This window comes from Thunnus maccoyii, chromosome 14 (assembly GCF_910596095.1).
Source record: "Thunnus maccoyii chromosome 14, fThuMac1.1, whole genome shotgun sequence".
NCBI lineage: Eukaryota > Metazoa > Chordata > Actinopteri > Scombriformes > Scombridae > Thunnus > Thunnus maccoyii.
This window is the reverse complement of record NC_056546.1, coordinates 31,293,425-31,544,571: the sequence shown is the minus strand read 5'-3', so window position 1 is coordinate 31,544,571 and position 251,147 is coordinate 31,293,425. Positions and strand designations below refer to the sequence as shown.

The window sequence follows — 251,147 nt, the reverse complement described above, 5'->3', positions numbered from 1 at the left end:
GTACATGCATTTTCATATGTTTCTTTCAATTTCAGTGTTATCGGACACATACCAGTCACTTTTCGTCATATTCGATCCATACTCACACCTAATGCTTGGTTCTGCTAGCAGAGTGAGGGTACACACAGTATATGCATTTTCATGTGTTTCTATCAATTTCAGTGTTATCAGACACAAACTAGTCACTTTTCATCATATCCGATCCAGACTCACACCTAATGCTTGGTTCTGCTAGCAGAGTGAGGGTACACACAGTATATGCATTTTCACGTTTTTATCAATTTCAGTATTATCGGACACATACCAGTCACTTTTCGTCATTTTCGATCCATACTCACACCTAACGCTTGGTTCTGCAAGCAGAGTGAAGTCACACACAGTATATGCATTTTCATGTGTTTCTATTAATTTCAGTGTTATCGGACACAAAATAGTCACTTTTCATCAGACTCGATGCAGACTCGTGCAAAATGCTCTGTTGTAGTAGCAGAGTTACGGCACACACAGTACATGCATTTTCATATGTTTCTTTCAATTTCAGTGTTATCGGACACATACCAGTCACTTTTCGTCATATTCGATCCATACTCACACCTAATGCTTGGTTCTGCAAGCAGAGTGAAGTCACACACAGTATATGCATTTTCATGTGTTTCTATTAATTTCAGTGTTATCGGACACAAAATAGTCACTTTTCATCAGACTCGATGCAGACTCGTGCAAAATGCTCTGTTGTAGTAGCAGAGTTACGGCACACACAGTACATGCATTTTCATATGTTTCTTTCAATTTCAGTGTTATCGGACACATACCAGTCACTTTTCGTCATATTCGATCCATACTCACACCTAATGCTTGGTTCTGCTAGCAGAGTCACGGCACACACAATATATGCATTTTCATGTGTTTCTATCAATTTCAGTGTTATCGGACACAAAATAGTCACTTTTCATCAGAATCGATGCAGACTCGTGCAAAATGCTCTGTTGTAGTAGCAGAGTTACGGCACACACAGTACATGCATTTTCATGTTTCTTTCAATTTCAGTGTTATCAGACACATACCAGTCACTTTTCGTCATATTCCATCCATACTCACACCTAATGCTTGGTTCTGCTAGCAGAGTCACGGCACACGCAGTATATGCATTTTCATGCGTTTCTATCAATTTCAGTGTTATCGGACACAAAATAGTCACTTTTCATCAGAATCGATGCAGACTCTTGCAAAATGCTCTGTTGTAGTAGCAGAGTTACGGCACACACAGTACATGCATTTTCATATGTTTCTATTAATTTCAGTGTTATCGGACACAAACTAGTCACTTTTCATCAGAATCGATGCAGACTCATGCAAAATGCTCTGTTGTAGTAGCAGAGTTACGGCACACACAGTACATGCATTTTCATATGTTTCTTTCAATTTCAGTGTTATCGGACACATACCAGTCACTTTTCGTCATATTCGATCCATACTCACACCTAATGCTTGGATCTGCTAGCAGAGTCACGTCACACACAGTATATGCATTTTCATGTGTTTCTATTAATTTCAGTGTTATCGGACACAAACTAGTCACTTTTCATCAGAATCGATGCAGACTCATGCAAAATGCTCTGTTGTAGTAGCAGAGTTACGGCACACACAGTACATGCATTTTCATATGTTTCTTTCAATTTCAGTGTTATCGGACACATACCAGTCACTTTTCGTCATATTCGATCCATACTCACACCTAATGCTTGGTGCTGCTAGCAGAGTCACGGTACACACAGTATATGCATTTTCATGTGTTTCTATTAATTTCAGTGTTATCGGACACAAAATAGTCACTTTTCATCAGAATCGATGCAGACTCGTGCAAAATGCTCTGTTGTAGTAGCAGAGTTACGGCACACACAGTACATGCATTTTCATATGTTTCTTTAAATTTCAGTGTTATCGGACACATACCAGTCACTTTTCGTCATTTTCGATCCATACTCACACCTAATGCTTGGTTCTGCTAGCAGAGTGAAGTCACACACAGTATATGCATTTTCATGTGTTTCTATTAATTTCAGTGTTATCGGACACAAAATAGTCACTTTTCATCAGAATCGATGCAGACTCGTGCAAAATGCTCTGTTGTAGTAGCAGAGTTACGGCACACACAGTACATGCATTTTCATATGTTTCTTTCAATTTCAGTGTTATCGGACACATACCAGTCACTTTTCGTCACATTCGATCCATACTCACACCTAATGCTTGGTTCTGCTAGCAGAGTGAGGGTACACACCATATATGCATTTTCATGTGTTTCTATCAATTTCAGTGTTATCAGACACAAAATAGTCACTTTTCATCATATCCGATCCAGACTCACACCTAATGCTTGGTTCTGCTAGCAGAGTGAGGGTACACACAGTATATGCATTTTCACGTTTTTATCAATTTCAGTATTATCGGACACATACCAGTCACTTTTCGTCATTTTCGATCCATACTCACACCTAACGCTTGGTTCTGCAAGCAGAGTGAAGTCACACACAGTATATGCATTTTCATGTGTTTCTATTAATTTCAGTGTTATCGGACACAAAATAGTCACTTTTCATCAGACTCGATGCAGACTCGTGCAAAATGCTCTGTTGTAGTAGCAGAGTTACGGCACACACAGTACATGCATTTTCATATGTTTCTTTCAATTTCAGTGTTATCGGACACATACCAGTCACTTTTCGTCATATTCCATCCATACTCACACCTAATGCTTGGTTCTGCAAGCAGAGTGAAGTCACACACAGTATATGCATTTTCATGTGTTTCTATTAATTTCAGTGTTATCGGACACAAAATAGTCACTTTTCATCAGACTCGATGCAGACTCGTGCAAAATGCTCTGTTGTAGTAGCAGAGTTACGGCACACACAGTACATGCATTTTCATATGTTTCTTTCAATTTCAGTGTTATCGGACACATACCAGTCACTTTTCGTCATATTCGATCCATACTCACACCTAATGCTTGGTTCTGCTAGCAGAGTCACGGCACACACAATATATGCATTTTCATGTGTTTCTATCAATTTCAGTGTTATCGGACACAAAATAGTCACTTTTCATCAGAATCGATGCAGACTCGTGCAAAATGCTCTGTTGTAGTAGCAGAGTTACGGCACACACAGTACATGCATTTTCATGTTTCTTTCAATTTCAGTGTTATCAGACACATACCAGTCACTTTTCGTCATATTCCATCCATACTCACACCTAATGCTTGGTTCTGCTAGCAGAGTCACGGCACACGCAGTATATGCATTTCCATGTGTTTCTATCAATTTCAGTGTTATCGGACACAAAATAGTCACTTTTCATCAGAATCGATGCAGACTCGTGCAAAATGCTCTGTTGTAGTAGCAGAGTTACGGCACACACAGTACATGCATTTTCATATGTTTCTATTAATTTCAGTGTTATCGGACACAAACTAGTCACTTTTCATCAGAATCGATGCAGACTCGTGCAAAATGCTCTGTTGTAGTAGCAGAGTTACGGCACACACAGTACATGCATTTTCATATGTTTCTTTCAATTTCAGTGTTATCGGACACATACCAGTCACTTTTCGTCATATTCGATCCATACTCACACCTAATGCTTGGATCTGCTAGCAGAGTCACGTCACACACAGTATATGCATTTTCATGTGTTTCTATTAATTTCAGTGTTATCGGACACAAACTAGTCACTTTTCATCAGAATCGATGCAGACTCATGCAAAATGCTCTGTTGTAGTAGCAGAGTTACGGCACACACAGTACATGCATTTTCATATGTTTCTTTCAATTTCAGTGTTATCGGACACATACCAGTCACTTTTCGTCATATTCGATCCATACTCACACCTAATGCTTGGTGCTGCTAGCAGAGTCACGGTACACACAGTATATGCATTTTCATGTGTTTCTATTAATTTCAGTGTTATCGGACACAAAATAGTCACTTTTCATCAGAATCGATGCAGACTCGTGCAAAATGCTCTGTTGTAGTAGCAGAGTTACGGCACACACAGTACATGCATTTTCATATGTTTCTTTAAATTTCAGTGTTATCGGACACATACCAGTCACTTTTCGTCATTTTCGATCCATACTCACACCTAATGCTTGGTTCTGCAAGCAGAGTGAAGTCACACACAGTATATGCATTTTCATGTGTTTCTATTAATTTCAGTGTTATCGGACACAAAATAGTCACTTTTCATCAGAATCGATGCAGACTCGTGCAAAATGCTCTGTTGTAGTAGCAGAGTTACGGCACACACAGTACATGCATTTTCATATGTTTCTTTCAATTTCAGTGTTATCGGACACATACCAGTCACTTTTCGTCATATTCGATCCATACTCACACCTAATGCTTGGTTCTGCTAGCAGAGTGAGGGTACACACCATATATGCATTTTCATGTGTTTCTATCAATTTCAGTGTTATCAGACACAAAATAGTCACTTTTCATCATATCCGATCCAGACTCACACCTAATGCTTGGTTCTGCTAGCAGAGTGAGGGTACACACAGTATATGCATTTTCACGTTTTTATCAATTTCAGTATTATCGGACACATACCAGTCACTTTTCGTCATTTTCGATCCATACTCACACCTAACGCTTGGTTCTGCAAGCAGAGTGAAGTCACACACAGTATATGCATTTTCATGTGTTTCTATTAATTTCAGTGTTATCGGACACAAAATAGTCACTTTTCATCAGACTCGATGCAGACTCGTGCAAAATGCTCTGTTGTAGTAGCAGAGTTACGGCACACACAGTACATGCATTTTCATATGTTTCTTTCAATTTCAGTGTTATCGGACACATACCAGTCACTTTTCGTCATATTCCATCCATACTCACACCTAATGCTTGGTTCTGCAAGCAGAGTGAAGTCACACACAGTATATGCATTTTCATGTGTTTCTATTAATTTCAGTGTTATCGGACACAAAATAGTCACTTTTCATCAGACTCGATGCAGACTCGTGCAAAATGCTCTGTTGTAGTAGCAGAGTTACGGCACACACAGTACATGCATTTTCATATGTTTCTTTCAATTTCAGTGTTATCGGACACATACCAGTCACTTTTCGTCATATTCGATCCATACTCACACCTAATGCTTGGTTCTGCTAGCAGAGTCACGGCACACGCAATATATGCATTTTCATGTGTTTCTATCAATTTCAGTGTTATCGGACACAAAATAGTCACTTTTCATCAGAATCGATGCAGACTCGTGCAAAATGCTCTGTTGTAGTAGCAGAGTTACGGCACACACAGTACATGCATTTTCATGTTTCTTTCAATTTCAGTGTTATCAGACACATACCAGTCACTTTTCGTCATATTCCATCCATACTCACACCTAATGCTTGGTTCTGCTAGCAGAGTCACGGCACACGCAGTATATGCATTTTCATGTGTTTCTATCAATTTCAGTGTTATCGGACACAAAATAGTCACTTTTCATCAGAATCGATGCAGACTCGTGCAAAATGCTCTGTTGTAGTAGCAGAGTTACGGCACACACAGTACATGCATTTTCATATGTTTCTTTCAATTTCAGTGTTATCGGACACATACCAGTCACTTTTCGTCATATACGATCCATACTCACACCTAATGCTTGGTTCTGCTGGCAGAGTCACGGCACACGCAGTATATGCATTTTCATGTGTTTCTATCAATTTCAGTGTTATCGGACACAAAATAGTCACTTTTCATCAGAATCGATGCAGACTCGTCCAAAACGCTCTGTTGTAGTAGCAGAGTTACGGCACACACAGTACATGCATTTTCATATGTTTCTTTCAATTTCAGTGTTATCGGACATATACCAGTCACTTTTCGTCATATTCGATCCATACTCACACCTAATGCTTGGTGCTGCTAGCACAGTGAAGGCACACACCGTATATGCATTTTCATGTGTTTCTATCAATTTCAGTGTTATCAGACACAAACTAGTCACTTTTCATCATATCCGATCCAGACTCACACCTAATGCTTGGTTCTGCTAGCAGAGTGAGGGTACACACACTATATGCATTTACATATGTTTTTATCAATTTCAGTGTTATCGGACACAAACTAGTCACTTTTCATCATATCCGATCCAGACTCACACCTAATGCTTGGTTCTGCTACCAGAGTGAGGGTACACACAGTATATGCATTTTCATATGTTTTTATCACTTTCAGTGTTATCGGACACATACCAGTCACTTTTCGTCATATTCGATCCATACTCACACCTAAGGCTTGGTTCTGCTAGCAGAGTCACGTCACACACAGTATATGCATTTTCATGTGTTTCTATCAATTTCAGTGTTGTCGGACACAAAATAGTCACTTTTCATCAGAATCGATGCAGACTCGTCCAAAACGCTCTGTTGTAGTAGCAGAGTTACGGCACACACAGTACATGCATTTTCATATGTTTCTTTCAATTTCAGTGTTATCGGACACATACCAGTCACTTTTCGTCATATTCGAACCATACTCACACCTAATGCTTGGATCTGCTAGCAGAGTCACGGCACACACAGTATATGCATTTTCATATGTTTCTTTCAATTTCAGTGTTATCGGACACATACCAGTCACTTTTCGTCATATTCCATCCATACTCACACCTAATGCTTGGTTCTGCAAGCAGAATGAAGTCACACACAGTATATGCATTTTCATGTGTTTCTATGAATTTCAGTGTTATCGGACACAAACTAGTCACTTTTCATCATACTCACACCTAATGCTTGGTTCTGCTAGCAGAGTCACGGCACACACAGTATATGCATTTTCATATGGTTCCATCAATTTCAGTGTTATCGGACACATACCAGTCACTTTTCGTCATATTCCATCCATACTCACACCTAATGCTGATAGTGTTTCTATCAATTTCAGTGTTATCGGACACAAAATAGTCACTTTTCATCAGAATCGATGCAGACTCGTGCAAAATGCTCTGTTGTAGTAGCAGAGTTACGGCACACACAGTACATGCATTTTCATATGTTTCTTTCAATTTCAGTGTTATCGAACACATACCAGTCACTTTTCATCATATCCGATCCAGACTCACACCTAATGCTTGGTTCTGCTAGCAGGGTGAGGGTACGCACATTATATGCATTTTCATATGTTTTTATCAATTTCAGTGTTATCGGACACATACCAGTCACTTTTCGTCATATTCGATCCATACTCACACCTAATGCTTGGTTCTGCTAGCAGAGTCACGGCACACACAGTATATGCATTTTCATATGGTTCCATCAATTTCAGTGTTATCGGACACATACCAGTCACTTTTCGTCATATTCCATCCATACTCACACCTAATGCTTGGTTCTGCAAGCAGAGTGAAGTCACACACAGTATATGCATTTTCATGTGTTTCTATCAATTTCAGTGTTATCGGACACAAAATAGTCACTTTTCATCAGAATCGATGCAGACTCGTGCAAAATGCTCTGTTGTAGTAGCAGACTTACGGCACACACAGTACATGCATTTTCATATGTTTCTTTCAATTTCAGTGTTATCGGACACATACCAGTCACTTTTCGTCATATTCGATCCATACTCACACCTAATGCTTGGTGCTGCTAGCAGAGTCACGGCACACACAGTATATGCATTTTCATGTGTTTCTATCAATTTCAGTGTTAATGGACACAAAATAGTCACTTTTCATCAGAATCGATGCAGACTCGTCCAAAACGCTCCGTTGTAGTAGCAGAGTTACGGCACACACAGCACATGCATTTTCATATGTTTCTTTCAATTTCAGTGTTATCGGACATATACCAGTCACTTTTCGTCATATTCGATCCATACTCACACCTAATGCTTGGTGCTGCTAGCAGAGTCACGGCACACACAGTATATGCATTTTCATGTGTTTCTTTCAATTTCAGTGTTATCGGACATATACCAGTCACTTTTCGTCATATTCCATCCATACTCACACCTAATGCTTGGTTCTGCTAGCAGAGTCACGACACACGCAGTATATGCATTTTCATGTGTTTCTATCAATTTCAGTGTTATCGGACACAAAATAGTCACTTTTCATCAGAATCGATGCAGACTCGTCCAAAATGCTCTGTTGTAGTAGCAGAGTTACGGCACACACAGTACATGCATTTTCATATGTTTCTTTCAATTTCAGTGTTATCGGACATATACCAGTCACTTTTCGTCATATTCGATCCATACTCACACCTAATGCTTGGTGCTGCTAGCAGAGTGAAGGCACACACCGTATATGCATTTTCATGTGTTTCTATCAATTTCAGTGTTATCAGACACAAACTAGTCACTTTTCATCATATCCGATCCAGACTCACACCTAATGCTTGGTTCTGCTAGCAGAGTGAGGGTACACACAGTATATGCATTTTCATATGTTTTTATCACTTTCAGTGTTATCGGACACATACCAGTCACTTTTCGTCATATTCGATCCATACTCACACCTAATGCTTGGTTCTGCTAGCAGAGTGAGGGTACACACAGTATATGCATTTTCACATGTTTTTATCAATTTCAGTATTATCGGACACAAAATAGTCACTTTTCATCAGAATCGATGCAGACTCGTCCAAAACGCTCTGTTGTAGTAGCAGAGTTACGGCACACGCAGTACATGCATTTTCATATGTTTCTTTCAATTTCAGTGTTATCGGACACATACCAGTCACTTTTCGTCACATTCGATCCATACTCACACCTAATGCTTGGTTCTGCTAGCAGAGTCACGGCACACACAGAATATGCATTTTCATGTGTTTCTATCAATTTCAGTGTTATCAGACACAAAATAGTCACTTTTCATCAGAATCGATGCAGACTCGTCCAAAATGCTCTGTTGTAGTAGCAGAGTTATGGCACACACAGTACATGCATTTTCATATGTTTCTTTCAATTTCAGTGTTATCGGACACATACCAGTCACCTTTCGTCATATTCGATCCATACTCACACCTAATGCTTGGTTCTGCTAGCAGAGTCACGGCACACGCAGTATATGCATTTTCATGTGTTTCTATCAATTTCAGTGTTATCGGACACAAAATAGTCACTTTTCATCAGAATCGATGCAGACTCGTCCAAAACGCTCTGTTGTAGTAGCAGAGTTACGGCACACACTGTACATGCATTTTCATATGTTTCTTTCAATTTCAGTGTTATCGGACATATACCAGTCACTTTTCGTCATATTCGATCCATACTCACACCTAATGCTTGGTGCTGCTAGCAGAGTGAAGGCACAGACCGTATATGCATTTTCATGTGTTTCTATCAATTTCAGTGTTATCTAGTCACTTAAACTAGTCACTTTTCATCATATCCGATCCAGACTCACACGTAATGCTTGGTTCTGCTAGCAGAGTGAGGGTACACACACTATATGCATTTTCATATGTTTTTATCAATTTCAGTGTTATCGGACACATACCAGTCACTTTTCATCATATCCGATCCAGACTCACACCTAATGCTTGGTTCTGCTAGCAGAGTGAGGGTACACACAGTATATGCATTTTCATATGTTTTTATCACTTTCAGTGTTATCGGACACATACCAGTCACTTTTCGTCATATTCCATCCATACTCACACCTAATGCTTGGTTCTGCAAGCAGAGTGAAGTCACACACAGTATATACATTTTCATGTGTTTCTATGAATTTCAGTGTTATCAGACACAAAATAGTCACTTTTCATCAGAATCGATGCAGACTCGTGCAAAATGCTCTGTTGTAGTAGCAGAGTTACGGCACACACAGTACATGCATTTTCATATGTTTTTTATCAATTTCAGTGTTATCGGACACATACCAGTCACTTTTCATCATATCCGATCCAGACTCACACCTAATACTTGGTTCTGCTAGCAGAGTGAGGGTACACACAGTATATGCATTTTCATATGTTTTTATCAATTTCAGTGTTATCGGACACATACCAGTCACTTTTCGTCATATTCGATCCATACTCACACCTAATGCTTGGTTCTGCAAGCAGGGTGAAGTCACACACAGTATATGCATTTTCATGTGTTTCTATCAATTTCAGTGTTATCGGACACAAACTAGTCACTTTTCATCAGAATCGATGTACACTCAACCAAAACGCTCTGCTGTACTTGCAGAGTCACGGCACACACCGTACATGCATTTTCATGTGTTTCTGTCAATTTCAATGTTATTGGGCTCAAATTAGTCACTTTTCATCAGAATCGATGCAGACTCGTCCAAAACGCTCTGTTGTAGTAGCAGAGTTACGGCACACACAGTACATGCATTTTCATATGTTTCTTTCAATTTCAGTGTTATCGGACATATACCAGTCACTTTTCGTCATATTTGATCCATACTCACACCTAATGCTTGGTGCTGCTAGCAGAGTGAAGGCACACACCGTATATGCATTTTCATGTGTTTCTATCAATTTCAGTGTTATCAGACACAAACTAGTCACTTTTCATCATATCCGATCCAGACTCACACCTAATGCTTGGTTCTGCTAGCAGAGTGAGGGTACACACCGTATATGCATTTTCATATGTTTCCATCAATTTCAGTGTTATCGGACACATACCAGTCACTTTTCGTCATATTCCATCCATACTCACACTTAATGCTTGGTTCTGCAAGCAGAGTGAAGTCACACACAGTATATGAATTTTCATGTGTTTCTATCAATTTCAGTGTTATCGGACACAAAATAGTCACTTTTCATCAGAATCGATGCAGACTCGTGCAAAATGCTCTGTTGTAGTAGCAGAGTTACGGCACACACAGTACATGCATTTTCATATGTTTCTTTCAATTTCAGTGTTATCGGACATATACCAGTCACTTTTCGTCATATTCGATCCATACTCACACCTAATGCTTGGTTCAGCTAGCAGAGTCACGGCCCACACAGTATATGCATTTTCATGTGTTTCTATCAATTTCAGTGTTAATGAACACAAAATAGTCACTTTTCATCAGAATCAATGCAGACTCGTCCAAAACGCTCTGTTGTAGTAGCAGAGTTACGGCACACACCGTACATGCATTTTTTCATGTGTTTCTGTCAATTTCAGTGTTATTGGGCCAAAACTAGTCACTTTTCATCATATTCGATCCAGACTCACACCTAATGCTTGGTTCTGCTAGCATAGTCACGGCACACACCGTACATGCATTTTCATATGTTTCTATCAATTTCAGTGTTATCGGACACAAACTAGTCACTTTTCATCAGGATCGATGCAGACTCGTCCAAAACGCTCTGTTGTAGTAGCAGAGTCACGGCACATACAGTATATGCATTTTCATATGTTTCTATCAATTTCAGTGTTATCGGATACAAACTAGTCACTTTTCGTCATATTCGATCCAGATTCACACCTAATGCTTGGTTCTTCTAGTGGAGTGAGGGCACACACAGAATATGTATTTTCATATATTCTATCAATTTCAGTGTTATCGGATACATACTAGTCACTTTTCGTCATATTCGATCCATACTCACACCTAATGCTTGGTTCTGCTAGCAGAGTGAGGGCACACACAGTATATGCATTTTCATGTGTTTCTATCAATTTCAGTGTTATCGGACACATACCAGTCACTTTTCGTTATATTCGATCCATACTCACACCGAATGCGGGATTCTGCAAGCAGAGTCACGGCACACACAGTATATGCATTTTCATGTGTTTCTATCAATTTCAGTGTTATTCCACACAAACTAGTCATTTTTCATCAGATTTGAATCAGAATCATAGGAAATTAGTAATTTTATGACCATATTCATCCTACAGAGCCTTTCCACTGTCATTGATAAAATATGAGTGGATTTTTATCACCTCTGTGTGAAAATCATCCAAAAGCACTGATTCTGTGGCAGGAAATAGGCAGGAATAGCAACAAGACTGAAAAACAGTTTACCACGAGTAAGGGTAATGAGAAAAAAAAATGCTACTGTTAAAATAATCAAAATTTAGGATTGTAAATCAATTAAAGAAATTTCATTTCATAATTCATTCTCATTTCTTCTTCCCCTATTAATGTTTTTCAGTTCATGAATTAGCTTGAAAATGACTTAACAACGCCATCTACGTTATGCCACTTAGTCATTATTATGAGATACTAAGTCATTATTATGAGATAGTAAGTCATTATTATGAGATATTAAGTCATTATTTTTAGATACTAAGTCATTATTATGAGATACTAAGTCATTATTATGAAATAGTCATTAATTTGAGATACTAAGTCATCATTATGAGATATTAACTCATTATTTTGAGATAGTTTCTCATTATAATGACTTACAGGATCTTTTTTTCATCACAGTGGCGGAAATGGGCTTCCATACGTAACTGTAACGTTTAGAAATAAATATTTAATCACGGTGGTCCGACCTATCTGACATTTCTGCTGGCTTTATTGTATGTACTGTGTTGCTTTGCTAGTGTCTGTGGTTTGTTTTGTTTTGTGGGGATCAGCGGTGAAAACCTGGGGCGGAGTTTTGAGTTGTCTTTCTTTTATGTTTGTGAAACTGGATTGAACTGAACTGATTAGGAGTTTTAGGGAAAACAAAACGGATCCTTTACCGAGTGGATTGAACTCCGAGACTGTGAGACGAATTACGCCTGGGACATACTGGATGCGTGCGCAGCGCGTGTGCGTCGCGGAACCTCTTGCTTTTCATTTCGGCGCCCATGTTAACAGGTTAGAGTAGCCATACAACCCGCGTGAAACTCAAATTATAATTGCGGCGTCCACGAGTCCGCGAGGGTCCGCATGACATAAATCTCGTCATCAGAGGGTGTGCGTGTGGGCTCTGCAATTTGTTGTGCACCTGTCCGCGCGGTCACAACGTTATGTTCCTGTAGACGGCGATCTACTGTGCAGGTGTGGCGCGCGTTCTCCGAGCAGACCCCAGAAGGTAGTATAAACACATCAACTACCCCTCCGTGGTGTCCGCAGCTGTACGTGTGCGCATCTGCCCGGGTGTTTAAATGAAGCCTGAGATGTGCGTGGCTGCTGCGTCGCTTCATCTAGAAATTCGAGGTCTCGCCTATTTTCGTGACCGCGGTTCTTAGCAGAAATAGACAGGGAACATGATAGAAAGATAGGGCTGCCAGTGGCAGAAGCGCCGCAGCAGACACGCTTCCAGTGTGGACGCTACAAGCGTGAGAGATGCAGCAGTTCAGCGACGCACCCGCACTGCTGAGGTTCACGCATCCAGTGTGTCTCAGGGGTTACACCCTCACACACACTGAAAAACCCGAATGCTTCTCCACTCTGTATCGTTACCCGGCACATCCATACACAGCAAAACTGAACCACCCTTCAGTTGAGATCACATCTCAGCTCCCACTCTGGCATCCTCCATCAGCGGTGCCGGTGACACGGCGCAGCGCTGTTTGCGGACGTAGTAGCTAAGTCTGTCCGTGGAAAAATTAACGGATGAAATCAACGGATGTCTTAGTTACAACAAGATTGAGCTAGTAAAGCAGCTTTGTGTTTATATGTGAGGTATTTATTCAGTTTGGGAAACGCCATGATTTCTAGAAAGCATTAGCCCAAGTTGGGCGCTGGACTGCATCACTGAAGCACACCCTCTCTGTAATATTGTTTAATTAAGAATGTGATATTCTATCGTCATAAGCCGACACAACAAAGCTCAGAACCAATGAGCCTACAGGGCCATAAGCGAACATCAAAGAGCTCAACACCACAACGAAGTGCACAGACAAGTTTTTTAAGGATACTAGCCCATTCTGTGACAACTTTATGACAACAACCTCAATAGATAAGCATGGACACACTGTCACTCGTCACCATCTATATCAATCGATCAAGCACAACAATATGGCCAATGCACGGACCAGAACCACCAAGGCAGGATGATAAAATATGCTTTCACTCACCAGCAGACGGCTCAGAAAAGGACAGCATGGCGGTTTTTCCTCTGGGCAAACTTCACCACGTTGAACCCGCGGTTAATTTTACCAGCAGTTTGAGTGATGACAGTACCACCGTGGCTGGTGGGCTCCGAGGCGCTTTAATTCCAGTTTCTCCGCCAAATAAAGGGTTTATGACGTGTGCTCAAGTATGAAATCCACTTTATTTTTTCCAAGTTAGCTGGTGTTAGCTAAGAAAGTCTCCCCTCTTTTGCTGACCGTAAATTCCAAGCCCGCGCTGTAGCCCCACTGCAGCATCATTTGAAATATTTCACAGTTTGAATGGCTATCGGTCAGACAGAGAGCTATCTGATTGGCTATCTATCAGACAGAGAGCCAATCAACTGTGAAATATTTCAAATGAGGCTGCGGTGGATCGGATAATTCGTCATTCATTTGTAATTCAAAAAATTAAAAAACGGTAAATCTGTTATTTGTTTCAAAACAAAAAACAAAAAACGTTTTTGGCGTCAGAATCAAATAACGAAAAATATATCAAAACCGGCCCATTTTGGTTTTGCCGATTCGTTTTATCGTTATTCCTTTTTGGATTGAGAATCGAACAGATCTGCGGACATCAAGATAGCGACTACTTTAGCCTACCCATGATCCTCAGCGACCGTTGCTATGGTGAAGACGCCAGCGACAGCCGCGCGTGTGTGTAAACGGGATGAAGACGAGGTTATAAAACTGAACTTTACATTTCACATCCCTCATTTAAGCCCTACATTTCATGAGCAGTTTCAGCACACACAGAATGGTAGTTTATGTTTCACCCTGGCTGTTTCCCACTTATTTTGCCTCAAAAAAGACTGTTTTCCGAGGAAAGGTACTTCCCATGTAATGGAGCAGAAATGAGTGGTTTTTTGGTGACAGCAGGTGGGGCTGTGGGTTAGGGTTAGGGTTAGTATCTGGATCTGTCATGTCTGGCCTTTTCCCACATATAAACAAAAAAGCTTAAAGTCTGGGATTTCAAATTCACTTCATCCCTGGGGCGCGTAAAATCTGTTTTTTTTTTCATTGAAAGAACATCATCAAACAGTTACAACTACGTGGTTTTATGATAGCAGCGTTCATAGCAACCACCATAGCAACGATAGAAAGCCTGCAAGAATCTCCGTAATAACTGACAAACTAAACATCATATACATTTATAATGATAATAATAATAATCTTTATCATAATATTAAAAATAATGAAATAAAGTAGTATTAAAATTAAACTGAAATTTAAAATCTGTTTACAGAATAGCATAGCTTTGAAATGGGCTATAAAAGTTGAAATGAAATATTGACTGTACAAAGGAAATATGGACTGTGCTATGGATAAAGAAACGAAGTGTATGAAATATATGAAAGTGACAAGAGAATAAATTAAACATAAATAATTAATAAATAAAATTAATAAATAATTACATTATGTAACAATGTAGGTTGAATAAAATGCACAATCTCAAGTCCAGTTTGATGAATATTACGAAAGTGAAAGTGTAGGGCTTAAATGACAGATGTGAAACGTAAAGTTCAGTTTTATAACCCCGTCTTCATCCCGTTTACACGCGTGCGCGCACGCGCTCACGTATGCACAACGCTGGAGTGCTTTATAGGATGCCGTGACTCAATATTAATTGACGATGACTTTTTTAAGAAAGATGATTTTATATTAAATATACTCAGCCACATATTCATGGTAATATATAATTAAATGAGAAACTTCACATTTTACAATCACAGGCTATAAAACACCTATTCTTAACAGAGATAGTGGCATTTGGATGCAGGTTGCGGTGGACGGCGGCAATTTGAAATGGAATGAAGCCCACTGATGGCAGACAGCCCAAAACAGTAGTCAAACGCGCCACATCCTCCCACAACACCATGCTCTTGCCTAGCCTTCCACTATGAAAACCTGACAAAACTTTATTTCTCCGAATCGAAGGAGAAATAATTATGACTGATAGACTTAAGATAAACCTTTTGTATTGTTGAGTTACTAATGACAAACTGGTGTTTTTGTGTTGAGAAATGTTAAAGATATCATTAAGAGAAAACCTTAACATGGTCACAGTGAAGAAAACACTTCCGGCTGGCGAGTATTCCGGTCAACCAATCACAGAGCTTCAAATTCTGTTTACTGCACAGTTTATGGCTGATTGAATATACTATACATACACACATTATTTTCCTTACAGTTCAATGTACAGTACAGTACGTTGATCCCGATCATGAATAATAATCTGCAGTACTACATAATGTTATACTGTCTGTTAAAGCTGTCGCTGGCGTCTTCACCATAGCAACGGTCACTGAGGATCATGGATAGGCTAATGTAGCCGCTTCCGCTACCGTACAAAACTGACAAAATACTTGATCTCTCAGAATCGAAGGTGAAATAAATAAAACGGATTTCCATAACCATATCAAGGAGACCTTCATGTTTTGTGTAGAGAAATGTGAAAGATATTAAAATCGACAGTGAGGAAAATACTCATATGTATCCTCTTCGGTCCGCCCACCGGACTGGTAAAATTAAAATAAAGAAATAAAAACAAGGATAATATCGTATTACTTAGTGCTATTGTGTGTCCCAAATGAGAAATGAAAAAGGGAATTTGCAAAAACCAAAATTGCACGATCATTTGAATTTGGTTTACTGGATTTTCGTAAGGAAAAAGGAATAGGCCTAGATCACGTGATTTAGAAAGAACGATAAAACAAATCGGTAAAAACCAAAACGGGCCGGGTTTGAATGGTTTTTCGTTATTTGATTCTGACACCAAAAACGTTTTTTTTTTGTTGTTTTTTGAAACAAATAACAGCAGAAAAGGCACTTCAGATGTCATGGAGCAGAAATTAGTGTTTTTTCATCAGATCTGAGCCAGAATCATCCAAAATCACCCATTACATGAGCAGAGTCACGGCACACACAGCATATGCTTTTTATGTGTTTCTTTCGATTTCAATGTTATTCAACACAAACTAGTCACTTTTCATCAAAATCGATGCAGACTCACCCAAAACGCTCTGCTGCACTGTCAGAGTCACGCTACACACCGTATATGCATTTTCATATGTTTCTATCAATTTAAGTGTTATTAGACACAAACGAGTCGCTTTTCATCAGAATCGATGCAGACTCACCCAAAACGCTCTGCTGTACTGGCAGAGTCACGGCACACAGAAAATATGCATTTTCTTATGTTTCTATCAATTTCAGTGTTTTTAGACACAAACTAGTCACTTTTCATCAGAATCGATGCAGACTCACCCAAAACGCTTTGCTGCACTGGCAGAGTCACGGCACACACCGTACATGCATTCTCATATGCTTCTATCAATTTCAGTGTTATTAGACACAAACTAGTCACTTTTCATCAGAATCGATGCAAACTCACCCAAAACGCTCTGCTGCACTGGCAGAGTCACGCTACACACCGCTCCTCCTTGGGTGAAAATTGGGCAATCAGAGTAAAACTAGATAAAACTAAAATTATGATATTTCAAAAAAAGCAAGATTACAAACTAAAAAATATGTTTGTTTTGGGAGAGACAACATTGAATCATACAGCGGAGTACACATACCTCGGCCTGACTATCACTGCTTCAGGACATTTTGTCAAGGCTGTAAGTGCAACACTGGAAGATAAAGCTTATTACTGTATAAGAAAAGTCCTATTTCAGACAAACCCCCAGTAAAGATTTGGCTTAAAATTTTCCAAAGTGTTATTGAGCCAATCCTTTTATATGGAAGTGAATTTTGGGGCCCGTTAATTAAACAAGAGCACTGGGACTCAAACCCAGTTGAAAAAGTACATCTTGAGTTCTGTAAAAACATACTGAGAGTCCACAGAAACTGTCCAAGCCATGGATGCAGAGCAGAAGTGGGCCAATTTCCCCTCTTAATTAAAGTCAAGAAAAGAACAATCAAATTTTGGAACCACTTGATGCAGTAAGATTCAGATTCACACCATCACAGAGCTTATTTAGAGCAGCAAAGCTGTCTGAACTGAAATCATATTCATAAGTCAAAGTGATGCTATGAAAATAATTCCCAACTCACAAGTAAAACAAATAGACAAAGAGATATTTCAAGCAGTGGAAAACAGAAATCCAATCAATAAATAAACTAGAATGCTATAATTCACTGGACAGAGAATTTCAATTAGCCCAATATTTAACCCAAATAAAACATCCTGTAAAAAGACAAATTCTGACTAGATATAGACTCAGTGACCATAAACTCGCTATAGAAACTGGTCGCCATAAGAGACAATGGCTAGAAAGAACTAAGAGGATTTGTACCCACTGCAGAACAGGAAAGGTTGAAACAGAAATTCATTTTCTCACAAGTTGTCAAAAATAAAAAGAAATTAGAGAAGATTTCTTACTCAAATTCAAGCAGAAAATCTCAGACTTTCACTTTCTCACCCTCCCAAAAGACAAACTGATTCAAACCCTGCTGGGAGAAGACAGCACTACAGGAGAGCTGGCAGGAGAATGTGTTACTGCATGTCACAAAGAAAGACATGTTTCTATGTAAGATACTTTTGTTTGTTTGTTTTTTTACTTTTCTTTTCTTTTGTTTCATTTTATTATTTATATTATATTTTATAAATATAAAATATAATTTACATATAAACAACAGAATATAAATATATTCTGTTGTTTATATGTAAATTTTTGCTTTGGCAACATGTTTGATCCACAACGTCATGCCAATAAAGCATACTGAATTGAATTGAATTGAGTGAGAGAGAGAGTGAGTGTGTGAGTGAGTGAGAGAGAGAGATAGCCCACCGGCTGTCCTCCAGGCTACGGGGAGCTGACAGTCAAATCAAGAAAACTTCCTGGAGTAACACAAGGAAAGAGCTCAGGTGGTATACTGATCTGGTTTAAAGCTGAATATACAAATTCCATTGAACTTGTGAAAATTATATATGGCTTAAATTAAAAAAGGACCTGACCTCCAATACCCATGACATCTTTTTATGTGCGATATATATCCCTCCAGCTGAATCTCCCTACTTTAAGGATCAAATCTTTACTTCTCTAGAAAGAGACATCAGCCATTTCCAAACTCAGGGAAATGTCTTAATTGTAGGCGATATGAACGCATGCAAAGCACAAGAATCAAACACGACTAGCACAAAGGGAGAAAAATACATGAATAACAAAACTAACACCTGTCTAACTCTTCCACCAGGGAATATTTATGATAAAATGACAAACAAAAATGGGAAAGAACTACTGCAGCTGTGCCGGGCCCTCAATCTGTACATAGTCCATGGTTGGTTAAGAGGGGACTCCTTTGGCTGTTACACCTGCAGCTCTTCTCTTGGCAGTAGCACAGTAGATTATGCAGTAACAGATTTGGACCCTTTCTCTTTCAGAGCATTCACAGTTAAGCAACAAACCCCCTTTTCAGACCATAAGCAGATCAGGATCTACCTAAAAAGAACACACTCTAACCAACCATGCCCCAACCCCAGTAAACTATATCATATAACCGCTCACTACATGTGAAAGCAAAACAGGTTACCTGAATATTAAGAGGCAATGAGCAGCCATGGAATCCAAGAGCTTTTAAATTCTTTCCTGGCCCGTATATATCCACACAGTAAAGAAGGAGTAAAAGTGGCCACAGAGCACATTATCACAATATCTTTCATCATGTGGCACAACATGATGAAAGATATTGTGATTAAAAAGACAATTACATCTGATTGACAAGAGCCGTGACACTGTTTACATAAAAGTTGGTAAACTCTTCAAGTAACTCTTCAACTTATCCTTCTAAACCCAAAAAAGAGAAAACAAGGAAAATGGTTTGACTCAGAATGCAAAAACATGAAGAAAAAACTAAGACAATTAACCAACCAGAAGCACAGAGCTCCAGAAAATCAGGACCTACGTATTCACTATGGTGACACACTCAAACAATATTAACAGACACTGAGAACTAAGAGAGCAACACCTCAAAAACCAGGTCAATTTAATAGAAGAATCAATAAACTCAAACAGTTTCTGGGACCACTGGAAGACCTTAGACAAAAATAATAATAATAATAATAATAATAATCTAGCCATTCAAGATGGAGACATAAATAAAGCACTTCAAAGACTTATAGCAAGAAACATGCAATACACCCCAACAAGACCAAATACAAGGAAAATTGAACCAATTAGAAACAATCAACCAAAACCAATTAGTTGGCTATTTTCCTGAGATATGGAGTGAATGACTAATAAGCCCCATATTTAAAAGTGGGGACAAGACAGACCCCCAAAATTACCATGGAATCTGCATAAATTCATGTCTGGGAAAAGTCTTATGTAGTATACTAAATTTACGAATCATAAACTTCATTACAGAACATAATTTATTAAGCAAAAGCCAAATTGGATTCCTACCTAAATTTAGAACCACAGACCATATTTTTACATTGAACACTCTAATTGATTATTACATGCACAAAAATGATGCAAAAATTTATGCTTGCTTTGTGGATTTTCAAAAAGCTTTTGATTCAATCTGGCACAACGGCCTTTTCTTTAAATTGATTGAAAGTGGTATCGGGGGAAAAGTATACGATCTGATCAAATCAATGTATACTTACGCAAAATGCTCAATTAAGATCGGAACAAAGAAAACAGAATTTTTCTTCCAGAAACGTGGAGTAAGACAAGGCTGTAGCCTCAGCTACATCAATGAACTGGCAAAACAAATAGAAAATTCCCCTGCACTTGGACTGGAATTACAAGACACTGTCTTGTAATTCCTGCTGTCCCCCTCCAAAGAAGGAACACTTATTAGAAAAATACTGTCAAACCTGGGCCCTGACAGTCAACCAGCCCAAAACCAAAGTGCTCATTTTTCAGAAAAGATACAGACTACAGAGAAACACCAGCTTCATAATTGGAAACAACCCTGTCGAACAAACAAATCATTACACATATTTAGGACTAAAAATTTCACAGGAACACAGGAAATTTTAGCTTGGCTGTGAATGAACTAAAAGACAAAGCAAAAAGGACTTTCTATGCCATCAAGAGATCAATAGACACTGAACTACCGATTAGAACTTGGCTCAAAATATTCAAATCAATCATTGAGCCCATTGCATTATATGGCAGTGAGGTGTGGGGTACACAAATTCAACAAGACTGGACAAAATGGGACAAACATCCAGTTGAAATCCTACATACAGAGTTCTGAAAAAGTATCCTCCAGGTGCAAAGAAAAGTTCCCAACTCTGCCTGCTGAGCTCAATCCTCTACTATTAAACATTCAAAAACGAGCCCTAAATTTCTGGAATCATATTAAAACAAGTGACCCACTCTCCTTTTCATACAAAGCCCTACGCTGCCAAGAGTTGAACCCAGGAAGTAGTCCCCTCTGCCTACTGGTCCTGAGGCTGAATGAATCATCAGCCACTCAGATTTTACAACAGGACCACCTCAGCTTCATGCACCCAGAAAATTAGACCAAACCAAATTATGATGAAAGAAAAAGAAAAATACAGAAATTATTGGACAGAACTAACAAAATCCCAGAACAAAATGGAATGTAACCCTAAACAGGGAGTACACTGTGGCAACCTACCTGACCACAATGTCTGACAGAAAACTGAGAAGAACACTGACTAAGCACAGACTGAGTGAACACAACCTGGCAGTGGAGCACAGACAGACCTGGCTGCCCAGAGAGAAGAGGTTGTGTTCTTACTGTGACCAGGGAACAGTAGAGACAGAGCTGCACTTCTTAATTCATTGCAACCAATACCAAAATATTAAAGACCAATATTTTGAAAAAATAATAAAATATTCCCAGAATTCCTCTGTCTAAGTGACTTGGAGAGACTTCCAGTCCTGCTGGGAGAGAGGGAGGACTGCTGTAGACTGGCAGCAAGATATGTAGCAGCCTGCCATGAGTTCCACAGCTCTGTTAGACCCCTGACCCACACGGCTAATAATTAATGTTAATTAGTTAATTAATAAATAATTAATTTGTTGGAAGTTTATATCTTATGTTACTCTTCTCCATGCTCTCTTGTATTTTTTATATGCATATATATTGTTTATTTATTTATTTGTCTGTTATGATTGTATAATTGTGTAAATATGATTTAGCAATGTTGTATTGTATGCAGCCATGCCAATAAAGCCAATTGAATTGAAATTGAATTGAGTGAGTGTGTGAGTGAGTGAGAGAGAGAGTGTGTGTGTGAGAGGGTGAGAGAGAGAGTGTGTGTGTGTGTGTGTGAGTGAGTGAGAGAGAGAGAGTGAGTGTGTGAGTGAGTGAGAGAGAGAGAGAGTGTGTGTCACTGAGTGAGAGAGAGAGAGTGTGTGTGAGTGAGTGAGAGAGAGAGAGTGAGTGTGTGACTGAGTGAGAGAGAGAGAGAGAGTGAGTGTGTGAGTGAGAGTGTGTGAGTAAGTGAGAGAGAGTGTCTGTGTGAGTGAGTGAGAGAGAGAGAGAGAGAGTGAATGAGAGAGAGAGTGAGGGTGTGTGAGTGAGTGAGAGAGAGAGAGAGAGTGAGTAAGTGAGAGAGAGTGAGAGAGATTGAGTGTGTGAGTGAGTGAGAGAGAGAGAGAGAGTGAGTGTGTGAGTGAGAGTGTGTGAGTAAGTGAGAGAGAGAGTGTGTGTGTGAGTGAGTGAGAGAGAGAGTGAGTGTGTGAGTGAGTGAGAGAGAGAGTGTGTGTGTGTGTGTGTGTGTGTGAGCGAGTGAGAGAGAGAGAGTGAGTGAGTGTGTGTCTGTGGTTTGTTTTGTTTTGTGGGGATCAGCGAATCCTGGGGCGGAGTTTTGAGTTGTCTTTTTTTATGTTTGTGAAACTGGATTGAACTGAACTGAACTGAACTGAACTAAGTTTCAGGATATACAGAAAATGCCTTTCTTTTCATTTCTGCCTATTTCCCTCTTTTTCTCTCTTAAAAAGACTGTTTTGGAATCATACCACCAGAGAAAGCGCTTCCACTGTGATGACGGAGAAATCAGTGATTTCTCTTCAGATCTAGCCCCGAGTAATTAAAAAAACCTTGACTATATGAGGAGTTTCAGGATATACACAAAAAAACTTTTTTCTTTCACTTCTGCCCGTGTCCCACTTTTTCTCCATTAAAAAGAGTGTTTTGGAAGCATTCCACCAGAAAAAGCGCTTCCACTGTCATGGTGGAGAAATTAGTGGTTTCTCATCAGATCTAGTCCAGAATCATAGAAAAACATTGATTATATGAGGAGTTTCAGAATACACAGAAAAATACCTTTTACTTTCAATTCTGCCCGTTTCCCACTTCTTCTCCCTTAAAAACACTTTTTTGAAGGCATCTCACAGGAAACAACGCTTCCACTGTCATGGTGGAGAAATTCGTGATTTCTCATCAGATCGAGCCCGAAATCATACAAAAACACTGATTATATAAAGAGTTTTGGCATAAACAGACAAAAACCTTCTATCCTTTTTCCACTGTTTCTTCTCTAAAAACAGTTTCAGTATTGATAGATAAAAACCTCTTCTCTTAACATCTGTCCATGCTTTATTGTTTCCGTTAGGCAAAAGTGGAAAGGCTTTTCTGGTGTGATGCTTCCAAAATACTGTTTTTAAGGAAGAAGAAGTGGAAAACGGGCAGAATTAAAAGAAAAGGGTATTTTTCTGTGTATCCTAGGGCTAGATCTGTAACCAGCAATTTTTCCACCATTAAAGTTGAAAGGTGTTTTGCTAAGGAGAAGTTCCCAGAACACTGTTTATACAGAAGAAACAGTGGAAGTTTCTTTTGGAGGGGAAGATGTTACTTTGCTGTACTTATGTTACTTACTGTTCCCTTTTATGTTTATGTTTCATGTTATATATATTTATGTCATTCATAGTCTGTTGCATTTCATGTTTTGTATTAAATGTAGCCTGTTGCCTTTTATATTTTATGTTATGTATAGCCTGTTGCCTTTCATGTCTTACGTTACATAAAGCTTGTTGCATATATATATAGCTGCTGTAATCGTTGCAGCTCCTGTTCTTGTAGCTGTAGCTGTATACTGTTGTAGTAGGTGCACCAGCAGTGGTTGTTATTGCTGTTGTTGTGGTTATTGGCAGTGGGGTTGGCCTCACTGCCAATAACAACTGCCAATAACACCTCCTACAGTGGTAGTTGTGGGAGGTGTTGATGTAGTGCTAGAGGCTGTTGTCGTTGTTGGAGCAGTTGTTTTAGTGTAGTGGTCCTACCTTTGGTTGTTGTTGTTGGAGATGATGTTGTTAGAGCAGTAATTACATGCTTGGAGCTCCTGGTTGTTGTACCCACAGATACTGTTGCAGTTGTTGGTGAGCTAGAAGTGGTTGTTGTATTTTGTCCAAGTTAAGTTTTCAAGTGCATTCTGGTGCACCAAGCAGTAATGGCCTTGGTTCTGGGTCTAGCCCTCCTGAGGCTGGACCCATTGGGTTAGTGGCCTCTATAATGGTGAATTAGTAAAGAGACAGGAGGAGGAAAGTGTTTCAGTCGAGCCATCCAGGATTCTGGAAATCAAAGTACCATTAATTTTCTCATAGACCAACCCTGTCTCCTAGAATTTACCGCTAAATTGCACTGACAAATGTAATAGCTGATTATTTTCACAGGCAACGTTTTTTCAAATCAATTAATCACTACATTCTGAACTCAGAGCAGAGGGAGGAGATCGGGGTGGATGGCGAGCAAACAAGATGGAGGACTCTGGCACCAGAGACCTGGGTTTACATCCTGAGTCCTGCATGTGGTTTAGGCAACAAAAGCAATTTGATTAAGGTTAGTGAACGATCGTGGTTTTGCTTAAATGTGAACATGTTGTGCTTTAAGTAACAGCAGACCTTCTTTTCTTTATTAAACCAATACCAACTTTACTTAACTTTAACCAAGTGCTGCCAGTGCAACTACTGTTAGAGGATAATGTACTGCAAGATCTGCAATAAACATATTTTGGTCAGAAAAATAGAACTACATTGTCTCTGAACATTTCACCCATACGTTCAGCATCAACATTTTTAACAACATTTAATTAACAGTATTTTGCCATTATTATGAGAGAAAACATATTTCAGCCAGCATTTCTATTCTAGCAAAATGTATTTGCTGTTGCAATTTAGTTGTATATAAACATAATTTCAAGGGGATAGGCCTGCATAAGCAGTGTTCGGTGACTGACTTCAAGTCTTGGGTAGACATGAAACTCTCTGGTTGAATCACTAGCACAAACAACTGTGTTCTAAAATATGATACCTGATGAAAAGTCATGAGACATGAAGTTGTTTTTCATTGCCAATGGCAAAGTGGACCCTTATGACTCACAGACAAACTAAGGCCATAATTTGCAACAAATTGATCATTTTTGTTACTTCATTAATCCCACAAGGGAAGACTAAAATAGAGATAAAAATGAAGACAGCTCTCCCAAAAAAGGTCACACTACTCTCCCTTTAGCAATAACAAAAAATACATAACCTTCCCCCTTTTTTAACATCCCCTCCATTCCTAATATTTTCTGTACAGTTAGTAATGTAGTATGTAGATTAATTTACTTCAAAGTTGACTTTTCTCCTAATGATTTGTTTGAAAAAAAAAAGCCCAAACAAGATAATTTATCAAATTCTTTTCTGTTTTGCAATGTGTTACCACACATCAATCAAATCAATCACAGTCAAATCAAAAACTTTATTAATACAGTTCCAACATGGTGACTTCTCACACATCAACTCTTGAGATATTGAATTCAGTCAACAAAGGTAATTTATTACTGTCAATTAAAAGCTGACAAGCACATCATGATATCAAACTATATTTTTTTTTCATTGAAGAAGTTATGATCACAATTTCACATTTATGTGCTAAAATAAGAGGAAACAGAAGTATCATGTTTTTTTCCTGCTTGTAAACAAACATTTAGTATCACTTCCAGGTCTTGTCTCACTTTCACATTTCCCTCTCCTAAATGTTTTAACATTCTTTCCATTTATGTTAGGATCCACCTTTTGACATTGCAGTCCCACCAACATGTAACCAAAAACAATATGATTTAGTCAGATAACACTGGATAAAATTAAAGCTACATTCATAATTATCAACATAACTCAAAATTAAACATTTTGTTTTCAACATCTGACAAAAGTAATAAAACATCAAATGCCTCACAACATAAAAGCAGTGGAAAACTACAATTCACACTAATAGTAGAATTGTTAGGGGAATGCAGGAAATCATAAAAAACAGAATGTCCAGTCTTTAACCAACCCCACAACTCCAGCCTGGACAAATGGAGGAAAAAAATCATCCTACTCTTCCAACAAAGGTGGAGGAGAGAGTTTAAGTTGGAAACTCTCTGTGCCTGGTTGAGCTGAGATTAGAAGTCCTGTCTTCTCATTTCCATGGCAGTGGGAGAGCTCTGAAAGGATGGACAACTGGAGGAAAGAGAGCCATAGTAGGAAACAATTAGAAAAAGTGATACATCACCTCCGTCTCTCTCTCAAACATACACACACAGAGACATTTAAATAATAACAAAAAGTACCAGGGTAAGTGCTCCAGAGTGACAGGAAGGTAGACAAAAGATAAAAAGATAAATATGAGATACTACGGTAAATGGACTAAATGGACTGTGCTTGTATTTTCTAGTCTTCTAGTTTCTAGACTAGTTTCTAGTCTTCCAACCACTCAAAGAGCTTTTTACACGAGTCACATTCACACACATTCATACGCTGATTGCCGGGGCTACCATGAAGGTCCCAACCTGCCCATCAGAGGGAATCTAATCATTCACACACTGATGGCACAGCCATCAGGAGCAATTTGGGGTTCAGTGTCTTGCCCAAGGACACTTTGACACTTTGACTGGAGGAGCTAGGAATCAAACTATGGTAGGATATAGCTAGGGCTGTAGTCTCCTGGTCGACGGGTCGATTAGTTGGTCGATATGCTCTTGTCTGACCAAATTCTCACTGGTTGAATAATCGCCGTGTTACTTTCATAAGGAGAAAAGTACTATATCAATAGCCTTCCAGGATTAATCCATTATTTCCTGTGGCGGCAGGGACAGACTAACAAATGACCTGTGAAAACAAGGGTGTATTCAAAACACCCCCCTTGTTTTCACAACTTTGAACTTGCCCAATCTAATGGAGACAGCTAGGTCTAACTTTACTCAACTTTTACTGAGCGTTTACTTAATGTACTGAACGTTTACTGAAGCAGTGTTTCTCCTGTAATTATAACAACAAGGACCCCCGCCAGGCCAAAAAAATTTTTTTTAATGTCAAAAATAACTCATGTATGTTCCCATACATGAGTTAATCTCTGTCGTTGCCTGGGAAACTATTGGTAGCGTAGCTCCGTTTAGGAATATGGCATTGCATAATATGTTTGTGTAGCAGGTGGGAAAAAGTGAGTAGCAGAAAAGTGACGATGAACACGAGCGGAGCAGAGGAAAAGGTTACCAGTAAGTTGTCAGTCTTGCAGTAAATGTACAGTACAGGCTACAGTGTGTCAGTTAATAAATGCTGCAGCTTGTCAAGACCCCTAAGTGCTGGAAAAGTAAAGGGAGTTAGCTCCAAAGTCCAAAGCAACAATGGGTTAGCCTAACCTGAAGATGCTAAACTGAGAAATAGAGAACAGAGAACTGTGTGGCTGCTGAGTTCACTCTGCCCCAAAACATCCAACAATTTTTGATCCCCCACGACTAATCAATTAGTGGAAGATTATGTTCGATTTCAGTTGACCAAGATTTTCTTTGGTTGACTACAAAGAAAATCTTTGCCCTAGATATAGCAAAGGATAGTCTTGTGTGATTTTATAGTTTCCAGACCTGATTCCTTGTTATTAGACAAAAACTACAATCTAGGTTATAACTCTGGTTCTTGGTGTAAGTAATGTTATGTAATGTAATTATAGTCCATGAGGAAAAATACTGTAGGTTGTTTTGCATTTTCCGGGCCAATATCAACATTATAACTGGTGGTAGGTTTGGCATAATGCTATAGGCATGCATAATGCTGTTTAAGATGTGTCTAGTGCTGTTTTGGCACCGATCAAACACAGTTCGACCTGTCTGTGACTGACTGTCATCACGGTATCCATAGTTGGTCACACAAAGGCCATTCCCATAGTGAAACACTTCACCCTCTTATCAAAGAACAAGGCATTACATTTAGTGAAGTTTTTCAGCTGCCACAGACAGACACAGTGTCCATACCCTGGATGGTCCTCGGTATAAACAGCGTAGCTGATCCCAGGACTGTTCCTGCGTAAGGTCCAATGATGCCTCAACAAATACCTGGACCAGAGGAAATGTAGTCAGATTATAAATATTAAACTGTAATTTGTTACACTGCGTACAGAGTACAGTATGAGAACAGCTGTATCCAAGAAGCAGAATGTAATGGCAACAGGGTCTCCTTGAGCCTGAATGTCATATTTGGTCTTTCGTAGGGGGTGGAAAAAATCAGAAATACAATACAGTAGCTCTGTGGTGAATATCAGTTTGATAAGGCTCACATTTGGTTCTTGATAAAAGTCATATCTGACCCAAGATAACCAGACTAGGACGTTGATATCAAACTTTATGCACTGTGGCTTGGCATGCTACATCTCTGCAAATAAGTCAAATAAAGCTCAATTTGGGTCATATTTTCAAGGGACTTTTCATGGGTTTTTCCATTATTTAAAAATGATCACTTCCTGGAAATAAATAAATAAACTGGAATTATGCTTTGAGTGAAATGCTGAGAGAAAAAAATATTTCAGCAAAAATATTTTGAGGATAATAATCTCCAGCAGAGCCAAAGATTCTTACCTTTTTCCTGTGAGCCTCAACTCCTGCGTCATGATGCACTGACGTAACACGAGTCTGAAACAGAGAGAGGAGAAGGCTACATCAGATTTGTTAGCTTCTGTTAGACATTCTCTGTGCTTAGGTTGAAAGCAGTATTGCAATAGTAACAAAATCAAACTGGCACAAAATGATTCTTTGCGCAGCAGGTATTGGAGTGCTTGACAAAATGGATAGATATTACCATGTCCCTGTGGGGCAGGATCAATGTAATCAAAATTATGACACTGCAGTGTTTCCCCTATAATAGTACAGGCAGCAGTGTTTCTCCTGTAATTATAACCACGAGAACCCCCGCCTGGGAAACTGCAGGTAGCGTAACTCCTTTTGAGGAATAGGGCAGTACGTAAGCCAGTGAGGAAAAGGTTAGTAGTAAGGCCATATTCAGACCAAATCAGGCGGTGCAGCATTCAGCCACATGGTCGGGTCGAGATGTGTAGGGTTGTGGGCGTGTTTATTTGTCCTCTGGAACGTAACCGCTGTGAAACAATCACAAAACAAGGTTTTTTGATCTGATACACTGGCATTCTCGCTTCCAGTGTCTCTTCATTCACTCTCTAGCTCGCTTGACCACTGCTGCTCTCTCTCGTCTTTTTTACAGTATAGACTACAGGATGTAAGTTAATAAATGCTGCAGCTTGGGGGTTAGCTCCAAAGTGAGCAACAATGAGCCTAACCTGACGACGCTAAACAGAGAAATAGAGAATGGAGGAATATGTGGCTCATACATTGTTGCCATTTCATAGTCTAATTAGTGTATGCAGTCTCCATCAAGGATTTTCTAAAATACGCACAAATAAAAACATCTGTAACAAATGCTCCTGAAGTGAAGGAGCTTAAAAGACAACCTTCACAACACTGAGAAACTTTACTGCCTGATCACCAAATTAGTAATATAAAACTCTAAAAATGTATTTAACTCTACAAGCCATAGTCTACCTAAAAGATGTGCAGAACACTGGATCAATGATCCATGATCACTGATCAATGATCTATGATCTTCTTAGTGACGGGGATCTGAATTGGACTGTCATCTGGAAAAATGCCAGAAAGCATTTTAGGTCCACTAGTAACAAATCCAATTTAATGTTTTAAACAGATCAGTGGTGGAAAGTAACTGAGTACATTTACTCCAGTACTTGTACTTTACTTGAGTATTTCCATTCAATGCTACTTTATACTTCCACTCCACTACATTTCAGAGGGAAATATTGTACTTTCTGCTCCACTACATTTATTTGACAGCTTTAGTTACTTTTCGGATGAAGATTTGACACAATGGATAATATAAAAAGCTTTTAAAATACAACATATTGTTAAAGATTAAACCAGTGGTCTCCAACCTTTTTGGCTTTTGTCGTCTTACAAAAAACAGGGTGTAGTAACATTTACTCAGCTTGTTTCTCTGATAACTTCAGATCCAGACATTCAGCAGGTTTCTACAGGATCTGAATTATTCGCATAGGTCTCCTCCTCTCCAAAAACAAACATACACTGGGATTAAAACTGTAAAAATACTGAATAAAGCTATTTCACATTAAAAAATCAATATTTCTCTGATGATGTTCAGCAAGCACCGGACTTCCAGGAGGGGCTGCTAGTCTGGCTGCTGCTAACGTTTTTTCAGCTTGTTTCTCTGATAACTTAAGATCCAGACATCTGATGACTAAAATCCGTCATCTGGTTAAAGGACATTCCTATCAAGATCTAAAAAGTTTATCATAAAACTGTGGCTAAAAACTGAATGTCAATATAGTCAATATATAAGTTCCTGTCGAACAACCACAACGCAGACGTATTATCTTGTATGCGTATACTCTTTGGTAAACACCATTGTGGCAAACAGCCACAACACCGATGTATTATCTTGCAGGTGTATACTCTTTGGTGGATACAACTGTAGTGGACAACCACAATGCTTTTGCATGCATCTTGTGAGCATATACTCTTTGGTAGAGGGGGTACGATGGCATTGACAGGCGACCAAATAAAACGGACCATTATCTTGATTAAAATTACAGATTTCTCTGGGTTTGAAAATTGTTGGAAACATTTGGGATAATTTAAGTACGCAACTCAACAAAATATATAACACAGATCTAGTTGTTTTTAGACATTTTAATGCGAAATAGTTGCATATTTTAGCTTTTAGCAAGATTTTTCATGCAGGACTTTTACTTGTAATGGAGTATTTTTACATTGTTGTATTGGTACTTTTACTTAAGTAAAGGGTCTGAATACTTCTTCTACCACTGAAATGACTCTATTTTTATAAATTTAATAAAATGGCTCTCAACTGATAAGTGTATGAAATGCAAAACTCACAAAGGTGCCTTGATGCATATGCTGTGGGAGTGTACTGAGTGTATTTCTAAGAAGCTTCCGGGAAGAGTGGTTCCTGCAAATTATGTAACATTTGAATATTTGAACTACTTTCTCTCCTAAATTGTGCATGCTGGGGGAGACAAACAATGATATGAATATGGATGAAAAAGATGTAGTACTGACTCTTTGTCAGTACTTTTTGTAGTCTCTTTGTTTCCCTGTTGATAAAAAAGTGATATTAAAATATTGGACAGAGGAATGTGTCCCTAGCATGAAAGACTGAATCCCTGAAGCACCTTCAACAATCAAATTTGAAGAAATTGCTCATAGTATCAGTGGTGAGCTAGATGTGTTAAATGCAAAGTGGGGTAAAGTGGGAAGTTACTTAATACGCTGCCAAGCAGATAACCAAGACATTACTAAATATTATGTCAGAAATGGAATAAATATTAAAATTATTGATTAGTTATTGATTAGTTAATTCATTAATTAATCTCAGGAAGAACAATGCATGAATTAAACTCAATGGTCTGGGCCTGGGGCCAGGTAGGGAATGGTTGTTGTGTTTTGATGGTTTTGTTTGTTTGTCTGTTTGTCTGTATATCAGTCCCTTTTCTTTTTAGATTATGAACTTATTAGCCATCTTATTTTCTATTTATGATATAAGCCTTAGGTTGGCTGGGTTTCATTTATTTGGGAAGTAGTAGATATGGTAGATTCATAATGACTGATAAGAAATCATCGGTTGTATGTTGCCTTGTTAAGCTGTTGTGGTTCTGTGAGATAAGATATTAATTAAATAAAATAAGAGAAATCACTTAAATTGTTTTTTTCTTGATGTCTGTATGCAGTGTTTTCATCTTGTCTAAGTAACCGCCACATTGTGCCACATTTCACCAATAAAAAGGAAAAAACAACACAACATATTGATCCTACTGACAATTATTGTGTCAATACAGGGAATTGTTGTTGTGATTTGATGTTTTTTTTGTTTGTCTGTTTGTTTGATTGTCTATACATCAGTCTCTTGCACTGTCTTGAGGGTCTCTGTCTATCTGGATCTTTCTTTCTTTGAATGCACAAACATATACCTGTGCCAGGGATGTGCTGCAGCCTCTTTTTGGTTTGGTGGAGGGCCCGCCTCTTCCTCCCTGGCTAGAAGAACACTTGTAGCAGCTCCACCGCTGCTGCAGCTCTGATGCAATGCCCCATCCATAGTCCTTCTGCTGCAGACACTGGAAGTGGTATGGGTGGCCACAGCTGACAAGACACACACATACACATTTTAATACCTGCAAAAGCATGCGTTTTCATAAAATGTATTTGGAAAGAGATAAATTGTGCCAAAATCTGTCAGAGGCACATTTTTTCAGTGTTGTCCCTTGAGAGGTGAGGACATAAAAGACATAATATGAAAAATGTTCTAAAATATTTCAGAAAATGGCAATAACATTGAGTAAAGACATTAAAGCACCAAAATGGGACAACAGTCACAAACGTTAATGAGCAATAGGTAGCACAAAATATTGTATGACACACGGGACCAAAAGCCTTCAGATGGTGAAATTGTGTTTATATACTACTAAATTGCAACAGAAATGGTATCTGTATCTGGCTTCCAGTTTGGCGAAAGACAGAGTAGGCAGCAAGTTGGAAGAGCTCTGTCGCCATTCAACATTTATTTAACATCTGTTATACTATTCACCTGCTCTGAACCTGGAAAGCCCGCTTCGAAAACTGACTTCTGACATGTTCTTGTGTGCATTGTATACAGCTCAATATAGGAAAAACAACCACAACCAAAAGGTAAAAAAGCCAAAAATTAGAACAAGGGCAGAAAAATGGCAGCCTAGCATCTAATCTCCTATTTAGCAATGACCCTGCACATGGGGATGGCAACAAGCCAGAGATACAGAAATTACACGCCGGCATGGAGGAGTGGATTACTGGAAACCAAATAATTGCAAACAGCACAAATTTCATCTAACCACGCCACTATTGCCAGCCATGACCAGACAATTCAGGCCATCGAAAGGTCAATGAACGACTCCCAAGGGAGAATAACTACACAAGAATCCACATTTGGTAACCTAATGAAGGAAACAAACAACAGAAACCAAAAGCTTTCCTAGCTGACAAATAATTGCCAGCATGGACGGTAATGTTCACAATATGATTTTGTGTAAGCCTGAATGACATTCATCAGTTCTCTGTCTTATCAATCCCCCTTGTCTTGTCTGTGTTTGTATTGGCCATGTAGTCATGGTGACGTAAATGTTGCTCTCAACGCTGAAATTTGGCAGTGGATCTGGCGTATCTGCCGGCTACGATAACTGTCCCATGGTGTGCAGACTCTGCCTACTTGGTGCACCACAGGTGTACCAGTGTGGTAATGGTGTGGACCCATTCACAGCAGGATGAACTTGTTATAAAGTAGCAACAACAAAGCCCGCCCATTCAGAGGGACCTTGATGGCTCCAGTGTCTCTCACAAAACCTGCTTACTAACACCACTGTGTGTCGAAATCCTGCAGTGAGCAGGCAGAGATTATTCAAAACCTTCCAAAAGTCTTATGTTACCCGAAGCTGAAACCAAGGGGGCTATTTGGTGGACGTTTTAACATCAGAAGCATTACTGCAAAGAGCAATCAGCTAACTCATCTTCTGTCTGACTCAAATCTGGACTGTCTCTGTCAGACTGAAACATGGTTGAAACAAACACCTCCTACGAGTGTGTTCACAGTGCCCAGATACCAATGTTTTAGAAGAGACAGACTTGATGGAAGACGAGGAGGGGTGCTTTTTTATGTGAGACAACATCATATGTGAATGTGTGGTTTACAGTGTGGGTAAACTAATGAACTCCAGAGAGGTGCACTAAGGAAGGCAGTCAAAACTAGAAGAGACACTGACATGCTGATTTATAAAGGTTTAAGGAACAAAGTTATCCAAGAGCTAATAGAAGCTAAATCTCGTTTTTATCTCAATATATTGAATGAAGCAAAAGGCAACAGTAAATTGATCTGGAAAAACATTGATAATCTCCCAAGGAGAGACCCAAAATTTTGAGGAGATTTTAAACTCAAAGTACAGGGAAAGTTAAATGAAGATCATTTAACTGTTGCTTCTGTGTTTAATAGTTGCTTCTGTCTTTAATAAAGTCTGTATATGAGTTAGGAAAAAAAAATATGAAAAGGAAACTAGATATTGCTCCTATAGATGCTGCAGGCCAGGTTTTCGTGCTGGTAGAGACTAATCATCAGCTCCCTAAAAAGCTCCAAAAGTAGAGATGCTTTCCAATTTGACACCATGTTTGTTAAATCACACAAAGATATTTTAACTCCCCCCATTGCTCATTTTATTAACTTGTCTTTTAAACACAGCTCCTGTCCTGATGACTGGAAACGTGCCATTGTCACGCCTGTTTTTAAATCTGGAGACCGCCTTGAAGCCAGTAACTGCAGACCAATAAGTATACTGCCAGTACTCTCAAAGGTTGCTGAGAAAGTTGTCACTGAACAACTGACAACATTTCTTAATACCAGCAATTGTAAGCAATCTGGCTTTAGAGCAAATCATTCCACTGAAACTGCTACCTTGCACTTTATAGAGCAAATAAATCGAGACTTGATAAAGGAGGAGTAGTTGCTGTATTTTTAGGTCTGCGTAAAGCATTCTACACAGTCAATCATGATGTTTTAATATTGAAACTCTCTAAATTTAACTTCTCATCTAGAGCACTGGCATGGATGTCTTCATATTTATGTAATAGGATACAATGTGTTAAAGTTTGTGACACACTGTCCAGTAACATGAAGTGCACAATGGGTGTTCCACAAGGGTCAGTGTTAGGTCCCCTATTATTTAGCCTATATATTAATGATCTCCCTCAACAGTGTCGTGATGTAGAACTGTAAATGTATGCAGATGACACTGTTGTGTACACACATGCAAAAACAGCTGAGTTAGCTGCTGCTAAGCTAACGATTGCATTGGAAAGGATTACACATTGGCAACCTCCTAACACTGATATTCTCATCAAAGATGAATGAATTGACATAGTCACTGATATTAAATATCTTGGTGTGACACTGGATTTGAACTTTAAGAAACATGTTAGCAATCTTAGCAAGTTTTAGACATATTAGAAACTGTCTCTCTTTGGACGCAGCCAAGATATTTATGCAGGCTGTGATTCTTTCACATACAGTGGTATGAAAAAGTTTAGGCACCCCTGACAATTTCCATTATTTTCATTTATATATAAAAATCACATCAATATTTAGTCAAGCCTCCTTTTGCAAAAATAACAGACTCTAGACTCTTCCTATAGCCTCTAATGAGTGTCTGGATTCTGGATGAAGGTATTTTGGACCGTTCCTCCTACAAAACATCTTCAGTTCACTTAGGTTTGATGGTTGCCGAGCATGGACAGCACACTTCAAATCATCCCACAGATTTTCAATGATCAATGATTTCAAGGTCTGGGGACTGCGATGGCCATTCCAGAACAATGTATTGTTCCTCTGCATGATTGCCTAAGTAGATTTTGAGCAGTGTTGTGGGTCATTGTCTTGTTGAAATATCCAGCCCCGGCGTAACTTCAACTTTGTGACTGACACTTGAATATTATTCTCAAGAATCTGCTGATATTGAGTGGAATCTATGCGACCCTCAACTTTAACAAGATTCCCAGTACCGGCACTGGCCACACAGCTCCACAGCATGATGGAACCTCCACCAAATTTTACTGTGGGTAGCAAGTGGTTTTCTTGGAATGCTGTGTTCTTTCGCCGCCATGCATAACGCCCCTTGTTATGACCAAATAACTCAATCTTTGTTTCAGCGACTCTGTTTGTGGCATGTGTGCAGAAAGGGCTTCTTCCGCATCACTCTCCCATACAGCTTCTCCCTGTGCAAAGTGCACTGAATTGTTGAACGATGCACAGTGACACCATCTGCAGCAAGATGATGTTGTAGGTCTTTGGAGGTGGTCTTTGGGTTGTCTTTGACCATTCTCACCATCCTTCACCTTTGCCTCTCCAATATTTTTCTTGGCCTGCCACTTCTGGCCTTAACAAGAACCGTGCCTGTGGTCCTCCATTTCCACACTATGTTCCTCACAGTGGAAACTGACTATGAAATCTCTGAGATAGCTTTTTGTAGCCTTCCCCTAAACCATAATGTTGAACAATCTTTGTTTTCAGGTCATTTGAGAGCTGTTTTGAGGCCCCCATGTTGCCACTCTTCAGAGGAGAGTCAAAGAGAAGAACAACTTGCAATTGGCCACCTTAAATACCTTTTCTCATGACTTGATGCACCTGGCTATGAAGTTCAAGGCTTAATGATCTCACCAAACCAATTTTGTGTTCCAATTAATCAGTTCTAAGTAGTTATAGGTGTTCAAATCAACACAATGACAAGGGTGCCCAAATTTTTGCACAGCCTATTTTTCACGTCTGATTTAATTTCATACAACTTAATATTGCTACACTAAAAATCTTAGTCTGGAAAATACCCCAGTACTCAGATTTTATTGGAAAATGAATGGCATGCCAATGTGATCATTTTCTGTGAAGACAGAGCAAATTATTATGCAGCCTCAGAGGGGTGCCTAAACTTTTTCATACCACTGTATGTACTGTCTTATTGCATCACATGTTGGGGGCACGCTGGAGAAACAGCAATAAGACCTCTTGAGTCCTTATACAAACTCTAAAAACTCTGGAGAAAAAGCCAATGCATTTCCACCACTGTAGGGTACTGGAGAAATACAATTTACTGAGCTTTGAGAATTTTAGATTATTCTCAAATTTGTGTGTAGTTTCTAAAATTTTAAATGGTTTGGCCCCTCCCCCACTACATGACTTTGTGTATACTCGCTCAGTAAGTTCTATTAGATCCTCTAGAATATCCTTTATTCAAAATTGTACCATACCATTTCGTTGCACTGCATTTGGGCAATCAGCTTTCTCTGTGAAAGCCACAAGTCAGTGGAATGCCCTACCTGATGATATGAAGAGCTGCAGTTCCATCAGTATGTTCAAAACAAAATTCAAAAATCCGCTAAAAACTACTCAGCTCTGTAACTACTGGCTCTAAATTTCATCTCATGGTCTTCTCATGAACACAAATAATCTTGCTTTTAATTTGACAAGCATACATTATTAATTTCTAGTTGACATTGTGAGTGTATGTGATGTGCTATTGTGTGTACCTTTGTATTATGTGTCCTGTGTGTTTTTTGCTTTGTACTGTTTGTTATTGTGCTGTTATATGTTTTAAGCGTGACCTGCAGATGAAAATAAGCTATAAGCTAACTCTGGTGCAGTACATCAAATGGTAACATTTATGTTTAACACTGTACATGGTCCCAATAAATACAATATAACAACAAGTTTGTGCATTCACTGGGACAAGATCCGGAAGGCTGCCTCTGCACCACTGCAGTAAATGAAAATCAAGATTTTCATAGATCTCTGCCAGGAAACAAGGGAGGCACAAAACAAGGTTTGGCCCTCAGTGGAGAAAGCAAGACAGGGAGGGCAAAAAACTGGTTCTCAAAGCCACTATACTGTTATTGATGCTATAATTTGCCTTCTCCTGCTGAAAAGATTCACCAAAACATTGCCTCAGTGGCCAGGCAGAGGCCAGTACTCACTTTGGAGTGGCACAGAAATTAGTATCTTGTTCAGTTTATTCTGTGTGGCATGGCACCTTACAGAGGTTAGAGTATGATATTTGCTTATGGCTTTTGATGTTATAGAAAGCATTTTTTTTTATTGTCAAAGCCCTAAAAAAACAATTATTTTAGGGCTTTGGTGAATTTCTTTTGTAAGACAATAAGAAGTCTACATGACAAGGGACATCGTTCACTTGAACTCAAGAATGGCACATCCCCTGTTGTTCAATCTAATCTCTGTTCTTAATTGCAGCACAATGTTTAGCAAGCTATTCAGCCAATAGAAACCTGAAAGGTGTCTTTCTAGTCATTTGTATTACATTTATTCATTTAGTGCTCTTGCTGTTTTTGAGTAGTTGAAGATCAGACATGCTGCTGCATTTTGGATCATTTGCAGAGGGTTTGTTGTGCATGCTGGCAGCCTAGCCAGAAGGGTGTTATGGGGCCTTCAGACAGTGAGTGGTTGCCAATGAGGGAAATGATACTGGAGCTGATTTTACTGGTATGCAAGTTCCCTGAATTATACACCTCTTCATAAGAAGAAAACAGATCAACAGATGGGCAATCATTCAATGTGAGGGATGACCACTATCATAAGCAAAGCAGTTGTAATAAAAACCATGTGAGCAGATAAGCAGAAAAATCATCATCAGCCAATTTGTGGATGATGCTACTCTTTCACAAATACCCTTTTCTCTAAACCATGAACCACCTATCTTCTGATTAGTGGACAACCCGCTCTACCTCCTGGGCCACAGCCACCCCGAAAAGCTATTTGTCACTTTACAGTTGCCCAGCACCTCCTTTGTGTGTTACCTGAACACAATGATCTCCTCAGCTGAGTCCTGCCTCCTTTTGTACTGCTGTAGGCAAATATTACAGTAGTCTTGTCGTGGGTGGAGTCCCCTTGTCACAGCAGCACGCAGGTGAGCCAGGGACCAGTGGAGGTCATGGTTCAACAGATTGGTGGTTGTTTCAAGTAAAGTCTAAAACACAAAAGACAGCATTATACCATGTGAATTACAACTCTATTCACCGACAGTATATAATAAAATACTTTGAATTATAGATGAACGAGAGTGTTTCTCTTTACTAATCAACAGTTGATATATAGGCCTGTTTTACTGCTGTGTGTACAGACATTGGCAATACAAGCCAATCTTAGCTTAGATGGAGTTGTTTGATATTTCTGCTTTGACAGAACATGAAAATCAGCAAGGAAGTAACACAACGTCCAGCTCTTTACATGAAAAAGACCATTTCACAGAATTTTAACCTCACTTCTATTTGTTAGAGGTGAAAGAATATCTGAAAATCTGACATAACAGTTGTTATGTCAATCTGTATCTTCAGAGTTCCCCAACAACACTTCTCTCCACCATATTGAAATTATGTTTGTGACACAATAAGGCACAACATATAAATAATATATGAAATATAAAGTAGAATATGAAGAATTATTGAGTCACAATGACCTTTATGAATAATCAAAAGACAAAGTAAAAAAAAAGGTCTTGAGAAGAGATTAAATTGAGATTCTGAATTCAGATTGAAGGTTGGTGGTCTCTTCCTGCACTGAATTTGTTTATCATCTGTTTGAATAAATTAATAAATTAACAAACAGATGTTTGAATAAATTAGCTTTTTCTTGGCTTTATGTTTTAGTTTTAATTTTTTAACACTGTAACAAATGTTTTATTGTAGCTGCTAAACAGTGAGTTTATAATATTCTTATCAGTGTAATATTTTAAGTGTACATGGTGACTGTCCAGAATCTCTCACAGCCAACCCTGTGGTGTGGACTAGCACTGCAAGGATTCCCCCAAAATCTAATTATATCACAGTGGTAGCACTTAAAAGTGCCTAATGCTATCACAAGAAGGCTGCACCTTTGACTTGGTTGCACCGCACCATCGTATGTGTTACAGTATAATGTCAGTTGAGGGTGCTCAGCTTCCACACAGCTTTGCATGGGTAAAGCCACTACTGCACTGTGATGTCACATCACACTACATTTAGATTGTACTGTAGCCTTACACTTGGCATATACATTTATACTTAACTGCATAATTTAAATGTTCAGTGATTGATCAAACGAAAAAGTAACATGTTGCAAAATTGATGTTCTTATCAGTGTAATATTATAAGCATACATAGTGACTGTCTGTCTGTGCGTCCTGTCCAGAGTCTCTCACACACACACACACACACACACACACACACACACACACACACACACACACACACACACACACACACACACACACACACACACACACACACAGCTTTACCTGTTCATAGTTGAAAGTGTCCAACATGCCCAGAATGAGGCCCTGGATCTCTGCCAGCTTTCCTTTCCCATAGACTGGGTCCTGACAGACACAAGTATCACATGTCATAAGTACACAAATCTAGACTCTCACAAAGGGTTACAATAAGATAAATCAAAATCTAATTGTAACTGTTGTTCTAATTGTCTTTCCTCATTTTATATTTATATCTATTCTCAAAGCTATTTACCTAAGTCAAAATTAACCTTCCCAACACATTTACCATTTGTCTTTAATGCTTGCTACTAAGTAAAAACATGTCAGGGAGCTCTGTGATTGGTGGTCCCTTTGTAAATTTGTAGAAGGTCTTGCCAATACAACAAAACAAAGCTGCAATCTGGAGTGACATTAAAACTAACCAATCACAGTGCACCTGTGATTGGTTAGGGAGAGTTTGTTTATCCATAAAATAGTGACAACTTCTGCCAGCTAGAAGATGAATGTTTCAGCAGGTGTTTCAACTGAGCAAAGTGAGAATATTTATTTATTTTTGCTAATGCTAGCTTGTTGGTAAGACAACTTTTATGACTGAATTTTAACAGCAACTACAACTAGTGAAGAATGGAAGAGATTTGGGGGACTTGGATTTGGACATTACTGTTATTCAGGGATTTAGACAGCTGGTGAAGTTAATAAAAAAAAGTTAGGTAATTTCTATAGTAAAATACTGTAGGGAGATTAGTTTGTGATTGTTTAAGGATTTGTTTAATCAGTACGCTTAAAGATCTTGTCTGTATATGTGATGTTGGCTGATTAATGCTTCATGTTAGTTGGTACTAGTTACTGATCTAGTATTCCTACTACTGACACAGATCAGCTGATATATTGTTGGTAGCAAAATCATGTCTTTGTTGCACTGAAAGCACTTTAAGATTTATTGGTCTACCATAGAATTTATGCAGTGTGTGTCTGTGTGCGTAACTACACTCAAAAATCAGTGTCACACACAAAGAGAGCGAGACTGAGACAGAGATTCATTTTAATTGAAATGTGGCTTGACACTGTCATTGGCTTCTTGCTTGGAGTCAAAAGTTTGGACAAACTTTCTGGTACTGAATATTATCACACTTGCCCTGTGTTTTCCGATTGCAGATATTGGTCATCAGTAGCTACTTAGCCAGTACAGAAAAAAACTTAATCCATACCATAACAATTGCTGGTCAGTAAATTGAGGCTGTTGAGGATTATGAATACCTTGACATTTACAGTGATTCCAAATTTAAGTGGAACCGTCAAAAGCCAACAACAGCTGTATTTTTATTGAAAGCTAGCCTCCTTTAACTCTAAGGGCCCTATTTTAATGATCTAAAGCGCACTGTCTGAAGCGCATGGCGCAATTGCATTGAGGGTGTGTCCAAATCCACTTTTGCTATTTTAACGGCGGAAAAATGGTTGCTGCGCCAGGCATATGGTTCAAAGGGGTTGTCCTTAAGTATCCTAATTAATCATGGGTGTGTTTTCTGCGTAAGATGCAATAAACCAATCACATTGTCATCTCCCATTCTCTTTAAGAGCCAGGTGCACTTGCACCTTGGCGGATTGCTATTATGATGGCGCATTTGCCAAGTAGTAAGAAGGAGCGCTTCTCTGCAGAGGCAATGGATCTGCTCGTGCATAAAGGGAAAGAGCCCGATCCATAATGAGCAGAGTGCACAGGCGTTGTGTAACTTGTGCCCTCTCAAAAATTAAAAAAAACTTGTTAATTCACCTACCGCACTCCTTTGTTTAGTGAACTTCAGGCTAATGTCTTTGGCAACAACTTCTGGCCCTCAGTTGCCAAAGTAACAGAGCTAGGAATTCCTTTTACCAACAGTCTTGCACATAAAAGTCTTAGCACTCACAGCACTACTATAGTTTGTGTTGCATAGTGGAAAGTACTGTGTACATTTCTGTGCTGTATTGCATCTTTGCACTAGTAATGCTAGTTTCTTTCTTATACTGAGAACTCAGATGAAGGTCAGACTGACCAAAACGTTGTGAGCTAATAAATATTCCAGCAGTAAATGAGACATTGTGCAGGAGCTTTTCTCACCGTTTTTTAAAAAAAAAGCATTAAAAATTCCATGAAAACTTCTCAGACCACTTTGGAGGTATAATTTAATTCTGATGCCATCTATTTCTTTTGCGTGTTTTAAATGGCAAGCACTGGTCTATAATATAGTTAAAAGCATTACCTCAGTCATAGTTAGAGCATCTAGGAGGGAGCACAACACAGAACTAGTGTATTTAGCTATGTTTTGATGAGACAGTGAGTATTTGATACTTAAAAGAATCACTTCTTTAAAGTAGGGAAGACTGAGAAATCGTAAGTTAAAAAACACACATACACACCTGCAGTATTCGCTGGATGATGGCAGGCAGTGAAATAAAGCTGCTCATACTGTTGAGAACTTTCATTGTCAGCTCCTTCAAGACTGAGACATAAACATAATATCATCTTAATCGACAGCACTATCTGCATCATCATCAAGATGATGGTTAGTGTCTCAACAGAACAAAAGCTTGTCATACTGTGTTAGATGGTGAAGAAGTAATAAACAAAAGGTTCTCAATAATTAAACATGATCATATCAGACACAATCTATAAGAAAGAAATGTTTGTGGACATACTCAAAACTGCTTCTATTGATTTTGGGCTTCTAAGGGTAGGGGAAATTAAATATTCAAAAATTTAATTTAATAGAGTGCAGACCTGTGCAGATTAATACCAGGAGTAATAGTCTCCATAGATGCTTTCATCTCTTATTTCATCTGACATTTGAACAGTTTTTAATTCTTACTCTTCAACTGTTAATTCAACTACTTTCAGGGTTTACATACAAGTCTATAATTTAACTGCCTAAGAGTTTGAAATTAAGACATTTCAAAGTGACTGTGGCTCAGGAAGTAGGGCAGGTTTGTCCACTAATTGCAAGGTTGGCGGTTTGATCCTCAGCTCCTCGTGTTGAAGTGTCCTTGGGCAAGACACTGAACCCCAAATTGCTCCCAACTAGTGCGGTGCCCATTCAAAATGTGCCTGTTCGGAACAGGCCGATTTCTCAATACCTAGGGAGAGTTTTGCCCCTCCCTTAAACGCCTCTCATGCAGACTATTGGTAGACACTACAATTTACCGATTTTCCCTAAATGCCTCACATGCAGGCCATCAGTAGACTCTACAATTTATCGATGTTACCTAAATGCCTCACACACAGAATATCTGGAGACTACAATTTTGAGTTGAGCTGAATTTGATTGGATGAACTGTAGTGCCCGTTCAAAGCATGCCTGAGACATCCTTCACTATGTCTTGGACATACATACAAAGTTCCCGCGTGTGAGGAACGGAAATAGAGCTTAACTCTCTTAACTTTTTTCAGTTCATTCTCTTTGGTAGTTCTTATCACTACGGATATAATCCCATCTCCGATCACAATGTGGGTTGCAATGGCAGACTGGTGCTGTCCGTATTTGTGCTTGTTGAAGTCATGTGCAGAAGAAGAAGCAGAAGCAACACTGTTTATGAGGTATTTTTATATATTTCTGAATATGCCTGAGACATCCAGCACTAAGTCTTGAATGTACATGGCAAGTTTCGTTCACAGTGCACAGTTCAATAGTAAAGTTTAAGTCTCTTGAAAGTTTTCATTAACACTAAAGATGTAATCCCACCTCTGACCACAATGTGGGTTGCAATGGCAGAACGGCACTGTCCGTATTTCCGATCGTTAACTTCAGGGGCAGAAGAAGAAGCAAATCAACGTTACAGAAGCAACGTTGTTTATGAGGTATTTTTATACAGTGCTGTGCAAAAGTTTTAGGCACTAAAAGTAAAGTGAGTATGCTTACAAAATATTGCTATAAATTGTTTTAATTTATCAATTAACTTCTTACAAAGTTGAGTAAACAGCAGAAACCTAAATGAAATCAATATTTGCTGTGAGCAGCTTTGCCTTTAAAACAGCAGCAGTTCTTCTCGGTACACTTTAACACAGTTTATCATGGTAACTTGCAGGTAGGTTGTTATAACCATCCTGGAGAAAGAATGTTCTTCTGTGGATTTATTATTTAGGCCATCTCAGGTGCTTCTTCATGTAATCCCAGATTGACTCCATGATGTTGAGATCAGGGCTCTGTGGGGTCCATACCATACCATCTGTTGCAGGGTTAGGGTCATCATTCTCATTCTCATCATCATTATCACTCATCATTCTTCTTGTTGCTGAAAATAGTTCTTTATGACTCTAGCTGTGTGCTTGGGGTCATTGTCATGTCATGAACAAACTGTCATGTCATGAATAAAATCAGACACCTCTCTGATAGTATTGCATGATGGATAAGAATATAAACGTATAGGGTGCCTGAAACTTTTGCACAGTACTGTATATTTCTGAACGTGCCTGAGACATCCATCACTAAGTCTTGTACATACGTGCTCGTACATGCCAAGTTTCATTCAAAGTAATGTCACACAATTCAATAGTAGAGCTTAAATCTCTTAAATGTTTTCAAGTCATTAACACTATGGATGTCTGCATTTCTGTTATTTGACTCCACAGGCAGAAGAATAAGCAAATTAGTATTTTTATATATTTCTGAACATGCCTGAGACATACAGCACTAAGTCTTGAACGTACATGCCTAGTTTTGTTCATAGTAACATTACACAGTTTAATAGTAGAGCTTAAGTCTTGAATGTTTTCAAGTCATTAACACTATGGTTGTAATCCCACCTCTGACCACAGCGTGGGTTGCAATGGCAGAGTGGCGCTGTCTGTATTTCCGCTTGTTGACCCCACAGGCAGAAGAAGAAGCAAATCAACGTTATCAATGTTATTTATGAAGTATTTTTATATATTTCCCAAGAACCACTCATCCGAACAACTTCACACAATCGACTTTGCACGTCCCCGCTTCCCCAGCAATCCATCCACCAGGTATGAAGTAGATCGGATGAAAGGTTCCTGAGATACATACATACAGACAGATAGATAGAAATTCCTTGCTTTAAATAGAGAGATGGTTGTGCCAGCACCTTGCATGGTAGCCTGCCGCTATCGGTGTGTGTGTGAATGGGTGAATGAAGCAAATTGTAAAGCGCTTTATAAATGCAGCCATTTACATTACACTTTACACATCGCACTTCCCACTGTTTTCAACTGATTTTAGCTTTTACACTTCAATTTACACCTCAACTCCTTTAGGTGCTTAAACGAACACTGCAACATGCATAAAATATTTCACATGCAAGAGTTTACATTTTAAGACATTTTATCCTGTGAAAGTGTTTACACCTGAAATTTTGGAAGTATGTACAATAATTAAATGATAAATGGACTGCACTTGTATAAGGCCTTTCTAGTCTTCTGACCACTCAAAGCGCTTTTACATTATAAGCCACATCCACCCATTCACACACACATTCACACACCTATGGTGCAGCCAATTTGGGGTTCAGTATCTTGTCCAAGGACACTTCGGTGTGGACTGGAGGAATCAGTTAAGTTTAGCTTACTAATTGCTTTCATTGCTTAAACCCTTTTCAGACATCTGTGATTAAGGTGTCTTTTACATTAATGTTCCTTATACAATTTTGCCACTGAGTCAGTCAGTTACCTGGGGTTACCCCCCCAGCCCCATTTAGTTTTAGCCTATATTTGTTTAAATAATTGGACCATGAAAAGTCAATGAAGAGTGTTAACAGAGTTGTGACTGAGAAGAGGGGGAGGTATTTCTAACACAATATGTGTCCAACAGTGAATGACTCCAGATCAGCTCTAAAACATGATTGGAACATCCTGCTGACATGTGTAGTAATATACAAACAAGTGTGTGTGTCTGTTCGTGTACCCTCAGAGGTGTGTTTGGCATTGAGCCCCTTCACTTGTTTTTGAGGAGCCATCATGGTCTCTAGTAGTGGAAACCATAGAACCTGTGAGAAAAAAAACAAAACAATGAGAGAGAGAGAGAGAGAGAGAGAGAGAGAAAGAGATGTAGTGCTATTTTGAAACAACTGTACCCCACGCATGCACGTATGTTAGTCTGCCTCTATCCTTTTTTCATCAATACACGTACGTGTGCAAGTGCTTAGCACATGCACATGCTTGTGATGGGGGGTTGAGAGGAGTAATCAAAATGCCATTTGTTTGTATGGCAGTGCTACTTGAAACAGCCCTACTGCACACACGTATGTTCATCTGTCTCTTTTTCTTTTTTCATTAACATAGATACATATGCATGTGCGTGATCGGAAAGTGGTGGTCTCTTTCTACAGGAGGTATTTATTCCTCAGTTTATTCAACAAGATGTTTGATTCTATATCAAATCTGTCACAAAGACGTCAACAGCTTGTATGCACTGCGATAAATAGACAACTGTTACATTAAACATTAAAAACACTGATACGTGAACATAAAAATTTGATTATTAAAAATGCAACAAGAGACAATAAGGCGTCTCCAAATTAAGAGAGGTGTTGTGTGCATTTACATATGTGGGGTAAATTAATTATTCATTAATTATTTAAACCTCTGACAGCCAACAGAAGTGGTCAGGATCTCAAGGCAATTAATGTGTTTTCTTTAGACACCTCTGACAGCACGGCTGTTATGCACAGATTGTAATAAGGTAACCCTTCTCAGGATGAATCCTACGCTCAATCAGAGCTGGCAGGGCATTTTTATTTCAAGTTGAACTGATTCTGATTTTTTTCACTGTTGCCACTTGAGACTGGCTCCAAAAGCTAGTCAATCGCCATAGACCCCCATGTTAAAATGCCCAACTTTACAGCAGAAATAAACAAAACCAAAACCAACAGTTTTGGTCTCTAAAGCTAATTTACCTGTTCATGACAACTGTACAAAGGGGGTAAATTTTTATACAACTTACCCATTTAAAACTTATTCAGGCTTAAAGTTATTCATAATTAAGGGTGTGGCCACTTGCTACCTTGGGGACAACAATGGTTAGGTAACCATGGCGTAACCCTAGATTCACAGAGTATAGGCGTAGCCATAGCTATTTCAGTGTGTTTTCATTCATGAAGGTTAATTGTAACATTTCAGTTGTCTAAAAAAGTCGTTTGGTTATACTAAAAGACCAACTAAGGAATCGGATGTTCAGTTTTTTCCAGTATGTACAATATGTTTTAATGGTTTTAAGCCTGTTTTTTGCTGGGGAAAATTAGCATTAGCATTGGCATTATCACAGTTAATCATAGACTGTAAATGCACTGTGCAAACCAAGCCAGAAGCTGGCAGCTAGTGTTAGGGTCAGCTCCACCCTTTCATCCAAATATCAAATATCACTTCTTGCTCCAAAAATCCAAGATGGCGACGGTCAAAAAGCAAACTTATGGCTTCAAAACAGGTGTCCACAAACCAATGGGTGATGTCACAGTGGCTATATCCATTTTTTTTTTTTACAGTCTATGCTTAAATGTCTCACGATAACTGCTGCAGTGGCATTACTGTGCAGCCTCTCTAATCATTTAAATGCTTAAATAAAATACTTTTCACTGTACCATAAGCTACCATTAAGCACAGACATGAATTTCAGTGTTGTGTTTTGGGGCACAAAAGGAGGTTCTTCACTGAGGTGAGGATTTTAATTCCTCAGATACAGATGGACCTCTTTTCTTCAAAATAGGAAACCTAAAGAACTTGTGCTGCTCGACGTAATTTAAAAAAAAATACTGTATATCACAGCAAGCTTCTGTAGACCAGAGAAAGTCCACTGCCATTATAGCCACCATGATTGTCACAGTGCGCTATCTTCAGGTCACCGGTCTATTTTTGCTGGACCTGCTCAAAGCCTATTTCTGAGGCTGAGATTCATTTGTGAATGTAGTATTAAGGCATGGATTTATGTGTTGACTTAAAATAACATTTTCGTGCTCCATTTCTTTTGTTACTGATTTTGTCTCAACACAGCAGAACATTTTTTTTGTGTTTGTAATAAGTGAGATGGAGACAAATAGAAAAAAGCAAAACAAGACTAGGTCAAAACCTAGTTTATGGCTGGACTATGTAAGGTCAGTATGTGAAATTGTGGCCAATTTGTTACAGGGATAGTCAGTGGTAGTGTCTATAATGTGAATTCCTGCATATTAAATGTTCATCTGCAATTTTCTGTAGTGGTCCCAGTAATATTTGCTGGTAAAGTGTACGGAGGTAGTATATTGCATGACATGGTTAAGAAACATTTGGGAAAAAACAGTTATAAATGCAGTTGCAAGAATAATACATTCCACTCATATCTTGGGATGTTTGATTTGCAAGAGAACTTATTTTAATTCTAATTATAACTGTTCCAATTACCTATGTGTTAACTGCCCCTGCTCTTTCATCTGTTGCACTCCGCAGATATCTCGGTTTTCACTCTGTATTGGATGTTTTGTCAGAGTGATTGTTATTTGGGGTGCTTTAACATTTTGGATTCAAATTTAGGAGCCCAGTTACTGCAGTTACAGTCAAATCAAGTACACTTGCAGAGCACCCACTCCACAATACCTTTTTTAATGCTGTTCATCATTTGTAACATGAAAATGTATGGAGATAGATTTTTTCATAATGATTTGTGTGAACAGATTGATAATCTGTGTGTAAATGTGTAATCTGTAAATATAAACACCTTCCATAAACACAAAAAAAAGATTTGTAAACTCACAAAAATATTGCAAATATAAAACAAATTCTATATCTGCGAATACATTAAATTAATTTGTGAACTCTGTTTTTATTTGTGAATCGAAAAAACATTTGTGGATCTCATTTCTACGCGTGTGGATTTGCTTTTCATACACATGGAGTTTTGAAACAAATTTTCTGCTGGTCTGAATGAAAATCCACACGTATCACTCGGCCATTTTCGGATAGCACGTGATCACCTGTTGGCGACGTCATTTCCGCATTTCAAAGAGTCTTTCTATGAGCTGTTTTTTGTTTGTTTGTTTGTTTTTAATAATCAGCGTTTAGTAATGTGCATTCATTGTTTCATGTTAGTGTCATACAGTGATCGTTCATGTGTGTTTATTTGTTCTATGTATATTATCTGGCTCACACTTTCGTATACATTTCTGTTTGAGTATGAAAGGCACAAGGATGCTTGTGGGCATTGTTCAGCTCTCTAAAGCGGTGGCTTGGCTGCTTCTTCAGTTAGCAGTTATCAGCCACCTCATCCTTTATATTTTTCATTTATTCTTTCAGGTTGGTAAAAGTCACAAGGCACTTCACATCCTATTAGTAGTGTACTCCTACTAATGTCGTTGTAATGTCTTTGCTGAAAAGCACTGTGTTTAGTTTGATTACATTGTTTCAGTGAGGCTACGTTAACTGTTGTAAGATATGACGGAAGTGGCAGCATCCTGGTGAAGGTCTTTAATAGAATGGCTGTTGGTGTTGATAGTTGTTTTGGTTTAGAAATGTCGCATTGTAGTTTTATTGTTCACTGTTAATATGTAGATTACGCTAAGCTAACATAAGCTACTGCTATATATATATGTATATATATATATAAAATCTCCCTCTCACCGCCCTCCCATGGGGGGTGTGGTGGTGTGTCTTCCTCAAGCTCGGGTCCTCTACCAGAGGCCTGGGAGTTTGAGGGTTCTGTGCAGTATCTTAGCTGTTCCTAGGACTGTGCTCTTCTGGACAGAGACCTCAGATGTTGTACCCGGAATCTGCTGGAGCCACTCTCCCAGTTTGTGGGTCACAGCCCCCAGTGCTCCAATTACCACTGGCACCACTGTTGCCTTTACCCCCCACATTCTTTCTAGCTCCTCTTTCAGCCCTTGGTATTTTTCAATCTTCTCGTGTCCCTTTCTCTTGATGTTGCTGTCGCTTGGGATTGCTACGTCTATCACGACTGCCTTCTTCTGTTGTTTGTCGATCAACATGATGTCCAGTTGGTTAGCCATCGCCAGCTTGTCAGTCTGGATATGGAAGTCTCACAGGATGTTGGCTTGGTCATTCTCAACCACCTTGATAGGTGTCTTCCATTGTGACCTTGGAACCTCCAACCCATACTCAGTGCAGATGTGCCTGTACATGCCAGCCACTTGGTTATGGCGTTCCATGTACGCTGTTCCTGCCTTCATCTTACACCCTGCTATTATGTGCTGAACTGTCTCAGGAGTATCTTTGCACAGCCTGCACCTGGGGTCCTGTCTGGTGTGGTAGATCCCCGCCTCTATTGAACTTGTACTGAGTGCCTGTTCTTGTACTGCCATGATTAGTGCTTCTGTGCTGTCCTTCAGTCCAGCCTTTTCCAGCCACTGGTAGGATTTCTTGATATCAGCCACTTCTTCTATCTGTTGGTGGTACATGCTGTGTAGGGGCTTGTCCCTCCATGATGGTTCCTCCTCCTCCTCTGCATCATCGGGTTTCTGCTGCCTGAGGTATTCACTTAGCAGTTCATCTTTGGGGACCATCTTCCTAATGTATTCCTGGATGTTGGTTGTTTTGTCCTGGACAGTGGCTCTGACGCTCACCAGTCCTCGGCCTCCCTCGTTCCGCTTAGTGTACAGTCTCAGGGTGCTGGACTTGGGATGAAACCCTCCATGCATTATTCTTGTCTTGATATCAGTGGCCTCTATCTCCTCCTTTGGCCAGCTTATTTTATGTATATATATATATATATATATATATATATATATATATATATATATATATATATATATATATATATATATATATATATATATACACACATATATTTATATATTTAACAACTATAGAGTTATATGCAGTGATCTCCGTGCAGCTGCGTCTCTCTATTTAGAGATGCTGTGAGCATTTACACAGGAGGCACAGTGGCGTAAATTCAGTGATTATTTTAAATCTCTGACACACGATAGCATCAGTCAGGATATAATGTTAATTAATGTTCTGTGTTCTTCTACACATCCAATAGGTCAGCTGTTAAACACACACAGTCTACGTTCATATAGTTCATATATGTATTCTACACCCTACTTTCGTTCCCCCAGCCCGCAACATCAACTGTTGTATGAACAGCTGTGTTTATTTTATTTATTTATTTTTTTATTGTTTCACGATAAAATGGTAGATAAAAGTAGTCATCTTTTAAATGCTGTGCTGAAAATGTCTAAATCTTAAACCCCATAATTTTCTACTAATTACTCTAGCATTTAAAGGTTGTGGAGAGATGTCTGGGTGTCAGTCACCATTTTTTTTTTGTACAGGTCGGACGGTATGACTTCTGGTCTATTCCCGCAGCCCTCAACATCAATGTTTACTGTTGTCTTGGCAACAGATGCCAGTTCAGTAGCTAATGTTAGCTTAGCTTAACTAGTCTACATATTAACAGTGAACAATAAAACTAAAATACGACATTTCTAAACCAAAACAACTATCAACACCAACAACCATTCTATCAAAGACCTTAACCAGAATGCTGCCACTTCCGTCATATCTTACAACAGTTAACGTAGCCTCACTGAAACAATGTAATCAAACTAAACACAGTGCAAATCAACACAGACATTACAACTACATTAGTAAGATTACACTACTAATAAGATGTGAAGTGCCTTGTGACTTTTACCAACCTGAAAGAATAAATGAAAAATATGAAGGATGAGGTGGCTGATAACTGCTAACTGAAGAAGCAACCAAGCCACTGCTTTCGAGAGCTGAACAATGCCAACAAGCATCCTTGTGCCTTTCATACTCAAACAGAAATGTATACAAAAGTGTGAGCCAGATAATATACATAGAACAAACAAACACACATTAATGATCATTGTATGACACTAAGATGAAACAATGAATGCACATTACTAAACGCCGATTATTAAAAACAAACAAACAAAAAAAACAGCTCATAGAAAGACTGCGAGCTCTTACTTTGAAATGCGGAAATGACGTCAACAGCAGACGATCACTTGCTATCCAAAAATGGCCGAGTGATACGTGTGGATTTTCGTTCAGACCAGCAGAAAATTTGTTTCAAAACTCCATGTGTATAAAAAGCATATCCACACGCGTAGAAATGAGATCCACAAATGTTTTTTCGATTCACAAATAAAAACAGTTCACAAATGTCTGTTGGAAAGTTGTAAATGTTAGGAAGGTATTCACAAATGCTTCTCATTTATTTGCAAATTAATTTAATGTATTCGCAGATATAGAATTTGTTTTATATTTGCAATATTTTTGTGAGTTTACAAATCTTTTTTGTATTTGTGGAATGTGTTTATATTTACAGATTACACATTTACACACAGATTGTCGATCTGTTCACACAAATAATTATTTTTTATTATGAAACAAATCTATCTCCATAAAAATGTCAGAGAAATAAAAAGCTTGCGTCCTGTTATTAGTTCAGTTATAAAACCCAAACCCACCACAGAGTGTCTCTCTTGCCGGCTGATGACAGAGCCTGTCTTTTAGAATGATACATATAACCATGAACATACATCTTAAATTAGAAATACAGGGCTTTTTCTTAGCTTCACAGTATTCTAAAATGTAGTTTACTTGGTGTTGCAGATGTGTAGCTGTACATGTGCTGATGAAAAAATATAAAAAATGACAGACAAACACACATGAATGTGATATGGGAGTACCACACATATGTACTAAAAGTACAGGAACAAATGTATGTGTGTGTGGTATTTTGATGACTCTCACTCCCACTCTTTCACACACATACACACATACACACTGAAACTACCTCTCTTTGTGGTTGGTCGAGGTTTTGAGAGCTTTGGTGACACAAGACGATAATGTCATTTAGTGAATCCTCTACTCTTGTCAGTGTTGATTCATTCTCTTTCTCCTCCCCTTCATCTTGTCTTCTATGTCCTCCTTCACCTCCTCTGTTTGCCTCAGCAGTGAGGAGGCTCAGTTTTTCCTTCAATGTCTTCCGAGAGAGAGTTTAAAGGCACTTTAGTGACAATAAGAGCTACATAAAAAAGCAATAGTGGAATGCAAGTACATATATTTACTGTATTTAAGTAGTTTATACTTGCTATTGGTACTGTAATTGAGTATTTCCATCTACGTCACTACTGAAAATGATGTCCATATGCACACTGATATGTGTGCATATCTATGACATGTCATATGATATGCCAGTCACTACAACTTTAAGGCCGTTGTATATATGTGTCAAATCTGTAAATGACGGATTATTCATTCATTAATGAAATTAACTGAAAAATCCCTGAGTGATATGTAGTTACCTCCAACAAGACAGTAAAAGCTCCATGAACATCTCCCTTCTTCTCCAGCAGATAGGCTGTAGCCTCATTGTGGTGGTACTTCTGCGTTATCTTAAGGGACAAAGAAAGGATAAAAGAGGGAAAAAGACAGAGAGAAGCACATGAGTAACACTTTATTTGAACCCCCCTATTCAGGGTTAATTAGAGGTCCAAGCAGCAAAGCTTGCTGCTGGAGCCCTATTGTTTTTGTTGTCATTCTTCTTCTTAGTCTTTCAGTGCCAGGATTCCTTGCACTTTCAGTGCCAGGTCCCTATAAATAATAATAATAATAAGAACAACAACAGTCTCTACAAAAACAATAGGTTCCTTGGCAAGGAACCTATTGTTTTTGTAGAGACTGTTGTTGTTGTTCTTCTTCTTTTTCTTCTTCTTCTTATTATTATTTAAGGCCCAAGCACCAAATGGTGCAAAGGCCCTATTGTATCTGAAGGAATTCTTCTTCTTCTTCTCCGCAAGGAATCACATTTTTGGGGGGCTAAAGCTGCTTGAGAACTCACAACACTTTGCACATTCATGAGAAGTGGGGGAACATTGTATCTTTTATAGTGATTGAGCTTGGGTGTGGCCAGCGGGCTCCATAGTGCCCCTACTTTGGAACAAAGTTGCTTTGATGTTCATGAAATTCAGTGGGAGGATTACGCTCATCATTCTGCTCAGAATTTTTTTTCTTTAATTTTTTCACACAACAGGAAGTTAGCCATTTTGGATTTCATGTCTCAAAAAAGGCCCTATTGTATTTCAAGGAATTATTAGGGCCCAAGCACCAAATGGTGCAAAGGACCTATTGTATTTGAAGGAAATGTTATTGTTATTATTATTTATTTATTTTTTGCCCAAAAGAATCGCATTTTTGAGGGGCTAAACATGCTTGAAAACTCACAAAACTCTGCATATGCATCATAAGTGGTGAAAAATGTAATATTTTATGAGTCTTGGGCATATGTGTGGCAAAATGTCTTGATAGTGCCCCCTAGAAAATTTCAAATTTGAAGCCCCCACCTTTAAATTTGATTTGAAAGTGTACCTCCGTACACTTTACCAGCAAAATTTGGTAGGTACATGTATTGTGTCCAGACATACAAAAAGCCTCTTGGAACCATACCAGTCCAACAGGTAGTCAGACATTTTGAATTCAATTTGCAATTTTTGTGTAGGTTTTGCCATTTGCGGGTGTTGTATTTTAATGAACTCCTCTTAGAGCATGCATGTAACTGCCATGATGGACCGGGGGACATGTCCCCCCAATGTACGAAAGAGGGAAATTAGACCCCTGCAAAAATTGTCATCCATTGATACAGGTTCAAGCTCATGAAACTGCACTGTCAGTTACTTTTCTGTGTTTAATTACACTCGGCTAAACACTCCACTTGCCCATTGAAAAGCACTTCCCAGCTGCTTGCTGGCTAATGTCAGGAAGTAACTCCCGCATATATGTGACTGTGACAAGGCCATAAAATCTCAACTTCACTGGACGAATGGAGATTTCTCTGTGTTCAACCAAGCATGTTACTGGATCTGAAGAAGAATGATGCTCAACCTAGTGTTCTTCCACCTTCCCTGCAGAAGAAGGTGAAGGATAACTTCTATTCCCCACTCGCCTTTAAGTGAGTCGACTCTGCTGGTTTCTCCGCAACGTTGCCAAGGATTAGCTGCCATGAAACCCGCTGTCAGAGTGTGAAGATGACCCCCTGTCAACATCCGAGCTGAGAAACTGAGCCGGGCCTAAAAGACGGACTGAAACACACCCTACTCCCTTCTTTGAGCGACACAAGTAAGAGGCTATTAGGTGTGAACACACATTTAACTTAATAAGTTTGCACTTATGCATCATATTCTACTCTGTGTATTTATTACTACACAATGTAGCATGGAGTAGGAAGGGTTGTTTGTTCTTATTTTTTTCTTTTCTTTTTATTTTATAACAATCTCAGAGAAGGCCGAGAGGACTGAACCAAGAAAGATGACAATACAAGAATTGGTAGGAGTTAGCGTCTATGCAGCATCTTTTACGTCACAAGCCAGAGGAGTTATGACTCTAAATTTGGTAGGTACTTGATCATACAGGGATCTCTCCTCTCAGTAAACTTATATTTGGTAAACATTTATGGTCCTAATACAGACGAGCCCAATTTTTTTTACAGATCTATTTCTCACACTTGGATCCCTCCCAGGAGAGAACATAATTGCAGGGACTGCAACTGTTCACTAGACCCATTTAAGGACAGATCTACAGGTGCTGATCAAACACATAAAGGAAGTAGAACAACTATTTATTATTTTATTAAAGAGTTAAATTTGATAGACATCTGGAGGCACTTGAAACCTAATGATGTAGATTACTCATGTCACTCTAGTACTTTTCAGACTTTTTAATCTTGGCAGGATTGGTTTCCAAAGTAAAGGACTACTACTATGGCTGTATATTCATGGGCCGACCATGCTGTCTGGTATATGTGAATAGGAGCGCGGCGGTGGTCGAGCAAGGAGAGCGAGCGGTAGTGAGAACAAAACCTCTGAATGAGAGAGATAAAATGTTATATTCTGCTTATTTCACGGCAGTCACATTTTAACGCACAAATAATACCAGTGAGTGAAAAATAATCATCAAACAGTCAACAAATGATTTACTGTGGACACAGATGCTCTTAGTTTCAGTTTCATTTTCCTCCCCTGCATTTCGCCTTTTCATTCATTCATTACATCCAACTACATACAAGGACAAAATGACAAATTTGTGTTGGTTCTGTGGTTTTGGAATTTCAAATCTGACGCTTACAGTGCGCCATAGGAGCATCAATTGAGGCGCATCAGATGAAGTCAGTTATCGCTCCCAGTGCGTTTAGGCCTTATTAGTTATACCTCATTCAAATCTAGAGAATCACCCCAGAAAAGACAGCAATTAGAATCCAGAATACAGAGTCTTCAAGAACAGGTATTTAGGAATAGAACCTCTGCAGTAGAAAAAGAACTATTGCTCTTAAGAGCAGAGTATAATAAATTATCTGCAGCTAGGGCAGCCTCCGATATATTCAGGCTTAATCAGTCATTTTACAATCAAGGGGGTAAACCTGGCAAACTTCAAGCTTGGCAGATGAAACAACTAGAAACAAAAAAAACATAACTTCAATTATAAACAATAATAGCGATACAATAGTAGACCCTATTGAAATAAACAAAGAATTTAGAAAATATAATGAGAATCTATATGAATCCCAAGTTAAATCTGACCTGCAGGTCCAAAATACATTCTTGGATAAATTGAATATTCAAAGTATTGATGGCATGAAATCTGGTAAATCTCATAGGACCAGATGGGCTCCCAATAGACCTGTATAAAAAACCAGGAAGGCCCAGCAACAGATGTGAGTGAAAACATGAGACCAATAAGTCTATTAAATCCTGACCTCAAAATCCTGTGCAAAATTTTAGTAAGACGGCTGCAAGAATCACTACCCAGTGTGGTGCATAGGGATGAAAATGGGTTTATCTTAGGACGCCAAGGATTCCATAATGTTAGGAGGGTTTTCAGTATCATTCAAAGTCTGGAGGACACCTCAGATAAGGCCCTCCTATCCTTACTCACCGACAAGGCTTTTGATACGGTGGAGTGGCCTTATCTTGGAATGATTTGGATGTGGGAATACATTCTTAAAATAGGTTCAGTTACTATATTTAAATCCATGGCAAATATTAACAAACAGAAATATATCAAAATCGATTGCCATCAAAATAGGATGCCATCAGGGATGCCCCTTATTGTTTACTTTTAGTGATTGGACTATCCCTGCTTTGCTAGAGTTAATAAAAGTGTTTGGTGACATCTCAGGATATGCAATCAATAACACCAAGTCCTCTGTAGAAGCCTCCCAATTTAAAGTGGTATATCAGTTGACATATTTGGGAATATGAACCTTCAATGGAGGAAAGTGGAATCAACTAATAGACAGATGTCCCTGCCTCTGTCCTTGATTAGCAGATTTAACATTATAAAAATGAACACCCTAAAATACTGTATTTTTTTCAGAATATTCCACTGCCTCCACCTGATGACTTTTTTCAGAAACTTAGAAAGTTATTTATTGGGTTCATATGGAAAAATAATTGTGCTAGAATTTGGCTGTCCCTACTAGACTTACCATATTGTAAATGCGGTTTGTCCAAATGTCCAAATATAATCTGGTATTATTAGGCAATGCAACTTAGGTCCATTAAGTTTTATTTTGCAACAAGGGATATTCCACAGTGGAAAGAAATGGAATCAGAGTGCGTATGTTTGCCTCTACCTTTGTATTTATATTCAGATATGTTGCCAAAGTTGATGAAACAAACCACTAATCCAACTGTTAAAAATACAATAAATGTCTGGTTTGAAATGTAAGAGTTTACTAAAGAACCTAGGTTATTGTGACAGTACACTCAAATTTGGGGAAAACATATGGGACAATTCTAGCGTTTCACTCCAGGAAGAGCAGATGCTGTATTTAGAACATGAGCATCAAAAGGATTAGAAAAAATTCTTTCTTTTCAAAAGTAGTAGAAAGTATTGTGTCTCAGCATTGTTTTACCAGCATATCCAAACAACAATCTATTTGAACATTTTCAATTTGCTTGCTGAAACTGCACTTATAAGATGGTGAATGATCTTCTGCTTGCTATGGATTCAGATTCCACCTCTCTGAATACTGGATCTTAGTGCAGCTTTTGGCACCACTGATCACTGTATACTCATAGTATCTTAGGGTTCTGTTCTCGGCCTTTTTTTTGCTCTCTTAATATTTCACTAAACTAAAAAGAGCTGAATATCATTTTCATAGCAGTGGCAATTAATCCCATGACTGCGTATAATTTGGCCAACCTCTGTTTAGTGTAAGGCACACCACATGCTAGTGCTACAAGCTCTCTAATGGCTCACAATACTGCAGCTATAATTTTGACTAAAACAAGAAAATTTGATCATATTACACCTATTTAAGCTTCCCTTCAATGGTTCCCCATTGACATTAGATCAGACTTTAAGCCAAAATTAAAACTCTTCTTTACAATACTCATTATACAATACTATGGACTGAGCACCTAGTTCAGTGGGTGTTGGGCATTACCACATTAACCCATGGTAGGAGAAGGACTATCTTTGTGGGCTTTTTTAGTATATTCTAGTACCCAGTATTGTAGATACTGCAGATTATTATTATTACACAGATTATTATTATTAGTAGAATGAAAATGAGGATGATGATTATTATAGTCAATATGATTGTACTGATTATTTCTAATAGGACAATTATGTTTCCTATTATTAATAATAATAATAATAATAATAATAATAATAATAATAATAATAATAATAATAATAATAATAATAATAATAATAATAATAATAATAATAATTTTATCACACATATTACTAGGGTGACAACAATGATAGAGTCATTTGAATTCCTATTACTGGATTACACACCATTAGACAAAAATGTCCTCACTAGATGTCTATCTGATAGTGTTGTAGATACATTTAAGGAGGCAATTCCATCAGTACTGAATTCAATGCCATGTCTCAATACTACAGAGGACTCTTATGTTAACTTTAGTCCCTCCCAAATTGATAATCTTGTTGATACTGCTGCAGGCTCATTACGAATAACACTCGACTCCATCGGCCCCTTAAAAAGGAAGATAATAAAACATAAGAGGTTAGCTCCATGGTATAACTCCCAAACACGCAAATTAAAGCAAACATTGTGAAAATTGGAAAGGATTTGGCGTTCCACCAAAGTGGAAGAATATCGCTTAGTCTGGCAAGATAGTCTTAAAACATATTGGAAGACCCTCTGTAATGCCAGAGCCGCCTATAACTCAGCATTAATAGAAGAGAATAAAAACAGCCCTAGGTTCCTTTTCAGCACGTTGGTCAGGCTGACAAAGAGTCATAACTCTATTGATCCATGTGTTCCTATAGCTCTCAGTAGTAATGACTGCATTGCAATTTCCTACTACTAAACTCAGATAAAACTGAAGTTATTATGCTTGGCCCTAAACACCTTAGAAACACATTATCTAATGATATAGCTACTCTGGATGGCATTACCCTGTCCTCCAGCACCACCATAAGGAATCTGGGAGTTATCTTTGATCAGGATATGTCCTTTAACTCCCACATAAATCAAATCTCAAGGACTGCCTTTTTTCACTTACATAATATCGCAAAAATCAGGCACATCCTGTCCCAAAAAGATGCAGAAAAACTAGTCCAAGCATTTGTTACCTCTGGGCTGGATTATTGCCCTAACAAGTCTCTAAAGACTCTCCAGCTGGTCCAGAATACAGCTGCACATGTACTGACTAAAACTAGAAAAAGAGATCACATTTCTCCCATTTTAGCTTCACTACATTGGCTTCCTATAAAATCTAGAATAGAATTTAAAATCCTTCTCCTAACTTACAAAGCCCTTAATGGTCAGGCACCATCATATATTGAAGAGCTCATAGTACCGTATTATCCCACTAGAACACTGCACTCTCAGAATGCAGGCTTGCTGGTTGTTCCTACAGTCTTTAAAAGTAGAATGGGAGGCAGAGCCTTCAGCTATCAGGCTCCTCTCCTGTGGAACCATCTTCCAGATTCGGTCCGGGGTGCAGACACCCTCTCTATGTTTAAGAGTAGGCTTAAAACTTTCCTTTTTGATAATGCTTATAGTAAGGGCTTACCAGGCTCGCCTTGGATCAGCCCTTAGTTATGCTGCTATAGGCCTAGACTGCTGGGGGACTTCTCATGTTGCACTGAGCTCCTCTCTCCTCCTCCTCCTCTCCATCTGTATGCATTCATGTAACATCAATTCACTGTTGTCGTTGTTGTTATTCTGTCCCCCCGCCCCTTTTCCCTCTTTCTTTTTCTCTCTCAACCCAACCGGTCAAAGCAGATGGCCACCCACCAAGAGCCGGGTTCTGCTTGAGGTTTCTACCTGTTAAAGGGAGTTCTTCCTTACTGCTGTCACCAAGTGCTTGCTCATGGGGGAATTGTTGGGTCTCTGTAAATTAAAGAGTACGGTCTTGACCTGCTCTATGTGCCTTGAGATGACTTTTGTTGTGATTTGGCGCTATATAAATAAAAATTGATTGATTGATTGATTGATTTATTATTATGGCTGTGGCTCGAGAGGAAGAGCGGGTCGTCCACTAATCAGAGGATCAGCAGTTCGATTGCCAGCTCCTCCAGTCTCTATGTCGAAGTGTCCTTGGGCAAGATACTGAACCCCAAATTGCTTCTAATGGCTGTGCCATCAATGTATGAATCCGTGTGAATGATTAGATTCCCTCTGATGGGCAGGTTGGAACCTTGCATGATAGCCCTGCCCCTGCTACCAGCGTATGAATGTGTGTGAATGGGTGAATGTGACTCGTAGTGTAAAAAGCACTTTGAGTGGTTGGAATACTAGAAAGATGCTATTCAAATACAGTCCATTTACGATTACTACTAATTGAAATGTAACAGGATCACAATTATTATTGATATTAACATGAATTTTGATATGAGTGTCTATTGTTAATATTAGGAATTAGGCAATTTTTTACTGAGTTTATGATATATAAGTATCAGTCTAATATTTTAGGGACTGTGCATCTGAGCATCCTATCCACAGGAGAATTGCTGCAGCATTATCACTCCTTTCTGCAAGTTTCCTGCATTGAAACTAAATGCCTTGGTCTGATCTCTTCTTCAAGAGCACCTAAAGGTTCCCTGGACTTATTGAATGTAAAACTGGTAGAGCACTGCATTCTTTGTGCAAAGTTTAAACTCTTACTAGAACTTGTAAACAGTGCTTTACAACCTGCTAACATGGAATATAAATATAAATGATTGTCAAGCGTGGCCAGCAACTTTCTTCCAAAATGCAATAATTTTTTTAGTCAGTTAAATTATTCTTGGTCACAGTCTACCTGTTACTGAGTCTTATGACCTTTTCTTTCATCTGCTGCTCCCACCATCAGTGAAGGATACAACCAGCCTAAATAGTCTTGTGAAAGTCTGTCCAGAGACTATTGGAATGAAAAATACCAGGGAGAGGGAAGTGTCATGGGCTGCACTATGCTTTTTTACTTATTTTTTCAATTATATACCACAGAGAATTTCATCAAAAATATTCAGTTACATATTGTATCCAATTAAAAGCATGAATATGGCAATTAAACAACAACTCAATAATCTTTAGTGAGTTAGGTCTCCTTCATGTGTGCGTGCAAGGCTCTGTATAGAATGCAAGTAGCTGCTTTGGAGTGACCATTTGTGTGATAACAAGAGTTAATAGTTGATTTATGGTTGTGTTGAGTGGTTATGGTGCCTACGCAAGTAGTGGCGATATGTAGGCTGTAGCTAACATGCAGCTCCTCAAAACTCCAAGACGGCTACGGCAGCTACAGAGATACCACATTGACACAACAAGAACTGTAATTGGTCAGCTTGGGCTGCTTGTGTTTCCTCCTCCAGGTTTCAAATGCCAGTAGAGGTTGTTGAGAGAGAAGACAACATGAAGTGTAACCTTCACTCTCTTACAGTGAATGACACGTGTATATAGCAACTGCATGCAATAGTCTAATGAAACAAGGCTATAAATCTGTCCAGTGTTGAAGTAGTACTACCAACAGGAGAAATCTGAACCGGAATTATAGATAAAACCAACTCAGTAGGTTTATTTGGCAAGTCTCTTGTTACTCCCTGGCATCAACCATAAATCTGGCTTAAGAGTCTATAGCCATTCTAGCAGCTCTGTGAGGCTGCACTTCATTTGCAGTGTTTTCAGCTAAATGCTAATGTCAGCATGCTAACATGCTCATAATGACAATGTTAACGTGCTGATATTTAGCAGGTGTAATGTTCACCATGTCGGTCATCTTAGTTTAGTGCAATTCACATAACCAAAGTATAGTAGGGAATACTTGTATAGCCTCCTCCAGTCTGTAGTGCTGGGAAGTCCGGAGGAAGCTCAAGAGCTGCTGGGAGGCAAAGCGGCACAGTAAGTCCAGCAGAAGCTCATGGAGGTCACGTTCCAGAGGTAGGATGGTCCATGAAGGATGGCCTTCCCTGAATAACAAAGCAGATGAGATGTGAGAAGGAAAGGAAGGAGAGACAGACAAAGAGAAGAGAATGTTATGATCAGAACATAAAGCACACAGTACCGTGACTCCAGGAGGCAGCTGAGGAACTTGAAAAGAAGCTGGTCATCCTAGAGACAGACAGAGAATTATTAAGCGTGTAACATTAACCTGGTGGTGACTTTAGGTGTCACAGGGTTATTCAGATTAATTTTTGTTATCAGAAATAATCAATAATTAATAATTAAAAATAGGATTGAATTCACATTACACCCAAATTTAGTCATAACATTATTTTAGCCAAGTTTGTAGTATCAATGAAATAACAACACAATGAAGGCAATTTGGAGTACTTTGTATGGCAGAGGTTGACTTCAACAATATTCAGGCAAAAACCACCAATGCAACTTCTTGTTATAACAATTTAATTCTACTTCAATAATAATAACTACAGCTGATACTATTCAAGTACAAGAAACATCAATATAATTGGAAATCCAAGCTAATGGTATGATTATATACAGTGCATATGTGTGTGTGTGTGTGTTTGTGGCATAAGGCAAAGGGAAGCTACACAGCAATATGGCTGACTCATCCATGTGAGGTGGGTGAAGTCACATGTATAGGAGTGAGAATACACACAATAGAACCGGCGAAAACAAGTGGGAGGATTGAAAACACCAGCCAGAGAGAGAAAGAGAGAGAGAGAGAGAGAGAGAGAGAGAGAGAGAGAGAGAGAGAGAGAGAGAGAGAGAGAGAGAGAGAGAGAGAGAGCGGAATGCATGCAAAGTTTAACTGGGTGAAACGACTACGAAAGTAGAGCTGAATCAACAGTCAGATCGACCAAAACAACACAGCTTAAAGGGGACCTATCATGTTTTTCCTTATTTTCAGTCATATATATAATGTTACAGTGTCAGATGTTCATGTTAAAAGTGGCTGACGTGTCAAATAATGAGGTAAATGTATGCAGAAATAATCCCTGTGAGCAAAAAGCACCGGCTTCAGACTGCTCTGAACACTCTGTTTCTAATGTTTTTTTCTACTTTCAGCCTGAGCTGATGTTGGCTCATGACAGATTTCTTTATATGGTCATCTGGCCACACAGAGCGCATGGGTTCATTGCTCTGCTCCGCTAACACTATGGCATTTCCACTGTTTTGGGGGTAGCAACAAGCCATGACTCCATTACGCAGCACTGTAAAGTAAAATAAGTTGTTGTAGGGGAATGAGGGTCAGGCAATTGCAACCTGGAATGAGTGCCAGGGCGCGATGACCTGTACCGATGCCAAACATGTCAGTCCACCAAACCAAAACAGGAGACATCTGGAGATATTAGGAAAGAGGTGGAATACCACATACACACACTTAGTGCAGAGACACCCATTCACATAGTACAGAGACGCCCACTCAAATCTATTTTAAGTCCAAAGTTAAGTGAAATTGAGAAATGTCCCACCATTCTTCTTTAGAATTTGAGGGTGCGACTCAAATATAACTGAAACTTTACTTTTGATTTACAACTTAACATATTATTTAATACAATGAAACAAATGAAAATGGCATGGCCAAAAATATTGATACCCTAATTTAATGTTTGTAGCACAGCCTTTGGAGGCAATAACTGCAGTCAATCGCTTTCTGTAACTCTGAATAAGGTTTCTCCACTTCTCCACTGGTAGTTCGGCCCACTCTTCTTGAGCAAAGTGCTCCAGTTCTCTCAAGTTTGATGGGTGCTGTCTCCCAACTGCAAGTTTCAGCTCTTTCCACAGATGTTCAATGGGATACAGATCAGGACTCATAGCAGGCCACTTCAGAATCATCCAATGTTTTCTTCTCATCCGCTCTTCAGTGCTTTTTGATATATGTTTGGGGTCATTATCCTGGTGGAAGACCCATGACACTGGGCTGTATGTTTCACTCCAAAATTCCTTGATACTCTCCTGATTTCATTGTGCCCTGCACAAATTCAAGGCGCCCAGTGCCTGAGGCAGCAATGCAACCCCAAAACATCAGTGGCTTACTCTATGTTTCATGGTAGGCATGGTGTTGTTTTCTTTGAAGGCTTCATTTTTTCTTCTGTAAACATAAGGTTGGTGTGATTTACCAAAAAGCTCTAATTTCTTTACATTGACCATGCCTATTACCTTTTTTCTGATGTCTTCAGACACCATTTAGTTTTCCTTCTGTTTTCAGTGATGCACACTGCAAACCAAACTTTTCATGCAATGATAATAAAATATATTTTAATTTAAACACTGTTCAGGGCGAATGGTGCATTATTTTAATAAAATGTAAGGGTACCAATAATTTTGGCCACGACTGTGTTTGTACATAAGCTTTTTGTGGGACTTAAAAGAACACAGTTTGGGATCGTTATTCTAGTGAGTGTATCATGACGGTCGTATGACATTAGAACCTTTGTGACAAGAGTATTGACAAGCCATCGGTCACCATCTCATTCTAACTGTAGTTTCTGTGGATTTACATGGATGGGGATTGCACTACCAAGGCTATATGCCAGATGTAGCTGTGTGCACAACAGCGGTAGTAGCAGCTCTAAGGATTTGTTCAACCATCCTTGTAACAATTTTTCTTGTGTATTTGCATACACAAAAAAACAAAATGCTGTTCCTCCCAGCCCACAGCAGTGCAACAACAACAGAAAGGATAACGATATACTGTATATCTAAAATATTCCCTTTAAAAAAAATGATAAAAACATATAAATCCCAAGAGAAAAAAAAAAACAAAAAAAGAATGAGCAGTTAGCAACAAAAGTACATGTCTCAGTTAAATGTAGAGAGGTAGAGTGTTCTTGCATGTCAACATGTGACCAGCACTGATAGGGGAGTTATATAATCCATTTTGCTGTCCAGAGAACATTAGGCAATATGATTGTTAGAACTGCCAGTTTGTGTGGGTTAACGGTTAGCCTAGCTTGCACCTCCAGGCAAGGCCATGGCCTCCTGTCCACTGGGCATAGCAGACCAAGCACGCTAAGCTGATTTAGCTTTCCCAGCCAGTATTTCACATAGCAGACATCTTTGTTACGAATGCCCAAAAGAAACTGATGATCATAGACATATTTCCCTTGCACTCCACACAATGACATAGATGTAGACATGGACAAAGACACTGAAAAGTTGGAACTAGGAGAGGCCACCGCAAACGTCAGTTGCGCTGCCATCACACCAGTTCATGTAGAGAGAGGGACAATTCAGACTGTTTCAGTCCGACTGAGGCACTAATTTCCCTCACAAGGTCATGCATTAGTTCTCTGACTACTTGCACATATGTTATGTATGACCTCACAACTTCTGACAAGGTATCCAAAGCATGCAATGTGTTATTTAGGATTAAAGAGTGCATATTTACAGTGAGTATTGTACCCTGCAGGGTTTTACCAAGGCCCTGCAATTGTTCTAGCTGAAAGAGGAGTTTCTCTTGGATTTCTGGCATTTCCTTGTTAAGTTCACCCACTTGTCTTTTGAGTGTACTGGGACTGATGGAGTTGGCAGCAGAAAGGCTGATGGCTGATGCAGCTGCAAGCAGACCACCTAGGAATCACTTTGGTCATTTCTTTCCACTGAGGTCTTCCTCTGTAACTAGAATTGTTCTAAAATGTGGACAGTTGTTGGCCCGGCAACTGTGTCTTGGGTTTGGGTTCCACTTAGTCTGCCTTCCAACAGTTGTGGAGGTAGTCTTATGTGTCTACAATACACATCCAGAGGATCTAAGTGAACATAGGTCTTCTGAATGTAGAAGTGACAATGGGTGATTAAGAGCCTTGGAGTCTCTTGCAGGATGATGCCCATTGGCAGGTCATATTCTATCATGTCAATGAATTGAGTGAACTGTAGGTTGCTGGCATCCTTTTACATATGCCCTGGTGTCTTTGAGCATGGATGGCCAGTATGCAACTTGTTGGAGGATTTGGTAGGTAGCTTTGTAGCTTCTGTGACCTCCAGTGGGAACATGCAGCTTGGCTCCTGCACTGGAAAGCTGGTTGAGTACATGTTGGATTTCAGTCAGATGTGCCTGAAATGTCTGACTGCGTATGATGATGTCATCCATGTAGATGATGTTTCCATGAGCGGCAGCATCATGAGTTATCTTCTCACGTGACAAGGCATGAGGTAAGGTGGCAAGACAGTGTTCAATTTCCCAAATACAGTTACTGACATTAGAGTCGCGACTCCCTGGGTCAAAGTGCTCTACAACCTTTGCGAAAGGAGTCAAGCATACGCAGACTGGTGGGTTGATCCTCTTTTGAATGGCATAACTGTGGAAGTCTGACCCCATCTGAGCTGTCAGAGGAAGTGACTTTGAATGAGTGCTGAGGTCCATCTGAATACTGCTGAAACCTTTAAACTGCTCAGATTAAAATATTCAAGACTTATTGCAAAAATATCAGGAGAAGTCAATAATAACCGTAGCCCAACACAAGGCACCAGAAATAATGCAGGTATCACAGGGTTATTCAGATTATTTTTGGTTATCAGAAATAATTAATAAGTGATTACTGGGGGCAGCTGTGGCTCATGAGGTAGAGCAGGTCGTCCACTAATCGGAAGATTGGCGATTTGATCAACAACTCCTCCAGTCCACATGTTGAAGTGTCAAAGTGTCCTTGGGCAAGATAATGCTAATTGCTCCCAAATGCTGTGCCATTGGTTCGTGAGTGTGAATGATTTGAAACTGCTAATGATGAGCAGGCACCTTGCATGGCAGCCTCTGCCATCAGCGTGTGAATGTGTGTGTGAATGGTTGAATGTGGAATGTAGTGTAAAGCACTTTGAGTGTCCAGAGGACTAGAAAAGTGCTATATAAATGCAGTTCCTCTTTGTTCCTTTGTTCTTGTCTGATCAGAAGGGTATCTCTATCAGCTTTGCAGGAGCACCACAGAGAAAAATGGAATGTGTGATCACCTCATATATTGATAAGGTGATGTCATAGGCCAAAGGTCACAGCGACTAATTGTTAGCAGGACATTCGGTCCATGGGCGGAGTTTCACACTTGTGAGGCATCATGGGAGTTACCGCTGGCCACCACGCCAAAATCTTTGCTGCCACAGCAAAAAAAAAAAAAAAAAAAAATCAATCATCTTTAAGGTGGTCATAAAACTCAGTGCCAGCTGTGTGAATCAGTTTTTTTCTTGTCTTGATGCTCCGTTAAAAATCAAACATGTTCAGTATTATAGGAAGTTTTTGGCTCTCCCCAGCACCAAACATGAAACAGCAAACTGGGTAGTTACTATGGCAAGGGCTGAAAAAACTCCGCAAATACCGTCACACACACGACAGACAGTGAATTAACAGTGTTAATTACATTGGTTAATTAACAGTGGTGAATTTATAGTGTTAACAGTGTTAATTCACCAGCATATATTTTAGTGAGAAATCTTAATTTTTGAAATGGTTCTCCTCTCATTACCACTGTCTTCTCCCACTAAAACAGTGCAGCTAACCAACAGGGTGGGAGTGGGAGCGAGTTGATGCAAAAATAATCCAAAATGTAAGGTTTATATGCAAATTATAGTTTAACTCTATGGATTATATTGATGCTGAATTGACAAGAAGACTGTCGACATATGACGCCTTTTATCTTGTGTTTCCAGAGTTAAAGATTCTTGTGGACACACAAGGAATTATTAATTTGTCATATTTCTTAAAGTGAGTTTGGCGTAATATTTTCCCCGGAGAGTTTCAGTTTAATTCAAACTGCTAATATATATATTTTTAACATTTTGTCACCACCACAGAAACACTAGGTAACTGCTAAAGTATTTTAAGGTTGTCTGACATTGACTGCTGTTATTGGTTTGATTAATCGTTTATCAAGATGCTCATTTTGATTTTTTTTTTTCTGACCGATGGCCGACGCTTGTTAACCGACAAGATTAAAATGTAGGCTAGTATTTAGAATGGATGATTTTGTTTTTTTTTTTCATCAAAAAGACTTCATTTTTACATGTGAAAATAGCAGCATAAACAACAACAGAACATGAGGATTTACACGTTGTCATCTTCAATGGAGTGAAACAGATGAAATAAAATAGACCAATAGGCCTACACGAAAAATATTTAACTGAAATAAATGTTTAAGTAAATAGTAAATAGTAGCCAGACTTCCAAATGAACAGAAACAGATTAACAAAGCAAAAACACACATTGAATCCTCCGGTGCTGAGTGCACTGTATAAGCGGCATAATAGCCTAGATCTCACTTGTAGGAAAATATTTTATAACTTATTAAAATAATAGCAAATAGTGGCCAGACTTGCTAATGTATGAACAGATTAACAAACAAAAACACACATTGAATCATCCATCAGCGAGAGCATTGCAACGAAAACCTCCTCCTCCGCTCCTGGCTTATTCATGATCAAGAACAAGCCAACAGGTTAACAAAATGGAAACTTGTAGTCACAATTTTCAGACCTCAACCTCGAAGTTTGTGTGACACTCAAAACAATTTATCCACCGTTTTACAGCCACAACTGTAGGTTACGGCCAGTGGTGTACTGGCCATCGGGCATACTGGGACAAATCCCATGTCTTTGGCCCAGTGGACTGTCAAAACATACCCCTTCTTACCGGCCCTCTCTGTGTGTCTGTTATTCGGCGTGCACGTAAGAGTGAGCTGCATGCCTGTGTCAGACAATCACAGACGAGCGCCCATTTTTACTACTTTTACCACTGCCAGAGGGGGGAGACAAAAGTCCAGTTTTAACTGTTTAACTGAGAATATTAATCGGTCAAAATTAAATAAATAATAATAAAATAATTAAGAACATCCCTAATGGTTTACAGCTAATTGTTGTTTCTAAAGCCAGTATGCAGTAAATGGTTGCCTTTTGTGTACATGTTTTTGTACCCCCCCCACCCCGCTCACATTGCCCCCACGGCAATCCTCTTGTTCCACAGGAAACACTGGAAGTTGAGTCCCTTGTTCCCTAGAATGAGGGTAACATGTAGTCTGGCCTGGTGAGGCCCTACAGTGACTATTGTACACCCTACTATGATGGGTGTGCAAAGAGTTCTCTGAAAAAAATACCATACAACGTTTCATCTTGGTGGAAAGCAATTGTGATTGTTTAAAGAACTCAAAAAAAAAAAAAAACAGTGAAAAAGTTCCCAAACAGGTCAGCAGGAACACATGGAGGAAGCCATTCAATGCAAAAAGTGTATATTCAATCAGCTTAGTTTGTGCACACAATGCAGGCACAGAGAGGCGCACAGAACACAAGAGAAGGCTTGGATAACAACTACTGGGGTATTAACACTTTTAAATCTTGGTTTTTCCTCAGACAGTATCTAACAAATTAAATGTCACACTTTTTGCATTGAAAAACTTCCTTTTCCTTTGTGTTACATTATAAAGACCTCTGTGACAATTATATGTAATTAGTTCACATAAAAGTAAAAATGTATTTTAGTGCAGAAGGTTGTTATTGAGTATGTCTGTAAAAGTTGGTAACTGGTGCTCTGTGCAGGTACCAAATAAATAAGAAATATAATAATGTCAATATTTATTTTGACCTCACCTGAAGCTTCGAGATAATTTGCTGCACCTCTTCAGCGAAGTGAACCATTACCAGATCAGCTGACTTGCTGGGGTCAAGGGTCATCAGCTCCTGTGAACATATGTTGGAGGAAGCATATGTTAATGCAAACACAACCAGTGCCGTTTCTGGGCATTTTCATGCCATAGGCAAGACATCCACTAGCACCCCTGAGGGAATTGATTTTATACATCTTGATAAATTTATAATATTTCAGTATTTTAAATGTAACTTTACTCAACATCACTCAACTTGTTCTGTCAGTTAGTACCTTTACATGCACACTGCCTGTTCTGGATTGTCCTGATTTTAATCATGGAAAGGATATTTTTCCATTGCTTTACAACAGAATAGTATAACACAACCTGATTATTAATATTGCTTAATCATTCATGAACATTATCCACATAACTGATGATCTGTGCAGCAGTGTCTTTGACTCCTCAACATCCCAGACAGTCAGTCATTTCTGTATTGAAGTGGAGGTACTATCATTATCTGACTTTACTTACCACGTGTTATGATCCAATATTTATTTTAATTCTGAATGTTTTATAAGTTGCAGTACACCCTGCATTAAAATTAGTAAAGCAATTAAGATATGTTTTACAATGCATTACCTCTACATTAAGAAAATATTTATTGTTTCCTTCAATATTTTGTATAGGCCTGGTGTCCTATTAACTAGACTCTTACTTCTGCATCAACAAAGTACTTAAGTTTTCAACTAACAGCAGCACCTTCGAAATGTGGTTAACCTGCAGAAAGTCACTAAAAACAGGTGCAAAATGACACTCTGCTCACATCATTCACGGATGCTGCTTCATCTAACTATAAAGCAATGACTCTGTCAGTCTGTCTGTATGTATCAGTGGCGGCTGGTGACTCAAAAAATTGGGGAGGACAGGAGGAAAATCAAGTGTGGTTCAAATGTGTCATTTTACCAACAAAGTGAAATTCAAATTTATAGTATTGTTCTATTGTGACAACAAATTTATGTTTTCATCAAAAACAGACAAGATATCACATGATTTACACATGTTTCCTATGTATTTTCTTAGTATACAGAAATATATAAAGTAGCACAAAGCTTATAATGTGATACAGGTTCAGATCAGTGCTGAATACAAGAAAGATTGAACATTAAAAACATTCACAGATCTAAAAGTGTAGGTTCACATCAGAAAGTATTAATGCATGTATTAAATACATGACTTACACACTCTTATCTATATGGACGATATATAAAATATAGTCTACAAAGCTGACATGTTAACACTAGGAGTGTTAACATGAACACAAAACTCGGTTCGGATCGTATCACGGAAGGAGCTATAGCAAGGAGCTATCTACTGCTGCTACTCTGCCTTACAGTGGAGAGAATTGAAGATGAAATCTGGAAACTATCATTGGACCAACTCAATGTCAATATTGCATTCTGGTTGTTAATTGGTAAGGGAGGACGTCCTCCCTTGAAGCGTCATTTTACGTGCCATGGCCAATCACAGATTAGCATGAAAAAAAATGAAATACATTGAGTCCAATGTAAGAGATCCCGCCCTGCGGAGGACAACAGGCACCCGTCCTCCTCTGCCCCCCACTCCACCTCCACCAATTGCGCCCCCTCCCCCCCACCACCACCACTTTACACACACTGCTCTTTCTCCTCCCGCCCTGCAGGTGTTGCTGTTGAAGCATTTTAAACAGAATTTCAGCAATGGATTTTTTCCAAAGAGAGAAAAAATACTTTATAAAAACTGAGATTTGGTAATGGTTTATTTCAACCAACTATTCTTTTTCATATTTTGATCTCCCTTTTGCCTCTCAAAAAATAGAGGATCAACCTCCTCTGCCTCTTTGGACCAGCCTCCACTAGTATGTATGTATGTACTATCTCAAGAACCATTCATCTGATCTACTTGGCAACTGTATTCCTGGGGAGCATTTCTCTGAATCTGAAAATGAATTTGGATTAGTGTGAGTGGATATTCTTACTCAGGATAAAATTTGATTGATTTGACTTGGAAAATACATAGGGCCTAACTGGAAATGGCTAAATGATGTGTGTATAGTCAAGTAATGAAAAAACTACCGAAAATATTGAGTGTGAGTGTTCATTAAACCCTCATGTCCCTGCATGAGTCGTTTTCACCAAAAAATATTTGTTTCTGATTTTTTTGTACTTTGCCTCCCTTGGAAGGCTCCACCTGTGCAGCATTGAACTTTTGCACAGGCTGCTTCTCAGATTCCACAGTTTAAGATCCCAAAACGGCTGAAACCCCAGCCTGCCCCGTCTCCCTTGCCCAGACAGGAGGCTGGGACCAGCTGGTCCTGAAAAGCCCTGGCTCCGGCTGCAGCTCTGCCGGCACAACCCGCTCAAAGCTGCCAGTCTCCAGGCTAGGAAGAAGAAGAGAGCGGCTTGACAGCCTCTCTCTCCACTAGTGATGCAGCTGGACATTCCCCATTCTCCAGCTCCACTTGTTTGGCTTTTATGTGTTCTTCCAGAGGACCCCCACACCTCCAACTCCCAGTTGCCACTACTTGTGGCTTGGCAGCATCCTGGGCCTTCACCAGCCAATCAGGACCGATGTAATAAGATTAATGCTTCTGAGGGCTGCAGCGAAGCGTGCATACCATAATGAAACATCTCATTCATATTACTCAGAGAAATGGGGTTATGTAAATAACCTAAAGTTTTGTTGAACCCCATGACTACTACTTGACTCTAGCTGAGGATACACCTGCACACAAAAAGGCATGTACTGGACAACATACATAGCAGCCTATTATCCATATCCCAGTTATGAATTATCCTGCTGTGGGACATATAATAATGTTTGCAATGGAACAGGAGTAACCTGGTTACTCATAGATCTTACACAGCAGTGTGAGCAAATGAACTGCTTGGTCGCAAAATAAGTTGCAGCCAGCAGGTTAATGAGCAGCAGAGTGTTCTTCTACAGTCTGCCTGTAGTCTCCTCTCAGTATCAGATGTTTACTGCAGTTTCCTCAATGACTGTTGTTTTATGTAAGGAGCACACTGGATATCTGTGTGACAGACTTAACAGTAGATTGGGTGTCTGAAGTTCAGTGTCTCTCCTGTTGGTGGCGCCCTGGGCAACCACCTAGTTGGCCTATGCCTAAATTTGGCCCTGAACAGAATCACTTGTCATATTGTTAGCCAGAGATGTCTTCATTCATCTTTGCCTTGCATTTATAAAAATTCTTGATGCAAATATGAAAAATAAAGCACTGCACTGAAAGAACAAATAAGTTCATTAAACAGACTGATATAAGTTTGTTCATTTAGTTTGTGACTATCAGCCCTGCCACCTTTTGTTTCAGCCAGCTCATGACTGTGAGGCTGTGTTATGCTACACAGCTATGTGATTGAAATACTAAAACCAAAGGCTTACTTTCAAGAAAGCACTAGTGCTTAAAGCTGGAGTGCAGGACTTTTGTCTCCCCCTTCTGGCAGTAAGAGTTATTACAAAAACACTGTCGACATGTGCTTATGTCATAGGCTCCGCCGTAGCCTACTCCGTCACTACTGTTGTGGTTGTAAAACGGTGGATAAATTGTTTTGACCGTCTCACAATCCCCCCAAAATTCAGAATTTGACCCATTCGATCCAATAACATTTGGAACATCTAGAAGAGCCACACGATTAAATTGTTTTATCCCCATTCAAGTTAGCAGAGAGCTAACTGGAAGTTAGCCAGCTCGGCTAGCGGAAGTCGTTAGTGCGCATATCCTGCACATAGAGCATGCCCAGTATGCATTCATGTGGCTAGCACGAGAATGTCAAACCCGACACCAAAAAAAAAAATCTCCTATATACTGTGAAATACAGGTGATAGACTAAATCAGCATTGTGTGAACTCATTTGGCAAGGGCTAGAATGTAACAGATTTATATGTAAAAGTTCCACACTACAGATTTAATGACCGTTACTAATATAACAGGGGTATGGGTGTGTCTCCCTGTCTGCTGGGTGTTTAGGTTTTCATCTTAAAAAGATGTTGATGTTATAGGGTTGCTTAACACAAATGTTTGAAAAAACATATCTAATTTACTCCTAGTAGTATCTAGGTTCAGACATCTGATTGGGATACTGCCTCGATGCCTGTAGCACATCCAACTGGAGGAGACCCAGAGACAGACCTGAACATGCTTGACTACATATTCCATTAACTACATATTTCCCAGGCTGAAAGTCATGGCCGGGGAGAAGGACCTGGCCTGGATGAGCACCAGATAAATAACCATGTAACCAAATAACCACCATCAGCAACTGATAAATGACCATGTTCATACAATATGTATGTTTGTGTATGTACTGACCTGTATGTGCTGCAGTGCTTTGTCCTTGACCGTTTGTTTCTCCTCAGGGCTGTAGCTGGGCATAGACAGCAGATTGTGGATGTAGCTGAAGATCTCCCACTGACAAACACACACACATACACACTTGTACATCTATACTTATGAGGACTCTCACTTATATTATGCATTCCCTAGCCCCCTATTTTAACTTTAACCATAACAACTAAATACCTAACTGCAACCCAAAACTGGATCTGAACCAGGTCAAACAAGTTCAAACAGTTCAAACAAATACATGTACAGTTTGATAAATCTGAAATTCAAGCTGTATCTTGTTGAGTCTGTATGTTACCTTTCTGAGGGGGTCTCTCAGGTAGCAGTCAATGATCTTGTCAAACAGATGTTTCTTCTCGTAAAGAAATTCACAAATCTGGAAGCTGAATGGGAGACACAAAGACAATAATGTAATAATAAAAATAATCATAATCATCATCATCATCATCATCATGATCTTGTCTTCAGCTTAGAACAGAGCTGTATATACACTGTTTCTATTAGAGACTCAAGCTCCAAGACTATTATCATCACAGGCAGTCTGGCATGTGTAGTCAATCTAGGCCAGTTTTTTTAAAGACTCACATTGTGGCCCCAATCAGTCAAAAGTGAGACAACTATACCCCCAAACACCTTCTACTCCAAGGCCAATGTAAAATTGTGATAATGGAGTTTTTAGTCTGTATGCCCACTGGTTTTCAGCGCAGGGTTTGAGTATGAGAAATTCAAGGTTGAACTTAGGCGAGTTTAAAAACAACAAAGAGCTTTTATGTTAGTATCACTCAATATATAAATGTTTCAGTTGGAACACTGTGTGAGGGAAATTGGTTTTCAGTGTGTGCATAAAACTTAACATATACAATAACAGAAACGTACACACTAAGAAAAAATCAATCCAAAACAAAATCTATAAATGGCGTACATCCTCCTATATAAAATTCTCTTTTTTTTGAGTAGAAAAGATGCTGACTAACATCTTTCCAGAGATGGAATGTGTGCGTTTAGAATTGTGCTGGAATAGTTTTGTTTTGATTTGCAACCCTACATTTGCACTTTTCTCTAATTGATTTATCATGTAAAATACAGACAAGTGACAAATTCAATGAAAAACTGGTACAGGTCTGAATGTTTGACCCCAACAGTGAGGGGATCTGGTGGCTCTGTTATGCTATGAGGGGATTTTGCTGGCATGGTTTGGGGAATATCTTTTTGAGGGATGGTGTTCCTCAGCCTTGGCATTGATTCTACAAGTCTCTGGGACTCTTCTAGAGGGATGAACACCATTCTTCAAAAAGATATTCCCTAATGTTTTGATGATGGTAGTGGAGAGCACTGTCTCACACCTCAGTCCAAAATCTCCCATAGGTGTTCAATTGGGTTGAGGTCTGGTGACTGCGAAGGCCATAGCATATGATTCACATAATTTTCATACTCATCAAACCATTCAGTGACCCCCCATGCCTGTAGGAGAACCAGTTGATCTTTGTTACCCTGCAATCTCCCAAAAGAAGCCCAAAGAAGGTCTGGGCTCAATCAACAATAAACCCTAACCTCAAAAGGCATGGATGTATATTCAACTTCGTCTGGAAATGCTCTCAGGTAAACTGAGAACCCTTCTTTACATTAAGGTGTCAGTTTTGACTCCTCACAGAACCATCTCCTCTCCCCAAACTGTGTGGGACAACCCCAAGTGAAATTTATGACATTAAAGAACTGCTACATTCTTTATCAACCCAAGTTTCAGAAAATACCGGATTAAAGGACCCTCTCCTTTGGACAAATGCAGAGAAACTGTTTATCATAGTGAAACCTCATCAATTTATTTGATGAGTTTGGACAACTCCACCCACATTATATGTTCTCTTTTCACCTTTTAATCTCATACATACACACACCCACATTCCAAAGCACATCGTCCCCTGTTGCTTTCACCCAAGTGTGACTCCAGAAAGATAGTCCAGACCTGTCGTAAATTCAGTTAAGCCTAGTTGAATTTCTTAAAGCCAGAAGTTTGATTCAATGTTTCCTAAGTATATAACCATCTTTTAATCTATATATTATTGTTCACAAAGCAATGCCTATCAAACTGGTCCAACTCTGATACCTAGGTTTAATTGTTACATAGTAATGGGACCACAGTGCCATCCAATGGACAACTTTTAGTAAGGTTGAATGTTGAAGTAAGACCTCTGTATAATGTTTTCTTATTGTGATCTATCAAATTATCATTATACTCTACATAACTTAGTAGGAATGTGATATGTATGAGGGATTACTTTGATAAGCAAAGAATTAACAGTAGTAGTTATAATGTATGTTAACTAGTAGCTAGAGTAAGTTTGTTAAATAACTATAGTATGTTTTAAGTATGCTGCACTGATGATTGTTAACTTTGTGTGTTAATGGATGTATAGCAAAAGAAGATTACATTTTATTTTAAGCTAATCAAAGGATCTAACTCAGGTATTGTGATGGTGATTACATCAATGGCCCTGTTTACACCTGGTATTAACATCCATCTTGGGTGATCCGATCACATGTGGACAGCTCAAAGTACAGGTGTGAAGGCATCCAAGATGCATTGAGGATGCATTGAGATCCGATCACTCAGACCACATTCGGAGGTGGTCTGAGCCGCATGTGGCTACATTCAATTAGCAGTGTAAACGCAATGTGTCCTGAGCTACATTGAAGGACCGCCTACTCAACTTACGTCTTCTATTTTCTGGCAGACTAGGCACGGAAAGTGCATCGCTGACTCCCGGTGCATGAACCCTCTGTGCAAAGCTGTTCAACTTGTTTGATAACAGGATAAAGAAATTCATTATTTTGTTTTGCCATTTTTCATGTGAATTAAAAAAAATATAATCCACTTCCCGTTTTTTCCTATTTTTCTCATTCCCCTAACCCATTTCCCTCATCAAATCGACAATTGGAATAGAAATTAAACCATTAATTTTTCGCTTGTCTGTCTATTAATATTTCAGGAGCTGCTGGATAGTTTCCTCTGTCCTGTCAAGTTGATAACTACATGTTTTGCTGTGCTGCTCAACATAATGAGCTCTGGATTTATCAGGAGGACGGCTACTTTACTCCAGAAAATTAATTAACATTAGATCCGTACCGATCCTGTCAGCGTGTCGGAGATTTAAATAATTAATGAAGTTACGCTGCTGTGCCACGTGCATAAATGCACACAGTGTCTCCCGCTGGTTAAAAACAACAACGCATTTGGTTGCAAATGGAAATGATGTCTGTGTTTATTTGCATATAGAGCAGGAAAGTAAGATCCGATCACAAGTGGTCACTCAGGACGCATATGGAGACGCATGTTAATACCAGATGTAAACAGACGTACTTAGAGTTGTCCACTTGTGATCACTCAAGACGAATGTTAATTCCAGGTGTAAAAAGGGCCATAGAGGTGTGTTTCTGAACATTTGAGTAACATATACAGATGCAATTCACGTTTAAGTGTGGATGAACATGGTGGAATGTTTAGTTGAAATGTAATCAACTCAGAGAAGATCACGTGTTTTCTCTTAGACAAAGGATTTTCTGTTTTGCGCGGGAGAACATCTGTCTCCACCCACACACACCCATCTTAGCGCCAGCCTGATAAAACAGCATACTTGCTACGCTCATTCTGCTTTTTCCTTTTTCATCTCCATGGAGACGCACATTGCATCCTGAAGACTTCCGCCATTTTAATTTTCTCCATACTTTTCTTTGTATCACATGATCTTCTAAGTTAACTTTCTCTTTTCTTTAAGCTACGTGCAGTATTGTTGCGTCAGTAAAACAAATTTCATGTTGCAATTCTTTCATGCTTTATTTCTTTAAGTATAGTTTTGTTCGGCTGGCAAGATTAATTTTCGAGTTATTTAGTTAGAAAGTCAGTCACTCAGAGACTTCAATTAAAACGACCCACTCTCTGTGGCTCAAGACCCCTTCAAGACTGTGTATCAGGAATAACCACCAAGACCAGCCTTGATCCTTCTTTGTAATGGTAAACCCTGTGGTGATCCTGAGGATCACCTGAAGAAACTGTCACGACGTGACTGCCCCTTAAAGGCTCCCGTAACGCTCACGAGCGGAAACTCCGCTGGGAAACCCCGCTGTAGAACAGCTGATCTTCCGATCTGACACTCCAGACAACAGCCGATCTCCCGCTGAGTCATTTGAGGACAACGCTACGCAAAGTAGGCTGAACAACATTACTTCTGTTCTCCATCTACTTCATGATTAAGTAGATGGATTGGTGTCGTTTCAATTGAACTCTCTAGTTAATTCTTCAGAGAAGATGGTCAGTTAAACTACCTCAACCTTAATTAATTCTCCGTTAATTATGCTATCGTAAACATTTCACCATCACTCATTCATAACTTCTAACCCGCAATTTTGAACATTTATTATAGTTGATTATTCATTTGTCTGTTTGAATTGACACTCCATTTATTCACTGTTCATCATTTAGTTCAATAAATATATCTATTAGCATGTTGTTGGCTGTGGCTTCAATTTAAGCAGAGAATTAGATCACTGCATTGTAACATGCTACATCAGAAGTGAGGCTGATAAAGTTGTTTCTGTGTTTCTTCCCAGCACGGTTAAATTAAACTAATGGGAAGTGGTGCCCCTTTTCAAACGAGGATTTTGTGTTAACAAAGGTGATGTTCCTACATGCCCTATGAATTGGTGCATTGTTATCCTGGGAGAGACCACTCCCGTCGGGATGGAAATGTTTCATCATAGGATAAAGGTGATGACTCAGAACAACTTTGTATTGATTTGCAGAGACCCTTCCCTCTAAGGGGACAAGTGGGCCCAAACCATGCCAACAAAATTACCCCCAAAGCATAACAGAGCCACCAGATCCCCTCATTGTAGGGGTCAAGCATTCAGGCCTATACCGGTTTTTCCTTTAATTTGTCAACCCTGTTTACATGTTCTCCCTGTGTCTGTGTGGCTTTCCTCCCGCAGCCAGGTCAGGTCTACTGGAAACTAACAGCCTGTAGGTAAGACTGTGTGAGTGTGTCTGTCTATATATGTTTGTCCTGTGATAGGCTGACAACCTGCCCAGGATGTGCCTGTTTTGGGGCAAAAAGGGTTGTAATTCTGCAAGTAGCCAGTAAAAAAGATTTTTTTTGAAAGACACACTTTCAGAACTCATTATCTACCTTTATTCTATATTGACTTGGACCAAAGTTTTGACCTTGTAATCTTTAAAAAGATACAAAATACTTAACTTTTTAGAAAAGTACAGTAAATATGCATTTTTATCATTATTTTATTCAATAGAATTCTTTGATGCAAATATCTTTCCAGTCATAAATCAGCTACTCACAACTTGGCTTTCTCTGCCAAAGCCAACAGCCTTCCTTCATCAAACTGGACCACACCCCCAACTTGTAGCAGCTCCAGCAGAACCTACAAACCAGTCACAATAAAGACCAATCACATGACATGACAATATCATCTAGAAAAGCCTGTGTCTGTGACAAGACACAGGTAAAAACACATACTATAATATGTATATACAAGTGTATATACGATCATCGACCACCTCATTACATCTGTAAGTAAGTAAAATTAATTCATATAGCTCTTTTCACAGACATTAGTCACAAAGTGCTTTACATGGGCATAATGCCACACAAATACAAAGAAATAAAGGAATACACAATCTGTAATTTAAAAAATACACAGTAAAAAGCTATATATATATATATATATATATATATATATATATATATATGTACACACACACACACGCACACACTCCAACCTGCTGCCTCTCAGTGTGTCGAGAGTCATCATCTGGTCTGCACAGGAACTCCAGAACCTGGAAAGACAGAGCAGAGGTGAAGATGATGGTACTGGTATGGAACCCCAAAGTGTTCAATGTTAAATAAATGAAAAATACATTATGAAACTAGACATTTCTATTTCTACATGCCACTTTCAAAAGTCTGCTTTCATTTCATAATGGCATTTTTCACAATAACTTTTTTCATGTGAAGTTTTATTTATAATGTCACTTTCATCGAGAGGCATTTTATTTCATGTTACTTTTCATGACCATGGTATTGCCTCCTGCCTCTCTTAAAGGGTAGCTACACATTAAATCATTTTTTTACACTGTACACATAATCACATATGTCTATGTTGGCATATGATGTTAATACAGGTGATTTTTCCAACAATACACATATTGTGTGTAAAAACAACCTTTTCTACTCAAAATTAGCTTATTTCTGTGCTTATATTTGAAAATTCAGTTCAGCCGAATCCTCTGCCTCTCCCTAATTGTGACATATTAGGCAAGGCTGAGGTATTCCGTATATCAGCTGTGTGACAAGTATAAACAGCAGAATACTGGCAAACCATAGCCTCAGTTTGTGCCTCTGATAGAGAGCTGCTGGTAGCATTAGCGATCCACTCATGTGTTTATCTTCCTGGCCTTTAGCTTTGCCGATACCAGCAGCCAGTGTGAAAGTATCATCATAATATTTTTTAATCACATGCTTGGGATATATGCAGGATCTGACTGGGTACCTGATCAAAGAGCTTCCTGTTCACAAAAAGCGTGTTATCTGGCTTGGCCAACTGGCGAGCCAAAAATGTGAAGAGCCCGCCCACCTGGGAAGGAGTAAAGTCTGGATTGTCCACCATCACCTAGGTAACGAGAAAGAAAGCAAGAAAAAAGATACAGAGAATATAAAAACTGTCTTGAGTTGCACAGGTCAGCCCGTCCCCCCTTTATAAATGCCAGTGGCGCCCCACACAGCATTCTCAAGTGTATTTCTTCCATGCACCTTACACATGCAAGCAGGGCAGTGTTGTGAGGTACCTCCCTCAGTTCTCAGAGAACTGGGTTGACCTGGGTAACCAAAAGTTCTCTTTCAAACATTGCTCAGTATCTCACTATGGGAGATGTGGCACACTCCTGAATTGCATGCTCCGAAGCCCATAACACCTCCACCCAGAAGGGTCAACATCACAAGCCCTCCCCTTGAGCTAGCACACAGTTAACATGCCCCCACACTCAGGACTGAGTGAGCTAGTGAGGGCCCTGTCACATCCAGGCAGTAAAACTGAATAAATGTGTGTGGGGATGCCCAACTAGCAGTTGCATAGATGTCACTCACAGAAATGCCCATAAACAGGGCCTATGCGGTGGCCATACCCCTGGTGGAATGAGCCCGCAGGCTTTCAGGGGCTGCAGTCCATGACTCTCATAAGCCAGAATTATAGCCTCCACCACCCAGTGTGACAGCGCTGGTGAGTCAAAGCCTTCCCTCTGTGAGAAGGAGCCCAAGATACAAAAAGCTGGTTATTCTTCCTAATTCTCTTAATCCTGTCCAAACAGATGCTTAAGGCTCTTATGGGACAGTGAATCAAGCCACCTGTCACTCCTGTCTGCGAAAGGCGGTGAGTGAAAGGCAAGCAGCTCCGTGTGGGGTAGCTATATGAAGACTTGCTAACCTAAGGCACAAAAGCAGGGTTAGGGCGCAACATCACCTTCCCATAGTCAGGGGAAAACTGCAAGCAGGATGCATGCACAGACGCATGTAATTCACAGCTGTGGGGCAGCTGTGGCTCAGGAGGTAGAGCGGGTCGTCCACTGATCTGAAGATCAGCGTTTTGATTCCTGACTCCTCCAGTCCGCATGTTGATGTGTCCTTGGGCAAGATACTTAACCCAAAATTGCTCCTGATGGCTGTGCCATCAGTGTGCGAATGTGTGTGAATGATTAAATTTCGTCTGATGGGCAGGTTGTGACTTTGCATGGGCACCCTTCAAAAACCTCCTTATCAGAGAATGCTGTGTCTAATCGACACATTCCCAAAACCCACATGGCAGGCTAAAATCGCGACCAAATAAACTTTAACGGTTGAAAAAGCTTAACCGTTGTCCTGTAAATCCTGTAGGAAGCATAATACACCCGGAACAGAACTTGAAACAAAATGACAGCTCTAGCCTCACACCATCTATCAAATACGCGCCACTTAACGTCATACAATGAACACGTAGATGGCGCCCTTGTACTTTGAATTGTCCCAATCACCCTCAATGGCAGACCCCACTCATTCAAATTTAAAAATCTGTCCATGCGCCTGTGACACCAAGTCTTTGTGTAATGGCAGCAGCCATGACTGGTTGTTAAGGAGCCACACCAGCTCTGCCATCCATGGTCTGCTGGGCCAATGTGGGGCAATCAGCAGGGACAAAATTCAGGCCAGGAATCTCACACCCACCCAGGCCACCTCATAGACAGGGGTATTCAATAGGCAGACTCTGGCCCAGATCTGGACCAAAACACAAATGAATCCAGACCGAGACAGGAATCTGCATGATTATTATTTATGGTAGCTTCCACATATGTAGGCTACTATTTAAAATAAAAGCACACAATTTTCTGGACAGGCAAATCTTCGAAGCACATCACGAAGGTGCTCTCATTTCATCTCCCAATCACAGCAGCGTAACACCACAACTATAACATGAAACTGACTGAAGTCATCATATTAAGAGAACTTGGGACAGAAATTTTGCCTTCTTAAGTTTCCTTAAGAAATACAGTTGTTTCTGAGCTTTCCTTACTAGGGTCTAGATGTATGGTGGCCATGACAGGCTCTCTGTGATGCTGATTCCCAGGGACCTAAAACTGTTAACCTGCTCCACTGATGCAGACAGGGGTGTGTGTCCTTGCCTCCTTTTTCCTAAAATCATCAATCAGATCTTTGGTTTTGTTGTCATTGAGTAGTAGTTGTTAGACTAGACACTGCAGACTTTTTAGGTATAGGGATGATGGCTGTCTTGAAGTAGGTGGGAACACTCTCCTGTGACAGTGACATGTTAAATTATGACATCAACTACCTGGTTGACACATGTTTTTAGTACAGTCAGGGATATTATCAGGCCCAGCAGCTGTATTCATATTCATTCTCAGCAGGATTCTTCTCACATCCGCTGTGGATTACTGACAGTGGCAAAATTATCATTTAAAAAAAAAAAAAAATTCAGAACAGGATTACACGTGATTTATATTTCAAATATAAATGTTGTTTCTAGAGCAGCATCAATACTGTTTACAACAGCAAAGTCACTATAAACTTGGTAATATCTCACTGGAAACAAATCTAACATGTCAGTAAAATAAATAATATTCCTGACATCAAAAAACTGAATGAAGTTTAGAAAGAATGAAGAACATTCTGACACTGTGTGTCTGTAACAACTGGCCTACTGGATGTGTAAAGGAACACAGAACACTAATTAACATTAGATCCTGACTGATCCTATCAGCGTGTCAGAGATTCAAATAATCAATGAAGTTAGGCTGCTGTGCCTTGTGCACAGCTTCTCTCAATGGGGAGACACAGCTGCGGGGAGATTGCTGCATATAACTCTATCTTTGTTTGATTTACGTACTTAGGGCGGTCCACTTGTGATCGGATCAACCAAGACGCATATTAATGCCAGTGTAAACAGGGCCAAAGAGACTTAGTCTCCCAGAATTCCCCAGGTACTTCACACCTGGACATTAACTCTGCCCATGGATTGTCTGATTAGTTTAGTTTGTATTTAAGGTCTGGTTTTCAGTTGAGTCTTGCTGGATCATTTATTCTGTTTGGTTCTGTTTTACCTTGTTCTGTCCTGACCATCACAAGAATAAAGAGGGTTTTCGTCAACCCTGCATGTCGGTCTCTGCATTTGGGTCCATTCCTGCAACTCCACATGACACTGCCAGATGATTATAAGCACTATAAGCACAGGAGCCACGAAGCAGAATTAGCTCGCCACTAACTCTGTAAGGACTGAACAAGGAGTGACCTGGGCTCACTGGCCTGCACGACTGGATCACTGACAGCCCAGGAAAGCCTGCACCATTGAGCCTAGGAGCCACAGCTCTTCCCCAGCCTGGTTCACTCGCTGGACTCAACAAAGTAGCAAACCAAAGCATCTCTCTCTCCATTGACTTGGTAATGTACTGAGCATAGCATAGAATGGCACATGGCTAAGGTTTTTTGTTGAGCTCTGTTGTTGTGATGTCTGTTTATAGTCAGCTTATTATTTAGCCACATCACTAAGTTGATGTTTGCATGCTTCATACACGTCACATCCAGTGACTAGGCCTTGCATATAACTAAGTAACCACTTTCAACCTGGCACCCTTTATCTTACATGCTTTCCTTAACATAACCACACACACAGTTAAGAGAAGGTTAAAAGCCCCGCTTTACATACTCTTTTGCTTCTGGCCTAGCACACGTGATCTCAAGCCACCTCATGGTCTGGCTTTTTGCCTTTGTCTTTCCTTGTTCACAGAACATTGGAACATGTGGCCTCCATCGCCATTTTGTTTGCCTGCAATTCTCACACACACAGACAGACATACACATCTGTATATAGCCTTAGATTAGACATCTGTATATAGTTAGATTACATATTGTGTGTTTTTACTTTTATCTGTTTATCTTTTGGATATACATGCTGTCTGTTTAATGTTGCATGAGAGTGAATTTTGCTCAAAAACTCCACAATCCTTCAAGTTTTACTAGCTATTGACATGATAATTTTGGTTATAATTATTAAGTTAATTATTAATCAGAGTTCCAAATTTATAGATTAGTACATTTAATAAGACTGAATCCATCAATTGCCTATCTTTTTTCCTGACCCCAGGGTGGTGCCCTGTTATAATTCATTTTTATTAATAATTTTTTTTGATTTTACTAATTAATAATAATCTTTGATAATCCTTAATTATTGCTGATAGCCTAACCAAAGCCCAACAAAACTAATGAACAGTTAGAGATCAGACAGAGTGCTTTTCACAGGTTGCAAAACACGAGGCCGACCACACTGCCTTTTTTGTTGAAGCCTACAATTTATAAAAAAGAGCAATTTGCTGTCTTTTTTTTTTTTTTAATTGTTGTTAGGCAACCACCGAACCTACCTGAAATCTCAAGTACCGCACTAGTTGGCCTCCAGGCCTGCTGTTTTCTGTTCAGATCATGGTAACTATGGTTGTTAAAGTCATATAGCTCCAGGTATCCAACAATAGCCACGACTAGTTTGTCCTCCGTTGTTGTTGTATTTATTTATTGATTGGGACAGTGTACAGTTTTAAAGATAAAAGATGCACGGCACTGGAGTTAGCTCAAAGCTAATTTACATCCGTAGTCCCACACAATCAAAACATACAACAGCACAACAAACACACAGAACCCACTATATAAAATACAAAGCTACACACAACAGCACATCACATACACCCATAATGTCATCTAAAAATGAATAATGTAAACTTGTCAAATTAAAAGCAAGACTACCTGCGCTTATGAGAACACCATAGATGAAGTTTAGACTCAGTGGTCACACAGCTGATTGGTCTGAGGTAGCTTTTTTAATTTGGCCTTGAATGTATTAATTGAACTACAGTTCTTCATATCATCAGGTAGGGCATTTCACTGAGTTGTGGCTTTCACAGAGAAAGCTGACTGCCCAAGTGCAGTGCGACAAAATGGTATGGTACAATCTTGTATAGAGGATATTCTGGAGGATCTAATAGAACTTACTGAGTCATCACCATCACAGAAGGCCCGCTTCTCAATTCATCCAACTGAACAATGGGGAAAAAACACAATGACGTCAAGCACTTTTCTGCTCTGAGTTGAAGTTTTTTCAACTCAAGGCATTCAGGCTGGCCCTGCAAAAAGACGAGACGCATATAGTGGAAAAACGCGAGGCGCTCAGCAATGCAAAAGCAATGACCAAAAAGCTAGCCTAACCTGTGTGCTGTGTAAGGGATAATGTATAGTGAGCAGGTCATTATTGTGCTTTGCATCGGGGTGCTGCATTACCCTGTAGGGGTTCTTTTCGCAAAAATGGCCCGGTCGCTGTACATTATCCTGCTTATTACATGGCTATTTACTGAAAAAGAAATCAATAATCTGACACAAAATATTGATTTATAAATGATTATATTGATTTAAAAATAATTTTATTACTTCCACTAAAAAAATAGTCCGTTAGATTCTACGGTTGGAACTGCATGCATAGCAACGTAAATATCTATGAAAACTCTGTAGACTTCTTAAGATCATGACGTTTCTGTCATTCATCTCTACGTTTTCTTCTTGCCAGGGCTTTGCAGTTGACACACCTGGAAGAGAGACACTAACCAGATCTGCTGCAGTTGTCTGGATTGGAGGACAGGATCTTGCTAAAGTTTTCCCTTTCTGTAATGGTTGGAGCCCAGTAGCTCTTCAGGCTGCCATTGCATCTGTGCTCAGTCACAGACATTATCTCTAACGTTTTTTTTTCCAAAGCTTGTGGGGAATGAGCTGTAGTTGGTCATTTTACCAGACTTCTTTCTGCGGATTGATATGATTGGATGTGGTCCTGCAGAGACTATGAACAGAACTGCGTCCTTAGCAACGGTCTGTTATTCATATTCATTTTCTACATGTTTATGCTTGTGGAGCAGATGGTTTAATAAATTACTTGACTTTTTACTACTGAAGGTTTTATAGCCCTTACAGCAACAAGCGTAGTCATCATCAACTGAAGTAAAACGTTATCTTCACTTCATCTGGTTCACTGTCCCCACTGCAGCCCCTCTGCTGTCTGCTGCCAATCTGTGTGTCAGGAGTTGAGCCCCGCTCTTGGTCAAACACAGGGATCAGAGGAGAGGACAGAAGCTGGCACAACCATAAATGACACAAAAATGTGGTAGAGAACTCTCAGTATAGTTTTTGTCTGTTCATTGGCTTAGGTGCTGAGAAAAAACGCTAAAGTGTTATAATGCCTCAGTGTTATAATGGTAAGAAAGACCCTGCATAACTGTGTTTTGTGCACACTGGAAAATTTCCAGGTGAGTTGATGCAGGAGGCTACGTGCATTGGATCAATCAGGTGTCACGATAGGCATGGATCTTCCCATCAGGTCAGAACCAAAGACAGCCGCTGCTCTTGCACAGATCAGTATCAGAGGAATGAGGCTGAGCGGGGGGAATGCGTACAGCAGCACATTTGGCCATAGATGACCCACTGCCTATGCTCCTAGTGGTTCATCTGTATTTCTTAACGAAAATAACAGAGGAAACTGCATGTTTTCACGCGAAGAGATCTATGGACACTAAGCCAAATCTGTCCCAGGTGAAGCACTTCGGAGTTGAGCCTCCCCTCGCTGTAGAGAGGATTTCCCCTGCAGAGCAAATCTGCCCCACTTTTCAATACACCAGGGATGCGTGTCACGTGTAATGACAGCAGGCGCTCACTGGTCCACATTATCAGATTCTGAGCCAGTATGTGTAATGTTACAGAACGCATGCCTCCCTGCCGGTTTATATAAGCCACCACTGTTGTATTGACTGTCCTGCCCAAAACATGACAACTCCTCAGGAGTGGCAAAAAATGTTGGAAAGCCAGGGAAACTGCCATCAACTCCAGGTAATTTATATGAGCATGACAGAGCCTGAGGGGCTAGGTCCCATTCACAGACCTCCCCTTGAACACAGCCCCCCCACCCCATCAATGAAGCATCCATTGTCACTGTTTTCCTCATAACTACCATTCCCAAGGGGATGCCGGTAGTGAACACCACTGGGTCTCTCCAAAGACAGAGAGCCAGGAGACATTCGGGGAAACCCTCATCATTTGACTGAGATGACATTGTACATCCGTAACATCCATTGAACAGATGTAATGAGGACACCTAGCATTGGAAATCCTGCATCCTTAACAACTCCTGAGGAATGACAGATATTACTTCAGCACTGTCAGGCTCGTAATGAGACTGAGTTCCCCCAGAACAGAGCAAGGTGCTGGCAAAATTTCTCCACTCAATCTTGTGACAGAGAAGCCCGAAAAGAAACAATTTATTTCAAGGCCAAAATACTCTACATTTTGAATGGGAAACAAGATACTCTTGGCATGAGTGACACTGAAGCCCATGCTGGAAAGGCTTCTTAACTATGCCAACACTCTGAGACTTGTGGCTCACATAGGATTCAGAGCTGCCTCCACACACTTGCTGAAGACTTTTGGGGCAAGAAACAGCCCAAATGGCAGAGTCTGATATTCGTAGGCTACACCCTGGAAAGTGAAGCTCGGAAATTTCCTGTTCCCCAGATATATAATTATGTGACAATAAGCATCATGCAGATCTGTCGACGTAACCCAGTTGCCCAGTTGAATCAAGAGCAACGGAACGTTGTATGTGAGCATTCTGAATTTGTATTTGCAGAGGTAGGAATTGAGGACACATAAGTCCAGAATATGATGTAACAAACCTCCCTGTTTCGGAATGAGGAAATACCGAGAGTTGAAGCCCAGATTCATTTCATCCTCTGGCACAATTCAAATTACCCCTCAGCTTAAGAGAGAAGAAATTTCGCTCACCAAAGCTGCTGCAAATTGAAGCCTGTAACCCCTTGCAACAGTTATAAACACCCAGTGGTGAATTGCGCATGCACACCACTCTTCTGCTTTGACAACCAGGTGACCCAGGGGCTTGAAGCTCAAAACTGTGGCAGATGCACTCTCTTGTGGCAGACAGTCCGCTTTTTGGTTTTCTCTTTTTTGAATTACACACTGCGCCCTTGGCTTTAAGCCCGGCCCTAACAGTGGCTTCCTTAAAGGGGCCATATTATGCTTTTTCTTATTTTCAGACATATATATAATGTCACAATGTCACATATTCATGTTAAAAGTGGCCGACGTGTCAAATAACGAGATAAACGTATGTAGCAGTCATCCCTGTGAGCAGCCCAAGCTGACGTCAGTCTGTGATAGATTTCTTTATATGGACATCTGCTACATGCACAGCATGCGAGTATGCTGCTCCGCTCCGGGAGTAGTTACGCCAAGCCAAGACGCCATTACACAGCACAGCAAAGTAAAATAAGTAGTTTACCTATTGGAGGTGTGCTGGTTGTCTGCAGCTCTTCATAAAACATCTCACTGTGGCTGTTTCTGCCTGTACTATTCCTCCCTGCATTATTTCTAACTGATTCGCTCGACCAAATAGCTCAAAATAGCTCCATATGTTGTTGTTTCGGTTTTTTGCGCCGCTAACGAAGCTCCACTAATTCAGTGAGGAACACGTTTTTACTTCCTGTTAATTCTTCACAATAAAAATCTCCTGTTAGTAAGTCATGTAAAAGCTTTTAATTTGAAGCAGAAAAGCAGGAAATGTTTGGTCTGCATTGACGGTAAAGTTACACATCTCTGATACGTAAAGCTGGCCAGTCAGAACAGAGTGAGCTCATCGGGAGAGGGGCTTTAAAGAGACAAGAGCCAAAAGAGAAACTGTATATTGAGGGGCTGCACAAATAAGTAAAATAATAATAATAATAATAATAATAATAATAATAACAACAACAACAACAACAACAACAACAACAACAATGATAATAAATTATTATTATTATTAACAACAACAACAATAATATAATATAATAATAATATTTTTTTGTGGCAGGCAGGAACTGGAAGAGGCCAACCGGGTGTGCCAGAAGGGAGTCTGCCTTTCGGGATCCAGTTAACTTCAGTTACTTTTGGACTTTAAGTTTATTTTTCTTGCTTTTGATAGTTAGTTGGGTTGTACATAGTTTCTTGATTTAAATCTTTGTTGAGATTAAGCTTAATTTGTGTTATAGAGTTAATTGTTTATTCCTGCCCCCCTTGTGTGTCTGTGTAGGATAGCCGGTGTGTATCCTACACACACCTTATGTGTCATTTGTCAGGTCTGTAATGTTCAGTTCAGTTCAGGTTGCTATTTGTTTAGTTGACCTAAATTTGAGTTAAAGGGCCCTAGTTTTTTGGAAATTACTTTCTTCTAGTTTTCCTATTTTTGTATTTTGGAAAAATTAATTTGTTAATTTGAAATTAAGTTGTAAATAAATTACTAACTTTTGCTCTATACACCTTGTGTTCTTGAGTTTTACTGCTTGGTCCCTGACAGATGGTAAATGAACTGGAGAGCACTGGGGCTGCTCCTCTGCATCTGTGAATAGGGTGAACATGGCAGGCTGTCACACAGCGCTGACTGGGACACTAGTGTAGTTCTTCTCCTCTCCTCCTCTTGGGGGGAGGATGAAATTGACAGTCTATCCCCGAGAAGCTCAGGCCAGGGATTTCTCTGAGTGCTGACTGCTGAGCCTCTGTTTCTACTAACCACAGTCAACCCCTTCTTCTTCCCCTCTGGTGGGCGGGATGAGCAGTATGTCATGGTAGCGAAGTGGTGGCGATGGTGGCAAAAGACTTTTTGCCCCAGTGCTTTTGGCCCTGGGCACCATGCTGGTGAGTCACTGGCTACTCAGGTGTCTGAAATCTGGGGCCTTTAAAGCTCCTGCTGCATCCTCTTGCAGCCTTAGCCAAAAAGCCCAGGCGAGTTGGCAGTGGTGGGCAAGGTGTTGTCTTGGGCCAGATTAACCCTTGACAGGAATACCAGAACAGTTTGGCCCAATACCACTTCATCTCCTTCATGCACACATGAACAGTGGACATGAGCTGCCTAGTGGAGACCTGACGAAAAGGAAGGATAAATCCCTCTCCTCCTCATTATCCAGCAATGAAGGCAAGTCAATAGCCATCCTGGTCGCCGCCCGTATGCACATCTCATGCAGGTGGGCCTAGTGGGGGGCAGGGGAAGGCTGCACTTTCCCACCAATGGAGGTGCTGGGCTGCAATGACTAGGTGGGGGTCTGCTGGGGTCCTCCGCCATATCCGCCCAGCAAGTGCTAGCTGTAGCTGACTTATCCCTGAGTTTCTTCATGGTGTCGGAAAGGCAAGGGTCAGCTTTTACCGGTGAGGATTCTGCAGCATCACTGGTGAGTGTTCACCAGTGATGCTGCAGAATCCTCACCGGCATGGAGCAGCAGTGTTGTCCAGTCTGCAGGTCTGTGAGTGAGGCATCACTTGCGGGCTCGGAGTCCAAGAGTGATGTCTGGGCATGCTTAACTCCTATACATTCAATGCAGAGGAGATGGGGGTCCCTCCCTGAGATGGTTAACCCACATGCAGCTGGGCAACGTTCTTAACCTTGCTGCCACCAGCGTTCCCCTCAGAGGATGCAGTGGTAGCCATAGCTAGCTAACAACCTTGACGACTAGCAGCAGTAACAGATGCACAGCTCACCTTGATGTGCTATCTTGTTCTGTAAGCAGTTAGAATCAGATAGAAGTCCACCACAACATGACAACCCCCACTTGAACCAACAATAAATAAACCTTTCTTAATGAAAAGAACTACCAGATACTGTATCCATGCTCAAAGACTACCTTGATGACTTTGTTGGCGAACAGTTTAGTGAAAATCCAGACGTCATGACAGCTAAGGAGCTCAAATGAGGAAAAGAGAATGCTGTGTGGGGCACCATGAACGTTTACAAAGGGGGGGGATGGGCTCCCAACAGATGTAGTGGTATTGGAGATTCCATGATTGGTCATGCCAGAAAGTACTTGCCATAGTGACATACCGAGTGAGGTTTGAAATAGAAATTTAGCTACATAAGATGACTATGTCAGTGGTGTTTAGTTCCAGTTGTCTGATTCACTGTACCAGAGCCCAACAACTGTGGGCAAGTTAAGGTTTGCGCTGGAAATAGTTCTGCAAGATCACTTTGTCTATTACTGAAAAGGAACTGTCAAAAGCAAAACACATCACACAACTCCTCTCCAGTACACCTTTATTAACGTTTTCAACTATCTCACTTTCATCAGGCCACTTCCGTTTCCCATCATTTAACCCTCTCAGGCTTAATGTGCTCAGCTTAGAAATGCAGAATGCCTCCCTTTTAATCTCTCCAAATCTACCCCCTTCTTTGACAAACATAATTTCCCAGTTCTCCTATATTTAAGGGATGAGATTGGATGACGTATCTCCATAAAATGTGCTACAACAGGATAAACCTCTTCTTGGTACTTTTATGTTCTCTGATTCTTTGTTTGAGTTCTCTTGATGTTATTCCTACATATCCTTTTTCACAAGGACTAGTTAAAGGTTCAGTGTGTAGTATTTAGTAACATCTAAAAGAACAGACTTGGTAAAAATTGAATAGATTATGTATAAGTATATCTTAATTAGTGTCTAATCAGCTGAAAATAATTGTTGTGTTTTCATTACCTTAGAAATAAGCCCTTTATATCTACACGGGAGCGGGTCCCCCTCCACGGTGGCCGCCATGTTTCTACAGTAGCGCAGAACGGACAAACCTAATACTGGCTCCAGTGAGGGCCTTACGTGTTTTAGATTCAGTGGGTGACTACCGGAAATGCACCGATTTTAAAACGAAGAAGAATGGACCAAACATTTTGTATTGAGAGAAGTTTTTGAAACCAAAATCTGATAAATGGAGGATCATACATATTTAGAAAATGACAGGAGCGTGAATTGTCGTCGTCAAAGAAACAAAAACACGAAGAAGCTAAACGAAATCGGGACAAGCAATGGCATAAAACGAGGATAAACCCAGATGGAAATCCCAGATGAGAGAAATGTTTGCAAATTGACGCCGAAGTTTCCTGTTTACTGCTGGACAGGTAAGAGTGTAATGTATATTTATTTTGCGCCCCTGGTAATGGTTCAAAACCTAGATGATGTACAATGTTTACTAGCGGTACATTAATTTCCCTGAAAAGAAACGCCACCACGTAACGTTAAATATTAGCACACTTTAGCCTCAGTTTGTGCCTCTCACAGAGCTGGTGGTCTGATAAGAGACAACAGGGAGGCAACGTTGTGCTAATAACCCAAAGATTTATTCATTTTCTGTGGCAGTAAGACAACACATTGATTGATAACTAAGATATTTAGCGCTGGTGATGCGCTAAAGACAGTAAGTCAGAGTAATGAGTTAGTGTGAAAGATAAACTGAGGAGAAGTCTGCTCATCACCGAGTTAATACATCGTGTGAATTTATATCTATATTTTTCACAGTGCTCTATGATTTCATTGTTTGCTCCTAATTTGTCATTTAGGAGCATATGTACACATTGGGGGGCAAAGTTAGCTTACAGTCCAACACAAGTAACATTTTCCCCGTTTCAATGTTGAAAAACATGTAATTGCTACCAGACTTTTAGTTTTATATTTATCAGTCAGAAGTAGAATTTTTCTGTTATTTATTTTGGTATGTTTATCCAGGCCAGCCAAGGCTCCCAGCATCTTAGGACGTAACATAATGTATTACATGGGTTTATGACTGTGTCATGTAGCACTTGATGTTGCTGTTGTTTCTCCAGCTATGAGAGAGGTCCTGTAGCGTTGATGCATGGTATTGCCTTTATCTTCATCTTCAAAGCGACTGTGTAATAGGTCAGGGGTATTTCACCATGTGCCATTGATGGCTGGGAGTACGTTGGTTTTCATTACAACCAAAGACAACAAAAGTTGATTTCACTGAATAGCTACTTGTCTCTGACTGAAAGTGTGTTAATCAATTAAACAATCTGATCTAGTCTGTTGTTGGGATGAAAATCTGCATGGAATAAGGTTGAACAGTTTATGGTGAGCACGATCGATCGATAGATAGATAGATAGATAGATAGATAGATAGACAGATAGACAGATAGATAGATGATTTATGATAGTAAGTTCATTCATTTGTGCTGTTTTATTTTTCTCAGGCACTATGGGTTGGCATTATTCACCATGTCTGTGACATTCACACCCGCCATATCAGAGGTATTGCAGACCGAGTCAGGAGAGGTCTATGTAAGTGATACACATTTGTTTGCCTATGTAGCATATTAACTTCCCTTGTAAGTCCTACTCCTGGTTAAATAGCACTATTTTCACATGTACAACTGTATAAAATGTATGAAATAGTAAATTATCTCTATGTGTAATGGTACTGTCTTCCACAGAAGCAGTTTTCCATGCAGCTGCTGCTCTACACACAGCTCCTGGAGCAGATGAGGAACAGCAGTGCCAGTGAATCATGGGTGTTGTTCCTGCCATGAGAGGATCTTCATCCAGAGCAGTAAATTGAATACCTTTGGTGTGGTTTTGGTGTGACCCTTGTCAGCTATTATATGTGCAACAATTTGACTGCTGGAAGGTGATCAAATAAGTTTAATCACACTGCTTTTAGTGTTCAAACAGACTAATGATTTGATAGATTATTCTGTCTTTATCAGAATCAACTCTGAAGAACACAGAATAAGCTGTCAACATGTTTGTTTGAACAGTAAAAGCTGCATGTTTATGTTATCCTTTGATTGTCCAGATTGAAAAGGATGTCCAAAAATGTTTCTGTTAAATAAAATATATTTTTATTACAAATGTCATTATTCTTAGTGTTGTTTTTTATATTTTTATTTTGTGGTTCAAACTAGTGAATTACAGATAACATAACTTGAAGTGGCAATGAAAATTAATCCATAACATGTACTACAGTGCCCTGTTCTGAGGATCAGTGGTATTCAAACTTCACTACTGTTTTATGTTGCTTCTTAAATATAAATAACGACAATATAAATTAATGGTGGAAGTGGTAATGACAATATACTGACTGCAGGGAAATACTGTCATTGTATAAGTATATATTAATATGTTTATCATTGCAGTTATCACAGCACATCTGATGAATATCTTTTATTTGGTAAACTTGCACATTTAAGTTGAACAAATGTGAATATATAAGCAAAAAGTTTAAAATTATCCAGAAAATATAAAAAATGTATAGAACAAGTATAAAATAAATAAAATATCAGAAATGTAACAAATAAATATGAGATGATTAGATGCCTTGATGATGAACAGGCAGGTGTGTGAGTGCCTGAGATACTGTGTGGACGTTCCAGAGGACCTGGAGGGAAACTCAGAGGCCAGGTGTGAAACCAGTGTGATGTCTTTGGAGGACCAGGGAACTTGTCCCTGATCCTCCAAACACAGCAACTGGGGATGACAAGTCGGTTTCCCTGGTCTAAAGAGCCATGCTGTCGATAGATGAAATGTCTATAGGCAGCATAACGGTACTCCCCGTTGTCATCCCCAGGCTTCCTGGTCTGGCCAAATAACATAATGTCCTCCCTGTACCGCCTGTGAATGCATAAAAAGCATTTTCAAGACAGTACTGGGAGAAGTGCGGTATTATTATTACACAATCTGCAGGGTACTGGCCACAGCATTTCCTCTCCCGGTCTGTAGGCATGTCTATACAGTTACTACAAGTACACCATGGTACCCCTGGCACATGGTGCAAACGGTGGGACACCATGCCTGCACTGATGCATCATCAAGGCATCAAAAATGAACCCTGGCTGCCTCTGAAGCAGTTCACTGGTGAGCTGCCTGTGCTCCTCCGAGGTCATCTCTTCAAGAAGTTTCTGAAAAAATAAAACACAGGAAAAACACAGATAAGGCTTAATAGGTTATAAGTTTCATAATATGTTGGAAATATTGTAATGGTAGTGCAGAATATGGATTGTAGGCTGTCCAGTGTTCCCAAACATGTCTGAAACAATAACATGATTTTTTAAAAAAGTCAAAATATTGCTACTCGATACTGTTCCTATATGGTATTTATATCATCATTCAGTAGTGTTGCTGATGCTTTCAGTAGCCTCTTTTATACTGAGAACCCGCATTATAGCCGTAAAGAGGATCCAAAGGGAGGCCATTTCTCTTCGTTTGATAACGTTAAAATTAAAGTAAGACTTTTTTGTCGGCTTCCTGACTCATTTTAAAAAGACGAGAGAAAGAGAGAGAGAGCAGCTGTGGTCGAGTGAGCTAGAGGGTGAATGAAGAGAGGGAGCGCTAGTAACGTTAGTGGGGAAGCTGGTGAACCACATTGATAAACGTTATTTTCTGATTGTTTCACAGCGGTTAGCTTCTACAGCACAAACACACCCACACACCTCCTCAACCCTGCAGCCGTGCATTGCGCCGCCTGATTTGGTCTGAACACCGGCTAAACAGAACAGCGAGGCAGATTACAGGCGCAGTATTCCCACCTTGAACGGGCTGTGTAAAAGGGGCTACTGACTCACATTACACTGTAACACATCAAACTATACAGACTACAGTGATGTAAAACACAGAGCTGCTATGTAAATACCACTTTGTGTTGTACTGGCATTTTTAATATCGTGCAGAACGGGTAGGAATATGATAAAATAATTGTATAAATAACGTCACAAACCTCAGTCGCTTCGGTCCCTTTGGAGGGTTTCCAGCCTCTTCCTCTGCTTCCGCGGTGCTGGTGTTTGCTATCCTCCCTCACCCGGCCCTGCCTGCAGCAGCACCGCTAACTCGCCCTCTTTCTCGCCCTCTTCCTCCTCCTCTAACCTCCAGTACTTGACTCTGCAAACGGATAATAAAATATGTAACTGCCAACGCTATCTTGCTATCAATAATGCCTAACGTTAGAATAAAATAACGTAAGTTTTGTTTAGCATGACGTTGCTAATGTTAGCTTGTATTACCAAAACAATAAAACACTCATAACTGCTGTCTTACTTGTGAGCTATAACCTATAGTATTATAGACTAAATAATTAAATACATCTTCACCTCTTCGCTTGACTTGTTAGAAATGCTCGAAGTTGTCGTGGACGATGACATCTTCAACAAATAGCTTCTTGTCCTTGAAGGCCACCGTAGCTTCTGGAATCTCTCCAAAGTCTTAGGAAGGTGAGGGTTGAGCAGCAGAGTGCTTCAATCTAGAACCTCACCATTAGAGGCCGCTAAATACCACACATATTACACACTGGACCTTTAACAAATAAATCACACCCTTTGTATTGCATGAGATCACTCCTCTGATTTCTATTCTTTTACCTGTATTTGGATGGTTGTCTAGTTGTGTTGTTACATTGTGAGCAAGCTTAGCATTTATAATTTCCATCTTGAATTTGTGTTATTACAGACAGGTTTTAGTTTTGATGGGATATATTCAGAATGTACTAGTTTGTCCCTTACATAGAATAGAGTAGAATGCCTTTATTGTCATGGCACGACAGGACAATGAGATTGAAGATGCAACTTCCTGAAAGGTGCTAGATAAGAACAGGATATAAATACAACTACATTCTACTGAATATTACTTTTGGCTTTTCCTTATGAAGATTCTTTATTAGTTCATCCTTTTGTAATATGTGCCAATGTTTTTGAATAATGTTTTAAGGCCATCTGAAGCTTTGGTATATTTATGAATTGGTGAAATGTATATGAGTGAAGGGACCTTGGGCACCACCCTGATGAAGGTAAGATAGTTGAAAAATTTGGAGAATAGAGCATGGTGTACTGGAGAAGAATTGTGCAACGCCTTTTAAATTTGATGACTTGCATTGAAGCTCATACTGGTCTGCACCTCGCTGTGTGTGTGTTCTTAAAGCAGAAAACTGAAAAGGAACTGAAACTTACTGCACTTGTCTTCCACCTGCTCCATGTTGTCTTTACTATTAACAATTATGTAAAATAGACATTACAGCACATGGAATGATTTGTGTGATTTTACCTGAAGTAAGATGTCAACTATCCTTTGCTGGTACTCCAGGGCCTGCTTGTCATTCTTAAAGTCTTCAAATGTCTAGAAGGAAGCAAGAAACAAATCTTAATGATGGATAACAACTATGAAAGTCAATCTCAACTTTCAGATTTTTTAAGAAGGTTAATGAAAACACAACCTGGAAGTGGCCAAGTGAAATCTACCAAATCAAGATGCAACCAGGACTAAGTGCTGTTTTACTTCAAACAATCCAAGATGTATAAAAACTATAATTGGAGGCTAGAAATAATTGGCCGTGAATTATATGCACAGCCATGGTAGACCCAACTTCTGAACACCAATCATAGAGCTCCTAACACTCAAAGCTGAATTAATGAAAACCAGAGAATAAATACATACATACAAAGTCACTCGTTTCATTTGTCTGCTTTACTGCCGCATTAGTACGTGTTGTCATGGTGGTAAAAGAGGGGGCTGCACAGGGTAAGTGTAGATGCTAGGTGGCAGCAAAGTACTTGAATCCTGCTGACAGCATTTTAGGATAACACCCTCTCCGACCGAAGTTTTTAATATGGAAATTTTGATATTTACTTCTTATGTATGCTGTTTTGTTATGTTCCATAACATAAAATGTTATAGTTAATGTACAGCTGCATGCAAAAGTTTGACCACCCCTTGACAAATAACATATTTTGGTGATTTTTTAATTGAAAAGATGCAAACACAGCTACTCTATGATATGGGGAAAAAACACAATATTTTCTGCAAACATTAATGCATTGTTACTTACTATGTAATAAATTGAACAAAAATAAAAAAGTCTCAGATTCTTTAACAAGGTCTCAGACCTTAATCAGCTCGTTAGGCCTGAGGCATGTCTACAACGGTCATGAGGAAATGTCGGCTGGTGCCAGTATCAATGCTTTACAAACACTCTGACCCTTCAAACATTGTGCGAACACTCAGATCGCAGAGGAGTTCAACTGATGTGAGTTCATCATTACTTCTGGCAGTCTTACAGTAAGTCAGTACTTACTGTTAGTTTTTGCTGTAACATTTTACCCTTTATATTATAATATTAATATGTGTGGTTCTGGGCCTTTGAACCTCAATTTTGTCTGTACACATCAGTTTCCTTCATTGTGAATTGATGTGAGCAGTGCTTGATGCTTCAGGTCTGTGTTTCAAAGTCATAAAATAAACCAGACTTGACTTAGTCTGCTCACATTAGCTGCAAACCACCTTTATGTAACAGATTAAACTTGGTTCATTGTGTTAGCTTCATTCAAGACAGACTTGAATGACACAATGAACACTGCTTTCTGAGCCATCTTTATGAAACACCCCTCAGAAGTCATTGGTTCTGTCTCTGGAAAGTTTGATATTTTCCCCTCAACAGCTGACAACACCTTTATCTTGGTCATAATCTGCTGCTCTAGTCACCCCAACCTCTAGCCCCACCCTCTTTTACTCATGTTAGAATGTGATACTTGTAATTTTTAAATAAATTAAATATATTAAATTAAATTAATATATTTAAATAAATATATTATGAGATAATTAGTGAATAATGATCTGACATTCCATAACAGATTGTCACTAATAGTTAAATCATGAAAGAAAATAGGAGTAGCTTCAAGCTTAACTATGTAACTTTTAAATGTACAAAAAGAACATTATTTCGCATACAAAACAAAATTTAGATATCTAAAAGAGTAACTACACACCCAAATTCTACTAGTTCCCTCCATGCCAGCATATTTAAAAAATGCAGCAGAGGACTGCACAGGACAACGACTGTAGGGGGTGTAGCCTTGTGGCTGGGGTCAGAGGACACTGAATGACCACCACTCAGTACAGCATGAATAGTGATTGTAGAGCTGGTAGTCAGAGCTAAACAGCCATGAGCAGCTGCTGTCAGACTCTGCCGTGTCTGCGCTGAAAACAGAGAGTCTGCTGGAGCTTTAACCATCACCAGAAGCACACTCATGGCCCTTTGTAAAAGTTTCTGCGTTGTACCTGTGTTGTAGCTGAGGTAGCAGCTCAGTACTGAGAGGCTCTCCAGTGTGTGTCTGTGGGTGAGTGTCAGTGCATAGCCATAGCCCCGCTGTTTATCATGTTAATGTTAACGTCATCAGCCCCGAATATCTTGTAAAGCTCTAAATATAGCACAGTTAGTTATTGGTGGGCCCATATGTTGTGTTTACTGCCACAGAAAAGGGATACATCTTTGGGTTATTTACATAACCTCGGGTTCTCTAAGTGGCATGACGTCACTTCTACGCTGTCTCTTATCAGGCTTGCTAATGCTACCAGCAGTTCTGTGTGAGAGGCACAAACTGAGGCTACAGTAAGCAGTGTTCTGATAGTTATACTTGGTAACAGCTGACATGAAATATAAGTTGGAGTTGGACACAATTAAGGAATTTGGCTGAACTGAATTTTCAAATCCAAGCACACAGAAATAAGCTAATTTTGAGCTGAAAAAGTAGTTTTTACACACAATATGTGTACAGTTGGAAAAATCACCTGTATTAATATCATATGTCAATATAGTTATTCGTATAGCATAAAAAAGCAATTTGGTGTGTAGTTACTCTTTAAGCTGTTAAATGGTTGTTGACCTCAGTAATTGTTAACACAGCCATGAGATTAACAGATAGTTTCACCTATTATGATATATATATATATATATATATATTTCACCTATTATGATATATATATATATATATATATCATAATAGGTGAAACTATCTGTTAATCTCATGGCTGTGTTAACAATTACTGAGGTCAACAACCATTTAACAGCCTAATGAACAGAAACAGATTAACAAAATGAAAACACAAATTGAATCCTACGGCGCCGAGTGATGGTGGTTGATCAGGATGACTGTTAGCTAAATGTAATCTCAGTTTCTACAGGCAGTATGCAGTAAATAGTTGCCTTTTGTGTACGTGTTTTTAAACTAAACTCCTTATTAAACATATGCTTGATGGTCCTGATGAAACTTTAAATCTCATAATATGACCTCCCCTTTCTGTCAGCTGCTGTGTGTCTGCGGTGTACGTACTGCTTTTTCACACGTGGTTTCAGGCCAGTTGGAGGAGTTAAACTTGTGACTCTCTGCCTTTATATAATTATTCGGGCTGCTGCTCTCTCTACTGTATTGCATACAGTTTGCAGGGTTTTCAAACAGAAATGTTCACAGCTGAAAGTGCTATGTCCAGATAGTTAATGGTTGAATGTGGTTTCTTTGGGCAGCTGTATAAACTGTGTAGTTGTTTTAATATTGTAAAAATGCCTAGTTTCCCCACACATCCTGGAAAACCTGGAAATTTAAGGCATTTTTCAAGTGAAGGACAACACCTTTTGAAATATGATTATCTTAGCTGATATAATCTAAGAAACATTACTCCAAAAAAATGCATTTGTAAAAAAAAAAAGTTGTTAAATGAAAATGAGTTAATAACAGGAACAATCAGCATGTAGCATTTCTTTTTCGCTGGTTTTTAAGAAAAAACTAGAGCAGCTTCTGTCTGTAAATTTCACCAGGAGCAGGATGGGAAATAATCTCAAAATGAATTTAGTTGTATTCTTGCAAATAGTGACCCTGCAAGATCCCCAGTCTTTGCAAAATCTTAGTCTGTAACTAAACTTAGTAACTTATGACACATTGTTTTGTTTAAGATGTGAGAGAGTATCAGACCTAAGTCTTTTAAAAGTCTTTTCAAAGTCTTCTATTGTATAAATCCAATGCCTTGGTGACTTGGCTGGGAAGCTCCCCCGCAGCAAACCTCTTGTTCCACAGGAAACACTGTTACCCAAGCTTTTATTTACCACTACAGCCCTGGTCTTCACACAGACTTCTAGTCCTACTGAATGCTGAAAGAAGGTCATGAGGGACTTGTTAGCTTGTGTACTGATGACCTACTTGAATAAAAAACAATATACCGGATGTCACAATGTAAGAAAAAAACATTTAAAAGTTGAGAAAAACTCACAGACTGCACAAACAGACAGTAGATGGTTGTAGGTCATACAATACTGAATGCTTGATAATCAGCAGCTGGAAATGTTTTACCCAACAGAGTCTGCATCCCGCCTCATCTTATGTTCTTGTCTTTGTTTTTGTAGCTGTGATGTTATATCTCTTTTTGACAGCCTTTCCACTAACTTCTCTATCTATATTCAGCCTCCACCGTGCCCCCATTGTATCTCCCCAGTTTGGTAACCACTGGACTAGGGGACTTGCCATAAGACACACACCTCCCTGCAAAGGTTGTCAAATGAAACCTTTGTCAAAATTCAATTTGAAATGAACAGTTACATTTGGAGAATCTGATGGAGTAGAAGTAAGAAATTTGCCTTTCCTCTGGAGAGGCATTTCCAGCTCAGCCTGGAAGTCAATGAAGTGGTAGACCTCTGAGGGATCATGTCCAAGTCATTGCACTTGTAAGATTTGGAGGATCCTGCAACTGCCAAGTGCAGCTGGAGACAGTGTGGAGCTTCACATGTACCTCCATGTGGAGAGGAATCATGACAGCCTACTGTGCCAGGCCAAGTGAGGAAGGCAGCAGCTACACTAACTGGTACATGGATAGTAATATAATAATAATATTCAGAACATTGCATCCAGTTGGAAACTGCTTTACAAACATTTTTTAAAATTTCATCGGTAGCAGTTTTTATATGACAACTTAAGTGGCAAGTAAACTGACCTACTACTCTACTGAAGGTAAAGGCGGTGGTTCAGATAAATGACCTACTAAGATATTCAAGATACAGTCATCCAGCGTTTCAACATACTAAAAAAAACACATCTACCAGCATGACAGAAGTTAAAATGACAAGAACATCTCACCATGGCAAGCACATTGAGGAATTCCCGGGTGTCAAAGTGGAGGAGTGTATGAATAAACGGGAAAACTTCCTCCTCCTCTGATGAGTCGGCTGAATGGAGACGGATTAGGAACTCAAACACCTGACACACAAACAAACACATGCACCCACACAGCATTAGTTCACTGTATAGAAAGGCTTGCTTTTAATGTCTACAACTACATTTCTTCAGATGAATTTTGAAATTGGAGAACTCTGTAGTCAGAATAGGCAGCATCCCATCAAACTCCAAATTGTCCAACATTTTTTTCAATTTCATTTCCTTTTACTGCTATAGCAATTCTTACTTCAAAATATCCTTTTCAACAAACTACAGTTTGTCCAAGTGGTATTGTCCCAGTGACACATACTCTATACTTCTTAACGTCACTTTTCATGGCACCACCCTCTCTAATCTAGCCACTCAAATGCCAGCCAGCATCTCTAATTAGCAGTGTTGGGCAAGTTACTAAAAATTAGTAATTAGTTACAGTTACTAGTTACTTCTCTCAAAAAGTAATTAAATTACTGCATTATAAAAAGTTCTGCGTTGCTTTTAACACAAACATGTAAGTTGTCACACAATTTCAGAGTTCACTCCACTTTTACCCTTGATCCACAACTCAAACCAGGAAAAGCAGCAGCAGTTCAGTAACATGTATTATTTACAATATATAACATGATAACTCCAGAGACAAAGCTTATGTTTTACCACGAGATGGCTACAATAACGTGACTTTACAACGCGGCTCTGAGACACAGTAAGGTCAGATGCAGCTGTCCACTTTTTTTTTGTCCACTTTTTTCACGTAAGACAAAAGTAACGAGAAACAAGCCCAACTAAATGTGAGTAAATGTAATTGTTTTATTTAATTCGAAAAAGTAATTAGTTACATTACTAGTTACTGCCAAAAGTAGTGGAATTACAGTAGTGCGTTACTGTAATTACTGTAATTACTTTGTAACGCGTTCCCAACACTGCTAATCAGGCTTGACAACTGTGACAAATTGAGCCAATAAATGAATACAGGCCACAGAAACAATCACACTTTTTCAGGGTATTAGATGATACAGAGTACTAATCCCATAACAGGCACTCTTTCTACTTAGTTAAAAATCTGTGACTTTAGTGTGTGAGAGTGACCAGGATCACTCTACTTTGTGGAAGAATTTTCATTTCAATTCAATTTTATTTATAAAGCACCAAACAGAGACCCATTTCACACTGAATATAACTGAAACTTTGATTTTGATCTATATTATTTAATACAATAAAACAAATGAAAATGGCATGGCCAAAAATATTGGTACCCTTAACTTAATATTTTGTATCACAGCCTTTGGAGGCAATAACTACAGTCAAGCGCTTTCTGTAACTCTGAATAAGGTTTTTACACTTCTCCACTGGTGGTTCGGCCCATTCTTCTTGAGCAAACTGCTCCAGCTCTCAAGTTTGATGGGTTCTGTCTCCCACTTGCAAGTTTCAGCTCTTTCCACAGATGTTCAATGGAATTCAGATCAGATCTCATAGCAGGCCACTTCAGAATGGTCCAATGTTTTCTTCTCATCCACTCTTGGGTGCTTTTTGATGTATGTTTGGGGTCATTATCCTGCTGGAGGACCCATGACAGTGGGCTGTATGTTTCGCTCCAAATTTTCTTGATACTCTTTTGATTTCATTGTGCCCTGCACAGATTCAAGGCACCCAGTGCCTGAGGCAGCAAAGCAACTCCAAAACATCACTGTACATCTTCCATGTTTCACAGTAGGCATGGTGTTCTTTTCTTTGAAGGCTTCATTTTATCTTCTATAAACATAGGGTTGGTGTGATTTACCAAAAAGCTCTAATTTTGTTTCATCTGTCCAAAGCACAGGACTGTGGCTTGTCAACATGCATTTTGGCAAAGTCCAGTCTGACTTTTTTGTGTCTCCCTCTTGGAAGTGGGGTCTTCTACAATGGAGCCCATTTTTCATTGAAACAGCAATGGATGGTGCGAAACCATTGTACCTTGAACTTGAAGATCAGCTTGGATCTGTATTCTCGACCATTCAAGCAATACTTCTGTTCAATCTCAGGCCAATTTTCCACTTACAACGACATCCGGAGATGGCTACAGTTCCATGGGACTTAAGCTTCTTAATAATATTGGCAACAGTAGTCACAGGAACATCAAGCTCTTTGGAGATGGTCTTGTAACCTTTACATTGACCATGCTTAGCTATTACCTTTTTTCCAATGTCTCCAGACCACTCTCTAGTTTTCCTTCTGTTTTCCATGTTCAATGTGATGCACACAGTGGTACAGAACAGCAGAGTTGGTAATTTTCTCTTTTTAAACTGGCTGCAGGAGTGATTATAAAATTAAAAACACCTATGATACTAATTAAAACACAATAGTCTGCTTAAAGTATCACTACAAATCAGTTATTTCTTACAACCTCAAAAGGGTACCAATAATTTTGTCCAGGCTATTTTAGAATATCTTCATAGAATAAGCATAAATTCAATTATTTTAACAACTTTTTTTGTTTTGTTCCACTGCAAACCAAACATAGACATGCATTGATAATAAAATATCTTTAAATATCAACAGTGTTCAGGGCAAATGGTGCATTATTTTAATAAAATGTAAGGGTACCAATAATTTCAGCCACATCTGTATCTGATCAGTGCATCCTCCTCCAAGTCATTAAAAAAAAAAAAATTCTGAGTGAGCAGTGACTGGTGGGGGATTGGTGTGGCTTAAGAACACAATCACACACACACACACAAACACACACACACTCTGGCCTGATGTTTATCAAATACAGAGTATCTACATACCTGGTTCTTGACTTGAACCACAAGGTCTTCAGGAATGTCTCCAAGTGGATACGCCCTTCCTGCAAGACAGCAGCTACATACACAAACACATGCACACACGTGTGCGCACACACACACACGCACACGCACACGCACACGCACACACACACACACACACACACACACACACACACACACACACACACACACACACTCCTCAATATGTATTAACAATGTGGTGAATTATAAATGTATATAGTAAACCTGCATATTGTGCGCATTCTACAAGCAGTTGTGAGCAACACTGGTAAGAATCATAGGCCTATCAAAGTGAAGATGCACACACTCAACTGAAAGTGGTTTCTTTTGAGAATTTGGAGTGGTTGGTAATGCGCCTCAGCCAACTATGAAAAGTGGTCTGAGCATACAGAAGCAGAAGGAAACATGATCTATTGACAACATGGAGGGTGCATTTGAATCCACAATTTACATGTATCACTACATTGTTCTTTTTTCTTTTTTTTTATTTCTCTTCATCTCCATCACCTTGGCACCCCTGGCATTTTCCTATGCCATACTGCCTATGCTAGCCGTTGTAGCTGAGCATGTATGCTAGGGATGAAGACAGACATTTTGCATACTGTCCAAAACCTCAAACTACTCATTTACCCATGAGTATTATACAAACATTATTGGACACTACACTACATATTACAGGAAGCAATTTAAGTAAAGATCTTTATCATACGCTGTTCTGTTAAATAGTTTGGGGGGAAAAGTGTGGGAAGAGAGATGCTGGTTTGGCTGTAGCATTAGGCTTAACTGCATGGATGTGATGACACTTGCCTGGTCTTTTGCAGTTTTTAACAGTTTTTAGAACATCATTCCTTGCCACAGAATGCATTTCTGTAATCCGTATGTTATGCATTTTTGTTAGTACAAGTGGAGTCAAGAATTTAGTGACACCTCTCACAATCACAATAAACCCACAAAAAAATGGACTCCTCTAAGTAGTAGCTTAGGCATATAGCAAACCATTGGCTATATTGTATACCAGCTGCACAAACTAACGGAGGTATAAAATTATATACATTATCTCTTAACTTACCTTATGTATACCAGAAGTTTGTTTCCCATCACCACTTCCTCATCTGTCCAAAGAGAAAAAGGGAAATGTGCTTTTCAAACTTTCTGTACTATAAAGAAACTCAAAATAGTTGGTACTATAAATTCGTGGGGATGTGATTCTCAGGCTTACCTGTTAGGCTCCTCCCTTCACTAAGTGGTGGGCCAATCACTGCAAAGAGTTTCTGAAACACAACCAACACATAGAAAACAAATGGGAATGTTATCAATTATTTCTCAGGATCTGATGTAAAGTTGAAAGTTGAAAGGCTTAATACAATAGAATACAAAAATTAATACAATAAAATAATTGCTGACTAAAAATGTTTTTTTAGAATGAAAAAGACAATCGTGAATGACCACAATATGCAACTATAGGCACTAATTATCAGTAATAATAAGTGGGGGTGCCATTTAGTGCAACACCACTGGGAGTTACAGAGTGGGAAATACTGCAACAACCAATGGGGAACACACAGTGCAAGTCCCTTGTTTTTCTGCTGTAATGTGACAGTTTTACAGTTTGTATTTGGCAGCATTTACCACAGTATTCCTCATCAACATCAACATGACTTTTTGTGATGACTTCTATTGCATTAATAGTATATTAGGCCTGCAGATCAGTGTATATTATAATTTGATATTTAGGGTGGAGTCAGGTGAACTTGATGATCCCACCATTGAACTCTGCCTACTGAGATTCATAAATGTTTGAAGCTTTCTAGCCCAGAAATTTAATTTACAGAGCTTTTGGTAGGAAATTATAGCTGAACCTAATCATTAAATGTCAAATAGTTTGTACTTCCATGGTTACAGTGTGAATCCAGCAAAAGCCATAATATTAATTTAATTAGTCAATATGAAGCTGAAGCTTTCTAGCATAGAAATATTGCTATTGAAATCTAACTGAAATTTAAGTAATCCTATTTATTGAGAGCACATTTGCATCTCTGACAATATCTGACATGAAGTAATGAAATAAGTTTTTTATGTTTTAAATGTGTTTATTAGGAATACAACACTATTGAACAACAGGTAGTTACATTAACTGTGTGTGTGTGTGTGTGTATATATATATATATATATATATATATATATATATATATATATATATATATATATGTATGTATATATACATACATACGTATATATATATATATATATATATATATATATATATATATATATTAAGAATTAAAAAGGAAGAAAAACAACTAAAAAAAAACCCCACACAATGGACAAACAAAAAAAAGTGTTGGAAACATTTTGTTTAATCACCATCCTGAGTGACAAATGAATGAATTCACATCAGTAACAAAGAGTCCATCTTTTATGATACTGTGCTGTTGATCCTCTTAGACTGTATTTGATTTTTTTTTATAAGTGCAACAAGACTAGGTCAAAACCTTGTATATGGCTGGACCGTATATGGTCAATAGGTGAAATTGTGGCCAGTTTGTTACAGGGATAGTCAGTGGTAGTGTTTAAAATGTGAATTCTTAGATATGAAGTGTTCATCTGTGTTGGGACTACATGTGGACCACAGTTTACCACATGCTTCAAGACTCCAAGAAACCTGAGCCCTGGGGGTTCGCACCCAAAGTGTGAAGCTCCACCCATGGATCCAGGTTATCAAAACTAGAGATTCCCCTCTTATCTTTCTCTTTTCTCCACGAGCTGCAGCAGGAGCAGCTCCTTGCTCTCTTTCTCCTTCAGCTGCAGGAGCAGCTGCTTGGTCTTTCACACCTCCAGCAGCTGCTGGAGCAGCTCTCTGCTCTCTTGTGTGGCCTGCTCACAGCAGACACACACGGTCTTCTTTACGGCAGAAGACGCAAGAGCCTGCCTAAGACTCAGAAACTAAGTTTCCTTGTGCCAGCAGCTAACACACAAGTCTGCTGGCCAGTTTAACAAGTACAGGAGCCGCGAAATGGAGTTAGCTTGCCACTAACTCCACACAAAGGAGTGACCTGGGCCCCCCAGTGAAGCCGTACTATGCTTCACTGCCTTGCTAGGCACAGTGAAGCATAGTACAGCTAAGCAAGAATGTTTAACTCAAACAATGTACTGTACGTGTATTGATTTGGTTAAGGTTATACATTGAAATGTTGTTGTGATGTCCTTGATGCCTATAGTCAGGTTACTGCATAGCCACACCGCTAGGTTGATGTTAGCATGCTTAACACATGTTACATCCAGTAACTAGGCCTTGCATGCAACTAACCTCATTTTAACCTGGCACCTTTAGCATACACCAATTGGCCTTGAATCGAGAACCACACAGTTAAGAGGTTAAAACCTAGTTTGGCGAACTTTGGTTCAGGCAGCACATGTGGTTCAAGACACCACATGGTCTAGCCTTTTATCTCTGTATTTCCCTTTATCAGCCAAATTGTCGGCATGCCATGTGCTCAGTCACCAGGTGACTGCAGCCATCTTGCTATTGTCTTCCACACACACACACACACACACACACACACACACACACACACTTGGATATACCTGTTGTCTGTTTTAATGTTGCACAAGAATGAGTTTTGCCAACCTCTGCTCTGTAAAGAACTCCATATCCTTCAACCTTAACAAGCTATTGATATGGTGATTTTGTTTATAGTTATTAAATTAATTATAAATCAAAGTCCCAAATTCATAGATTAGTACACTTTGAGACTGAATTGGCTAGTCCAGGGTGGTGCCCCGTTATTATCAATTCTTATTAATAATTTTATTGATTTTAATAATTAACAATTATCTTTGATAATCATTAATTATTGCTGGTAGCCAAACTTGTAGCCACGGCCCAACATCTGCAATTTTCTGTGGTAGTCCCAGTAATATTTGTTGTTAAAGTGTACTGAAGTAGCATATCACATGACATGGTTAAGCTATATTTGAGTCAAAAAAAGGTTATGAATACAGCTGCAAGAACAAAACTTTCCACTCATATCTTGGGATGTTTTTTTGAAAGAGAACTTATTTTAATTAAAGCTGCAAGCAGCATTGGTTGGGACCACGCACTCTGGCCCGTCAGGATCAGATCATTTTGCTTTTCAAAAATGAGGGATATTTCTTACAAGTGTGGTGTACTTTTATTTTGAAAGTTTGATTGACAGGATGAGAATTTTCTGCAGGGTGAGACATGTCTGTCTTGCTCACACCTGTATCATCAAAATCAAGTTTTGGGCTCAGTCACTTGAATTTCAATTAGTAAATTGAAAACTCTTGATGAGTTTGTGTGTAAAACAAATTAATTTCCTAATTTTCATCAAGTCTATTTTTAGAAAAGTAGAGACTTTTACCCCACATGACCTGGTCAAAGTTTGATTGAAATGTGTATTGTCGGAACTTCCGGCGGCATACCAACATGGCAGCGGCATAAAAAATGAGCTCCCCGACATTGATATTAAATAAGCCCTACAAACCTATCAGTTAGAGAAAGGGATGATAAATTTGAAAGTGTTTTAAAAGGGCGATGGATAAGACCAGAGGGAAAAATCGAAAGTCGAATAAAAACGCTGATATGAACTTTGTGCAGGACAACGAGCCAGCTAAGCTAACATGCGAGCCACGCGGGTTGGCTGGAGAGCTAGCAGAGTCTACAACTGAGAGAGTGAATGCCAAGCTAGCAGCGCAACCAAGCCGAGAGGGAGGAGAGATACAGCCACCCACTAAAAGTATGGCAGACCTGGAAACAATCTTACAAGAGATAAGAGAGTTTCGCCGGGAGAACTTCGAAAATCTCAAAGAAATCAGAGATAATATCAGAAAGACAAACAACAGGATTGATGACGCCAAAAAGTGGATTGTGGAAACAGAGGAGCGCACTTGCAGCCTGGAGGAAGCCGCGTTGGAACCCGTGGAGCTGCAGAGGCGGGTCGAGACCAGAATGATGGACTTGGAGGGCCGCGAGAGGAGGGAAAATGTCCGCACTCATGGGGTGAAGGAAGGTGCAGAGAGTAATGCTCAATCAATGATTACGTTCATCGAAAACCTCCTTAGGGAGAAGCTGGACTTACCCCCCATCACTTGAAGATTGAAAGAGCCCATCGGGCTTTAGTCTCCCAACCTCCCAAAGACTCCCCTCCAAGATCCATCGTGATGAAGTTGCAAAGTTTCCGCAGTAAGGAGGAACTTATCAAGATTGCGTGGCAGAAAAAGGGTTTCATATATGAGGGGAGGAAGGTGTTTCTAGACCATGACTATGCACCAGACGTCCTGAGAAAACGCAAGGAATACACGGAGGCAAAAAAGGTACTGAGAGAAAAGAAAATACGTTTTCAGACACCTTTCCCAGCAAAACTCTGGGTGTTTTACGAGGGGGAGACATGCCTCTATAACACAGCGGAGGAGGCGACGAAGGACATGCTGTCCCGAGGGCTCCAGGTGGAGGTCGTGACACCGGAGGAAAACTGGATGGAGCGGATTAAACTAATGTGGTCGTCGGGCAGTGTGAAGACGGGCCGCGGGACAACAGAGACACGGCCGGGATACCAACAGAAACTGCAAGCCTTCAGGAGAGACCGGGATTCCCGATGAAACAACACTATAAAAGGTTAAGATTTGACTGTTTCCAGGAAATAACATTAGCCTACGAGGTGAGAGATGTGTAAACTCAATTTTGATAAGACTACAGCGTTTTATATGGATTTTAGTCGCTAACTTCATAACCTCACAAGCCAAGGATGTCAGGGAAGCACTAAATGCAGTTGCGAACTTATGAACGCTGCTGTTTTCAGCAGCGAGGGCTCTCTGCCTTTAGGGAGCAGTGCTCATCCCTCAGAGCGGACTGAACACCAGAGCTCAGAGAAGGTCAATAGACAGACCTCACCAAAGGAAGTTCTTACAGTATTCTGTTTAAAAGTACTTAAGTTAAACCTTTGTTATAAGTTGTTTAATGTTCATTACTGTTTCAGTAGCTATAGGGGGGTAAATATGACAGAGAGGATAGGAGAGAGACACAATTCAGGTGGAACAGAGATTGATAACAACATCCAAGAACTGCATTAAAGTAGCCTCATATAATGTAAATGGTGTACTTAACCCAACCAAAAGGAGTAAGATAATTAGTAAGATGAAAAAAGAAGGGGTAGGGGTAATTTTATTACAAGAAACTCATCTGACAGAGAAGGAACATGCAAAGCTGACAAGAAATGGCTACAACCAAATATTCTCTGCCTCCTACAAATCAGGACGCCGGCGAGGGGTGGCTATTTTGATTTCAGGGAAGATCTCATTTGAAAAGATATCTGTGACAGGGGACAAAGAGGGTAGATACATCATGGTTAAGGGGAAACTTGAGGGGGAGGTGGTAATTTTTTTTAACATTTATGCCCCACCAGGCTCGGATTGGAAGTTTTATAGACAGATGTTTGATTTGATGACACTAGAGGCAGAGGGTATTTTGATTGCTGGAGGCCAGAGAACCAGAGACTAAACCCACAGCTGGATGCCTCAGGAGGTGGGATACAAAAAAGTGCAATCAGTAAAAAAATTAAGATGATGATGTCTGAACTGGGAATTGTAGACATTTGGAGGGATCTGAATCCCACAAGTAAGGATTACACTTACTATTCATCACCACACAACATATACACAAGGATTGATTATTTCCTGATGAATAATAAAGATAGGTATAGGGTAGAAAAATGTGATAGGAGTAAGGGATCTATCAGACCATAGCCCTCTTTACTTAACACTACGTCTGGCGAGCGAGAAAAAAACAACAATCTGGAGATTAAACTCAAACAAGTTAAGAGGACACACAAAGGAGGAAATAGTGAAGGAACTTCAGACATATATAGAGGATAATGACAATGGTGAGGTGTCTCCGTCTGTACTGTGGGATGCGTGTAAGGCCGTGATGAGAGGGAAGCTAATAGCCAAATCAGCATACTTAAAAAAGATGAGACAGCTACAACTTGACACATTAAAATCAGATCTAAAAAGGCTAGAAAGAGAACATAAAGATAAATTGGAAGAGGACATATATCAGGAAATAAAAAGAAAGAGGGCGGAGATAAATGAGATTTACGCACAGGAGATCCAAAAAAAACCTGTTATTTATAAAACAAAGATATTATGAAGTGGGGGGCAAGTCAACAAAATTGCTAGCATATAAACTGAAAAAACAGCAGGCAAAAAATAACATTTACAAAATAAGAGACCCGCATACAAGATCAACAGAGGAAATACAAAGATGCTTTGAAACTTATTATAAAAACCTATATGCTCAACCGAAAGCTAGTGATAAAACCCAGATGGATCAATTTTTGGAGAACTTAAATTTACCAAATGTAACAGAAGAACAGAACGAGGCTTTAACTGCTGAAATTACAGAAGAGGAAGTTAATAAAGCAATCTCAAATCTTAAGGCCAACAAGTCCCTGGGTGCAGACGGATATACAGCAGAATGGTACAGAATATTTAAGGTAACATTAATCCCACTTCTGCGGAAGGCATTTAGCTGGGTGTTGAAGGAGGGGGAAATTCCTCACTCATGGAGAGAAGCCATCATCTCTGTAATTCTGAAGGAAGGAAAGGATGAGCAGGAATGCTCCAGTTATAGGCCTATTAGCGTCCTCAACCGAGATTATAGATTGTTTACAACCATTTTAGCTCAACGACTAGAAAAAATTCTGCCAGAAATAATACATTTAGACCAGACGGGATTCATAAAACGAAGACAGACGCAAGACAATATCAGGTGCACCCTACATGTTATGCAACATGTAATCAAAAATAAAATAGAGACAGTAGTGGTGGGAATAGATGCAGAAAAAGCTTTTGATTCGGTGGGGTGGGACTTTCTATACAAAGTGCTGGATCGGTTCAATTTTCATAAGACATTTATTAAAGTCATAAAGGCCCTGTATAATAAACCAACGGCTAGGATCAGGATCAATGGGAGTCTTTCAAAGTTTTTCACACTAGAACGAGGCTGTCGTCAAGGTTGCTCAGCGAGTCCTCTTCTCTTTGCTATATTTTTGGAACCTCTAAGTAATTGGATAAAACACAATGAAAATATTACAGGTGTAGATATAGGGGGAGGGGTACAAAAGATAGCTCTATTTGCAGATGACATATTAATGTATTTAACAAGTTCAGATACGTCCTTCCCTGCACTTATGACAACCCTCACAGATTATGGTCATTTATCAGGCTATAAAATAAATATACAAAAAACTTACAACTTACAACTATAGACCAGGCCAAGCGATTAGGGACAATTACAAAATTAACTGGGAATCAAAATCATTAAAATATTTGGGAGTTAATCTACCTCAACACTTAGGACAATTGAAGTCCATCAACTACGATCCATTGCTTAGTAGAATTAAATCAGATATTAAAAGGTGGAACCTGATACCATATATGAGCATTACACAAAAAGTGGAGGTGATAAAAATTAATGTACTGCCGAGGATTTTGTACCTGTTCCAGAGTCTACCAGTGGAGTTAAAAGAAGATGAATTTAGGGAATGGAATAAAATGATCTCTAGATACATTTGGCGGGGGAAAAGACCAAGGATCAGGTACAGAACGCTGCAGTTACCCAAAAACAAAGGAAGGTTAGGACTTCCATGCCTGAAGAGCTATTACCAAGCTGCACAAATAAAAATATTGTTGAATATATACAATCCTTACTACTCAGCGAGATGGAAAGAGATAGAGGCCGGCACAACAGATGGGGTCCCAATACAGGCTATAACAGGGGACAGTAACCTGAGAAAGCACATTAGAGAAGAGGCAAACCCATGGATGGATATATTATTGAAGATCTGGTTCAAATTAATTGCGGAAAACGACTTGAAAACTCAAAGTAGATTATTAAGATGGATTGGGTTTGATTCTGAATTCATGCCAAATAGAATAGATAAGAGTTTTAAAAATTGGGAAAGGGGACCTACAATATTCCTGAAGCTCTTAAGTAAGAAGAAAATTAAAAGTTTTCAGGAGCTAAAAGACCAATATCACCTCACAAATTCGGATCAGTATAGGTATTTGCAATTACGGAACTATCTGGAGCAAACAATGAGGGGGGTCATAAACGGGAGGAGGACAGAAATTATTGAGATGTTTACTGCAACATATGAATCAAAATTGGGAACGAAGCTTATCTCAAGACTATATAAGGCAGTGGAGGACTTAAAGGGAACAGACACAGTGTATATAAAAGAGAGGTGGGAGAGGGATGCAAATATTGTTATATCAGTGGATGAATGGGAAGAGATAAATGAACAACAATGGAGAACAACCTGTTCTTTATCTTGGAGAGAACATGGGTGGAAGAATATTATAAGATATCACGAGCACAGTCAAAGTATCATGATACAAAGTGCTGGAAATTGTGTGGAGCTGAGAAAGCTGACCACTTCCATGTATTCTGGAGTTGTCCCTCCATTCGTACCTACTGGCAGGAAGTGTATGGATAAAGTATTGAAGGTAAATCTTCCACTTACATTTCAGGTGTTATACTTGGGGATATTGGGCATAGATTTAACAAGATTTGGGGACAAATATATTTACAGAACAATGCTGATTGCAAGTAAAAAAGCGATTACCAGAAAGTGGTTGAAGAATGAGGTACCTAAGGTCGAGGACTGGGTTGAGGTTATGCACAATATATATGGGATGGAAAAGTTAACTTTGTCTGTGAGACTGGAGAGGGACAGATTTGAAAGAATTTGGGAAAATTGGATAGAGTACATAAAACCAACTAGATTGGACTGTATCTGAGATGTACATCTTAGGAACAAAGACCCCTAGTTCATATTTCATAGCTACAGATGTTGAAAGGTTCTGGGTTTTTTTTTGGTTTTTTTTGTTTGTTTGTTTGGTTTTTTTAATTTTATTCTATTTCACAATATCTGCAAAATCGATCACATGGTAGAACTCTGTTAATTCAACTGGCCATGAAGTATGGAAGATTGTGAATAACTGTTGCGCTCTGGACATGTGTATATGTATCCATGTATGGATATATAGCCATAGGTATATGAATAATATATTCTTTATTTTATTTTATCTTACTTTTCCTCTTGATATGTATGAGTAGGCACAGTTATTCTCTATCTGGATCCAAAGTAAAAAACTAAGGAAGACTGTCATGTTTAAATGAATAATATTGTAATATTGGGAATATAGAAAAGAATATGTCATTGTGTACCAGTTGTAAGCAGAATGTATGTGAAAATGGCAAATAAAAAGAAAATTTAAAAAAAAAAGAAATGTGTACTGTCAGGTGTGTAGAGACAATAAGTAACTGCAGCTGGACACAGAAAAATACTCATATATTTGAATGGGGAGTGTAAGCGAACCCACACCTGACTGACTTCACCGTTGAAGTTTGAATGAAAAACCTTTGCTATCTAGGGTTTGCGTAACCTGACAATCAGTTATGCACAAATGGGTCTCGATTTATAAATTTACAGATAATACTTGTTGAACTAGCTGGTAGCTGTCTCAGACCTACCCAGGGCGGCGGGTCTCTCAACATAAACCTGGAGCAAACATAGAGCAGTGGTTCACTAACTGCTCAGTAGCAAAGCAGTGGTGCAGCCACGAGAATTTTTCATCTCACATGTCCATAGATATATTCTATTATCCAGAACAGCTTAATTCACGTCTGTCTATTGTCAAAATGCTGCTGATGAAACAGCTCTGCTTTTTCCGGAGAGTCAAAGTTATGATCCACACTATTCACTTTAACATTTCTAAACAAACTCCCTGATTGGAGATCTGCCCTTTGAATGAAACATCCTGGTGCTTCCTTGCCCACAGCAGAACCAGCTCCTTCTCAATGTAGTGATGAAAGCGCACCAGTAAGGGACATGGTCGCTGTCCACAGCACAGTCTGGGACCCTGGCATTTTGGTATTCCGACCACTTACAAGTTTTGTCTTTTTGGATTGAGACACCAAGTCCTCCATGTTAGCCCATAGTGATGCATTTTCCTCAGTCACGATGGCAAGCATACATGTTCCAGATGGTGGCAGTGTGATTTACCACAGCAACACTGAGGGCATTTAGAGAACTCTGGATTGGAGTTGGAGATTCTCTCAATGTGTCTCTCACTGTGAGCTCGTCTGTCATACACTTTCTAAACTTTTAAGTCCTTTAACCAGAACTGTAGTAGTCAGTGAATTAGCAGCCATAGCCATCTTGTTAGCATTTTGGATGGGTAAAGTACAAGTCAGTTACAACCTGGATGTGTGGTTACCCTAATTTCTGTAACCATTCAATGTTAAGAGTCTAATTACACTTTTAGCTCCTAGACTTACTGATAATGATGGCACAAATATGTTTAAGTGAAAGTAGCTGGTGGAGTAGACTCTGTGTGCATCTATCTCCTACTTTGCCCAGCAATTCCTCATGAAACAACATTTTGGTGTCGAACTTACTTCCATGGGTGTAATGTAGTCATTCATTCCGCTGTTGAACACGTAGATCATTGCATCATAGAGTTGGTTCTCCCAACACACCTGAATCACCTTCAAACACACACACACACACACACACACACACACACACACACACACACACACACACACACACACACACACACACACACACACACACACACACACACACACACACACACACACACACACACACACACACAGAAGACCTACTATGAAAATTATACCAGTGGAAATGTAGAGCCTAATTTGTCCTCACAAATTTTGGCTTACTGCTGCCAACTGCTGTGGATGGCATTTTTTACTTACCACACAGTCCTAACTGTACACAACCACACACACCTGCTTTATGTCCAGGCTGGTGACATCCAGATGGACAATGCATCTCTCCAGGCTGTCCATCAAACCGTTATCATGGTAATGGGCCAGGAGGTCCCTCATGATGGGTGTAGTGAGGTGACCAAGGCGGTCAACAATAATATATGACTCCAGCGATTCCAGGAAAACTCCCTTAGCAACCACGTTCTCCACCAGCTGAGCATACAGCTGGTTGAACAGCAGGTCACTGCGCAAACACACACACATACACACACACACACACAGTCCACAGTTATTAAGAAAGAGAGAGTGGCAACATCTCCATTGACTCTATAAGGCCAGTTTTTTTGGAGTAACGGTGGGCAGTGCAAATGTCAAATAGTTCCAAACTGGCAGCGAGTAGCGGTTGCACTATAGGATTGCTGTGAAGTTGAAATCAGCCAACATTATGACTTATTATATTTTTGATTTAGAAATAACTATCAATGGATATTAGCACAATGTTTTACAGCATTTAAGCTCCTTACAATCTAGCAAATTAATGGATTTAACTAGCTAATGTACATTTATGAAAATAGATTGAAGCTGAATGTTATGTTAGTGTTTTAGCCATAAAGTGTTTGAAATGATTTAGGAAATATTATCAGCAGACATATGACAGGGTGTTTTACAGATCTAAAATGGTATTAGAAACATATCTGCACCATAGGATTCACAGTTAGCTAATAAATAACTTTTTTAAGAAACTTCAGTGTAATGTTAGAGCTTGTGTCTTTTTGGCAGTGCTGAAACAGGAATGTCCAGAGATGTGTAACATATTGCGATGCGTATTGGCCAATAACATAATAATAATAATAATAACAATAATAATAATAATAATGAGCCTGTACAGTATGTGGTGGTATTGTTTCATTCTAATCACTTTCTATCATTATTCATAATTTAATAATACAGACAGGTATCATTTCAAACATTAATTACTGATGTACAATACAGAAAATTAGTTTACAAACGTGCACAAGTCATTAAAAGTGTTCTTTATTGGTAAATTCAGAATGTATACTTGATCCTGTCATCCGCTGATGAAAATGTTTTACAAGCTCAGGGGTTGTGTAACAGGAAAATTAAGACTTCAGGATGAAAAATTCATCGTAGGCTATGACATATACAGCAAATTAGCTGTATCTTTGTTCTATTGCAACTGCTGTTTGCTACATCTGTTTAGAGCGAGCTGTTAAATGCACAACTTCCCTCTAGTCCATGAGTCCAACCCTTCTGACCTGAGGCATATTTTTAGGCTTCAAGTCTATTTTCTTCCATTTTACTCACCTAACAACAGTCATTGTGTATTGGGCTCTGAGTGCTTCCAAAACGCAGGTGACCTATGTTCAACACTGTTCCTGAGTACCTCCTGTGTAGACACACAGACGGAGCACTTGCTGCTGCTATGCTAAATGTGCTGCCCATGCTACGCTTTCTGTGTAGACACAGTGTTATGGTCTTACTCCACTAGAAGTGTGTTTGCATTTATGTACAAAACATATATACTTACGTCCTCTGTAGCAGCAGGCAGTAATCCACCAGGACAGGAACTACATCCTTAAAACAGCACAAAAAGAGTAAGATACACAATGACTTCTAATGTTCTTTAATGAATCATGTCAAACAACAACAATATAGATAAGAGAAATCAATATCATAATTAATTGTAATTAATCACTGGCTTATCAGATTATAACCTAACCCTATGTGTGAGAAAACTGATTAAAAGTTGATTATGACCAAGACAATGATCCTTCAATGCATACTCAGAGCTAAGCAAGAAGAATTTATCAATGAAATTAACAGCTTGAACTGGGATGATGTACTGTCCTCTGATGATCTGGACTATGGCTGTGATACTTTTACTCACAGAATCAACTCTGTGAGGGAAAGATTTAACGTGGGGATACAAATAAAATCTAAAAATAAAAATTTACCGTGGCTTAATGAAATTTGTGGAAACTAATGAAATCTAGAGATGCTGCACTAAGGAAGGCAATAAAAACTAGAAGAGACATTGACATGCTGATTTATAAACGTTTAAGGAACAAAGTTATCCAAGAGCTAAGAGAAGCTAAAGCTCGTTTTTATCTCAATATTTTGAATGAGGCAAAAGGCAACAGTAAATTGGTCTGGAAAAACATCAATAATCTCACAAGGAGGGACTCAAATTTTTTAGGAGATTTTAAACTCAAAGTACAGGGAAAGTTAATTGAAGATCATCTTACTGTTGCTTCTGCCTTTAACATTTTTTTTCTTGAGCCTGTATTTGAGTTAGGAAAAAAAATTAAGAAAAGGAAACTGGATATTGTTCCTACAGATGCTACAGGCCAGGTTTTCAAGCTGATGGAGACTAATGAGTTACAAGTAAACAAAATCATCAGCTCCTTAAAAAGCTCCAAAAGTAGAGATGCTTTCCAATTTGACACCATGTTTGTCAAATCATGCAAAGATATTTTAACTCCTCTATTGCTCATTTAATTAACTTGTCTTTTAAACACAGCTCCTTTCCTGATGACTGGAAAGGTGCCATTGTCGTGCCTATTTTTAGGGCCTGAGCCCCAAAGGGGCAAAGACCCTATTGTATTTTGTGTGTTTGTTTCTTTCTTATTAGGGCCTGAGCCCCAAAGGGGCACACACATCAGGTCTGGTGAAAAATTTGCTAAAATGTAAAAATTATCCCCCAAAGAGCCAAAATGTGCTTGAGAGTGCCACCTATGTAACAAATATGGCCACCACGACCCGTAGGAATGTCGTAGAGAGATCGAACTAAAACTCAATTATTGATCTCATCAAAACCTACAAATCATACACTGACACCCCTGACCTAAATCCAACAGGAAGTCCACAATTCACCCATGAGAGTATGACTTTGTGCCAATTTTGGACCCTGAACAAACGCTATCTCCTCCTAGGGCGTTAATGATATTGGCTTCAAACTTTAATACATAACTTATCACACTGTGCTGAACAAAGTTATTAAAAACTTTGTAATAACGTGAACGGTTTAGATTTTGTAAGCCCCGAAATTTGGAGTGCCACATCGCACCTTACAATGTAAACCAATGGGGAGGCAATCTCTGGGCATGGACTTTGTGTCAAACAAATGGTTCTGATGTCTAAAGTATAAGTCAGACCACTTTCAAACCTGTATCAATGGACTTGCGATGAAATTTCCTACAAAAACTGTGCTTTGAAATGTAAGATTTGGCCAAAGTCAAGTTTTCTTTCTTTATTATTACGCCACTTCAACCCCAAATTTGACCCCCTAAACATGTTCAAAAACTCACCAAATTTGGCAAATTTGATGTTTTGCCATGACAGAGGAAATTGCTATAACTTTATTGTACATGCTCCAGTCTGCACCAAACTTCACATGTTTGTAAAGTCAGACCTGTCAGCCCAGGTCTGGAGACATCTACATGCCCATGACAGAAGCCCTTGGACTGCACTGTGCCTCGACATGTGCAAGGGTGCGAAGGCCCGTTCAACACTGCTTGCAGCTTTAATTAAATGTAGAGACTGCCTTGAAGCCAGTAACTACAGACCAGACTACAGAAAGTTGTCATTAAACAACTGACAACATTTCTTAATACAAACAATTTTGGTCTACATTGTATGCAATTTGGCTTTAGAGCAAATCATTCCACCGAAACTGCTACCTTGCACTTAATAGAGCAAATTAAATCAAGACTTGAGGAAGGAGGAGTAGTTGGTGTATTTTTAGATCTGCGTAAAGCATTTGGCACAGTCAATCATGATGTTTTAATATCGAAACTCTCTAAATTTAACTTCTCATCTAGAGCACTGGCATGGATGTCTTCATATTTATATAATAGGATACAATGTGTTAAAGTTTGTGATGCACTGTCCAGTAACATGAAGTGTACAATGGGTGTTCCACATGGGTCAGTGGTAGGTCCCCTGTTATCTAGCCTATATATTAATGATCTCCCTCAACAGTGTCATGATGTAGAACTACAAATTTATGCAGATGATACCATTGTGTACACACATGCAGAAACAGCTGTGATAGTTGCTGCTAAGCTAACAATTGCATTGGAAAAGATCACACATTGGCTTGATCAATCGTGTCTGAGTCTAAATGTGAACAAGACAAGGTATGTTTTTCTCTAAAACCATGGTACAACATCCTAATTGTTGGATCCTGATTCTTTCCCAAATGTGTTATTGCATCACATGTTGGGGCAGGCTGGAGAAACAGCCATAAAAACTATTGAGTTCTTATACAAACAAACTCTAAAAACTCTGGACAAAAAGCCTGCACTTCCATCACTGTAGGGTACTGGAGAAATACAATTTACTGAACTTTGAGAATTTTAGATTATTCTCAAATTTGTGCCTAGTTCATAAAATTTTAAATGGTTTGGCCCATCCTCCACTATGTGACTTTGTGTGCACTCGCTCAGTAAGTTCTATTAGATCCTCCAGAATATCCTCTATACAAGATTGTACCATACCATTTCATCGCACTACATTTAGGCAGTCAGCTTTCTCTATGAAAGCCACAACCCAGTGGAATGTCCTACCTGATGATATGAAGAACTGTGGTTCAATCAATACATTCAAGGCCAAATTAAAAAAATCTACTAAAGACCAATCAGCTCTGTGACCACTGAATCTAAACTTCATCTATGGTCTTCCCATTAGCACAGGTAGTCTTGCTTTTAATTTGACAAGTTTACATTGTTAATTTTTAATTGACATTGTGGGTGTATGTGATGTGCTGTTGTGTGTAGCTTTATATTTTGTATGGTGTGTTTTTTGCTTTGCACTGTTTGTTGTTGTGCTGTTGTATGTTTTGATTGTGGGGGACTGCGGATGTAAATTAGCTTTGAACTAACTCCGGTGCAGTGCATCTTTTATGTTAAAACCTGTACAATGTCCCAATAAATAAATACAATCATTGGACAGCCCCTCAGCACTCGCAGACTTACCGGGAACATGCCTGCAGGTCTGCAAGTGCGCAAAAGTGTGGGCATTTGGATTCAGTCATACTCAGCTGCTGATAAAAAGAATTTGGGAGATTGGCTTGGTTGCTAAAGAGCTGTAGCATTTAATTTCTAACAAACTGTAGCTCTATGTGAGATTTGTTTGAGTTTGAGTGAGAGTGAGAATTGGCAACCCTGTTTTATGCCATCTATTTCAACCATTTATCCAATAAATTCAGCTATTTGAACTGTTTGTTCATTACTATGCATGAATGCATACTCATTGTATGCATTTACTTTTAGCTAACTGTTAGGATTTCTCTGCTAGCTTACTAACTAGTTTTCACACATTCTCAATTCTAACAGTATTCTGGTGTTTACATTAGTTCCATAATCTTTCCACATACCAGCTGGGTTACAAGTACCCCTGAATGGGAACCACTGCAATGACAATATGAAATATATTTAATCTGTGCTCATTTATATAACTAAGGTTGTTGAAACTCATAATAGTAGTGTAATAATAATGTAATAATCTGCCTATAATGTGTGAGTGAATAACGAAAAAAAGGTTTTGTGGAACAAGTAATTACATTTTATGCAAGTTTTTACAGTTTGAGTTTGGTGGCAACTTTTGAGTTTGGAAAAATTGAATAACTCACGATATATTGTAATAAGACAATTAAAATCTAAAACTTTAGGGTCCAGTCGGTATTTAATATGTAGCACCATTTCCATTCCAACATCATGGTCTGCATGATTATTTATCCATGATATTTAGCCCTTATGCTGCCTGATCTGTGAGCTGCTTTTGATACAGTTAACCACCAAATCCACTTCTCCACACTCACTGAGCTTGGTATTTCAGGATCCGCCCTCCACTGCTTCATGTCCTACCTCTCAGGGAGATATTTTAGAGCATCTTGGAGGGGAGGAGTGTCCAAACCGCACAGCTTATCCACAGGGGTTCCTCAAGGGTCAGAGCTTGGTCCCCTTCTTTTCTCATTATACATTACCTCACTTGGCGCAATCATCCGCTCCCATGGTTTCTCATACCATTGCTATGGTGATGATACCCAGCACTTCCTGTCATTCCCGCCAGAAGACCACACAGTCTCAGCTTGGATCTCATCATGCCTTGCCAATATAGCAGCATGGATGAAAGAATGCCACCTTCGATTTAACCTCTCTAAGATTGAGCTCGTCATCCCAGCCAGTCCCTCTATACAACAAAACATCAGCGTCCAGCTCGAGTAAACCCAACTCATGCCCACAAGTCTGCCCGGAACTTGGGTGTCATAACTGATGACCAACTAACCTTTAAAGTTCATGTGGGCTCAATCGCTCAGTCGTGTCAGTTGGCCCTGTACAACATCAGGAAGATCAGACTCTACCTGTCTGAGCTTGTAGCACAACTCCTGGTACAGGCTCTCATAATATCACGCATTGACTACTGCAACTCCTTACTGGCAGGTCTCCCTGAATATACGTTCAAACCTCTGCAAACTATCCAGAATGCAGTGGCACAGCTGGTCTTCAACCAGCCCAAAGCAGCACATCACCTCACTGTTGATATCCCTCCACTGGCTCCCAGTTGCTGCCTGCATCAAATTCAAACCCCTGACACTTGCTTACAAAACAGCAACTAAAATGGCTCCTGCCTATCTGAATTCCCTCATTCAGGTCTACACTCCCTCCTGCTCACTACGCTCTGCCAATGAAAGGCGCCTGGTACCACCACCACAACAGGGCCCTAAGTTGCTAGCTAAACTCTTCTCCTCTGTAATTCCCAAGTTAACCAAACTCTGTTTGATTGCAGAGTCCCTCTCAATCTTTAAGAAAAGGCTAAAAACCCAGCTCTTTTGTGAACACCTCTACACTTAATGGACTGAAGGTAGAGAAAAAACAAAAATACAAAAAAAAAAATACAAAAACAATCTGCTTCTTTGCAATCTATGCATTCTATGCATTGTCTTGGTGCACCACCTGTTGACATCTTCATCCTATTGGAAGCAAACTTAAGTTTTATGGCACTTACTTGTGTTGTTGTCTCCTAACTAGATCCCTGCTTGTGTTCTATCAGCTCTCAGATGTACGTCACTCTGGATAAAAGCATCTGCTAAATGAAATTGTAAATTGTAAACTGATTGACATTCCAATTATTGCACCCCATGTATTTACAAGTAAAGGATTGCTATTCAAATGCAAACCACATACAATTGCAGATTGTTCCTTCATGTGTGTTTTAAGTGTATTTTATGCTGAAATAAAGCAGATCTTCCCAGAATCCACCTCAGAAAAAGCTGAAAACAAACTAAATACTAGCAAACATTACATTCAATCACATGGTTCATCTTACTTTATAAATAAAAATGTATGTATAATTTATGAGAATGTTTTGAATAGTTTGACAAATTGACATTTTTGACCTGTATTTCTGTCCATAAATGGTAGTGGCTCATCTTGTCATGTAGGTTTCACAACATTCTTATTTCCTTTTGAAACATCTAAATCTATTGATGGCAATCTGCAGGTTTTTGTGAAGAAACAAGGTGATAATAAGAAAGCATTGCTGCACTACTAGCACAAACCTCAACAAATACAGCAATCCATTCAACAGAGGAAAATGTAGTAGTATCTGAGGACTTAAACAAATTTTAATAACCTACCTACCTAACCGAGCATATACAACTACTACTTTTTGAATCGAATGAATCAATATCAAATGTCAAACAGAAATATAAAACTTAAACCGAGTAAACGGAATTGCCTCATATAGTTTGGAAAATGCCTGAATATTTTAAATGTATGTTAAACCAACAAAATCAACAAAATAACAACAATAATATCTTAAAATTGAACATAATACACTCTGTAGTACTTATTAGAATGTAATACAATAAATGTAACACAAATTAAAAAGTTACGTAAAACTTCAAAACATTTCAAAACATTATTTTTATCAAACATTTTCTGAGCTTCAAAGTTTTGAATAGTTTAAGTAACTATGTGAAAAATAATGAAAAGCTGTATCTGTAAAAAAATTTTGACAGCTGATACTTCAACAAAAATAAAAATACAACTTCTCAGCATAACTCAACCAAATAGAACATATCATGGCATTTTGAGAGCAATCACTTCTGCCAGTAAATGTCTTATCAGATACCTTGCCTAATCTTTGCCCCTCAGCATACTTCAGTTCCACATCCAGTGACTTGCTTGACCAAAAATATGTTTTATCAGTAATGAGGGACCATTGTTGCTTTAAAGGGTAATCATGCTGATTTGGCAGTCCTTTTCATCTTCCAACTTAATGCCCCCTTCCACTCAAGAAACATGTTTTTCTTGTTCCTACAGTTAGATGTTTGAGCTTCACTGTGCAGAATGATGTATGTGCAGAGTTTGACCCTAGAAGGCTGTTTTAACACTGCTGAAAGAGAAAAGTTTCTCTGTGCTTAATGAAAGTCTGATATTTGGGATGGGCCAAGGAGCAGGATTAGTGACATCACAACTAGTTTGGAAGCCATTCCTGGTCCAATATTCAACTTACACAAGTGTGATGTGGAAACTTGAGGTCTCCAGTTCACATACACTGAGGACTGACTTTTTAGTGAAATTGGAGACATCTTGTGTCCAGCATTTAAACTTTTGAAATGAAAAATATTTGCACGTTCATTGATTCTGGAATTTTTAATGAGGGGGGAGGAGTATATATAATTTTGAGGATTCTAACACCGTAACTATACTTTTTTGTGGAAAACCATATCAGATTGTTCCAAGCAGGGTATTTTCATCTGTCTTAATACATGTCTGACACTCTTTTGAAGGTGCCTTTGCTTTGACATGTCCATTGTTGTGTTAACTGAATAATACGTTAAAGACCATTCATAGACCAAAATAGACTCAAAGTGTCAGTCATACAAAGTGTCAGAAAACATTCTGAAGCAGAACCAGAACATAGAGCCAGTGGCAGAGTGACAGCTGGTAATGAAATCCAAACTGAGAGCCAGCAACAGAGATTTATACTGACAGTCAGATACCTCACTCTGTCACGGGTTCTCAATGATGGAGGGAGAGCCCGTGACCGAGTAAGGTCCACATGGAGAGCCAGATGTTTTCGGTCATGGTAATCAGATCAGACATATGCACAACAAGAGTCGTCATAACAGTAAAATGAAAAGCAAAGTATTTTCACCTCATCTAAAGACATGTTTCCTTTCCTTTCTGTATGATATCGTTAAACCTCCAGAATATTCAACAGAATTCAATGCACCACTATACTGTAAAAACCACTTGTGGAAGCAGAGGCTGCTGTTGCTGCTGCTCAGCAAAAGTTACATAGTCCCACTTAATAGTCTTAAAAGGTGATTATAAAGAATCTTTAAAGTGATTGATTAAAAAAATATATTAAAGCAGAGGTTTCTTGAATTCTTTAAAAAAGTCATTGTATCTGGTCTGCCTATGAATGGTAACCTGGCAATACATGTAAATACATATGAATCATACGGACCTTGACGCTGGGATGGAGATGGTGTTATGTATCAATTACAGACAGGACCTCAAAGTAATAGATTTTGTTATTACAATCTATAGAGTTATTACATTTTTTATATAGAAAATAGCTACTACTCTCATAATGTTACAACTTGAATGAAATGTAATTACTTCTTACATTGTGCAGAACTGTAACTGTAATGTTACATTACGAGTTTGTACAGGGGTGGACAAAATATTAAGAACAGTTTCTCTCTGGGCACAGTGACTCCAGAAAGCCACTGGTTTCCAAAACATAGTTAAAGCACATAAACTCCCTGTGACTCAACAACTTTTTATTTTTACATTACTGTTTGTGTACAGATTTAACAGATGAGATGAGATGTTAGTAAACTTTAGAGGTGTTAGTAGGTGTATTTTCTAAGTTTGGAAAGAGTGTTACTAGCTGTTCCCTCTGCTCTCAGTTTTTACGCAAAGCTAGACTCACTTATAGCAGTAGCTAAGGCTGTGGTAGACTGGACACTGTAAGGTGTGTTCTTCAAAGTGTGTCAGCTTACGTGGAAATGTTGCTCCATCACTTGGATCTTGCCTTGTTCTGGACACTTCTTCAAAGCATGCTCTGCAAACTGCAACAGAATCTCTACCATCTGCACAAACAGAGTGGTACAAGTTAAAAATAAGCACAAGACTGTTGGACTGTCTGGGCTCGATAGATGTAATACAACAAGCAGTGGTTTTCTGTTCTTACCTTGTCGCCTACCACTCCCTTCCTTTTCACTGGATCTCCAAACAGGCCTGGAATAAACACACAACAGTTTATATTAGTACTTTTCCATCAAATATATCTGTGATTAATCACAATCATTTGCACATTTGACTGTGTACTGATAGCTGTCATTGCTAGCATCAGCTAGTAACTGCAGTAAATGAAAAGGGAGAGCCACAGTATCAAACGTAGAGGAAACAGAACTGCAGATATGCCCCTGTGGCTGGAAGAGGGTGACTTACAACAAGGTTCTTAGTATACACTAAGAGAAATAAAAGGTGCTTGGGAGCGGGTGAAAAGGGACCCCGCATTGATATGAATGATTCTTAAGAGGTCAATTAAATCAAATTGTACTCCAATTGGAACTTGGAACTAGAGCTTGAAGAAGCCAAATTTCACTGCCTTCAGTGTTGCCACCTGTTGTGTTGCTGTGCATGTCACAATAAAATCTCCTGAATCTGGTGAACACTGACAGGTTATAAACCAAGTTTGCGGGGTATCAGCATCCTTGCCATTGAGGAGGAAGCAGAAGATAGCACTGAACAGAAGGGCGAGGAGAGTAGTGAGAGCAAGAAGCCGAGGAACAAGAGGAGCGATGGGCAGAAACTCAAATTGAAATGGCCTAAGGCTAGTGAGAAGGGCATGTAGACCACTGTCAATTCAGATCTGATAGGTGCACTGGAAGGGCTGAAAGGAACAGTTGAGAAAAGGAGAGGATGAGAGATTAAATTTATGAATATGGCGTGGAAAAACCTGCGGTTTGTGAGAAGGCAGCTTTTAGAGATAATAAAGTACAACACAGTAACAGAAGACTGATAGGTTCCTCTGAGAGTGAAGGCCATTCAGAAGGCACTAGAGGAACAGATACAGATAGCGAGAACGAAGGCATCAATGTACTGCAGAATGACCTCAAATCTAGGTTGGCAACAAAGAAAGGCACAAGAAAAGATTTCAGAAAATAGATGGAACAAGGAACAAGGTCTGGCAGCTTTTTATGAAGATCCATTTGCCAAGGTATTATTTAACACTTACTTATTTAGGAAAGCTGCATATAGATAAAGATACAGATGGGGAGTTAGGATTACCTCTAGATATGTCCTGCACTTGGGCAATAGAGCATCCAATGAATGTTGAAACCCCCACTTTGAAAGAGGTGGAAGTGGTAATTATGCAAGCAAGGTCAGCCTTCAGCTCCCAGACCATTGTGTGTCCTATAGGCTACCATAAATATGGTCCAGATGTGTTGCAGTTTTGTAAAGGCTTATTAGGGTAATGCAAATGAAGCAGTTTATTCCTATTCCTTGATGAAAGGCAGGAGGGAAAGAGAAAAGAAAAATTCCATTTATGTAGGGTAGTTTAGATCTATCTGTCTTTTCAATGTAGAACATAAGATCCTCTTTAGTGTTGTGGCACAGTTTGTCCAGTTACATAGAAAGTAATAAGCTAATCGACAATTCAGTGCAGAAAAACAGAATTCCAGGTTTTTCTGGATGCTTGGAGTACACAAGCATGATAGGGCATCAAATTCAGTCTGCAAATAGTGAAAGAAGAGACTTGCATGTGGTATTCTGCTACTAGACTCAGACAAAATTGAAGTTATTCTGCTTGGCCCTAAACACCTTAGAAACACATTATCTAATGACATAGCTACACAGTAAATTCTTTTAGTTAACCTTACTTAAAAAAAGCATGCAAACAATTGCCTTAAAAAAACTAATTGGAATAGGTATTGTGCATTGTACTAACAAATGCTTATTTAGTATAGTACACTTACACTTGAGTTTAAGTAACTTAAAAAAAAACCTGTATAGTGAACTTGATTATTTATTTTAGATGTACTCTTGACTTAGTAATTCTGAGTAGTCTATACTATTTCAAACAGTTGTATTTGCTTGAACAGCAATCTGATTTACTTGTTAAAACCATACAAACCGAATGCCTTAAAAAGTTTTATTCATTTAACTTAAATGCTTCAAACATCCATTATATGTTAATGAAAAACAGGTTCCATTCACCTAAAATAATCCCATTTACAATTACACATAATAAGTCAAGGTAGTGACACAGTTTAAAGTTCAGTTATATACATTTTTTATTTTTTGCCCAAACAGTACACTTCTAATTACTAAACTTATAGTAAAATCACCCTTTAAATCCTTTTGAATCTGGTAAAAATGGAACAAAATCAGTCACGATTGTGGCCAATAACACATAAATGGTTCCATTACAGCAGAAACTCCAGCATTACCTTGACATTTGTCACTTTATTCTGCCAGTATTTTATCAGCTTTGCCTGTAATTTATTATAGTGTGGTCCTTCCAGATAAACCATGTCTTCTCTGTATATAACTTCATCTTGTTAAATATTTGTAAGAATATCCCAACAGGCAGGGAGTTAATTGACGACATCTCTTTTAAAAAAAAAATCATTGTATTAGACAACTGGCTGTATGGAAGCTCATTTCTGCCATATGACTGAAGCAAAAAATAGTCAATTTTTTTAACTAATCATTCAAATCTTGGCATAGTATCTCATGATTTTGACTTATGAGTAATTTAATTGTAAACTTTTAATCCATTTTTTTTCTTTTCCTGGAGGAAATGCGCCTTTTATGCAGCTACTTTTCATGAGTGTTACTTGATCTTTTTGATGACGGTACAATAATCTGCCAGTAATACTTGCCAGCCGATGTATCATTGGGCTTTATAAGAAGAAATAATATTATAATTCTGGGGAAACAAAATCTAACCCTGACCATTAATTTAACATACCCTGAAACAACAACTTTAATTCTGTAATAACAATAAAACACAGCTTATGAAACAAACTTGGTATAGAACCAACAGGCTGACAGGACCCATGGGCTGACAAGTGCAAAGTGGCTTCATTTAGTAAGTATCATAATATGAAAGAGTAATAAAATGGATCTTACACATTGTATGAATGAACATATACCTGCAGCCTCTAGACATAACTTACTGATGAACCCCTGGGCTGACAATTTGAAAGGTGTGTCTTAATTTAGTTAACATAACAATTAAAGGCAACTAAATACACTGTCATAAACAAGTGAGATCTAATGCCAAATATCACTTTTGATTATTCACATCAACAGGAGATTTCTGATTTTAGTTTTCAGTCATGGTGGTGGAGTTTGTTGTTTCTCAAGCCAGGCATCACTCTTTGAATTAATGTGAAGGTGTTTTTCACGGCTTTAGGGTAGTCCAAATGTATGGCCTATGACAGCCCAAACAAGACACAAAGTGCCTAAGGTAGGTTCTGGAGATCCTTGATTACAATACCTCCCTCAACAATGATGACAGTTGACACTGGGTGAAGGAGAAGATCATTTGGAGAGAGAGGCACATCGTCACTGCTGACAGTAAGCACCTAAACAGACACTTCTGCCCAGGCCTCATTAGTGTCAAAACAAAAACAACATTACAACAGAGAAATGTTGATAGGCATAATCACTTGTTACCGTGCCATCTGTCCTGCCTACACTGCTTTCCAGTCTTGCCCATAAAGTTTTCATTTCACACATACCTGCATTTAGCAGTTTTATCAACATTAGTAGGCCTAAAACATTTTTGACCAGTTTACAGATGTCCAGTAAAGAACAAGACAGGAAAGGCAGAGGAGAGAGAGACGATGACATGCAGCAAAGGGCTCCCTCCAAATCCATGTATCTGATCATTACTTAATAATATTTGAATTACTATTACTGGACCACATGCCACTAGACAAAAATGTCTTCACTAGATGTTTATCTGATAGTGCTGTGGCTTCATTTAAGGAAGCAATTCCATCTGCACTGAAATGAATGCCATGTCTATATACTACAGAGGACTCTTATGCTAACTTCAGTTCCTCCCAAATTGATCATCTTGTTGCCAGTGCTGCAGGCTCATTGTGAAGACATAAAGTCAATTGTTTTTTTCACCCTGCAACTTAATAAAAAACTAGTAAGAAGTACATATTGTTGATAACCCAGTAAAGTTAACTAATTTATGTAAGTTAAGACAGGTATTAGAATTTACAGTGCACTCTATGGCATTGCCCTGGCCTCCCACATTTCTTAAAGGATAAGGAATCTGGGAGTTATCTTTGATCAAGATATGTCCGTTAACTCCCACATAAAACAACTCCCAAATGAAACAAATTTCAAGGGCTGCCCTTTTTCACCTACGTAACATTGCAAAAATCAGCCACATCCGGTCTCAAAAAGATGCAGAAAAACTAGTCCATGCATTTGTTACTTCTAGGCTGGATTATCGCAAATCTTTATTATCAGGCTGCCCCAATAAGTCTCTAAAAACTCCCCAGCTGGTGTTGAATACTGCTGACAAGAACTAGGAAAAGAGATCATATTTCTCCCATTTTAGCTTCTCTGCACTGGCTCCCTGTAAAATCCAGAAAATAATTTAAAATCCTTCTCCTCACCTACAAAGCCCTTAATGGTCAGGCACCATTAAGGGCATATCTTAAAGAGTTCATAGTTCCCTATAACCCCTCCCAGAATGCAGGCTTACTTGTGGTTCCTAGAGGTTGCAAAAGAAGAATGGGAGGCACAGCCTTTAACTATCAGGCTCCTCTCCCGTGGAACCATCTTCCAGTTTGTTCCAGAAGGCAGACACCCTGTCTCGACGTTTGAGAGTAGGCTTAAAATTTTCTTTTTTGACAAAGCTTACAGTTAGGGTCCGCCCAGGCTTACCTTGGCGTTACGCTGCTATAGACCTAGACTGCCAGGGGACTTCCCATGATACACTGAGCTCCTCTCTTCTCCTCCCTCTCTCCATCTGTACGCATTCATGTACCATTAATGCATGTTACTAACTTGGCATCTTCCCTGTAGTTTTGTGCTTTCGTATCTTGCAGTAGACTTTCTGCTGTGGACCTTCTGCTATCCAGCTTGACGCCCACCACTGCTGCTATTATTATTAGTCATTTTCGCCCACTGCTACTGCTATTACTATTAGTTATATTTCTAATATTATTGTTGTTACATCTGTTGCTGTGCTTCATTGTGTCTCTCTCTCCCATCTCCCCCTCCCTCTTTCTCTCTCAATCCAACTGGTCAAAGCAAATGGCCGCCCTGGTTCTGCTTGAGGTTTCTTCCCGTTAAAGGAGAGCTTTAACTTTAACTTGTCATCAAGTTCTTTCTCATGGGGGAATGTTATATCTCTGTAAATTAAAGAGTACAGTGTACCCTGCTCTATGTGAAAAGTGCCCTGAGATAATTTCTGTTGTAATTTTACACTATATAAATAAAACTGACTTGACTATTCTTAGATTTAGAAATACAGTGGAAACCGCTTATAGTGATCATGGTTACAGTGATCACCTGCTTATATGGATCAAAAAGCTCAGGACAGAATCATTCCTATACAAATGTTGTTTAAATAGTTTGCTTATAGTAATCAAGTAGTCTGCTTACGGTGTTCATTTTGGGTCTTTTCATACATGAAAACATATGGAAAAAATTTTAAAACTACAGGTTTTTTTTTTTTGGTTTTTTTTACCTTACTCCCATGATATATGTATGACATTTACTAAGCAGCTGCCTCGCCATTATCAGGCATCGCAGCACACCCCAGGTTTGTGCGGAGGTGCGGGTGTGTTTATTTGTAAGTGCCATGAAACAATCAGAAAATAACGTTTTATTCCTCTTATTCAACAGCTTTCTTTCTACCACTGCTAGCTCTCCCCATCCACTCTCTAGCTTGCTCAACCACTGCTTCTCTCGCTCCTCTCTCGTCTTTTTTAAAATGTAATTTCTTTTGCTGTAGCACTTTGAGGTGTATTTTTTGTATTAAAGGTGCTATAGAAATAAAGTTATTATTATTATTATTATTATTAAGATGGGGTAACTGAAGAGGATTGTTATTTGGTAGCTCAGGCAGCATGATATGTAGCTTACCATGCTGTAAGCATGCTAGTTAGCTTGGTTTGTTAGTTAGCTTAACATGTTTGTTATTTGGCTCTATTGATAGCTTAACATGATGTGGTAGATGGGAGTAAATTCTTTCATGATTGCTAAGATTTGGTACTTGAGGTTGATTGTTTGGCTGTTGCTTGGTGGGTTGAGCAGTATTCTGCTGGTGACAGCAGTATGCCATTTAACTTGACATAGTGTTAGCTGGTTGATGTTGGATAGCATGCCATTAGCTGAGGGTCTTAGTTGGTGATGTTATTGACAAAAGTGAATATAACCTGCTACAGAGGTTGTCTCTAGTGTGTGTGCGCAGGGAATGGTTCTGGGATGCTTTAAAGGTGCGCTAAGCCAGTGAATGCTGTGAAAAATTAGCTAGATAAGTAAGGAAGATGTCTGGACTACTGAGCAGGCCATAGCAATAACATGATACTGCTAGTCAAGCTAGTGGGGCCAGCCACAACAGTTTAGCCAAGGAAGATACAATGTAGATATAGGGCAGTGTCAAGCCAGCTTTGGCACATTTTACTGTGTATTGATAACCCAATACTTTTACAACTAACAGTCAAGGACTCTGTCAAGTGAGAGGCTTAAAGAATCACTTAATTCCAAGACAAAAAGCCTTTTTTTGCTGACTTCTGTTTTGAAGTTTTCAAGGCTTAAACATAGTGCTTATGAACAAGGCTCTGTTGGGCTTCTAACCAGGCAAAGCTGGCAAATGCCCAAACCCAAGGTTCACTGTGTGTGAAATGGGTTGTGATAATTTCATTAAATGCAGACAGAGTTACATGGAGGTGACTAAGGCTGAAATTTTGGTCACATGGTAACAGGTGGTTGTATATGGTTTTATATATTAAGATGGTGTCTGGCTTCACAGTTGATGCTGTTGATTAAGCAGTGTTTGTCCTGGTCTTAACTTGACCACCTGTTATCATGTGACAAAGGTCTCAAATTTAACTTCAGGTGAGTCCTAAAATACTGAATCTTGTGGAGCATGTGTCACAATCTAGTTTTAAGATCTTGTTTTCAGGGTGAATACATGGTGCATAGTACAAAAGAAATCGAATTACCACATCCTGATCAATGTGCCATAAACTCACTGACTTATGAGGGGCGGCTGTGGCTCATGAGGGGCAGCTGTGGCTACTTAACCCGGAATTGCTCCTGATGGCTGTGCCATCAGTGTGTGAATGTGTATGAATGATTAGATTTCCTCTGATGGGCAGGTTGGGACCTTGCATACCTTGTACCATTCAATGTATGAATGTGTGTGAATGGATGAATGTGATTCATAGTGTGAAAGCGCTTTGAGTGGTTGGAAGACTAGAAAGGAGCTATACAAGTACAGTCCATTTACCATTACTGACAAAGCAATGTACACAGAACTGGAACCAAACACTTGATGGAAATACCAATGAACAGATTGATTTACAGGCTGTTGGATGTGTGATATGCTTTATACCCACCAACCACAGCCTTAGCAGTTCCCTCATGGAAGGACCAGGCCAGAGAGAGAGCCTCAACAAAGTGCTCCTGCTTCAGCAGGCAGTCTATACGCTGGGACACAGGCAGAAACAGGAATATGGATCAAGAGCAAAGCAAACAGTTGTTTTAATGATTTAAATGAGCTAAAATCACTTATCTTCTATTAAATCTTCTAACCATGGATTCTTATCAAATAGTATTTTCCCAATACTGACAAAAACACTGAAAATTTCCCAATTTTCCCTTCCTTACTGACATACAGTTTGTATTTATTTGTCACAAGTATAACACACAAGTATTTAAAGAGTAACTTTTATTCCACTACATTTATCAGACAAATTGCTGTGGTGCAACAAGAGGGAGAGACAGCAACATCCACTTCCAGCTCCTGTGAAACCATTCACTTTTTACCAGAAAGAAAAACAAAACAGGGCCTTCTGATTCTAACAATGAAAGACTTTCGGCTCTAGGGCTCATAGTTTCGGATAAAGTCACATTATGTGAAGACATTCTCCTTTCGGGAACCTCAGTGTGACTGTATCATATAAAGATGAATGAACACAGAATCTAGTCTATGGTACATTAGCTCACCAGTTAACTATTCCACTTGGCATGTGGGAGTCCAGGGTTTGAGTCCAAGCTGGTCTGTTGATCCCATTATCAAATATTATTTTTTAATTCGTCTGAATGTAAACAGGACAAAAGGTATGTTTTTCTATAAAACTATGGTACAATCTCCTAACTCTGATATTTTCATCAAAGGTGAAAAAATTGACATAGTTACTGATTTTAAATATCTTGGTGTGACACTGGATCCAAATTTTAACTTTAAGAAACATGTTAAAAAACAGTTAAAACCACAAAGTACAACTTAGCAAATTTTAGACATATAAGAAACTGTCTCTCTTTGGACGCAGCCAAGATATTTATGCATGCTATGATTCTTTCCCATATTTCTTCTTGCATCACATGTTGGGGGCAGGCTGAAGAGCCATAAAACCTATTGAGTCCTTATACAAACTCTAAAAACTCTGCATCCGATGCATTTCCATCACTGTAGGTACTGAAGAAATACAATTTACTGAGCTTTGAGAATTATAGATTATTCTCAAATTTGTGCCTAGTTTACATTTTAAATGGTTTGGCCTCCTCCACTATGCGACTCTGTGCATTTATATTATCATTGCAGGGCTGATACTCGGCGCACAGGTGTCACCCATCCATCTGCTCCACATTTTGACAAGAGGGACCAATTGTGCCTCCTTGTGGTTGTTTATGGCGTGCTTTCACTTTTGACTTACTTTGGCCTTTCAGCCTGTGATTCACTGGTTGTGGCGCATGCTTTGGGGGCTACTGTGTCAGGTATCCAGCACACCTAAAATTTCTGAAGAAATTTCACCTTTTGTAGTTTTTACTGCAGTTGAAAGAGGGTTATTTAACTTCTTCTGTTCCTGTCATGGGGGGTGAAGTTCATAGACTGATCTGACATGAGAAGATTGATCTTTTCAACACCTTAAAATTGGCTCTTTCACAGTGTTTCCTAGTTTATGAAATGGATTTTGTGCATAAGAGATGATGATTAAAATGTATTACATTAAATTTATTACAATGATGTTAGAAAGCAAAAGAAGACAGGAATCTCTCTCTGCATGTTTGACATCTGCAGCCTTTATGTTAATCTGACAGCATTCAGTTCAGACTTGTGTCATGATGAAAGTGATACAGAAATGTCACAGGTCCAACATCGTAAGATTGCCCTCATGACTTCTACATAAAAGTGACCAGGATGCTTAGTCAGACATGAAACCCAACTGTTAAACTGCCATCCAATTAATGTAAAGGGGTCCATGTCTGAAAGGGGCTATAATGTAAATGACTCTAAAGAGGTTAAATGCCTGGGACTCCCAGCAGTCAGTCGGATCTGAAGAAGTCTTTTGGATGAGACGTGTAGCATTTTCAAGAATATAAAAGCAAGTCAAGTTGCCCTTGAATTAGCCTTTCTGGATATACCATGGATGTCAGAGAATACTCACATATGTGTGGAAGCACAGTTACTTGTGTTTTGTTTTTTTAAGAAATAAGTATATTGTAAACAGTAACATACATACCTCTCTCCAGTTTCTTAGAGTCATAATGTGAGCCGACTGCAAGACAAGAGAATGTAACACTGTTAAAAAATAAAAAAGAGAAAATCCAACAGTACAAACAAGACACCTCACTTTTACACCATATCTTCACATTTGGTCTTCTTTGGAGAAGGGTTATTAACGAACAAAAAACATGAAATATTAGGGTGTGAAGTTGGTTTACAGGTCTAACAGCCTCTACAACCTTCATGCACCAGTGTATGCCTGCAGTGATGTAACTGCAACTTGCACAAAGGTCTGGTATGTGAAATGTTTGGTCTAGGGATGGGTTTCATTCAAAACTGTTTGATATGCAGTGCCAATACAAGAGTTCATAAATACCAAACCATTTTTTGTCATTTAACAATTTTTTTTTTTTTTTTAGATGCAAGGTGTATAAACTGATTATACAGGAATCTGCCTATAGTATAATTAATATCACTTTTTTGTATATAATGCAATAAGTGGTTGCATTATGTTCTTTTTTTCCCATTATTTATTTAATGATTTTCTTTTTTAACTTGACATGTAAGAAAAGTAGATAAGCATTTCAACTGTGTATGACAGCGTATGACCAAGTGTTGTAGTCAAGTCACTAAGTCTCGAGTCTGAGTCGAGTCTTGAATCCCTAGTATTCGAGTCCAAGTCCAAGTCACTAAAGAAGAGCCCAAGTCGAGTCCCCATTACCTGAGTCTGAGTCAGAGTCAGAGTCAGAGTCGGAGTCTGAGTCCGAGTCATTCAAGTCCAGTCAAGGTTGAGTCTGAGTTGAGGTTCCAAGATGTGCTCCAGTGTTCCACTCTGGCATTGTCAAGGAGCTGACATACAAATAAAAAAGATTAGATTCTAGATTCTAGATTAAACAAAAATGACACAGCTGTCATATTAATATTAATGATGCATTGATTGAAATTTTCTTGGATTTTTGGCAATTCTGACTTTATTTATAAGAATTAATTTTTTTTTTTTTTTTTGACTTAAAGGTATTATAAATTGCGAGCTTTGTCTTCTTCACTCACGCTAATGAACTTCCATACCAACAATAATGTGTGTATGTGTGGCTGTAGTGTCTTTTTCGCTGTGTGCGACTGCATGGTGTATGTGTGGCTGTGGCTTTCTGTGTGCTGTGTGCGGACTGCATGGTGTGTGTGTGTGTGTGTGTGTGTGTGTGTGGCTACACTGTCTGTGTCACAGCTGCTTCTGTGTGCGTGACATGAACTATAGTGTTGCCATGTGAAATTTCATTACATTCTAGATGTTAATTTCAAACTGCAAGTCTTGGGCAGTAATTCAGAGTTTTTTCTCAGCTATTGTTTTCCAATGTCTGATTACCCTTGGAGAAATTTTGCTCTTTCTTCCACGTCCAGGAAGGTTTGCTGATGTACCACAAGTTTTAAACTTGTGTATGATGCTGCCAACCATGTTTCTTGGATTGTTAAGTATCTTGGAAATCTTGTAACTATTGCCTTTTGGTGCAATGAAATTATTTCTGCTTTTAAGACATTTCCTTTTTATTTGCCATGTTTGTTACTTAGTTTGAACACTCGCATAGGCTTATATGTGTGTCATAGCTGAAGCAAATTCAGTGTCATTATAGATTGTGTCTTAATTGTTAATTGTGTCTTCCAACAGTTTGGCAGCCTTACATACTAGTAAGTGATTAAAAAACAGCAATATTAAATAGGGGTTCAATCATTATGACTGACATAACTTGTGGCTGTATTACAAAAAATGCTGATACTCAGAAAGATTATGTTACACATTTTCAGGATCAATTTGATTATGTTGCTCAACTCTACCTTCCAACCTAGGTCTTCAGAAAACCTTTAATGTGTTAATACTCAGCAGGTTGAATAATTTTGTTTGCAACTGCATGTTCTGGCTATGTTGTTTTCATTCCAGAAATCTATTTGCTATTCCCTTACTATAGCATTGGGCTCAGCAGTCAACAAGTCCTCTTAAGGTCCTGTCCTTCTCCACTCTTAATAGCCAAAGGTTTGATTCTCTTGAATTGAAAACCCAGCCATAAACCCTCGCAATATAAACTGGATGTGTGATTTAATGAACTATCTTTATCTTAAAAAGATTTGGTATTTGTGGGATGACAAAGCAAATACATTTTAATTTTTAGGGAACCACGTTTCTTTCACCTCTTCTCTTTCAGTACTGCTGAGATCACTCTAATACCATAATCTTCAACTTTTATTTGAGCTTCAAGTCAACACTCTACAGTGGTGGATCCCAAAGTGCTGCTGCACCCAAAAATCTCTATGATGAATCTCCTTGTTCACTCCTCTAGAGACTTCCCATTTATTTGTTGTTGTTTGTTTTAATTTATGAATTTATACTTACTTTTACAGTTATCAGAATTTATATTTTTGTTGTTGTTTTATTATTTAGTTTCTGTGTTGTGATTTTTGAGCATGTTTGATTAATTTCAAAAGCACCAAAATAGTTTTAAAAAGATCTATAAAAAATTCCATTATAGAGAGATAGATAGATAGATATTACTTTATTGATCCCCTAGGGGAAATTCAAATTGTCAAGAGCTCATCAAAATATGAAAACAAAAAACTATCCAGTCAATACAGGAGGAATTGAACAGTCTTTTTGCTGTGGGGACGAAGGATCTCCTGAATCGCTCCATTCTGCAGCACAATGAGAGGAGTCAACTGCTGCAGCTACTCCTCTGTCGCTCCAGGAGGCTATGGAGAGGGTGTCTGCTATTGTCCATTATAGCTTTCAGTTTGTTCAGTGTGCCTCTCTCCACCACAGATCATTATTGGCAGGACTTTACATTTCTTACAATTTAGATTTATATCACAATGTAAATGTGTACATTAAACACAGTTTTTACATGATGTGAGAGGAAAATAAAGCGAGAGAGAGTGGCTGCACCAGAGATGGGCTCCTGAATACATCTCAAACTTGTGGGACATTTTGCAAAATAACCTTCAAATAATCTTCAGAAAACACTCTAAAGCAGAGGTGACAGCATTAATCAGCAAGAACAGAAGAGGTAATATCATCTTTGGATATATTTTTTAAATCAAATCAACTGCTAACTGGTACCTGCCACTGTTACCAACCTTCCAAAGGAAAAATTACACTGAGGAAGCTAACAGAAGAGTTATTTTGTGAAGATAAGACGAGAAATGAAGGCGCCCTTGTTGGTGGTATTCTCTCTCTCCATGAACTGGTGTGATTGCGGCGCAACCGACGTTTGCAGCGGCCTCTCCTAGCTCAGACTATGCAGTGTCTTTGTCCATGTCTGGGTCTGTGTCATCTTGTGGAGTGCAAGGGAAATATGTCTATGATCGTCAGTTTGTTTCGGACATTCGTAACAAAGACCTTTGTTACTAGTAGAGAGGAGGTCTGCTGCTTTCAGGCTTAAGTCTTCAAGAATTCAACTCATTTTAAGATACATGGCTAATTAGGCTAAATCAATATATATAATTAGCATTAGCAGCTTGTTGATAAGTTTTTGCTATTAGCATAAGCTCTGCATGGCTGTAGAACATACCAGCTGTGAGAGGGGATAAGAGGTGAAAGGGAGTTGACTGCGGGGAGAGCAGTCAAAGACGTTGCATTTCTGCTAATTTAGGCTATGTTCATGTTCAACAGTGTTTGATAAATTGCTTGTACTGTCTCACTTAGTGGTGCATTTTGTTGCACTTATTAATAACGTGCATTGTTGTCATTGATTCAAGTTAAGTATAACCTAAAGTCCAGTTCATTCTCTCCATTAGATCTCTGCTCTGCTACCCGCTCTGCGTGCCTGTGTGCTGGAGCTCAGTCCTGCTTTCATGCAAACAGGCACTAATGGAGAGTAGAGGAGAAAGGAAAGGAGAGGAAGGCAGAGAGGCCAAAATCCAAATTCATTTACAGGTGGCGTCCCTAGTCTGCAGTCAAAGCTCTGCATTATCAGATGTAATTATCAGCTGAAACTCCAATATCTGAACAACAATAATGATATATTTTCTTATGATAGGAGAAATTTCCAGAAGGACAACCATCACTTCAACGCTCCACTGATTGGGCTTTATGGCAGAGTGGCCAGACAGAAGCCTCTCCTCTGTGCAAGACACAGGAAAGCCCACTTGGAGTTAGCAAAAAAGCATCTAAGGGACTCTCAGACTGTGAGAAACAAGATTCTCTGGTCTGATGAAATGAAGATTGATATATGTGGCCTCAATTCTAAGCATTGTGTCAGGAGGAAACCTGGCACCACTTATCACCCAACGGTGAAGCATAGTGGTGGCAGAATCATGCTGTGGGGTGTTTTTCAGCTGCAGGGAATGGAGCAAAGTCCAGAGCACTCAGGACCTAAGACTGGGCTGAAGGTTCATCTTCAAACAGGTCAATGACCCTAAGCACACAGCCAAGACAACACAGGAACAACTCTGTGAATGTCCTTGATGGCACAGCCAGAGGCTTGACTTGAACCCAATCAAACATCACTGGAAAGACCTGAAAATGGCTGTCCACTGACGGTCCCTATCCAACCTGACAGAGCTTGAGAGGATCTGCAGAGAAGAATGGCAGAAAATCCCCAAATCCAGTTGTGCAAAGCTTGTTGCATCATACCCAAGAAAACTCGAGGCTATAATTGCTGCCAAAGGTGCTTCAACTAAGTACTGAGTAAAGTGTCTGAACAGTAGATGATGTAGATGTGATATTTCAATTTTTCCTTTTTAATAAATTTACAAAAATTTCCAAAATCCTGTTTTCGCTTTGTCATTATGGGGTATTGACTGTAGATTAATGAGGGACAAAATGAATTCCAACAATTTTAGCATAAGGCTGCAAGATAACAAAATGTGAAAAAAGTGAAGGGGTCTGAATATTTTCTGAATGTCTGTATATAATGCATTCCTAATGGTTGGCCAATGTGTGGGGAGAGACAATTCCACAAACAGAAATGGCAGCTCACAGCTGTTGTGCACACAGATGACAAATGGAACAAATACACACATAAAACATAGTACCTTGGTGCCCAAGTAGACAATCTGTCCTGCGTAGCTGGAGACTGACTGGTAGCAAGCCTTTTCTCCAACTAAAGCCTGAAACACAAAGATATAGTAACACACACACAGAAATCTAGTCAAGATTTATTTAAAATGCTTTATCGCTGGCTAAAGGTTTGTCTACACAGGAGGAATTTCAGATGCATTTTTCTGTTGTCCGTCTCTCATACGTTTGTTTGGATACACTTCTGTTTTAATCAACACAATGAGTATTTTTACACTTCAAGTCTATTTTCTTCTGTTTTACTGAGAGATAATCAGGGGTTAGTCCATGTAACATTCAAGAGTCAGGCAATGAGGACAGCCAATGGAGAGGGCTCAAGGTTGGTGTGATGTGAACAAGCTTTCTGGTTATGGTTAGATTCTAGCAGCCATGCTCTGGACAAGTTACAAGCTTTTGAAATATGACTAGAGTATGCCAGGGAGACAACTAGCAGAAATGCATGGATCAAATTTTCAAAATCTGATAAAGGCTTATCCTGGCTTTGTTACAGAGGTGGTAAAAAGCAGTTTTGACATTATAGCCTGACTTTTGCAGCTGATACTGATATTGAAATTTGAAAGTTTAAAAAATCTGATAATGATATATTTAAAAATTAAAGTTATTTTTTTAACAACTGCGACACAAAAATATATGGGGCAGGACGTTTCACAGTTGAAATATAAACTCGTCAATATCATTTGGTGGACAAACTATCAAGCATTATCATCTACTATCAAAAAGAGCGATTAGTTTCTATGGTTCAGTAGTTCCTGGAATATTTTGGTTGAAAAAGGCTATCCTCTCAGCAGCAGCCTAACACTGCTACTAACTTCTCTGCTACTAACTAAATGAAATAGCTTTTCATAGCTTTCCTATACCCTGGATGTGAGAAGACACTGGCTTCATTTGTTCACCGTTTTCACAACTGATTTTAATGAGTATTTTTAGTTAAGCTTTTTATTTTTTTAACAAATTTTAACTGAGTTTTGTCATTTATAGTTTGATGTCCTCTCCAGTGATTTGGCTTCATATTATCAAGTCTGACAACAAAGTTATGCAGGCTATCTTGTACAGTTTACTGCAAGCTGGATTACATGTGGCCTCTTTCAACACCTCCAGCAATTTGTGGATTTTATACATCTGTTCATTTGACGGTTTTGTTCCACTGTCTTTCTCCAATTCTGTTTGAACTGTCCAAGGTTCCACACATAAAAAAGGTCTCACACTGGATCTGGTCTGCACTACATGCACTGCTCCCTCCCACTTGCAGAGCCTGGCTATCACTGATCATCTTGCCATCTCCTTCACTATTTCTGTGCCTCTCCTTGGGCTTCATCAAAAGCATTCGATCACTTATAGGAACTTAAAAAATGTTTCTACAGCAGCCTTGGGGGACATGATACTGGCTCACATTGCTCCAGATCCTGCTGTGTCCTCTGCTTGTGTCCCATTACAACAAAATCCTCTCCATTAGCTTGGAATCTCTTGCCCCCTTTAAAATCAGTACCGTCTGCTTTTCTCATCCTTCACCCTGGTACACCCCAGAACTCCACTCCATGACGTCCACTGGTCGGCAGCTTGAGAGGTTCTACAAAACATCTGGGCTGACTATCCACTCTGAGGCTCATGAAGAGCATATAAAAAATTACAAGGCAGTGCTCTCTCAGACCAAGATGGCCTACTATTCTAACATCATTAGTAGCTGACGAAACAACCCCAAAATGCTCTTTTCCGCCATAAATTGACTGCTGCGCCCCTGTGACCCCTACCCCTCACTGGTGCTCCTGACCTCTGTTGTGGAAATTTTCTCTCGAGAAAGAGGCACATGGAGACATAAAGAAAGCGTTAAACATTGTTACTTGTTGAAGCAGTTGTAAACACTGTACAATCCATCACATCATCAGTAACAATTATACAAATGTCCACACACAAACAAAAATACAATCATCTTGTATTTTTGGAGAGAAAGCATGTTGTTCAGCTGGCCCTTTCCCTAAAGCCAGCCCTTTCTCTAAAGATTGTGAACTCAAACTAGACAGCTTTATACCTCTCCAGAAGCAAAGCTAAAAACAGTCTGGTCCCTAAATGGACACTTCCACAAACCGTTACACCTTCTTACAAACAAGTATGGTCTCTAAAACAGCAGGCTTAAGACAAAGATATCTCTAGTTAACCCCAGAGGTCAGCAAGCAATCCTCAGATAGAAACAGGTTCAAGAGTTCAACTAGCCTAGGAGTAGGATTTCTTCACCAACATGTGTCCCCAAAATGACAATGACATTAGATCACATTCAGTTGACAACAAACATTGACTCTTTAGTTTGAAAACATTTGTAACATATATACAAAAAATTTATAAAATGATAACCTACTATTCAATTTTCTTTCACACCTCTGCTCTAAGTTCCTTGAATTTTACCAGTTTTCCTGGTTGCACATTCAGATATCTGCCTTATTTTACTGTTTACCATTCAGCTGTATCGGAGCTGTGTTAAGTTAATGCTTACAAAAAACACATTTCCTGCTTTTGCTGCTTCATAAAGCTTCTAAATGACAAAATAGTTTGAGATTTTTATTGTGAAGAATTTATAGGAAATGAAATGTGTTTATAACTGAATTAGCAGGGCTTTGTGGTGTTTCAATATAAACAGGTCTACAAAACAAGATATTTTGGAGCTACTTTTTCAGTGAATCAATTAGAAATAATTCTAGGAGGAATACTACTAGCAGAAACAGTCAATTAGATGTTTGAATAAGTACTGTAGACAACAGGCTCTAACTTCATTTTCTGCAAACCAGCACACCTCCAACAGGTAAACAACTTCTTTTACGGTGCTATGCTGTGTAATGTAAAAACACTGGCAATGTGCTAGCTAGACTCAAGTGCCCCCAGCGCAGCTTGGGGCATCTACCCCTGCTGCAAAAACACTATTTGTTCACACATGTATACCTGCTCTGTGTCTGCTCATTGTCAGTGTTGTTCACACCTCTCTCAAGTCTGGCACTGGTTCCTCCATTGCCAAAGTGGCTGCTGTTACACCCATTTTAAAAAACCAAGGACTGAACCCCGATGATCTGTCTTCTGTCACATTTCCAACCTCCCTTTCACTACCAAGCACAGTACAGAAACTGCTTTCAGCCACCTTCAACACTGTCTGTCATAGTATCCTCCTCAGCCACATGACCGAGTAACGTGGCCTCACTGGTACCCCCTTTCCTTTACGAAGAAATTGATTAAAATCAGGAACCTGAAATACAACCCTGCCCCTGTCAACCAAGGGGCACGTCAAGGTGGAGTGCTTGGACCATTACTTTTTATCATCTAAATGGTTCCTTTGGGACACATAATTAGACATCATGGACTTAGATTTCATTGCTATGCTGATGATACACAACTGTACATTCACACAAAACTTCCACCCATTGCCTTTGCTGGCATGCAAGTTGCCAACCTGCGCATCAGTAGGATCTAAATATTCAAACACACATTCACACCAATGGCACAGCCATCAAGAGAAATTTGGGGTTCAGTATCTTCCCCAAGGACACTTCCACATGTGGACTGGAGGAGCTGGGAATTGAACCGCAAATCTTCTGATTAGTGGACAACTTGCTCTACCTCCTGAGCCACAGCCACCGCATTTGTCACATCTCGTCTGGATTACTGTAATGAAATGCTAATTGCACTGCTGAATAAAGACATGGACAGCCTCTAGTATGTCCAGAACTCCGCTGTTAGTGTTCTTACTCATACAAAACCCTGGCAGCACATCATCCCCACCTTACAGCATTTCCACTGGCTCCCTATCAACTGTCATGTGAAATTTAAAGTTCTCCTCTTCATCTAAAAATGTCTTCATAACTTGGCTCCTTCATACCTCTGTGACCTCCTCCACACCTACACCCCCTCTTGTACTCTACGCTCCACAGACAATGGACTCCTCACCACTCCTCAATCCAGGCCTGTGGGGGACAGAGCCTTCAGTGCTGCTGCTCCTATGCTTTGGAACACTCTCTTTGCCTCAAACTGCCGCCTGTTTCTGTTTTGAAATCTAGACGCAAGACCCATCATCTTTTTAACCAAGCTTTTTATTAGCATAGTTTTTTTTCTGGGCTACACAAAAGGCGCTTAAAATCGAATTTATTATTACTAGTACTACTACTCATATTAGTTTTGAACGTTAGCTATTCATTTATGATCAGTAACCTCACCTTAAACCTGACCTCTGCCCCTGAGTCATTAAGCTTTAAGTTTGACCTTATGATCCTGTCCCCATCAGCTAATCCCTCACCAGAGCCTGGGAGACATTCCCTCCTGTGGCCAGTGATTTGAAATGACGGCTGTTGTAGACCAGCTGCACCTGCTCCAGGTCCAAAGTCTCCAAAATTTCCTGACTGGGACGGTCCACAACCTGCAGCTTTTCATGGCTGTCTACCAGGACCAGTGTACGACTGTTAATCCACTGCAGAGAGACAAAGACAGGAGAACAAGTTATGCGCTTTTGACACTGTAAAATGAAATTGCAATCAAGTCTTGTGAAAGATAGTTAGATAGAAAGGACAAGGACAATGACAATAAGAAAAATAAATTAATTAATTAAAGCTGCATGCAGTGCAGGCCCTTGCTCCTTCACGCATGTTGGGGTGTGCTGCAGTAAAATTATGCCAGAGTCAAACTGCTGTTATTGCAGAGCAACATGATACAGCAATACATTTACCAGGGGGCACCTGAAATGGATATACATTTTCATGAATATTGGAAATTGCATGGAGGAGATAACTATCACTTCTTGTGTCCACTATGTGGCATTAGAAAACACCCACTAATTATATCTCATGTTCCTGTATATCATGTGTAGACCACACCACATAATTTTCATGTAAATCAGATGATGTTTTTCATGTAAGGCCGACTTCCTGTTGTCAGTAGGTGGCTCTATGACCATGACTTGATATTGACATGTGGATGTGTTCAGGCATGAACTCTTATCAAACATGAGAAATTTGGGGCAGATTCGACGATGTAAAGCTGAGTTGCTACAACTTTCTGTTTAATGCCCAAAACATGTATTGGGCAAAATTGTCCAGCATGCCATGCCAAGGATGTTCCATGAAAACCGAAAAGCTTCGCAATTTAGCATCACATAGGTGTTTAGATGTAACCTACCAAACTTGAAGTTGCTTGGGTTAAATCTCTAGGAGGAGTTCATTAAAATACAACACTTGGCTTCACTGTAAAAAAAAAAAGCAAAGTAGATTCAAAATGGCTGACTTCCTGTTGGACTTGGGGTATGGCTCCAAAAGACTTTTTTTTTTTTTAGAGTCTGGAGATGTTCCATCTGTCTACCAAATTTTGTACATATACGTCAGATTTAAAGGTGGGGGCTTTCACTATGAAATTTTCTAGAGACATTTTTTTATTTTTTATTTATGTATTTATTGGGACCATGTACAGTGTTAAACATAAATGTTAACATTTGATGTACTGTACCAGAGTTAGATTATAGCTAATTTTCACCTGCAGTCCCTTAGGCAGGTCACAATTAAAACATATAACAGCACAATAACAAACAGTTTACAGGTTACAGAACTGAGTAGTTTTTAGAAGATTTTTTACTTTGGTTTTGAACGTACTGATGGAACTGCAGCTCTTCAAATCATCAGGTAGGGCATTCCACTGAGTTGTGGCTTTCACAGAGAAACCTGATTGCCCAAATGCAGTGCCACGAAATGGCATGGAACAATCTTGTAAAGAGGATATTCTGGAGGATCTAAAAGAGCTTACTGAGCAAGTATACACAAAGTCACGTAGTGGAGGGGTGGCCAAACCATTTTAAATTTTATAAACTCGGTACAAATTTGAGAATAATCTAAAGTTCTCAAAGCTCAGTAATTGTATTTCTCAAGCATCCTACAGTGATGGAAATACATTGGCTTTTTTGTCCAGAGTTTTTAGAATTTGTTTGTATACAAGGACACAATAGGTCTTATGGCTGATGCTCCAGCCTGCCCCCAACACATGATTCAATAAGACATATGGGAAAGAATCATTACATGCATAAATATTTTGGCTGCCTCTAAAGAGAGACAGTTTCTAATATGTCTAAAATTTGCTAAGTTGTACTTTATGGTTTTAACCTTTTTTAATAAGTTTCTTAAAGTTCAAATTTGAATCCAATGTCACACTAAGATATTTAAAATCAGTGACTGTGTCAATCCTTTCATCTTTGATGAGAATATCAGCGTTAGGATGTTGTACCATGGTTTTAGAGAAAAACATACCTTGTCTTGTTTACATTTAGACTCAGACATGATTGATCAAGCCAATGTGTGATCCTTTCCAATGCAATTGTTAGCTTAGCAGCAGCTAACTCAGCTGTTTTTGCATGTGTGTACACAACAGTGTCATCTGCATACATTTGCAGCTTAAAATATCTTTGTGTGATTTGACAAACATGGTGTCAAATTGGAAAGCAACTCTACTTTTGGAGCTTTTTAAGGAGCTGATGATTTTGCTTACTTGAAACTCATTAGTCTCTACCAGCTCGAAAACCTGGCCTGTAGTATCTATAAGAACAATATCTTGTTTCCTTTGTGATTTTTTTCCCTAACTCATATACAGACTCAAGAAAAAGTGATTAAAGACAAAAGCAACGGTAAGATGATCTTCAATTAACTTTCCCTTCTTGTGAGATTATCAATGTTTTTCCATATCAATTTACTGTTGCCTTTTGCCGCATTCTATATATTGAGATAAAAACGAGATTTAGCCTCCCTTAGCTCTTGGATAACTTTGTTCCTTAAACCATTTTAAATCAGCATGTCAGTGTCTCTTCTAGTTTTAATTGCCTTCCTTAGTGCAGCATCTCTAGATTTCATTAGTTTCCACAAATTTTCATTAAACCACAGTAAATTGTTTTTATTTTTGTATTTTATCTGTATCCTCACATTAAATCTTTCCCTCACAGAGTTGATTCTGTGAGTAAAATTATCACAGCCATAGTCCAGATCATCAGAGGACAGTACATCATTCTAGTTCAAGCTGTTGATTTCACTGACAAATTCTTCTTGCTTAACTCTGGGTATGTATTGAAGGATCATTGTCTTAGTTGCTGTGGTCCTAAATCTATTTTTAGTCAGTTTTCTTGCACATAGCGTTATGTTATGATCTGATAAGCCAGTGATTAAATTATAACTTTTAGTTATTCTTTCTGGTTTGTTAGTAAATATCAGATCAATTTGTGTACTGGAGCATTTTGCAATCCTAGTTGGGCCTTTTACTAGTTGTTCTAGTTGGAATTTCTCTGTGATCATTTTTAGTTTTTTCCTCTTAGTTTTATCCTCCCAGTTCACATTAAAATCACCCATAAGTAATAATTCTTTGTTGAGATTGCACTCTTTCAAGACTTCTGTGAGGTAATCATAGAAAGTGTCATCTGCAGAAGGGGGTCTATAGACACCTATGATGTTAAAAGACATTTGTTGGGATAACATTATTTTTATCCCAACATATTCTAACATGTTACCAGCATTATAAACCACACGCTCACATTTGATGTTGTCTCTCACATAAAAAAGCAACCCTCCTCCTCTTCCATCAAGTCTGTCTCTTCTAAAACAGTGGTATCTGGGCACCTTTGACACACTTGCAGGAGTTGTTTGTTTCAATCATGTTTCAGTAAGACAGAGAAATTCCAGATTTGAGTCAGACACAAGATGAGTTAGCTGATTGCTCTTTGCAGTAATGCTTCTGATGTTAAAATGTCCACCAAACAGCCCCCTTGGTTTCAGCTTCAGGACCCATAAGACTTTTGCATGATTGACAGTTTGGAAGGTTTTGAATAACCTCTGCCTCCTCACTGCAGGGTTTCAGCACACAACACACAGTGGTGTCAGCAGAAGGTTTTGTGAGAGAGACACTGGACCTATTAAGGTCTCCACAGTCCAGCAGCGAAAAGTTATTCATTGAGACATTATGCCTGGTGTTAACGAAGTTTAGTCTGCTAAGGGAGAAGCCTGGCTTAGAAAGTTGATGCTCACTCATCACGGGCACCAGAGGAGTCCCATACACACTCAGGCACAAATCAGCACCAAAGTTCTGTAGCACCCCAGGGGTCACTGGTCCAGGATTTAGCTGAACATCTCTGGAGAGCAGGAGCAGCATGAAAAGGAGACCTGCTATTGTCCAAAACGGGGTGGCAGATCACTGGTCCACTGGATCTGTGATTTGCTCTAGCACCTGGGCTCGTCTGTGCTGCAGGACAGAGGAATAGACTGGCAAAATATCCCAGTAAGTTATGATGAAAACTCACTGTAGGAGCATCAACTGGCCATGAGCTAGCATTCGTCCCAAGCCCAATCGCTCAGTGTCCCAGCTGTTTTCCATCAATGAAGATTGCTCTTGCTATGTTGTGTTTGTTGTAGTTCAGCTGGGATTACACATGCTTGACACAGTCACAGGTGAGCACCCCCACCCCTACCCCCAAGGGTATGTTTTTCTGGAGACTCTGGTTCCTGTCGTCCTTTTCTGACGCAGTGTTTACTGGTATTTGAGCGCCAGCCTTCCTCCTTCCCCTATGAACGCTCCCGAGTTGCCTATGTAATAAAACACCTAACCGAGAGGGATCAAGATTGGGCTACTGCAGAGTGGGAAAGACAGTCTATTATGTGCTCCTCTGAGAAACTGTTCGCAGCCGAGTTAGGAAAGTCTTCGACCACTCTACTTCAGGCTGGGAGGCTGCGAGGGGTATCCTCAGTCTTCAGGCTCTGTTCTTTAACCATTTCAAGTTCAATCTGTCGTACCACCCTGGGTCAAAGAAGCTTGCCAAGCCTGACTCCCTCTCCATCCAGTTTGACCCTGAGAGCTCCCCTAAGGACAACTCTGGAATCCTGCCTGTGTCCTGCATTGTTGGTGCTGTTACCTAGGGGATGGAACAAAGGGTAGAGCGGACTCTTGAGCGGTCAGGCATTCCTGATGGATGCCTGACCGTCTCTTTGTCCCAGTCTCCCTCCAATACTAGGTTCTCCAGTAGGGCCACTCCTCCTGTTTAAGCTGTCATCCAGGCATCCGCCGCACGTTGGGTTTTCTTAAACAGCAATTCTTAAGTCAGACATTAGGGAGTTTGCCCTGTTTGTGCCCAGAGCAAGGTGTCCACAACACAACCTGGCTGGCCTCCTGCAACCCCTTCCAGTTTCTGAACACCCCTGGTCATACATCTCCCAAGACTTTGTCACAGATTTGCCTCCATTTGAAGGTAACACCACTATTGACTTATATTGACTGCTGTAGGCTTATCCTCCAAGTCTATTCATTTTATCCTGCGGCCTTCTGCCAAGGAAACAGCAGAGATAGTTCTCTGCCAAGTGTTCCTTTTACATGGATTTCCCAGAGGTGTAATGTTAGATGACAGACATACCTTTTTTGAAGGTATATTAACTAAGTTATGGTGCTTGTCAAGGTAATCTAACGTGCATGTAAATTGAGCTATATTACTTGTAAATGGGAGGGGCTCATACCAGCTGTGTCAGAGCAGCGCGAGCAGGGGCCCCCTCTGGCCAATGGCTCCAGTGCAGTTGCAACTGCCAAACTGTCCATATTTACGCCACTGGACTGATTTCATACACATCCTCAGTGTCTTAGCTTAATTACTTACGCTCACGCTGATGATGTCACAGCTGAGATGGAGTTGTCTTTGTTTGATGACATGGATGGTCCCCGTCTCCTCCTTCTTTACCTGGACAAACAGTAGTAGAAAGGAGAACATTCAAACACTAATTGTTGTGCCCAGTGATTATTACTCTCAGAATACACTGTTAATGGAGTTTAGCATTCAGACATTTTAGAAATATTATATTAAACACCTGTATAATTCTAATGTGAGTATGTTTCATAGTCATAGGTTGTTACATAACCATCCATTAGGATTAAGTTTTTAATCTAATATGTCATGGTCGCAGGTTGGTCATTTTTGATTGGTTGCCAGGCTTCAAGAGGGCAGGTCTTACATGATATGAACTGGTGAGAGGGTTGACGCCAGGGAAAGAGAAAGAGTGGAGATACAGATGCACAAGTGTGGTGTACTGTAGATGAATACACAGGACAACTTTTTGTTGAGACCGTGATGGACAATGAGCAAGGCATCTTATTCCCTTCCTCCTCAGAATGCAGAGGAGAATTCTCACCAATATTTGACTTGAATCTGTGAAGATTTAAATTTGCAGCACTGGCTCTAGTATTGTGACTATGAGTTCACCCACCTACATAAAATAATTTAAAAAGTAGCTGGGAGCACTTCTGTAATATCCTAATACCATGTTTATTATGACTTTAATATTAATATGACAAGCTCTATCCTCAACAGGTAGCCAGTGATGTTGTGAAGAACTGACACATACCATCATTACTCTGTGGCCCAAGCCCGAGGATGACTCTCACAAGTTTGTTTGGTGCTACTTGAAGTTTCTGTTTCAGATTTTCTCAAGAGGCTTTTTTTAGACTGTCTCTGTTTAGCAATTTTGCCGTCCTGGCTGGTCATCTAGTTCTGGCATTTACTTTGCCCAGTACATTTAAAGACACGGTGGCACAACCTAGGTTGTTATCAAGGATGCAGCCCAAGTAATTAACAGAACATTTTGAGACTGATGATTCTTCCCCTATCTTGAGATCCAACCCAGAATCCTTACCCAGCTTAGACTTTGCTTTAAACAAGATAGCTTTTGTCTACCTGTCTTTCTGTTAACTAGTTCCTTATTCTATTTAACTCAGCTACTAATACCTGCTTTAACTCTACTGGACACCAGGAGAGCTGAGTCATCTGCAAATCATGCAGACAATTTTCATGTCATTAATATAAAACAAAAAAGGGAGGGGGGCCAAGACAATGCCTTGTGGCACTTGGCAGGTGATGGGCAGAACCTCCAACAACCTCAACCTGCTGGTCGCCCCATGACAGATAAGATGCTACCCAACTAATAGCTGTATCATTCATGCCAAGTGCCTTTACCTTATTAAGAAGAATTTCATGGTAAACTGTGTCGAAAGCCTTTTGCAGGTCAAGTAAAATTCAATTTCTCTTTTTATTAGATCAGTAACTTTGTAGTAGATCAGTGAGTTAAACATCTTGGTTACACTTCTCTTATAAAACTCAGTGCCTTTATCTGCATTAAGACCTGTTTGTTGTGGATATTTTGAGCGATGGTCAGCACCTCAGTGGAGAAAAGCGGACATGAGCCTTTGATGTCTTAAAGCTGAAAATGTTTATTGAAGCACTTGATCAAGGAGAACTGAAATAGCGAACATCGAAGTCATCTGCAACTCGGATGCTGTCTCTTTCCATTCTGCCCCCTGAAGGTCTGACCCTTAGTCTGTAGCCTAAGCAGATAAGCCTACAATATCAAAAATTAGTCTAATTGGTTCACTAGTTCCTAAACAAGGAACTGCATTTTACCTGTGTCAGTTCAGGTCTCATTGCATGGACCTTCAGGTCACTGTCGGCACATTCTGGTTTGAATGTCTGATTGTGTCAATAGAATTTACGCATTCACCTATCTGTGTTGTCTAGAAAAGCCTACTCCGACCTTGGTGACCATGGCAATCCTGATTTACCCTTTATCAGAGAGGTTTCTGCTTTCCCCAAAACATGACAGACAGCTGGAGTCTCAAGGAGAGGAGAGAATGTCTCCCTCCTGCATAAGATTTTCAGTGTGACCTCAAGGCCCAGGCTTGACCCAATGTAGTCCAATTTGTAACCCCTACAGATGGAAAATTCCATAACAATGTTGACTTCCTTAATTCTGACATTACATTTACCCCCACAGCCTAGGTCCTTAAGAGCTTTACATAATTTGTGAGCATTATTTTTGTTCTCCTTAATTCTTAACAATAATCCTGTTTAGCTGCCTTGATCACTGATTGAGTTAGATTTAGGGCTGGGTGATATGACCAAATTCTCATATCCCAATATAGCACATTTTAATTCCATGAATAAAATGTTGCATGTCACGTTGTCTGTCCATCCTTTAAATTAAATTACTCTTCTTGGCTTTTTACTTGTGAAGCTTTTATTGCACTTACAGTAACTTAACAAGTGTAGTTGTCATCAAATAGAGTGCACATAAATTTGGTAAATGACATTTATAAAAAAAAGTCTCTACTAAAGCTACAAGCAGCGATGATCTGGCCCTCGCACCTTTGTGCACGTCGGGACGCGCTGCAGTTGAAGGGCTTTTGTTGCAGGCATGCAAATGTGTTCAGGACCGGGCTCTTATTGGACATTGCACGAAGGAGTTAAATATCACTTCCTGTGTCCAGTATGTGGTGCTAGAGAACACCCACTAATTACAATATACATTCAATACAAATGTATTACAAAATACATCATGTTGCGGTATATCAACTGTAGACCACATCTTGTAAATTTGTCATATAAGGTTGACTTCCTGTTGTCAGTAAGTGGCACTGTGACAGTAACTCAATATTGACATGTAAAGGTGTTCAGGCTGGGACTCTTATCCAGCTTGAGAAATTTGGTTCAGGTTGGACAACGTACATTCAAGAAACAACTACTATTTCATGGCGAAACATCAAACTTTGCAATGTCGCCACAGGAAGGACGTTCAAAACCTCAAAATTTTGATAACTTTTCATCGCATAAGTCTTAAGATGACACTGACCACGTTTTATGTCGGTTGGGTTAAATCTCTAGGAGGACTTCGTTAAAATACCATGACTAGAAATGGTAAAAACTGCACGAAATCACCAAGTAAATTTAAAATGGCTGACTACAAGAGGCTTTTGTGCATCTGGACATGATACATGAGCCTTCCAAATTTTGTTCATCTATGTCAAATTTAAAGGTGGGGGCCTCCATTTTGAAATATTGTAAGGGGCGCTATCAAGCAATGTTGCCACATCTCAGCCCAAGACCCATATCATTTGTCAAGTCATGCCAGTTCTGATGGATGTGCAACCTTTAGTGAATTTTCGAGCATCCCTAGCACCTCAAACATGCTAAAAGTAAATGGGGGGGCGTTATAGAACCAACGTGTCATGCCCTAGCCCATCTGTGATATGAAATCAAAATACTTACTAGTATAAACATACTTGCAAATTTTCATGAATTTTTGCACATCCTAAAGGCCTCAAACGTGTTCGTAAAATGAAAATTTTGCATGAAATCCAAAATGGCTGACTTCCTGTCTGGCAAAAAGATTCCAAAAAAAATTTCTGGGTAGAATGATGAGAGAAATGATCCCATCGAATTTCATGAAAGTCAAAACAACTTTGTTCAAAAATTGCTGTTGACTTCCTGTTGTCAGTTGGTGGCACTATGACTATGACTCAATATTGATATGTAGATGTAGATCAAGCATTTGACAGTTGGGCCAGACTGGACAAAGTCTAGTGGAGTTGCAACGTCTTCCTGTTTCATGGCGAGACATGCAAATTGACAAACCACGTCAAGAATGTTCCATGAAAACTCAAATGATTTTGATAACTTCATCATGAAGCTCTTTAGATGGCACCCACCAGCTTGAACTCAGTTGGTTCAAATCTCGAGGACGAGTTTGTTAAAATGCAATACCTGCAAGTGGCAAAAATGAAGCAAAAATGCACAGTTAATTCAAAATGGCTGACTTCCTGTTGGACTTAGAGTATGGGTAAGAGGCTTATTTATGCACAACTGACCCAATGCAGGACACTGCTCAATGAAATTTGAACTTTTCAAAGTCGAGGCCCCTCCTTCAAAATTGACACACATGAACAAAATTTGGTAGGGACATGCATCATGGCCAGATGACAAGAAATCAGCCATTTTGAATTTAATTTGCGATTTTTGTGTAAATTTTGCCATTTGCAGGCATTGTGTTTTAATGAATTCCTTTAAATTTGGTCAGTGTCCTCATTCATTGAATGCTATTGCTGTGGCGACACAGCAAAGTTTGCCACGTCGCCACAGCAACCTCCTGTTTCGCCATGAAACAGAAAGTTGCTGTAACTGAAAGTTGTTGTAACTCCACTTTACATTGTCAGATTGCTCCAAATTTCTCATGCTTGATAAGAGTCCCGGCCCAAACACATCTCCATGTTAATATTGAGTCATATTCATAGCACCACCTACTGACAACAGGAAGTCAGCAGTATACGACCAACATCATCCAATTTACATGGAATTGACATGGTGTGATCTAAACATGATATACATCAACATGGCATATAATTAGTGTGCGTTCTCTAGCGCCACATAGTGGAAACAGACAGGAAATGATATTCAAGTTGTTCATGCAATGTCCGATAAGAACCCAGTCCTGAATATATCTCCATGCCCGCAATAAAAGCCGCTCTGCTCGCCCCGACGTGCTTAACGGTGCGAGGGCCTGATCATCACTGCTTGCAGCTTTAATTAGGGCCCGAGCACCTACTCGTGCGAAGAAAAAGTTTCTTTGATGTTCGTGAAATTAGGTGGGATCATTGCTCTCAGCATTATAGCTTGAACTTTTGGCAGTTTTGAGGTGCTAGGAATGCTCAAAAACTCACGAAACATTCAGCAGAAGTGGCGAAACTTGACATTAGATATGGGCCTTTGGCTTGGGTGTTCCAAAATGGCTTAAGGGCACTCCCTAGAAAATTTCAAATTAAAAGCCCTCACCTTTAAATATGACATTGGTGAACAAAATTTGGTAGGCACATGTATCATATCCAGACACACAGAAACACCTCTTGGAGCCATACCCTAAGTCTAAAAGGAAGTCTGCCATTTTGAATATACTGTGCATTTTTGCACAGTTTTTGCCATTTGCAGGCATTGTATTTTAACAAACTCCTCCTAGAGATTTAACCTGACCAACTTCAAATTTGGTCAGTGTCATCTAAAGGCCTTTGCAATGAAAATTTTTCAAAATCTTGAGTTTTCATCAAACACCCTTGACATGATGATGCGGCAAACTTTGTTGTTTCACCATAAAGCAAGAAGTTGTTGTAACTTGTATGTACATCAGCACCAAATTTCTCATGCTTGATTAGAGTCCCAGCCTGAATGCATCTACATGTCAATATTGAGTCATAGTACCACATACTGAAAACAGGAAATCAGCCTTATCATCTGATTTACATGGAATTTATATGGTGTGGTCTACACAATATACAGCATCATGTTGGATAACTAGTGTGTGTTCTCTTGCGCCACATAGTGGGCACAGGAAGTGATGTTTATCTCCTTCGTTGACGTCCGATAAGAATTCAGGCCTGAACACATCTACATACCCGCAATAAAACCCTTCGACTGCAACGCAACCCAACATGGAAAAAGGTGTGAGGGCCTGATCATAGCTGCTTGCAGCTTCAATTTATCAATGTAATCCGCGCAAAAGATGGACAAACTCCAAATGGTGAAAAATATTTCCGTAATTTGTGTGATTTGTGTCACAACAAAGTAAACAATAGCATAATATGAAACGATAGACGTTTTTCTCTCGTCACCAATATATCAGTTTGCTGCTGTGACTGTTTGACCTTGGCAAAAGCAGAGTGCCTCTGTTTTATCATATTCATAATTGAAAGATTAAACCATGGTTGGATCTTATTCTAATTTGTTGTAGAAGAGCCACTGTATCCAAAACCTGATCACCTGTCATCTCATTCTAACAGACAAACAATAATCAAACCTGTTAACAAGGGCTAAAGCCACATGTCCTGCTGTTTTAGGATCTTAAATTAAACTTCAAAGATTGGCCAGTGAGTGTACACTCATACACACGTGGCAGAAATTATTGGTAACCTTTGCATTTTATTAAAATAAAGCAATATTCGCTCTGAACTTTGTTGAAATTAAAAGATAATTTATTATCAATGCATGTCTATGTTTGGTTTGCAGTGGAACAAAACAAAAAAGTTGTAAAAATAACTGAATTCACGCTTATTCTACAAAGACATTTTAAAATATGCCTGGACAAAATTATTGGTACCCTTTAGAAGTTGTAAAAAATTAATTGATTTGTAGTGATACTTTAAGCAGAATATTGTGTTTTAATTAGTATCAAGTGTTTTTTTTTAATCTTACAGTCACTCTTACAGCCAGTTTAAAAGGAGAAAATTACTCACTCTGCTCTTTTGTGCCACTGTGTGCATCATGTAAAACAGAAGGAAAACTAGAGAGTGGTCTGAAGACATTCGAAAAAAGGTAATAGCCAAGCATGGTCAACGTAAAGGTTACGAGACCATCTCCAAAGAACTTGATGTTCCTGTGACCACTGTTGCCAATATTATTAAGAAGTTTAAGGCCCATGGAACTGTAGCCAACATCTATGGACGTGGTCGCAAGAGGAAAATTGGCCCGAGATTGAACAGAAGGAATGCTCGAATGGTCTAGAAAGAACCAAGGAAAACTTCAATACAGAACCAAGCTGATCTTAAAGTTCAAGGTACAATAGTTTCAAGTTGCACCATCCGTCGCTGTCTAAATGAAAATGGGCTCCATGGTAGAAGACCCAGGAAGACCCCACTTCTAAGAGGGAGACACAAAAAAGCCAGACTGGACTTTGCCAAAATGCATCTTGACAAACCACAGTCCTGGGAGAATGTGCTTTGGAAAGAAACAAAAAAGCTTTATGGTAAATCACACCAATCCTATGTTTATTGAAAAAAAAAAAAAAAGATCTAGTGCAAAGCAGCGGTGCGCACAGCTCCAAATCTTAGGTAGAGTGTCAGGTGCAGGGTTGTGATGAAGATGGAACAAACAAAACAAAACACCAGCACTCACTGATCCATCTTCTTATGTTTTTTAATTGTGGACAGAAACGACAGAAACGACAGACACGCATTTCAGCCTGAAGCAATCATCAGCATAAAAAAACAAAAGAAATCTATAGACAAATAGGTGAGATTCAAAAGCCAATCAGCGACAAGAATACATAATTATATAATAGGATCCATCTGTAAAAGGACAACCCCAATGTAGCCTCTTAAAATGAAAGAGGAGTGACCTCAGTAATCAATGGAAATAATAACCAAACGTGATTAGAAATAGTTTGGATAAAGACTAACAGAAATATTCTATTAGTCCCTAAACCTCCCTCTAAGAGGGACTAAAAAATTGTGATGGCTGATACATTTTCTCCATTATCCAAAGAGATCAAAAAGTGTGTTATTGAACACTGGCACGTTTTACATCTAGTGATCCTTTAATAGGTCATTCTTTCAAAGATTTGCCAATTTTTGCTAATAAGCGGGCTAGGAATTTAAGGGACACCTTAGTGAGGGCTGATTGTTATGTGCCTCCTCCACATTATTTATCTAACCCAGCAGCAACCCATGTTTAAACTGTGCCCAGTGTAATGCTATGATTAGAGGTGATGTTTTTTTACATCCCCACAAACGCAATAAGTTCAACATTAAGAGTAGGATCTCCTGCAGAACCAAATATGTTGCATATCTCTTGAAATGCCCTTGTGGGTTAACATATATAGGTAAAACTAAATGGGGGTTAAAAACTAGGATTTCTGAACATAAAAGTAGTTTAAGGAAAAAAGATGAAAAATCCCTGGTGGCTAGACACTTCCATTCAGCTGGCCATGATGTCTCTCTTAAATTTTTAGGGACAGAAATGGTACATCCTTTTAAAAGAGGGGGGTGATAAGGACATATTTCTGTTACAGAGAGAAGCATTGGATCACACATTACAAACTGAAAGCCCAAAAGGTTCAAACAAAGAACTGCTTTTGGGCTGTTGTTTTATGATCAACTTTTCATAATCTTTTGGGGTCCTTTTTACATTATGATTCCCTATTAAGATTTATATTTAGTATAAAGTGGTCGACAAGGTTGGATTATTTTCCTTTAACATGCTACTTATTCTTACCAGATCTTAGATATATTTTGTCCCAACATTTTTCTATATATATATTTTTTCTACATTTTTCTATATTTTTCTGTTTACTCTTATAAGCATTTAAACTATTTAACAGGGTCATATAGCTCTTTATTAAAATAAATTTGACATGCTAATTGCCTTTTTTATATTTGGATTCTTAACATGTATTATATGGTTATGGCTTTTTCTTGATGTTTTTTCTATGATATTTATCTATGCTCTTTTGTTAAGTACAATTTACTTGGTCCTACAAGGTCACGTAGTCCTTAATCTTTTTTTCCTTTTTTTATGTGTCCCCAGTACAGACAGAGGTGTTCAGTCATATATATTTATTGCCCTTTGGCTCATGACACTGATTATAGTTTCCACTGATTACTAAGGTCACACCTCTTACATTTTAAGAAAGAGGGGTTAGGGTTGTCCTTTCAGAGAAAGATCCTATTATATAATTATGTATTCTCGCCGCATCATTTCTTTTGTTTTTTTTTTACATTGATGATTGCCTCAGGCTGAAACGCGTTTGTTTCTGTCATTTCTGTCGACAAAAAAACATAAGAAATTAGAAGAAAAAATGAAGCCTTCAAAGACAAGAACACCATGCCTACCATGAAACATGGAGGAGGCTCAGTGATGTTTTGGGGTTGCTTTGTTGCCTCAGGCACTGGGTGCCTTAAATCTGTGCAGGGCACAATGTAATCAGAAGACTATCAAGGCATTTTGGAGCGAAATATACAGCCCAGTGTCAGAAAGCTGTGTCTTAGTCGCATGTCATACGTCTTCCAGCGGGATAATGACCCCAAACATACATCAAAAAGCACCCAAGAGTGGATGAGAAGAAAACGTTTCTGAAGTGGCCTGCTATGAATCCCACTGAACATCTGTGGAAAGAGCTGAAACTTGCAGTTGGGAGACAGCACCCATCAAACCTGAGAGAACTGGAGCAGTTTGCTCGAAAAGAGTGGGCCGAACTACCGGTGGAGAAGTGTAGAAACCTTATTCAGAGTTACAGAAGCTTCCAAAGGCTGTGCTACAAAATATTAAGTTAAGGGTACCAATATTTTTGGCCATGCCATTTTCATTTGTTTTATTGTACTAAATAATACATTAAGTTGTAAATCAAAAGCAAAGTTTCAGATGTATTCAATGTGAAATAAAGAATGATAGATGCCATATACTTCTGTCAGTTTCAACTTAATACAGGGAAAATTTAGTTTTTTTAAAGAAAGGTGGAAGAGTACCAATACTTTTGGCCATGTCTGTACTGAATACTACTACTCAATAGTCAGTCCAAGCTGTGGTTAGCTAAGTACTAGAAGAGGAAGGTAGCCCATAATTTACATCAATCTATCTCAAGTATTGTGATGCCACCAAAAAATACATGACCTTTAGTCTATTCTGTATTCTTTGATTTTGAAGTTAAGAGGGAGCTCAGCACATACCAGCAGGAAGTGGACTGTATCTCCTTTGCAAAAAGCCAGGATTGGGTTAACTGTCTTCTGGACAGGAACAAACTGCCAGGCCAGCTGTGGAACACTGGATGGATCAGACTGGTGAAAGAAAACATTGCAACAAATCAGTAATTAACATCTTACAGTAATGTACTCAATGCTCATAATTGTGTGAACATAATGCTGAATTGTTTCCATGTGACAACACTGTGATGATCACGCAGTAGACATCACAGCCTTTATCAGCCATCATATTTTTGGGCAGAAAATGTAAATCTCTGTTCTGCCAACCTAAGGAGAACTGCTGCTAACATGTAAATATATATATATATATATATATATATATATATATATATAAATGAAGATGCACTGCACCGGAGTTAGCTCAAAGCTAATTTACATCCGCAGTCCCCCACAATCAAAACATACAACAGCACAACAACAAACAGTACAAAGCAAAAAACACACCATACAAAATATAAAGCTACACACAACAGCACATCACATACACCCACAATGTCAATTAAAAATTAATAATGTAAACTTGTCAAATTAAAAGCAAGTGTACCTGTGCTAATGGGAAGACCATAGATGAAGTTTAGATTCAGTGGTCACAGAGCTGATTGGTCTTTAATAGATTTTTTTATTTGGCCTTGAATGTATTGATTGAACTACAGTTCTTCAAGTCATCAGGTAGGACATTCCACTGAGTTGCGGCTTTCACAGAGAAAGCTGATTGCCCAAATGCAGTGCGATGAAATGGTATGGTACAATCTTGTATAGAGGATATTCTGGAGGATCTAATAGAACTTACTGAGTGAGTGTACACAAAGTCACATAGTGGAGGAGGAGCCAAACCATTTAAAATTTTATAAACTATGCACTAATGAGAATAATCTAAAATTCTCAAAACTCAGTAAATTGTATTTCTCCAGTACCCTACAGTGATGGAAATGCATTGGCTTGTTGTCCAGAGCTTTTAGAGTTTGTTTGTGTAAGGACTCAAGAGGTTTTATGGCTGTTTCTCCAGCCTGCCCCCACCATGTGATGCAATAAGACATATGGGAAAGAATCATAGCATGCATATATAGGCTGCGTCCAAAGAGAGACAGTTTTAATATGTCTAAAATTTGCTAAGTTGTACTTTATGGTTTTAACCTTTTTTTTAACATGTCTCTTAAAATTCAAATTTGGATCCAGTGTCACACCAAGACATTTAAAATCAGTAACTATGTCAAATTTTTCACCTTTGATGAAAATATCAGCGTTCGGAGGTTGTACCCTAGTTTTAGAGAAAAACATAACTTTTGTCTTGTTTACATTTAGACTAAGACATGATTGATCAAGCCAATGTGTGATCCTTTCCAATGCAATTGTTTGCTTAGCAGCAGTTTACACAGCTGTTTTTGCATGTGTGTACACAACGGTGTCATCTGCATACATTTGTGGTTCTACATCATGACACTGTTGAGGGAGATCATTAATATATAGGCTAAATAACAGGGGACCTAACACTGACCCATGTGGGACACCCATTGTGCACTTCATGTTACTGGACAGTGCATCACAAACTTTAAAACATTGTATCTTATTATATAAATATGAAAACATCCATGCCAGTGCTCTAGATGAGAAGTTAAATTTAGAGAGTTTCGATATTAAAACATCATGATTGATTGTGCCGAATGCTTTACGCAGATCTAAAAATACAGCACCAACTACACCTCCTTTGTAAAGTCTTGATTTAATTTGCTCTATTAAGTGCAAGGTAGCAGTTTTGGTGGAATGATTTGCTCTCAAGACAAATTGCATACAATTTAGACCAAAATTGCTTTAATAAGAAATGTTGTCAGTTGTTTATGACAACTTTCTCTGAAACCCTTGAGAGCACTGGCAGTATACTTACTGGTCTGTAGTTACTGGCTTCAAGGCAGTCTCCAGATTTAAAAATAGGCGTGACAATGGCACATTTCCAGTCATCAGGAAAGGAGCTGTGTTTAAATTACAAGTTAATTAAATGAGAAATAGGGGGAGTTAAAATATCTTTGTGTGATTTGACAAACTGGAAAGCATCTCTACTTTTGGAGCTTTTTAAGGAGCAGGGGTCTCATTTATAAAACAGTGCGTAGGATCCATACTAAAAGTGTGTGTGCGCACAAAAGCCGAAAATGGTGTGCGCCAAAAAATAATCAGATTTATAAAATCTTGCGTACGCACCAGTGCACATGAATTTATCTTTATAAATTACAGGCCACCTGGAAATGTGCGCACAAGGATCAGCCTCATATCCTGCTCTCCACACACCCACATTCAACCATAAATGGGCAATACAAAAGCATTCATGAATACTGATGTACATGTGTCTCATTCGCTGCACCAATCACTCTCTCTGTCTTTAGACACCTGGCCAATCAGTGTTTAGAGTCACCGTATCGGACCCTCTCTCCACACTTGCATTCAGCAGCAGCAGAGGAAGGACCGCAGCAGGCATGAACGGACTTTTACCGTTTTATTTCCTCGTTTTCGAATGTCTTGAAGTTATGTGGAATTTACAGAATCCTGCCACCTGCCACCATTCATTTTAGCAGCTGCTGCACTGCTCCACACTCTTTGTGTTCTGGGTGAGACAGCGCTGATGAAATGTTGGGCAGACTTTAAGATCTGAGTTGGTTTATATCTTTTCAAATTGAAAGATGCTTATGGAATAGTTACGGCTCATTACAAGCCTAAGTACAGATAACACTGCTGGTTTGAATGCTTATGATGTGGATCTATAATTAATGTTTGCTATTAAGTGAAATTAAATGTGTGAGAGGATTATTATACAATCTGGCTTAAATTCACCACCTCACCATCTGCATCGTCAATTTCCTCTGTCTCTAAAAGGTTTGTACGCATGGGTAAGAGTTTATGTACAGGTGTGCACATTATACCGTCAAGTTTGATTTTATAAATCGCAACTTTTGCGTGGGAAGTGGCATACTCTTCTTTCAGGCCCCGTTTTGTGCGTACGCAACCGTTATAAATGAGAGCCCTGATGATTTTGTTTACTTGTAACTCATTAGTCTCTACCAGCTCGGAAAACTGGCCTGCAGCATCTATAGGAACAATTTCTAGTTTCATGGAGGCAAACAACGACAATTCCTAAACACCACTGCAGCTGATCCACTTTGTCGGACAAGGAAGTTGTACACAGAACACTGACTTTAGAGAGGGCTCTGCCTTATTACCTGGTTGCTGGAGCAGCCGGCTGCTCCAGCAACTTTTTTTAAGAGCAGACTGGACACTACAGTCACTCACTACCGCCCTGAAGTACAAAGTGGTATTATGAGACAGTCCAGGCCGGATAGGGCTGGGACTAGCTAGTTAGCATGCTAAGTTCAGTAGATAGATAGATTACAACTTTATTTATTATTTTAATTGAAATAACCTCTATGTCTTATTGAGCAAATTTTCAGTAGCTTCTATGTTATGTCACCCAATGATTCAAAACGTATTCTAAAATGTGTATTCACGTAGCCCATAAGGGGCACACCTCTTTATATTGGATATTAGTAGTTTGTCTATTTATTAACACTATTATTTTCAGAAATACTGTGTTTTTCTCAATAGCTTCCATGTTATGTTAGCCAGTGGTTCAAAATCTATTCTAAAATGTGTTATCACATGACCCACAGGAACACCCATTCATATTGGATATTAGTATTTTGTCAATTTATTAACAATATTCTTCCATAAATATTATTTGTTTTCAATAGCTTCCATGTTTTATCACCCATCTATTCTAAAATGTGTAATCATATGTCCCACAGAGGGCACACTATATATATTTGGAAGGTCCCAAATATATATAGTGTGCCCTCTTTCTTCCAAGAAAAACACCTTTCCACTTCCATGGTGGAAAAATAGGATTTTCTCATCAATATAACTCAAAATGATCAAAAACGGGGGTTTTGGGAAGTGTTTCAGAAAAGTCCATTTCCAATTTCCATTTTCTTCATATTTCTCCTGTTTTCCATCTCTGCTGTAAAAACAGTGTTTTTGGAGCTTCTCACGGGAAAAATGCCTATCTACTTCCATACTGCTACATTTCCCTTCTAAAAGTTTTTCACAATAAAAGCCTTCTGTTAGTTTGTCAGTGGTAAGCTTTTAATATGAAGCAGCAGGAAATATGTTTTCATCAGCAGTAACTTAAAATGGCTCAAATACTGCTGAAAGTAATCAGGAAATGCAAAAAAAAGCAGATATCAGAAAGTACAAACAGACACAGGAGAGATCCTAAACTTCAGACCACAGAGATTCAGTTAAAAGCTACAAAAATACTGAGAGCTGATCACAGAGAGACTTTTAAAAACAGCTTTCTCTCTGGTCTGTACAGACATGAGATGAGTCTGCACAACACAGCCTGTTCACAAATTGTTCATGGCTAACCAACAGCTACAACATAGGTTAAGTCGACTGCATAGCTAACATTAGTTCACTGTAATGTTAGTCATGGTAATGGGGACACTTCACCCCTTATGAGTGGGATGGGATGTTTTACCAATAAAGATAAAATAACTCATATGAGTGGGACATTTGGATACTTGCTAAGGGAATAGGATAATTTTGTACATTTAATGATAGCTATACACAACAGAATAAGCACCTTGGATACATTTTGATTTTGGCAATCTAAATTTATATGGCTATTATTCATATTTATGATATAGAAACGGATGCTATTTACTGAATATTGCAATTATAGTGCAATGTTTATTCTTAATCAATCTTTCAGTTGACAGTTGAACCATTTGTACTTTGACAATGATTCTCAAATCTTTTCATGTCTTTCAAGGACACCCAAATTAATATTTAAAGGGGACGTATTATGCTTTTCCTTATTTTCAGACATATATATAATGCCACAATGTCGGATGTTCATGTTAAAAGTGGCCGACGTGTCAAATAACGAGGTAAATATATACAGCAGTAATCTCTGAGCAAAAAGCAGCAGCTTTAGACTGCTCTGAACGCTCGGTTTTCAACAGTTTTTTCTACTTTTGGCCCGAGCTGACGTCAATTTATGACGGATTTCTTCATATGGACATCTGCTACATGCATAACGAGTTCGCTGCTCCGCTCTGGGAGTAGTAACGCCAAGCCACCAAGCCACCACACCATTACACAGCACAGCAAAGTAAAATCAGTAGTTTACCTGAGGTGTGCTGGTTGTCTGCAGCTTTACATAAAATATTTCACTGTGGCTGTTTCTGCTTGTACTCTTCCTCCCTGTGTTATTTCTAACTGATCTGCTGAACAAATACCTCCATAATCTTTGTTCCCTTGAAACTAAACTTTGTGCATATAAAAGAGTCAAAACAAGTGCTGTGGCGGAAAAGCAGTTCATATAAAAAGTAAATCAAAGCAAACTATTTATATTCACATAATTTCCATGTTGTGACTTTATATAATCCACTAAAGCATCATATCATCATTTTTGGAATTTCATTGGCAATTTAAAGTGCCAGTCATGGGCAGAATCTGTTCCTATTGGCTTGGTCTTTACACCAAAGAAAAGGGGCAGGCACCTTCTTTCAGCGCTGACTTGTTGGCTATTGTAGGCTGTGGGCAGGACATGGAAGCTCCTATTGGGTCAAGTGAGGTGTCAATTGAAACGTCAGAGTGCAGTTGCCATTTTGATACCAAGATGTGGCTAATGTTTACATGCTGGTGCAAGTTATGATGGAAAATACGTGGGAAGATAAGGACATCTGCTGGCAAATTTGTAATGATGCAGCAGCCGTTCATGGATATTTACCAATGTAATAATATGTTTTGGACTAAATATTTTAGTGGATTGGATCGACTGGACCTTTGCCAATGTAACACGACCGTTTTTGTTGGGATTGTATCAGTCAGTGAAGTCATGAGGCTTCATATGTGAGTTGCCTGAATTTTGTAATTGTTTGTTTATTGGCCAGTTGTCTGACAGAGGCATTGACTGTACCTGTTGTGATTGTATCATGAAATGGTTTGCATCAATCGAATCACAAGAATCTTACCTTTCCAAAGATGTGTCGCATGAGTACCCGCTTAAAGACAGGAGTTGTGTACATAGCATAGTTGTGTACTTAACAGTACAGAACCTTAAGGGGTTAAAGAAAACATTTTAATCTAATGTTCAAAGAACATTTTAAGGATGTTTATAATTTCAAATAATGTTCCTATAAGGTTAAATGTTAACTAAGACATAATGTTTTGGGGACGTTGTTGACGTAGAAGATTATATAATGTTCTTTTATAAAACATTCCCGCAAGGTTACATAATAACAAAGGAAGAACATTCTTAATGCAAAATTCAGAAAATGTTTTGAGGATGTTATTGAGGCCTGCGATGACGGAACGTCTTTTATAAAACGTTCCTGCAATGTGATATCTTAAAGTCACAACATTTTGCCTGCAACATTCTAAGGATGTTTTGGGGAAGTTGTTGAGGTAACAGATTATAGAACGTCCTTTTATAAAATATTCCTACAATATTACATGATAACAAAGGAAGAACGTAAAACATAGATTCTTAGATATATACAAACATGCAAATATCAATCAAATATCAAATCAGTTCACATCAGACGTGTATCCTCATCATCAGTCCAAAAGTTCAGGTGTGTGTCCTCATCTTACATACTGTATAGGGGTGATTTTGTGCACGGTGTCTTTGAGACTTGACGAAGATCTCTTTTGGCATCAAAATATTGTTTGCACAATGAAAGTGTGCAGGTTTTTTCATGGTTTCTTGATTACTTCTTGATTCTTGATCAGCGCAGCACCTCACTTATGGGATGCATGTGTGCTTATCTTCACCCACTAGGTTACTTTTATAAAACATTCCCACAATGTTACATGATAATGAAGAAACAGTATACAGAAGACTGAACAGTCTCTCCAATTGAGACTAGACAGCTCAACAATGTGGTAAACGTGTGTAATTGAGTTTACAAGTGAATCAAAGTACAGAAGTAATAATAAGTAAGTAATAAGTAATAATTTGATCAGCTGTGTGACCACTGAGTCTAAACTCCATCTATGGTCTTGATTTAAATTTGACAAGTTCTAACTGACATTGTGGGTGTATGTGATGTGCTGTGTGTAGTTTTGTATGTTGTATGGTGTGTTCTGTGTGTTTTTGGGTTTTTTTTGCTTTGTACTGTTTGTTGTTGTGCTGTTGTATGTTTTTTGTTGGGGACTACAGATGCAAACTAGCTTCAAGCTAACTCTAGTGCAGTGCATCTTTTATGTTTCAAACTGCACACTGTCCCAGTCAATAAATCAATTTAATAATTCCAGGGGATTTAGTAGACTCATTTTTAGATTTAATCTTTTTTGCTCCCTTGAGCCCTAGCGGTTCCCTAGTAAGTATTGTGCACAATATTAGAATGAGTGCACTAGAGATGTGTGCAGGAAGTAATGCGGCAACCCCACTAGGCAGTGCGTCCAGCAGCTCTTTACGCACATTCCATGTGGTTGGTTTATGTTAGGTGTTAGGTGCAAACTGGTGACTATAAGCCCACCAGCTGGCCCACATTCATAGAACACAACTTTTTTCTTAGGACTATAGCATTGAGTTAACCCAAATGATAAAAATAAATAAATAAATAAATAAAAATTCTTGTTTGGTTGAATTTACAACACGCGCAAGCACACACACACACAAACGAGCACCTGACATCCATGAACGTTGTTTTTTGGGCTAAATCTGGTGGGCCCATCGTGGCCTTCATTTAGCCCAAAAATAGTTGTTGAAAATTGGGCTGTAATCTGTCTGATTTGGTCCAAATTTAGCCAAAGATGGACGTCTGTTTCGGACCACATATAGCCCTAATTCAGCCAGGAAAATAATATCACATTGCTGCAAGTGGGGACTTATATCTCAATGAAAACATGTGTTGTGTTGTTTACACTACATCCAAATTAGTCTTTCTTTTTTGAACATTTCTGAACATAATCTCTGCTGTTAAAAAATTTATATTTATTATATTTGTATGAATATAAATATGTTTCAAATATATAACTTGTGACGTTACTCTGTTTAATATAAAATTTAATATACATTTATCAAATTTATCTACAGTCTATGGTTAACTGTGATAATGCTAATTTTCACTACCGAAAAACAGGCTTAAAACCATTATACACCATGTACGTACCGGAAAAACTGAACATCTGACTGCTTAGAGGGTCTTTTAGTACAACCAAATGCTGAACAAGACTTTTTTTAGGCAACCAAAATGTTACAATTAACTTTCATAAACTGAAAATACACTGTGAAATGGCAACAGCTATGCCTATACTCTGTGAATCTGGGGTTACACCATGGTTATGTTACCTAACCAACGATGTTGCTGTGGTAGCAACTTGTCAATCACAATGTAGCCACGCCCTAAAGCATACCCTTCTTTATCGTCAAGCTTAACTAACATGGGACCATAATTTACAAAATAAACATTGTGTTGTATTGAAGAAGACTTGAAACTAGTGATTGAGACCATTAACGCATTAGGAAAGTGTTTATTAAGGTAATAAATCAAGTGAGAAGTAGGGTCATTTTCCCATCAACTTCTGTACCATCAGACTTCTTTTTGGAACCAGTGGAGTTGCCCCCTGATGGCCATTAGAGAGGGAATGCAGGTTTAAGGCACTTCTGCACTGGCTTCACTTTTCAGACCTGGAACTACTCGCTTGGTGATGACAGAGCATCTGAGAGGCGTAATAAGTTAAAGAGGTGCAACAGGATTATCTTATCTGCATATCCACCTTGACTTTTTAAGTATAAAACTGGAATTTGGATGAAAAAGCAGCACACTGAAAAATATCACTAGGATCATTCTGAACATGTATTTAGATCTATGAACTTATTTATATTAAGAAATCCTCCTGATTTACAAGTTCTTTCTCCAAATGAGACTAAAAGCATGTGTTTGTTTCTGTTTGTCTCACAGTGCTCATGTAGTATAGTATTGTTTGATGAAAGTTTGAAGTTAAAATTGATTGTCTGAAACAGCTTAGAATTTTGAATTTCTCCCCCGAGAAGGACATGTCATTCATTGCCTCATGGTGTCCCTCGTGGAGTTTGTATGCATGACACAAAACTAATTGTGCGGGCAAAGGCACTTTACCAAAGAACAGCACAACATTACAAATTGGAGGTCCTTGCAGTTCAGTATACAGTACCTACTGACAACTATCTCAGTTTTCATGTGGCCTTGCACATTCTGTTGAGTTTAAGCTTAATGCTTTTGTGCTCAATGTAGTCCTGCAACATAATACTTGGTGACATTACAAGGTTGTGCTACAGGATCAGCATATTAGCACTTCAGTTCTCAGTTTTTAAGTATAAAACTGTAGTACTGGATGAAACAATAGATATTGAAAAGAAAATTGGATTATATGCGTCCATATTGGCTTATTTTTTGTCAAATATTTCTTATAATTTTTGGCAAATATTTTGTACATTGTATTTATACATTGTTATCTTATGTAGGGTTATATTCCTTTCGAAATAGTGAGGATATTCACACCTTTTGAAATACACCTTGTTTCTATGGATATTTGATGCCTCTTTAGCTTAATTGAGACAGAACTCACCTGTCACACAAATGATTGGTGGTTCAATTCCACCTTGGTAAGGTTTGCAAATCAGATGCTGGTCAAATTTTTAAATATGCATATAATATAAATATAATTATTAATTTTTCTATTGGTGTCAACTATATATTTAACAGTAATATTTAAAATGACTTAATTTTGTGTGGTCTCACACACTATCTTATACCCTATATGTTAGTTTCAGAGCATAAAAGGCATTCTTCAAAAGGCCAAATGCTAGCTAAAAGAACTTCTTTGCCTGACTCCTCTCACTCTCCCATGTCTCACTGTCTTCATGGAGTGCATTGTTCTCAGTAAACAAATGGATAGTAGTCCAGACTACATGCCAGATGCTATGTGAATTCTGGACATGCAGTGGTATAATGGTAGTTTCTGCTTTCTTACTATCTCACTGTCACCTGTTTGCTAGAGCAATACAATGGTAAATGGATTCATTTAAATATAGCTTTTATCTAACTGCCTTCTCAATTGCCTTTCCTTGGTGAAGCTGCTGGTCCAAATTGCATCTGGGTGCTTGGACCCCGTTATATTTGTCTGCAAGTCTAGTTCTATTCTTCATTACTTCAGGAGTGTTGGGGGATTGTTCGGGTCACTAGATCTAATGACAGAGGGTGTCATATGCTGTAAGGATTCTGAAGCCCGCTGAGGCAAATTTGTGATTTTGGGATATACAAACAAAACTGACTGACTTGATCAAGCTGTTACCAAAGCTGAGCTGACATTGCATTTGGATACATGATACTGTTTTAGACATGTAAAATAAGTGGCAAGAGTGTGGAAACTGGCCCAATTCATTAACTGATTCTTGTCAAAACAATGAATTAGCCTGTGTTGTTTATGTATTGGAGGGCATTGCTTTGCACTAGATGGTAAAATCACTGCAGGGCCTCCATTATCCTCCTCAGACCTCAGCTGGAAGTAATATATTTATAAATTTCCTGGCCAAATCACAATGGAAAGAACTGAGCATACATATGGACACTGAATTTCTATTCACTTTTTGATACTTTTTTCTACCTTTAAAAATGCTCATCAGTTTATCTAGGTAAACCCTTCCTTAGTGTGAATTTCAGAAATCACTCTAAACTCTGCACAGAATGAAGTGATAACACAGTTATACCTGGTATGGGATCAATGAACACAGGCCAACATGCATTCATTAACAACAAAATGAACAAGCAGAAACGAACAAAACCGAAATGCAGACCTTGCTGTAGGGAAAAGTCATCCAGACTTTCAGGGAGGGCTTCAGTCCAATGACCAGAATCTGGTGAAGGAAATAAAAACATAAACTTTACACAAAACTGAATGAAGAAGCAGAGGATGGAGGGTGCACTGTGAATAGAGCTGCGTGTGTTTGTATACCTTAGTGAGAGAGGCCATAGCCAGCAGAGAGTAGTGTGTGACTGGATGGTCTCTGATGTCTGGAGGAGTACGCAAAGGTTCAATACAGCAGACTTCCCCTTTAGAACCACTGAAGAGACATCGAGAGTCACAGGACCGCATCCCCATCACCCTCCTGAAGATGAAACAAGAACAGAAAGAGAATAAGGAGAGGACAAGTAAGGAAAAAAAGCTGCGCACCAGGATAACACCTCATTCTCATGGTCAGAATGGCTTTTACCATGGTACTGTAGTTGTTGCTTAGAGAGATAGAATTTATCAACAACACTGGCATGGCAGAGCAGAGCGAGATAATTAACATATTAGTCTGACTAAGCATTTAGTGCCAACTTTCAGAACTTAAAAAATTTTTCAAATGTGTTTAGGACAGGGAGATAATTTGAAGTGAATAGACTTTCAGTGGAACTGTAAGAAATTGTGAAACAGCCATATTGTGTCAGTTTTACAAAATTCAGTTGTCCAAATTCAAGGTTAACTTCACAATTGTTCATGTTTGAAAATAATACCCACATATCCATATGTACATTGAAACAGTTTTTGTTTGTTTCCTGTAATCATGTCTACAGTTCATATTGGCCATTAAAAGATCACTTCATAATGGGTTTCTAAAGGAAGAGATGGAGGACAAATCCACAGTCCTTGCCTTGTACAAAAATGCGTTCTAAAGTTCAGCTTAATATGAGGCTTCAGCAGTCTGTTAGACAAATCAAGTGTCTTGTAAATTTACAATCTTTTTAAAACAATTTCCTCATTGTGAGTTTCCTTGCTGAGCTGCCATGGAGAGACAGTAACACATGGAGGGAATTTCATACAAGTAAGAATAAACTAAGAATAAGGAGGATACGCAAGATGTCTGAGGCCTCATATTGACTTCAGATAAACTTTGGAATGTAGTTTTAGAAATGATTATGGCAAGAAAAACCTGTTTCGATGTACACATGGGCACCTGAAAATTGTTTCAAGACAGACTTGACAGACTTTTAAAGCACTATAATGATACTAAACTGTCATAGCATCGAAGTTGCATAATTCACAAAACAAAAGAAGGACACTATACTGTAAGAGGTAGGTAAGAAACAAAATACAATAAGCTATTAAGACCAAAATAAAAATGAATATAAATAAGAAACACTAACAAACAAACTAAGATCCAACAATACAGACACTAAATTAAAACTAGGACCATAAATATATACAACACAAGAAGTGGATAATAATTTTCATTATATATTTTTTTTATATATAAACAACCATCCCATACACACACACGCATTAAATAATCATAAGTTTGAGAAATCAAGGCTCTATTTTAGGTCCTCTTTTATTTCTTTTCATATACTGTGTATCAGTGGGGTCCAAAAGTCTGAGAGCACTTGTCAAGATACTTATGATAATTACAAATGATAATAGATTAGCAATTTGAGAGAAAAGTTGAATCTTTGAAAAATATTCATGAATTTCCTGCATCTTGGAATTTGGTATGTCCCCCTTCTGCTTTAATGACATCATGCAATGGGCCTGACATGGACTTCACAAATTTGTGCAAAACCTGATAATCTATGTTATCCCAGCATAATTTGACAATGTTCCAAAGCACTTCTTGTGATGTCACAGAATGCTTGGCTTTCTCAGTCTTCAAGTTACCCCATAAATGTTCAATGGGGTTGAGGTCAGGTGACAGTGGAGGAAAGTCCATAACAGTCAGACACCTTGGTCTTCTTTGGTAGTAGTTCTTGCAAAGCTTTGAAGTGTGTTTGGGTCATTATCCTGCAGCAGTATGAATCCTTCTCCACAAAGATTCAAACCTGAGGGTATATCATGTCTCTGAAGAATGACTTTGCACTTCTCTTTGGTCAGGGTGGAGTCGATTTGGTGCAGGTGTCCAACTCCAGAGTAGGCAAAACACCCCCAGACTTAAATATTCCTATCATCATGTTTCACTGTTGGTTTGATACACTGCGGTATCATTCTCTCTCCTGTTTGTCTCCTTACATATACCCTTCTGTTACTGCCATAAATCTCAACCTTGGATTAATCAGTATATGGGACTTTTTTTCCAGTCATCCACTGTGAAATTCTGGTATTTCTTAGCCCACCCAAGTGTTTAGTCTTGTTTCCCCCCCCCTAAGAAGTAGTTTAAAAACTGCTCCTCTGAGACCACTACAAGATAGCCTTCTTTTGACAGTACATTTGCTGAGTCTTGCATTCTTAAATTTAGCAAATTAAGTTGATTTTCTATCTCTCAGGGAACTTGATGCTTGATGTATTGATCTTCTGATGGCATGGTCACTTTTGACTGATCGTGCTTTGGATACAACTGATCCAGTTTCTGCAAAGTGTTTTAGAGTTCCATGCACTGCCCCTTAGAAACCTTTAGTCTAGCCATGATTTGAAACTGAGAAAGCCCCTCTTAGCCCCCGCTTAGAATAACAATTTGACTTCTGACACTTTCGCTTAGTTCTGATGCCACATTTCCCACTATTACATTGCAAGCAATGATCTGCTGGTAGCTAGAGGCACAACTATATTTAAAAAAGGTGAACACTGGCTACAAGTCGAGCTACTTCAACAAGCCTCTGATGAGTAGATCAAATCCACCTGAGGGTGATCTAAACGCATGCTTCAATGGAAGGGATACAACTCAAGGAAATCTGATCTTTTGTACAAAGGAGGTGAGTTGGTCAATGCCATGTTTGGTGCAGACTAGAGCATGTACAATAAAGTTATAGCAACTTCCTCTGTCATGGCGAAACATCAAATCTCAACGGTGTGAGGATGAGAATTTTCTGCAGGGTGAGACATGTCTGTCTTGCTCACACCTGTGTCACCAAAATTATGCAAGTTTTGGGCCATTTCACTGTAATTTCAATTAATAATTTGAAAACTTTTGATGAGTTTGTGTGTAAAACAAATTAATTTCCTAATTTTCATCGAGTTTATTTTTAGAAAAGTAAAAGACTTTTAACCCACATGACCTGGTCAATGTTTGATTGAAATGTGTACTGTCAGGTGTGTAGAGACAATAAGTAACTGCAGCTGGACACAGAAAAATACTCATATATTTGAATGGAGAGTGTGAGTGAATCGCTAGGTGCTTGGGCCCTAATAAAGGAAAAACTGCAGTACAGAGCTACAAATTTTAGTTTTGATTTTATTTTTCTGCAGCACTTTATCACTAAACTATCACTCTCACTCAATGAGCTCCATTCAACCCCCACACCAACCCCCCCCTCCTCCTATTCTCTCTCTCTCCCTCTCAGTTGGACAGGAGAATATCACTCTGCTTGTGAAATATCCTCATAAATCCCATGACTTTGGCCAAATCCTACATTAAAAATCACATTTTTTTGTAGGAAATTTCATCACGAATCCATTGATACAGGTTTCAAAGTGGTCAGACTTATAGTTTAGACATCAGAACCATTTGTTTGACACAAAGTCCATGCCTAGAGATTGCCTCTCCATTGGTTTACATTGTAAGGTGTGATGTGGCACTACAACTTTCAGGGCTTACAATATCTAAACCGTTCGAGTTATTACAAAATTTTTAACAACTTTTGTTCAGCACAGTGTCATAACTCATGTATTCAAGTTTGAAGCCCATACCATTAACGCCCTAGGAGGAGATAGCATTTCTTGGGGGTCCAAAATCGGTGCAAAGTCGTACTTTGATGGGCATATTGCGGACTTGCTGTTGGATTTAGGTCAGGGGTGTCAGTGTATGATTTGTAGGTCTTGATGAGACAAATAGAGTTTTGGTTCGATCTCTCTACGACATTCCTACAGGCCAAGCAGCCATATTAGATACATAGGTGGCACTATAGAGCACATTTTGGCACTTTGAGGATAATTTTACATTTTATCAATTTTTTCACGAGACCTGATGTGCATGCCAAATTTGGTGAGTTTTTAGGTCTGAAGTGGCGAGATAATAAAGAAAGAAAGAAAGAAACACAACATATAAGAGGGTCTTCGCCCATTTGGGGCTCAGGCCCTAATAAAGAAAAATCCTTGAATGAGTAGGTGTGTCCAAACTTTTTTGACTGGTACTGTATGTTTTTTTCTGTGTTTTTACCTGTAAAAGAAAACTGAAAAATAGGTTATCATTTGATGTATTTCTTGAATATATCACACATGTTTCAGATAGTGTTTAAGTTCAGTTTAGTGTTAGTTTGTGTTTCACACATGTTCTAAATTCCTCTGTGCTATGTCTATTCTAAACTTAGTTCTTTGCTGTGTAAGATGAGGCAGTTGTGTGTTTAACAGTTAAGTTTATTCTGTTATACCCTTACCTGAGCCAGTGATAAGATAAACTATAGTTATGTAGATGTTTATGTGTAAAACTGATAAGCTTTTAGAGGATAGTGTGGTTTGTCCTTAATCTAATATAGTAGTAATGTTATTTTGTGATGCTACTTGGTGCATGCTTATGTACTGTCATATATGGTCGTGAAGAAAGACTGTTCCTAGGTTAGCTGAACTTTTGACTTATGTTTCTATCTGAGGGTTGGTTGCTGACTTGTAAGGTTAGTAAACAGATGTCTTAAATTCTGTACAAGTAGTATTTAAGGGACTGGTTAAGTGCCAACCTTTCAGACAAAGAAAAGATAGCTAGGTGGTATGTATCTTTGTCTCCAGAACTATGATGCATTATACTTCTGATTGTATTATTTGATTACATTATTTCATGACCTAACAATGCTCTCTTTGTGTGTTTATTGAGTGATCAGCAATTTCCCATTACACACCTTAACATGGTATCCCTTAGAATTTTGTGTGTCTGCAATCCTTAAATAAAATCATATATCATATCAATTATTATTCATTTTTGCTGTATCATATCAATGATAATAATATCAATAATAATAATTATTAAAGCTGCAAGCAGCATTGAATTGGCCCTCGCACCTTTGCGTACGTCAGGGCGTGGCGCAGTCAAAGGGCTTCTGTCACGGGCATGTGGATGTCTTCAGACCCGGGCTGTTGTCAGACAGTGCAAGATGGAGATTAACATCACTTCCTTTATCCACTATTTTGCCTGCTGCTGGGGTTGCTTCCTTGAAATTTTGTAGGGGGCGCTATTCAGCCAGTTTGCATCACTCAGGCCGGGACTCTTATCAAACATGTAAAGTTTGGTCCATACTGGAGCATTTACACTTAAGTTATAGCAATTTCCTCTGTCATGGCGAAACATCAAAACTCAACGCCATGCCATGGCAACACGCTTCAATGATAGCTAAATCTTTTGATCATGAGCTAGTCTAGATGACGCACACTAATTTTGAAGTCGTTATGATGAATTCTGACAACCTAAGGGCGTGGACCCTATTGTATTTCGTGTGTTGTTTCTTCATCTTCTTCCTTTATTATTACGCCACTTCAACCCTTAATTTGACCCCCTAAACATGCTCAAAAATTTGGCACACACATCAGGTTTGGTGGAAAATTTGATAAAATGTAAAAATTAACCTCTAAAGTGCCAAAATGTGCTCTCTAGCGCCACCTATGTAACGAAAATGGCCACCACAGCCTGCAGGAATGTCATAGAGAGATCAAACCAAAACTCAATTATTTGTCTCATCAAGACCTACACAACATATGCTGACACCCCAAACCTAAATCCGACAGGAAGTCTGTAATTAGCCTTTCAAAATAAGACTTTGCCCCAATTCTGGCCCCCGAACAAACGCTATCTCCTCCGAGGGCGTTAATGGTATTGGCTGCAAACTTTAATAGGTGACTTATGACACTATGCTGAAAAAAAGTTGTTAAAAACTTTGTAATAACTCGAACAGTTTGGATTTTATAAGCCCTGAAAGTTGCAGTGCCACATCACAGCTTACAATGTAAAGGAATGGGGAGGCAATCTCTGGGCATGGACTTTGTGTCAAACAAATGGTTCTGATGTCTAAACTATAAGTCTGACCACTTTGAAACCTGTATCAATGGATTCGTGATGAAATTTCCTACAAAAAAGTGAGAGGGAGAGAGAGAGAATAGGGGGGGGGAGGTTGTGGGAGTTGAATGGAGCTCATTGATTGAGAGTGACAGTTAAGTGATAAAGTGCTGCAGAAAAATAAAATCAAAACTAAAATTTGTAGCTCTGTACTGCAGTTTTTCCTTTATTAGGGCCCAAGCACCTAGCGGTTCGCTCACACTCTCCATTCAAATATGAGTATTTTTCTGTGTCCAGCTGCGGTTACTTATTGTCTCTCCACACCTGACAGTACACATTTCAATCAAACATTGACCAGGTCATGTGGATTAAAAGTCTTTACTTTTCTAAAAATAAACTTGATGAAAATTAGGGCCCGACGTGCGTGGGGCCCGTTCATCACTGGTTGCAGCTTTAATGTTGAGATAGTTTTCTCGTAATTCCACATATTATAAACTTTTTTATTTAATAAAAAAATTAAGATAGATAAGTTAGATAGGTAATGATTATAAGATACAGAGGCCATATTTACAAAATACAGCCTCCAATTTATTTTTCTTTGGTGGATGCATGGTGCTTCCATACAGTTGTACAGTTCCACATTTCAAAAGAACTAAAGTTCTAACTCTTACAGTTTCATTATTTCACATTAATTAATACAATCAAAATAAAAACAGACAACATTGGTTCCAAACTAGTCATGATAACATCAGCAACAGCATAATTAAATTCAACCATTCATCAGAATAAGAATGAGAACAGACTCCTAGTACCAATGCAATCTTCAAGATTGGTTGTTACGAACTACTTAAGGAGTGAAGGCAAGTGTGTGAATGATCTAATGGTACTTTGGTATTTTATGTAATAGTATTTTCATTTAAGCAATGAAAGCAGAGTAATGTACCTGAAAGCCAGCTCGAAAACTGATCCTCCACTGTCGTTGCACACTGCAAGAGTTGGGTCATCTGTGAACTAAAGACACAAATACAGGGAAACAATAATAAGGCACAGAAATTAGATGAAAGTTATCAGGCATCAAACCCATTTAACATCAAGACCAATTTCTGTGTGTATTACACTGTAAATTTTCATTATTGTCTGTTTCTTTAGTCATGGCTGTTTGTAGGTCTGTTATGGCTTAAGTGTTGACTCTGGCCACAACACAATACAGCCACATTCCCTTACAGGGGCTTAAAATGATAAACTTAGTAAATATGGTCCATTTTTTTATGTTTACTGTATCCATCTCGGTAAATTCTAAAATAAATACCTTGTGCAGGAAACAGACCATCAACTTCTTGTTCGGAAATATTTTTTCACGTGTACATGTACACGCATGTTATGTTCGAAGGATCACAAGCATGTGCAAACGTGTGTGTGTGTGTGTGTGCATGTGTTATACCTTCACATGCAGTATTGCTGTCCCTGGAGGGTGGGCATCAGTGATAGTTCTCAGAAGCTTTCCACTAGCTAGATCCCACATCGTAATCTAATCATGCAGACAGACAGACAGACAGACAGACAGGATTTAAAGTGTAATAGTTCAACAGAAAATGACCTGCGATCAACCTGTTGAACACATCTTGAGAGCTCCCCCTACAATAATTCACACAATTACAATTTGGCAGGTCTGCCAAACAGCCCACCATTCAATGTTAAAACACACTTTAATTACTGTTGGCAAATGGTTAAAGAGAGGGAGACAGGTGTATGTAGCATGCACTCTCATGATATAAGCGCTGTTTTTTGCATGCAGTTTTAGCACATGATTTTGTGTCTGAACAAATCTAAAATCCAAATGTCTTAGTTATAGCCTAATAACTGTGGAATAACATATGATAAAATTTCTCTTCTTCTTCCGTTCACTTCAACTCAATATATTTTCCTGTAGTTCTGCTTTCTGTTCAGATACAAATCAGGTGCAAGCTGATGCAGGCAAGTGAAAAATTGTGCACTACGTGGAGATATAATGTTCAACCATTCATAACTAGAGCTATAAAGACCCATTTCTATTCTTTTTCTAAAAAATGACCACCTTTATGAGCGCATCTTTAAAATTACAATAACTGGTGACTTCAAAACAGGGTTCAAAATTAACTTTTTTGTCCACCGGCCATTTGGCTAGTGAATATTCAAATTTTACAAGCCACTCAATAGATTATCATTGTGTAGCTCACCTAGTCTAATCAGGGAAGGGCCCTGAGTTCTTTAAATCAACTAACTTAATGTACAATATATAATACTTAGATGTTACCCTATTTCTCTTTGTCTATACATGCTTTTTATTGTCTTGAGTCCCTTTATTCACTGCTAATGAACTGTAACACACTTGTTAGACTGTTTTATGGTAAATGGTAAATGGATTGTACCTGTATAGCCCCTTTCTAGTCTTCTGACCACTTAAAGCGCTTTTACACTACAAATCACATTCACCCATTCACACACATTCCTACGCAGAATAGGTACAGGGGCTACCATGCAAGGTCCCAACCTGCCCATCAGAGGAAACTAACCATTCACACACATTCATACACTGATGGCACAGCCATCAGAAGCAATTTGGGGTCAAGTATCTTGCCCAAGGACACATCGGCATTGGACTGGAGGAGATGGGAATCGAAGCACCGATCTTCTGATTAGTGGACGACCCACTCTACCTCCTGAGCCACGGGAGCCCTTTATTTAACCCTTGTAACAAATCTATACAAGGTAGTCTACCTTTGAGGAATTAGACTACTGCAAGGAAATAAGTGTATCACTCCTTTAACAAACTGTCACTAATATCTACTGTTTAAATACCTTAAGTAAAAGAAATAACCAAACATCACAAGTTTTAGAAATAATGAACTTCTATTATTTACTTTTGCAAAATTTCCCAAATAAACAATGAAATAATATTTAGTCTCTTTCAAATTTCACATTCTCTTTTCTTTCAATAACTTGAGTTACAGCAATAATTCTCTTCAAATGTAAAACAACATACTCCAAGTGAAATTTAGATTACCTCTGGTTTAAATTTACCCCAAAATTAGTGGGCCCACATTCAACAAGCACACACACCACACAGAAGCCAGCAGATATTAAAATAAAAAAGCCTGTTGCAGGCTTGATTCCATGCTTGGGAACAGAGAGGCCCAAAACTATTTGGCTGCTACACTCAAAAGAGCAACAATATCATATGTGGTACCTTGGTCATGAAGTCTGACACCAACCTGCAGTTTATACCAGCCTCTCAGTCTCCAGGGAGGAACAAGATGACACAGAAGTCCATAGATGAGCGTTGACTTAGTAGCTCATAGCACTATCTGGTAAATCCTCAGGGTTTCCAAGTATACTAATATGTGTGTTAGTTATAGTGACTATGAGTCCATACACTTTGCTAATGAATGCTAACAAAAACAAGTTTGGCTAATGAGCTAATAAACAAACAAACGTGAACAACTGTATAACAAACTTTGAGTAGAGGTGCCTACAGCTGCTCGCAGAAAATATATAAAATGAGCACCCTGGCAAAGACTGTCGAGTAGATAATCTGAGATACCAACTACATATTTGTTTGTAAACACTACGCACACGTCGCCACTCAGTCCGTCAAACCACCTGACTTCGCTCACACTCTACTGCCCCTCTCTCTGTCTCTCTTCCCCCACATCTTCATGATCCAATCCATGTCAACCAATGAATGACCAGTATTAAACTTACTCTGGAATACCACGTCCTCTTACTACCATTCACAATAAAACAGAATATTTATAACTATACAACTATATATATTTTTTTAAACTTTTTTAATCCACTGAACCTTTTAATCTTTTAGGAAATAGCTTTTTAACCATATTTATGACGTATCTTTTAACCATAATTAACTTTCTCTTAACATCAACTTGTATGGTATTTTTAACCTGGCTACTATTGTTTTTTTGGCTAGTGAGTGAGGCAAATCTACCAGCCACTTGCATATTTTATCAGCATTTGGCTAGTGGCCGGTGCTAATTTTGTTCTCTGCTTTAAAGTCATTAAAGCAGCTATAGTCAATATTTTTCATTATATCGTGTGAAATGACAGTGTGTTATGTGAGAGGCATGGTGTGCATTGATGAACCTACAGAGAACAATCAGCGACTCTACAGCTCCCCTCAGCTTTACAGAGCTTTATAGCGAGTTTATAGTGAGTTTCAACTCATTGTTTAGCTGTTCAGCTGCAAATTTGCTGATTTGATTCACTCTCACAGCTCTCAGTGTGGTTTTTGGCCGCAGAAGGCAGCTATTTTCAGAGAAAAAGCTCTAAAAACCCACTGTACACTACCAAACAGACACAGTTAGCGAAAAGCTGGTGAACATAATGAAGCATTTATCAGCTAAAGAGCCAGATATTTCCCTCAGGAGTTGGTAGAAAGCAAAAACAGAGCTCAAAGAGAGTGAATATTGGACTTACTCTTTCCAGGTGGACAGAAACAAAAACTCCAAATGAATGATATTGTTGCACTGTAACTGAGTGAATAATGTGTAAATAAGCAACTGTTTGGTAACTAGTGCAAAATATCAGTTGATTATATAGTATGTCATGCTGTGTTCACAACTTGTTTCTGCTGCCCCCAAGTAGCCAAAAAAAAACAGCTAATGCAGGTGTAAAGTAAAATTTGAGGGTAAGATCAGGGTTTATGTCGTTAAAAATATGTGCATGATGACACAACCGTCATCTGCCTTATCCAAGATGGAGATGAGTCTGCATACAGACAGGAGGTTGAACAGCTGGCCCTGTGGTGCAGTTGCAACAATCTGGAGCTGAACACACTCAAAACTGTGGAGATGACGCTGGATTTCAGGAGGAGCCCCCCCATCATCATACTCAACAGCAGTCCAACATCAACACAGTCATCAAAAAGGTCCAGCAGAGGATGTACTTCCTGCGCCAGCTCAGGATGTACAACCTGCCACAGGAGCTGCTGATCCAGTTTTACACCACAATTATCGAGTCTGTTCTCTACACATCCATTACTGTCTGGTCTGGATCACCCACCAGACACAGGAACAGTTTCTTCCCCTCGCCATCACACTTATGAACATTTACCTCAGGCAATGTGCAATAACCCTGTAACACTATAATACCCACTGTACCTACAAATGATATATATTTATTTTAGTCTAAGTCAAAATGTGCAATAAATTTCATTCATTACTTTATTTTGAACAGGCTGTATATACTATACATAACCACCTACTACATGTGCAAAGTAACATGTCACTTTTTTTTTTTTTACCATTCAATATTTATCTCATCTCTCTGTGCGCTCTTCATTTCTTTTCACCATTTGTATCCTCTTTACAGTTCAAAGAAATGGTTTCACCTGTTAGACATTCCTTGTATATTTTTCTGAACATTGTTGTGCTTTGTTGTGCTGAGTTGTGTGTGAGCCACTAAACCTGAGTCAGATTCCTTGTATGTGTAAACATACTTGGCAAATAAAGATGATTCCGATTCTGATAACTACAAGGGCTGCAAACATTCTAAAAGTTCCAGCAACTACTGTGAGCCTGTGGCAGTGGCTAGACAATAGCTGAAAAATGACTGGCAGCCATAAAGCCTCTGGCTGAGGAAAGCAACTGAGTGGCTGGGACTGTACCTGTCCTTTGGCAAACCCGCAGAGAAGTCGTGAGCAGTCGTGGTTGATGCTTAGGGCGGACACAGCACCAAACTCTGCCCCAGTTGCCTTGGTACCCAGACAGAGCCGCAGAGCCTGGTTGGTATCTGGAGAGGAAGATGAAGCAGACAGTTAACTGCAGAAGCAGGGGTACGGTCTTAAAAAAAAAACGTGTAGTCGGTCAAATATATTAAAAAAAAAGACAAACTCAAGGTTTTCCCCATTCTCAAGTTTAACAGTGTAAAAACAGAATCAAATAGTAAAAATTAACACAATGCAATGGCACAAAATGAAGAACAGAAAAGGCAATTTAAAACTGCTAATTGAAAATAACCAAATCAAATGACAAAGCATGCATCAAACTAGCTTGGCCAAAGCTAAACAGACATCAGCGCCCATCAGGTTGAGCACAAAATGAACAACATTAAGCATCTGACAGGGATGTTCATACCTTTTCCTGCCCAGGCATCATTTGGACAGCAATACAAAGAAACACAGGTCAGCACTGCTGAAACCTCAGCCCCAGCAAAAACCAAAACAACATCACAATATGAACTCATTCCTTTTGTATCAGTCAAGAGCAGCAGCCTTTTACATTTTATGTATACAGTTCTCTGTTAAAATTACTTATGCTTTCTTTCAGCAAACTGCTACCAAGCTTGACAGCTTTGAACTAGGGCTGAAACCTCTTTGTGTTTAGAAATTTTAATCTTACTGAAACTAAGCTGGTCACTTTAGCTGAGGCACAGAAACACCTGGAGCCATGGCCTCCAATAGTTTGGGCCATGCCTAAAATGTGTGTATGTGCGTCAGTGGTGGCTGGTGGCTCAAAAAATTGGGGAGGAAAGGAGGAAAACCAATCCATGTCATGTTATTTTACACTTGTTGTATCTTAAGTTCATTGATACAGTAATTCATACAGTTAAAAATATGCAGTTATAAAGGTTAAATATTACAAATGTGGAGACATTTATTTGTAGTATAAGGAGTTAAAGATTGTGAACAGTGACTAATACAGACCACAAGGTGGCAGTAATGTTTTAGACCAGAGTTACAAGCAGAAAAGGGAAGTAAGCTTGAGAAAAGTTCTGTTGGCACAAGATATATGTAAGCAGTACAATACTGTGTGTTTTTTCAATGTAATAATGCGCAGTTTGTTCAGTAAAGGACTGAATGCAGAAACATGACGTTCCAGTCATTTTTTGTAGAAGTTAAAGCTCCACAACACTAGTTGGCCACTTATCGCTACTGACTTACAGTTGCTTGCACAAGTTTGGCCACCCTTTGACAAATAACATATTTTGTGATTTTTGTATTGAAAAGATGTAAACAAAGCCTCCCTAGGATATGGGGGAAAAAGCACAATCTTTTCTGCAAATTTAATGCATAGTTACTTTTTATGTCATAAATTGAACAAAAATAAGAACATCATTGTGGTTTATGCAAAAGTTTGGGCACCCTAGAGTTCTGAGGTCTCAAATTCTTTTTACAAGGTCTCAGACCTTAATCAGCTTGTTAGGCCTGAGGCATGTCAACAATTGTCATTAGAAAATGTCAATTGGTGCCAGTTTCAAACCTTTACAAATACTCAAACTCTTCAAACCTTGTGCAAAAACTCCAACCATGGGTTCCTCTAAGCAGCTGTGTAAGACTCTGAAAACAAAGTTATTGATGCCCACAATGCAGGGGAAGGCTACAAGAAGATAGCAAAGTGTTGTCAACTTTCAGTTTCTACAGTGTGAAATGTAATTAAGAGATGGCAATTTAAGGGAACTATGAAGGTCAAGATGAGATCTGAAAGACCAACAAAACTCTTGGAGAGAACTTCTCATATGCTGGTCAGAAAGGCAAATCAAAACCCCCATCTGACTGCAAAAAACCTGCAGGAAGATTTAGCAGACTCAGGAGTGGTGGTGCACTGTTCCACTGTGCAGCGATGCTTGCACAAAAAAGACCTTCATGTCCTCATCATAAAATTCAATGTCAGAATTATGCAAAAGAACATCTAAAGAAGCCTGATGCATTTTGGAAACAAGCACTGTGGATTGATGAAGTTAAAATAATAAAAAAGAAGAAAAAAAAGTATAGCATACCAAGTTCTTAATCTAGACATATGGATGTATAAATGCAGATTGCACACTGTGTATCACTAGTTACATGGACATCTAGCTGATGTCCATGTAACTAATGTCAGCACAACTTGTATTTTTGAACCATTTCTGAACCATTACGGGACATCTTGAAGGGACATTCAAACAACATATATGTCTCAACATACAACGTCTCAGTTTGCTGGGCTGTTACACACAGTGCAGTTTTACATGGCATGGGATTTTCAATCATGCAATAAGATAATTGCTCTAATTTATATTATCAATAAGATATCTTATATTACATAGTTGGGTGAAAAAAATGTGTTTTAATTTATATTGATATATCAGATACCTGATAAGTAAAAAATATCTGGTTTAGTGATCATTTGTGAAGAATGCAAATAATGCTAATAACTAATCATCCAGGACATGGACGTTTAATTACAAAATCACCATGTGCAAAGCAGAGGAACTGATGATAGTTTTTGTGGTTGTCTTGACTCTAGCTTTCAAAAAGGGTGCCATATTACCTCAATTCCCATTTCATGGTCAGTGAATTAACTGTGTTGCCCTTCCTCATATTCTGTTTTGTTGTGTTACCCTGTGAACATGGCACACCAGTAAGTCCTTGCACTCCTGATGTCCTGCCCTGTACAAATAGTGAATACCCATTTTAAAAAGGCTTCAAACAAAAGCCTGCATTGATGCAATCAGTTTGGTTCAATTGTGTCAAGGTGATAAAGTGGAGGAAAGGTCCGGGAACAGAGGAAGGTGGAGAGCTGATAATGAACAGGAGATAAGGAGGGAGTCAACGGGTGCCTAAAGGTTCTGATTACCTGAGTCAATAAAACCCAGTGTGTGAGCAGCTCATGAGCAATGTGACTTCACCACATCCTGCCTGAAACCTGGACAACAACCTGGTAGCTCAAAAAACTGTTTTCGGCTTTTTTTTTTAACTCTGCAGATCACCAGTATTAGAGAAAACAAACTTATCACCGCTTCAATTTCCGAAAAAGGCAAGTATTCCTATATTCACATAATGTGTCACATTTAGACAGTAAGCATTAGTGACTTTATCTCAGCTTTACTACTGTGAGTTAATGAGGCTTACACTGCAAAGTTTCATGAAATTTATTTCCACACAGACATGTTTAGTTTCATTACAAGTTGTATGCAAAGTTTATACGCCAAAATCTTTCCTCTTCTCACCAGTCTATAGGTAATTGTGTCTATTTTAAAATCAGGTTGTCTTAGTCTTGAGATCAAGTCCATATGAGTTTGACATAGTCTTAACAACTTCATTCATCTTATTTTCAATTTTTATTCAAAAAGAAAAAATAAAATTTTAATTTTGTCTCAGTTAAAGAAAACCATTAACATTTTACTCTAGTTTTAGTCATTTCTTAAACTATTGATGTATAAAATCTTTATAGTCTAAGTTTAGGTTAAATCAAGATCAAGTATGAGCTTTTTGAGTCCAAGATAATAAACTAAAAATTGGTCACAAACTGAAAAAATTAAGAACACTACTTTTTCAAAAATGTAGAGGCACTGTACAGCTAGAATCTAAATAATACATCTAGACACGAAACATGTTTGGATTAGTATATTTATGAGATGAGATGAAATTAACGTTGAAAATACTATCAAGAAAACAGATAATTATTACCAGGGGCGTAAGCAGGACTTCATTTCGGGGGATGTGACACTGAATAAATTTAAAAGCTGCATATCTCATAATGGCAGGCCCAGTCTCTGCCCTTTTTTGAGCTGAAGAAATCCAGGACCTCCTCTGAAGTCACTTTGTGATTGTGTGTTTGTCTTTGTGCTTAGAAAGCAGATTTAGTCCGTTCAAAAAACTTTTAGACACTGTGCGCCATATTAAAGGCTTTAATTCTAAAGTTCTTAAGTCTTGAAAAACTTGTGTCAATGTGAATAGCTGAGGTGTTGCCAAGATACAAAGAAGTCGAAACATATTTGGGACGAAATACTTCTTACTCTTATCATCATTGTCCTTTGTATTTGTCTTTCACAAGACATGATTACAATTTCAATTTAGAATGTCTAACTTAGACATCTGATCCTGCCCGGTTTGTCTCTAGTTCACAGCCAGCCTGCTTCCCTGCCATTGCTCCACACCTCATTACAATGCCTCATCGCAACTGCTCAGTTGAGATCAACAACAACTCTGGCTGTTACACTCTTGCCAACCCAAGGTAATGTATTGCTAAAATATACACAACACAATGTGCTGCAAAATGTTACACAACCAGATAAGTGTCCAGGGGAAAAACTTAGGAACACGCCTGCAGGACATATGATTTACTGAAGTCAACTACTCATCAATGGTGTTGGAAAATGAGCTCATGATGTTTATTTTAGTTTTAGTTTCCAATATTATTAAGGTTATTGGCTACACCAAGCTTTTCATTAATTACTAGTGTGTTCACCTGTTTTTACTTTTAAGGCTGCATTGTTGTCACAGAGTCAAGTCAATTTTATCTATGTATCCCAAATCAAAAATTTGCAGCAAAGGGCTTTAGGTTTTAAAATCCATATAGCATGTGACATGCATGTAATTTCACTTTCTAATTTATTTTTGGCCAGGCATGTTTACCTGCAAACAAACTGCTTCTTGTATGGGCACCCTGGTGGCCTAGGTTCACATTTTTTCAAATCTACCCACATAGTGAATTCTAGAGTGGGCATTTGGCCTGACATACTATAAATGACGAAAAGCCTGCGAGCAAGCTCAGGCAACTTGAGTACTCAAGTATTTGGAGAATTTTGCTTATGAAATATTGTGTGTGTGACTGCCAAATAAATAGGCTGCCCCTTTTATTTCAATTTGTTACATTTCATCCACATTTCATATTATTTGTTACTAGCATCAACCTGTAGGCTCTGAGTCCACCTTCCCCTTGGGGTAGTTTTGTCACTGTGCTGTGCTGAGCTTGATGTTTCCATGTAGGGAGCAGCAAGGTCAGAACCTAGAAATTAATTCTGTACATATTCTACATTTAAATAATCTATTCTATGGGAGTTAGCTGACTGAACTGCAGTGTTGTTATGCAATTTGTTTTGGCTACTTGTTGGGTTAGGGTGCTTGTAGGAAGGCACAAAAAACACACAAAAAAGGTTTCTGTAAGAATCGGTCTGATAGGTTGTGTCTGTGTGTTCAGGGTGTTCATTGAGAGTGGCTGCTGTGAGGTCCCTCTGCCGCCCATGGTGGGTCCATGCTCCGCTGCCAGTGCATTGTTCAACAAGACCACCGGTGCTGCAACTGGCGCAGTCGGCGTCTTCACCTATGACCTTTTCAATGCTGACCTGAACGACTACAGCCATGTCATGGCTGTTATGTTCTCTGTGCCCTATGACCGAAACCTCTACTCCAACTGGTTTGCCGTGGGGATATTTGATAGAGGCAACAATTGTGACTACAATCTTTATGATATCATGTATAATGGAAGTGAAAATAATTTTGTAAGAGCAAAGGCTGATGGCTCCTGCATTTCTTTTCAGGGCGATTATGTTATTGTCAGTGCCTCCATGTCAGACTCCGGTGAAGCTGTCCTGAGGGTGGACATCAGTGATACTGGCATGTATTGAGTAAAAAAAAAAAAAAGATTGTACTCTTGTTATGTAAGCCATATGAAATGATCATAATAATTGTGATAAAATCTTTTAAATATGTGTGAAGCTCAACAGCTGGTCACTTAATGTCACTAACACATTAATCAATATATCTAAAATATGAGTGCAAAAGATTCTAAAATAAATACTGGATGTATAAAGGATGGTTTTAATTGATGGCTAATTACAAATAAAAAACAAGACGTGTGTTGATCAAATAATGTCATCTTTGTTTTTGTCTATGTATAAATAAAATTTAACTATCTAAGAATTTATAATTTTTTTTACAAACAGAAATCATGCACATTTAATTTGGCTTAATAATATGCTTGAAACTAAAGTGATTACATCTTCAGTTCATCTCTTCTGACTGAAATGTCACTTGTCCGGTGGTACATTCTCAGGTTCCATATCTTCTGTTTTCTTTCTATGTATGGTGTGTACATTGTGTACGTGTGTATGTTGTTTGTCTCACACTTACAGCAAGTCTAATACAAATGATGATAAGATGAAGTATATTCATGTAACTTGTAGGAACAGCAATTGCTTAATTGTAGTTTAATATGATCTTCAGAGTTAAGTCTGCATTGAGCAGCAGATAAATCAATTAAAGTTTACTTTCTCAAACCGGATTCCACCCAATAACATGAATGGTAAGGACTGCAGACCAGGGGTCAGCAATTAGGTCCAAACACAGCCAATCTGAGTGAGTTATATCAAGAGGATACCTGCCACATTTACAGTGTTTTTAGCATCAAATTCCCTCTTTGCGTTTCCTCAGACAGTGTTATGGTCAGTATGAACAGGAGGAATAGTTATGGCAAGAAAAACATTTTTTTTCCAAATCATGCCATACAAAAAAAGATTTTTTACTCGTGTCTGACACCATTCACTCTTAACTTCTAAGGTTGATCGTTATCAGAAGACAAGGCCCAAGACATCTGTGTGAGAGGACTTTGAATTTCATGACATGGTTTTTGTTCGTGCAATGTGAACAACAACACCTTGATATTGTAAGAGGAATTGTATCTTGCCTTAATGATACAGACGTGGCCAAAATTATTGGTACCCTTGCATTTTATTAAAATCATGCACCATTCACCCTGAACAGTGTTGAAATTCAGATATTTTATTATCAATGCATGTCTATGTTTGATTTGCAGTGGAACAAAAATTAAACAAAATAAACAAAAATAATTGAATTCATGCTTATTCTACAAAGACATTCTAAAATAGCCTGTTACCCTTTAGAAGTTGTAAGAAATAACTGATTTGTAGTGATACTTTAAGTGGACTATTGTGTTTTAATTAGTATCACAGGCGTTTTCTTATAATCACTCATGCAGCCAGTTTAAAAAGAGAAAATAACTCACTCTGCTGTTTTGTCACAGATTGAACATGGAAAACAGAAGGAAAACTAGAGAGTGGTCTGAAGACATTAGAAAAAAGGCCAAGCACAGTCAACATAAAGGTTACAAGACCACCTCCGAAGAGCTTGATGTTCCTGTGACCACTGTTGCCAATATTATTAAGAAGTTTAAGGCCCATGGAACTGTAGCCAAGAAGAGGACCTCACTTCTAAGGGGGAGACACAAAAAAGTCAGACTGGACATTGCCAAAATGCATGTTGACAAGCCACAGTCCTTCTCAGAGAATGGGCTTTGGAAAAATGAAAAAAATTAGAGGTTTATGGTAAATCATGCCAATACTATGTTTACAGAAGAAAAAATGAGGCCTTCAAAAAGAAGGACACCATGCCTGCTGTGAAACATGGAGGAGGCTCAGTGATGTTTTGAGGTTGCTTTGCTACCTCACACTAGCAGGGCATTTTGGAGCAAAACATACAGCCCAGCATCAGAAAGCTGTGTCTTAGTCGCAGGTCATGGGTCTTCCAGCAGGATAATGACCCCTAACATACATCGAAAAGCACCCAAGGGTGGATGAGAAGAAAACGTTGGACCGTTCTGAAGTGGCCTGCTATGAGTCCCAATCTGAATCCTAAATGAACATCTGTGGAAAGAGCTGAAAGTTGCAGTTGGGAGACGGCACCCATCAAACCTCAGAGAACTGGAGCAGTTTGAGTGGCTTTAGAAACCTTATTCAGAGTTACAGAAAGCGCTTGACTGCAGTTATTGCCTCCAAAAGCTGTGCTACAAAATATTAAGTTAAGGGTCCAATATTTTTGGCCAAGCCATATTCATTTGTTTTATTTTATTAAATAATATGTTAAGTTGTAAATCAAAAGCAAAGTTCCAGTTATATTCAATGTGAAATAAAGAATGATGGATACCATATACTTCTGTCAGTTTCAACTTAATACAGAGAAAATTTAGTTTAAAAAAAAAAAAAAAAGGTGGAAGTGTGCCAATATTTTCAGCTACGTCTGTACAATAAGTCTGTGTTTAGGTGAAGGCCAGACACTAGAGGGCAGCAGAGTATTTGCACAAGCTACCATCAATGAGACTGTGGATGAGTGTGTGTTGAGGATGTAGCTAAAGGTCTTTTTTGGTTATGCACATAAACCTTTGCTACTTTAATTTCACTCTGTCTTTGCACTGCAGGCTTTCTCCAAATCACAGAATATATTGTAAAACTAAAACAAAAAAGGGAAACATACCTTCGCCCCTAAATGAATTTGACTTGTTTTGAACCATATATGTTCGCATTAATCTTGAAATTAAATAGACAATAGACATATAAGGCTTTTTATTGAAGAGAGTTGATGTTTTTGGGATGTTATGAAATTATATTTATGACTCAGCAGGAACAACAACAACATCAGTGTACAACAGAATGCAATTTATACCACAGATGCTTCACAGTGAAAAGCACAAAGCCAAGTATGTGGCTTTGAGGCAAGTAAATACCCATACATCCAGTCTCACAGAGCTTGTGAGGATCTGCAAGAGGGAATGAGAGCAACTGGTCGTGAGTGTGAGTGAGTGATGGAGGGATGGATGGCTAGATGGATGTGATGTATTTGCATCGTAAAAAGTTTCAAATGTTAAGGTATTCTTTACACCACTGTCTACATAAAAAGGAGTATTGTCAAGACTCACCAAAGACCAGAGCCAGACCATGAGATGTTCCCACCGCAATCACACCAGACACTGTCTGAACACAAAAAAATATTAAGCTTAGAATTAATCATAGGAAGTCAGGAAGAGACAAAGAAAATCAAAACGAGGTGATAGTATACTAGGTGATGGACACAGGTGCAAACCCAACCTCTGTCACAATGACAATCTCATCTCATTCTCCTTTTGTTTCTCTCCTCCATCTTTCGCTACTTTCATGCTTGAATACAGTGTTCTGTGTAAATGTTGTGGCTGCTTAGATGTGTAAAAACTCCTCTGTAATACTCTAAACTTCAATTGCTTTCCTGTGTCTCTAAAGCCACTTCAGATAAATTATGAAATTGATAAAATGCATTATGAGGGCATATAATGCAGTAAGCCATCAAATTTCATAGAAAGAGTGACAGAGTATGTTCCCAAATTTTCCTTTAAACTAATATAATATTTATTCAAATGGATTCATAGTTAAATTAACTAATACTCACTATAGCAGTTGGCAGTCCAGCATCCACTTTGTCCTTAAGAAAAGATACACATGTTTTTATGATGTTTACTTCATGTTTAAATCAATCTTAGATGGTTTAGTCTATTGGAACAAATTTCAAGAACAATTTTGTAGGTACAGTAGTGCTAAAATAAAGACCTCTGTAACAATAAATCATCTAAATAAAACCTGTTTTATCCACAGAACCTGCAACAAAACTAGAGTGGGATCACAGAATTACTAACCGATAACCATCTTCCCCCACAAATATAGAATCCCGATTGATTGACAGCTGTTTGGTCAAGTGACACAGTTTAGTGACTCAAGCCCACTGAGGTTACCATCTGCGTGTGTGTCTTACAGCAGCAGAGACGATCTGTGCAGAGATGCCCTTCAGCAGGCTGTGTCGAAGAACAGATCCATGAACTGTCGCATTCAGATCCACTGTCCTCTTCTTCCTTCAGACGTGTACATGTCCACAAAGACATACGTACACACAAATAAAGGAGGCATTTTCCATTTTATTACCTTGTATATGCAAAGACAAGAAGGTTTGTATTTATGTGTGTTAGGAGTCGGAGAGAAAAACGATTCTTAAATGCATCTCAATGTGGACATGGATGATTCTGCATTGATTCAAGAGTGTCAAAAATTCTCTAAATGTTAGTTAATAACGTGATGTTGACGAAACGAAAAAGGTCAAACTCAACTGCGAAGGCAGTGCAGCACCTGGACGGTCTACAGCATGCACACACTAGATCTTATCTTGTAATTCATCTTCACAAAAGGCAGTGGTTGCAAGCATGTCTTGACTTAATGACTAAATAATTACCTTTGCAAGATGAGCATGATGTATATTGTGAGCTTTCTACGCCATCATCCAGAGACTAATGTTAGTGGAGCACCGAACTCCAGTAGTAACAAACTGACTGGCTGACCAACACACACTGCAGCACTTAAACAACTTAAACCAACTCTGAAGTGAGGAAAATAACTCAGTGCTCAGTCTGTTTCACCTCAGAAACCCTGCGCCCACTCAGCGTCTTGGACAGCAATGGCTTTCCCCGGAGCTAACAGTGCAGCAGAGAGGCTGCTCTCCACTGCAGGAGACATGACGTTAATAACAACAGAGTGGAGCACTCTGCCTCCCCCTCATTTTGTTATGAGACTGTAAGATGCATTCAAATTAATTAATTCTTTAATTAATGCAATTAATATTTTAAAATAAAATAAAAAAGCTGCAGATCATTTATTTTAATTGCCAGTTATGTCTCATATTATATTTCAATGGAATCTGTACTGTGTGCCAAACCATTCACTGGTTTGGCACACAGTACAGTGGAGCAAGAGACTGAAAATTGTGCTCACTTTTCTATTCATTCAGTCAACAATTGGTTTTGGATCAAGAATCGATTCAAATCGGACACCAAAGATTCTGAATCTAATTGAATCATGAGATTCTCAAAGATTCTCACCCCTAGTGTGTGTGTGTGTGTGTGTGTGTGTGTGTGTGTGTGTGTGTGTGTGTGTGTGTGTGTGTGTGTGTGTGTGTGTGTGTTCATGCCGTTTGAGGTGTGCTGGGTCTCCACTGTCAGAGCTGGCAAGAGAGGAGGTGTCACAAGAGTGAGCATCAATATTGTCTGTATTCAGCACGCAGGTATCCTCCAACACAAACCGCTCCTCCTCATCTTCCAGCTGCAGGCACAGAGGACAACAAAACAAACACATCTCAGGTAAAGGCGTTCCCATCTTTTTTTTTTTGCTCACTGGAACTTTCCTGTATTGACTATGTCATCGTAAACCGGGGGTTAGGTGGGGTCGTAATTGTTTTCCACACAAAAATTGTTCTGCCATGATTTCTCTCTATTTATCCTCCCAACTCTGCCCAGTACACCTTGGAGCGAAAAAGCAACAGCACACAAGGGAGAAAGAGTGGGCATGCATAAAAAATAAACTTAACCAAAACCAAAAATTTATTTTCTCTCTATTTCGTTATAGTTATATAATTAAAAATACAAGATAGATCAACTGACAGGTATTGTGTGTCTATCAAAGCCTGATATATCTTATTCCTCTGTGCCACAGACCTCTGTTGTTGTCCAAAAACTATTAAAAACACATCAGTGAGCTACACTGCTGCACAGGGTGACATTTTCCTTCATAACTAAGAGTTTGGAGCTGCTTCCAAACAAATTACCGTACCCAAAGACTGATAACAGCAATCACATTTTCACTCTCTGGATAATAGTTCTGTGTAAGGCAGATGCCACTGCACATGTGTAGGAATGCTGTTCTGTTTACAGCTTCATTATCTTGTTGTACTACATATTACAACCTCTTGACTTTGTCCTGATGTTCTTTGAAAAATGTCAAATGTCTTCATTCTACTTGTGTCTCCATTTATTATATGTTTTTTCAGCATGTGGAAAAATGACACACTGGAAAAATGACAAGATGATGATTTTTACTTAAAGCTGCACTAATCAATATTTTTATATTAACAATGGATCAACTTACTAATGTGAAAGGATTAGCTTATAGCAATGAACCCACTAAGAATTATCATCAACTCTATACTTCCCCTCCCTTCCCCTTAAAAAATCAACTAAGGACGAATCAGCTGTGTGACCACTGAGCCTAGTTTACATTGTGGGTGTATGTGATGTGCTGTTGTGTGTAGCTTTGTATTTTGTATGGTGTGTTCTTTGTAGTTTTTTTGTTTTTTTGGGAGGGGGGGGGTTGTTTTTTTTTTTGCTTTGTACTGTTTGTTGTTGTGCTGTTGTATATTTTGATTGTAATGGACTATAGATGCAAATGAGCTTCAAGCTAACTCTGGTGCAGTGCATCATTTATGCTTAATACTGCACACTGTCCTGTTCCATAAATCAAATCAATATTATATATTTTAAACTCTTACAGCTCATTGTTTTGGTTTCCCGGACGACAAAGCACCTGTTTTCAGTGGTAAAAGTTCTGATAAAGCTACTGTCCACTACCTGCCCAGCACCAAACAGAAGACAGACAAAGTTAGGGACTGGCTGGTGAAAGTGGAACATCTGGCAGCAAAAGAGCCACTTGACAGAGAGTGGCTTGGACACTGCTATCCCTCTATAATACAAAGCTGATTAAAATGAGAACAAACTGACAATGACCATTATACTTTCAAGAAGTTGTCACTGATTGTTGACAGTGTGTGAACAGTATAGTGGTCAAATGGTAACATGTACTTGACCTCATTGAGGATGCTCTCCAGTGTGGGAGGTGTGTCCACTTGGGGAATGTCAAACTCCTTATCATCGATCTGAGAATAAAAGTTGAACAAAAACACAGTGTTAGAAAGCAGTATTTGTTTCTTTGTACTTTTTTTGTTGAGTGCATATTTGAATCTCTACATCACACCAGAGTTTCAGTCAAGATGTCGGACGTGACCACGAGATTTGAACAGAGACAATGGTCAATGGCATCTGCCTGCTTGACATGTGTCTCTAACAATAAGTTAACTTGGGGACAGAACTGAGCGCTGTAATCAAGTTATCTGCTCACCAGGGTGAAGACACCAAAAAACAAGAGATCGTGGGGAGAAGTAGCAGAAATGTGGTGCGCGAATGTATTCATTGGCCACAGTCTGATTTCAATAAATAAAATGCAACCCATGGTCTCACAGACAATGGCGAGTTAAAACACAGCAATCCAAGCAATTGGACAAACACAAAACAGTCTAGTGTGATAAACACAATCAAAACAAGCAGCAACAACAACAATACTTCATGGTATTATCAGCAGCAAAACCAGACTCTGAGTCCATTACCTTCCAGGGAGAGACACTAATATTTTTAAGAACTGGCCCCACAGGCCACCAAGCCCCTAAATTTTGGCAGCCGAAGTACATTTTTGGTGGCCCAAATGTAAACTTATGTAAAAACAACACAAAAAAGGCAATTTAACTCAACTTAACACAGCCTTCCTTAACTGTGACACTTCAATAAATGAAAATAACTGAATATGCCATATAAATAAAAGCTGACAAAGAAAAAGTTTAGAAGAAACAATATTTATTTATATTTTAAAGCCATAGATAACAGGTGAACACTGGCTGAAAGTTGAGTTACCTGAATGAGCCTCTGATGAGTAGATCAAATCCACCTGAGTGTCATGCGCGCACGCTTCAATGGAAGGGACACAACTCAAGGAAATCTGACCTTTTGTACAAACGAGTATAACTCCTTTGTACAAAAGGTCAGATTTCCTTGCTGACCTAGAAATAGTTCAGAATCTTAAGTATTTCTTCTTCATTTTACATGTCATTACTTTTTGTGTTTTTAAATGTTTCTGAAACCTCAAACTTTGATTATTTACAGGTTTATGTGAAAATATAATGTTAAAGGATAATTGATCATAAATGCACATGAGCTGCTGTTGATAATATTTTATTTTTTAGACTGAGATTTGCAGGTTTTGTATGATGAAATCTCTGATGCAGTGCTCTAATGCAGTGTCACAGCGCAAACAGTAGGAGCAGCGAGGTGTCACCTTTTTCTGCTCTATCTCATATCTGCCTACGAGCCCTTACTAAGGGCATCCGGCAACAATTCTCCTCCGTATATTAAGGCAAGATGGCATCTGTTGTGGGGAAGGTTCTTCTGCAGGAAAGGGTGAGAGCACTGGGTTGCACTGTGGTCTTCTTTGGATCTGGTAACGGTCAGTTGAACAAAGAGAAATCTCCACTCATTAGGCTAACTTGTCCAGTGAAGTTGAGATTGTATGGCCTAGTTACAGTCACATACGTACGGAAGTTAGTCTTTACACAAGCCACGAGCAGCTAGGAAGCGCTGGTCCAAGGAGGGAGTGGAGTGTTTATAATCTCGGTTGGGCAGAGGGAATCCCACATGGGTTCTAGTGGGTCTTGACCAATGAAAGCCGAGAGTATGACTCTGCTGGATTTCACACCGAGGTGTGAGTTGAGCAAAGCGTGATGGGAGTGTAAGTCTGTTCTGGACTTGTTTGACTTGGCGCCTTTCTGTTATCAGGCTTTGCTACTGGATGCAGGCCTGCCTTTGTCTCATACACATGGAGTATGAGGCCCAACAGCATTGACCAGCACAAAGGACTGTGTGGGTGTCTCCGAGCAAACATGTAATTTTTAGGGCTGTAGTCTGCTGGTCAACTGGTCGATTAGTTGGTCGATATGCTCTTGTCCGACTAAATTCTCATTGGTCGAATAATCTCCGTGTTATTTTCATAAGGAGAAAAGTGCTACATCAATAGCTTTCCAGGAGTAATCCATTATTTCCTGTGGCGGGAGGGATAGACTAACAAATAACCTGTGAAAACGGGGGTGTATTCAAAACATCCCCGTTGTTTTCACAACTTTGAACTCGCCCAACCTAATGGAGACTGCTGGGTCTAACTGTACTCAACGTTTACTGAACGTACTGAACTGTCTTTCTCCATAATGACACAACGAGAACCCCCACCAGACCAAAAAAAATATTTTTTAATGTTTGAAATTGATAGCATTTGGGAGTCTCTGTGCAGCGCTGTTCCGGTACGTGAGTCAACCTCTGTCGTTGCCTGGGAAACTACTGGTAGAGTGGCCCCGTTAAGAAGTATATTTGCGTAGCAAGTGGAGAAAGAGCGAGGGGCAGAGAAGTGATGGTGGATGCGAGCGGGGCAGAGGAAAAGGTTAGCGGTAAGTTGTCAGTCTGGCAGTAAATGTACAGAACAGACTACAGTGTGTCAATTAATAAATGCTAAAAAATCTGTGTTGTTTCCCCAAATGCTGGAAAAGTAAAGAGGGTTAGCTCCAAAGTTAGGAACAATGGGTTAGCCTAACCTGAAGACACAAAACAGAGAAATACAGAACAGAGAAATTTGTGGCTGCCGAGTTTACTGTGTACTCTATCCCATTACACCCCCCCCCCCCACGCGACTAATCGATTAGTTGAAGATTATGTACGATTTTAGTCGACCAAGATTTTCTTTGGTTGACTACAGCCCTTGTAATGTTGATTCATGTATGTGCAGCAGTGCAAAGTGCAAAAGGGCTGGATGACGGTGAATATAGATCAGAGGGTGTGTGTGTGTTGATTAATAAATACACTCTCAGCAAATCATGTCCCTGGTCCCATAGCTCTGAAACAGCTGAGCCAATTACAGTGAAGCATGACAACATTACCTCAGGAAAAGGAAAGATACTTATCCAGGAATTCATATTGTTGCCTGGAGGGTGCAGAGCATTGTGACTTCTCACAGGCAGAATAACCCCCCAATCTGATGTGAGAAGAAGTAGGCTATGTGGTTATTTTGTAGCAGCCAATTAGAAGGTTAGCTGGCTTTCTTTGAGCTTGACTCAGGTTTTCTGGTCACACAAAGCTGGCTGACTTTTAACCTGGATAAATCACCATGTTAACTGAAACTGAACAGCTAACCTGCTCTGAAGCAGGTTAACTTCAGAAGATCAGAGCAAAATCTGTCGACTGCCTGACCTCTGACCAATCAGATCACTGGAGAAACAGAGTCATCATTCCTACAGGATACTAACATGAACAAAAGTCCTTAGTTTACAATAAAATTAAAGTAAAAAAAGAGCAATATATAATATATATCTTTATAGGTCAGTAGAATCATTTTTTTGTTCTAGGCTTCCATGAACACTCTAGTTTCAAAAGAGTGCTTCTACTAAACTGAGAGAAAAACTAAAAAAAAAACTCCAGAAAAACTTAACCCTGTCTTTTATTAGAAATATAATCCACACACGATTATTTGCTCCCATGATTATAAATAGCAAAACAAATAACCACTACACTAGTATGCTACATGTCTCTGAGCATGTGAAGGTAAGAGGCATCTCTCCACCATCAAAAGAGAAAAGCATTACACTAACTACATGCTTATAGATCCCACTACCAATGTCAGTTCTCTACAACCCTCCCGCCTGCTCAGCCACCACAGCCTTTTAAACATATCCGCATATCATTGAGGTAAAAAGTGTGGCTGAATAAATGTTTGTATTCCTGTAACTCAAGAGAAAAAAGATATTTCATAATTTGTAAAACACAGCAGCAATCCTGTGTACCAATAGATTAACTGAAAATGTTCTCACATAGGACCAGTGTCCAAGCACTGAGATAAATTTATATGGATTGTGTCTCTCGTACACAAAAATGCAACCCACAACTAATTTCTGCAGCTTTTGGTTTGGTTGAGAAGAATGTGTAGCTGTTTCACTGGAACTATTTGTCATAACTGATGATGTAACTTATTGCACATCATTTCTGTAAACAGTAAGGGAAATGTTGGCGTGTGTGAAAATGTTAACATCATAAAAACAGAATTGTGTTGACATACATTCGACATTTGATAGTTATTATAATTATTAAAACATGTGTTGAGTCTATAATGCATTTTATTTAAATTAAAACAAGAGCAGACGGACTTCTTCCAAAAAATACACGGTACGTCTATTCATTTGGGGGTGCGACTGTCCCATTCCAATATTGTGGCCGGGCATCCATGATTACCCCCACTTTCAGATGTCCGCCCTATTTTACTGTTTCCTGAGTCGTTGTCCTCAGTCATATCTAAATTGTGTTAAGTTATTGATGATGAAAGTTACCCAACATTTCCTGCTGCTGCTTCATATTCAAAGCTTTCCACTGACAGGGGAACACACAACACCCGGCAATGCTTAATCAAGTGATAATGTTCAGCTTAAGAATGCTCAGCTTTAAAATGAAACTTTAAAATAGCAAGGTTAATAGTTTCGACTGAGGCTGGTGTTGAGGCTTTTCGCTTGCTACAATTAAGTAGGCCAATTAAATAGGAAATTTGCCGATAAAATCCCATGCACTGTTTCCTTCATGGCTAGCTTCGGAAGAATCAGACAGCAGCTAGGCCTCATTTAAACCGGTCATTAGCTATAGTTGGGTTCAACAAAAACGTGTTTAACCTATGTACACGGAGCAAAGTATCAAAGCATGAAGCCAGAATTTTGAGCTGTGCAGGACCACATCTCCAAGTGTATTGAAGCTGAGAAAATAACTGCTGCGGTACCACTCGCCATAACAGAAGCGTAATAAGTAGTCTCTCACCGCATCTACCTCCATCAGGTTGAGCTGTGAGGAAGCAGACAGCAAGCTACGGGCGTCCGGAGACTCCGACATTTCTGGGTTTGCATGAACGGGAGAGAGAACAGAGTATCCTGTGTCCCGTAACGTAATCCCTCTGTGGTTCTTCCTTGTTTTTTCTTCTTCTCATTTGACTGTGATTTCTTCTTCTTCTGTGAGTTTTTAACGACAGTTGGAATCCATGATGATGCATTACTGCCACCCTCAGGTTTCATTCTTCATTTTAAGTCCTACTTTCCAGTCCAGTCGTCGTCAAAAAATTGAATAAGTTCCTCCCTTCAACAATGTCTCCACATTCTAGTATACTTTTAACCATGTCCTCTGCCAAAATCTCCATCGTTTTTTGTCTGTTATGTATAAATTTCCTACATGTTCTGCTCCACTGTCTCAGCCTCATGGCATTGATCACAAAGATCCATTGGATGTTTTCCTGTGATGAAAAGCGTACTGTCAAGGTTGCTGTGCCAAATTCTCAGCCTGCTTATTATTACTTCCTCTTTCTGTTTGTTCCCCAACTTCTTAACATAGGCCTACCCAATCTGTTTTTGATTGAGTGTGAGTCCCCTTTTATTGCATTATCCCAATGCTGTTGCCGCTGTTGATTTACTTTTCTCCACACTATGCCTTTTCCCTTTGATTTTGATGATTTAATATTGATTTCAATAATTCCTTTTTTGACTGCTTATTCTGCCAATTTGTCTGCTGTCTCATTTCCAGGATACCTAAATGTGCTGGGAACCACATGAATATGACATTTCTCCCTTGCCTAATTATTCTTGAGTTGATCTCTTTATATCTCTCTATATAAAGCAAGGAATCTCTGTCTGTATGTATGTATGTTTGTCCTTTGCATATCTCGACAACCATTCATCCGATGTACTTCAAACTTGGCAGGTGCATTGCTGGGTGGACAAGGGAGTGCACTGTCAAAATTTGGTGCACTTTGGAGACACGTTTAATGCGTTTAAGGCAATTGTGTCCCCATCTGAAGTTTGGGAGTTGCTTTTGAACCAAACTACCAACCAAACCAAATATGTTGAGTTTTGCCAGATTATACAACACGTAGTTCCGACCAAGCAATCTCAACAATGGTCTTAACAATGGTCAACTAGACATTTAGAACGTGCTCAAATCAGCATGACAGCACATCTAGCCATGCCCAAATGAAAAAAGCCTCATCACTAAAAGTATTACTCCACCATTCATTAGAACTACAGACTGTGAAGTTGCACTAACAACATCAGTCATCTACGGTGAAAACCCGGAGCGGAGTTTTGAGTTGTGTTTCTTTTATGTTTGTGAAACTGGATTGAACTGAACTGATTAGGGGTTGTGGGGAAACAAAACAGACCATTTGCCGAGTGGACTGAACTCTGAGACTGTGGGACGAGTTACACACACACACACTCACACACACACAAAACCCAAACCCCTCTCCACTTTTTATCGTTACCTGGCACCCCCATACACAGCAAAACTTAGCCATTTTCCCTTCAGTTGAGAGTATATCTCAGCTTGCATTCTGGCATCCTCCATCAGCTGTGCTGGTGCTACAGTGTTACTAGCTTAAAAATGTCTGTAAAGTTTGTGGACAGCGTAGCTAAATCTGTCCATGGAAAAATTATTTTTTTCAGCGGATATCTTAGTTACAACAAGACTGAGCTTGCAAAGCAGTTTTGTGTTTATATGTGAGGTATTTATTCAGTTTGGGAAATGCCACGATTTCCAGAAAGCATTAGCTGAAGTTGGCTGGCTGAGTCAGCAGGGACTAGAAATCGTCTCTGTTGCTAGGTTGTTACTAAGGATCGACCTACTTGCTGGAGCAGTTAACTAGGTTTTATTACATAGGATTCTACTGACGTGAGTGATTGTTTTCCAGACATTAGTAATACCCCATGTATTTCCATGGAAACAGAGATAACACAAGGAAAAAGTTTTTTATTTTTAGAGCAAACTGCCTCACAATATGAATACATTTTGTTTATATCTTTTATTTTGTTGGTAAATGTTGTATAATCGCAATATTACACTCGAGGGTGTGCTTTACCTTAATGTTACATTATTGAGTTCAGTGATGCTTACGGAACTCAGCGCAAGTGCCTCATTCCTGACTGCATCACTGTTGTGCCAACAATGATTCATTTGCAAAAAGGTTACTTGTAGCGACCTTATAGACACTGTCATTGACTCTAAATTGGAGGAGTTACTGATCACCCATGAGGCAGTAACAAATATCCAGGAATTAACTGCTAATAAGTGTTGTTGAGGAGGCCCTTTAAATCCACCACTTCAAGAGAAGGTAGTTTACACACCTATAAATTATTACAATGGTATATAATGCACAACTGTTTGTTTTAATGTATGTTGTCCCTTTGATTAGGTCTGTAGTGCACTCGATGAAGGCAAGCCCTCTGATGTACACCTGGTGCATGTCTTTAGAGAAACACTCACCCAACAAGACCTGTGGACTCCAGGATGGAGTGGTATGGCATGGCATGGTATGATGTTGGTGTTGAATTAACCTCCCTCAGAGGTCATGCTGTACATGGAAAAATACTCTTGCCTTTTACAAAGAAGCTTATCTAAGATCTTCCCAATAGTCCATTAAAAAAGGATATAGTGTTGCACAATATGGACCCTTTCAATTTTGTTAGTCATTTAAGGTAACTAGTTGTGTTTGAGATATGTTTCCTGACAGATACTGAATATCTCTCAGAATTATTTATGCTATATTTCTCAATACCTCTAAGGGTTATTTCTGCTATTGCATCTGAAAAGGTATAACTGAAATGTAGAAAATATAGAAAAACTGTTCAGCCAAATGCAAAAACTGTTTTGTGGTTACCACCTACATCACAGAACCCACTGGCTGATTGTCCAATAAGTGATATTGCAATTATTATGTGTCATCCTTCCTCATGGAAACCGCAGAATTGGATGTTGTCAGTAAGTGAAGTTATGGCAAGAGTGACGTGTCATGGAGTTATCCTTTATTGTTATTCCTCCTTTATTTTTGAAAATGTTTGGCTTTCATGTAGGCATGTATTGCAGGCTAAGCTCTCTGTGAATATTGGGACTGTTGGGATTTTCATAGCTGAAAATTATGAAGCCAAAGCAAAGAAAGCTTTACCTTCTTGATTCACTTGGTTCATTCAACCATATAGGATACATGATACATGTTTTATACGAGATATAATCTCTAGAGTACATGATTTATGTTAACTAATGTTAAACAGCTTCTTGTGTTCTACTTTGCTGTATTGTAGTGATACAGTGATTTTGTTCGACTAATTCCCTTTTATATTTGATCCTCTGAGAATAATGGTGGCACTGCTGCCATGAATAACAGACCGTTGCTAAGGACGCAGTTCTGTTCATAGACTTTGGAGGACCACATCCAATCATATCAATTCACAGAAAGAAGTCCGGTAAAATTACCAACTACAGCTCATTCACGACAACCTGTGGGAAAAAAAACGTTAGAGATAATGTCTGTGACTGGGCACAGATGCGATGGCAGCCTGAAGAGCTACTGGGATTCAACCATTACAGAAAGGGAAAAGTTTAGCAAGATCCTGTCCTCCAATCCAGGCACAGCAGCAGATATGGTGAGCGCCTCTCTTAGTTGCGTATCGCCATACACTAACTTAAGTGATAAGCGGTAGTGATAATAGTAATATTGTTACCAGTTGTAACATTAGTAACAATTGTTTCCAGGTGTGTCAACTGCAAAGCCCTGGCAAGAAGGAAACATAGTGATGAATGACAGAAACGTCATAATCTTCAGAAGGCCACAGAGTTTTCTAGATATTTATGTTGCTATGCATGCAGTTCTAACCGTAGAATCTAACGGACTATTTTTTTAGCGTAAGTAATAAAATCATTTTTAAATCAATAAAATCATTTTTAAATCAATATTTTGTGTCAGATTATCGATTTCTTTGGTAAATATCCATGTAATAAGCGGGATAATGTACAGCGAGTGGGTCATTATTGTGAAATGAAGTGGAGGGGTCTTGAATTACCCTGAAGGATTACTAGGTAAGCTATAAACTAACCCTTAGCTATAAAACAACAAATGCATACATTTTATGGCTATCAGAAACTTTGAGAAAAACTTTTAACAATGAACTTGATCATCAGAAAATAATAATTGTAATTATGAATAAAATGATCTCTGCCGTAATAAAATCAACACCTGGGCTGTAATCCCATATGTCTGATGCCCTGCTGTCTGCCTGATCACCATATCAAAAACTGTAGATTACGTTATATAATGTAATCTACAGTTTTCTCCAAGTTCATTTAGTTAGGGTATTATCACAGTTTAGCTAACTTACTAACATTAGTCTGTTACTAACCTCAATCACATATGCATAAGAAACCCCAGTCCATTATAAATCTAGCATAACATTAACATAACTTGCATACAAATAAATTATTGAAGTAACAGACATATCAAATGAAATGTACCTTGAAAACACATTAAACAATACCTAATAACAACACAACAAAATACGTGTGCCTCCATCATGCAGACTGATAACCTACGAAACTGAGACAGTAGAGATGAAGGAGTGGTCTGCCCATTCACCCCTACACTAACTGTGCCAAGAGCTTTCAAGTGTGGCACCAATGTGCGTTAACACACTACACAGTGACGTACATACATACATGTACAAACATACATACATGTGTTGTGCCTGTACATACAAATACAATAACACAACTGACATAAAGACCTGGATGACCTGCAATTTTCTACTACTAAATTCAGATAAAACTGAAGTTATTGTGCTTGGCCCTAAACACCTTAGAAACACATTATCTAATGATATAGCTACTCTGGATGGCATTACCCTGGCCTCCAGCACCACCGTAAGGAATCTGTGAGTTATCTTTGATCAGGATATGTCCTTTAACTCCCACATAAATCAAATTTCAAGGACTGCCTTTTTTTTTTTTCCACTTACGTAATATCACAAAAATCAGGCACATCCTGTCCCTAAAAGATGCAGAAAAACTAGTTCACGCATTTGTTACTTCTAGGCTGGATTATTGCAATTCCTTATTATCAGGCTGCCCTAACAAGTCACTAAAGACTCTCCAGCTGGTCCAGAATGACGTGTATTGACTAAAACTAGAAAAAGAGACCACATTTCTCCCATTTTAGCTTCGCTACATTGGCTTCCTGTAAAATCTAGAGTAGAATTTAAAATCCTTCCCCTAACTTACAAAGCCCTTAATGGTCAGGCACCATCATATCTTGAAGAGCTCATAATACCGTATTATCCCACTAGAACACTGCGCTCCCAGTATGCAGGCTTACTGGTGGTCCCTACAGTCTTTAAAAGTAGAATGGGAGGCAGAGCCTTCAGCTATCAGGCTCCTCTTCTATGGAACCATCTACCGGATTCAGTCCGGGGTGCAGACACCCTCTCTATGTTTAAGAGTAGGCTTAAAACTTTCCTTTTTGATAAAGCTTATAGTTAGGGCCGACCAGGCTCGCCTTGGATCAGCCCTTAGTTATGCTGCTATAGGCCTAGACTGCTGGGGGACTTCCCATGATGCACTGAGCTCCTCTCTCCTCCTCCTCCTCTCCATCTGTATGCATTCATGTAACATCAATGCATGTCACTAACTTTGCTTCTTCCCCAGAGTTTTTTTTTTTTTTTTTTTTTTTGTGCTTTCTCATCTCACAGGAAAACCTGAGTCCTGGGCCGAACATCCGTGGTCCTTCACAGTCCTGATGGCATCCTTCCCTGGCTATTGCTGCTTGTGCTTATTGTTGTTGTTGTGATTGTTTTTCTTCTGTCCCCCCTCCCCCTTTCCCTCTCTCTTTCTCTCTCTCAACCCAACCGGTCAAAGCAGATGGCCGCCCACCAAGAGCCGGGGTCTGCTTGAGGTTTCTACCCGTTAAAGGGGAGTTTTTCCTTACCGCTGTCGCCAAGTGCTTGCTCATGGGGGAATTGTTGGGTCTCTGTAAATTAAAGAGTACGGTCTTGACCTGCTCTATGTGAAAAGTGCCTTGAGATGACTTCTGTTGTGATATGGCGCTATATAAATAAAAATTGATTGATTGATTGAAATTGATTGATTGATGTACAAACATACATACATGTGTTGTGCCTGTACATACAAATACAATAACACAACTGAATTAAAGTCAGTTTATGACAGAAACACACACACATACTAACACACACATGCACACACGAAGTGTTTTTTCTGTCATTATAGGGATTTTTAGTGACAAAGACACAAACAGGAATTTCAGGATGATGCTGTTTTTCAGAATAAAAGCCTCATAGAGCAAGTGTATCTTAATAGGAAGCTCAGATTTAGGCTGTTTTTTTTTTTCAAAATAAAAACCCCTATAGAGTTACTGTATCTTAACAGGAAGTTCAGGATGAGGCTGTTTTTCAAAATAAAAGCCCCATAGAGTAAATATATTTTAAATAAAGCTCAGAATGAGGCTTGGTTTTCAAAATAAAAGCCCCCAATAGTAACCTTATCACTGTATGGTAGAGGTAAGTAGAGATGGACTTTGTTTTTCAAATTAAGATCCCTAGGATCTGATATTAATACAAAGAATTTATTCCTTCACAGTTTCATATTTCTACTTCCAGCTTTGAGTTTATATTGTTTGTTTTAAGCTGTTTCAGCAGCATGTTTTAGTTCTCAGCTTCTTCAGCTAATGCACTTCAGCTCCCAGCTCCAGTTTTACCTTTCAGCCTCCAAGTTTTCAAAGCAATGCATTTCAGTTGATATCAGCTGTTTAAGCTGTTTCCAGCATTGCCTTAACAATTACTTTCATCTTTCAACTTCTAATGTATTTCAGCTTTCATCACTCACAGCAGGTTGCAGTGGCAGCAGCGGTAGCAGCATATGGCAGTAACAACAGCTGGGAGATGCAACAGCAGCAGCTAACAGCTTCCAGCTCTGATGCATTTTCTTCAGAAAATGCAGACAATCTAGTTATTATTTATTCTTCTTCTGTACGTTTCTTCTGTGAACTACTCCCACATAATTTAAACTACAAAAACCATTCATATCCAAACATTCAGCTTGTTCAGGACATTACTGCTATCATTTGTTTTTTCATAACTTTTATACTTTTTAGATATTAAGCTTTTTATAAACTACTCTGGACAAAAAGCCAATGTATTTCCCTTACTGTAGGGTACTGGAGAAATACAATTTACTGAGCTTTGAGAATTTTACATTATTCTCAAATTTGTGCCTAGTTTATAAAATTTTAAATGGTTTGGCCCATCCTCCACCACATGACTTTGTGTATACTCACTCAGTAAGTTCTATTAGATCCTCCAGAATATCCTCTATACAAGATTGTACCATATCATTTCGTCGCACTGCATTTGGGCAATCAGCTTTCTCTGCGAAAGCCACAACTCAGTGGAATGCCCTACCTGATGATATGAAGAGTTGCATTTCCATGAGTATGTTCAAAACCAAATTAAAAACTACTCACTTCTGTAATCACTGACTCTAAATTTAAACTCATGGTCTTCTCATGAATACAAATAATCTTGCTTTTAATTTGACAAGCTCACATTAGTGATGTCTAGTTGACATTGTGAGTGTATGTGATATGCTATTGTGTGTAGCTTTGTATTTTGTATTATGTGTCCTGTGTGTTTTTTGCTTTTTACTGTTTGTTATTGTGCTGTTATATGTTTTAAGTGTGATCTGCCTAAGGGACTGCAGATGAAAGTTAGCTATAAGCTAACTCTGGTACAATACACCAAATGGTAACATTTATGTTTAACACTGTATATGGTCCCACTAAATACATGAACAAACATTTTTTTAAATGTAAGCAAATGGGAGCAAATGACACACATACAGACACATGCACATGCATATTGTCCCACATACTGTACAAACATACATACATACATACATACATACATAGATGCATACATACTATACATATTTCATAAATACATACATACTGTACACACTGTATGTACGTACATACATACCTACATACTGTATACATACCTATATACATGTTGTGCCTGTACAGACACACATATTGGTTTTTCTGTCTTTACGGGGACTTTTACTGACACATACACACACACAAACTGGTCTTTCTGTCTTCATGGGGGCTTTTACTGAAAAACACACACAATGCATTTCAGTTGATATCAGCTGTTTTTTCAGCCATTTTCAGAATTGCTTCAGCAATTTCTTTAAGCTTTCAGCTTACAATGTATTTCAGTTTTCATCATTCACAGCAGCTTGCAGAGGCAGCAGCACTAGCATCGGCTGGCAGCAGCAGCAGCTGGGAGATGCATCAGCAGCAGCTGACAGCTTCCAGCTCTCACATACATTTTCTTCAGAAAATGTAGACAGTCTAGTTATTTATTATTCCTCCATACATTTTTTGACCACTAACTACTCCTACCTATTTTCAGCTACGAAAAAACATTATATATCCAAATGTTCAGCTTGTTCAGGACATTACTGTTATCATTCTTCTTTCATAACTTTTTAAGATATTAACCTTTTAATAACATTTTTTTCACTATGTAAGTGAATGGGAGCAAATGACTCACATACAGGCACATACATAAACATACTGACCCACTTACTGTACATACTTACATACATGTTGGACATACAGGAGCTGGCAGCAGCAGCAGCTGGGAGATGCAGCACACCCCCCTCCTAATTCTGTTTTTTCTGTCCTGCTATCTTAACTATGGCAGCATATTAGACTTTTTCGTTCATCCCTATCTGTTGCACCTCCACCTCTTGTTTCAACACTTCACAACCCCAATAAGCAATGCTGTGGCTACATCCACCGTTAAAACATTCCGGTTTCACTCCCTCTCCACATTTTCCATATTCATGTTCCCCAACACACCTAGCGCATCTTCTCTTTCCTTTGCACACTTTGGCCACATGCACAAATGCCTGACAATCCTTTGAGGTTTAAGAGCAGCTTTAGTGTTGCACTACTGCCATCCTCTGGAGTTAGCTAACTCCTGAACATGTCTAGTTTATCAGGTTTTTCTCATCAGTCCTGTTTTCTTTAGAAAACTGACTGAATTTTGCCCTGTCCACTTCCACCACACTCCAGTATGCTCTTTAATCATGCTCCTGTTAGCCCAAATCTTTTAATTTCTTCCATCATGTCCTTTACCTCTGATCCATGCAAATAACTAGCTGACATGTTCTACAGGACCTGGTACATGACAATATTCAGAAAGACTGTTGGATGCTTCCCTATAATATGAAGTGTGCCTTTCAGATCATAATCCACTCATTATTGCCTTCTCTTTTCTATTTCCACCCCTAGTTCTCATAATACCCACTCTATTTTGAACTGAATGTAGATGTCTTCCCCTAATCTCCTGATACCAGTGCTGTTGCCACTCTTTATTGATTTTCTTCCATACAATGCTTCTGATTTTGAATGTTTGACACACATCTATATTTTCTTTTCTAACAGCTTGTTTGGAGCAGGAACCCAAATAAATGTGATGTCAGTGCCTTGTTTTGCCTCTGATATAATCTATATTATTTTGATAATTTGGTAAAAATTTTTTTAGAGCTTATCATGCTGAATCGATTCTGCTTCCTAAAACCAAGAGCTAATGGTGAAACATTTACCAAACCTATCTTCAATCATCACATCACATCTAGGATGTGGAGAGTTTGAAGACAAGATTATGACTAGATTATGGCTTTAGTCTCATAACATTATGAATTTAGCCTCATTCATTTTAATTTACGTAATATGACTTTTTTTTCCTTCAAAATCAGAATTCCTAGAATTCAGATGACCAATGATAAAGTCTTTGTGCAGGGCTCCAGACTGCAACTGTTCAGTTGCATTGTATCACTGGTAGGCTACACCTAAAAAGTTTAACTACACACACATATGCAGAACACATAGGCCCTGCATTTCAAACTCTACTACCATGCAGATCATCAGGGTGGATCACCAACTACAAGGAAGACATGTATTTAATTTGTTTTATTATTATTATTTAGAAGGCCTACATTTATTATAAATGGCCTATATGTACTTAGTTTTAACACCTGCAGTTTAGTACAAAGAGTAGCACTGCCTAACTTCTTATTCAGAAGGGAAATCTTGGTGTTTGTGATGTAAAATGCAAAATAATCCTCACAACATGGCCCATCACCCATGGTGATGGGCCATGTTTTGAGATGATGGTATGGTTCTTTGATGTGTTTTTAATAATGTCTAGACAGTGGGGTTCTATGGCAGGGAGGTGTATGCTGTAGCTTATCAGGCTTTAGATACAAAGACAATTCTTTACGTAGGATTACAGAATCATTACTGGTTTTAGTCTCTTTGGAGAATTGTTGATAATAATAAAATGATAAAATAATAACAGCAATGAAATTGAAGTAAACTGTTATCCTGACTGATGGGAATGATGGCTGAGGACTTTGAGGTAAAAATCTAAAATTTTCTTATCAAAGCTTTAATAATACTGAAAATACAAGTGTGTGCCATTATCTTAGCCTATGGCCTATGCTACATAGTACAATTAATTTTCATTTTTAACATCAATTTCAATGAAATGTTGGGTTGACAAACTTAGACTACCATGACAGAGTATAATCACTGAAAGTGAATTTACTCGTGTGTTTAGGCTATCATTGTTGGTCTGTTAGTTGAAAAATAAGGAATAGGATAAATAAAGGAGTGGAGAAGGAAATGAGACAAGGACGACGCCAGACAGTGTTGGGTTGCGGCCTGATGTATTCCTTCGACTCCGTTCACCTCCATTCACACAGTAAATAAAAGCATGGAGGCTCTGACTCTCGGGAGCTAACACCGAGCAGCGGGGGGTAAAGACATTGCCGCATGCGCTCTTCGTTTCAACCAAAATACTCAGGCAGGAAGCAGGACAGTGGCAAACGTTTTTTCAGTTGGATTTAAGTCATTTTACATAGAAGTGAGGTTTGAAGTTGGCGACAGGAGCGGGGCAGCCCGCCGTGCTGAGCATGAAGCGGACGGCTGTAGTGGCCAGGCACAATGGCCTCGTCTCTCCGCTGGGGAACAACAACTCCGGGGCTTCGAGCATCGTCTCACCACCCCAGCAGAGAGGCACTAATGTGTCCGCTTCTACCGACAGTGGTACCGGCGGTGGGATGGACGGCCTGCTGGATTTCTCCAAAGGCCCCACCGTCAAAACTGAACTGATTTGCAAATGGACTGACCGAACTTCCTCGAGACAGAGGCTTGGGCGGACGGCGACGTCCGTCTGCGACCAAACTTTCAGCTCCATGCAAGAGCTGGTGGACCACGTCACCACTGAGCATGTAACGGCGGGGCTCGAGACCCTCAGTCATGTCTGCATGTGGGACGAGTGTATGCGCGGTGGGAAGGCGTTCAAAGCCAAATACAAACTCATCAACCACATTCGTGTGCACACCGGGGAGAAACCTTTTTCGTGCGCATTTCCCAACTGCGGCAAGATGTTTGCACGCTCCGAGAACCTCAAGATCCACACGCGCACGCACACTGGTAGGGTGTCATGATTCTGTGACTAGACAGAGAGCTTTGATACAGTCATTCTAATCTGAAAATCCGTGTCATCCTGCAAGGCAGCAACCTCCTGACAGTGACTGAGAATAAAGAGGTTAATAGAGATTGTTCTCAGTGTGATAGGAATCCCCTCCATGTTTACGAGGGCTCCGTTCAGTACCGATTCACATCCGCCCTTCATTGCTCCCTTGTTTCCTAGAGGAATCACGGGTGTAACTGCAGCTCTGGAGTCATGCAAGGTGACAGGAAGCAGCGCAAAGCAGCTGGATTATGAGAGAGGGAAAAGGATGAGTACAGAATCAAAGTGATAAGATTTACACAACAGAAATCAGTTTGTTGAGAAATAAACAGGACTGTAATTATCATTATAATTCCCTGTATTTATAAAAAACATATAGTTTGCAGTAATTGTATTGTTTTCTCCTCAGTTCCCCAGATCAGATAATCACATTCTTTATGACACAGTGGGCGGTTTGAAGTAAACTCAGTTGCCAGTTTTTTAAAAAAAGTAACACCCCATTTCTATCAAAGAGACTGTTAGTCTACCCAGTGCCACTTTCTATGTACACCCCGTCATGAGGGATTTATTAGCTGTAACTAATGGCTTGATAAATGGTTGTTAAAGCATTCACTAATGTTTAATATTTCAGTTATAAGCCTTTAATAGGAGCAACGGCTGGATTGTCAGGTTGTGAACAATCCTGTTGGAGGTGTTGGAAATATTTTGGGGACATTTCATGCTTTTATTAGACAGTATGAGGGGAGAGAGAAAGGATGGCATGCAACATTGGTCCCTGAACAGACTCAAACCATGGACACAGTGATGACATGGTCAGCTTAAACTCTATCAGGACACCCTATCAAAATTCAATCACTGACAACCTAACATTTACAATGCAATGCTAAAATAAAGCCAAGAGTTACAATGTATAAACCCTTTGTGAAGAGTGCCTTGTCAGAAAATAATACCATGTACCTTTATGAGAATGCAGTGGGTAAAATATTAGAAAAACTGTACAATACAATGCAATACATTTAATCAGGACTCCCAAGCTACAACCTGCAAAATGAGCATCAAGGTGAATTATCACTAAAACCATTCACCAAAAACAGAACATTAGAACTTTCATGAATGTGGGATTTATTGCTGTTGCTGTTGGATTATACACTTTTAGCTTTAGCTGGGTGGACCTAAAAAACTGCCAACTGACAGTATGTTTAGGTAAACCAGTTAATTTGTGAAAGAAGTAATGACTATTTTTTGGTAATATGCCTTTAAACAAAAACACAAATAACCTCAACAAACATCACACAGTGGCCACAAGAACTAATCCAACCTAGGTATACATACATATATAAAAAAAAAACCCACCCCTATTGAGATTTGAAGAAATTATATTGGGAATCTCCCACACAGATGTGGTATACATCATTGTGTTTTGGTCAGGCGCCTATTCAAGAAACTGAAAGTTTAGAGTGTATAAGGGATTAGAACATTATGCTGTTAGCATATGATGGCCATTCCCATGCTCAATTATGTCTCAAGTTGTTGCAGCAATTTTTGGGTTGATACTATTTGTTATACAGATTTGGTGCAAAATTTAACAATTTTTGACCACTCAAAAATTGATAAAAATGGTCAAAAATCCCTCCAAAATACCACATTAAGACACCAAGACCTTGAGGACCAACATAGAATGACTGCTGTGATTTGGTATCTCTTTTTTTGGTAACTTTTGACATTTGGAGATTTTTATAAGATCTGCATTTTTCAATGATTGGATGGTTAGCACTTCTGTTCTGGAAATTGCTCAGAAACTCCCTTATTGTCTATACACCCAGTAACGTCATACATCCTCTTAATGCCCTAGCTCTTTAGTTTGTGGTTGTAAAGTTTCATGAAGCTGTGATTATCCTAAAGTGCACGATAAGTTATTTTATATGGGGAGGTCAAGTTTCAAAAAATGGTCTCACTACAATGAAATGGCTACTATTGGGACTAACATCATCACACATGATATAATTAGGCTCATTGAATCCACAGGAGTCTCAGCTTTCCAGTCATACCAAATTTATGCAATTCCAAGAATGTTTAGGGACCCCAGTATGCAGAAATATTCAAATACACCACTTTTCGAATAGGCGAAAATAACACATTTATACTGCGTGCAAAAAACTGCATGTTTTTTTTGCTGGATGAAATGTCTGGTGTTCCAAATAGCTAAGGCTTGTGGTATCAAAATATCAGAAATAGCTGCTCAATAATAAGAAGTAAACAATGAAACTGACAAATATTGGTCCTGTAATTGAGGTGTTGCACTTACAGTGCACTTAAAGTCAGTTTTCCACTTCTTTCTATGGTAACTAGTGATGTAACTAATTACAGTTACTTGTTACTTTTGTCTTAGGTGAATGTTGTGGACAACTGCAGAGGATAGTTGACAAACGCACACAACACAAACACGTCATCTGACCTTACCGTGTCTCAGAGCCACGTTGTAAAGTCCACGTCATTGTAGCCAACTTGTGGTAAAACATAAGCCTTGTCTCTGGAGTTATAAATTATTGTAAATAATCACTGTTACTGAACTCCTGCTGCTATACTAACTTTAATTTCCTGGTTTGAGTTGTGGATCTGCAGTAAAACCTGGAGCGGAATTTTGAGTTGTCTTACTTTAATGTTTGTGAAACTGGATTAAAATTAACTGATTTGCGGTTGTGAGGAAAATAAAACGACTGGATTGAACTGAAAATAGCAGAAGTTACTTTCCCAAGTAACTAATTACTTTTTATATGCAGTAATTGGTAAACCAAGTGTTTTTGATAGAAGTAACTAGTAACTGTTACTAATTACTAATTTTCAGTAACTTGCCCAACACTACTTAAAGCACCCAAAAGAGAGTTTGAAATAGAATGGTCAAATCAAACAGCAGAGCCCAGGATATCCAGACTTTTTGTTGCAATCTCCCTGCCTGGTAAACACATCTTTCAAACTCTACACCTTCAGTTTGTAACACAGGCCTCTCAGCAAACATTGAGATGTCGTATGACTGTTGTTTGACTGTCCTGTCAAGAAGTCCCATAAAGAGTTTTGCAATAATTTTTACAGAAACACACTGAAATCAGTACTGACGTGCAGCAATATATAACGTAACAAATAAACAAAACAGAAAAAGATTATCATCAAAAGTACAGCTTCTTGTAGATAATCTAACAATCTGAATTCTTAACTCTTTTAATCCCATCTGATATACTTTGGTCCAGTTTCTATTAAGATGCTGCAGCAGGCTAATGCTGATGCTAACTTAAGGATGTCAAACAGAATTCTGTGAGGAGAACACAGAGAAGATATGTGACTCCATATCTTCTCTGGGCATGTCTCTTTAGGACATCTGGTCTCAACCGGTTAAAGACAAATTAAACATTTTTGTATGAAAAATAAAAAAGCATGCATATGTGTTGCACAGCGAAACTTTGAGAAGTATTTTCTGAGCACAACAGTTTTTCAACCAAAATTGGACTAGACCTAATCATTAGAGGGAGAAATTGATTTGTACACATGCATATCTGTATTTCAAATTTCAAATTTCAAATGCACACATCCACTTAAAAGCAATTTGACTCGATTTTGATGATTAGTTTTATGTGCACATTGCAGTTTTTGCCGTTCAACCAGGGCCACTTTTGGCCAGGGACAAAACGTGGGTTGTTTGTAGTCTCCTAGCCCAAAACTAAGATAATCCTGATGATATATCTATAATGTCATAAAGGTTATTTTCTCAGAACAGACAATGCTCCTCCAGAGCCACAGAACACACAATACAACTGTTTTCACAGGTTGAATAGTATATGATTAGTAAAAGGAATCTTAAAATGTAGCTGCACCCCTAGGTCTGAGTCTAAGTCTACCCACTGCATAATTTTGAAAAATGCTAAAAAGTCGGAAAGGGGTGAGAGGGGGGCGGGAGGGGCTGAGGAGAGGAGAGGGGAGGGCAGGGGGTGCGTAGCTGTGTGAGGCAGGAGGGCAGGAGTTGCTCAGCATTACATATATTAATAATAATAAGTGAAATACAAACAGTGCAATGACATTTAAACGAGCCACAAGAGCTGTCAGCCAGAAAAAAAACAGAAATCCTTGCATCTTGCCCTGCAGCTCTTCAACTCTCCAGCTGTCTGAAGAGTTATCATTCTACCAAATTTCATGATATAGAGAACTCAACTTTACATCAGCATTGGCCCCGCCTTTTTAGGGCTGATTTTAAACAGCAGATGACAGGTTGAGCCATTTGCAACCCATGAAATGCCGATTTTTATAAATTTGGTGTCAATGTGAATATTAACACCAGCATAGATTTGTTTCATCACAGTACAGTCATAATTTAGTTTACAGCTCAAAAAACACATTTTAGTGTGCAGTACCTCTTAAATGTGTAAAATTGGTGGAGTGTCCCTTTAATTGTACCACTAATTAGGGGTCCATTCTAGGATGTGATAATGGTGAGTGTGATGTTTGTGTTGCAGGTGAGAAGCCATTCCAGTGTGAGTTTTGTGAGCGACGTTTCGCCAACAGCAGTGACCGGAAGAAGCACTCACAAGTCCACACGGCCTCGAAGCCCTACGACTGCAAGGCTCTGGGCTGTACCAAGTCCTACACCCACCCCAGCTCCCTGCGCAAACACATGAAGGTCCACATCAAATCGTCACCTACCTCTGAACCCCATGACACGTACGACTCCATTGCTCACCAACACGAACAACCTCATCAGGCCCTCGAGCCACTCGACCTTAAAATGAACCACCTTTCTCCATCACTTGCCAATAAAAACACTCATTTTCCTCTTCTGTCCAATCACGAATTGGATATCAACTCAGCCACTGAAGTGGATCATAAGCTGCTGCTGAGGAGTTCGTCTCCAATGACAATGCCTCTGGACCTTTCTCTGTCGGGCCTGAAGAGTCAGCTGGCCCAGCAGCAGAGTAGCAGGATCCCACGGAGGAGCCAGCGGTCAGTCAACCCAGCCTTACCTCAGTTATCTAACATTAAGGAGTGGTATGTCTGTACCAGGACTACAGCACCACACTTTCCTCTACTTCACCCAGACCACATCAAATCAGAACCTAGTGATGATGAGCAGTACATCACGTAGGATGGAGGGACTGATGGATTTAGATGTGAAGAACAGACCTCATATATTGTCAGACCAGGTCAGGCCAGAGGATGCTCTGTGGAATCATAGTTGCTATAATTTTTCAGAACCAGAAGTTGTATGTTTCTACATCCATGGCCCTTCTAAGATGGAGAAGATGATCTGAGGCTTTTTTACTCTGGTTCAAAAATCTCCAAACTCAGCTCGGAGACAGTCACTACTTGTGAACCCAGAACAATGGGTCAAATGGTGCCAGAGGGGACAACAGAAATTCATTCATTATGGTTATGAAACAAAAAGCTTGACAAGTTGCAAGTTATCTAACCAGTGTTAGCTAGCTAACCTGAACTAACAAAGGGGATAACACTGTGGACGCAAATGAACTGAGAATGTTGGTGACTGCTGTTTGCTGTTAAAGAATATGATGAGGGTGTGTGTACATGATGACCTCTCTAGAGAAACCAGATTATTGACCAATTTATCTAAGAGCTCTACCTAGATGAAGCAATTTCAAGGGCTAAATTGACACTGATGGAAAGTGGTTACCCTGTTACCTTGAGCTCATGGTAGCACTGTACACATGTTAACACAGCAGGTCCAGAGCAACTGTTAAGAACTTGTTAAGGCCTCAGTATGCTTTAAACAAACTAGTTTATTCAAAGTGTGGTCTAACCACATTTGCTGTCAAAGTGTTTCTACCTGTTCTGTGTGTCCACACTAGAAAGCAGGGTAAAAAGCCTGCCCTCATAGCCTCCTCCTGCCTGCATCTCACTGCCTCCCTGTCTCTCGCCAACAACTCTGTCTTTGTTGTCTCGACACAACAAATTGTATATATGAGAATAATGGCACATTTTCAGAAAGTCTCTCCTCGAAGGCATTCATCGTGTTTGATGGCTCATGTAAAAAGTGACAGAAATAGTTGTGTGAAGAATGAAAAAGAGAGCCTGAGCTGGATGATCCAACATGCACTTTGTTTGAAGCAAACTGAGGCCTTTACTAGCAAACCATTTGTAACTTGTTCAAAAGTGTTTTATGTTATCACAGCCAGCAGTGGCACATCAGCTTGAAGACAGTGGGTCGACCCTTCTTTGTACTGATTAACAAGTGTCTCCTTAACCTTTCAACCATGTGGACCTTTCAGGGGGTTAATCATCTGCATCCATTTACCCTCCATTGACAATTTAGTCAAGACCCCAGGTTTTCCAAAATTACCATATATGTGATACACTTATTCCTTTAACATGAAAATGTGTATTAAATGATGCACAAGAGATCCTGTATTTTCCCTTTGATCAAATAGCGCAGCCATAAAAAGTGGCATCTTGGATTTGAATATCTGACTCAATGTAAGCATCCCGTAGCATCAATGAATCAATTGTGTAAGCTTGAGGTATGGTTTGGAAAAAATGATTAATATATCTTTGAAGCTGCTACAATGAAAACACTTTAAATGGTTAAGTTATTCATTAATGAACAAATGTACATTATCCATCCAATAGTAGGCCATTTCAAGCTGGATTTAAAGGACATTCTTGTTTATTACAAGAACTGAAATGAGCACACCTGAAATGTTGCTAATAATTCCTCATTGCACAGGAAAACTGAATGGTCATCTACCATAAGTACAGTAGATTACAGCTGAAGTAGGAAATGGATCTCTAAATTGTGAAGGATGTTTATGACAGATGACAATTTATGTAATCATACCAGTGATTACCTTAGTTTTCTCTTCCATACAAGTTGGCCTAACCTTAAGGTTACTTTTACCTTTTTAGTCACCATATTCCCAAGCTTTTAACTTGGTGAGTACATTATTTTTACTGATAGAAATTGTTAACAAAATTGCAGAGATAACCCCAAAGTTTAATGAAACCGGAATTGATCTTTAAACAAAATAAGTGATTTGAGAATAGTGCGTCTCAATTTTATTCAGGTTCACCAATGATATTAAGCAGGTAATTGATCTGGAAGTCGAGAGCAGACAGGGAATATGGACATTTATAAGTGCAGAGCACATTTTGAGAGTGATGGCAGAGTTGCGTCATTGAAGGTTTGATCAGCATGAGGAATTATCTCTAGATTTTGAGTCAACAACCACTCATGCCCAGTTGGGGCCATGTGGTCACACAGTGGTGCAGTGGCTAGCACTGTCACCTCAGAGGTTATGGGTTTGAATCCACCAGCTGGAGCCTTTCTGTGTGGAGTTTACATGTTCTCTGTGTCTGTGTGGGTTTTATCCAAACACACGCAGGTCCGATTAACTGGAAACTCTGATATGACAGGTATTAATTTGCATGTAAATGATCATCTGTCCATATTGTCCTGTATTAGACTGGTAACCCATCCAGGTGCAACATGCCTCTCACCCAATGTAAGTTGGGGTAGGCTCCAGGTCTCTGTGACCTTGCACAGGCGAAAGTGGTATAGATAATGGATGGATGGCTATCCCTCACATGCAATTACCGACTAAGAACAGAAAAAAAATCCATGAAGTGTCATCATGTTAGATGCTGCCTTCTAAATGAAATCAGACCACTTCTCTGTGTGCTCCACCAGCTTTTTTAGTCAAAAACTAGTGCAGCACCCGTTCAAAACGTACCTGTTCATGGGCTGATTGCTGCTTGCAGCTTTCCTGAGAACTGCCCATCTAAACAGTTTTACACATGAGTGCCAAGTGGGAAGTCCATCGGATGAACAGCTTTCAAGAACATCAATTCTTGTTGTTTATAAGTTGGATAGATTCAAAAATGTCATAAATTCAATTATGAAAAGTTCAGCCAATAAGAGTGTTATTAAGATATAGGATAAGAGTGTCATTAACATGTAGGAGTTATCTTAATGTTACAAATCCTTGTTTGTAATTTATTTTGAAAGTCTGTCACTGCCTCACATGTCATTTTATTTTGGAAAATGGTGGAAATAGCTCAGTCCATGTGTGTGTATGGAATAAGTCAGAGATGTGACGGAAGCAGGTCAGCAGAGTTCAGATATATTATTGAGTTTTTGCAGTAAGTTAATGTCTGAATACATGAAACTAAGTATTATAACATGTTAAACATTATGATGTTGCTGTTTCTGTATAGATAAAGAAACAACACCTGATTGGCTGCTGTATGTTGCAGCTATGTGTCTGTGCAGCTGCCATATCGGAGAGGTCAAGATCAAGCCTGTAGTTTCGGGTCTGATAATTGAAGCCAATGCAGAAGTGCCTTAAACCTGCATTCTCTCCAATGACCAGCAGGGGGCAACTCCACTGACTCCTAAAAGAAGACTGTTTGCATAGAAGTCTGTGAGATAATGCCCCACTTAATTTATTACCTCAGTAAACACTTTCCTAATGAGTTTATGGTCTCAATCACTAGTTTCAAGTCTTCTTCAATACAGCATAACGCTCATTTTGTAAATTATGGTCCCATGTAATTTAAATTTGACAATAAAGCAGGGTATGCTTTAGAGCATGCCTATGTTTTGATTGACATGTTGCTACCATGGCGACAACATTGGTTAGGTAACATAACCATGGCGTAACCACAGATTCACAGAGTACAGGCATAGCTGTTGCTATTTCACAGTGTTTTTTCAGTTCATTGAAGTTAATTGTAACAGTTTGGTCACCTAAAAGAGTCTTGTTCAACACTTGGTTGTACTAAAAGACCCTCTAAGGAGTCGGATGTTCAGTCAGTAAGTACGTTTTGTATAATGGTTTTAAGCCAGTTTTTCACTAAGGAAAATTGGCATTAGCATTATCACAGTTTAACCATGGACTGTAAATGGACTGTGCTAACCAAGCTAGCAGCTAGATTTAAGGTCAGCTCCACCCTCAACAAACAAACAAACAAATGCAGCTCAGGTATTTGTGGCCACCATATTGGAGAGGTCAAGATCTTCTAAATGTTTTCTTTTAAATATATCTCTTACATTTGTCATTCAAACAACAGCACACTTGACACTGCACATCCTTGGGTTCCCAGGAATACACCTGCCAAGTGTTAAGTTGATCAGATGAACAGTTGAGAAAAGTGAAGGATACACATGCACACACACACATACAGACAGAGACTCCTTCCTTTATAGTAACATAGATACATTAACTGTTGAAAGTATGGGCCCAGCCATGTAATATAGCCATATGAAATTTAAGCATTTCAAGGGCCCTCTCACAATATCAAGTGCTCAGAATCTCTCATTTAATGAAAAGTGTAAGAATATTTTTAAACGTAGCATATCTGGTTTTGCTTTCAGCACTCTGAAAGTCTCTGTGTGATCTTAAATCTCTACCTACTGATGGATTACAGCTTGAATGTGATTTGTACACAGTCTTTGTGTCAACAACATCCTTCCATACTATTTGATTCCATGATAGTTCAGACATAACACAGTTAACGATCATTGAATAGCACAGTTTCGTGTTCCTTGTAGGGATGTTCTGCACTGTTTTACTGAGAACTCCATTCTAATGCAGCATCACACCAGGGGCCCTATTTTAATGGCACAAGTGCAACAAGTGCAGAGTGGTAGTTCTTGGGTGCTGAACATTTTGGTTCGTATACAGTAAGTGCAGCAGCTCAAAGTGCAAAAGGGCTGAGTGAAGTGAGGATGTGGTGACTAATAAATACACTCACATCACTGGTTTAATAGCTCTGAAACAATGATGCATGACAACAACAGTTCAACAAATGGAAAGGGTCACGTCTAGATGGTAACCCCAGATTTACGAAAGATCTCACAAGAGTGATCATTTTAATGCAAACAATGATTTTTCCCTAACCCTAACTATGCGTTTTTGTGCCTAAACCTAACTACAGCATCATCATAAAACATAATTATTTTGTACTATGACAAACAATGCGTACAGTGAAGGAACAACATGTACAAATCTTGCAAGAGTTTTGCAGATCTAGGGTTACCATCTAGATATGACCAATGGAAAGATGCTTCATCAGGAAATCATACAGTCGTCTGTAAAGTGCCGAGCGTCACTGCTCTGTGAACACTGCAGCACAAGTGTGCAGCCAAAGGCAGATGGTGTGGGTTTGTATAATAGTTAATTATACAATGATAGAAAAAAATCATTGTTGTGTTGGTGGAGCTGTTTATATGGTTTCATAAATCTGACTAAATCTCTAAATCTCTATTTCAGCTTTAATTCTACTATATTTCGCAGTGTGAATGGTCATGTACTGTAACTGATGGGACAGAAGTGTTTGCACCATGATGCATTTAAGGAATGCAACGTGCCACTTTTGCCAAGAAAAAATGTTTGGAAGAAGAGGAAGGAATAGGTTATAACCAACCAGTCTAAAGTTGCCATGCGGGTACAAAGGAACCATACATGCCTCTACAAACCAGGTTGACACCAGGTTGCTACAAAATAACACACTCAACTCTAAACATATCAGACTAGTTGGTTATAACTTTAAAGCTATTCTTCCTGTGTATGTGGGAGATGTCGAGTTACTGCGACTTGTCATAGCCTTTTTTCCAACTTTCTTTTTAGCAAAAGACGTTAATTTATTATTTTTATTATTTAGGCACTATTATAATTAGAAATGTATTGTAGTGCAAACGCTTTTGTGTCACATCAATCAATAAACAATGTGACCGTTTACAATGTGATACAGTAAAACTAAAACTGAAACAGTGTTAGTTTGATGAGCCTGATAACAAGAAAGGGCACCCAGTAGAACAAAGGGAGTCCAAAATGGACTCCATCTCCCAACATGCACCGCTCCGTTCACACATTGGTGTTAAATCTGGAAACTCTTGTCTCTAATTGGCAGAGACGCTCCAACACCAGAGGAAGTCACAGCGACACAGCTGTGATGTAACCACCCTGTAAATACTGGCTGCACCCTGAAATATCTGCCTGGCCATTGCAACTGCGCCGTGGGGAAAGCTCTGTCCCTCCATGAGTCAGTTTACTAAAGGAGGTAACCCCGTGCACGTGTACTTTCCCCCTACCGACTTGAAGATTGTCCCCTCGCTGGACGAGACGAGACTTCGCCGTGTTCGCCCGAACACAATCACCTGATCCGTTAGAGACCGCTGCTGCCACAACACAGTGCTCTCACTGCCTGCAGAAGGAAGAAAAAGATTTCTTAACGAAGACGGGGGTAACTTGTGCGCGCGCGCACACACACTCACACACGCACACACGCACGCACACACACACACACACACACACACACACACACACAAACACAACAAGCCCTTTTTACTCTGATCTCTTTACTCTTTACTTCCTCATCTGGCTCATACTCATCACCTTCTCCTCTCTCATCATCTGACACCTGCCAATCCATGCCATAGCTATGACAAGCGTATATGTTATACTGTGTTTTTTGCAAGAAAAGTGTAGTGTTTTTAAAAATGAAACTTGTTTACTGGACCAAATAGTAATGTTTTATGTTAAAATCCGTTAGAGACCGCTGCTGCCACAACACAGTGCTCTCACTGCCTGCAGAAGGAAGAAAAAGATTTCTTAACGAAGACGGAGGTAGCCTCCCTGACCCGCTCTCATGTTTCCCGCGGATCCTTAAAAAGTCTTAAAAGGCATTGAATTCATTAATCTAAAATCAAGGCTTTAATTGGCATTAAAATGTCTTAAATCAATCTTTCAAAAGTCTTAAAAATGTTTACACTTGGTAAGTAGGATTTTGTAATTGTAATTAGATTCAAATCTCAAAATAATTGATACATTTTTTTTTTTTTTTAAAATAATTTACCGAATGCCTCTCGCGGTAACCTCCCGCAATCACTATAACGGAACCAAAAAAATCAGTGATGTGGGTGCGGCCGGGACTCTCAGAGCAGATGCACTTTATTCGTGTAGCTGTCACTCTACCTTGGACAACATGGGGAAGTGTAAGTTCAATGCAAATTGGTTGTCAAATCAACATTTTTCGGCATGGCTGAAATCGGTACCGGGAAATTTGTACGAGGCACGACGCATTTTGTGCAAGAAGTGTTTTAAACTCGGCACGATGGGAATTAAGGCAGTGGAGTCGCACATGCAGAGCGCGAAACACAAAGCTTCAACATCAAGCTGCCAACAAACGCCAGGTATTTCGCAGTTCTATTCTACTGTCGTCTCTGTCGTCACCCCCACCCCCATCATCAACAACCGGGACCGCAGCACCACAACTCACACACACACACACACACACACACACACACACACACACACACAACAAGCCCTTTTTACTCTGATCTCTTCACTCTTTACTTCCTCATCTGGCTCATACTCATCACCTTCTCCTCTCTCATCATCTGACACCTGCCAATCCATGCCATAGCTATGACAAGCGTATATGTTATACTGTGTTTTTTGCAAGAAAAGTGTAGTGTTTTTAAAAATGAAACTCGTTCACTGGACCAAATAGTAATGTTTTATGTTAAAATAAACATTTGGGTAAAATTGTTCCTAACCCTGTGTAATTGATGCAGTGTTTTTTTTCCCAATTGTGTTTATTGCGACGTTTGTCTTAAATTTCATTTCAGGTGGCATTAAAAAGTCTTAAAAAGTCTTGAATTTAACTTACCTTAAGTTGTAGGAACCCTGCGCTCTTCTTCAAGTTTCCTCCTCCACGCTGCTGAGGATCAGCTTGCTGTGAAACCAGCCGACAGAGAGCATCAGCGTCCGAGCAGAGGAACCGAGCCGGACCGAAAGACACACCCTGCTCGCTTTCTGAAGCGACCATGAAAGAGGCTTAAGTCTGAGCAGAGACAGTGTTAGATTGTATGTTATTTTCAGCTTCAGTGCTTTTGTTAGCCTTTAGCCTTTTAAGCTTCATCGCTCATGTTTGTTGTTGTGAATTGACAGACCACCGATTCCCTTTGTGCTGCTTTGCGCTGAGGAGTATTTGAAGTTTGCTGCCTATTTAGTTGTGTTTACCACGTTAGACTGTTTTGTGTTTGCCCCACTCAGGACTGCTGTGTTTGTGCCACGGTGAGTGAGAAAGTAACCCACGGTCACTTTTCTTCCTCTTTCTTCCCTCTTGTGTTACTAACCCACACACATGCGCACGTACATATACACGCACACCTCTGATAATAATGAATTATTGCTAATAACCAACCGTGGTCCTCATAGATCTAACAGTTTGTGTCCCGTTGCGAGGCTCTCTAACTCTTGGTCCCCTGTATTATTAATTAATATTAATAATTTCTTGATTTTGTAATTCATACTTATCTCTGAAAATTATTAATTATTACTAATAACCAAACGCAATCCTACCAAACCCAACAGATGCGATCATATAAACAGCTTCACCACATTTTTTACTGGGCTTTTTGTTTCTACCATCATTGTACAACTCAATGAAACCCACTCTGTCATCGTCTGGTAGCAGATTTGTGGTGCTGTGTGTGTTCACATCACAACACTCTGCACCTTCCAGACAGCAATATGATTTTCTGAAACAGTGCCTTTCTATTCCATTTGGTGGGCCAATGTTATCATGCTTCACTGTGGTTGGTTAAGCTGTTTCATAGCTGGGATGTAATCCAGAAAGGGAGGTAATTTACTCTAACTGAAACTAACCTAGCAAACAATGGGCCTCATGTGAGAATCACTTGTATGAGCAGATTTGTAATTAAGATGCAAATGATTTAAGAACATTTGGGGCATTCATCAATTTTCTCATGCTTAGAATCTTCTCTCAGGTATGAATGAAATTTACAGGTAGTTCAGACCTGTCGTATGTGTTAAGAATACATCATCTCTGCCTATATTCACAGGGGAGAATCACTTGTTTGACTTACAATTATAATGCCCTGATTTGAATTAATGTGGAGTTAAAAATATACTATTATCAAAAATTAAATATATAACTAAAACAAACTTAATACAAAATTAATATTCTGTTTACCATATTATCATCATCATTGCTGCCAATTTATTGAAAAGTTTTTTAGATTTTATGTTTCTTATTGGCATATTTTGGGGCAGCAAGTTTTACATTTCAGCAATTGCTAGGGAACTGCTGTGTCTTTCTACAGGTCTGTGTCCAGTATCATCTGGTGTAGCATCGCCCGTTGGCTCTAATATTCTCCCCTAACACCTCTGACTGTCACATCCCCTTACCAACTCCCATCACAGACTGCTTTGCTTTATAAAGATGTTTTTTATTATCTTAGTGTCATGTCAAAGCATTCTCTTTATTTCTGTCACAGTGCAGAGCTACACTGATGACACGTCAGCTGGAGTCATATTTAGTATGAATGCCAACAAGCATTCACACTTTTGTTCTTCAAAGCTTTATTATTATTCATTTATCCTATTACTTTTCTTCTTCCCAGCAGAATTTTTTAAAATATTAAAATTTATAATGGAAAGTCTATGGGAGGAATGTTTTAAAGTTGATATCTCAAAAACTAAAAGTGCTGGAGTACTCATACTTCATGGACAGGTTTCCCATGTGGAAATGTTTAAGATATTAAAACATGGTACCAATAGTGCCACCATGTGGTCAGTTATTACATGTTTTACGTTTTAATTCATGAACTGTGAGGCCTATCAAAACAGTATTTGCACAATGTGTTCCTTGGACGATGCAGATTGGACTGATATGGACCATGCCCATTTGTGCATGGAAAATTTTTCCACTATTTTGGATTTTTTTGTAATCACATTTTTTGCTTCTGTTGGCACATAGGGTTAGGATTAGGGTTTTTGGAATTTGGATTTTGGTGGCGTTACTGTAATATTATAACATGATATTTCTACAGTTTTGTTGTTTTTAATAAAATGAAACTTGGTACACAAGTTCTCCATAAGGATTTGTGCAACATATTGACGCATTGTGGCCTTTAGTGAAACACCACCATACTACTTATTAACTGCCATATCTTAATAACTGTAATATTCCATAGTAACCAAATTCAGCAAAGTTGTACAAATGGGGATGCTGATGCTTTGAAATTTGTTTCAGCTGTCAGCATTCAAATGCATTTTCCTCAGGAAATGCATTTTCTAGTTTCTAATTGTTTGGGGTCTCCTACTACTAACACTCTTAAGTTTTTGTCTACTGATTTCTGAGAGCAAGACTTGAAGCTGTGCAGTGTTTTTACTCTTTGGGAACTTTTTTGTGAATAAAACTCACCCCCAAACTCAGAGGAACATGGAGCCAATAATTATGTTAATGATCAAATCTCACGAACAAGCACCTCCTCACGAACAGGTGGCACTCATCAGAAATGAGCAATTTACAATAAGTTAAGAGAGTTTGTTAAATCTGACTTGGAACACTTGTACGAGCAAACCTCACAGAAAAAAGTCAAAGTTTTAGGATTAAACTATGAAAATGTTCTTGCACAAGGCTCATTGTTAGGATGGTGACGAGTCCTTGGCCAAAAATGGTTCCAGTCATACGCCAGAAACAGCAACATGCACATAAATCACGAATCATGAAACTCAAGTCAAATTTTTAGCGGACGTATGCACATATTTGGAATACAGTTTATGCATGTTTAAGTGTCAATTTCTCCTTCTAATGAATATTAGGTGAGCAGAAGTCATAGGGTGTCGTAATTTCCACGTTCAGTAAATGTCCACCTGGACCTGACTTCAAAAACACTTCTAATACTTCTCAAACTTTCGCTGTGCAACACATCTATGGGTGTTCTGTTTTGTATTTTTCATACAAAAACCTTTTAATTCTTTAATTGGTTGAGAGCAAATTGTCCTAGAGGGACGTCCTCTCCACACAGAATCAATGTCATTGGGCATTACAGGTTTTAAACAGTTTAGCAATGATGTGAGCTTTATCTGGGTTATTAAAAGTAAATAAAGGTTTATTATTGAGTGACATATCTTCATCATGGATGTATTATCTTCATACTTTTGGTCATTCATGTTTGATATGAGAGGAGCATCATCCCATCTTGCAAGAATACACATAGTAACAACAAGAGAACAGAAACTGTGCAGAAATAGCACTGTTGCGTAAGTTTGCTTTTATGTTCCATAACACTCATGTTGACGAAGAGTTCAGTGATTTAGAGCCTTTGTTTTCCTCACAGAGTTCTGACGAGGACTGTCAGCAGCTGTTTACATCCTGGAGTTAGCATTAACACTAGCCTACTGCAGCTGCAGAGGAAACTGGAGCAAGATTCATCAGATGGAATTATAAGAGTCAAGAATTCATACTATTAGATTATCAACAAGCAACTGTACTTTCAATTATCATCTTTTTCTGTGTTTATCCTAATAAAATACTGTTGCACATCAATATTGACTCAAGAGTATTTCTGTAAAAATGATTGCATATGTCTTGTATTAACTAAGATACTTGAGTTGTCTGCTGTGTGTTTGGTTATATATAATTTAAATCAAGATTGTCTTGGAAGTGACGTTGTTGAGATGTATAACAGATGTCCAAGTCAGACAGGACATTGGTAGGACCATTTTACAAAGTAGAGCATATTAAATTGTTAATCTGGACATATAGGATGAAAGCTGCAGAATGTATACTGTGTACATAAACTTTAGCACAATAGCTGAATAGGTCAGTTGATGATAGTAACAACATATTTTGACATTGCTGCAACGCCCAGAGTGGACGTCCAGCTGATGGCCAGGTAACGTCCCAGACAACCAAAATGTGACGTCTAGATGAGAGGTTCAGACAACGGTCGTTTGTGTGTCCAATGTCTCAGTGTTTACTGGGAACCTGTTCGCTGTCAGGTTTACATCAACAAACCCTGTTCCTCTCTGTCTTCTCCTGCAGAGCCTGAAGTAGCTGTCAGACACATTTAATTTCCTCATTCAATCAGTCGATATCAAAGCACATTATAGTACAGAGGTTTATATCAGAATAAACTCCAGTCGAATATGAATTTGTTACACAAGGACTATCTAAAGTTATTGCTTCTATGCTCATCAGTGATTTCTTTGAGCAGCAATTCTTTGTCCTCACATTTAAATATTACACAGTTAATGTTGATAAATAAAATAAAATGCATTAATATTTCTACCTCCACTGGATTCAAATGGATTCTTTGCCTATTTACCTGTTGCCATGGTGAATCGTAGTATTGGGGCTCCATTGGTGATGGCTTTTTCTAACATTGCTCACACACTTATGTCAGAGTGAACATAATCATAGGGTTGATTTGAACTGACTCTGATCAGCTGTTCTGGAGCTGAAAATTCCGAGTTTTCCATCTTAGGGTTCATCAGCTCAGAGTTCAGGGTAAGGGTTTGTTTTCAAAACCTGAAAGTTAAATACAATGGAGGTCACTTTTAGAATACTGCTAAAAAGGTAAAGAACAAAACAAAACAAAACAAAAAAAACTCACTTATAAAACAAAACCAAATTCAACTGCTGACTGGGACATGACCATGATCAAGTCATATTAATTAAAGAAAGAAAACACAAAGTCAATTATGAGGTATAAATTTCTAAAGCCCCCATTTCTTTTGTGTCCCCTAGAGCTGCCTATTACTCATCATTAATAGAGGAGAATAAAAACAGCCCTAGGTTCCTTTTCAGAACTTTGGCAAGGCTGACAAAGAGTCATAGCTCTTTTGATCCATGTATTCCTACAGCTCTCAATAGTAATGACTTCATTAGCTTCTTTAATGACAAATTTCATCACCTCCTGCCCTCAACAGGCACCAAATTTATCCCCAAACACGGGAATCTTAGAAACAGCTGATATATATATATATATTTACACTGTTTTTCTCCAATTGACCTGACTATGAGTCACTCATCAGGATAAAGAAATGGTCAGCTCAACCCCCTCCAAGTTTTCAAATGTAAACATCAGATTAAACATCAAGTCAATCATCAATCAATCTGTACATCCATCTCAACATCAAAGGAAACGGTCCTGGCTGCATGAATCTTCTGTGGATCCTAACTGCCCGGATGGCATGCTTTTCTCCCCGCTGAGGTCGAGAGAGGAGGTTCCAGGTGTACTGAGCCAGTGCTCAGGGGCTTAAGAGGAGCTTCTAGCCTGGGGCCATTGGGATCCTGGATGGGATTGCTACCTAGGACTGTCCTCCTAGGCCGTTTATCGTACCACAGAGCATGCCTGTCAAAAACTGCATCGAGTTCAAAGCAATTTTTCATTAGCAAAAGGGCTGTGTTTCATGGAATGCTTTTTGGACTACTGTTGGTACTCACTGCTGTATTGCCTGTATGTGTCTGTCTGGCCAGAGCAATCAACGTTGATGGAAAACAGCTGGGACATTGAGTGATTGGTCTTGGGACAAATGCTGGCTCATGACCAGTTGATGCTCCTACAGTGAGTTTTCATCATAACTTACTGGAAATATTTGGCAATCTATTCCTCTGTCCTGCAGCACAGATGAGCCCAGGTACTAGAGCCAATCACCAATCCAGTGTGTAATGAGTGAGTTCTTGTGGGTGTTGCCCCATCTGATAATCACTGACTGAGAACAGGTGACACTTGTCCACTTCCTGGTTTAACAGTTCCTTCAAAAGGAGCCATGTGCAGCTAGGAGGGAGGTTTTGCCTCACATTTTCTTGACCTCGGTATTGCTGTTGAGGGTGATGAACATCAGATTAAGGTGTGTGTGTGTCATCTGGTCATCTGGCGCGTGCACGCGTGCACGCGCCAGATGACCACACCAGGACTGGCTGGTGATCACTGTAACTTGCAGCTCTAAGGTATGCCTTCCTCTGATGTTCCTAGTTGTTCTCATATGTGGGTAATAATGTACACCTCTCATGATAGGAACGAGGAACATGGTGTTGGCTTCCTGTATGACCTAGTTTGGTAAATTCTTGTTTGAATGATTTGCCTTACTGGCGTCCTTATTTTGAGTTATTGTTGATATGCTTCTGCTTATTTTTGGTAAAAAAAAAAAAAAAAAAGTAGCCTGTGAATGGGTTGTTCATTGTAAAGGAGAGAGTTTACCCCTTTTTATTTTGTTTTGTCTTTTTGTAAACCAACTGCTGGGAGTAAACTCTTATTTGTGCCAGTAACAGGACGGTTGGGTCGCTATACTCTCGCAGGTGGTTGGTCACTGGGTGAAGGTTTTCCCTCTGCCTCTTGGGTTTTCTATTGCATGTTATTTTGCTGTGCCTTACTAACCCATGTGTGTTTTTGTTTTCTGTCTTGCAGTGTGAATGTAAGCAATTGTGTGCCTGGGTATCTCACAATACTGGTGGTAGTGAAGTATCCTGGAATCTCCCCCCCCCCCCCCCTTCACTCCCATCCTCCTGTGGGTTTCCCTGGCACCCTCCCCTGTACTGGTAATCCATTCATGTAGTAACATTTTAAAACTATAACATATTTTGTAATAAAGACAACTAATTTTAACCATCTCTATTTCAGCTTTTATTAACTAAAACCATTTTTGACTTTTTAAAATTTAAATAAATTTATTCTATTTTTGAAACTTGAAACTCACGTCTCTGCTCCCTGTCTTTGTCAAAGAGCTTGTGTATTTGTTGGGTATTCTCTGGGTGAAATTCCCAGAGTGGTGTTGTCAGGTTCTTGTATGCTGGGGTGCTTTCCTATGGGCCCTGGTTACAATCAGATTGTTCATCTGCCACCCCATTTCAGAGAATAGCAGGTCTCCTCCTCATGCTGATCCTGCTCTCTGGAGACGTTCAGCTAAATCCTAGACCAGTGACCCCTGGAGTGCTGCACAACTTCGATGCTGATTTGTGCCCAAGTGTGTCCGGGACTCCTCTGGCGCCAGTGACGAATGAGCAGCAACTTTCTGAGCTGGGCTTCTCCCTTAACAGACTAAACTTTGTTAACACGAGGCATGATGTCTCAATGAATAACTTTTCGCTACCGACTGTGGAAACCTTGATAGGTCCGGTGTCTCTCACAAAACCTGCTGCTGACACCACTGTGTGTCGAAATTAACAGTGCACACTGCAGTGAGGAGGCAGAGGTTATTCAAAACCTATTCAAAACATTTTTTTTATGTTATAGTGCAGAGGATGAATTGAGTCTCACAGCCTGAGGAAAGAGGCTTCTCTGTAGTCTGGTGGTATGACAGCAGATACTTCTGTATCTCTTGCCAGATGGCACCAGGGTGTACAGGCAGTGGCTGGGGTGGGTATTGTCTTTAAGTATCCTTTGGGCTCTATGCAGGCTCCTCACCTCACCGATATCACTGATGCTCGGTAGATGGGTAATGATGATCTGGGCAGTTTTAATCACCTGCTGCAGAGCCTTCCTGTCTTGGGCTGTGCATATCCCAAGACAATTTGTGATGTTTCCAGTCAGGATGTTTTCTATTGCTCCTCTGTAAAAGTTAACAAGCACTTGAGATGGGAATTTTGCCTTAAGTTTCCTTAAGTACAGTCGTTTCTGCGTTTTTTTTGTTTTTTTTTTCTTTAACAGTTTTGGTTTGACCCCTTTTATCAGCTGAGAGTAAGTAGGCAGGAGAAGCAGGGAAATATGGTCTGATAGACCAAAATGGGAAAGAGGGAGGGCTTTGTAGCTGCCAGGAATGTTAGTATAAACATCATCCAGGGTATTACTTCCCCTGGTGGGGATGTGGACATGTTGGTGGAGTTTAGGTAAAACAGTTCTAAGGTCTGTTTGAATAAAATATACAATAAAAAATACCCTCCAATTGTTTTGTGTTGTGACCTCATACAATTCCTGTACTGCATTTTTTGAATTTGCATCTGGAGGAATATAAACATACAAACTACAGACACACTGGTGAATTCTCTGGGCAGATAATGTGGTCGACATCTTAACATTAAAAACTTGACATCTGGTAAACACTGTCCATCCACCGTTGTCATCTCAGAGCACTTTTCACATAAAGCAGGTCTAGACTGTACTCTTTAATTTACAGAGACCCAACAATTCCCCCATGAGCAAGCACTTGGCGACGGCGGTAAGGAAAAACTCCCCTTTAACAGGAAGAAACTTCAAGCAGAACCCAGCTCTAGGTGGGTGGCCATCGGCCTTGACCGTTTGGTTGAGAGAGAAAGAAGGGGAGTGGGGAGTGGGGGGGGGGGGGGGGGCACAGGAGAATAAAAACAATAACAACAATAATAATAGATATATGACTAGCAATAACAGATAGCGGCAATAGCCAGCGGCTATCTGTTGGCTGTGAGTCTTTGCCCTGCGGCAAAGACTCACAGCCCAGATCCTGGGGTTTCCTGTGGATGAGAAAGCAAGAAAAACTCTGGGGAAGAAGCCAAGTTAGTAACATGCATTAATGGTACATGAATGCACACAGATGCATACAGATAGAGAGGAGCTCAGTGCATCATGGGAAGTCCTCCGGCAGTCTAGACCTATAGCAGCATAGGTCTAGAGCTGGTCCAAGGCAAGATCTAGACCTATGCTGCTACGGGGCTCATCCAAGGCAAGTCTGGTCAGCCCTAACTACAAGCTTTATCAAAAAGGAAAGCCTACTCTTAAATATAGATAGGGTGTCTTCCCCCCAGACCAAATCTGGAAGATGGTTCCACAGGAGAGGAGCCTGATAGCTGAAGGCTCTGCCTCTCATTCTACTTTTTGAGACTGAAGGAACCACAAGTAAGCCTGCATTCTGTGAGTGCAGTGTTCTAGTGGGATAATAGAGTACTATGAGCTCTTAGAGATGTGATGGTGCCTGACCATTAAGAGCTTTGTAGGTGAGGAGAAGGATTTTAAATTCAATTCTGGATTTTTCAGGAAGTCAATGCAGGAAAGCTAAAATGGGAGAAATATGATTTTTTCTAGTTTAGTTTAGCTTCTAGTACACGTGCAGCTGCATTCTGGACCAGTTGGAGAGTCTTTAGAGACTTGTTAGGGCAGCCTGATAATAAGGAATTGCAATAATCCACCCCAGAAGTAACAAATGCGTGGACTATTTTTTCTCCGAGAAAGGATGTGCATAATTTTTTTTATATTATGTAAGTGAAAAAAGGCAGTCCTTGAAATTTGTTTTATGTGGCAGTTAAAGGGCATAGATAACTTCTAGATTCCTTATGATGGTGCTGGAGGCCAGGGTAATGCCATCTAGAGTAGCTATATCATTGGATAATGTGTTTCTAAGGTGTTTAGGGCCAGGCACAATAACCTCAGTTTTGTCTGAGTTTAGTAGCAGAAAATTGCATGTCATCTAGGTCTTTATGTCCTTCGAGTTAACTGATTGGTTTCATCTGGCTTCATTGATAAATATAATTGGGTATCATCTGCATAGCAATGAAAATTTATGGAGTGTTTCTGAATAATATTACCTAAAGGAAGCATATATAAGGTGAATAGTATTGATCCAAGCACAGGACCTTGTGGTACTCCATGTCTAACTTTTGCATGCATGGAGGATTCATCATTAATGTGTACAAACTGAAATCGATCTGATAAATAGGACTTAAACCAGCTTAATGCAGTTCCTGTAATGCCAATTACAGGAATAATCAATTTGTGATAATCAATTGTGTCAAATGCGACACTAAGATCTAACAAGAAAAGTACAGAGAGGAGTCCTTTGTCCGATGCAGTTAGGAGATCATTTGGGACTTTCACCAGTGCTGTCTCTGGCTATGTTGCGCACTAAATCCTGACTGAAAATCCTCAAATAAACTATTGTTATGTAGAAAGTCACATAATAGCAACTGCTTTCTCAAGGATCTTAGAGAGAAATGGAAGATTAGATATAGGTCTATAAGTTGGCTAAAACGCCTGTCTCAAGAGAAGGCTTCTTAAGAAGAGGTTCGATTACAGCTACTTTAAAGGGCTGTGGTACACAGCCTTTTACTAAAGACAGATTGATCATATCTATTAAAGAAGTGCTAACTAAGGGTAACATTTCCTTAAGCAGCCTAGTTGGGATGGGGTCTAAGAGACAGGTTGATGGTTTGGATGAAGAAATCATTGAAGTTAGTTCAGGAAGGTAAATTGGAGAAAAACAGTCTAAATATATATTACGTTTTACAGCTGTTTCTAAGGTTCCTGTGTTTGTGGATAAATCGGTGCCTGTTGAGGTCAGGAGGTGATGAATTTTATCAATAAAGAAGCTCATGAAGTTATTACTACTGAGAGCTATAGGAATACATGGATCATAGAGTTATGACTCATTGGGCCCTATTTTAACAATCTAAAGTGCACAGTCTGAAGCACATTGCGCAAGTGCATTTAGGGTGTGTCTAAATCCACTTTTGCTATTTTAACGGCGGAAAAATGGTCGATGCACCAGGCATATGGTTCAAAGGGGTTGTCCTTAGACTCCTAATTAATCATGGGTGTGTTTTGGGCGTAACATGCAATAAACCAATCAAGTGTCATCTCCCATTCCCTTTAAAAGCCAGGTGTGCTTGCACCTTGGCAGACTGCTATTATGATGGCGCATTTGCTAAGTAGTAAGAAGGGACACTTCTCTGCAGAGGAAACTAATCTGCTTGTGCGCAAAATGAAAGTGGACGATCCATAACAAGCACGCTGGGCCCTCCCGCTCCTGGACCCTCCTGTGGCCAGCCCTAGACCGCCAGTCATTAATTTTAATCATGTAAAGAATCAGTTGTCCGTCTGTTTAAATACCTACTTCTATTGCCACAATTTGGTCAAATAATTATACAATTTCATCTGTCATTACTGCGATTAGTTAATTTTGATAAATATTATGACTAAGCATTATGACATGTATTTTTAGAAATATATTAATATACACAATAATAATCTTTCACATTGTAATCTTTTTATTTGTCATCTTTTGCATGTTTGTGCACTGCTGCACATCCTGGTGTGTGTAAAAGGCAGAGTGCATGTGTGTTGTGCACCCGCCTATGTAGGCGCATATTGCTGTCTTGATAATGCGCCCTTAAAATAACAGTGAGACACTGCGCCATTGATTTCAGACCAGGTTTTTGTTGGTCAATAGCGCAGTCGCTCTCTGCTGCCTCAGCTTGCTTTTGCTTTTCTGGAGGCAAAGTCATTTATGACATCACTGTAAGAGATCTGACAGCCAACTTTGTTGTTGATACTAATTAGTGCAAGTCCACTCAGTCTTTCTTGTGCTGTGGAAGATCTCAAGTAGTTCTTGATCATTTTGAGCTCAATTTGAGCCTGCACTTTCCCTGTGTCACAGGGACAGTACAGGCCATCCGAAGAGCTACCAAAAGATTTGGGTACAACTCACAGATCTCATTTTGAGAGAGGTAAGTCAGAGGCTCAAATATGGTCACCTTTGCTGTGGGGAGTTCTGGAAGGCTCTCCATCTATGTAGCCAGTGCACTCCCGTCAATATCAGCCTCTTCTCCACAGATGAATTTGTCTCCAAGACGCGTACACTGGTCCCTCCGTATCTGTGCATCAAGCTGCCTAAAGTTGAGAAGCATTCAGGAGTTGTCTCTAACTTCTCCCAGAGACTGAAAGCAGTCCTCCAAAGACTGGATGCTACAGTCTACCACAGCAGTAAAAAAGTATGATTCCAGTCTCTTCATTGCATCAGCTTGTGGCTCACCAGCTGCCTCGTAGGCAAAGTGCCTTTTCCCAATAAGTGTTCCTCTTCTCCTTCAGCGCTGCCTAAGTATTCATTTGTTCACAAATCTCTTTTGCTGAGACCTATGCATCCTTAAAACCAGTTGTCCTGTAACTGATTAAACTGTCTTTGTTTTTCTGAATGAGGCCCACTGCCACATCAAGCTGCATATTGGTTGATTGAAGGAACTTGCTTTTGGTTTTAATTTGGGAGAGAATGTCATGCTAGACCATGCAGTGAATTTGAAATCTAAGTGATCCAATTCTAACAAAGCTTCTCTCACCTTGTCTGCTTGATAGCGTGAAGGTTCAATACTGTTAACCCAGCTCACCCATTGCGAGCTATCCAGGATTTGAGTATGATGTCCACATGCTTCTTCAAGATGTCCCACCTTTGAGCAGAACCAGAGGGAGTCTGTAAAGTTTATCCACATTTTTAAAAAAAACAAGTGGCATCCATGGACACTTTAGCAGCATCTGAAATTTAAGGTATGTGCTCCACAAGGCACATGAATAGCACAAGGACTTTTCACTAACAGCCTGGCCTGCACACCTTTTTTTGCCCTACTTGTTTGCACTGTTGTCAAAAGAATGTCCCCTGCAGTCCTGGAAAGGGAAGTTCAATTCCTCAAGCCTGTTAAGAATTAGTGTGGACAAGCCTAGACCAGTAGATTAAGGAGCTACGAGAATCCCAATAAGTGTTCCTTTATCTCTGGTGTTTTGCCAGGATTTACAGTGCGCATGACAACAGACATCTGTTCTTGGTGACAAACATCTGGGGTGCAATCCAATATTATGGCATAATATTTACAATCTTTGGTTTCTGCCACCATTTTGTCCATTATTTTGTCACTGACACAGCTTATCAGCTCATTTTGGATTGTTTTCATCATGTATGTGACATGCTGTGCTCCACTGTCAATTCGTCTCACATGATCTTTCAAAACTTGATCAAATTTAGCTATCAGCTCCACTTCTTTTAGAAAGTTCCCATTGTCCTGATGTAATGTATCAACAGATCCCCTGAGTGCGAGATTCCTTTCTGCCAAGGACTGAATAATACTAATTAACTGCAAGAATATCTCTCCAGCAATTGTTTTCTGCCTCCAGGAGGGCCATTTCTGTCTCATCGATAGTTTTCCCCTTTGAAAGACGGAATGCAAAACCCTTCCATTTCACCATGTTGTTGCAATGATCAGGGCTATTTTCATGCTGTTTCAGTAGTCCATCTATATTGACCCAATCCCGCTGTCCCTCTGTTATCAGTTTTTTGGACTTCCTGGAGAACATTTTGCAGCAGAAGCAGTAGACTGCATCATTTCTTTCTGAATAAGTGAGCCAGCTCCACTTGATATTTTCCCCATTAATTAATTGGCTGTACGTGTAGTGGTAGTGGAAGCTTCAGCCATCAGGTTTTTTAGGGAATGTGAAGTCTTCCTTTGTAGGCAGTGGCCCTCTGCTTACCAAATCAGTCTTTTCTGAGTCACACAGGACAGATTACCACTCAGCTGGGTCAGCTGGAGGAGCTGCTGATCCATGGTGTAGGCTGGAAGTTGCTGAGGGAGCAGATGTGTGTTGCTGAGGGAGTAGATGTGACATCGATGACCACAGAAGTAGAAGGACCTATAGGGAAATTAAATTAATAATTATAATTAGAAAAATGTATCTCATTGTATTGTAAAGTAAATTGAACAGATACAAAGGCTGCTGTGCTGTTAACTTACCAGCCACATCAGCTGAGGTTGAAAAAGACATGGAAAAAACAGAAGGATCAGTTGATACAGGTGATGGAAAGTGCTCCTTTCCTGCAGCAAAGGATGGACCTAAGATGAAAAAAATAAAAAAATAAAATAACAGCTTGCCATGTTAAATGTCAATATCAAAAGGCACTGTAACTGCCTGTCAACAACAACAAGATCTCACAAAAGGCACGGTTTATCCATATAAATATATCGATTTGGGAAAATTACCCTTTGTTGAAAACTCACCTGCTGTATTATCATCAGCTGGGGAGGTGGATTGCAGTGCTCAATGTACAGTTGCAAGATCATCACTGACATTGGCACATGGGGAAGTATCAGGGGCAAGTGGCGTTGGTTGTGCTCTAGCTCCAAAATACTTAAACAGAGCTCCTGGGGAAGCTTCATACAGTATAAGTACAAAGTTGATGGAACAGAAGGAGTTTATTTTACCAACATAAATTATTATACTCAGCAGTAAGAAATTTATGAACATAAAAAAAGGCTGGGCGATATGGACAAAATCAAGTATCACAATATTTGACCAAATACCTTAATATCGATTTTGCGACAGTATTGTAGGGATGACTATTGATGCCTTCACAAAATGTTTACACAATGAGATTTTGATAAATAATCATCAGTAATGTGGATGTGAGCTAGCTAGAACAGTCTGGTAAGTTCAGAAAAAATTACATTACTTTACTGTAATGCAACCTTTAAAACCAGGGAAATACAACACTTATGCCATATCACGATATTACGAGATCCAAAATCTGAGACGATATCTAGTCTCATATCACAGTATCGATATAATATTGATATATTGCCCAGTCCTAACATAAAACAACAACTTAATAAATAAATAGGTAAGTTAGTGATGTGGGGGCCGCCCCTTACTGCACCTACAAGCTACCACAATGTTACAATCATTGGACTTGTGTTTTATGAACCTTGACAATCAGACGTTTTGCCATGTTTGGTTACAAAACGCATCATACACCGTGCAGCACCTGGTGATACTGACCAGCGACAGTCAAAATGAGCTGCCATTTGCATTATTTGGCCGTGGAAATACAGAAGCTAGTCAATGTAACTACCATTGTTAGCAATAAAGCTAGTTTGGTAAAGCTGAAATTCCAGCCAAATGGCGAAAATAGTGAAAACCAAACTCCACAGTGACCAAGCATCACTTTTGGAGGCCCATAAGCCACCTGCTGACATTGTTTCTGAAGCTAAAGAATGAATTAACCTTAGTTAAACGACAGCTAGATTAGCATGCTAATGTAGCGTTAGCATTCGTCAAATTAAATATTTTATTGATCCCCAAAGGGAAATTCAAATTGTCAAGAGCTCATCAAAATATAAAAACAAAAAACTATCCAGTCAATTCAGGAGGAATTGAACAGTCTTATTGCTGTGAGGACGAAGGATCTCCTGAATCGCTCCGTTCTGTAGCACAATGAGAGGAGCCGACTGCTGCAGCTACTCCTCTGTCGCTCCAGGAGGCTGTGGAGAGGGTGTCTGCTATTGTCCATTATAACTTTCAGTTTGTTCAGTGTGCCTCTCTCCACCACAGATCTTAGCGGGCCCAATCTCCTGTCCAGCACCGAGCCTGCTTTTTTAATCAGCTTGTCTAATTGCTTGGTCTTTATGTCTGTAATTAGTCATGCAAACATACCTTTATCTTGCTATTTTTTATCATCTACTTATTTCTCTCTTTTCTCTGCTCCAGAAGGATATGTCCTTTCTTGTGACATTACTGTTTTGCCGCTCTTTTCATCGACACAGAAGAGAGGACTGAAATCTAAAGTTAGTCTGACTGAGTGACATATGCTTAACGTCCGTTTAACGTCCAGTGTGCACATCTGAATGCGTAGTCAATGCAAACAAACTTGCATGTCTGTAGGCATTTCTTAATACCAAGTGTGCCAAGTTCAGATTTGCGTACTTGCTAGTTCAGACTTTGGAAGTTCAACTTGAGAGTACAAACTCCTGTGGACGGAAGAATGCAGTATGGTCAGTCTGCAATTGGAACAGCAGCGCACTTGCTGACAGCACCCGCTCAGCTTTAACACACCTATCTCACTGTACTGTGACAAAATAATCTAAACTCAAAGCTCTAAGAAACACTTTTTTTCTCACAAAAAATAACCTAATTGACAGAGAGATGCAGTAAATTATGTTATTCAGTCTGTAATGTAGCTATAATAAAAATCCCAACTGTTATGTAGCTTAATGAAACAAATTCAATTTAATACAGACCGATTTGTTCATTTAATACATTTATATTTATGTAAATATGGTGTATCTGTACATACAGAGCAGCACTGTTCTGTCCAGTAAAAACATGAAGCTTTACTTTACATTCAGACAAACTAATGTGGCAGCTACAAGTGTTATATTTCATCTGTGAGACCAACATTTATCTCCCAAAAGGAATTATATCATATATCAAAATGCCGCGGAGACATTAAAGCCAGCAGTAAATCACCAAAGAGCTGCACAGATCAGTTAATCAGATCATGTTCTCTTGGGATGATGACATGTTGACCAGCCAATCACCTCAGGAGTCAGGAGGTGAGCTGATAGCAGCTGAGATGGCCGGCTGGTCAGCCAGCTGTTCCCAAACATCTCCGGAAACGTCCGAGCAGATTTACAGACAGGCATTATTTGGATAAACTGACCACATATTGGGAATCTACATGGTTACTTTCTTGCCTGAAAGTAATAAAACTTAATAAAGTGACATATTAGCTTTTAGCCTGGCTAAAAATCTCAGCCATGAGTGCTGGTTGGTGCAAAATGCATTCTGGGATAATCCTGGGCTGTCCAAAGTCCACATAAGTCAGCTCCTGAAGCATCCCTGATAAAACGGGTGGAGCAAAAACACATCTGAATATTTGGACTGTACTTGGTTAGATGTTAAATAAAGTTTTTAGCAACAGTTTTAGCAGCTTTCTTATTTTTTAGAGTTAAATATGGTTTTAATGTATTGTTTGGTTTCATTTTATGCACAAATATAATACTTAGAATTGCTAAATTTAGATTTATGAATATGAAATCTGGCTAAGATAATGATACAATTGATTATGTATAATTCATTAATTGTATTATTATTGTTATTGAAGAAACCAAACAATATATTTTTCCAGTAGAGTGAAAAGTCAGAGTCAATATTATCAACAATATATTGGGTTACATCTTTCCAGAATTTGATGTGTAAGAATAGGTGTTGCATTGTTTCTGGATGCATTTCACAAAATGAATAGTTAACACAGGTGTCTTTTTTAAACTTAAGAAGATAATGATCAGCAGGATGATATCTATGTATGATTTTGAAAGAAACTTCTCTTATCTTATTAGTAAGAAGATATTTATATGGAAGATTCCAGACATTTTTCCAATTCAGGTTGTCGACAAATCTAGACCAGTAGGCTACAACATAAGGTGTACTAGTAATGTCTTTTTGAAACAATGACCATATGCTACGATTATTATTTCTTAAAGTATTATTCAGGCAGACACTACCTACAGAAGTTACCTTAGGGTCAAGTGTTGGTAAACAAACTGGTATTTCTGTCCCCTTCAGGAGGTGTAGAATCTCAGAAGAATAGCATCCATAACTGTGGCAAACTCCTTTGGGGTAACAGGAATGCCAAAAGTATCAAGAAATGCAGAATAGCTCAATAGCAGTCCATTGACATCAAGTAATTGGTTTACTGAAAATTATATTATTATTAAACCAGTTTGGATAGAATATGGATCTATTTTTGAACATTATAAGCCGACTATTCCAAATAAAGTATCTATGGGGGAAGAAGTTATGTTTGTAAATTAAAGACCATGACAACAGCATTTGTCTGTGGAATTGAGATAAGGATAAGGGATAATGTGTGTCCTGTACCCACCAGGAGGTTGGGTACAGGACACACAGAAAGCCGTTGTGGAATGTTTGTAGGATATAAGATTATACCATAGAATTTAGTGAGTGTTTTTTTTTAATTAAAACTATCATTTAAGAATTATTTATTTACCAAATGACGTAAAGTAGTCCAGGGATTTTATCTTATATTACATACTCCGGTACAGTAGGTGGCGGTAGGCACCTGTAAGAAATGGTTGCGAGCCGCCATAAAAACAAAAGAATACATCACCACGCCAGTGTCGTTGACCGTCGCAGTTCGGCAACATGGCGGCGCACAGTGTCACTACACCATTGAACAGGCTGCTGTTTGCCTTAAAGGTAAGCTGACCCGCAGAGCACGAGCTCACCGAACAACCTGACAGCACGCGTCACACATTACAGCTGTTAACATAGTCCATAAACTGCTAATGACAAACAGGACAGTCGTGGACGATCTTGACGGGAAAGGCATACAGATAACACTAACATGGAATTCCCTCAGATGACATGATAGGAGATAGCAACCACATAAGCTAGCTAAATTATGAAAACTTTTGCTGTCAAAAGCTTGACAAGTAAATGATATTATCTGTCTGCCTTTGCCAGCGAGTGAGTGACAAAGCAAGGCAAATGTGATCTCAGACAGGCGGCCTCCAAACGAGTGTATATACATATATACATGTTCGATCCTTGTTTTAACGGCGTAAAATTCAGTGCAGAATGTTAAATACAAGGCGTTTATTTTATTTACCAAACAATAACGGATTCCACTTTAGTACCCTGACCCTCTGGCTCTCGATTCCATCTTTCTTTGACTCTTGACCAGCATGTGAAGTGTTTAATTAGGGCCCGAGCACGAAAGCGCAAGTGCCCAACGGTCACTGGCACTGAAAATTGCGAGGAAGCTATTGTTTTTGTAAAGATTATCATTATTAGGGATGCACGATATTGGATTTTTTGCCGATATCCGATATTTTCCAACTCATTGGGCTGATACCGATACTGATATATGCACATATTTTTTTCCAGCTGGCTGAGGAGACTATTATACATGCAAGCATAGATTGTACTAAGTATGCTCAAGAAAGATAATATATACAAGATAATATTATACAATAGTTAGATTGGAGTTCAGGAGCTCAGCGTTAAAACTTTAGTGAACCTGCCAAGTGGGTGGAGCAGTAGAGTTTTCTTTGAGTTTATTAGACAGACAGGATTAATGTGTAGGATTTAAACTCTGGTCCACACTCTGGAGCAGAAGGTGGCGGTAATGCATCTAATACACTGGTTGCCAACCTCTGTTATAAACCAGTAAGAAAAAGTTTTTTTACCAAACGAGTGGTACATCCTGTCAGCTGAGGTGTTTCCTATATGTACAGCCCATAGACTGTATATAAAAATGGACCAAGCCTCTTGGAACTGCGCTGGGCTGTGAAGCCAATTTGACATTGCAGCCAAACCGTGTAATTACAATGTCACGTGACACTACTGGGCCCAAAAAGACTTTTCCTCATAGACTTATATTGTGAAAGAGACATCCGTAAATCAGTGGATACATTGTTTTGAGCATCACAACCCCTGCGAAATGACTCGTCTCACTATCAGAATTTGATCCGTTCGGTACGATCACATTTCGAAAGCCTAAAAGAGCCGCACAATTGAATAGTTTTATCCCCGTTCAAGTTAGCCGGAGGGCTAAACCGGAAGTAGCCGGCTCAGCCGGCAAAAGTCATTACTGCGCTTGCTCTATGGGCCCAATGATCCCGGAATATCTGGGTAATTTTATCATGGATGTATACTAAGAGTTGGATAGGGCACCGCCGCTCAGCCTTGAAGCTAATTTTTCCCAGTGGCCACTTGCGGTATTGCAGAGAAAAATCCCCCTGCGGCTCAAAAAGGATTTTCCCCTATAGACCACCATTGTAAAAGAGACACCTGTTAAACTGTTGACACGACACCTCGAACTGCAAACAACGTCAATTATGACTGTCTATTATGAACTTTTGATCCATGGAGGTTTTATGTTTGGAAAACTTTCCTCCAGCCGAGAAAAGCGATTTTAAAAATCTGTGACATCATCACAATGTAAAGTCTGTGGGCCATGTGGGAGCTTGTGGGTGGGCCCAGCAAGGGAAACACTACTGCGCATATTCAGTGGGCCGCACGACGTGGAAGCAAACTTAGAAGCTAGAAACTTTTTTGACATATGCGCGAGCAATTCCTATAGGACTGAATGGGCGCCGTTTTTAGTCCGGTATCCAGCTCTTATAATTCACCCATGAATTTTCCATGTGGAAGTTGAACTTTTTTGGCTTCATGCGCCACTGAGCAACTTTCATAGGAATGAACAGGGCCTGCCTCTGATGCTGTATCCAGTTTCGTCATGACAGCTCCCCAGAAGTGAAGCCAAAACACCTCGATTGCCCCCTGGTGGCTGGCTGCAGTATAGATCATAAGTCCTGCCCCCTTCATGTTAGTGGATGGGACATGAGCCAAACTAAAAATTTTCCCAAAGATGGTTTCTGTCATTTCAGGTAGTTCTTATTATGCTGATGTTTGTCCAAGTGCTCATTTTTATTATAAGTTTGTTTTCAATTAGTTATTTTGTTTATTCATTTGGCTCTAAATGACGTCACACAAGCAAGATGGCAGCGAAGCGCGTCATTTCTGACCGCATCACTGTCGTGCCAAAAATGACGGTAAAGCACACCCTCGAGTGTAATATTACGATTATACAACATTTACCAACAAAATAAAAGATATAAACAAAATTTATTCATATTGTGAGGCAGTTCGCTCGGAAAAAAAAACAACCTTTTGCTTGTGTTATCTTTTTCCATGGAAATACATGGGGTATGACTAATACCTGGACAACCATCACTCACGTCAGTAGAATCCTATGTAATGAAACCTAGTTTACTTCTCCAGCAAGTAGGTCGACCCTTAGTAACGACCTAGCAACATAGACGATTTCTAGTCCCTGCTGACTCAGCCAGCCAACTTCAGCTAATACTCTCTGGAGATCGCGGCATTTCCCAAACTGAATAAATACCTCACATATAACCACAAAACTGCTTTGCTAGTTCAATCTCGTTGTTACCAAGATATCCGCTGAAAAAAAAACTTTTCCATGGACAGATGTAGCTACTATGCCCGCAAACTTCACAGACATATTTAAGCTTGTTGTGCCGTGGCACCAGCACAGCTGGTGGAGGATGCTTGAGAGGAAGCTGAGATATACTTCGAACTGAGGGAAAATGGCCACTAGCAAAGCAACACATTGCATAAAATAAAGCCAACAGAAACGTCAGATAGGTCGGACCACCGTGTTTAACTATATATCTACAAACGTTACAGTTACGGCTGAAAATGACAACAGAAAAGAACAAGTTTGCCAAGTTCATATATCTCCGCAATTCAAACCAACCACCAGTCGTCTACCCAGAAATGACTGTTGTTGTTAACGCAACTTCACTGTCTGTAGTCTAATGAATGGCGGAGTTATAGTTTTAGTGATGAGGCCTTTTTCATTTGAGCACGGCTAGGTGTGCTGTCATGCTGATTTGAGCACGTTCTAAATGTCTAGTTGACCAATCAGATTGCTTTGTCGGAACTACGTGTTGTATAATGAGTTTTGACACGTTTCTCTGAACGTGACCACACATAATGCTCCTGTATACCTCTGCATTCATCATGTTGCTTCTGTCAGCAGTGAAATCATCAATAAATGCCAGTGTGCCAGTTCCACTGGCAGCCATACATGCCCTAGCCATAACACAGCGCCATGTTTGACAGAAGAAGTGCTATGTTTTGGGTCATGAACTGTTCCTTTTTTTCTCCACACAGCCCATGGCTTCCATTTATATCTGTATGGTATAGAAATCAATAAGCTGCCTTGCTTATGATGTCTGAACTGATTCTCACTGTGATAATATAGAATACTGATGGAATTCCTAATGCGCAGTAGCATGGTGTGTAAAATGGTTAGTTCTGAGGTTAATTATTTCTGAAGTACCTGTGATTTGTAGTAACTGGGCAAAAACATGTGAAACTCCACTGATATAGTTGTTGTTGGTTCTGAATTAAATAATAAATGATTAATAAATTACTTGTAATTAAATAATTAATTAATAAATTACCAATAAAGTCATCACACCTGCTTACAGAGAGCATCAGCAGAAATCTGTGGTAATTAAATTGGAAAATGAGTTGCATGTCATTAAGCACAGGCTGAGTAGGGTGCGACTGTTAAATCTTCCAACACAGAACAGTATCAAGGAATAGTACTGCCATTTGATCAAAACTGGAACTGATAAGCAGAGTCAGAAATAGAGCCGTTTAAATCTTTAAATTCTAAACATGTTATTATACCCTTACATACTATACAGCACCTCTAGTTAAATGTAATAATGAATTAAAATATATTATATGTGAAATTAATGTAGTGTATCTGTATGTGTGTTGCAGCATGCTTCATTCCAGTCCAGATGCTGTGCTGTGCACAGTAAGGCCCAGTATGCCACCATCTACAATCCCAGTGAAAAGGTAATAGTTAGTCTTTGTCTTGGGCTATTTTTTTCTTAGTTTTCAATCTGTTCATTACATTGTTATTTCTGGTTATGCTGGGATACTTAGAAATGCATTATTTGGCATGTGAGTGACACTAACCATCTTCAAGGACACTTTTTTTAGGAGAAAATGGTTGATGTAATGTGAAATTTTTTTTGTGTGTATGTCCACAAATTTAATGATGGGGCAAGATGTGATTAATTTATGACACTGATAAGAATTGGTGTTATTTCTGACACAAAATAATAAGGAGTTAGAGGTTAAAAAAAGTATTTGTATTGTTAGTCTTCTCATTGGCAAATAGGTGGAGTTAAGAAATTCTCCTGTGTCAATAATAAACCATGCTGATCTGTCTGTTGTTTCCTTCCACAGACCTTTGATAAGATCCTCATTGCCAACAGAGGGGAGATTGCTTGCAGGGTAAGGCACACTTGATGTCTACTGTAAATGAAATCCATCTGAAACTGTTGGTGGACCTCACACCACCCCAGAAAAAGAAGCTTGTAAAGAAAACCCTGTTGGGTAGAATTTTTTTATCATCATAATAAAGTTATCATCAGGGCCACAACCTTTGCACAGCTATTTTCCTGGTTTATATGTTAATATTACATTTCCACCTTAACACACAGCAACCAGGGCCCACCAGTATAATTCAGTGTTGTGTATGATATTGACCATGGAGTGTTTGATAGTTAAACTCTCTGGGATGCTGGCTGACAGCACCTATATGGACATGGGCTCCGATCAAAGAGTAGGGCACATTGAGTTTAATTCAGTGTCTTTAATGATTATTCAGTGGGCAAAGAAAAAGGCAGCAGTGTGCACAACAAACATCAAAATATTAACTCAGCTTAACTATACACAGACAATGGTCTTCTTATCTATGAGAAATCACTGGGAATATGCAGCAACACAATACTAGCAGAACAGTACAGGTATGTGGTCAAATATGCCCCCTTATGGCCAAATAGTGTAAACATGATAAAAGGGACGACATGGCAGATTGCAGCGAGTAGAAGCAAGTATTGCTCATTTAGTGATTAAAGGGAATGCTATACACATATCAATTGGAACTAACAACAGTAAGAAACATGGGAGGACAATGTTTACTCACTTTATTCCATGAAAGCACTTAAAGAACAACTGCTGCTGCTATCAAGGGAAAACTGCAGAGTGGCAATCAATCAGGCTCCAGCAGAGGGATGATGTAATCAACTATATAAGTCAACTAGGCTAAACAAGGGGAAAATGTCACAACAGAACAGGGGCTCCACAATTAGTAAACAGAAAATAGTAGAATTTCCTACAGAGTGAATCATCATTGTTAATGTTGTGTTTTTTTCCATCAGGTGATCAAGACGTGCAAGAAGATGGGCATCAAGACTGTAGCTGTTCACAGTGATGTAGACTCCAGTGCTGTGAGTCATCATCTGTGTTCTCCTCACCTTAATTAGGGTTGAATACAAGGAATTGAGATCTCTATTTCCCAGGAAACAGACAACAACAGTAGTAGCCAACATCTCTTCCCTAAATACCAGTGGGACCCTGGGAGTTTTAGCCTGGGTGTTTCTGTACTGAAAACTATGTTCTGTAACAAAAACACCCTCTGTAAACTGCATTAACAGCACTACACTCCCGTAGCTTATATCCAACCGATATCGAAATGTCAATTCACAGTAACATAACTGCATTAACCTTTCAGCTGCAGCTTGTTCTTCCAAATAGCCTACTTTTTGTTCTCTAATGGCAACTTACAGCTCAGCTGTGTGGCAACATTTTTTGAGAGAATGTGGGGGAAAAAAAGTATGTATGAGTCATGCTGGCCTGAGAGAAGCAGTGTTCAACAGGTAGAGCATGGTCCTTCTGGACCAAGTGGGACCTGTTTAAATATGATGGATTGCATCCTAACAGGAAAGGAACAGGAAAAGTGATTTGCAATTTTATTAACTTTTTTGCTTTTATCCTTGATTGATGGTTTCCCCAGTAAGACCCTGCCCAGCATTCTGGCTCTGTATTTCATAGCCCTGTCCCGAACAATGTGGGTCCTGCTGGTGCTGGTTTTGATTTCCTCAATGATTCATTAATTCCTGTTAGGATCACTGAAATGCAGTGTGCAATACCAAAATCTACTCACAGTCATCTCATCACAGTTAAAACCACTTCTTCAATCCTTGCCGTTGAATCAGCTCTTTTCTGTTTACTCAATGTAAGATCACTAGCTTTAGTAACTAGCTTAGTCTTTTATCTGCCAGGATTTTATCATGACCAACAATATTGACTTTTTTATCATCACAGAGTCCTGGATAAATTCTGATGAATGTGCCCTTCTCGTTGAGACATCTCCCCCAGAATATTTATTTTTCCACCAGCCAAGAATGACAGGCCGGGGGTGGCTTTGCAGTAAAACATGGAAATGATTTTTGTTGTTCTCCAGTTTTGCTTGGCTGTTTCTCCACCTTTGACAGTCTTAGTGTTATTTTAAAGAATAATTTGCCCATTTTATGTGTTTTAATCTACATACCCCCTAAACTAACCTCTGGTTTTATTCAGGAATTTTCACCTTTTATCAGTCATTATGTTACAGTATGACAGAGTTCTTATTCTTGGTGGTTTTAATATCCATGTTTGTTGCCCCTCTTCTTCTTCATTTGCTTCTGATTTTATCAAACTTTCAGATTCTTTTAATATGACCCAATATGTGAAGCACCCCAGCCATGACAAAGGGCACACATTTGACCTTGTGCTCCCCCATGGTGGATGATGTAAACTTGGTTGATTTTGCCGTCTCTGATCACAACACAGTGCTTTTCCAGGTTCCACTTCTCTCTCCTGACTCCAAAAAGACAATGCAGAAAGGCTGAGCAGAAATGGAAAAAGGATAAACTCAGTGTCTCCCTTGCTTCTATAAAAGATCTAATGTTCACTTATCAGTGTTAAATCATGAGGCAAGGAACCCCTATTTTTCCAAACTGATGCTAAACAGGGTCATAAATTCAGAATCCTTTTTAAAACTATAAATTCTGTGATTGGTTTCCCACTTAGCCAGCCAGAATTTCTTAATTACTTTCGTAATAAAATAGTGGAGATTCGGCAGCACTTTAACACTGAATTCAGAGAGCTTGATGTTGACTCCTGCCCACCTCCAACATTAACCCACATCAGTGAAATCTATCTGTCA

At 39.1% G+C, this 251,147-nt stretch overlaps 4 protein-coding genes and 3 long non-coding RNA genes across 9 annotated transcripts in view; 4 read left to right on the top strand and 3 right to left on the bottom strand.

The window, feature by feature from the left end:
- Window positions 1-25,678: 25,678 nt before the first annotated feature.
- vps8 (VPS8 subunit of CORVET complex) lies at window positions 25,679-201,996 on the bottom strand. The gene is made up of 45 exons (XM_042434438.1): window positions 201,590-201,996; window positions 196,732-196,800; window positions 195,064-195,194; window positions 193,861-193,957; window positions 193,501-193,533; window positions 192,998-193,052; window positions 184,195-184,319; window positions 179,974-180,060; window positions 179,476-179,543; window positions 172,598-172,751; window positions 172,440-172,499; window positions 161,576-161,683; window positions 151,923-152,003; window positions 146,562-146,732; window positions 142,249-142,323; window positions 137,246-137,281; window positions 135,119-135,209; window positions 127,702-127,748; window positions 127,511-127,600; window positions 119,018-119,064; window positions 117,490-117,712; window positions 117,130-117,219; window positions 106,867-106,918; window positions 106,717-106,759; window positions 105,630-105,702; window positions 102,790-102,909; window positions 97,937-98,008; window positions 81,018-81,137; window positions 80,248-80,304; window positions 79,807-79,889; window positions 74,758-74,842; window positions 74,427-74,525; window positions 70,065-70,154; window positions 62,599-62,645; window positions 62,359-62,503; window positions 53,389-53,478; window positions 52,878-53,066; window positions 46,029-46,110; window positions 42,532-42,614; window positions 40,162-40,242; window positions 38,687-38,856; window positions 32,281-32,449; window positions 28,829-28,882; window positions 28,229-28,309; window positions 25,679-26,441 (listed from the first exon to the last, which is right to left on the bottom strand). Exons 1-45 carry the CDS (start codon window positions 201,659-201,661, stop codon window positions 26,316-26,318), a joined length of 4,221 nt encoding a protein of 1,406 aa, XP_042290372.1. The 5' UTR covers window positions 201,662-201,996; the 3' UTR covers window positions 25,679-26,315.
- Window positions 95,187-97,920, bottom strand: LOC121912260. The gene is made up of 3 exons (XR_006100042.1): window positions 96,991-97,920; window positions 96,621-96,781; window positions 95,187-95,805 (listed from the first exon to the last, which is right to left on the bottom strand). It is a non-coding gene; the product is annotated as an uncharacterized LOC121912260 (long non-coding RNA).
- LOC121912259 (DELTA-stichotoxin-Hmg2b-like) lies at window positions 187,787-190,010 on the top strand. The gene is made up of 2 exons (XM_042434439.1): window positions 187,787-188,521; window positions 189,488-190,010. The coding sequence occupies exons 1-2, from the start codon at window positions 188,454-188,456 to the stop codon at window positions 189,912-189,914; spliced, it is 495 nt and encodes a 164-aa protein (XP_042290373.1). The 5' UTR covers window positions 187,787-188,453; the 3' UTR covers window positions 189,915-190,010.
- Window positions 201,997-212,387: 10,391 nt separating the features above from the next.
- On the top strand, window positions 212,388-219,603 carry zic2b (zic family member 2 (odd-paired homolog, Drosophila) b). Its single transcript, XM_042434087.1, has 2 exons — window positions 212,388-213,164; window positions 217,707-219,603. Exons 1-2 carry the CDS (start codon window positions 212,642-212,644, stop codon window positions 218,330-218,332), a joined length of 1,149 nt encoding a protein of 382 aa, XP_042290021.1. The 5' UTR covers window positions 212,388-212,641; the 3' UTR covers window positions 218,333-219,603.
- Window positions 219,604-224,144: 4,541 nt separating this feature from the next.
- Window positions 224,145-229,563, top strand: LOC121911254. 3 transcript variants are annotated; one of them, XR_006099799.1, is made up of 3 exons: window positions 224,145-224,445; window positions 224,829-225,394; window positions 225,880-227,206. It is a non-coding gene; the product is annotated as an uncharacterized LOC121911254 (long non-coding RNA). The 3 variants fall into 3 exon arrangements; XR_006099800.1 differs by lacking the exon at window positions 224,145-224,445 and adding an exon at window positions 229,355-229,563 and having other exon boundaries at window positions 224,476-225,394; window positions 225,880-226,070; XR_006099798.1 differs by lacking the exon at window positions 224,145-224,445 and adding an exon at window positions 229,355-229,563 and having other exon boundaries at window positions 224,476-225,394; window positions 225,880-226,280.
- Window positions 229,564-236,983: 7,420 nt separating this feature from the next.
- On the bottom strand, window positions 236,984-240,092 carry LOC121912020. The gene is made up of 3 exons (XR_006100005.1): window positions 239,743-240,092; window positions 239,479-239,577; window positions 236,984-239,377 (listed from the first exon to the last, which is right to left on the bottom strand). It is a non-coding gene; the product is annotated as an uncharacterized LOC121912020 (long non-coding RNA).
- Window positions 240,093-243,631: 3,539 nt separating this feature from the next.
- pcca (propionyl-CoA carboxylase subunit alpha) overlaps window positions 243,632-251,147 on the top strand; it is a 37,527-nt gene continuing 30,011 nt past the window's right edge. The window contains exons 1-4 of the mRNA XM_042433989.1: window positions 243,632-243,739; window positions 247,868-247,945; window positions 248,342-248,389; window positions 249,319-249,387. Of these exons, the coding sequence (XP_042289923.1) occupies window positions 243,686-243,739; window positions 247,868-247,945; window positions 248,342-248,389; window positions 249,319-249,387 (249 nt within the window). The 5' untranslated portion in view covers window positions 243,632-243,685. The remainder of the gene's footprint in view (window positions 243,740-247,867; window positions 247,946-248,341; window positions 248,390-249,318; window positions 249,388-251,147) is intronic.

Coding starts and splice junctions, on each gene's coding strand:
- LOC121912259 (XM_042434439.1), top strand. CDS start 188,454: ATGCCTCATCGCAACTGCTCAGTTGAGATCAACAACAACTCTGGCTGT. Junction 188,522..189,487: donor TACACTCTTGCCAACCCAAG/GTAATGTATTGC, acceptor CTGTGTGTTCAG/GGTGTTCATTGAGAGTGGCT.
- vps8 (XM_042434438.1), bottom strand. CDS start 201,661: ATGTCGGAGTCTCCGGACGCCCGTAGCTTGCTGTCTGCTTCCTCACAG. Junction 98,009..102,789: donor TCCTCAATGTGCTTGCCATG/GTGAGATGTTCT, acceptor GCTTCCTTCTAG/ACATTTGAAGACTTTAAGAA. Junction 42,615..46,028: donor TGCCAAACACACCTCTGAGG/GTACACGAACAG, acceptor TTTATGTCTCAG/TCTTGAAGGAGCTGACAATG.
- zic2b (XM_042434087.1), top strand. CDS start 212,642: ATGAAGCGGACGGCTGTAGTGGCCAGGCACAATGGCCTCGTCTCTCCG. Junction 213,165..217,706: donor CCACACGCGCACGCACACTG/GTAGGGTGTCAT, acceptor TTTGTGTTGCAG/GTGAGAAGCCATTCCAGTGT.